General features: G+C 32.3%; 12 protein-coding genes across 18 annotated transcripts; 6 read left to right on the plus strand and 6 right to left on the minus strand.

Annotated features, from left to right (window-relative positions):
• Positions 1-26,410: 26,410 nt before the first annotated feature.
• On the plus strand, positions 26,411-30,446 carry LOC132760469 (zinc finger protein 431-like). The gene has a single exon (XM_060752442.1). The coding sequence runs from the start codon at positions 26,803-26,805 to the stop codon at positions 28,930-28,932; it is 2,130 nt and encodes a 709-aa protein (XP_060608425.1). The 5' UTR covers positions 26,411-26,802; the 3' UTR covers positions 28,933-30,446.
• A 5,740-nt stretch (positions 30,447-36,186) lies between these two features.
• LOC132760471 (hemicentin-1-like) lies at positions 36,187-68,767 on the plus strand. Its single transcript, XM_060752443.1, has 21 exons — positions 36,187-36,339; positions 41,366-41,506; positions 42,116-42,295; positions 42,848-42,899; positions 43,430-43,501; positions 44,939-45,028; positions 45,506-45,595; positions 47,450-47,521; positions 53,116-53,187; positions 53,705-53,827; positions 54,960-55,100; positions 56,766-56,878; positions 57,982-58,150; positions 59,347-59,459; positions 60,754-60,895; positions 61,598-61,730; positions 63,609-63,745; positions 65,054-65,120; positions 66,071-66,140; positions 67,045-67,178; positions 68,664-68,767. The coding sequence occupies exons 1-20, from the start codon at positions 36,220-36,222 to the stop codon at positions 67,168-67,170; spliced, it is 2,223 nt and encodes a 740-aa protein (XP_060608426.1). The 5' UTR covers positions 36,187-36,219; the 3' UTR covers positions 67,171-67,178; positions 68,664-68,767.
• Positions 68,768-74,215: 5,448 nt separating this feature from the next.
• On the minus strand, positions 74,216-102,464 carry LOC132760472 (MAM domain-containing glycosylphosphatidylinositol anchor protein 2-like). 3 transcript variants are annotated; one of them, XM_060752444.1, is made up of 8 exons: positions 101,873-102,398; positions 101,438-101,647; positions 100,928-100,975; positions 99,483-99,652; positions 98,762-98,942; positions 98,168-98,280; positions 75,360-75,523; positions 74,227-74,319 (listed from the first exon to the last, which is right to left on the minus strand). In XM_060752444.1, the coding sequence occupies exons 1-7, from the start codon at positions 101,901-101,903 to the stop codon at positions 75,362-75,364; spliced, it is 915 nt and encodes a 304-aa protein (XP_060608427.1). In that variant the 5' UTR covers positions 101,904-102,398; the 3' UTR covers positions 74,227-74,319; positions 75,360-75,361. The 3 variants fall into 3 exon arrangements, with proteins under 3 accessions (XP_060608429.1, XP_060608427.1, XP_060608428.1); XM_060752445.1 differs by lacking the exons at positions 74,227-74,319; positions 75,360-75,523 and adding exons at positions 93,364-93,473; positions 95,867-96,028 and having other exon boundaries at positions 101,873-102,464; XM_060752446.1 differs by lacking the exons at positions 98,168-98,280; positions 98,762-98,942; positions 99,483-99,652; ... (1 more) ...; positions 101,438-101,647; positions 101,873-102,398 and adding exons at positions 76,564-76,676; positions 77,177-77,357; positions 77,828-77,997; positions 80,314-80,410; positions 81,059-81,137 and having other exon boundaries at positions 74,216-74,319; positions 75,362-75,523.
• Positions 102,465-111,267: 8,803 nt separating this feature from the next.
• Positions 111,268-127,330, minus strand: LOC132760473 (uncharacterized). 3 transcript variants are annotated; one of them, XM_060752449.1, is made up of 13 exons: positions 127,205-127,330; positions 126,355-126,482; positions 125,040-125,111; positions 122,922-123,114; positions 121,487-121,575; positions 120,032-120,112; positions 118,203-118,299; positions 117,364-117,575; positions 116,176-116,356; positions 115,152-115,264; positions 114,501-114,518; positions 112,174-112,335; positions 111,268-111,373 (listed from the first exon to the last, which is right to left on the minus strand). In XM_060752449.1, exons 1-12 carry the CDS (start codon positions 127,212-127,214, stop codon positions 112,174-112,176), a joined length of 1,356 nt encoding a protein of 451 aa, XP_060608432.1. In that variant the 5' UTR covers positions 127,215-127,330; the 3' UTR covers positions 111,268-111,373. The 3 variants fall into 3 exon arrangements, with proteins under 3 accessions (XP_060608432.1, XP_060608431.1, XP_060608433.1); XM_060752448.1 differs by having other exon boundaries at positions 112,146-112,335; XM_060752450.1 differs by lacking the exon at positions 114,501-114,518 and having other exon boundaries at positions 112,146-112,335.
• A 2,575-nt stretch (positions 127,331-129,905) lies between these two features.
• On the plus strand, positions 129,906-139,688 carry LOC132760474 (gamma-aminobutyric acid receptor subunit rho-1-like). Of its 3 annotated transcripts, none has more exons than XM_060752452.1 (8): positions 129,906-130,047; positions 134,428-134,550; positions 134,910-135,107; positions 136,854-137,111; positions 137,583-137,738; positions 138,208-138,384; positions 138,609-138,656; positions 139,277-139,688. In XM_060752452.1, the coding sequence occupies exons 1-8, from the start codon at positions 130,012-130,014 to the stop codon at positions 139,382-139,384; spliced, it is 1,104 nt and encodes a 367-aa protein (XP_060608435.1). In that variant the 5' UTR covers positions 129,906-130,011; the 3' UTR covers positions 139,385-139,688. The 3 variants fall into 3 exon arrangements, with proteins under 3 accessions (XP_060608435.1, XP_060608434.1, XP_060608436.1); XM_060752451.1 differs by lacking the exon at positions 129,906-130,047 and adding an exon at positions 132,439-132,593 and having other exon boundaries at positions 139,277-139,687; XM_060752453.1 differs by lacking the exon at positions 129,906-130,047 and adding an exon at positions 132,711-132,867 and having other exon boundaries at positions 139,277-139,687.
• An 8,928-nt stretch (positions 139,689-148,616) lies between these two features.
• On the minus strand, positions 148,617-151,412 carry LOC132760475 (uncharacterized). Its single transcript, XM_060752454.1, has 4 exons — positions 151,341-151,412; positions 150,528-150,671; positions 149,001-149,123; positions 148,617-148,739 (listed from the first exon to the last, which is right to left on the minus strand). Exons 2-4 carry the CDS (start codon positions 150,655-150,657, stop codon positions 148,633-148,635), a joined length of 360 nt encoding a protein of 119 aa, XP_060608437.1. The 5' UTR covers positions 150,658-150,671; positions 151,341-151,412; the 3' UTR covers positions 148,617-148,632.
• A 13,052-nt stretch (positions 151,413-164,464) lies between these two features.
• On the minus strand, positions 164,465-191,807 carry LOC132760476 (uncharacterized). Its single transcript, XM_060752455.1, has 6 exons — positions 191,636-191,807; positions 189,407-189,523; positions 184,337-184,690; positions 183,612-183,684; positions 166,028-166,111; positions 164,465-165,422 (listed from the first exon to the last, which is right to left on the minus strand). Exons 1-6 carry the CDS (start codon positions 191,709-191,711, stop codon positions 165,209-165,211), a joined length of 918 nt encoding a protein of 305 aa, XP_060608438.1. The 5' UTR covers positions 191,712-191,807; the 3' UTR covers positions 164,465-165,208.
• Positions 191,808-201,000: 9,193 nt separating this feature from the next.
• On the minus strand, positions 201,001-218,541 carry LOC132760478 (LDL receptor repeat-containing protein egg-1-like). Its single transcript, XM_060752456.1, has 6 exons — positions 218,469-218,541; positions 217,830-217,934; positions 215,216-215,737; positions 211,375-211,491; positions 210,144-210,317; positions 201,001-201,056 (listed from the first exon to the last, which is right to left on the minus strand). Exons 1-6 carry the CDS (start codon positions 218,539-218,541, stop codon positions 201,001-201,003), a joined length of 1,047 nt encoding a protein of 348 aa, XP_060608439.1.
• Positions 218,542-236,489: 17,948 nt separating this feature from the next.
• Positions 236,490-237,863, plus strand: LOC132760479 (uncharacterized). Its single transcript, XM_060752457.1, has one exon. The coding sequence runs from the start codon at positions 236,490-236,492 to the stop codon at positions 237,861-237,863; it is 1,374 nt and encodes a 457-aa protein (XP_060608440.1).
• Positions 237,864-237,885: 22 nt separating this feature from the next.
• LOC132760480 (uncharacterized) lies at positions 237,886-240,018 on the plus strand. The gene has a single exon (XM_060752458.1). It carries the CDS (start codon positions 237,886-237,888, stop codon positions 240,016-240,018), a length of 2,133 nt encoding a protein of 710 aa, XP_060608441.1.
• A 283-nt stretch (positions 240,019-240,301) lies between these two features.
• LOC132760481 (uncharacterized) lies at positions 240,302-241,633 on the plus strand. Its single transcript, XM_060752460.1, has one exon. The coding sequence runs from the start codon at positions 240,302-240,304 to the stop codon at positions 241,631-241,633; it is 1,332 nt and encodes a 443-aa protein (XP_060608443.1).
• Positions 241,634-244,793: 3,160 nt separating this feature from the next.
• On the minus strand, positions 244,794-252,873 carry LOC132760482 (uncharacterized). Its single transcript, XM_060752461.1, has 5 exons — positions 252,746-252,873; positions 251,163-251,362; positions 247,027-247,201; positions 245,550-245,765; positions 244,794-244,861 (listed from the first exon to the last, which is right to left on the minus strand). Exons 1-5 carry the CDS (start codon positions 252,822-252,824, stop codon positions 244,794-244,796), a joined length of 738 nt encoding a protein of 245 aa, XP_060608444.1. The 5' UTR covers positions 252,825-252,873.
• Between the last annotated feature and the right edge of the window lie 12,269 nt (positions 252,874-265,142).

Below are 265,142 nucleotides of genomic sequence, written 5' to 3' on the forward strand. Positions count from 1 at the left end.
TCATTGAATGAATCAATAGTAAAGTTACATAATATATTTAAAATAACATTCTTTTGTTAATAAATAATCGATAACGGACGCCCCGTTTGTATTTGCGAAAGTGTACATACCAGACATATCATTAAATAGACGACCGTTAACAATGCGCAAATTGTTTGCTTTACAAAGATCAAGAACCTTGACCCCAAAACTGTTACAGGATTTATCCATTGAGGCCCGTCTTAATGGTATATCGGGAACATAATCAATATCATCCATATTTCTATCAAAAATATCACATGTTATAAAATCATGTTTATTGCCAACGCGACTATTCCAATCTCCAACTAAATATACTGAACCTAAATTTTCAAAGTCATATATAAGAAAATAAGTGTAAGACATTAGATTCCGTTTAAAACCCGAAATCAAATTTGAGAAGAGCTGATCAGCAGCTACAACACACACAGAGAAATCCAGACACAAATGACATGGCATACCGCAGCATGAGCTATAGTTTCCACTCAATGAAATCAATCAGAGCACCTCTACGGCAACAACGGATGCTCCCGGGGTGTCAGGGTCACTTCCTACACCCCATCACGTCGAAACAATAATGAAAGGGCTGGGGGCAAGGAGTATCCCTGATCCTGTCATTTTATATGTGGAAAGGCTATTTACTACTCCCCTCAAAATAATGACAATATATATGTATCACAAGCTATATATGATTACATTATAGAAATATATCAAACAATTACTAAATATATGATGAGTGATTTGTTATTACAATGATAAAATAAATCACACGAGATATTTTATTGCAATGACGAAATATATTATAAATGATCTTTTATTATAATGAAAAACTTTGAGAGTGTCATTTCCTCTTTTAATATCAATTACTTTAAAATAACTGCATTTATATATGACCTGACATTATTTTATCATTTACGATTATTTTATATCTGTAATAAAAACATTAAGATCAGCTCCTATAAGGAAATATAGATCATCAAAGTCAAACAATGCGTTCATAGTAATTTTGATATTGACACGATGTGACACAGTTGAAACAAACACTTCGTTAATTTTCTCCATACATTGTATTAATTACATTGAAACACTATCTATAAAACACGACTTTATCATAAATATAAGTGTTTGATTTCATCGGCATTTTAATCTTATCAAGAAAAGGAAACTCTCACTACAAAATCAATTTTAATACTATCATCGAATTTAATACAATGTATTATGTTTCTTTTTAATTGTTCCTAAATTCCTGCCGTTATTACATGCTTTTCGAATATTAATGGAATACGAGAGGCATATTGTAATTAGTGGCAACAATTCAATTTCACCATGATTTGCACGCGAAAGTACATGTATAATAAACCGTTGGAAAGATTATTGATATTTCTAACCATCAGTCTATTTTCGCACGATTTGCAAGTGCAATAAAATTTTAGCAATTAATTTAAATACATGTAGTTTTGTACATAGCAAAGAGTTTCACTGCAAAATTCGTGGGTTATTGGGTTAATGCGCGTCAGACTTAATAAAAACGGAACTAGATTAAATTTATGGAGAAAAATGCCCTTCCAAATCGTACAATTTTCTACTAATCATTTTCCACAGGTATGACTTATAAAAACACACTGCCGTTGCCACTTATTAAAAAATGCCCCTCGTAAAATGAAGTGAATTATTTTTTGATATATTGATATCATGAACATAACATTTAATTGAAGATATAGCCAAACTATATTTGCGAGTACAAAGATAGCAGAAGAATGTATATATAATGCAAGCTAGTGACCTATTATCTTACTGAGGATGCTCATTTAAGTATGGAAGTGGCCAAATGTTCTAATTTCACAACGCACCGTCGATTAAATACACTTCTCTAATATACGTTTTGTTATTTACATTCTAACAACTCTAATATTTTTGTACTTTATACAGAAATATCATTTTCTCAGAACATAGAATGTCTCGAAGACATGACATGTCTTGGTAAATTGCACTATTAAAAAGGAAAGGTAGTTGAACTTAAGAAGAATTATGAAGTTGTTAGAAATATATCTTATTTTACAAAAAAGTTTGAATTCTGTTATTAAATTATTTTTTGAATGTTCTCTCATTATTAAATGCACTCAAATTTATCAAAATCATCAGATATACGCTTATAAAATGATATGTTTTATACAATAATCCAACATTTCCAGTTCTGCATTTTAAACATATTTGTGTTAACTTACCTAATACATAAAAATTGCATCAAAGCATGAAAGCAACTAATCCACAGCGCAAATGAAGTAAGATAAAATCATAAAAATTGTTTCCTGAAACGTTTAAACGTCTTCTCACGTAAGCTTCCATTCATTTTAATTGGTTGACTTATAATTGAATAATGTATTGCCGCGACTTACTTGACACTGACCTTTAATAAGAAGCATAAATAACAAGATTTCAGATTATTTATTAATTGAGTTATAGAATATAGACACAACAACATATATGATAATAAGATTAGAAAAAGGAAAGAAATCAAACCGAAAACAGATTAAACAGACACGAATCTATTCTGGTCGCCATGTGAACTTGATGGCACTGTACGACGAGATAAAATGTCATGTCAGGACTTTTTGAATAATAAGTAAAAAATGAAAATATTAACCGATACCACATACAATTTAACAGAAGTAAAGTATTGACCTATGTTGGTTCCATTTACATTAATAGTGCTTAAAATATATGTGTGCAGAAATATGTTTAAAATATATAGGTGTAAGACAACGTCACGAATTAAATGCTAATGACATACCTCTCTATATTACACTGTTGTTAAACATGTTCAGATGTCATTTACAGAGAACTAAAATAGAAAACCGCGCGAAACAATATGTGAAATTACTTCAAGGTTACATATGACGTGCTTCAACCTTATCGTCGTAGATTGCAATCACATTCATTCCCTTTTATCATGTTAGCTATTGTAAAATAGAGAAAAAAGGTTTAATTGAACGTGTTCATGGACAGTACTAGAAAGTGCAAGCTACCGTCCACGCTCCGATATCAGCGCTTAAGCAAAATTCAACATTTGATATGAAATGATAACATTTTGACATTAGAAAACTTTTCATATGTGTTCATACATTCATACAACGGTTAGTACAGAACCTTCATAAGACTAGTTAGTGTCGTTACATTTAAGCAGCGTGTGGCCTCAAATTGAAATATGCAATGAAATTCGTCAAAATTATCATAACGGATGGCATACAACTATATTGTATCTTATAATTTATATCAATCGCTGTTGTCTTAAAATTTCTCAGGAATAAGTTGTTACACGCATATCTATGATGTATTAATAAATGCTTTGCATATTATACTATTAGTAATAAAGTTCTGCGACACGGCAAATTATACAGTCCAGGTTAAATTATCACTTTATATAATCAGATTTGCTAGACGATATACAAAGTACATTTAATTTAATGATAATATTATTGTGGCTTTGCACAATGACTTTTGATTGAAACGTTCGTAAACCTGGTGACTGACTTTTCAACACAAATTAACATATGGTCGTATTGCGTCGTTTTCATTTAAAAGTTAAAACATTTGATTTTCAGATTTTGCATATTTTCTTACACTTATCGTTATCAGCTTCAAGAAACTCTTATGTGTGACAAAAACGTCTGATATATCATTTGTAACTGTCATAACCTAAATGTTATAAATTAGTTTTATTCTTTTCAGGCGTGTATTGCATACCATACCCTTATTGTTCCTTAAACATGTTTGTTTCACTTTTAAAGTAAACTTGTTTTATTAAAACCGCATAGAGAATTAAGTAACATTTCTATAAATCTTCAATTATGATAAACTGAACGTACTTATTTTGTTTGACAGATTAATCTTAAAAGAAATATAATATTTCGATATAGTTAGTGTCAAACTTTAAATCTTTTGATGTAACTATAACTTTAAGAATCACAACTTCTTTAATGTACACGTATAAACGTCACATGAAATATACATATATAAACTATTTTTTTCATTATTCAGTATTTGTCAACTTTTATTTAAAATAGATATGTCCTAGATACTGTAAAAAGCTAATCATGTTATTCATTACGACTTAGGAACTAAATATGCCTGATTTAAGTAATGGAGATCCGAAGGATTGTCAACTTTTCTCCATTTGCATGAAATGATCTACGTTTATTTTTTTATATTTTAAATCTAAAGTATTAGACGCCACCTTTCTCCTTAAGATTAAAAAAGAGAGTTAATTATGGTGTCTTTCAAACTAATGGTTCTTTTTAGAATTTCAACAAGATCGTTCCTTATTTTGAATTCCCCAGAAACGAGTGCAATAAAGTAATATTTAAGCAAAATTTATGTGTCCAATTTAAGGTACAAAATACTAAAAAAAATACGTCACTACATCGGACTTTATCTTATCACTTGCATTATATTTTGTTCGTAAACTTTTTGTTTGAAATTGATAGATCCTATATTTTATTTCAGGACTACGGAAGCTAACGTCCTTGATAATAATGCAACTTTATTGGTTTTCATGGTAGATATAACATTTAACATTGTCTTAATTAACTCGGCCTCCTGCCTGGGTGTAAAAGTGTGCGTGCTGAAAAGCTGATAGGGGATCAAAAGAGAGCATGTTGTAACAAAAGTATCTGTAAACGTTCAATGCTTTATAAAAGTAGAAAGTTAGTAACTAGAAAGCAAAAGTAGGAAGATGATATTAGAACATAAAATTGTATTATTTCATTCCGACTTAAACATTAGAAAGTAGAAAAAAAATCTGAATTCTCTATGATAAAAAACCCAGCTCGATAGCACACGTCATATAAAAACAAAGAAAATTGCTTTTGAGAATATTAATAGCAGACAATATTTCTTTCATGGAATACAATCATCGTACTCACACACTTTTCACGACAAAATCTCAATTAAAAACTAAATTGCTGTCATTGTAAGTTGATTTAAGGTTTGAGAATTATCTTAAAAGACATTAAATTATTTTCAAAATTCTTTACAATAACGTTCCTTTAACAAAGTCAAGTGTCATGAAAATGTGTAAGGAAATTTACTTGGGATACAATTTGTTTTAATTATTTCAAACTATTTAACCTATAAAGGGGTTTCCTCATTTTATTTTAATATATTGCAGAAGTTTTGCATTTCCTTTTAAAGTAAAATCACCATTTTACGCAAGTCATCACTGATTCGAACAAACAGTTAAATTTAGTAATAAAAATATAAACATTTCCACAAACATGGTCATATTTCATACTTATACTTTCTAATTCAATCCATAAACATTTATTAAGTTTTGTTTTTGTTCGATGTCTTGTCCTGTTCCTTGCCGCTGGCCTTTAATTGTGGTTGCCTAAAGAACGCTCAAAACAACAAAATTAAAAATGTTGCAGGCTCGGTCATAAAAGTCTGTAAATATGAACGTATAGCTTATTTTAAATTATGCATAAAAATACCTTCCTTTTCAAGATAATTTGAAATTACTATACTTGTAGATTATTATTATTATTATATTAGCTATTTTGAGTTCTAAGTTCTAGAATTAAACAGGTTTCAATTTATTTCCGTGTTACTCACCCTTAAAACGTCTCTTATTTGCCACACTAAATGTAAATATAGTTGTTTTTAAACTATCATCAATGGCGCCTAAAACTCCACATTTAAAAATACTTCATAATTATATTCATTAAATACAATTTTGTTCTTGAATGGAAAAAATTACTTTCGTTTTAATGTAATAATTACCATACATTTGAAAAAATATTCTAAAATATCCTTTGCATTTTTCGTCTTCAACGCTCACTCAGTACTCAACAGTAAATTATTAGTATGATAGTTTGCGATGATTATAAAAGAGCTTAAGGTAATGATTTCATGACTACCTTCGTTTCGTTTCGTTTATTGATATCAGTTCAGTTTGCATATATACAAATACAGGAGCAAAAACATTATATAAATAAAACATACAAAGTCACAATGATGAACAGCATGCAATATCTCAGAGGACAACTTAAATCATGAGATTATATACGGGAACCATTATATAATATAGTTAGCTATCTATTACATAATAAAATGCGTAAAATAAACAGTACAGGAGAAAGTAATAATAATAATAATGACTAGATCTATATATATGAAAATCAGTTTCATAGGTAGTATATAGTGTAGAATTATACTACTTAGTAAATTCTGGGAAAAAAAGGAAAAGAAAAGTATTTCTTTTAATTTGTCCAGAGCGGAATCGGACCACAGGGAAAGAAGACTTTATCAGTCTTCCATAGTTTACCTGTGTTACTAGTTACTGATTGGTCAGTATCTACCGTTAAAATTACGTCATATGTAAGATTGATACGGGTCACTCCCAGTTTGTCTAGCCAGGTGTAAGTGTGTTATTAGGGCAGACGCTCGTGTTTACATTTTAATACGCTCGTGTTTACATTGCAATGGGTAAAAGATGCATGTGTTTTGTGTTACAAGTACCAACAAAAAGAAAAAAGTTATTATTCAATATGGATCTATACATTGTCCAGCATGATTTATACATAATAAGCTTGAGAGTTTCACAGACTTTGGAGATAGGTGAGTACATGCATATTTATCATTTTGTCAGAGAAAAGGAAAAAAGGGTGTGTGACTTTTCTATAATAGTCACGCCGTTATTATGACACGAGGCATTGCATGTTTTATAACGGTCAAACGGTCTGTCTATTTCCTTTCATACTTTTAAAAAGAAGTATGGATGTAAGTATGTACGTCTATAGACAGAAATAACAGGCTCATCACATTCATTTTAAATATGTATTAGGTATATATCATTGATATTTAAAAATCCGATTACATAGGTCTGAGGAGAGAAGTCTTTCTTTTGTCCCATGGTATTAAATACAAATAATAACACAGACATAAACATACCGACATTATCAATCTCATTGTAGTTACATATGTAACAAACAATACGCATCATAGCCTTCGTGGATGCATAACAAATACCGAAAACAAATCAGAAAATGCAAGCGTGCATATGACAAAGTACAGAAAACACACTTGCAACTATTCAGGCAAATTAGAAACTAACCAACTCTTATACTCAAGACAAACAGACCAGCAGCAAACTCAAACACTTTAAACCTTCTGATTAGTGGAAAAATTAATACAGCAACATTAACTTTTATCATTCATACAAATCAGTCACAGTTACAATATATAGTTATCACACAGAAGAAATATCAGATACATTAAAAGTATTAATGGTAGGAGAGGCAACATATTCTAGCATGATTATAATAGAATCATTGAGCTTATCCACTGTCTTATTTTTCTTACAAATTTGTTCAAAAAACAATGTCCCATCTTTATATACTGTGATTTACATATCAATTAATTCGTTTTCGAATATATAACTCATAATGATATAACATTACTGGACATCCAAGTCTATCCAGGTCCAAACAAACCAATACTACTACATCTTAAAACTTTGTGATTTACTACATGATCTTTATCAACACCAAACGATTTTGCCTTAATAATCATATCTTTTCTCCTCCTTAATGGCCAATATTTTTATACCGAATGTTCTAATGTTTATTGTTCATCGCTCCAGCTGTCGGTTTACTAAAATTCAATGATTGAAATTGACTTCAAGTGAATTGCAATATTTTTATTTTATTTGAACGTTTTCAATAATGTTATCTCATGGAGATATTATCAAAATCAAGACTTCTACCCAATCCTTATATGTATTTAAATGTGTTGCCTTTGTGTGTATTATCAATTATTGAAATATAATATTGTTTAAACTAACCGGTCAATCACTTTCTTTAATACTTTTAAAGTTATGTCTGACAGTAAGCGTGCATTTCTATGACGAAAATAGCTCAAATATTTTGAATTCAAAGATAAGTTTGACTGGCTTTCAATCATATTTAACAAAATATTTATCATGACATTTTGTAATTCGTCCGCTCATCCATCCCATTTATTTTCAAGATATATATTAGGTATTATTTTTAAAGAAAATATTTGAAGTTCCAGTTTTAGCAAAGTTATAATTTAGCAGAATACATATGTTTTTCATAAGAGGGTAAAATAAAAGCTTCGTCACGTTTTGCGTCAACCGTTTTGTTTTTGTTTTGAACAAACGTCTTAAGCATATATTTATATTTCTTTAAGATATATTGAAAATTACTTTGTTGGTGCCGTAAGACATTTTTATAGATATAGTCATAGTTAGCAGTTTTTCTTTGAGTATTTAAAGACGCACGCTTCAGTTAAATATTTTTTTGAACAATAGCCCTTACTGTATTATAAGATTCATACAAATTTGTTGTAATATTTTCAATACACTTTTCTGAACCAACACATTAAAATTTAAATAGGTAATTACGGCAATATTGCATGTTAAAGACCGAGCTCATAAAATTTAAAATTACACATTTTGTTTCCAATTTAACTATTTGACCAACCGTGGGAAATTGAAATATAAATCATATTTTCTGAATAGCAACATTGTTTTCTTATCGGTAATTGTATTTCATTTGAATTCCACATCTTTCAAAAATTAAGTTAAAAAACTGAGTATCTTCTTATATAAATCTTATATAAAATGGAATATTTGTTATACAAATGTATGTTGGTCAATCTAATCCGTCCAAAAATACACAGAAAACTCTCGCAAATCTTTCATAAAATGAAAGCTTAAAGACACTCTCAAATTAGTTCTTGGAACTAGCCTGTATTAAACAATGATTGAAAAGTTTCCTCCTCAAGGCCTCTGACAGTGATTCAACCCTCGGAACTAGCGACCAAAAGATTTCTAGTTCGACGCGTTAACTACACCATGCCGTCACTCAAAGATTATGGTGCTACAAAGAGCGAATAACTGATTCAAGCTTGTGTATTTTACCAACAAGTCAGCAATCTATTTGGCGTTTCACAGCAATATCAGAACTATCTCACTCATCTACAGTTTGATGTCGGCGGCCTACGCTTGCTTACAGTACAAAGACTTAGCCAGCCGTCTATATCCGTTGGCGCTTAAAGTTGACTCTAGTGAATGTGTAATTAATTCTTAAAACCTTTCATTGTAGCCAGATACACTCATTTTGACGCAACGTTATTCTCCATTTTGCTGGTTATGAGTTCCTCAATGAATCACAATGGTGCTTCTCTGTCTTTTCTGTTATATGTTGTTTTTTTCTCAGCTCTGTATTGTGTAGTTTCTATCGAAAAAGAACTATGGGGTGTGATGTTGGTTTTCTTTCACGATAGTTTGTTTAGATTTATAGACTATTTCATTGTTTTATTTGTTTCTGTATCGTTTCATTTAAATAATGACCATGTGTATATGAGTTTTAATATAGTATAATAGCACTATTTCATTATCCCTCATGTACAGACTCAATCAAATCGTGTCTGCAATTTTCATGTAATTTTGTTGTGATTAATGCTTCCGAGGGATCACTTTGTTTCCAGATTTTTTTCAACATGCCATGTTTCTGTATCTTCTGTGTTCACTTTATGTTGGGTAGCTTTTTCACATAATTTATACCTTATGAACGTTTCTTGGTGTATTTTGTATTGGTAACATAAAGACTTATTGGACTGGAACAATGTATGTCTGTTTTGCTTAAGCATTTGAGACACGAGTAATAGTTAATCACTTGAGACATGAGTTGAACTTTTTTGTATCAAATGGAGATGGATTAGCTAAACTAGTTGTTAAAATGTTACCGAACTTATATTTTTAGATTAGGACTGCTTTCGTCGAGTTCTGATTTGTTCTATTGATGATCTAAAGTTTTATTTATTTTGTTTGTGTGGTTGTGCTATGTTTGTTCTCTGGGTCTCAAATATGCTTTTTTGTGGTTTTTTTTCTCAATTTTCTGCATCCTGGCCAATGTACCAACATTGCCTAATTACTACCTTTGTTGTATGCATTGAAAATAGTATTGGATAGGATGTTTAATCTCTTGTAGGCATTTATTGTCACAACTGTATTTACAGTGTCTGTGATTTCTCTTTAGTAGCTTGTTCATAAAATTTGACGATTAAAAAAGCCACTTATGCTTTCACATTCAGTCTGTAGAAGTGTTGAATCCAATTATGCATATTGAAACAGATAATTAGAGTAGTATAAAAGTTTAAGTTTAGAAATTTATCAAACAGATATGTTTGTATAAGTAAAAGAAAGGACAGGTGTATGAATATCCAAGACATTTTATACTTTTTCCAATATATTTGCACATATCCTCATATTAATAGCAGAAAAAACTAAGTGTTTTTTCTTTTTTCTAAAATTCTTTACATATATACATCATTTTCATCTGGATCATGCAAATCTAACACTAATTATCATGAACGAACTTTAAAACAACAAAATCCATGACAACTCGCCTTTAATCTCCTTAATGAATGTTAAAGTGAATAAAATATGAACATTAATTACAGAATACAGTTTTTCTTATTATGTCACATCAGCGAAAATCTGTTAATGAGATCAAGATATGTTGTTTTTTTCAATATAATAGTATATCACTGTCCCTTAAAAATGTAGGCATCAAGCTGTTGATCTGTCTGGAAAACAAGACACATTCAATGAGTGCATTGATGGAGACAACGCGCAATAAAATTCACCCATTACTTGCTAATGATCATATGGTGTAGTAAATGTCAATCTTCTAATGAAAAGAAAACAGCAATCCAATTGGTAACAAGTCATTTGGAGTAATAAAACTTTTAAAGTTAAGAGGAAAAAAACTAAATGTCAAAAATAAGAAAATATCACAGAAATAACGCATTGAAAACATGGAATGTGTTTTTGAGTTAAAGTCAATTGTTTTGAAATGCAGTTAAATCTTTCTTCAAAATGTCGGCTTTTTCTATTCCGTCCTAAAATGCCATTATAAAAGGTCATAAACCATAACTAGAACTCCGCGAGTCGGATGTGTCGCCTTGTGAACAATGTAGTTTAGGGGAAATGGCCAGGACAAAAATGAAATATGAAAAATAACAAAGGGCAATAACTAAAAAAATAATAAGTGCAGAGCAGCAGTTTCTGTACACTGCACTTCTTATCAATTAGATCTATCATTCTATGATGTTTCAAGTCCATAGCTTTCATACTTGAGGAGAAATGACCAGGACAAAAATAAAGTAAGAAAATCAACAAAGGGCAATAACTCAAAAATAAGAAATGCAGAGTATCAGTTCTTATGCACTGCACTTCTTTTTAATGAGATCTATCATCCTATGAAGTTTCAAGTCCATAACTTTTATACTTTCAGAGAAATGGCCTGGACAAAAATTAAGTATGAAAATTAACAAAGGGCCATAACTCAAAAATTAAGAAATGCAGAGTACCGATTCTTGTGCACTGCACTTCTTAATAATGAGATCTATCATCCTATGAAGTTTCAAGTCCATAACTTTTATACTTTCGGAGAAATGGCCTGGACAAAAATTAAGTATGAAAATTAACAAAGGGCCATAACTCAAAAATTAAGAAATGCAGAGTACCGATTCTTGTGCACTGCACTTCTTAATAATGAGATCTATCATCCTATGAAGTTTCAAGTCCATAGCTTTTATACTTAAGGAGAAATGGCCCGGACAAAATTAAAGTATGAAAATAAACAAAGGGCAATAACTCAAAAAATAAGAAATGCAGAGTACCAGTTCTTGTGCACTGCACTTCTTCTTAATGAGACCTATCATCCTATGAAGTTTCAAGTCCATGGCTTTTATACATTAGGAGAAATGGCCCGGACAAAAATAAAGTATGAAAATTAACAAAGGGCAATAACTCAAAAATTAGGAAGTGCAGAGTACTGGTTCTTGTGCACTGCACTTCTTAATAATGAGATCTATCATCCTATGAAGTTTCAAGTCCATAGCTTTTTTAGTTGAAGAGAAATGGCCCGGACAAAATTAAAGTATGAAAATTAACAAAGGGCAATAACTCAAAAAATAAGAACTGCAGAGTACCGGTCCTTGTGCACTGCACTTCAGGTTATTGAAAGAAGCATGCATACCAAGTTTGAAGTCATTCAGACTTATAGTGACTGAGTTATGCTCCGGACAAGCTTTAGGGGACGCCGACAACGACACAGACGCCGCCGACACCGCCGACAAAAGTAACCCCTATATGTCACCTTTTCAAGGCGACACAAAAACGGGATAATCACCATACTTTTGATTATGGTTTGGACAATAATCAACATCGATCAGGTCTGTGAACCAAATGTAATTCTATACATTGAACGCAGTTGTTTTCTTCTGTGTTTTCTTCTGTGTGCACAAGTGACATATCACATCTAATGTCTGTTCTTACTGGAAATAAGTTCGATAATCACAAACGAATTACAATTTAAGTTAAAGTTTCGTTTTCTTTACTATCAAAACAATTCCATTCATTCTAAAGTATTTTAAGTTTGCCTTATAGTTCATCTGACAACATAAATTAAATGACCGAAAGCACGTTAACTAATTAATCTGACTTTTATAGCAGTTTATAAAGTTCAGTATTTCACAATCTTTGACAATACTTTCACTTGATTAAGGAAAAAGTATAATTTGTTAATTCGTCTTTGCAATGTAAATATTTAGTTGTTTTCTATATCTAAAACCTTTAGTAAATTGTTTTATAAAAGTTTACCTTACAGTTAAATTTTCGGTTGGTTTTCATCGTCATATTAAAAACTAAAAACCAAAACGCTACATTGTTAATTGGACGTGACCTTAAGTAAGACAACATGCAGAGCTGCAGTGAAAAGAAACATGTACTTTTATAGTTGTTCATCATAGTCCATTTTAGGGATATCTTGATTTATTAAAGGATCTAAATATAGCTGCAATCTCATTGGTCGAAACTGTAGTCAACAGAACGTTTTGTAAAATATTCACTGGCTGAATTGGATTTCCAAGTCTAAAAATAGATTGAGACTCTTATTCAATGACTATAAACCGTAGACTGTTAATTACGCGTATTAATTAAACATTGATTGTTGCGTTTTGTTCTTTATAGCCTATTTCTCGATTGAAATATCATAATTGTACTATAATAAATAAAAGCTAAACCGCAATGATGAGTATAAACTTGAATTAGTTTTGTATGCGCAGCATTCGCGTAGTCGTTGCACGCCTAATACGTGCGTCTTTTTTCCCGCGCTTCAACGAGGCAAAATTTGAACACGTACGAGGGTTGTTCAAAAAGTTTTAAGACTGTAGCAATGAAATAAAAACAACACTATATATCACATTTCATTCTATTTTAATCCCTCAAAATAGTTTCCATGAACCCGAATACACTTCTGAAGTCGATCTATCCACCTCCGGAAAGCGTCAGAGTAGTTCCCCTTGGGGATACCCAAAATGCACTGTTAGAGCGCACTTCCCAGCGCTATGCGTGATGCGTAACGCCGTCCAGAAAGCCGTTTCTTGACTTCAGGGAAGAGGAAAAAGTCGCACGGACTAAGATCGGGAGAATAAGGGGGATGCTTCACTTGTATAATTGTTTCTTCCTCGATGAACCTTTGTGCTATATCACATTTATGAGATGAAGCGTTATCGTGAATGAGGTACAAACCTCTTAAACCAGTTCTTGGGCGACGATTTTCATTAAACGCCTTGACACGTTTCAAAATCTTATCCCGGAAGAACTTTCCAGTGACAGTTTTCCCTACTGGAATTGCAACTTGTACCACAGGGCCTTGCGAATTAAAGAAAACCGCATACATCACTTTTTAAGCGCTCTTAGTCCTTTTAGCAATGGTGGTCAAGCCTGGTCCTTGCGGAGCCATTGCTTGTTGTTTATGCGTCTCTTGGGCTCAAAATAGTAGATCCATGTTTCGTCTCCCGTAATCAGTTCATTTATTTTCCTTGAAGTGAGCTTTTTGAATATTTTCAATGTTTCATTCGCAAGACGCACTCTTTCCTTTTTCTGATCCTCGGTCAGGAGATGGGGTACCCATCTGGTACAAACTTTTCTTAATTGATAAGTTCAGATAATAAGCTATCTCACATACCGTGTACCGAGCATCATCTTCTATTAGAGTTTTCACAGCGGCAATGTTTCTGGAAGAAATTGCTGTCTGAGGTCTGCCAGAACGGTTCCTGTCTTTGACATAAACCAATCCATTGGTGAATGCTTTGAACCATCTGTACACAGTGTTCTTCGATACACTTTTGATTCTAAAGTGACTATGCACTTCATTCAGAATCTTCTCTGCAGTAATTCCTAAACTACACCGCACTTTTATGTATCCTCGAATCTCTATTTTTTCGCTAGGTTTCATATTTACATGAACATATGACCAGTGTATATGAGTAAGTGACAAATAATACACAATAACTTTTAAACGCATGACTTGATTTCAGTGAAATTTTACTCGATTGTCATCGAAAGGCTAACAATAAGATTACGTGAATTTCGTGCAAATTGAATGGTAATTTTCTACGGAAGCACATTAGTCTCAAATCTTTTTGAACACCCCTCGTATATAAGGTACAATTATTGACCAGTGAGCCATTGGATATGATGTGATATTCATCGGCTAACGCATCGGTCAAAATATCATGTGCCGGTGAATATCACATCATATTCAATGGCTCACTAGTCAATAATTGTATGATAATATTTTTTGTTTTTAGAAATCTATGACTGTTTTACTTTGCAATTTATTTGATGTTATATATGTCATAAGTTAACAAATATAAAACATCCGGATCTAAATCAAATGTTTCAAAGTTTTCTCCCTCGGCTTGCAGGGTCAGTTAATGAATATTTTATTAAACATGTTTGTTTTGAACTTTAAGTAAACATATTAAATGGAATTTGGATCATCACAAATAGCTGCAAAAAATGAATGCTTTAGCATTTTATTTTACTTCATTTTTCATTTCACATTCGAAAAAAGCTGTTAATTATAACCATTTTGTCTTATTTTTTCCCTTTGAGTTTAATTGTTAGGCTGAAGTAAAACAATTTGTAAAACTATAAATAAAACAAATCTGAAAAAGGGGTGCCCCTTGGAAGCTTAAATCACAACAAAATTACATAAAAACTGTATCATACGAGGCAGCAATTAGCAATCCCATAGTCATTTATAGTGTTACATTAAAGAACTCTCCTTAAAGTACATTACTTTAACTTTAATTGATTAACTGAATCGAAGAATATCATGATGGAAACCTTGTTTTGCGTGCAAAAAGTTAGACCTTATTAAAGTATATGACTTTTAAATCTTTCCTTATCCATCAATATTGAATAGCCGATAGAAAACGTAATTCAATGTCACACATTGGTGGATGGAGTGTAAGTGACACAATAGAAAAAAGGACTGCGTAAAGAACGCAAGAAACGGCATAATTGAAATTGCTGCAGGATTAGTTTGGTTGAACCATTAGAGAAAAACTGAATCCCAAAAGAACCCCCAAAACGACATAATTGGTAATGTTTCAGGCTCGGTTTGCATTGAATACATGGCAATGTTTTCAAGATTCTGATGTGTGAAGGTAGAAGTTTATAACCAATTCAATGGTGATGTTGGCGTTAAATTGAACAATTAAACTGCTCTTGGGGAGTTAATTACTGTTTTGTAAACGGAAACACAAAAAACTGCATTTTGAGAAAAAATTAGAGGTTCATTTAAGACAGGCCTAATCGGGATAGTTGCCGTAAATTATCAGCTGTTAGCTAAATATTTATCTTACTGAATTCCAAAAGGATGTTTAAGAAGTAATGAGATTTATTTCAATTCGACTCTTTATGAGTGCTTACTCCAAACACTTTAATAATATCTATGTAGCAACTTATGTAACATAAACTTAAGTATTCTATAATCAATTACCACAAACAGAGTTATTTCCAACTGTATAGGCCTAATTTTGTCAATATTTGTTCTTGTCATGTGTGAGCACCATATTTAACCTTTGCAAAGATGTACTTATTGCCATGTGTATCGCCATTTCCGTATGTTTCCCTCCTCCTCCTGTAAATCCACTCCTACTCTTCTGTAATGTTCCTTCTCGAATAACTTTCATTACTTTGAAAACACTTAAAAATCGTTCGATTGTAATAACTATTTGATTACACCCCTCCTCCACTTTAAGGATTACAGACTCAATGAAACCCTGTCAAGACTTTTATGGAGCTTTGTTATAATCTAATATATGTATTTTAAAATATCAACTTCTTATAATAAATATTACATGACCAGGTTCATTCATTCTAAGAACAGCTGTAGGGTTTCCAAATGTATGTTTAAATAATGTACTTTTATTGCTATTAAGATAATGAAAATGCAGACTCTTTTGATTTTCATTTTCCCAGTAACTAAAATGTTTGAAAATGTGCTCCGGCTATGCTGTTTTTGTCCTGATGCTAAAGGCGTGAACTATTGAATTCCCATTTCATATTAAATAAAAGTTCAGTTCAACTCTAGTTCAATCAGTGTAGAAATGCTATTTGATATGAACACTATTTGAGAATATAAATGACCTAATACCAAGTGATTTTACCACCGATATTTCATTTTATAGCTTATCTATAGATAGATAGATAGATTTATTTCAGTAATCAGTAAAAACATGGTAAAAAAATATCCAATTCATGATAAAAACAAAAACAATGTATAAGAAGTGCACCATATCAAAAACATCATACCAAGGATAACACAAGAAAGAGAACTTAATCTCTTATTTCCATTGTGGTCCTTAGATACTGATGGTTTTGACAAAGAGAGGCATGAAAATGACTTATCACAGTTTTAAATTGAAGAAAGACAATAGTATACATAAAATGTTCAAATTAAAATAAATAAATAAAAATAATAAATATTAAGACTAGAGGATAGACACCCTTAAAAGGGATACTTACCCATTAAGTACATGTTTTTAAACATCTGCGGATGTTTCAAAATTCTAAATTTTACCAGTTCATGTTAAATGTTGAATTCTGCTTAAGCCGGTGCTAGGGGGCGTGGACGGTAACTTGCACTTTCCAGTACCGTCCATGAACAGGCTCAATCAAACCGAGCCTGCAACATTTTCAATTTTGCCGTGTTGGGCTTTCTTTAGGGATTCTGTATTTATCTATTCTAGTTATGGCCCTCATCCAATGTCATTTTGATTATGCATGTTGTTTCTGGTTTCCCGGGGTTACTAAATACTTGAAGGATAAACTCCAAGTCACACAAAATAAATTAATAAGATTTGTTCTAAATCTTGGTTATAGGTCACATATTGATAATGAACACTTTAAAATTTTTAATTGGCTACCTGTCCAGAAAAGAGTTGATCAAATTGTCCTTTGTAATGTTTTTTAAAATAAAACATGGACTTGCGACTGAATATATGGGAGAAAACTTTATTCCATTAGATTCTGTTCATACTTACAGGACCAGGTCAAGTGAAAGTGGTTGTTATATGCTAGAAGTTTTTAGAGTGAAATGTGAGATAATTACGTTTTCTATACAGAATTTTTAACCTTGCATTGGCCTTTTTGCCATTGCTTCACAGGAGAGAGACTGATCAAGTATTGCACCTAGATATTTGACATTAGAAGTTGACTATAAAAATATGTATCATTTTAGTTGTCTAAAAATTGGGCTGAAAAACAAAATAAATTTTTAATTTGGGTATATGCCGTTTGGATAAAAAGTTTTTTTTAAAAAAATTGGCCCTTTACAGGTGTAACATACCCCTTTTTTTAGTACCCGAGGCGATTTAACCCCCTTTATGATTTTGTCTCGGCGTCCGTTTTTTATCCCCAATTTTTTTTAAAAAAATGAAAAAAAGTCAAAAAAGGAAAGGCGGTTTAATTTAAGAACCCCCCTATGACCCAGCAACAAGAACCATGAAGGAGCGCAGGGGGACCCCAAAAATAAAAGAATTTTTAAAAAGTTACCCAAAGTTTCCCCCCCCCGGGGGTTTTTTTATAAAATAAAATTTTTCTATTTAAAAGGGTTTTAGGTAAAGGGTTTCAAGGGCATTCAGTCCAAAAATTTTATCAATGCTAGATCTGCCCAAATGTTTTAAAAATAAATTTTTTTAAAAAAAAAAAATGAAAAAAAGGAATTTAAAAATTATCATGTTAAGCTTTAAACCTCTTTAAATGTGGGAATTAAAACCTTTGGAGGGAGGGGAGCAAAGGGGGTTGTTGAAATAACGTCTTATTTTGTTGATAAATTTTTGCCCCAAATTATTTAAAACCCTTAACTAAAGGGAAAAATTCTTGATTTAAACAAAAAATATACCCTTTTAACAAAACTATGTTAAATTTTTTAAACCTCTAAGTGGACCTTGAACCTTGGAGGTAGGGATGCCCGGTGTTGGCGAAAATCCTCTTATTATAGTGGAAAATTTGTGGGGAAATTTTTCCCAAAAAAATTTTTTATCAATGAAAAATTAAATGACCAAAAAAATAACCCCGTAAAGACTAAATTTTAAAAATTTTACCCCCAAGTGTGACCCTTTACCCCTTTGGGGGTAATGACCCGGGTTTTTTGGGATGAAAAATATTGATTATGGTTTAAAAATTTTTTTGGGAAAAATATTTACAAAAATCCCTTTGGAGATAAAAAGTTATTTGGGTGGGCACGGGCTATACCCTCAAATAGGGCAATGTTGACCTTGGGAAAGAAAAGGAAAGACCCTTTACCCTTTAAGGGAGGGTTGGTTGTTGCGGGATTTAAAATCGTCTGATTTTTTGTGAAAAAATTTGGGGAAAATATTTAAAAATCCTTTTAAATTAAAAAAAAAAGTTTTTGGACGAACGAAATATACCCTCAAATTAGGAATTTTTACCTTTGGAAAAGAAAATGTGGGCCTTGAAACCCCGGAGGTGGGGGTTTTGGGTTTTTGGCATGTCACATCTCTTAAATTAAAAAATAAACATTTTTGCCAAAATTTTTTTCAAATTCCCCTTTTTTTAAAAGCAAAGTTATGGACCGGACACGAAAGTGTGACGGACGGACAGACGGACGGACAGACAGACGGACGGAGCCTATTTCTATATTAGTAGTATAGGGGCCGGTTTGGGGGCACGACTGCGCATGCGCGACGCCATATTGGATTCTATTTTTAGAATGACATCATCGTTCTATTTTAAGAATGACATTATCGTTCTATTTTTAGAATGACATCATCGTTCTATTTTAAGAATGACATTATCGTTCTATTTTTAGAATGACATTATCGTTCTATTTTCAATCTCCCGGAAGTATACGGAGCTGACTCGTATACACGATTTAGGGCTTGAATCGCGGACATTGAGGGTCAGGTCCTCGGCCCTAGACGGAGAGATAATTACCATCATGACAGATAAAAGAAATGTTTGTAAATAGATACGTACTTAACATTTTAATTTATAAAAAATAGTTTTTTTAATAGGTTCAAAATAATATTGATACAAATATAACTCGTTTACTTACCTACATTTAGTAAGGAAATGACTGTCATAGCGTAACGTTCTTGTAGACTGCGCATGATCTATTTTTAGTCGCGGTATTTCACAACCACCAGGAGCTATTTCATCAGCCCCACGCGGGTGTCAATGAAAGAAAAAGGCATTAAGTACAGTCGCCGCTCAGTCTAGATTCACAATACCTAGCGGCACTATGTTGAACAAAAACCCTTTATCCTTCGTTACTAAAATATAACTTTTTATTAATCACAAAAGAATCTATTATCCTTTCAAACGCAGCGACCGTCAAGTACAGTCGCCACTTAGTCTAGATTTACAATACCTAGCGGAACTATGTTGAACAAAAACCCTTTATCCTTCGTTACTAAATATAGCTTTTCATTAATCACAAAAGAATCTATTATCCTTTCAAACGCAGCGACCGTCAAGTACAGTCGCCACTTAGTCTAGATTTACAATACCTAGCGGAACTATGTTGAACAAAAACCCTTTATCCTTCGTTACTAAATATAGCTTTTCATTAATCACAAAAGATTAATAGAATTGACGGACCTTTTTCTGTTACGGTTGATAAACCGGAGGGGATGAATTAATTGAAATATGGACCAATGAAGATGGTTTATTTTTACAACGCATCAATGATAGACCTGACAGAATGCTTCAAAATAAACCCTAGGTTCTCGATTCGATTTTTTAGCCGTTCTCGAGTTATGGCCAATTAGCGATTTTTAAACCAATTTTTCAAAGTTCATAAAACCCTTAGATTTATATGTTGTTTGAAAGATCTCTGCGAGTAGATACAGAAAATGTATTATTATATGGATCTATCTCTTACCGTTTCTGAGATAGGAGAGTTTGAATATGGCAGACAAAATCACTCATGCATATAAATACGTATAACTTTTTTTGTTACTGGACATAACATAGGCATGTTTGCATATCAAACGAAAGGTCTTGACAAATGCTACGAGCTCGTACTGTTAAACCGAGGGTGAAATCACTCATGCGTAAAAAACATTAAAATAACTAAAATAAGCTTACCCCAGTCTTTACTCCTTGCCTATTAAACTATTTATGACAATTTACGACAGGTTTAAACCGGTATTGCTATTTTTGATCAGCCAATGAAATTGAAAAAACGATGACGTCTAACAATAGACAGCCTCGTTTTGAACCCACTCTTTTTCATTAACCAATGAAAAGTGGAGAAGAATGACTGGATAAATTTTGACATAAAAAACGCCTTTTTGTCTTTTATGCAACACTTTACGATATCGATTTTCAAGATTTTTGTTTCATTTAATAGACCTTACCAAATGCTTCAAAATAAACCCTAGGTTTCTCGATTCGATTTTAAGCCGTTCTCGAGTAATGGCCCTTTAGCGATTTTTAAACCATTTTTTTCAAAGTCCATAAAACCTTATATTAATGTACCAATGGAAAAGATCTCTGCGAGTAGATACAGAAAATGTATTATTATATGGTTCTATTTCTTACCGTTTTAGAGATAGGAGAGTTTGAATATGGCAGACAAAATCACTCATGCATATAAATACGTATAACGTTTTTTGTTACTGGACATAACATAGGCAATGTTGCATACCAAACGAAAGGTCTTGACAAATGCTACGAGCTCGTACTGTTAAACGAGAGTGAAATCACTCATGCGTAAAAAACATTAAAATAACTAAAATAAGCTTACCCCAGTCTTTACTCCTCGCCTATCAAACTATTTATGACAAGTTAGTCCGGCAGGTTTTAAACCGTATTGCTATTTTTTGATCAGCCAATGAAATTGAAAAACGATGACGTATTTCAATAGACAGCCTCGTTTTGAACCCACTCTTTTTCATTAACCAATGAAAAAGTGGAGAAGGATGACTGGGTAAATTTTGACAATAAAAACGCCTTTTTTGTCTTTTTATGCAACACTTTACAATATCGATTTTCAAGATATTTGTTTCATTTGATAGACCTTACCAAATGCTTCAAAAAAACCCTAGGTTTTTCGATTCGATTTTAAGCTGTTCTCGAGTTTATGGCCCTTTAGCGATTTTTAAACCAATTTTCAAAGTCCATAAAACCGTGAAATGTATATGCCGTTTGAAAGATCTCTGCGAGCAGATACAGGAAATGTATTATTATATGGATCTATCTCTTACCGTTTCTGAGATAGGAGAGTTTGTATATGGCAGACAAAATCACTCATGCGGAAAAACGCGCATAAACTTTTTCGTATATGAACGAAACATTAGTCTAGTTTGGTATCAAATTGAAGGTTTCTTGACGAGTACATTTTACTTACGCGATCAAACCGGATGTTTAAGTCACTCGTGCGTGAAATTCATTTATTCTCCCCAACCAACGGACCGATCCTTAATCAATACCTGTATCGAACGAAAGGTATTACTCACTAAAATTCAGAAAATGTATATTTTGTAATCGCTGACTCGGATAGGGCACGAGATATGAAGTAAAATCACTCAAGCGTAAAATGTGGATTGACGCCTTCCTTAGTCAATATAACCCGGTCATGTTTGGTATCGTACGAAATGTTTTTAAGGTGCTCTTTATGAAATACGGACTAAAAATCACTAGTGCATAAACGCTCTATTTCTATTAAACATTTTTTCATTGAAAATACTGTACTTGAAAATATAAACTCAACTTACTGCCGTTAAAGATGTTTACTCTTTAAAGTCCAATACCAAATGACTAAATCACCATGCCCCCAAAAATTATTTCGCATCGTGATCTTTAAATTTTTGAAATGAAATTTTTCCAATCTTTAAAAACTAAATTTTTTTTTACGGCTGAATGTAACCAATCAGAAGGGAAAAATTAAATTTTACCAAAGATTTTGGTTTAAAGTGAATATTTTTTAAAAATAAATAGAAATAAATAAAGCCAAAAAAAGGGAAGCCCAAACAGATTTTTTAAAAATGTGTTTAAAAAAAAAGAAATTTTTTTTTGGGGTAAAAACTTTTCACTGGAAAAAGGATTTTTTCTTTTTATTTATCTCCTGTCCACCAACCCCCACCGCCGCCCCGCGCCCGGGCCACCAGCCGCCGCCGGCCCCAAACCCCCCAACCACCCGGGCCCCCGCAACCAATCCAACCACCTCAATCACCACCATGCCAACCTGGTTGTGGTGGGTTATGAAGGGTACGGTGGTGGAATCGGTTGCCGGGTGCCCGGCCCGGTGGGGTGGCGGTGGTGGCCCGGCGGCGGTTTGGTCTTTTTTTTTAAACGGATAAATAATTTCCACGGTTTTTCTGGACCCTTTGAAAAATTGGTTTAAAAATCGCTAAAGGGCCATAATCCAGAAACAGCTTAAAATCGAAATCCCCCGAAAACCTAAGGGTCTTTTTTTGAAGCATTTGGGTAAGGTCTATCAAATGAAAAAATATCTTTGAAAATGATATTGTAAAGTGTTGCATAAAAGCAAAAAGGCGTTTTTTTTTGTCAAAATTTACCCAGCTCATCCTTCTCCACTTTTCATTGGTTAATGGGAAAAAAGTGGGTTCAAAAACGAGGCTGTCATTGTAAATACGTCATCGTTTTTTTATTTCATTGGTTTTTATCAAAATGGCAAATAACCGTTTAAAAACTGCCCTTTAAAAAGTCATAAAAATTTTAAAAGGCGAGGAGTTTAAAAACTGGGGGAAGGGTTAATTTTTGTTATTTTTAAAGTTTTTTTGCATGAAATGATTTCATTGTTTTAAAAGTACCCAGTCGTAGCATTTTAAGACCCTTTTGTTTGGGATTTAAATGCCCATGTTATGTCCCCCGTAACAAAAAAGTTAAGTATTTATATGCCCGATGATTTTTTTGCCATATTCAAAATCTTAAACCTAAAACCCCTAAAAAATTAAAAACCCTATAATAAAAATTTTTTTGATTATGCCCAAAAATTTCCATTGGAACATTAATATAAGGGGTTTTTTTGGGCTTTGAAAAAATGGTTAAAAAAAACGCTAAAGGGCCAAATTTCTCGAAAGGGGTTAAAAACCCAAACGAGGGAAATAGGGTTTATTTTGAAGCATTTTTTTAAGGTTATTAAAAGAAACCAAAAAACTTTGGAAAAACATATCGTTAAAGTGTTGCATAAAAGACAAAAAGGCGTTTTTTATGTCAAAATTTATCCAGTCATTCTTCGTCCACTTTTTCATATGGTTAATGAAAAAGAGTGGGTTTCAAAACGAGGCTGTCTATGGCTGATACAAAATTAGCCCAATACCGGTTTAAAACCTGTCGTAAATTGTCAATAAAATGAGTTTAATAGGCAAGGAGTAAAGACTGGGGTAAGCTTATTTTAGTTATTTTTGTTTTTTCTGTACCATATCGTATTTATATGCAGTGATTTTGTTGCCATACTCTCCTATCTCAGAAAATAGTAAGAGATAGATCCATATAATAATACATTTTCTGTATCTACTCGCAGAGATCTTTCAAACAACATATAAATCTAAGGGTTTTATGAACTTTGAAAATTGGTTTAAAAATCGCTAATTGGCCATAACTCGAGAACGGCTAAAAATCGAATCGAGAACCTAGGGTTTATTTTGAAGCATTCTGTCAGATCTATCATTGATGCGTTGTAAAAATAAACCATCTTCATTGGTCCATATTTCAATTAATTCATCCCCTCCGGTTTATCAACCGTAACAGAAAAGGTCCGTCAATTCTATTAATCTTTTGTGATTAATGAAAAGCTATATTTAGTAACGAAGGATAAAGGGTTTTTGTTCAACATAGTTCCGCTAGGTATTGTAAATCTAGACTAAGTGGCGACTGTACTTGACGGTCGCTGCGTTTGAAAGGATAATAGATAAGAAAAGCTATATTTAGTTAAGGGCTTTGTTCAACATAGTTCCGTAGGATTGTAATAGAAAAGTGCGACTGTACTTACGGCGCTAACGTTTGAAAGGATAATAGGGTTTTTGTAAAAAGTTATATTTAGTAACGAAGGCTAAAGGGTTTTTGTTCAACATATTGTGAATCTAGACTGAGCGGCGACTGTACTTAATGCCTTTTTCTTTCATTGACACCCGCGTGGGGCTGATGAAATAGCTCCTGGTGGTTGTGAAATACCGCGACTAAAAATAGATCATGCGCAGTCTACAAGAACGTTACGCTATGACAGTCATTTCCTTACTAAATGTAGGTAAGTAAACGAGTTATATTTGTATCAATATTATTTTGAACCTATTAAAAAACTATTTTTTATAAATTAAAATGTTAAGTACGTATCTATTTACAAACATTTCTTTTATCTGTCATAATGGTAATTATCTCTCCGTCTAGGGCCGAGGACCTGACCCTCAATGTCCGCGATTCAAGCCCTAAATCGTGTATACGAGTCAGCTCCGTATACTTCCGGGAGATATTTTTTTATTCGCGTTTCTATTTATAACGTGATGATGTCAGTCTTAAAATAGAATTCAAAATGGCCGCCGCGCGTCTGTTATTCAACATGGCCGCCGCGCCTGTGTAGTGAGGTCATTTCTTTTATGCAAATTAGTAGCTATTAATAGAAAACAAAATGGCCGCCGCGCATGCGCAGTCTTGGGGCTAAACCGACCCCTATACTACTCTCCTTATCCGAAGACTGACGGAAAGGGCCGAAAAGTTGCGATTGGTACTTTCTCATGCAGAATCATAACAGTACACGTTTGTGTCTTTAAAAAGAAGCATGCGAGAGGTTGTTCTTTTTTGCACCAGTTGAAGATTTGTTTATTTCGAAAATATTTGGAGATATTTTTGCATAAAAAGCATCGGAGATACTCAAAAATGGAAGTCGCCAGCAATCATTCTCAACACTGTGATGACCTCTCCAATAATTATTGTTTAAACAAGCCTCAGTTCACAGTATGTTCTATATAAACTTTAAACCTTGTGGCAATTTCACTAACACTCTAATCAAATCAAAGTCACTTGTGCTTACAGTATCATCCAGTAAATATCAGTATGACAGTTTTCAGAAATCGGCCGGAACCATGTGAATTTTGTCATGCAGAAAAACACTTAAAATACTTATTCACATAAAATCTGGATCAAAGTTGGCATTTACCAACTATTTGAAACAAAGAAACAAGATAATGTCCCTTTTCGATGGCATTCGTGTTTTCGCCCCGCGACCCCGCCAAGCGAAAAGTCTAACATTAACAAGTTAAAATGGCGGGGCGCGGAGCGAAAATTCGCTTATTAGCGAAGGCGCGGGGCGAAGTAAAACCTCGCCCTGTAGGGGCGCGGAGCAAGATTTAAGAAATAAAACGGCGGAGTCGCGAAACGAAACCATCATAGTGGACTGATTCCAACAAAACTTCAGATTAATTATAACTTGCCCTGTCATAACAAACAAGAGTATAGTAAAGAATTTTTTAAAGGGTCATCCATAATGAAGTTTTTGTTTGTTTGTTTGTTTTGGGTTTTACGTCACATCGACACAGTATAGGTCATATCGCGACGTTCCAGCTTTACTGGTGGAGGAAGACCTCAGGTGCCCTTCCGTGCATTATTTCAGGCACGAACGGGCACCCCATAATGAAGTAGAGAGTGAACGGTCTACAAGGATAGCTAATGACAGCCCAATGAAAAAAAAACATGTATATTGATACATTCTATGTATGAACCTAGTAGCCTCTGCATATTTTCTCGTAATATAATAGGGAGATCGACCATACCACCACACAGCTATTACGAGGTGGCATAAACGGAGTTGCCCACTTTGATTTGTTAACCTCAATTGTAACTAACCCAATATAAGATTTGGTTTTTAAGGACCTAAGGTACCTAAGTCAAAAACAATAACCTTTGGACAATTCCGATCTCCTTTTGAATGTTGTTGATTTATTCCTATCCTTTATTGCTAATTAGATAAAAAACAATTAAAATATCACATTCAGGGTCATTGTATTAATTCTATTTCAGATAATACTTAAAGAAAGACAACTGCGCCAGAACAGGTCAGAAATATATGGAATCAAGGGAGGAAACTGACAGTAACACATACATAAATAATTTCAAGGAATTCACTGTTACAGAAATATTACTGTAAGGATTAAACGAATGACATATTGGCAGCATTTCTAAAAATCCATAACACACGTTCTAGTATATTAGTTTTTTTAGGAAAAGTATATATACCCCGTGGTCTGCTTAAACGGGTAACGTGAGTTTCATTTCTTCCGAAAATTAAGATATCAGAAAGGAATGCTTTGTAACTTGATTGGGAATATGTGAGCATAGACCTTCACTGTACGAAACAATAAAACATATTATTAGATGAGTACAGACACAAGAAGACAGAAGGGTCTGCGAAAATGGATGACCTAGAAGGGACTGTGCAAGTGGATGTCCTAGAAGAGAATGTAGAAATGGATGACATAGAAAAACATACTGTGGAAATAGATAGCAAAATAAAACATACTCTGAAAATGAATGACCTTGAAAAGAATGAAAAAATCGATGACCTAGAGGAGATTGAGAAAATGGATGAGATAAAAAGGACTGTAAACATGGATGACAGGGACGTAAATGTGAAAATAGATGACACTAAAAAGGAAACTGTTACAATGGATGGTCTAGCAGAGAATGTTGATAACATAGAAAAAGAGACTGTGAAAATGAATGGCAAAGAAATGACTGTTGATATGGATGACCTAGACGTGGCTGTGAAAGTGGATGACGTAGAAGAGAATATAAAAGCGGATGATATAGAAAAGAATGTAAAAATGAAAGACACAGAAAAGACTTTGAATAGGGATAATTTAGGAAACACTTTGAAATTGGATGACTCAGAAAAAACCTTGAAAATAGATGTAATAGGAGAGAAAGTGAAAATGAATGACACAGAAAAGACTGTGAAAATGGATGACAAATTAGAAACTGTGAATTTGGATGACATAGAAAAGACTGTGAAAATGAATGACATAATAGAGACTGCAAAAATGGTTGACACAGAAAAAACTATGGAAATGGATAACATAAAAAAGAGTTTAAATATGAATTACATAGAAAAGAATGTGAAAATGAATGACATAGAAGAGAATGTGAAAATGAATGACATAGAAGAGACATTAGAAAAGGATGACACAGAGAAAACTGCTGAAAATGATAACCTAGAAATTAGCGACATAGAAAATGGTTTGAATATCGATGACCTAGAAGCGAATGTGGAAATAGATTACATAGAAAAGAATGTGAAAATGGATGACATAGAGAAAAGTTTGAAAATGGATGACATAGAAAATAATGTGAAAATGAATGACAAAGAAAAGAGCTTGAAATCAGATCGCCTAGTTAATAGACAGGAAAATAATTTCACTTGTGGAACATGTGGCAAACGTTTCAGATATAACAGCCAACTTAAAGCCCATATTCCAACTCACTTGGATAAAAGCTCTCGACCATATAAATGTGAATTTTGCCCATGTTCTTATGCTATACCATGTAGGTTAAAAGCTCATAGGATTAAGCATACAGGAGTTATCCCACTTGATTGTGACTACTGTAAAAAGTCATACACTGATAAAGCCGAATTCATACAGCATATGAAACTGCATGATCATGAAGACAAATATTTTTGCACTCTTTGTTACAAAAGGTTTAAGAAAATAAATTCACTAACAGGGCATTACAAGTCCCACTATAAACCAAGGGAACATAAATGTGATATTTGTCTGCAAGCCTTCCTGTCCGGGAGTCATTTACAAAGGCATAGAAACTCAGTTCACCAAGAAGCAGAAAGGAAAGTTTGTAAACTGTGTAATAAAACATTTTCCTGCGATGCCTCCTTGAATCAACATATGAAGCGTCACATATCAGAAAAAGATTATATGTGTGATATGTGCGGGAAAAAGTTCAAAACGTTTCAAGATGTTAGAAAACATATATCATCCCATGTGTTATCAAAACTTTTTGATTGCACTATATGTGGAAATTCATTTGCAAATTACGAAGTGTTAAAGAAGCATCTACAGACTCACGATACATCAAGAGAAAAGACGTTTAAGTGTGACTTGTGCGGCAAAGCTTTTATGACTCATGGTAACCTTAAACAACATATAAGATATCATGGTGCGAAAAAAGACGCAAAATGTAATGTGTGTGGCAAATCATTCATGAAAAGAGACTTACAAAAGCATTTAAGAATTCATTCTGAATGTTTACACAAGTGTTATGTTTGTGGAAAAGAATTCCATGCTCCAGCTGATTTACGTAGGCACATGTTTATACATACTGGAGAGAAACCTTACGTTTGTGAATACTGTAACGCGGCGTTCAATTGTAGCTCAAATTTGTGTAGACACAAGAAATATAAGCATGCTGTATCAAGGCTTTACTTGTGCAATATTTGTGATAGGACGTTTAAAACAAAGAATTGTCTTCACAGTCACAAGAAGACTGGTCTACATAGGAATACTTTAATCTTGCTTGGTAAAAACACATAAACTTTTTTGTTATGACAACATCTTGTTTTAAATACAATGGCAACATCATGTTTTAAGTACAATGACAACATCATGTTATAAGAACAATGGCAACATGTTATAAGAACAAGGACATCATGTTATAAGTACAATGGCAACATCATGTTTTAAGTACAATGACAACATCATGTTATAAGAACAATGGCAACATTATGTTTTAAGAACAATGACAATATTATGTTATAAGAACAATTGCAACATTATATTTTAAGAACAATGACAACATCATGTTATAGGGTAATAGCAACATCATGTTATAAGTACAATGACAACATTATGTTATAAATACATTGACAACATCATGTTATAGGTGCAATAGCAACATCATGTTATAATCGTGTTATAAGAAAAATTAACATCATGTTTTAAGTACAATGGCAACATGATGTTATAAATACATCATGTTTGAAGTTCAATGGTAACATAATCTTATAAGTACAATGGCGAAATCATGTTATAAGTATAATGGCAACCGCATGTCATAAGAACAATGACAACATCATGTTTTAAGTACATGGGCAATATTATGTTATTAGAACAATGGAGACATCATGTTATATAAATACAATGGCGACATCATGTTATAAGTCCAATGGCAACATCATGTTATAAGAACAATGACAGCGTCATGATACAAGAACAATGGCAACATCATGTTTTAAGAAAAATGGCAACATCATGTTATAAGTACAATGACAGCATCATGTTATAAGTACAATTACAACATCATGTCATAAGAGCAATGCCAACATCATGTTATAAGAACAATGGCGACATCATGTTATAAGTACAATGACAGCATCATGTTATAAGTACAATTACATCATCATGTCATAAGAACAATGGCGACATCATGTCATAAGAACAATGCCAACATCATGTTATAAGAACAATGGCGACATCATGTTATAAGTACAATGACAGCATCATGTTATAAGTTAAATTACAACATCATGTCATAAGAACAATGCCAACATCATGTCATAAGAACAATGCCAACATCATATTATAAGAACAATGGCGACATCATGTTATAAGAACATATATAATCAACTAATGTTTATGTCATTGAAATATTTGACATCAGTTGACAGGGCTTCTATTAAGTTTCAAAATTAAGAAGTCAAAAACCACAAAACCACTGACATTGGAAGTCACATGATATAGGAAAAGAAGGAAAAGCATTTGAAACTGGAAGTCACAAGCCAAAATCAAGGTGTTAGTGACTCCAAAACTTGCAATAATGGAAGCCTTGATTCTGATGCATGATAGCCAAACAATATAGCTACCAGAATAGCCGATAAATTGTGTATAATTATAATTATTACATTTGATTTACATTCGGATATAAAAGTTTGGACAATATTGCTTTTTCATTGTCATTACCGCGTTTATAAAATCACCGTATTTTAATTTTGAAATAAATAATTTACTTCCTGTTGGTTTGATTTAAATCATTATGATATTAAAATGTTATGCTGATGTATATATTTGACTGTAGATTTATTCATTTAATAAATTTGGAAAATTCAACATTTGTTCACAATTATTAAATTGTCTCTTATCACATAGTTGTATTTATATTTTTGCTAGTGTATAAAAAAAACCCGTTTTTTTCAATTGCTTATAAAAATAAGATATGCTCGGTGTTACATGGCAATTTATCATAATTATAAAACAAACTTACAGAGTTAAACTTTAAAATAAAGACAATATTGAATAGCAAAGATAATTGCACGAACATCATGAACATCGGCATGATAAAACGCTGTCAAAATATGTCAGTTATGTCGGCGTTACCGTTGCTGTTACCGTCCGTATGCTCTAACGTTGATCAAAGCTTTTCAATTTCTTGGTATATTGGGTAAATTGCTTTCTTTCTTGCCCATAACACTTGTTTCAGGACCTTCAAGCAGACGAAACTAAACGTGACCTTCAATTATAAATCATGAAGGTCAAGGGACTAAATTTTGCTTAATTTTTGCTAGATCTATAACTTTAACTTCTCCTCAAACGTTTCAGGGTGTGTGTTGGGGGGGGGGGGGGCGGATGGAACGTAAAACCCCTCGTTATCAAAAACTTTCTGTTTTCTCCTCGATAAAGAGGGGTTTAATCCCTTAAAACTTTGGAGGTTGAAACATTGTGGAGTAAATGATTATAAATTAATTGTTCAGAATGATTTTATAACCTTTACTTTCGCATTTTTGAATGGATTGTCTTCAAAGTTGAACAAAACAATATTTCATGAAAGAATTTCAAGTTAGTAAAACAGACCTTGCCTTCACTGAAAAATAACCTTAACTTTGAATATCAAATTATTGAATTTGCTGCTCTTTTTATTGCTTTAACTGGTTATAACTTTAATTAATATCTATGAATGGATTTACTTCATATTAAGATACAATATAATTTAGGGTAAGGTCTTTGTGTATATCAAACTCAAATAAATATCTTTCCCCTCTTTTTAATTATCGATAGTGCATAAGATAAGTATAATTATGCAAAAAATGGTTTACAAAACATTCGGAAAAAATCTACAATAGTGCTGAATAAAACATGACCTGTGTGTAGGAATAATTTGGTAAGGTATCTGTAATGAGCCCATTTTTTTCGCGGAGCTTCTCATTTGCTGCATTGCAGCATGTTTACAAGTGTTAAACAACAGTTAGCGTCGTTACAAACCCTAATTTAGAATAATATGGTTTTCTTCAGGCCATTTACATTTAAATTCACCGTGGCCGAGGGGTTTACGCGCTCGCTAAGGAAGCGAGAGGTCTGGAGTTCAAATCCCAGAGCATATAGCGTTGCACTTGTCCGTCCGTTCGTCCCGAAATCTTGTGAACGCAACTCCTCTTAAACCGGATGGCAGATTTTGCTTAAACTTTCAGGGATGAATAGCCTTAATGTGTCGATGGTAGTAAAGGAAGGAATTTTGTTGCGACCAAATTTAACAGAATTATGGCCCTTTGTTGATTTTTTCAATATATACCATGTAGAAATTTTGTGAACGCAACTCCTCTTAAACCGGATGGCAGATTTTGCTTAAACTTTCAGGGATGAACAGCCTTAATGTGTAGATGGTAGTAAGGAAGGAATTTTTGCTGCGACTAAATTTAACAGAATAATGGCCCTTTGTTGATTTTTTTCACTATAATTATACTATGTAGATATTTTGTGAACGCAACTCCTCTTAAACTGGCTGGCAGATTTTGCTTAAACTTCGAGGGAGGAACAACCTTTATGTGTAGATGGTAGTAAAGGAAGGAATTTTTACTGCGACCAAATTTACCAGAAGTATGGCCCTTTGTTATTTTTTTCACTTTATACCATATAGAAGTTTTGTGAACGGAACTCCTCTTAAACTGGTTGGCAGATTTTGCTTAAACTTCCAGGGATGAACAACCTGAATGTGAAGATGGTAGTAAAGGAAGGAATTTTTGCTGCGACCAAATTTACCAGAATTATGGCCCTTTGTTGATTTTTTCACTATATACCATATAGGAATTTTGTGAACACAACTCTTAAACCTGATGGCAGATTTTAATAAAAAATTCAACATAAAAATCTTACATACAGATATGCGTGCTCTTGTTTACGAGCACATCTGCACAGTTGGGGCATCAGTGTCCTTTGGACACAATTCTAGTTTTTCAAATTGTTTAAGTCAAATAAACATTGGATAGAATATCAGTGTTGCAATTCGTCTTATACTACAATTAAAACGCTGGAAAGCATTGGTGGCACTTTACAAAAACAAATTGTTTTATAATCTCACAACCTTCATCTTTCTAACATTCTGAGACCCAAACAAATTCAGCACCTTCTGTGCTTTGATTTGGTTAGTTGGTCGTTCGTGTTGGTCAGTTTTTCATCATAATGATTAAATTACATTTAAATGAATGATGTCATAAACAAATGCTTATTTATATGCTATGATACTGTTTTTATTATGAAGTGCGATTCTATTTTCATGATGATATGCTAATAAATAAATATAGTTCCATAATTATGTGTATTATATACAGTATTAATGTATTTATCAACTCCTATATTTAAGTACACTGTCTTTGCCACAGTTCGCCTTAACATGCCTTAAAATACTCTGATGCCCATGTCATGCAGATAACACTTTTATATTTGGAACATCTGATAAGAACACCTAGTAGTATGGTTCTTTAATTTCATTGATAATACATTTGATATAGTTGTGAATGAGGTCACTTTTGTTTTAGTTCATTTTTAACGTTTGAACAACAGACAAAAGGGATGTATCAAAAGTTTTGTAACGACGTTGGTAGAACGTCATAATACTTATAATGAGCATGATAATATGCAAAATTTAAAGTGAGCTAAGTTTTCACCGACATGGTATGTGTGCCTTAAAACGTAACAGTGACGAGACCTAAGTAAAAAGTAACCAAACGTCTTCAAAATATACATGCATTTAATCTCTCTGAAACAATGTTGAAATGTGCTTTTCTAATTACATGTAATTAGTTCTATGGCTCTACCTTATGGTGGCTGATTTGGTACACTTTGTGCGTTGCGTTGTCGATAGCGATAATAAAACCTATATCGTTATCGCTTTTTCGTCTTGTCGTCCTGTCTTTAGAGGAGCACGCCAAACGGTGTCGTGCGGTGCGATGTCGCCCTGTCGCTTGGCTTATAAGCCAATCCTTCGATTTGAGCGGAGCGACAATGTGACATCGCAACAACACGCCGCAAGACAACGCGCTGTTTGGCATGCATTGTTAGCGACAAGACGACAACGCGCCGTTACGCTAGCGACAACATGACGCATAAAAGCGTTCCAAATCAGCCACCATTCTAGCTACGATAATCTAGGATAACTGTACACAGTTATATTCCCGGTCACAGTCAATCGCATCTTCTCGGCTATTTCCGTCATTTGTGTATGTAGTCAATGTTTAATGGGGGTCCATCCGCCCGCAAGGACACAAAAACAGCTTTCACTGTCGAGTACGGACGCCTGTTATGTTACCAGTCATGCCCTAAAAGGGTACCGCTAATTTTGAAGCAAAAATGGTGATGATTTACTTTCATGCAACTTTCACGAAATATTAGCCAAATATATGAATTTGAAGCCAAAAGAAGGTCACTGAACGGCGGTCAATGAGAACTTAAATGTACAGTAACCTGAGACAATATGAAAAGGAGGTATCCTTGAAAAGGGCTGTTATACCAGCTAAGGGCCTGCCTTTTAAGCGACCGTTCACGCACCCTCGTCGCCTCTGTCTTCTTATCGTAGGATCACACCCCTCGGTATTAGTCAGGACACTGGCAGCTGATTCTGATCTTTTTATCACAAGTCTTGCAATCTTCTGCCGATGCCCTGTGAATTCTCAGCGACGAGCACGCTTCGAACGGAAGTGAGAAGGTCCTTTCCGTCATACTTCAACATCTGGTTTTGTTTTGGTTTTGGTAGAACTACTTTCAATCCGATTCAATTCAAGATGATAACTTTTTTACTTGAATAATATGCCAGTGATAATTACTACTGTATATGTGTATATACAAAATATATGCGTATGTGTATAATTAAATGTCAAAACTCGAACAATAATCATATATATGTTATTTATGAATACTCATAGAGTTGCTAAAGAAAGTTAACATTTTGTTTTTTGGAAATCCTGTGCACATACATCATTAGCAAAATACATGTAACAAAATAGTGGCAAATTTGAAATCTAAACTTGCAATATGCATTTACCATACGAGGGTTTACTTTGTATGGAAATTTGACGGGTATTTAATAAGAAATTTGGTAAATATGTAAATATCGGAAGGATGAAATTATGAGTTTAAAGGTTCACACATTCGTGTCCGGACTGTAACTTTGTCATGCATTGAAGGATTTTAAAATAACTTGGCTTAAATATCAACCATATCAAGATCACATATGACACGTCAAAGACCATGGTCCTTACCTGTAAGTTCAAGGTCACACTTATAGTTTGAAGCGACACGAGAAAAGAGTTTGATGGTACACATTCATGTCCGGAAGGTCAAGGTCACACTTTCAGTTTTAAGGTTCACACTCTCACAAGTAGACTTTACACACATTTTTGTCTGGACTGTAACTTTGTCATGCATGGAAGGATTTTTAAATAACCTAGCATATATATGTACCATATCAAGATGACGTGTCGCATTCAAGACTCATGTCCCTACCTCCAAGGTCAAGGTCACACAGTTTGAAGGTACTTATTCTCACAGGTATACATGTGTGTTCGGACTGTAAGGACTTTGTAATGCATTGAAGGATTTTGAAATAACTTGGCATGAATGTCTACCACATCCAGATGATGTGTCGCGTCAAAAACCCATGTCCTTTACCTCCAAGTTCAAGTGGTAAGTTTGCTATGAATGGCACTTCACTTCACAATAACAATATTGAGCACTTAGTTTCTTTTCTTTTCATAATACCTTTCTGCTATTCTTAGGAAACCGATTCCGAGGCATTCGTCAATTTTGAGTGGCAGCTCTTGTTCTTAATTTGTTTCTTGTTGTTTTTGTCCATAGAGGTATCCATTTTGACCTTTCTTTCAATCATTAAAATTGATCTCTTTGCACATCCCCTTTGGTTATAGTGGATTTAAAGATTTTTATTTCCGAATATATCCTATCAATATAATACAACACATCCGATGCGGCATACATCATATGTCATAGTGTATAACCGGGTATGAGGATGACCTGAAGTTATAGCAGTGAGTAAATAAATAGTGATTTTAGGTAAGACCATAGTTATATTTTACTTGTAAAAAGTTTGCATCTCGTGTTCACTCTTTAAGTATGGAGGATATTAAAGTTTGTTTTTCTCAATAAATTCAGGATTTTTGTTCATCGAGTGGTATGAAAAAAAAATTTAATGAGTGGTGGTAGCCACCAGTGAAATATGATGATTTTCATACCACAAGATGAAAATAAATACTGTATACATTTGTATACAGCTATACAAAAATCTTGAATTATAAGACATCAGTGAAAATACGGAAAATATGTTTCACTGCATTGAAAAAAAATTACAGTGAAAATATGGAAAATAAGTTTTACTGCATTGAAAAAAAAATTTACAGTGAAAATACGGAAAATGAAAATACTCATTTTATGTCATCAATATTTCTCAATATTTCGTTTATAAGTATTTAATAAAATTTTGTATCGGCCCTCTCGAGATTCGTGATTCTAACATGTAAATAGGTTAAGATAATTTCACTTGACATGGCATCAAAACCGAAAACTATGGCTGGAACACACTTTCTCGCATTTCTTACTGTCTTTAATTTTGCCGCTTTGGTGTGTGTCACTATTTATCACATACATTATGAAAATACCAGTCAGGTAAGTTTGATTCATCATATTTCAAAAACATTGATTTGTTTGTATTAAATTATGTTGTATTATAAAAATTAGGTCAAAACTTTATTACGATGTCTATCAGTTATGTAATAAATTTTTAAACTTAATGAACTATGTCATTTATATAGTTATATAAATATAACTATCTAAATTATCTGTACACTAAACGGTAAAACCATTTGTAGAATAAACATAAATTTGCTTTCTGATCTTTTTGTGTGACCAGTTAAAACGTTCATAGTGTTTTCACTTTCAAAGGTTTTTTATGGCCCATTTTGATGACTGATATTGGGTCGTGTTCCCAATGTCAAAATGTATGTTTTTATCCTAAATTCAAGAAGAAAGTTCCTAATTGTGAAGGAACAAAAACTGAAATAAGTAAATGTATTGTCATTTTGTCATGTTTAACTGCATGCACTTGTAATGCCATAGAAGAATTGTAATCTTGCATTGTAATTTGTGTAATTTGTGCTAATGAGTAAAATATTAATATTTCTGGAATTAAATTAGCCAAATATTTGATTTCTTTGTCCTGATTGATGTATACAAATTGCGTTGTCAGGTTTTCCCAATTTGTCTAAAACGTTGTAAAAAATCCAAATTCTAGGGGTCTGTTCATTTTCCCAAAGTGCTGAGGAAAAAACGCTGCTTAAAGTTAATGATGTATGGATGTATGTCTAAATGAAGAGAAAGACATTCACAATGCAATACCTATGATTTCTTACATGTGTACACAGATTATTAAAGAAATATTATTGTGAGAAACAACAATGTACATGTAGATCATTAAAGGAACTCCACTAAGGTAAAAAAAAATTTGAATTTCTTTCATAGATCAGCTGGGACTCTTTAAAACGGAAAGATAATGCAAAAGTTAATAAAAAATATGCTCAAAAATATATTGAGAATCGTATTTTCAGATTTGATGGAAAAGCGTTTAAACGCTTTTCAATTTTGAGTCATTTTTAATAATTAGAATAAATATTCAGGAAAATAAGAGTGGACAAATGATCTGCATTTATGCATACAAGTTATTGGTCTAAAACGCTACATCAAATGGAGTATTAATGTCAAAAAAATATTTTCAGTCCAGTCATGTCAATTAGACCTCAGTGAAGTCCCTTTAAACAACTAAAACATGGCGAAATAGCATACGTATACGTTATTAAATTCTATCGGACAGGAATTTCAAGTTGCATGCCTCTAGATCATGTAGATAAACCTTGATATTTTTAGAAAATCCATTTTGAGAACAATGTACTAAGATTTGAGGAAAGTTCAAAGATTCAAGACTCGAATAATAATTTCCATGTTTCGTGGGATTAATGATTGACTTCATAGCACTTATGGTTTTATTACTATATTTCTACTGTGGGTGTAACGCAGAAAGATCATTTGTTGTTTTTAATATATTTCTTCCCCTATTTTGTAATATATGTGGAATGTAAGTGCCATTATCTTTAAATTCTTTGTTTTCTTTGTTCACAAGATTTTCATTTTAAATACATTTTCAAAATTTTCATGAAAATTAGAATGCTAATTTAAGTTTCTCTATATAGAAAATGTAAAAATGTTAATGTAAAATCATCCAATAACTGAGTTTCTAACCAGAATCTGGAGGGATCTTGCTTTAACATAACTATAAACATCAGAATATTTTGTATAAAAGGTAGAAGCGACATCATATGATTATTTTATTACATCATAATTTTGAATAGTTTTTTAGAAATGTTTTTAAGTTACTCTCCCATACAAAATGGGTCTGAAACACTAACATAATAAATGTTTACAGTTATTAAATACGAATATGATCAGAAGTAAAATTTGCTGTTTTTAAGAGATATCTGTGACCTAACGGTTGTTAAATTTTGCTTCACTTGACATAGATATAAACAACTCCTTTATCACACCCATGAACATGTTATAAGAACGACATCTTGATGTACAATATGTAAATAGAACTTACTATAATTATAAATGTCAGTTTTAAACTGGATACAACGATATATGTTCTTCTTTTTTATCTCGTTTTAATAGACATAATTTTCTATGATATATTGTGCAGCAATCAAATGCAGGATAAAAAAAACCCAAATTAAGCGTACAACTGTTTTACCCTACTTGCATCCAGTTAACGGGACTGTGTGTATAATTTAAGTAGATATTTACAAAATAAAAGGTTGCAATGTTTTAAAATTACAGCATCATAAATATTATAAACATTGCAAAAACTTTACTTCTAGGTTTTTTTTCTACGGAAAGTCACATGTACATGTATTTATCATATACATGTAGTTCCATACAAATGCACGAACCTGACTGGTGAAATGTTATCTTTTGAGGACATTCCATTTCAAAAACGTCAACAGTTAAATGTGTGGGATAGTAGCTTCAAAGTTTATTTCTGTTGAATGTTAGACTCTATTGATAAAAACATGAACCTTAGGGGCACTTTTTTGTTTGATAAACCTAACAACCTTGAAGTCATTTGGTTTTTAGATTTAATTTACTACCTGGTTGTTTCTTAAAATGAACTGTATGTGTAACTTTACACAAGTTGCTTGTTAATGCACTAAAGACAACCTCTAGCACAATTTATTATGCTCCCCGAAGAGTGAGCATAATGTCGCCGTTTTGTCCATCCGTCCGTCCACACAATCGAATAGGGTAAGGGGGCCATCTAACTGTAAACAGAACAAAAGAGTTCATTCCGTAACAATAGAGTAACAATTGTCCCTCTATTGAACAAAGGAAAATAACAAAAGAATTGGCCCCTTATTCCATTTCAGCCGAATGTCTGTCCGCTTTTCTTGTCCGAGACATAACTCTGAAACTACAAAAGGTATACTTTTCTGTGTCCAAACTTATTCGGGAAGCATTACCGGGTTCAACCAGCTCCTGTTTTGTACGATGTTTTCAGTTATATATACATGTACACACAAAATAAGACATTTTGTATCTCTAAATGCCATAATTGGTTATTAATGCACTATACAACCTCTAGTGCACTATTCATAATTACATATTGTATGAATTGTTCCCGATAGGGACTTTGGATTTTTTTCATGTGAGGAAGCTATCCAGCTAGCTTACAGAAAATTGGTGGTAACCTACTCGGGTGCCTGAAATAATATCGGCCTAAACCAGTAAAGCTGGTATGTTTCCATATGACCTATACTGTGTCAGTGTGACGTTACTAAAAACCCAATCAAACACACAGAACATGACTTGTCTTGCATTATATATACATACATGTAAAATAAGACAGTTGTTTATCACCAAATAACATTAGACACTTATAATACAGAGGGATAGGAAACTCTAAAGACATTTTCCAGTCTAGGCGCGAGATTCTTTAATTGGCCATTGAAGTTGGTCGATTTCAGCCATTTTGTTTTAAGTTACTAAAATTAATGTGTTTACATTTTCATACATTACTGACAATTTCCGCCGTCTTATAATAGGTTACTAAAATTAATGTGTTTACATTTTCATACATTACTGACAATTTCCGCCGTCTTATAATAGGTTACTAAAATTAATGTGTTTACATTTTCATACATTACTGACAATTTCCGCCGTCTTATAATAGGTTACTAAAATTAATGTGTTTACATTTTCATACATTACTGACAATTTCCGCCGTCTTATAATAGGTTACTAAAATTAATGTGTTTACATTTTCATACATTACTGACAATTTCCGCCGTCTTATAATAGGTTACTAAAATTAATGTGTTTACATTTTCATACATTACTGACAATTTCCGCCGTCTTATAATAGGTTACTAAAATTAATGTGTTTACATTTTCATACATTACTGATAAAAGTTTACATCTTCCTCATCTTAATGCTTTTTAGTATTTTGCAACTTCTTTTTCTTTATCACTTATCAAATTCTTAAAAAATCTGCATAATACATGTCAAGCACGTCAGAAAATTCAGAAGATACAGCATAACATTATAAGTCTCGGAAAATCTCGCGAAAAAATGTGAACTTGCGGGATTTAATAATTGGTCGCTGTTATGATGACAATTTTTTTATACCTTCCACTCTCCATTCAAATATAGCTCTGTGATGACATCACCGTCAGTTACCCACGGTATATATTCTGAAACACTACATTGTCTGGTAACCGAAGGTGTAATTATATATAAATACCATAATGTTTTTCAGTAATTTGTATTTTTATGAAAAATCCAAAAAAGTCAGTAATTGTAATTTACAATGTATACACATCTACATTAAAGGAACTCCACTGAGGTTCAAAAGCCTAAAAACACAAAATTTAATTTTTTTCCATAGATCAGCCAGGGCACTTTAACGATATACAAGAGGTTATTAAGAAATAAACTCAGAAATAAATTGCAAATTGTATTTTTGTACTATTCTTAGCCCAATTTTGGGCAAAAAGCATTGCAAATTGCTTTTCAATTTTGAATATTTTATATGATAAGAATACTAACTCTGATAAAACGGAGTGAGTGAATGATCTGAAATTTTGAGCACAAATTATTTGTGTTAACCTTCATCAAATGGAACATTAATCTCAAAAATTTATTTCAAGTACCGCAGTCATGTCAAAAAAAAAACTCCCTGTAAAGCAGCTTACTTATTCTTACAAAGGAGTATAATACAATGTATTTTCAACTGCACATGAATTAAGTATAATTAGATATAAAGGTAAAGGTCTTTTTTATTATACCCCTACTGAAAGGTTCAGCCATTTCTGACTTATGAGACACCTTTTGCTTTCATACCATATACCTCGTAACTCCTACCACTATGCCAGACGCCAGACGGATAGAAATTGGTAACCATTCATTTGAACTACCTCGCGGCTCACGAAGCGGCCATTTCGGAACGAGTCCCACGAGAAACATTCATCCTTCAATTAACGCTCCCCACGGGGCTCGAACCTTCGACCTCCCGATCCGAAGGCGGATACCTTAACCACTTGGCCAACGGTACCGATATTTTCTTTATTATCTTTAACTATTTTTCAGGATATATCATTTGGCAATGTTGTTGGTGAAGTAAAGAACGAAGTTAAACAATTGTTACATCCAAAAACTAAACGTAGCGTTAATAAAAGCTCTAAACAAACTGATATCCACGCTATTGTAGAGGACGTCATCAGAGAACGGGTATGTTTAAAAGAAATTATAAAGATGTCTTCAGGAGTTTTTATATAGACATATAAGCAAAATAAAAAGGGTAAAAAGGGCAGATAACTCAAAAGTGAGACTCGTGACAACCATATTTTTTTTCGCTTAAACTATTTCTGTCATCATATATTCTAACAACATGCTTAAGATAAAAGATTAAAGAAATTCTAACAACATAATTATGCTTAAGTTTAAAGAAATTTTATTTAACAGTTTTAATTATGCCTAAAGTTGTCTATTTGAAAAGTCCGGAAAACCGTTCCTTAAACAGTGAATTCTATACTTAAATTACTTTAAACTCTTAGGTACACTTATACTTTTACCGTACTGGCTTAAGCGCATTTCCTTAAAGATGAAAATGCATAGGGTTATGCAAAAAATTATGAGAACTATTCACATGCAGTAATATATTATAATGCAAATAAATAACTACACTGTTAAAATCACTGTTTGGAGTTTGGATGTGACGAATTATATGAGCCGCGTCACGACAAAACCAACATAATGGGTTTGAATGGATCTGGATCCATGCTGGTCGCAAACGAACTATGTTGGTTTTGTCGTGACGCGGATCATATACTGTTTAAGGAAAAGAAAATTTTGGACGAATGTGTGAAGGCATCTCAACAAGAAGTGTATAAAATACTTCAAGATGCAGCAGTTTACCTGAAGTCCGCCACTACCACTGAGCCTGTTCAGAAACGCCAGGCTGTCAACACTACTGGGAATGAACTCGCGTCGATATTTGGAGAAATTGCTAAAACAGAGGTATTTCATTGAAAATGTTTTTTTTCTTATATATAGCGGATATTCAAGCTTTTTTCTATAACTACAGCATTTATTTTCATTGAGTGGTATGAAAATAAATATTTCATGTGTATGAAAATAAATCCGTTTATTATATACATTTTTCTCTTTATGACATTACAATTTGAAAGACTTTTCACTGGCAGAATTATAAAAAAAAGTCTTTCAGCAAAACACCAGTGAAAATACGGAAAATATGTTTAACTGCCATGAAAAATAAATTTTTACAGTGAAAATATGGAAAATGAAAATACGCATTTTATTTCATCAATATTTTTCAATGTTTCATTTATAATGTATGTAATAAAAATGTATATTTAAATGTTAATGATTTTTTATTATTTAAAAATGTCATGTGCTAATTTTTTACTTACTGAAATTTTTAAATTGTGAAAATTTGACCCAGAACAAGATAAACGTGTTATTTATAACTATAATAATAACTGTATAGAAATCTTCACAGAATTCATGTTATAATTGTATGTAAAAGGAATGTTTATGTTCGTAAAATAGGTTGATATTTTGACAAGATATTGCGGTAACAACAGTAAAATATGCTTACCAGGTATGTACCTTAATTTCATTTTTCAATGACCAGTTTTTGTTGTTCTAAAAATGTTTAAACAAAACAAGAATATCCATCTCTGTATTGGATTTGAACCCAGGGCCTCAAGTATAGGATTTGAAGCGAGTGCCTTTGGTATACCCAGGGCTTTAGGTAAAGAATTTTAACCCAAGGTAACTTGTAATCAACTTATCCGTTCCTGGAACCAACCAGTACTAAACAATGAATCTGCAGGAAACAACGGCTGGTCCCTGATAGGGTTTGAACCCACTTGGTCGGCAATCCTTATATGATTATTCCGACGTGCACTCAATCACCCTGCCACACTATTTTAGGACAACCCTCTTATAATTATAAATACATTGTACATGGCATAGATTTAGATGATCATATTTTATTGCTATGATTGATATTACATGTAAATGACCACCCTGTTTTTGTTGTTTTTTCCATCACATACATGTAAAAGTAATTTATTTATCTACACCACTAATGTTAGAATCTTATATTAATTATTCTTTTTTTTTCAGGGCAAAAAGGTGAACCTGGGTTATATGGTATACCCGGAGCTAAAGGTGACCATGGAGTTATGGGTCCACAAGGTCAGTTAACAAAAGTGTTGTTTGTATGCTTATGTCTTAGAAAATACTATTTGAGTTTAGGTCATCTGGAGCTGATTTATAATTATTAATAAACTGCAACGTTTTAAGGTACACAAACCCTGTCGATGAAAAGCTAGTTCACCACCAATTTGTGTGTGTATTTGAGTTTATTTATACTCGCCACCGGTTGCCCAGGCGAGTCCTCCAGAAGAGTATCAGTCATTTCATATTTTTGGAAGTTATTGCAAGATACAGATGTAGAAAGATGACTCAATTCCAGAAGCTTCCCCTGGTTCTTTAACGTGCAAATGGGAAAGATTCCCTTAGGTTAGATCACCAACTTTAGTTTTTGCATATTATTGTGCTCATTATCAGTATTATGACGTTGTAACAACACTGTTACAATACTATTATTCATGTATACCTTGGTATAATTAATTAATACACCTGTTGCATTCCATTAGATATATCTTTAACCTATCCAAAACTGTATATAAAACAGATTACTTTAAGGTCCACATTATCAGCAATGAATACAATTAATGTACATAATGAATATTATTTTAACTAAAAGTTGTCCTGGGATACTAGGATGCAGAAAAACATTTAAAAAGTAGAGCTGTTTAAGAGATGGAATTGTTTGAACACTGTACCATTTTGGAAGAAGCGTTGTTTAGACAATGTAACATTCAGAAAGTAGAGTTGTTTAAACACTGTCACATTAAGAAAATAAAGTTGTTCAAACACTGTAACATTAAGAAAGTAGTGTTGTTTAAACACTGTAACATTCAGAAAATAGAGTTGTTTAAACACTGTAACACTCAGAAAGTAGAGTTGTTTAAACACTGTAACATTCAGAAAATAGAGTTGTTTAAACACTGTAACACTCAGAAAGTAGAGTTGTTTAAACACTGTAACACTCAGAAAGTAGAGTTGTTTAAACACTGTAACACTCAGAAAGTAGAGTTGTTTAGACACTGTAACACTCAGAAAGTAGAGTTGTTTAGACACTGTAACACTAAGAAAGTAGAGTTGTTTAAACACTGTAACATTAAGAAAGTAGAGTTGTTTAGACACTCACTCAGACAGTAGTGTTGCTTAAACACTGTAACATTAAGAAAGTAGGGTTGTTTAGACACTGTAACATTCAGAAAGTAGAGTTGTTTAAACACTACATCAATAAGAAAGTAATGTTGTTTAAACACTGTAACATTCAGAAAGTAGAGTTGTTTAAAAGAAAAACAATGTAACACTCAGAAAGTAGAGGTGCTTAAACACTGTCACATTAAGAAAGTAGAGTTGTTTAGACACTGTAACATTCAGAAAGTAGAGTTGTTTAAACACTGTAACATTCAGAAAGTAGTGTTGTTTAGACACTCACTCAGACAGTAGAGTTGTTTAAACACTGTAACATTTAAACCTTTAAACAATTTACAGGATTAAAAGGAGAACCAGGAACTGGTGGTCAAAATGGAACCAAAGGTGAAAGAGGACCAACAGGTCCAGACGGGAAAGCAGGACTACCTGGTAATACATTTTATTTCAGAAATATTTGGCCCAATCTTTGAGTTTGTTTTATCATTTCTTTGTAATGTATATGTTATAAAATGTAAAGTAGGAAGACTTTTTTATGCCACCAGATGGTGGCCTTTAAAATTACACCGTCTGTCGGTCCGTCTGTCTCTGCGTCCCCACTTACACATCACTCATGTCCGGACTGTTACTTCGTCATGCATGGAAGGGTTTTAGAATACAGTAACTTTGCACAAATTATGATGATGTGTTTCATCTAAGAAAAATGTCCCTACATAAGTTTAAGGTCACACTTACAGTTTTGAGGTTCACATTTTTAAATTTAAGAATTTAAAGGTACACATATTTATGTCTGGACAGTAGCTTTATCATGCATTGAAGGATTTTAAAATAACTTGGCACAATTCTTTGAATATTTAATATTTTCTTCATATGTGAATATTGAAATGATAACAATTATTTTCAAAACAGGTCCTAAAGGAGATAAAGGTGAAAGGGGACAAATGGGACTGTATGGTGTTCCAGGAACTAAAGGTGACCGTGGAGTTATGGGACCCCAAGGTATGTTAACTTGCATTCATAGTTAAAGATCCTGTATGTCTTGATCCAAGTGGTAAACCTTTGTGTGTATTTGAGTTTATTTATACTCGCCACCGGTTGCCCATATGGGCGAGTCCTCCAGGAGAGTATTAGTCATTTTATATTTATGGAGGATAGTGCAATTACAGATACAGTACAAGAGTCAGATTCAGAAAGATACCCCAAGTCCAGAAGCTTCCCCTGGTCCTTTAACATGCCAAGTGTTTAAGTCTCGCGCTCCAACTGATTTAGCTATGCGGGCTGGTTGTGGTAAACCATACTAAGTGAAATTATATATATGTAGTACTACATAATTATGCAAAATAAAATAATTTTCAAACAACGAAGAATATGTTAAATATGTACCGCAAATATTTATGCATATTATATGTAATCATTAAGATATGTGCATTCATTTCTTATTGTAAAATTTGACTTAAACTTTATAGAAATGTTTTTTATTACCCCCCTTTATTTACATGAAATGTTAAATTCGGCAATATCTTTATAAATAAAGCTTTTTGGAACCTACAATATTGATAAATCTTATTTTGAGCATCATATTTATGATTTAAAACCATAAAAAAATTGTGTTACAGGATCTTTAACTCATTGACACAAAATAAATGTTCGTATTTAGGAAATAGATTAACCGCCTCCGTGGTCGAGGGGATAGAGTCGATGACTTCTAATCCAGCTACCTCTCTGGCGTGGGTTCGATCCCCGGGAGATGCTTTGGTAGTTTAGCGCGGAGGAAGGTAGTCTAGTACTGGTGTAACTCTCCAGGAACGATGGTTAGGAAACTACCCGCCTATATGACTGAAATACTGTTGAAAAAGGCGAAAAATGAAACAAACAAACAAACAAAAATAGATATCAGTTTTGAGTGTTTTGTAGAAAAATCATAAATGCATGGTTCGGGTTCAAATGCATAGGAAAATAATAACAAATAAAGTGTGCAGTGTTTTATTATAATACAAGAAAAGATAATATCTATTTCTATTCTTTCATGCTAACAAAAAGATGGAATTGATAAAGTATGTTAAACTACATTGAATGTAGAAGTTGTTTTCTTGCATAGCAGACTGGCGTTTCCGTTAGTTTTACCCATGCCGTCTTGCATGGGGGTGGGGGTGCCTGATGAGTTGTATGCTATACAACAGGTCATTAAAGCAAATTTTATGAATGAATCACGTTAAAATGGCGTCACAACTCTGGCTCCAAATTTATCAGAATTACCCCCTCCCACTTTGAACTGAGAATTTTAATGAAAAAAAGTTTTTGTTGTTGTTTTTTTAAAGCCCATCATGACTCAGAAATGCATTCATTTTTAATTTCTATGCTTTTATAGTTTGCAAAAAGTTACTCCATGTTTTTCATTTGTTGCTTTTTTGGATTAAATACAATTTTTATTGTGAATAAGTATTTTAACAGAAGTCAAGAGACTTTGATTACATTTTTGCTATCTTGACGACAAATTATTTCACGCTCATTTTTTTCAGGTAACAAACGTCTATAACATTTTAAAACCATTATTTACACATTAAAAAATACATGTTTACCCATTTTAAAGAAGCAAAATTCTGAGGCATAATGTTTTTTTTTTATTATTATTATTATTTCTTAACATATCTACTTCAAATATATTTTTCTTATGAATGTTGCTGATTTTCTAACCAGTAGGGGACTTTTGTACATCTTGCATAACATTAATAATTTCTTGTTTTTACTATCAAGCACTGTAAATTAACAAGCAAAGTGTCCTACTGACAGCGCATGTTTTTATATAATATATACTTTTGAGCATCAATTAGTGTTAACAATTTGTTCTTACAGGCATTAAAGGTGAAATTGGTCTTCCTGGATTGAAGGGTGCTAGAGGGGATCCAGGCGTAGGAGGAAGTCCAGGTATGTTTACATAATATGTGTTACTTAATAGTCCAGTACATTATTAATTGGTGTAACTAATTGTAATTATGTTTATGAGTTTATTTCATTTATTCCATAAGGCTATTCGCCCATGATGGCACTGCAAGCATACATATATACAGTAGGGTGAACGTTTCGGTTGTCAAAAATAGCGTTTTTCGTGCGTCCGTTTTTCGTGTAACGTGCGTGCGTATAGCGTGCAACGTGCGTTTGCTGAAACGCTTTCTCAAGCGTGCATCGTTTACAAGCGTTTAACGTTTATCGTTTTCCGTGTATCGTTTTTCGTTTATCGTGCGTCTGAAAGCGTGCGTTTCTTATTCCCAGAAACGTTTAGCGTGCGTCTGCGTTCGTCTAAGCGCTTAAGTACCGTGTTTTGCGTCTGTTACTATTGAGAAGTAAAAGAATTTCTTAGATAGATATATTATGTAAATTTGTTGTTTCTTAAACATGTAAGAGATATGTTCTGTGTCCCTGTCAAAGAATAGAAATATTATATAAAGAAGTATTATTGTGATATTTACATTAAAGTTTTAAAGTTTGTGACCTCGCGGTGAATAATGGTCAGATTTCTACAAGCTTAAAGCCGAAGATCAATTAGTTTTAATCCTATTTTACATACGCATAAGATATAATTACTAATTAATTGCAACATTTTTGATATTTAATTCAGCAAACAGATGTTTATATGCGTACCAATATATATTAGATACGAGGTTCGTCAGACATCAAATGATGTGATCAGACTAGCACCCCACCCCCTTTACAAGTTCATCTTCTGACTTTTCATCAAAGACTGTCCGAATCCTATCCGAATACTATTTAGGGTGATAATTATTTTAGACAGTTCCTTCCTATTTTTCTTGACGGATTTATATTGATATGTAACAGCCTGGCAGGCACTCGAACCCCTGACACTCGGAATACGATTCCGCGGCTCTTGAGTTCCTCTGAGCTATTCGGCCGCTTACACGTTTTACTTGTTTAAATACTGAATAGTTATAAACCTACTGTGTATGCAAATATTTCTTCGAATTTCCCAGGCTTACTTAGCATTGTGAATTAATTTCTAGCTGGGATATACAAATGTTTGTCAGTCACAGGGTGAGAAAAAAGTGCATCCTGACATGTACTCGAACCCGTGACCGTCTAAATACTGTACCGCAGCTGTACCGACATTTGTTAATAGTTACATTATTTGTACATGTATAGTGAACATTTTACTAATTATACATTGTACATTGTACTATTTCTATATTTTTGTACAAATAAAACTAACTAGATATTTTTCTAGATAAAAAATTCTATGGTGGCTAAAATATAGCATGTTGAACTGTTTAGACATGTAATCACAACAGACAGGCTAAGCCACCCTTTACAAAATTCCCCTATCTGTCAGCTCATAATCAAGCCATAGACTACTATTTTTGTATGTGGCCTGGGCTTTTACTGGTCACTTACAAACCGTATAACACTGATAGCGAACAGATGCCCAGGCTGGTCTGGATCCATGCTGGTCGCAAACCCATTATGTTGCTTTTATCGTGACGGGGCTCAAATATATCTTAATCTTATATGAGGTCAATAATATAACCCACTTTGATAAACATATATAGCTTTCTTGACTTTTATTCTGTATATTATCTAAAATCACTTTTAAGGTTTATCAATCCGTAATCATTACTTAACATAATACTCCTTGGAGATACCTGAGATGAGCCTGTGTCGCCCTTTGCTAACTTAAAAGTCTATAACCTATCCATATATAACCATATAATTCTTTGAAGATTTTTCTCAGCTGAGTAAGATAGGTATGCTGTAGTCCCAAGTCACTTGTTTAACTTCCCTCAAGTAAGTTATAAACCTAGACATAACTGATAAAATTCTAACTATAATATACTTAAATATCACCTATGTATTTATATAAATTTACATAAACCCATTTTGCATACTAATATATCTTTTGGGACTTGTACAATTTCAATTGATTGTAATTTTGATTTTCCTACAATATCAATTTAATGCTTCATAGGTAGGTCAGTTCATTAAAAAAATCATTAATACAAGATCCCTATGAAAAGTAATGTAATTGATAACTCTTCCAAATCAACTTTATTAATTAAAAGCTTTCATTAGATGACTTAAAAAAGAAGATTTCAATAATTTTCCAGGAAAAATATAAATGTTATAGTAAATTTTATCTGGACCCCAACTATTAAAGAAAGCAGTGCCACATAAAATGTTGATACACCGGGTAATTTTACCTTAAACTTAACCTCTTAGGAAATGATACAGAATTTTTTATATAACATAAATCTATTATATTAATTAACAAACATATGTAATTGACTAAAATAAGGTAGTCCTAACAAATTTCATTACAAAATATGAGAATTATGGCAAATCTCCTAAGATGCCTAAATGTCCAAGATCACTAAATCACAACAAAATATGAAAATTTTACCTAATTAAAAGAGCCTTGGAAATTAAACAAGGCTACAAGAGGAACATTAATCTATCATATTAATTAACAAACGTATCTAATTGACTAAAGTAAGGAAGTAAAACCAAATTTCATTACAAATTATAAGAGTTATTGCAAATTTCCTAAGATACCTTACTGTCTTGAGATAGAACACCAATTCACTACAAAATGGGGATTGTTACCTTATTATATCAGCCTAGGAAATGAAACAGAATTATAAGTGCAACATAAATCTATTATATTAATTAACAAGCATATCTAATTAATTAAAATAAGAATATCTCAATAAATTACATTGAGTATTCAAAAAATTATGGCTTATTTCCTATGATGTATAACTATACAAGCTAACACACTAATTCATTAAAAATGGGAGTAATATTACCTGATTATAACCTCATGGTAAATGTATCAAAGTTATATAAGCAACATAGTATTATTATATTAAGTTAAACCTACATCAAATTGACTTATATAAGAAAATCCCAACTAATTTCATTGCAAATTATGAAATAATGGCTAATTTTCTATAATGCCTTATTAATAACTTTACCACACTAAATCATTGAACATTTGGGTAAGTTTACCTTGTTATAACCTTTTGGTCACTGAAACAAAGTAAGTAAAGCCAAATAATGTTATACTATCAAGTAACTACTACATCTATTATAAATTGACTAAAATAAGAAAACCCCATTGAATTATATTGACAATGAAGAGAGATAAGGTAAATTTTCTATGATGCCTATTTGTTCAAGCAAATACATTACATATTTAAAAATGGGGGTAATTTTCCCTTATTATAACCTCCTAGGAAATGAAACCAAGTTAGTAAGATAACATATCACTATAATATTGAGTAACAATTACATCTGTTTGATTGATATTGAAAAAATCCACCAAATTTCATTGAAAAATAAAAAAAAGGTATGGCAAATGTCCTATAATGCAGACAGAGGTGTTCAGATCCACTATCAGTAAGGAAGTGTTCCCTTCCCTGTCAGGGGACCATTACTGGCATGGTATAACTATATGGAATCACAAAAAAGATACTGTAAAACTGATTTTTTCAATTTTACAGCTCAGAACTATTCACTAATGAGGGGACATAAGATAAGTTAGTTAACATAAACCCGTTTAAAATACATGAATGGCTAGCTATCATTTAACCCTTTCCCTGCCAGAGGGTTATTGTTTTATTGTTCACCTATTTGCCAGAGGATTTTCTAAGAAATTACTATATTATTAATTAATATAATTATTATTATTTGTTATTAGTATTATAATAATTACATATGTTTCCAAATCTGTTAGTATAATAATAATTATTGTCGATGGTATAATTTTCTTTATATTTATTATTATTTTTATTTTTATTATTATTAATTTATTATTATAACTATTATTTTTATGGAAACGGCTAAAGCCGTCCATATGGCAAATACACCGAAAATAACAGGGACGGCTTAAGCCGTCCCTATGGCAGTGAAAGGGTTAAACAAATCACTAAACGATCTAGCTTAGAAGTTGTTAAAAATTTATATGATAAGGATATTTTATTAACGTTTAGAAACGATTTCTATTTTGCATGCGTTTTAGCGTGCCTATATCGTGTAGCGTATTTCGTTTTGCATGCGTTTGCGTATTTCGTTTCATAAAGGGTGCGTGTAACGTGTGTTCGTATAGCATGTAACGTGCATGTGTTTTTTCCGCAACGTGCGTTTTGCGTGTAAACTGAAACGTTCACCCTACTGTATCACATACACAAAATAAAGACCTTTTAAAGTTTAAAGACTACTATAAGAGTAGTTTTTCATTTACACGCCTATAGTATAACGCTACCATTTAGCCATCTTTACATAATGTTTTTATAACGCTAATGAGGTCATGTCAAATTATATGCATGGATGTGCAGTACCATATTTACTGAGTGGCAAAATCGGCACTGGTGTGTGATAAAGCATATTTATACGGGGAAGTCAAAAACCGCGGGTCCGGGCTTTTCACTTGCCGGGCTATAGACTACATGTGTATATTTAAAAGAAAATCAATTAAAAAAACATGTACAATACAAAGTGAGCATGATTTATGTGCATAATACAACGAACAAAATAAATATTAGATCTACAGAAACTTTCATTGGAGAAGGTCAAGCATGACATAAGTAAGCTTAATATTCTTAATAATTTCATTTCATATCATTTAAAATATGACTTTAATATAAATTTGTTTAGACTAGTAATCTGAAAAACATTATTTTCTCCTTAAATTACAATCAGAATTTGTATATATATATACATCGAGATACTTGTAGTAATTATTATCTTTCTCGTAAAAAGAAAGATAACCCTTGCATGAATTTAGTACAATAATAACAATATTTATATATATATAGTATAACAAGAACATACAAATTACATCCATTTTAACTACCAAACTTTATATTATGTTCAAGTGCTACAAGTTTGTTGACAAATTTACATTACATTTACAGAATATATTTTTGTTTGATTATATATACCATGTATTTTGTCTCATCATATCGATAAATTTTTCTTGATTGTAGTACATTGTTGGCAAAATTATTAATCTATTATAACTTATTATCAATTTATTTCATTTATTTTGACTTGATAATAATTCATTTATTATTATTTAATTTAGTGTGTTAATATATATATATAACAGTAATTTGTAAGCTGTTAGCTAAATCGACAATCCTAGGGTAGCATATACTACTTTATTTTATAGTTATGTATTTGTTGCATTTTTGTGTTATATGCAGTAATTGGACCCCATTCGAAATAAGCTTTTATAGCTAAATCGGCAATCCTAGGGTTACATAAAACTTATTATATTTTACAGTTATATTTTTGTTGCATTTTTGTGTTATATGCATTAATTGTACCCCGATTTGAAATAAAGCATATAGCTAAATCGACAATCCTAGGGTAACATGAAATATACTAGTTTATTTATAGTTCTATATTTGTTGCATTTTTGTGTCCTATATATGCATGTTGATTTATGTGACAATATATTATTTGCGTATGTATAATACTCTGAATTTAGCGATACAATATTACTTCAGGTTTACCCGGTCCAAAAGGTGAAAAGGGAGACGATTCTGTTGTTTCTGCTACCCCATGTTGTACAAGTCTAGGTATCAGATAATATATTTTCTAATTACCTCCCTTTATTAACAAGAAATGTTAGATTTGAATGCTATTTGGAACTAACAATATTGATAAATCTTCATTTGATCATCATAAGTATGATATAAAACCATAAAAATTGTGTTACAGGATCTTTAGTATATTTTCTGTTGTAATATGTAAATTGCGTTTTGTCTAATTGAAACTGACAGTTACTTAAAGAACATTTCCTGTCAATTATGATACCCTGGTACATAAAGACATAGCAACTTGTTTCAGTTACAGCAAACAAGTGAAATGATTAAAATGTTTTTAAAAAAACATTCAGATCTGTCGAGTGGTTTATTTAAAATATGAAATGATTAAATTGTTTTTATTTATGTTAAATAAAACATTTTACATATGTTGGGTAGTTTATATTACAATGTTAATTGTAGTACAGAACATATTTAATTTATACAACATAATCGTTCCTCAAATATATATATATATAGTATTAAAGGCACATGATTTTTACATGTACAGGTATTCCAGAGTTTAAACAACAAGTTGAAGAAATTAAGGTGACTGAAGGATCGAACGTGACACTGACCTGTAACCCGGCTGGTTACCCACCTCCCCAACTCTCCTGGAACCCTAATCCATCCGGTATGAACTTTACAATTGCTTTTGTTTAACCCAAATCCATCCGGTATGAACTTAACATTTGCTTTTGTGTTATACAGGACTACAGATTTTATGAGACAAGTGAACAGTTTAGAGTTTTTTCTATAGCAAAAGAATAAGGGACCAAGGCCCCTTTCTTAAACAAAAGAAAATAACAAAAATGCCCCTTATTCCCCTCATTTTGACAAATCTGTCAATCTGTCCTCAAAATATTGATTTTAGCTGGAAAACTTACAATTTCAAATAGTATCTTCTGCTCAAGCTATTTAACTATATATGAGCCGCGTCATGACAAAACCAACGTAATGCGTTTGCGACCAGCATGGATCAAGACCAGCCTGCGCATCCGCGCAGTCTGATCAGGATCCATGCTGTTCGCTATCAGTTTCTCTACCTGTAATACGGTTCGTAAACGAACAGCATGGATCCTGATCAGACAGCGCGGAAGCGCAGGCTGGTCTGGATCCATGCTGGTCGCAAACGCACTATGTTGGTTTTATCGTGACGCGGCTCATTTTTTAGATGCACAATGTAGGGTTATCACTGTACAAACTGTTGGTAAAATATAATTTAAAGTGAACACAGTTTTATCCAAAAATTCAACTTTATCTTTATTGAACATTGCAAGGTTGCCTTTCTGGACTACAATCTTGTTTAGGAGTCATTTTAGACACTATTTTACTATATTAACAAATTTAGATCAGAGTAGAATTGTTTTTACTTTGATATTTAGAATAAGATATTTTGGACAATTTTACTATATTTAAATTGTATAAAGCTATATATATCTGATGAAAAAGTCATTGTTTGGATTTTAGAAAAGAATACTTCCAAAATGCTTGTTTGAAATTGAAATGGCAAAAATTGCCTTAAACCGAATGGCGCATGCACAAAGTTATTGCTTATCGGATAAAACCCTACCTAAAATAGCAAAATAATATTTTGTTCTTGAACATTTTATTCTGTTTTTTCACATGTGTGTTAAATGACAGAGACATTCTATGTTACTCCTTTTTCGGGAATCAACCAAAGAATAATGTAACCAATATAATTCTACTGTTGATAATTTTTTATGAAAATATTTCATAAAATATAGATTTATACCCTTTAACAGGTTTAGATCAGACTAGAACGGCTATTTCACCTAAATCAATCACGATGTCCAATCTTCACGTGACAGACAGTAAGATGTACACGTGCTTGGCGAAGAACGCTCTTGGGGACTCCGAGAAAAACTTCAATCTCAAAGTTTATCGTAAGAAAGTTTTAAAGTTAAAGTTTTTCTGTGTGGTTTTATTCATGTGTGTATTAAAGCTGCATGCCTCCAGATGAGCAAAAATATTTCAATAAAATCAAACTTGAGAAAAGTGTACTAAGATTTTAGAAAAAGTAAAATTATTCAAGATTCATGTAATAATTTACATGTTATGTGCAATTTATGATTGATTTTTCAGTATTTATAATTATATTTCTACTTCGTTACCAGTAAGGGCTATTTTTGCATATTTTGCCCACTTTTTAGTATTTTACGTGGGTTGTCAGTGTCACTGATAATGTGTAAATTGTTTCCTTTTAGTAATTCACTAGATAACACATTTTCAAAATTTTCATGAAAATAGCATGAATCTGGAGGCGTTCTGCTTTAATGCATATTTATAACTGCATTGTACAAGGTATTATAATAAGTATGACAGTGTGTGATAATTACAGTGTAGAAGTACAGTGTTGCACATAGTGAATAAATTGCGGCATTATATTAAAGTATACATGTATTAAGTACAGCTTTGTATATGGTGTTAATGGGGAATGTGTAATTTGGGAAAGTATCTTTGGGGAAAGTGTTGTTGGGGAAAGTGTTGTTGGGGTAAGTGTAATTGGGGATAGTGTTGTTGGGGAAAGTGTAATGGGGGAAAGTGTTGTTGGGAAAAGTGTAATTGGGGCTAGTGTTGTTGGGGAAAGTGTAATGGGGAAAGTGTTGTTGGGGTGTGTGTTGTTGGGGAAAGTGTAATTGGGGAAAGTGTTGTTGGTGAATGTGTAATTTGGGAAAGTGTAATTGTGGAAAGTGTTGTTGGGGAAAGTGTAATTGGGGAAAGTGTAATTTGGGAAAGTGTTGTTGGGGAAAGTGTAATTGGGGAAAGTGTTGTTGGGGAAAGTGTAATTGGGGATAGTGTTGTTGGGGAAAGTGTAATGGGGGAAAGTGTTGTTGGGAAAAGTGTAATTAGGGCTAGTGTTGTTGGGGAAAGTGTAATTGGGGAAAGTGTTGTTGGTGAATGTGTAATTTGGGAAAGTGTAATTGTGGAAAGTGTTGTTGGGGAAAGTGTAATTGGGGAAAGTGTAATTTGGGAAAGTGTTGTTGAGGAAAGTGTAATTGGGGAAAGTGTTGTTGGGGAAAGTGTAATTGGGGAAAGTGTAATTGGGGAAGTGTAAATAGGGAAAGTGTTGTTGGGGGAGTGTAATTAGGGAAAGTGTTGTAGGGGAAAGTATAATTGGGGAAGTGTTGTTGGGGAAAGTGTAATTGGGGAACGTGTAATTGGGAAAGTGTAATTGGGGAAAGTGTAATTGGGGAAAGTGTTGTTGGGGAAAGTGTAATTGGGGAAAGTGTTGTTGGGGAAAGTGTAATTGGGAAAGTGTTGTTGGGGAAAAAATGCACAACATGAAGTCAAACTTTTTTTTCTTTTAGACAATTTTAACAAAGACATAAACATAATCGTAATAAAATAATCTTATTCGTCACATAAGGAAAAATTGCATTATAGAAATTGTATAAAATTTTATAAATTTTATCATATCAATCATGGTTTAAAAAATTATCTAACCAATCAAACAAAAATGAAAATATGTACATGTAGCTAGATTTTAATACGTTAACTATAAACTATGATGTAGTTTATACATTAAACATGTTCATATTTTATTTCAGAGCACTTGAAGTTTGACAAGGTTCCACAAAACTATACAGTAATGATAGGGAACCCAGTAACACTGGAATGTCAAGTTGAAGGACCCCTTAATCCGCAAGTCTCGTGGTATAAGGTACATGTCTTATTGGTTATATTGTTCATTAAAATACTGCATGTTTGTAGCGTCGCTTTTCATTGGATAATAATGACGTTTATATAGTTTTGTATACACCGCTGCTGCTGTCAATTTATGAAGAAATGTCACTTTTTCTTTAAAAAAGAGAGAAGTTTTCTGTATTGTAAATTTGTTATAAATATTTCTGACATGTTATATGGCCATATATGAATGGTTGTTTGCAATATAAACCTCGCCTTGCAGCATTGATTATATTTCCAAACAACCGTTTTTATACACCCATATAACCTGTCAAAATCTAAATAACTAATAACTAATGTAGTGTTTAAATTTTTTTTAATGTGAGTTTAGTACAGTTTACTCAAGTGGTTGGAATTATACATTTCTGTGAAAGGAAATCAAGTTACACATGACTGACAATGGCATTATGACAATGACAGTTTCCACTTATCTTTCCTACTTTTGAATTCAAGAATTGACCAATATTGCAGGAATTGTTTTCCAGAACAAAGTTACTTGCTTACATTGTTATCAAGTTGAATGATGGAAGAAAGTTACATCTTTACATTCTGACCAAGTTGAATGTAATGTTGCTATTAAGTTGAATATAATGTCTGAAACGGAACAAATTTACATTATTATCAATTTGAATGTAATGTCAGAAGGAACAAAGTTACATGTTTACATTATTATCAAGTTGAATTTAATGTCAGATGGGACAAAATTACATGTTTACGTTGATATCAAGTTGAATATAATGTCAGATGGAAGAAAGTAACATGTTAACATTATTTTCAAGTTGAAATAATGTCAGATGAAACAAATTACATGTTAACATTTTTAATCAATTTGAATGCAATGAAATGTCAGATGAACAAAGTTACTTTTTACATTATTTTCAAGTTGAATATAATGTCAGATGAAGCAAAGTGTTACATGTTTACACTACTATAAAGTTAAATGTAATGCCAGTTGGATTTACATTTATATAAAGTTGAATGTATGTCAAAGAGAACAAAGTTACATGTTTACATTTAAATCAAGTTGAATATAATGTCAAGATGCACTTGATTTCATGGGAGTTTTTACTGTTATTTTAGGTGATGCCAGATGGTACAAAGTTACAAGTGACCAATGGTATAACTTCAGTCATAAATGGTTCACGGCTTCACTTTGACAGAATGGACAGTGGACGGGTTGGTCAATATGTTTGTGAGGGCAACAATGGTGTAGAAAAAGTACAAATGTCTGCTTTCCTCAACACTTTTGGTATGTATAGCATTAACCGCATGTACAGATGTTAGCCTTATGTTACACTTGAAGTGTGTAGAGGTGTTGACCTTATGTTTCACTTACAGCATGAACAGATGTTGACCTTATGTTAAACTTGCAGTTTGTACAGGTGTTGACCTTATGTTACACTTGCAGGATGTACAGGTGTTGACCTCATGTAACACTTGCAGCATGTACAGATGTTGACCTTATGTTAAACTTGCAGTTTGTACAGGTGTTGACCTTATGTTACACTGGCAGTTTGTACAGGTGTTGACCTTATGTTACACTTGCAGTATGTACAGGTGTTGACCTTATGTAACACTTGCAGCATGTACAGATGTTGACCTTATGTTAAACTTGCAGTTTGTACAGGTGTTGACCTCATGTTACACTTGCAGTTTGTACAGGTGATGAACTTATGTTACACTTGCAGCATATACAGGTGTTGAACTCATGTAACACTTGAAGCATGTACAGGTGTTGACCTTATGTTACACTTGCAGTTTGTACAAGTGTTGACCTTATGTAACACTTACAGCATGTACAGGTGATGAACTTGTTGTAACACTTGCAGTTTGTACAGGTGTTTGCTTATCATAACAATTGCACTATGTACAGATGTCTGCTTTCTTTAACACTTTCACTATGTACAGATGTCTGCTTACATCAACACTAACACTGTCTGCAGATGTCGGCCTTCTGTTACACTTGCAGTATGTACAGATGTCGACCCCTTTAGAATTACCCTATGAAATTAACGATATTGTATCTTGTCTCTCACACAATTTGTTCAATTATCATACATTTAAAATAAGAAATTAATAATACAAAAAAGGACTATTGACCTTCAGCCTTCTGAACGTAGCGCTCTACCGATCGAGCTATTGCGACATTTATTACTAACTTTTACAATTTTTAGTCAAACGCACAATTATTAGGGCGTATATTTTATTTTAACCCATATATTATTAAGATTCCTTAACACATACAGTATGTAACATCTGTTCTAAAACACTTTTGTTTTGTAAAGATGGAAACCTTGCTAAACACTTGAGTAACACTCAGATGTCATCCTTTCTACATAATTATACATTTTGATAATTTATTTTATGACCATCTGTTATGCATGTTGATTATCTGATTATTTTAGGACCACCTGTTTTTGCATGTTTGATATCTTATTATTTTAGGACCACCTCATATTACATCTCCACCAGTAGTAACAGCTGTTAAGGGTCAAACAATTAAACTTACATGTAATGCTGACGCCAGACCCCCAGCTACTATTTCATGGACATTTCCGGTAAGTTGTTTCCCCTTTTTCTCGTCAAGCCTAGATGATAAATCCTTACTCTGACCTTACATTTGAAGAACAATAGATTTAACCACCAACACTGACATGATTGTGCTCTTTTGTTAACAAATAGGTTGTGGTGAAATTTTTAGTGTATCCACTAATCTGATAATTAGAATTAGATGGGTCAGGGATTTATGCATTATATGATTTTATCCTATGTTTACATATTTACATAAAGATGTTATCATGTATTTATGGTTTTTCATGTGATTTTATGCAAAATGATTCAGCAATTTATTCATATATTGTCATATCTGGCAACCTTCTGTAACCGACAAAATTAATAAGTCCCACTTGTATTGTGTAAAAAGTTTGCAATGCTAAAATTATGGTGAAACAAATCATGTCGGATGATCAACTCTGTTAATGTTTGTCTGGTTTGTACTTTGATCAAACCAGTGACCACAGAATTGCATTGAATACAATGTACTTTCACATTTGAGCTTAGCCAACGAAACTTTGTTAATAAAAAGAACTACTATTGTCAACTCTTGGAAATAATTATTTCGTATGAATAAAAAAAATAAAACAACATATGTCCTACTTAATTCTAATTGTAACATATATGTATCATTTACGCTTCGTAATAAATAAAATAGTTCAGGATGTGCTGGCTTTTCTTGGTCTGCACTTGTCGCATAGATAGAGCCAGCTGCTGGAAGCAGATTCATTGCCGAATAGGTCTGTGTTAAGTAAAAACCAAAAATAATTGAAGGTGATTTTTCAATGTGAATTTTCATTTAATTGAGCCCTTAAATAATGGTCTACCGACTTAGCTAAATACAGAGAACATACAAAATGTGATGTAATCCTTAGATTGCTGGTTCCATCCTCAAGTGACGTGAAATTTCTTTCTCTATCTAGGACATTAGGTCTAGTGGCCATTTGTCATTCACCGCTGATTCTGAAATCACATGGGCACTTGCGGAGAAGTTGTTAATTATTAATTATCCAGTGACGAGCCAGTAAGGCGGCTCAACCTTGGAGATATGACCAAAAATGTGTTAAAAACAAACAAGAAAAAACATTTGTCCTACTTAAACAAAAAAGAAAACACATTTGTCCTACTTACTTTTTTGTTTTACCTTTATGTATCAACTGAGGAAGCTGAATAAAGCGAAACATGTTTTGATACTTAATTTGTGTTGGTTTTCCAATTGTCCTACTAGTATTTAAAAAGGTGTAAAAATACCCCAAACAAATACGTATCTTAATTGAACCCTTGGACTATTTGTTATAGCCTGGAGTAACAAACGCCTACAAGGACACAGATGGATCTCTGGTGATAGTAAACGCTCAAACTACAGACGCTCGCTATTTTATATGCCATGCCAAAAATCAGTACGGTACAGATGAAGCGCAGATAACTCTTAACGTTAAAGGTATGAACAATATACTATCTAGTTTTAATATTTTTATGTCCTCCTTGTCGAAGAATTTTCGAAGAAATAAAGTGGAGCCATTGACATGATGACTGGCGTCAACATTTGTTATCATTTTCATTAAGGCCTATTTTCTCAGAATCTGTTAAATCTATACACTTCAAAATTGCTACATGTATATTTGATTATGGCTGCAATTGGATGGTATTACAAAAGGGCAGATAGTCCTGAAATTAATATATGCAAATTATGCCCCTTTTTTCAACTTAGTTTTTTTTTATTCCTGGTTTAAACATTTTTGTTTATGTCCATTGTCTCAGAAAATATGAAAGTTTTTCTCTTTAAACTTAGTATGCATGTTTCATTTTGTCACGAAAGCATGCCTTGCAAAAGGATAGATGCAGACAATCTAAATGAAATGTTAGTGGTACACTTTAATTTATTTAATCAAACTCTACACAGAAATTTATTTTCTCATAAGTTTTAGTCAAAAGTTTTTATAATAAGAAATAAATGCATTATTTTTAATGATTGCATATAATGTTGACACATATTTGCAGTACATCTTTTAATATTCTTTGATGTTTGAAAATTGTTTTAGAAGCATAATTATATACATATATAAAATTTCACTTAAGTGTGGTAACAACCTTATATACCACACACAGGATCTAAAATATACATGTATTTTATAATTGACAGTACCTGCAGAGGTAAGTGTATCCCCAGACAAGACACCGATAGTACCTGGTGGTACAGTTATCATACAATGTAATGCTGACGGAGACCCTAGACTCACTGTAGAATGGTACAAAGACGGAAATCAGATAACAGGGTAACTTTTCTGTCATTGTTTTTTTGGTAAACTTTTGTCTTTGTTTTTCCATTTCAAGCAACTTCTTCCTACATCCAAATCACCTTTTTTGTGGTTGTTGTTTAGGTGACGTTTTTGTCAGTGTTTTTCGGGTAACATTTTTGTCATTGTTTTTCGGGAAACTTTTCTATAAAAATTGTGCACTTGTAACATGCATAATAAACAGGTGAAGCATAATTAGCATTTATAAAGATAACAATACAAAGGTTACATATATCCTGGAATTATGGGTACACAGTTTGTAAAAAAAATAATTCATTTCAAGCAGCCACTTCCAGATTCATGCTTATTTTTACGAAAATTTCGAAAGCTTTGGGGTAAAATAGGAAAAAAAAACAAAAAAAAAAACAAAAAAAAAAAAAAAAAAAAAAAAAAAAAAACAATGCATTAAAGCGGCACGCCTAAAGATACGTGCTTATGTCATGGTTCAGAACTGTTCACAATAAAGCCTAGGGAAGATAGTGTTTAAGCGGTCGGATAGACCAGTGTGCGTTATTCCGAGGGCCCCGGGTTTGAGTCCTGTGACACTTATTTTCACAAAATCTTTAATTCCTAAGGGGGAAAAATTGTAAAAAATGCATTAAAAGCCGGACACCTCCAGATTCATGCTTATTTTCATTAAAATTTCGAATTTTTTAAAAAGTAAAATATTGAGAAGGAAACAAAGAAAAAAAATTTTTTCACATTGCAAACAAGAGTTACAACGTATGTTTATTACCAAAAATTTTTCAAAATATACAATAAAAGCCCTTAGTGTGTTAGTAAGTAGAAAATTGATAATAGTGATAATGGTGAAAAATACTGCGAAAGTGGTCATAAATTGGGAAATAACATGGAAATTACATGTACATGTATTAATTTTATCTTGAATTTTTTTTTTTTTTTTTACAAAAATCTCAGTACTTTTTTTCTCAAGTTTAATTTCTTGAAATATTTGGCTCTTGGGGGAGGGGGGGGGGGCATTCAACTTTAAAGGCACATTGTGCCTCAGAAATCAATCATTTTTATTTTTATAGAAAAGACAAACATGTGTTTAATATTGTTTTAATAATGAATTTGGATATGTTAATTTCCTTAAGAAAATAGGTTTGAATGTGCGATAATTTGTGGGAAGACCAGCATGACTGAGTGATTTATTACGAAGCATTTGAAGGATAAATTGTGCCTTATGTTACTTAGATGCAAGAAAAATTAATATTTATTTCAATTCTAACACAATTTCAATTCGTACATTCTAACATTAAAGAGAATGGATAAAGATATGTTGAACTATATTGGGTGTAGAAGTAATTTTCCTGAAGTCATTTGGTTAATTGACTTTATATTTGACTGTCATACTCTTGACATGTAAGCATTCCTTTCTTATATATTTTATTTGTGCATTATTACAGTCATAATAATGCACTTAATCACATGCCCTTCCCGATTTTGCGACTCCGTAGAAACGGTATTGCACGGCCGTGCATATATTTTGAAGTAACATCATTTTCGTTGTAAAGAGGCGCTAAATGTTAGCGTTAAACTATAGGCGCATTAATTGAAAATGGTCCTTTTTTACTTTAAACAGTTTTTTTTTATTTTGGGTATGTGATAAATAGAATATTAAATTTGTGCATGTTCAATACAAACTTTATTGAACTCAGAAAGGCTCGCATAATATTATTTTATTCAACTCGTTCAATAAATTCAGTATTAAACTAACACTCACTTAATATCCTCTATTAATTGACTGGCGAAAGTGCTAAGTGTGTTAAAACTATCATTTTATCATTTAACACCAAAACAGTTGTATGCATAATTATCTATAATTATTGTTTTATTTGTCTTGTATTGTTTTAGAAGCGGTCATGTTTTTATATTACCTGGAGGGAATTCAGGCAAAATTCTAATGATAAATCAAGCCAGTAACGCAGATCAGGGAGAGTATACATGTAAAGCAAGTAATTCTTTAGGGACAGCGTCTGCAACATCGTATGGTAAGTATATATACTATATGATAGTATTATTATATGCGTATCTTGACTTGGAACTTGATAACTCTGGTGAAACCTCTTTTCTTCATAAAAGTTTTTTTGAAATCATTTCCAAAAGTTCCACTGTGCCATATACATATACTTTTAATTTCGCATATGCCTTTGTGGAGACAATTTGCTCAATTCTTTGACTGTATACTTTCGCTTTTAAAGTAACATCACCGTGTTACTCATAATTCCAAATTATTTGGTATAAACAATTTCAGTCACCACCTAGAGTAGTGTACGTGTTTGTAACCATTAAATGGAATAAAGTCTAAAGTTATTAGTATGTGTTTCGTACATTGTTTATGGTCATTTTTAGTGGTTTATAAACTATTATATAGTCGTTATTATACAGTATTATTCTAATGTTTGGTGTGTGATTTACAAGTATGTACCTTGAAATTATAATATGAAAAATACAAAGCCTCAAAGCGAGCTAAATTTACTTTTACCATGAAATAGTAAAAAATAATCGTTCATTCTTATTCTACATTTTCCGTTTTAAAACTGTTATTCGTTATTATAAACACTGCTTCCGTTTATTCTGGTTCCCTGTCCTATTATGGTTCCTATAATAAAAGTGCGCAGGATATGAATCTATGCATCCGTTTTCAATCAGAATACTCGGCTCTTATCGTTATCTTAAATCAAAATCTTATTCGAAAAGTTGCGATGTGTCAATTCAGTACTTCCGACAAAGTTTTCAAAAACCATCACTATCTAGCAGGTACTCGCGTTACCGTCAAGCTCACTTTGCGAACAGGCCCTTTTGGCCAGATCCTCGAGCTCGCTATGAGGCACTTGTGTAAATGATGACAGTGTAAGGACAGTACATTAAAAACTGATATAATGAAATATGAAGATCTTAATATAAATTGATGAGTTGTTGTAGGATAACAATTATTGTCATTATTATATAGCTCACATAAACTTTTTATTATATATCCTAATGTGATGTCACTTGGTGTTTTATTTTTAATCTATCTTCCTCTAAATGAATATTACCCACTCGCACAGTAAATAATATTTTGAAAATGTAATGTTCTAGTTCTCTCTCTTTGTTGTAGTCAATGATGAATGGCTTTCGAACTAATAACATCGGTGAAAAATAACATTAAAATGTTGGTTCGGTATGATAAAAAAATAACACATGACTGTCTCTGAAGGTGATAGTGCATATTTAGTAACCCTTGTGCTGTTATATACCACCACGACTCCAAGAGAAGTGTTATTTTGATATAATATTGTTATATTGTTTATTTCAAGTTTATTCAAATGCTGGTGATGTGAAGTGTTTCGATGCCTTCACTGTTTGTTCATCAGAAATATGCGGGTAAGTAAAGTCATCACATGTATCATGTATTCACTTATGGTCATATCAAATCTGAGGGCAAACAAATTAATAAATTGATTCACTGTTTGTTGATAGAGGATAAATAGATCTAAATAACTGCTTTCTGACACATTTTATGTTAGACATAGCTATATGCTATTTTTATGCCCCCCACAAGGTGGGAGCATATAGCGTAGCACTTTTCCATCCGTCTGTCCGTCTGTCCGTACGAGTGTCCGTCCGTACGTCTGTCCGTCCGTACGTCCCGAAATCTTGTGAACGCAACTCCTCTAAAACCGGATCATCCAGGGATGAAAAACCTAAATGTGTAGATGGCAGTAGAGGAAGGAATTTTTGCTGCAACCAAATTTAACAGAATTATGGCCCTTTGTTGATTTAAAGTTTTCAACTTGTGGCACATGTAGTCCAAAAAATATTTGACCTAGAGTCATAAGATTGACAGAACAGTGGTGTGTGGGGGCATCCGTGTCCTATGCACACATTTCTAGTTGAAGACAATATCAACCTTGATATATATTTTATATACTCAGGGAAATTTCTTATTTATCTATGATTGGAAAATCAACTAAGGTATTGCAGGTTAAAATATTATACATTTGAATATATATATATTACTAATCAGTGGCAATTTCAAAGAAAAATTAAACAAGACAAACTCAATATTTAAAACTCACACTTTCAGCAGACAAACATGGTCATTTTACAATTAGTTAATACAGAATTGGCCAATTATACATAGTATTGGTTAACACACAGACTTTCTTAACACACATACTTTCTAAGTGCACATTCTTTGTAAACACACAATTTTATGTCAACACACAGAACCATTCAACTCACAATTTTAGTTTTTATGCAGACTTCAAAAATAATCAAACCTATTTGATAACACATTAACAGATGAACCATTTTTTGTACTTTTATTTTAGAGTTAACTGCCCAGCTAATTGTGCCTCAAGCCCAGCTAGTGTTAGCGGAGGTCCAGTACAGTATAGTAAGGTATGGCAATTATTATGTTTTTCTTTTTCCATCTGAAATATAACTAACGATATACATAGGCTTTGTTAACATTTTTGTATACATCTATTTTTAGTTAGGTAGGTCATAACAACAGATAATGATGATTACATTCATTTTAATGATTGTTCATCAACAAATCATTCTTTTTAAAGACACATTATGCCAAAGAAATGCTTTGATTTTAGCTCACCGAACTCGAAGGCAGTATCAATGGGCGATGCTCTGGTGTCCTGAATCATGTGTCAACATTCTTCTTCTTCTTCTCTTAAACCGCTGGGCAGATTAACTTCAAATTTGGTCCGTAGCATCCTTGTGACAGTCACACTTAAATTTGCTCACATCATTTCAATTGGCCGCTTTTTATGGGTCAACAGAGCTAGAAATAGAAAAAAAAACATTTTAAATATTCTCTTCTTCTGAACTCATTGACGGATGATCACCTAACTTGTTCTGTAGCAATTTAGGTAGTCTTTTATCAAATTTGCTCATATAAATTTGATTGGACCCTTTTAGGGGCCACTAAAGCTACTAGTATTCAGCAAGTTCATTTGAAAATTTTTTTAAAACACTGAAAAACAGTTGTTTCTGGTGAGCGATCCAGGCCTTTCATGGCCATCTTGTTTTATCAAAAGGGTTTATCATATTCTGATTTTGCTACGATAAGCCCTTGTTAGAATATTTTTGTTAATTAAAGTGGCCAGACTTTAAACCAAACCAATACAGGTAAATTATCAAAAAGAGGTCAAAATATGCAACAATTTTGAATCTTGAAATCTTTTTAATTTTCTTTTAATCTGAGAACGTTGTTATCAAGTTTGATTTTCTTGAAATATTTTGGCTTATCTGGAGGCATGATACTTTAAGAAATATTGTTGTTATAAAGGTATCAAGTGTTTGTAAGAGTGGATTGAGCAGTGGCGTTATAACCAATGCAGGAGGGACAGTTATTTGGAAGAACACAAACATGGCGGTTCTACTTGGAGTTAATCAGACTTCAACAACTCCTTAATCTTAAAGGTACAACGAAAACTAATAACATAAAATAGTTTTGAAACAATAATGTAGATCAAGATATGTTTCTTCTGTTCTAAATCTACCTTCTTTTCCTAGTAAACTGCATTTTTTCTTAACATTAATGTAAGCTCTTCTACTGACAAATATTTGACATATTCATTATTTACAACATTAAATCAACTTCCTTGATGACATTAAATCAGCATCCATGACGACAATAAATCATCATCATTGACTACAATAAATCAGCGTCCTTGACAATATTAAATCAGCGTCCTTGATAACATAAAATCAGCGTCCTTGACGACATTAAATCAGCGTCATTGATAACATGAAATCAATTCCTTGATGACATTATTTCAGCGTCCTTGACAATATTAAATCAGCGTCCTTGATAACATAAAATCAGCGTCCTTGACGACATTAAATTAGCGCCCTTGACAATATTAAATCAGCTTCCTTAATTTTATTAGATCAGCGCCCTTGACGACATTAAATCAGCGTCCTTGACGACATTAAATCAGCGTCATTGATAACATTAAATCAATTCCTTGATGACATTAAATCAGCGTCCTTGACGACATTAAATCATCGTCCTTGATGACATTAAATCAGCGTTCTTGACGACAATAAATCATCGTCCTTGACGACATTAAATCATCATCATTGATGACATTAAATCAGCGTCCTTGACGAAATTAAATCAGCGTCCTTGACGACAATAAAGCATCGTCCTTGACGACATTAAAACATCAGTATTGACGACCTTAAATCAGCGCACTTGATGAAATCAAATTAGCGTCCGTGACGTCCTTGTAGCACATATTCATTATCACTCATGTACAGACTCAATCAAACCGAGTCTGCAATTCTCTTGTAATTTGGTTGTGATTAATGTTTACGAGGGGTCATTTTGTTTCCACAGATTTAAATCAGCTACGTTGATAACATTAAATCAGCTTCCTTGATGACATTAAATCAGCGTCATTGACTATATATAATCAGCGTCATTGACTTCATTAAATCATCATCCTTGACTGTATTAAATCAGCGTCTTTGACAACATTAAAACATCGTTCTTGACAACATTAAAGCAGCGTCTTTGATGCAATAAAATCATTATCCTTTGCAAAAATAAGTCAGTGTTCTTGACTTTATTAAAATTGTTATCATTGACAACATGAAATCAGCGCCCTTGCCTACATTAAATTAACGTCAATGAGAACATTAAAACGTCGTCCTTGACAACATTATATCAGCGTCCTACATTTAGTGAAATTGAAATCAAGTTTGACAAAATTTAATGTTATTTTAATTTTACCATTACCCATACCATTTCTTCTTTGATGGGCATAATGTCACTTCAATTCTTTTATACTGGTTATGTATGCGTGGTAAAATATGTACAAATAATATATAAAGTATATGAACCATTTTGTCTGTTGCTTGTACTTTGTAAAATTTACTTTTTTTATTTTATTTATACAGACTGAAAAACATGGTGGACCGGGGAAACATGCTCGACTTAAAAAGTCTGTTTTCTTTGCAGATATGTTATACTGTTAATAATAAAAGTTGAATAAAAACCTTCATTTGACGTTTTTTATAGATGTTGATAATTAATTACATTTGTACATGTATAAAGATAGTAATTCTTTTACATTAAGTCTAACCAAAGGGTTCGAGATTAACTCTATTTCAATACATCTTCTATATTGCATAATATAATCGGGGTATTTATATTTTATCAATGTGCCTGTTCGCCGTTCTTCATCTAAAAGAAAGGATACGTCAGCTGACTTGTTCAAGTTATCATTTTTTTATTATTGTTTGTAAAAAAACACTTTTTAAATGTATTCCGTCCTTCTAGAATCAAATGCAGATGACTGTGTACCTTCATTTGTTAATTTTTACAGATAATGATATTTCCCCACAAATATGTACATAACAAAGCTACTGGCACTTACGTTTAGAAAACATGTACACCATTTTTCCTTTGCATGCGAGCTGCATGCTGTATATCTCATTTGACTGATGATCTAGTGTTTAACTTAACAAAACAAGTTGAATCATTGTTTTCGATTCTATTGTATGTCTTACATAAAGTACAGTTTCTTCGTTGATAAGTAAACGGTGTGAATTACATAATAATACCCCCACAAACAAGGTTTGAAGGGTAAAGTGGAGTCAGCTTGTAAGTCTTCTTCGTGGTTTGAGAGTTGAGAATGAATTATTGTTATCAAACTTGTCATATAACATCCTAATATAGAAACACCGATTGTTATTGCTTTTAGACGGTGGGTTAACTGCAGTAAGAACCCGTTAAATGGCCTATCACCGGGGGTTGTGTTAGCATTTATGCATTCTCTAAGGCTATCACCACTTGTTAGCTTGCAATAAGAACGCTCTAAAAGGCCTATCACCGTGGGTTGTGTGAGCTTTACTTCATTCCTTGAGGCTATCAGCGTGGGTAACCTTGCGATAAAAATCCAATAAAAGGCCAATCATAGTGGGTTGTGTGAGCTTTGATGCACTCTATGACACTATCACTGGGTTAACGTTCGATAAAAACCATTTTAAAAGCTTATCACTGTTGGCTAACTTAAGAAAAGTTTAAAGACCCTCATATTTTATCAACCCGGTTTATGTGACTTTACTTCATTCCCTGAGACTACAACCGTTGTTCTAATTGCGATAAGAACCCTCTAAAATGCCTATCAACGTCAGTTGTGTGTTTTACTGCATTCCTTGAGGCTTTAACCATGGGAAAACTTGCAATAGGAACCATCTAAAAGTCCTATCAATGTGGGTTGTATGACATTCTCTTTATTCCCTGACGCTATCACCATAGGTTAACTTGAGATAGAACCCTTTTAAAGGCCTATAGCCGGGGTTGTTTCAGCTTCACTGCATTCCTGAGGCTATCAACGTGAGTCAACGTGTGATAAGAACTCTTTATAGGGCCTATAACCAGGGTTTATTTGACATTTACTGCATTCCCTGAAGCTATCACCTTGGGTCAACTTGCTATCAGAACGCTCTAAAAGCCTACCAACGTGGGTTGTGTGAGTAAACTGTATATCCTGATGCTATCACCGTTGGTTTACTTGCGATAAGAACCCTCTTAAAGGGTTTTCACCGTGGTTTATGTGAGCTTTACTGCATTCACTGAGGCTATAACTGACGGTTTAATTACGATATGAACCCTCTAATAGGCCTATCAGCGATGGTTGTGTAAGAATTTCTGCATTTCCTGAGACCATAACCGTTTGTTTAATTCCGATAAAAATCCTCTAAAAGGCCAAAAACCTTGGGTTGTGTGTGTTTACTGCATTCCTGGAGACTATAACAGTTGGTTTAATAGAAATAAGAACCCTCTAAAAGACCTATGACCGTGGGTTGTTTGAGTTTTTCTTTATTCCCTGACGCTGACACAATGGGTCAACTTGCGATAAGAACATTTTAAAACGCCTATTATCGTGGGTTGTTTGGGCTTGACTGCATTCCCTGAAGCTATCACCTTGGGTCATCTTGCGAAAGGCACGCTCTAAAAGGCCTATCACCGTGGGTTGTAATAGCTTAACTGCATTCCTTGAAGCTATCAGCGTGGGTTTCCGTGCGACATGAACCCTCTAAAAGACCTATCACCGAGGGTATTGTGAGCTTTACTGCATTCCCTTGAGGCTATGTGTGGGTCAACTTGCGACAAGATCCTTTTAAAAAAGCCTATCACAGGGGTTGTTTGAGCTTTATTGCATTCCCTGAAGCTATTACCGCGGATCAACATCCGATAAGACGCTCTAAAATCGCCGTGGTTTAAATGAGCTTGACTGCATTCCTTGAAGCAATCTGCTTGGGTAACTTTGCGATATGAACCCTCTAAAAGTCCAATCACCTTGGTTTTGTGAGTTTCACTGCATTCTCTGAGGCTATTATCTTCGGTTTACTTGCGATAAGAACCGTAGGTTGTGTGTGTAAACTGCATTCCCTAAGGCTATAACCGTGGGTTAACTTGCAATAGGAACCTTCTAAATTGCCTATCAACGAGGGCTGTGTGAGATTTACTGCATTCTGTGAGACTAGTCGTTGGTTTTATTGCGATAAGAAACCTTTTAAAGACCGTGTATGAGTGTTTCTTTATTCCCTGACGCTATTACCATGGGTTAACTTGAGATAGAACCCTTAAAAAGGCCTATCACCTGGGTTGTTTGAGCTTTACTACATTCCTTGAGGCTTTAAACGTTGGAAAACTTGCAATAAAACCCTTTAAATGCTTATCAACGGGGTTTGTTTGAACGTTTAAGAATTTTCTGAACCTATAACCGTTTGTAGGCTTGCGATAAAGACGCTCTAAAAGGCCTTTCATCGTTGATATGAGCAGTACTTCATTTTTTTGAAGTTCTCAGCGTGAGTAGCCTTGCGATATGAACCCTCTATTGTTTGTTTGTTTGTTTGTTTCAATTTACGCCTTTTCCCAACGGTATTCCAGTCATATAGGCGGGTAGTTTCCTAACCATCGTTCCTGGAGAGTGACACCAGTACTAGACTACCTTCCTCCGCGCTAAACTACCAAAGCATCTATCGCGGATCGAAACCATGCCAGAGAGGGAACTGGATTAGAAGTCATCGACTTTAACCCCTCGACCACGGGGCGGTTAGATATTTGTGGGTTAACTTGCGATAGGTACCCTCTTAAAGGCGGGTTGAGTCAGATTTACTGCATTTCCTGAGACCATTACCGTTAGTTTAATTGCGATAGGAACCCTCTAAAAGGCCTATCACAGAGGACTGTGGTGTGTGTTTACTGCATTCCCTGAAGCTATAACTGTGGGTTCACTTGCGATAGAACCCTCTAGTTATCCTTTTAACGTGGCTTGTGTGAGCTTTACTCTTCATTTCCTGAGGCAATCACCTTGATTAATTTGCGATAAGAACCCTTTGAAAAGCCTATCACCGTGGGTTGTGTAAGTTTTTCTTTATTCCCTGACGCTAACACCATGGGTTAATTTAAGATATACTTTATTAAAGGCTTTTAAACGGGGGTTATATGAGCTTAACTGCATTCCTTGAAGCTACCACCATGGGTTTCCTTGCAATATGAACCCTCTAAAATGTCTATCACTGTGGTTGGTGTAAGCTTTACTTTATTTCTTCATTTCCTCAGGCACTCACCTTAATTAATTTGCGATAAGAACCCTTTGCAAAGCCTATCGCCGTGGATTTTCTTTAATTCCTGACGCTAACACCATTGGTTAAGTTGAGATATACTCTATTAAAGGCATTTAACGGGGGTTTACTGCATTCATTGAAGCTACCGTCATGGGTTTCCTTGCGATATGAACCCTCTGTAATGCATATCAGCGTGGGTTGTGTGAGCTTGACTGCTTTCCTTGAATCTATCACCATTGGTCAACTTGCGATAAGAACGCTTTACAAGGTCGATCACCGTAGATTATATGAGCTTTACTGCATTCCTTAAAACTATCAGCGTGGGTAACCTTGCGATATGAACCTTCTAAAAGGCCCATCACCTTGGGTTAAGTGTTTGTTAAATTTCGATAGGAACCCTCTAAAAGACTTATCACCGTGGGTTGCATTAGATGAGTCTATAACAGCGGGTTTCCTTGCGATATGAACCCTCTTAAGGTCTCATCAACGTGGGTTGTGTGATCTTTACTGCATTCCCTGAGACTATAACCGCGGGTCTACTTACGATAAGAATCCTTTATAAGGCCTGTCACCGCGGGTTGTGTGAGCTTGACTGCATTCCATGGAGCTATCACCGTGGGCCGGCTATTATTTATAATAACTTTATCCGAATTTGACGGAAAGGGCCGAGAGGATGCGATTGTGCGTGCACCGTACGTACCGGTACCTGAATATTATATTAGACAAACGTGCAAACTGTTGAGCATTTGTTTCGATTACAATTTAAAACAGTTATGCATAAAAGTAACACGCAATTGACTGATTGATAACATTCAGTTCAATTTCGTATGCTTCAAAGCACATTGTATGCCTTACTGCATCGCCAAATATCTGTGATTCTTATGTCACAGGGTCATTTGTCACTATATATATATATACCTTACCATAATTATATCCTATATGGCATATAGTGCATTTCTTATAAATATATTCTTCCTTGTCCATCCACTCTTCATCTCGTATTTACCCAATATCCTGATATCATTCCTCATATATCATACACTAACTATAGTAACTAAACTATGGTGACAGGCTTCAAATTTACGCTCATAATTTATCGCCAGGCATGCGCACAGCAGATTTGAAATACAGTTGTTGTCTTCAAATTTTCGCTCATAATTTACCGCCAGGCATGCGCACGGCAGATTTGAAATACCGTTGTTGAAGTGAAAACGTAACTCCTATCTTTGTGATTCTTTATTTATTATTTGGCTGTCTCTGTGTGCTTTGCAGTCCCAACACAGAAGAGAACATACAGAATCATTCATCAATATAGAACGCTTAATAGCCCACTGAGTTGGTTCAGAATGAGCTTTTCGGATAGTTGATCGTCCGTCCACATTTAGTTTTTGACCACTAGACTGTTTTGCCTCAATTTGTCAAATTGATACTTACCGATTTTTCTTTTTCCTGTACACTGTATTAATTTTTCGTTTAAGTAATGTCGTATTTTTGAACCGGAGCATTCGCATAACAATGTTTGTAGACTAGTTCTGCCCATTGATTGGCTCTTTTGCTGGGGTTTACTTATTGTGACGGCAGAAAAAGGGAAAGCGATAGAAATATCATATTTAGATGCTCGTTCATTGGTTACTTTTCTCTGGGGTTTCATATTGTGACAACAGGAAACGTGTTTTTATGTTTGACTATGATACAAAAAAGAAAGCACATCAAAACACTCGGCAATCTGATTAATACTCGGGGGCTACGCCCCCTCGTACAAATCAGAAAGCCCCGTGTTTCGATGCTCTTTTTATTACCTAATACGTAAAATTTGATGCCGCCAGCAATTATGATCAACACTTAAGAGGTCTAATGACCTTCTCAAATAATCAACTGACTATTTTAGTTTACAATTTTATTTTCAAATGTTTACAGTACCGTAACTTTACAACAAAAATAAAAGAAAGTCCAGGAGAGGAAGTATGAAATCTACCTGAAAAATTAGGAATAAACAGTTAATTGAGAATATAATTTCAAACTATAAATGAAACAAGATCTATAATCTAATTTAAGGCTAACCCTGATAATCAGAAATAAAACCAACCTAAAACTTAAAAAGAAAATTATACCCTACACAAAAAATGAAAAATAAACCTAGAAATTAGAAAGGATTTCAGTAAAATGTTGTTTAAATAAATGATCTAGTATAGAGTTAACATAAGTATTATTTTTAATAAGGGGAAGCGAAACAAGCTTCCCCTGTAAAAACTCTGATATGACGCCCCAGAATAATAAGATTGTAGTGTATCACCGGTCCATTGGTGACGACTGGGACGAGTAAGTAAAAGGCCCAAAATGCCTCAGAAATAAATTAAGTTTTACGTCTTAAGAAAGGGCAAACATGAATTTTATAATGTTTAAATAAAGGCTTTAGAGAATGTTTGATGCTTGTTACCCCGAAGAAAGTACAATAAATTTGACATAATTTTTCATAAAAGTAGCAAAATGTAAACAAAGTAGTATTTTGACTTACATAAAAAGTTCTTATTAACTATAAGTGAAGTTGCTGCCAATAAGCAACAAATAAAAAAATGGTTCAAGTAATTGGTCAATGAGTAACTTTTTGGATATTATAAAAGTACACCAAAATTAAAAAAAAATGTTATGTGAAATAAAACAAAAAAACATTTCTAAGGCATAATGGGTCTTTTAGAGAAGGATCACTGGTTCAGAGGTTATGACATGGACTAATTAGGTAGGAGTGTATCACCGTTCCAGCGGTTACATCTCGTACAAGAAGGTCATCGGTATATCGTGATAACGTCTCGGAGTTGTAAGTTATCACCGATCTCCTGTTATTGCAGTCTGGTAAGAAAGGAGTTGATAACCAGTGCAGTAATAAGGCCCCGGCCTCGTAAAATATATGTGGTAATACCCGTACCAGAAATTTAGGAATAACACAGGTCCAAGACTAGTAAGTTATTAATATTCAAAATTACTGGTGATTGCAAGACTAAGAACATAATCAATCACACCTAGGGAATGTGTACTTCAGACACCGTGCTTCCTGCTGTGTTGGCTGCCTTACAATACCAGCTGCCATCATGGTCTACAGGGTTGTAATGCGACACAACCAGTGTCGATTTATAGGCCTCTTCTCGAAACTGGACACCCGGAGGGATACCATGGCTTCTAGGCTAAACAAAAATTACAAATTTTATCATAATAAATGCATGATTATTTAAATGGGAGAGAAATGGAATCACTAAAGAAAGTCCAAAACGGCCAAATTGAAAATGTTGGGGCCTTGGTTTGATTGAGCATGTTGATGGACGGTACTGTTAAGTGCACACTACTTATTCAATGCTCAAAAATGTTTGTCTATAATGAAGCAACTGAATTAAAAAAAAAACTTCACTGAGGTACATAATTATAATTATGAAATTTGAAAATTATACAAAGATCAAATGGACCATTTCAAATTGAAAACAATCTGCAAGAGGTAATTAAGACATATATATATATATATATATATACTTAGTAGAATTAAATCGAAAATTATTTATGTGTGCGTGCGCGTGTGCATGCGTGCGTGTGGATCTTAGTCGGGTCTGAGTAAAAAGCGTTTTGGGGTAATTTGCACAATAAAAATGATCGTTCTGGAAAAACGGGTAGAGAGAATTACCTGAAATTTTGCACACACGTTACTGATCTAGACTTAACTCCAATGATAAATAAATCTTAGAAAAATAGTATGATTTACATCATGTCGAAATACCTCAGTGAAAATCTACTTACTATAATGAATTATATGAGCCGCGCCATGACAAAACCAACATAGTGCGTTTGCGACCAGCATGGATCCAGACCAGCCTGCGCATCCGCGCAGTCTGATCAGGATCCATGCTGTTCGCTTACAAACCGTATAAGCAGTAGAGAAACTGATAGCGAACAGCATGGATCCTGATTAGACTGCGCGGAGGCGCAGGCTGGTCTGGATCCATGCTGATCGCAAACGCACTATGTTGGCTTTGTCGTGACGCGGCTCATTTATATATTTATTTTCTTTCCAATTCGTGTTCAATTCTTGTTCAAATGATCATGATTAGTAATACTAACAATATGTTGTAGAGTAACATGGTATTTTCAAATTAAAAAAAAATATTTGGTAAGAATCAATGAAAATAGACATAAAAATATTTTTTAACTTAGAATATATATAATATTTCAAACCTACCGATTTCGGAACAAAGTCCCATTGTATATGTGGAGCAGGATATCCAGTTACTTGACATTGTAAAGAAAAACTTGAAGCTACTGGTGGTTTTAAGATGTTCACAGTGGGCTTCTCTGATGTATAAAATGTACCAAAAATATCTTTACTATCATTTGAATATCGATTATGTCGTAGACTACTTGGAAAACAAGGAGATGATTATTAGAAAAAGACAGTATTTACAAGTATGTCTGAGATATTAAAATTGTGATGGTTTTATTTTGGGTAACGTTATAATCTGAATACCCATTTGATTTTGCAGAATACTATTGATCTTTGACTTGTATACAGTTGAATCCACTTATAACGCACTCGCTTATAACGAATTATCGTTTATAGCGAATTAAATCTGAAGTCACCGGCCGATTCCTTCTTTATTTTGTAATAAATCATATCGCTTAATACGTACTTGCTTAAAACGAATTATATACATTTTGTATATAATTATATTTATAGAAATGATAGATTCTTGGTATTATGTTAAAATGTACTGATAATAATTTGGTTTTATCCAACTGTATACGGGTTCACCGTTATGTGAGGATTTTGTTGTTTTATTTTATTGTAACAGTACCTGCAAGTATTCCGATAAAATGAGATTGTTCTGCTGTATATCCGTTGAGTGTTGCCGCACATGTGTACGTTCCAAATGTTGACTCTGTCAAGTTTTTAATATGTAGAATATCTAAACCAGACCCTCCTCCCGTTTGTCCAGATATAAGCTGCTCGGTAACACCCATCGGCATAGAAAATGTCTGCACGAGAAAAAAATAAACCTGCGTAAGTTAATTTAGTTTTAATTTATACAAATTTATTTTAGGTCGATTGTGTTATAAGCTTATTGAAACACTCTCGAATCCGTTTCTTGAACACCAGTATTAAGCAATGAATGTCTAGTTTCTTGCTTAAGGAAACAACGGCGTGCCCCACACGGTTTGAACCCACTCGGACAACAATCCTTAGATTACTAGTTCGACGCATTAACCACTCGGCCATGCCGCCACTCTGTGTCAGTTAAAAGTAGCTCGAGTTTCATAGATCTAACAGTCGTACAGAAATACATAGTCAGTAATTAAATGTCTTACGGTCTATGGAGTTTTTATTTATAAATTACGCATTAAATGCAGTTTAAACTGGAAGACTTTAATACTTGTATATCCAAAACCTGTTAGAACAATTGTTTTACTACACAAAGTCATTACACATGGTGCTTTATTTTATTTACCCCGTTGAATTTCCACCTATATGAATCAGCAGCAGGGTTTGTGACACAAGCAATCTGTGTTTCCTTCCAGAAGTGATCTTTATCAGGTCCATTTATCTGTACGGCAAGTGTCGGCACCGTCGTTCTTGTCGCCGCTGATGTTACGAGTTTATGTGCACCCCTAGTAGTTTCTGCAGGCATTCAATATGTTTAATATATTCAGATGAAGCCGCTTTACCGACTCCGTAAAACGACAAGACATGACGTTTAAAAATGGAACGTCATTTTAACTGTTTGTTTGTTTCATTTTACGCCTTTTCCCAATAGTATTTCAGTCATATAGGCGGGTAGTTTCCTTACCATCGTTCCTGGAGAGTTACACCAGTACAATGTACTAGACTACCTTCCTCCGTGCTAAACTACCAAAGCATCTCCAGGGGATCGAACCAACGCCAGGGAGGTAACTGGATTAGAAGTCATCGACTCTAACCCCTCGACCACGGAGGCGGTCTCATTTTAACTAAAGAGGTAAAATCAACATGTCTATTTATTTTTCGTAGTTTTACGTTATCTAAACGCCGTTTCCCAGCTTCATCAAATGAAATCGACGTAACCTAACTTCGTTTCTTTTTTATTCAACATTTTCAATAAATTAAACAATGAAACTGCGCTAATTAAATATCCTCTATATACTTAATGAAACATAATGTAATACGTGGGGCGTCCATCTCACATTTCTGAATAAATGTTTTTATTACCTGATACCTTATATAACTGTAATTTGTTATTATTTACTGTTTTCTGAAATTCTAAAAACGTCAACGTTCGCGAACTGTTGACCGGTCAATAGTTTCGACGGTTTCCCTCGCGTGCACTGACGTCATTGACGTTACAGAGGATTCCCACTTGAAGCGTACATCGATCTTGGTCATAAACCAGACGTGACGTGACTTAGTTAAAATATTAAGTTTAATTATTAACAAAATATTATGTGCAAAACTATTTTCTTCTTTCTTTTTTTCTTCTGTAAGTACTGTTAAAACAGTAGTTGATCAGGTAATAAAACAGTTATTTCATGCGTGATTTGGGAACAGTCAAACAGTTGTCCCTCGGTGTGGGGCTATAGTGTTTTGAACTATTGCCCTCGGCCTACGGCCTTGGACAATAATTCAAAACACTACTCCCTCCACCTCGGGCCAACAGTTTGACTGTTCCCAAATCACATATGAAATAACTGTATACTGTTAGAGCATGTATGGTTAGACAGTGAAACTGTTTTGTTGAAGATATACAGATGATTTATAATGGTAACGGAACTATAAGCCACGTATATAGAATGTCACGATTACATAATAACAAGAGCAATCAGTGTCACATGTGATCACATGTTGTCGCCTCATGATAGCCTATTGCGTGTAGCAGGAGACACAAAATCATTAACAGGCCAAAACGCGTTTTTAAAAGGACCATAACTCAGGCCAAAATCAGTCTACCGAACAAATCATAATAATATGTGCAAGTAAATGAGCTGCAGATCGGTCATGTTTTTATTGAAATATTTCATTGAAATAACAATAGTGATCCGGACAAGCTTTGAAAAGAAAAGAAAAGAACATAATTATATTGGCCATAATACTGAAAAAACAACAACAACATAAAACCGGAAAATGCTGACGATATTCACAACAAGATTTGGTACTGATCATTCTTGTAAAGTTTAGATTAAATATCACCAGTCCTTTCTGGTGTAGTCCGGACAAGATTCTGTGTAGCTGGCAACACAAAAAGCACCTGTTTATTGAAGGGACATAACTTAGCCCTAAATCATCTATCCGGAAAACCCGTGTAATGTGCGCGCAAGTATTTAAGCTACAAATCAATCCTGTAAAGTTTCATTGAAATTGCATTAGTCACGGGGGTGGAACCCCATATGGATCTCCAAATTGAGCATCGGTAAAACATATATGTGAATCTCCGCTGCTCCAAATGTGAGCTTTCACTCAATATGTCAAGAAAAAAAAAGGCCAGGAGGGTAGAAACACATTTCGATTTTCTTGAAAAAAAAGCTTTGAATTTTATATAAATGTTTTTAAATCTGAAAAATTTTCCTGTGTTTGACCTTTTTTCTTCTTCACATATCGAGTAAAAGCTCACATCTGGAGCAGAGGAAGTTCACATATATTTTTTACCGATGCTCAATTTTGAGATAGAAACCTGTGTAAGTGGTATAAGAAAAATTACCGGACAAGATTAAAAATAAAATTCATTGAAGGGCCATAACTCAGACAAAAATCGTTGAACCAAAAGTGCCGATGATATGATACGAGACTTAGTACTGATCATTCATGTAAAGCTTGGATGAAAGTGCACCAATATTTTCGTAGGAGTAGTCCGGACAAGTTTTATCACGGATAGAAATACAACGGAGAAGTGATCCCTATATGTCACCACTTCTCTGTAGAAGCGACAAAACAACAACAACAACAATGACAACAGCTGATACATACGTGACCAGTGATCACAGGCATCATAATTACATAGGTCAGTGTCATTACAACAAGCTACACACGAAGATTGGAACGCATTCTTCAATGCTCGACATTGCTGAAGAAAGAACATATTATAATTAAATAGAAGACTTTTAGGGAAAGTGATATATTGGGAACTGATACGCGTTTTTTTGTCTTTCATTTTAAAGCCACATTATGCCCCAAAAATGTTTTTTTTATTATTTTAATTTTTCAAAATCTTTTAATTCTTTGTGTCCTCTTTTAGTTTCCACACAGTTACTCAATGGTTAATTACTTGAACCATCTTTTGCTTCTATTCTATGGCAATTAGTAAAAATACATCGATTAAGCATTTTGTAAGGAAGACAAAATACTTCTTTGTTTGCATTTTTCTACTTTAGAACAGACAATTTCACATTCAGCACTACTTTCTTCGGGTAATAAGTATCTTAAATCATGTACATGCTATAAAACCGTTATTAAAACGTTATAAACGTAATATGTTGCCCTTAATAAAGAATGGGAAAAGATATTCATTTCTGTGACTAAATATGCCTTTAACCGAAGCTGTTTCCCGAATATTTTTTATAAATTTTATCGACATCAAAAATAAACTTTGTGCCAAAACCTACAATTACAGTTTGAATTTACCACCTCTGTTTTGTCCATTAATTTCAATATGAAATAGAACGCTGTCATAAGGCATTTTTTTATTGAATTTAATTTTGTATTTAATTATTACCAAGGACCCCATACATCCAAAGTCATACTGAACGCTGTAAGTGGCAATGTTCCGGTTTAGTCCCTTGTGTACATAACAAAACTGAAAAAGTGAAATGAAAAATAGCTGATCAATTCAGATTTCAGTACCATAGTGTCTTAATCATTTATATTAAAATGATGTTAAAAAATCATTTGTCACATAAGTAAAATAATCGTTTGAAAAAAGTAAGATTGTGTAAAAAGAAAATTGAAATAAAATAATTTGAATGAAATACCCATGCGTCAAAATAACAAATTCTTATGTTAGTTAAACAACAATGTATCTTAGTAGCAAAATTTTAATGATTGTTGATTATATAGTTAAATAATTTTGTGTCATAATTTCAAAATAATTATGATAGTTAAACGTGCCATGATAACAAAATATTTTTGATAGTTTAACGTGTCATGATAACAAAATATTTTTGATAGTTAAATAACTTCGTGTCATAATAGCAAAATGTAAGTGATAGTTAAATAAATTACATAAAAAGATTTCAAATATCAACATTGTATTGTAAATAATAAGAATGAATGTCAAACAAAAGACAAAACTACAAAGATGTAACATCATCATGCGTTTGTAGAAGTACATTTGGCACCTGCCCACATTTTGATAAACTGTTTTACTGAACATTTTGTCTCATATAAGTATGACCAACTATAAAAAGAACAGATGATCATCATTCTCAAACATTGAGGACTATAGAAAAGCCGATGTTCAACACTCTCTACCCCTTTTCCGCTGGCCCATTATCACCTTGTAATTACATTATCAAGAATCATTGTTTGTATCAAAATGTAGAAAATAGATGTCACAAATGTGATTCTATGACTCAATCTGGAAACAAACTTCACCATAAGTACCAGAGGTGATTGGTTGACCTGTCGTGACTAACTCTGGTGGGTTGGTGCTAACGAAGGCCGTTTTTGTTGTCGTCAGTCAGGAAGTTGATGTCTTGACAGTATTGTCGTCTGCTTTACCACCAACGAACGAAGAGTTGGCTACTAGGAAGATTCTGCTTGAAAAAGACGTCACCGATGTGACTACCGTAGTGGACCGGCAAGGATGCTATAATTTCGGACATATGGCTATTCCGGCGCTGAGTATAAATAAACCTTAATACAACAACAACATTGACGATACATTTATTCTGTGGCATGCTATATCTGCTATTGTATAATAAACGATCCCTAATTTTATATACTCATATTTTGTTTTGTACCCACCTCATCCTTACCACATTCGCTTATTTGTTCACAATCTTTTGGATCTTGCGCATCTCTACAGGACAGACATCTTAGATTTGTTCCTGGATCTAAAAAAATGTACCTTATCATTTCTTGTCTATAATTCGCTATTTTAATTTTGTGTCTGCCTAATTTGATTTTCTCTGTGTATCAGCCCAAATAAAAACATACGGTTCATAATTACTGAAAAATACTCGACATTACTGAGAAATACTCTAATATATGGTTGGACATTACTTAGAAATACTCGGATATATATGGTTAAATATCATTTAAAAATATCGGATACATGAAACATCATTGAAGAATACTCTGGTATAGGGGAACAAAATAAATTTGACATTATGAGGGATTTCGTGCCTTAACTTAAAACAAAGACAGAGACAATTTTATTGTTTTTAGTAAATTTGATATCAAAGAATCAAATCAATGTACTCTAAATATAAACTCTAATTATAAATTCAGCAAGTATTAATTGATGAGCATGGTTTAGAATAAAGTAAATTATCTTACGTGAGGTGCAAAGATCTTTGTTACAACCATCCGCTTTGTCACAACACTGAGTACATAGATGAAAGTCATCATTCGATGCACGTGTCATTTTTCCACGTGCCTGTATTTCATTTGATCCGATTAGGGCAGATGAATCATTATACGTGTTTCTTCTGCCAACAGGAATGACAGAAGTCTGGCTTCCGAGGCAGACCTATAAATGGCTAATATTGAATCATAACTTATTCATTCGTTCATATGGCTCACTCTTATGTGATAAACTTACGACGTAATTTACGAAGCACAACATTATAGCGCATCAGTTCTGAGGACCCCTTTGGCAGCCGTTAAGCAGTTAATCTGGTCTACAACTTAATGATTATCCCAAACGACAAGACTTCGACTATTATTTCCCGTGGCATAAACCTGACACACATGTCATGGTTCACTGCAGAGCCACTTTTGGCTGAGGGGTTGACTTTAAGGGTTGAAACACCATTCTTGCAGCCAGTGTTTATCCCTGCGTGATCTAAATTGGTTTTAATGACTGAAGTCTATGCATATCTTCGCCCCAGCAGTTGAGGTGATTTTGAGCTCTGGTGTACAAAATCAACTTTTCTGTTTCGACGCCATATGACCTGCTATAGTAAATTGTGTTGGTGCCAAAGAAAACCAAACAAAACAAGCAAACATTGAAGGGCCACTATCTTGATCTACAACACAATAATTTTCCTGTGACCCATTTGGTTCGAGGGGAACTAGAAAGTGATCTGGCATTTAAGATATATAAAAACAACATATATATACATGTTTAATACATTTATCAGTATGACCTACAAAATAGAAACTCAAGTCACCTTAAAGGGATTCTCAGGCAAATTAATGACAAAATATTAAATGATCTAATGAACGAAAATCATCACGCTAAATGGCATTTTTAAAAATTCAGCATGAACCTCTGTATTGAATTTTATATATTTTTAGTTTAAAGAGTAAATATATATTCATATATGTTGAACGAAATTTAGATGCCGACAGAATCATCGACTAGTTTTAAAACAAGTTTTGTGACTTGAATAAACCCTGGAAGTTACAATAACAGATACTGTGGATATTGTATGATTGACACAAGTTTAGGTAATTCATTTGGCATGTTCTTTAATGTTTCCAAATTTCACTGTGACAACTACTGTGAAATTTTAACGCTCTGACCTGACACACGCGGGTCAGGTTAGAAAACCACCATTTAATACTTTATAATGAGTTGTTTCTGTGACTGCCTAAGATATTCATTTTGAGGACATTTACAGAATAATGAATGCAAAATTCAAAACTAAGAAATGAAAGTTTTGCCTGTGTCTCCCTTTAAGAACAGAAAGTACACCTGAAATATTAACCTGCGTTTAAAGGAGTATGATTCATGGTAATTTTTAAAATGTATAAAATGTAAAATATTGTCTAATAAACCAAGAAAGTTATTTACACATTGTAAATGACACATACAATCTACGACAATTACCACCAAATAGTTAAGAATATGCAAACTAAGCCCTTACTGCGTTACTCACGCAGAAGAAATATTGTGCTTTTTTGCAAAATCAGTCAATAATTGCATATAACAAGTAGAAACATTTCTTGAATTGTAGATATATTTCTTTTTCATAAAATCTGCATACCGTATTCTATAAAGGATTGATTTCCTTGAAATATATGGTCGCTCATTTGAAGGCATTCGGCTTTAATGAATTAATTCATATTCGAGTAACCTATCCATTTAAAGAATGGCTTTTCTCGCATATCAAGCTGGCGTTTCGGTTAGTTCTATCAATGCTTTAATAGGACGTGCACGAGTTTCCATAGTCATTGCACGGTTACATCTTGAATATGCTTTATGAAATCGTGTCTACAGGTTTTGTTTGTGAGAACTTTGGTTTTTTTTTCTCAAGGTAAATTCTACTTACATTTCTATCAACACAGCCGAGTTTGTAGAATTGATTCCCATTCGTCCCAAGTTTATGTTGAACATAACACATCTGCAAAGAGAACCACTCAAATAACAATCGCATCGTTCGGTCATTTCCGTTAGTTTTCGGAAATAGCCTCGAACACAATGGTAAGACTGCACAGAATGGTTAACCTACGCTAAGAAACTAAATATTTATGTAAACAAATGTTAATTTAGTATGTTGACTAAGGTAATTCAATATATTGGGTTCTTCACCATTCTAAACATTTAGGTTTTGTCCCTATTCTATGTCAATAAACATTTCAAATAAATCAGTATACCTCATTAGAACTGCATGTCAAAATCCGACTACAGAACTTTGGGTCGGCCACGTTGTCACATGACATACATTGAAGGGCCTCAATTGTTGTTATAGACAACACCAATGCCAGACAACTGTAGATTGAAACTGAATGTAAAAGAAAATTGATCTGGACTTTTCTACATGGTCTTTTATAATACTGCACGTTTATTGGATAATCGTGATGTTTATACAGTTTTATATACACGGCTGCTGTCAATATTCTAAGAAATCTCATTTTTTACTCAAATAATAAAAATAAATAAATAAAAGAAGTTTGCTGTATTATAAATACGTTATAAATATTCAGTTTATATGACCGTATAAAACCCTTTATCTGTGTAGCGACTCGTGTTATATTTCGATGGTCGATATGAATGGCGATTACCTAAAATGATCAAACTGGACGACGTTTACGTTCATATGAATGGCGGTAACTAACGTCGTCCATATGAATGAAATGGCGTTATCGTGTCATGTTCCATATGAATGACGTTTTCTTACAATGATCCATATGAATGGAGTTTACTTACCATGGTCCATACCATGGCGTTTTATTAAAATTACCTATAAACAGTCCGTTTACTTAACGTGGTCCATATGAATGGCGTGGTCCATAATTTGATCAATATGAATGGCGTTTACATAATATGGACCATATTAATATGAATGACGTTTCCCGACTTATAACTCACGCGATTGGTGTTTACTTACAATTGTCCATATATATTGTCCTGTAGATGATTGCAAGTAGATACTAATCTTGAGTTACTGTCTCCTGTTGGGAAAAAGGTAAAAAAATAGATAAGCAGAGATGAGCGATATCTTTGGACGCTTGAAAATATCACGATATCTTTGGACGCTTGCTGAAATCACGATCACAAAATAGAGAAATACAGTTTTTTTCTGCCGATTCTTACATTTTTCATTCATTACTGTACATACGGTGTAAAGAGATGAACGAGACGTTTCAAAGAGCATTTTGGTGGGTAAAATGCGAGATTTTGGCATTTAAAAATTTAAGCACATTGACCTGTATATACCGGGATACGGTATTAAGTGTGGTTCTCCACTCACTTATGTTAATGATAAATCTTAGTAAAGTTCTGATGACTGGAACATGGTGTGTGAGCTCTGGGTAACTTGGCAACAAGGCAAAAATAATGCAAGTACACCGTAGAACATTTTAAATGCTTAAGTTTTTTTGTTCATTTGCGCAAAAAAAAACCCGACATAATTGTGTAACCAGAATTCCGACACATGGTTATGTCTGCGAGTAATCCTTTTATTGGTGTTAATATCTTTATAAATACATTTTTGTGAAGCATGGTATATATAGCATTTAGTCTGAAACAAGAATATGTATAATAGAATGGGTATTTACTATTAATAACACTTATTCCTACCTAGTATATATGTAGAAAATTAAGTCCGTATCTCCAACTACAAACTGATTACTTATCTATAATCAAATGACCATTTAAAATCCTTATCTATATAAAATAGTACATGTACATGTGTATTTCAAATATTTTGTGATACTGACTACAGTTTCGCTATCCTTTATATCACAGATTAAGCTTACTGTAGCGGATAGTTTATATGACAGATTCGGCGTAATGTAGCGGATCGTGCGTTTATATGCCATATTAGGGACGTTTATATGACAGATTAAGCTTAAAGTAGCGGGTCGTTTAAGTGACAGATTCAGCTTACAGTAGCGCGCCGTTTATATCACAGATTCAGCTTACTTCAGCGGATGTTTATATGACAGATCCAGCTTACTCTAGCGGGCCGTTTATATGACAGATTCAGCTTACTTTAGCGGGTCGTTTATATGACAGATTCAGCTTACTCTAGCGGGCCGTTTATATGACAGAATCAGCAAACTGTAACGGGCCGTTTATATGACAGATTCAGCTTACAGTAGCGCGCCGTTTATATGGCAGATTCAGCTTACTCTAGCGGGCCGATTATAGGACAGATTCAGCTTACTTTAGCGGGTCGTTTATATGACAGATTCAGCTTACTCTAGCGGGCCGTTTATATGACAGATTCAGCTTACTCTAGCGGGCCGTTTATATGACAGATCCAGCTTACAGTAGCGCGCCGTTTATATGACAGATCCAGCTTACTCTAGCGGGCCGATTATATGACAGATTCAGCTTACTCTAGCGGACCGTTTATATGACAGATCCAGCTTACTCTAGCGGGCCGTTTATATGACAGATCCAGCTTACTCTAGCGGGCCGATTATAGGACAGATTCAGCTTACTTTAGCGGATCGTTTATATGACAGATTCAGCTTACTCTAGCGGACCGTTTATATGACAGATTCAGCTTACAGTAGCGGGCCGTTTATATGACAGATTCAGCTTACTCTAGCGGGCCGTTTATATGACAGATTCAGCTTACAGTAGCGCGCCGTTTATATGACAGATCCAGCTTACTCTAGCGGGCCGATTATATGACAGATTCAGCTTACTCTAGCGGGCCGTTTATATGACAGATCCAGCTTACTCTAGCGGGCCGATTATAGGACAGATTCAGCTTACTTTAGCGGTCGTTTATATGACAGATTCAGCTTACTCTAGCGGGCCGTTTATATGACAGATTCAGCTTACAGTAGCGGGACGTTTATAGGACAGATCCAGCTTACTCTAGCGGGCCGTTTATATGACAGATTCAGCTTACAGTAGCGGGACGTTTATTAGGACAGATTCAGCTTACTCTAGCGGGCCGTTTATATGACAGATTCAGCTTACTTTAGCGGGTCGTTTATATGACAGATTCAGCTTACTCTAGCGGGCCGTTTATATGACAGATTCAGCTTACAGTAGCGCGCCGTTTATATGACAGATTCAGCTAACTCTAGCGGGCAGTCTATGTGACGGATAAAGCTTACTGACGTATCAGGCCGGTAGTTTATGTGACAGATAAAGTTTACTGTATCAGGCGGCCAGTCTATGTGGCATAAGGCGGGTAGTTTATGTGAGAGATAAAGTTTACTGTATCAGGCGGCCAGTCTATGTGGTATAAGGCGGGTAGTTTATGTGACAGATAAAGTTTACTATTGTTACGAGCCAGGCGTAACGAGAAAGAAAAGCCAGCAACAAACTTGTAACAATAACAAATTTATTACAGAAAAATTATTAAAGAAAAATTAAAGAACAATTTAGGTTTACAAATACCTGAAGTCCAAATAAAGATATAAATTTCAAATGTCTAGTCTGATCCTGGAATGATCCCTTTTTGAATAGCACTGTTAAATCCAAGTAAAATCCAAGAACACTTTAGAATAAATTCCCACAATAAAATCCACAAGAATAATTTTAACTATTTTAAAATAATCCAAGCTCCAATAAATCACTTAATATCCAAGTTAAATAATACTCCAAATATATTGATGACTTAAAAGGTAACTGATGACTTTAAAGATCACTGATGACTTAAAAGGTAAGATATGAAAAATATCCCGTAATATATATATAAACTAGGAACATTCCAGAAAAGTCTATTATGTTCTAGAGTAATCATAATCTAGCAATTTCAACAATAAAGATCATTCCGGAAATTTCTATCTAAATATAATGCATGAATCATAATCTAGCATTTTCTACAACAGTTAAGAAAGTTCTAGTACATACATGTAATTTATGTTCTAAAAATAGAACAATGATAATATTGGAAATACCAACTGGTCAGATATACATTATATACATGTAATATGTTGCATACATAACACTATATCAAGCGGCCAGTCTATGTGGCATAAGGCGGGTAGTTTATGTGAGAGATAAAGTTTACTGTATCAAGCGGCCAGTCTATGTGGTATAAGGCGGGTAGTTTATGTGACAGATAAAGTTTACTGTATCAAGCGGCCAGTCTATCGTCACCTGAGTGGTAAAAGGTCGTAACTATTATTTTTGCCGAAAATCAGATTTAAACATTTCTGTGATACACATAGCAATGTGCATATTCTGTAAAAATATCTTTGCTATATTCCATTTATTGACTTTGTTATTGATTAGAAATTAAAGGCCATAGCAACTTTTCAAAAAAAGTGAAACTAAATTAACGGTAAAAGGGCAGATTTGACAAATATACCCATTTCATTCTCAACTTTTTTTGCAAAACGTATGCGAAACTGACGTATAAGGTAGTATTTGCCAATTTCGCCATTTTCCTTCTAAGCAAAACACTCAATGTGAAACATATGCCCCCTTTATCTGAACAAATTAGCAGTGTTATAGTTTAAAGAATATCACTTCAGTACAGCAGAATTGTTTGTGATAACATAAGAACATAAGAATTTCACAAACATCTTAAATTTTCCACGTTCATTTGTTTATGTTTACAAGAAGGAATCATGGATGAAAAAATATCAGGTTTGTACAATTTCATTAAATTCTTTGCAACATAATTAATTTGTAAAATATTTTATATCATATTTCAGAGACAATATTCTAATACTAGTAAATAACCAGTATTCTAATTCTGCAAAATAAGTTGTTCAGTGGTGTATCTCCCATGTTTATGTAACTGAATCAATTGTGTCCAGGTACATATTTCTTTGATTACATTGCCAAATTATAAAATTTGTTAAGTAATTACTATACGCATTCTTTGTAGGGAGACGTATATTTTGTATGGTCAGATGATGAGATGTACTTTTATATTAATGTGGCTGTCAATAAAGGTAATTGTCTTAAACAATGTGGAAGAAAATAAACTTTGCTGATACAATGTTACTGTTATTGTCTATGGAAGGTGGGAGTTTATGCGAGTTGCTGATTAAACTAAGTCATAATCACAAGTAATAAGCATACTATAAAAGGACCAAGAAAGTCATGTATACTATATGAAACCTTACCACTGCATATTTACTTTTGTGATTATCATTCAGTAAATGCATTTAATTGAATTTAACACATGTTTTATTCCATACTCTTCATTTCAGACAAAGAAAGTAAAGACGAGCAAAATGTACATGAACATGAAATACATGGTAGTAGCAAGGAGCAGCAGGTGAATCAATCTGAAATACAGCCTAGTAACCTGCTGCAGGATCAACATGTGAATGATCAAGAAAACCAGGCTAGTGACAAACGTGTGAATGAACGTGAAACATGTGCAAGTAACGTGGAGCAGCACATTAATGAATATTGAAAACAGGCTTATCATGAGGTACAACACATGAATGAAAATGAGATACACGCTATTAATATGGAACAACACATAAATGAACATGAAATAAAGGCTAGTAACGAAGTACAACATGTGGATGCAAATTAAAAACGAACTAGTAACAAGGGAGAATATGTAAAAGAACAAAAAAATGAAATACAGGATCAAAACGTGAATGACAATGAGATACGTACTAGTAACGATGGTCAACACAGGAACAAACATGAAAAGCATACCAAAAACAAGGGACAACATTTGAATGAACATGAAATACAGAATAGCAGCGGCGGACAAAACGTAAATGAAATCAATGGAAATCTTCACAGAGACGCCCAACATCAAATTGATCAGGAGACTAGAGTGAACTTCGTTTATACAAGTTCTTCTGATGACGATATACCACTTTCAAAGTTACTGGAATATGATTTTAAAGGAAAAGAAAGGAAGTCTGTTCGGCGAAAGTTAATCGTTACATATACTGAGTATTCTGATGATTGTAATCAGGACATATCATATGATCTACAAAAGAACATATTAAATTCTACAGATTGAGAGACAGAAGAGTTCCAAAAAATTAGACAGAGAAAAAGGAGACAGAAGAAAAGAAAACAAATTTCTTGTTGCAGAAACAAATCGTGGAAGAAAAAAAGCATCTACATTTATATCAAAGTCTAAGAAATTAGTGAACAAACGAAAGAAGGAAAGTCCCCTACAAGATCAATAAAACGTTTAAAAGAAAGAAGAAAAAAAATCAAGAAACTTACAAACACATTATGAATTTAAAAAAAAGCAGTGAAGCGTAGCAAGACAATTGCATCACTTAAGGCATAATTAAATCGACTGCATGAGGCTAGATTAGACCAACTGTTAGCAGTAAATATAAGAAAACGAGTTCAAATTCCCGCAGAATGAAACTGTATCTTTGCAGCTGTTGCTGAGAGTGTTGACAACAATTTATGTAAGGGCGTAGATACATTTCGAAATTAAACCAGTAATTATACAACCAGACAATACCGAACTTCCCTCTGATAATACACCAAGAGTTATTTCATAGGAACATTGAGAGAATGAAAACCATATTCCTGTTATACCACATAAACGTGCAGACTATAACAGCCCAAAACAGATCAATCCGGAAAAGAAAAATAAATGAAAAAGAGTGGCAGTCATCTGTACGTTAAAGAAACAAACTGTAAAGAAAATCATACAAATCAAAATCGGGTAAAACAGTGAAACAGTGAAACAGTGAAAGGAAAAGGAGTTAAACCAAGTGACTGCTCGAAATGAAGATTCAAATGGAACAGTAACTTCACAGAAACAGAGAGAAAACTTTGAAATGTATTATGCACTTCCAACTTATGAGAGGCAACGTTGCTTTATATGCGTTGTTGTATCGAAAAGCGACCCGGTTAGAAGCACTAAAAGTAAAAGAAAAGTATCGTTGAAATACAGACTTTTTCAAAAGAGAAGAAAACATCCGTGTTTGCCAGAAGTTCTTTTTTAAAACTCTCGTTATTGATGAGAAGCTGATACGGTACACTCTTAAAAGAAAACAAATGGTACATTTCAAGGAACAGATTTGAGGGGTAGGCACACACCCAGTACAAAAATCAATGATGCAAGAGTGAAACTCGTGTACGAACATATAAAAAGTTTTCCTACTATGGAATCTCACTATGCTAGAAAAAGCTCTAAAAACAATTTGTAGCCCATGATTTGAGCATAAAACGTAAGTGGCAACTCTACAAGGATTGGTGTAGTTCAAAAGGATATGTCCTGGTAAAAGAATCGAAAAATAAACAGATATTTTGTGAGAACTTCTTTGCACGAAAGACATTATTCCCGAAGAGTTCCTCTCATATATTGCAAGCTTACCAACAAACAAAAGCAACAAAGACTTCCTTTCTGAAAATTCAGAGTATGAAGATGAAGAATATTAAAATTGGTGAACAATTTACAATAACTGCTAACATTGTAACAGACGAATTAAAAAGTATGTGTTTTATACATGTATAGAAATTTAAGTGAAAAAAATCTGATTGATTTTATGTTTAAAAGTTGGGATGTATTAGGATGGCATCTTAAAACAGGCAATCGTGATTATGTGACGATATGATGACGGAACTGTAAAAGTTTTATTTTTGTTACCCTTGAAAACTTGTATGGATTTTACGCCTTTATCATTTAATACTTGAACACTTTCAAACGATTTAATTCCATTGCTTACAGGACTGTTTATGCCATTTTAGTAATTGTGACCCATTATTCTCAATACATATATGAAGAACAGTTATATTCAATGTAAATGTATTTCAAAAGGAATAATTGTTTTCAATTGTGTTGTGAATTTGCACGACTTCAGATAAAAGTAAGTGGTAAAAGATCAGATGTGTCATATGTCACCCTAAGTATGTGTAAGTTTTGTTTATTTGTTAAGAATGAAAGGGTAGTATTTGTCAAATACAACCTTATATGAATGAACAGTTATTCTATTAACTTGAAATCCCTTGGCGGCATAAGGTCATATTCGCCATATGCGACCTTTTCATTCTAATGTCTAGCAAAAAGTAGTAGGAGAAATGTATGTACGCATGTACAGTATTGATGATATTTATTGATTGATTAGATATTTTGTATTTTTGTATGTAAGAATATAAAGATTAAATAAAAACATCTAACATAAGAATAATCAGTTTTCTCTGAATTCATTTTTTTTTGTTTTTTTAGACAGGTATAAACCTTTAAACTCTGTTTCTGAAAATTATGAAATATGCACTGACGACCTTTTACTTCTTAGGTGACGCTATGTGGTATAAGGCGGGTAATTTATGTGACAGATAAAGTTTACTGTATCAAGCGGCCAGTCTATGTGGTATAAGGCGGGTAGTTTATGTGACTGATAAAGTTTACTGTATCAATCAGGAGGACAGTTTAAATGACTTTATTGATTTATAAAATAACATATTTTAATCACTTATATATTAGTTGATTCATTTATAATATATGTTGGTAAATCTGCGAGATAAAAAAAGATTACAATGACGAACTCAATATTTATGTTAACATTGTTATTTTCCAATGTTTACAGTAAAATATGAATACTACCATTAAAACAACAAAATATGAAAGAAAGTTGCAGAGTAGAAGTATGCAGTATACCTGAAAATAACAAAATACATAGTTAATTTAGGATATACTTTCGAACTATAAATGAAAAGAAGGCAATATAGACTCAAGTAAGATAGAAGTAAAAATTGAAAATACAAATGTCTTATACTTTTATTAGTACAGACCTTCATATTGAAATGGAATCGGTTTTTTCCGTGCCATGTCGGCATTCTACGTAACTTTTTGGCACATCCGTTACCTCTCGCCATAGTCCGTAAACATATCTATTTTTATTTCTAAATTATCAATATTCGTATATATAGCATAAATAGAATTTTAGTTTTTGATAAAATGAAAATGAAATAAATGTCTTTGAAAAGTTACAATTAAATAAGTTAAATAGAGCACTTTGATAAAATATTAAGCTTGATCAGGTTCCTAAATATGCACATTACAGGTATCTTACCTTCAGTAATCATTTAGGTTAACTTTATACTTGATCTTAATGCTTATATTCATTACCACATTCCGAACTTTTGATTTGGTTGAGTAGATTTCTGAATAACCCTTATCGTTAATAACAAATTTCAAGAATGCTCCTCGATTGTTTGAAAAATCGAAAAACTAATATTTAACAAGCAATTATCATAGTATTGCAAGCAATCCATAAGTCCCCTACCGGTTAGAACCCCAGCAACATTCTGAAGGGCCATTGGCCATTCACTTATGTTTCTATTTTGAGTAAATTTGTTGAAAAAGTTCTTTAAAAGTGATCACAGGAAACAGTTTTTATGTACAGACAGACAGACAGACTGAAGGACACTCTAAAATTATTTTTTTAACATCTCTGTTATCAAAATATAACATTTTGAAAAGCAAAATTTTTAAAAAGGAGATAACTTTTGAAATAAAGATGCAAGATGTCATACATGATGTGAGTGTAACAAAGAACAATTAGTAATGAAGGTATGAATAATGAATGTTTATTTTGAATTTGAAGTAAATGAAAGTTAAAAGAACGATTAGGAAAAATTAAAAGTTTAAGGAGGAGATTATTCTGGAAATATGGATGCTAGATTTATAAACCTTGTCATAATTATTATTATGATGTGGGAGTTTGAAGAAAATCCTATCATGATTGAAGAAGTTGGAGTAAAAATTACCAATTTCTCAAAGTTCAAGTTCAAAAGGGGCATAATTCTGGAAATAGTCTTGCTAGAGTATTGAACTCATAAAAGTTGAGTGATAATAAGAAACATTTATATGAAGATTGAAGTAGATACATTCAGAAAAAAAGAAGTTATTAAAAAAAAACAATATTTTTTTATGAAAGCTTTAAGTTTAAGGGAGGTAATTCTGATAAATTTTGTCCTAGGGTTGTAAACCTTGTCACATATGATGTGGTTGATGACTAGCAACTTATATTTAAAGTTTGAAGAAAATACCTTAAGAAATAAAGAACTTATAGTGAAAAAACTTAAAAACTAGAATCAGAAATCTTGAAATTCAGTCTATTTGTTGCCATAGCAACCAGAATTTCCAACATAGGAAGATAAGAAAAGGATGTTCATAATTTCCATACTGCCATCTACCCATATGTCAAGTTTCATAAAAATATTTTCAATACTTTTTGTGTTATCAATGGATCCAGGTTATGTGTGTAAAATTTGCCATATTTTCAGTCTATTTGTTGCCATAGCAACCACAATTTTCAGTATATGAAAAAAAGAAAAAGACGTGCATAATCTCCATAATGCCATCTAGCCATATATCAAGTTTCATAAAAATATTTTCAGTACTTTTTGCATTATCGTGGGATCCAGGTTATGTGTAAAAATAGCCATATTTTCAGTCTATTTGTTGCCATAGCAACCACAATTTTCAACATAAGAAAAAAAGAAAAAGTCGTGCATAATCTCCATACTGCCATCTATCCATATATTAAGTTTCATAAAAATATTTTCAGTACCTTTTGCGTTATCGCGGGATCCAGGTTAAGTGTAAAATTTGCCATATTTTTAGTCTATTTGTTGCCATAGCAACCAGAATTTTCAACATAGGAAGAAAAGAAAAAGACGTGCATAATCTCCATACTGCCATCTATCCATATATCAAGTTTCATTAAAATATTTTCAGTACTTTTTGCGTTATCGCGGGATCCAGTTTTGTGGACGGACGGACTGACGGACGGACGGACAGACAGACGGACAGACGGACGGAGGGTAAACCTAAAGTCCCCTCCGGTAAACCGGTAGGGGACTAAAAATAAGCAAAAAAAAACAGTTTCCTATTATGTTTTCAACATTTACGACCAAATTTCATAATAATTACAGTTATAGGATTAATTTTGCAATGGTAAGATATTCAAAATGCTGAGGCAAGACATGCCTAGGGAATGTATACTTTGTTAACACACCTATGGAATGTGTAATTCTTTAACACACCTATGGAATGTGTACTTCTTTAAAAGCGGTTCCTGCAGCGTTGCTTGCCTTACAATACCAGTGACCAGTGTGATCGACAGGGACGTACTTATTTACAAACAGTGTTGACTGATAAGTCTCATACATGACTTCTACATCGTTCGGTAGACCACGGTTGTTATTCTAAAAAAATAAATGTTTTGAATAAACTAATTATTTGATAATTTTCACACTTTGTAAGTGCAGTTGCCAGTATTAATGATAAAATGATAAAAAAATACAACAGTTCTACAAGTAATACGTGAGGTGTATGTATCTTGTAGCTAGCTATAAAAGTAAACTAGCACGTGAGGTAGGTGTATGTATCTTGTAACTAGCTATAATTGACTGTTACGTGAAGTAAAATTTATGTATCTTGTAGCTAGCTATAATGAACTAGCACGTGAGGTTTATGTATCTTGTACCTAGCTTTAATTAATTGGTCCGTGTGGTATATGTATCTTGTACCTATCTTTAATTAACTAGCACTTGAGGTATTTGTATCGCGTACCTAGATTTAATTAACTAGAACGTGAGGTATATGTATCTTGTACCTAGATGTAATTAACTAGCACTTGGTGTATATGTATCTTGTACCTAGATGTAATTAACTAGTACTTGCGGTACATGTATATTGTACCTATTTTTATTTTATTAACACGTGAGGTATATTTATTCCCTGCGGTCTGGAGACCGCAGGGTATTGGTACGCGTTTAACTTTTGAGGCATGGAGGAGCACGTGACCTGTTTTCGGTACATGGAGGAGCACGTGATCTGTAAACCTTACATGATTGGTTAATTGACCCTTTCGAAAACCTGGCTAAATACCGTTTGCCGATACGTGACGGATTTACCTCTAGGGAATAAGGCAGAATTACATCTTATTAGAACAAAAAAATATTACGTGATATTTCTAATTTTCTATAAATATTTTACCGTTTAAGGTTGAAAAACTTGAATGATGTGTTTGAAAATTATCAATGTTTCTTTAATATGTATCTCAAATTTTACAGACAATAAATTGCTATACTGAAAATCTACAAAATTGAAATATTTGATCGAAGAGGCATTTGCCATAATAAATAGAGATATTTGCTGCGTAAACTTGTGTGTTTACTTTATTTTTTTACTCCAAAATTATTTATAAAATGGTAGGCCTATTTAATCATTTTCTTAAAAAGAAATAATTGTTTTTTGTTCGACCTTCTCCGGTCATCAATGGTCACCAGTTTCCAAAGACCTTCTTCTATATTGATCGACTATATGTTGTTCCCCCAAACCATGTTGAAAATAGTTAAATGAAATATCTTATATCATTAAAAATGTTCCCCGCAGAAAACTATTTTACTTGTCTTGTACCTAGATTTCATTAACGTGAGGTATATGTATATATCTTGTAGCTAGCTATAATGAACTAGCACGTGAGGTGTATGTCTCTTGTAGTTAGCGATAATTAGATAATTATTTAGCACGTGAGGTGAGTGTATCTTGTAGCTAGCTATAATGAACTAGCACGTGTGGTGTATGTATCTTGTAGCTAGCTATAATTACTTACTTGTGACAGTAATACTCAAACTATGTTAAAATCAGAAATTTTCGCTTATGGGTTTAATTTTGCTAATTTGGAGAACTGAAGACCTTTTACACTATGGCAGGTTTAGGACACAAACTATTGTTTTGGCTGAAGGCTAATGTGATCATTGTTAGTGCCCGAAACCTGCTGCAGTATCGCAGAATCATACAAATTCAACTGAAAATGAAATTTGCAAATATCTTATCTTTGTAAAAATGTAATCCGAATTCGAAATGTTGATTCCTCTAAAAAATAAATGACTTTGTATCATAGGAAAAATGACTTAGGGAACACATAAAGCTCATATAGAGTATGTTGAAAAAGAGAAAGGCAAGTTTGACTTAGCAGGAGCCATCATGCTATTCCCTTATGATATAATCCGAAATGGAAATGCTGATTTTGCCACAAGTAAGCCTTTAAATAAATATGAAGGTATGACAGAGCAACAAATAATGTCTGAGGAAACACATAAAGCTGACATAGAGTACGTTAAAAAAAGAGAAGTAACGATCATAAACATAAAAAATTACTTTTATATTTTCATTCTGATATCCAATTCGTGTTCAAACGATCATAATACTTACAATATGTTGTATAGTAACATGGAATTTTCATATAAAAAAAACAAAAACAAAAAAAAAGATTTGGTAAGAAGCAATGAAAATAGACAATGGAAATAATTTTTTAACTTAAAATATATCAAACCTACCGATTTAGGAACAAAGTCCCATTGTATATGTGGAGCAGGATATCCAGTTACTTGACATTGTAAAGCAAAACTTGAAGATACCGGTGGTTTAATGATGTTCACAGTGGGCTTCTCTGATGTATAAAATGTACCAAAAATATCTATATAGATTATGTCGTAGAGTACTTGGAAAAAAGGAGGGGATTATAAGAAAAAAAAACAGTATTTATAAGTAGGTCTGAGGTATTTAAAATGGTTATGGTTTTATTTGGGAAACGATATTATCTGAATGCCCATTTGATTTTGCAGGACAATATTGATCTTTGACTTGTATACAGTTGCCTCCATTTACAACGCACTCGTTTATAACTAATTATCGTTTATAGCAAATTAAATCTGAAATCCCCGATAGCTTCCTTCTTTGTTTTGTATTAAATCATGCCGCTTAATACGTACTCGTTAAAAACGAATTATATATACATGCATAATTATATATAAAGAAATGATAGATTCTTGGTATGTTCAAATGTACTGATAACAATTTGGTTTTATCCATCTGTAAACGGGTTTACCGTTATGTGAGGATTTTGTTGTTTTATTTTGTTGTAACAGTACCTGCAAGTATTCCAATAAAATGAGATTGTTCTGCTGTATATCCGTTAAGTGTTGCAGCACATGTGTACGTTCCAAATGTTGACTCTGTCAATTTTTTAATATGGAGAATATCTATACCAGGCCCTCCACTCGTGTGTCCAGATATAAGCTGCTTGGTAACACCTCTTGGCAAAGAAAATGTCTGCAACGACAAAAAATAAACCTGCGTAAGTTAGATTTTTTACGAGTTTATACAAATTTATTTTAGTTCGGTTGTGTTGAAAGTTATTAGTTTATTGAAACCCTCTCGATTCCGTTCCTGGAACCAACAAGTATTAAGCAATGAATGTATATTTTCTTGCTCAATTAAACAAGGACGTGCTCCACATGGCTTCGAGCCCCCGCGGACAACAATCCTTAGATTACTAGGTCGACGGATTAACCACTCGGTCATGTCGCCACTCTGTTTCTGTTAAAAGTAGCTCAGTTTCCGAACGAGTCCATAGTGCTTCTGCATGGTATCTTAACAGTCGTACCAAAATACATATCCGACAATAAAATGCACTATATTCTATGTAGCATTTATAAATGAATTACGCCTTGAATGCAGTTTAAACTCTTATTTTCACTTGTAAATAATATTGGTAAAGACTTTAATATATCCAAAACATGTAAGAACAATTGTTTTACCGGAAATATTAAATAAACAAAGTCATTACATATGGCACGTTATTTTGTTTACCCCATTGAATTTCCATGTATATGTGTCAGCAACAGGGTTACTGACACAAACAAGCTGTGTTTCCTTCAAGAAGTGATCTTTATTGGGTCCATTAATCTGTACGGCAAGTGGCGGCACCGTCGTTTTTGGCGCCGCTGATGTTACGAGTTTAGCTGCACCCGTAGTAGCTTCTGCAAGTATTCAATATGTAATATATGAGCCGCGTCACGACAAAACCAACATAATGGGTTTGCGATCAGTATGGATCCAGACCAACCTGCGCATCCGCGCAGTCTTTTGCTACTGATAATTCTTGTATAGTTTTAGATTAAATTGCATCTTTCTGAGTAGTGCGGACAAAATTCTGATATATGATTTTACAGTACTAAGGAATACTGTGATATATAGTTAAAAATTACTTAGAAATAGTTATATAGTAAATCATTACTGTGAAATACTCTGTTTTATATCAAAATATTACCGAGAAATACTCTGTTATATTGTAAAACATTACCGAAAAATACTCTGATATATTGTTTGACACTACTGAGAAATACTATGATATACATTTGTATAGTAAAACATTACCAGAAATACTCTGATATATGGTTTGACACTACTGAGAAATACTATGATATATAGAAAAATATTACTGAGAAATACTCTGATAATTATATGGTTTGACACAACTCAGAAATACTCTGATATATGGTTTGACACTACTGAGAAATACTCTGATATAAAATAAAACATTACCGAGAAATACTCTGATATATTGTTTGACACTCCTGGGAAATACTCTTATATAAAATAAAACATTACCGAGAAAGACTCTGATATATTGTTTGAAACTACTGTGAAATACTCTGTTATAAAATAAAACATATCCGAGAAATACTCTGATATATGGTTTGACACTACTGAGAAATACTATGATATTGTAAAACATTACCGAGAAATACTCTGATATATCGTTTGACACTACTGAGAAATACTCTGTTATATAATAGAATATTACTAAAAATACTCTGATATATGGCTGGACACTATTGAGAAATACTCTGATATATAGTAAAACATTACTGAGAAATACTCAGATATATGGTTCAACACTACTGAGAATTTTTCAGATATATAGTTAAACGTTACTGATATAATATTCTCATTATTACTGTTTTATTTCCTATTTCTAATATTTCATTTGTGATTCTTCAATTATCATGTTATTGATAAGCACGTATTGTATGTTTCGAAAACTGAGTAATAACATATGCAAGTTGACCAGTTTTACTTCTGCCAAGTATCTTTCTAAAAGGTACTTTTTCGATTGATTCGTATTTGCTTTTGTTTTTTATGGTACAAAAAACTTTGTTTCATTTGCAAAACCATTTTTAAAAATTAGCTATATCTAATATGTGGTATACAAATGAAGTCAGCTGTTGGAATAAACATAACTTTTGTCTTACCTCGTGTTGTCGTAGCTGTAGTGCGTGTTATCTTTGTTGAGAAGAAATCTAAAAATAAATGAAGAAGTGCATAAAACTCTTAATTATGCGCAAGGACTCTTAGAAAAGAAGACCAGTATTGAAGAAAGAAACTTCTTTTTGTCAATTTTTTTAACATCTCAATCATTCTGTTTCAGTGAAGTTTAATAATTAAAATGCAGTTACAAAATGTGTATATTTTAATTGATCACAGGTTTCTTATTTTTTTATTATATTTTATTTTGCTGGTTTGTTTGCAGATTTACGTATTTTGTTATAATATACATTCTTTTAAATTAAAATGAAATACTTTTATTTTACCTGCGAAAATATATCGTAATTATATAGTGTATCATATCTTTTATGACAAACCTTGACATGAAATCAATTTAATATAACGAAATATATTACATTAATTTGTTGCATTACACCAAGTTTCATATTCAATTACATTTTCATATGATTTACCACAGATTTAAGAAAAATGAAGACCTGGACATGTCGATTCGGAGCAAAGTCTTACGATGGTGGCCATTTCACCTGGCTGAAATTCGCAATCTTTTTCTACTCTCGTTGAACATTTTCTTTCCCGAGTCTGAAAGCAGACTGAACCTTGATGTTGACAGGTCCACCTTCCCCACGTAGACCAATAAGGTTGAGGAAGGGTACTTGGTTTGGTTGTTGTAATTTTTGACAATTCAGCTGTAGGATTTAAATTTGTTGTAAAGAGTTTTAATAATAGTAACGATACATTCATTTTCCTTTTGAATATTTACTTTTTAAAGGTTTATCAAATAAATTGATATTCTTTTCAAAAAAACACTTATAAAACGATGTGGCAAAGTCTTTGTCGAAAAATCTTTATTACAGAAAATGTTTTATATCTTTAAAAAGTTGATTTAAAAAAAATAACGAATTAATAAATACATCGGCATGATCCTAATTGAGATTTTAACATTTCCCATGGCAAATTTGTACAAATCACATCTAAGCCTGTTTGGCAGCATGCCCCTGCAAGCTTTTCAAATCCAACAACAAAAGTGAGAAAGCATGCAGCAAACTGTTCCAGGGACAAACATGCTGTAATATTAACATAAGCTGACTTAAAAACTGTCCGTAATTTATATCTTATTCTATGTCTACTTTTAGTTTTGTCAGGAATCTATCAACAGTCGCAAAAACAGTTCTCGATCGATCGATCGATCAATTAATCAGTCAATCATTTTAGTTCCAAAACATAAACAAAAAGTAATATGACTGTACAGGCTCTGTTTGATTGAGCCTGTTCATGGACGTTCTGTCAAGTGAAAGCTACCGTCCACGGCCCCTGGCACCGGCTTAACCAAAATTCAACATTTAAACATAAAATGGTATAAATTTTAATCAAGAAACATTCGCAGATGTGTTCATACGGCGGTAATCATCGGAACCTTCAATTTGATTTGTTAGTGTCATTCCATAAAAAGCAGCGTATGGTTCTCAAGTAACAGGATGTGTGTCCCCTAAACGAGAAAAACAATGGGCGGAACTTAACAAAGGGAGACATCATTCTTCTGAATGAAAGAAACATTAGCCTACGTCACAAGCACAAAACTCGAGAAGAAATGTGTTAGTGGGCGCGACTTTAAAGATAAAAATCATTACCTTGTCTGCCTTGAAAAATCTATACATATACCTGAAGTGGTTGGACTTTTTAATAATCCTGAAGAAAAGAAAAATATAATAAGGAACATATTCAGTGGAATTTTTAAACCATAATTGTTGCATGTGTATAACATGCAAAGCATAACAGACTAGTATATGTAGAAATGACAATTTGCAGACTGTAATAAAGAAAATGAGCAAACTTTCAAAATCATATTATCTATATTCATATTTAAATTTTTAGTTTTACTAAATTTAAAGGGAAACAAAAATTTAAGAAATTTTAAAAAATTATATATTAAAAAAATTTTTTACAAAAATTTAAAAGGGAAAAAAAAAAAAACGATGAAAAAAAATAAATAAAAAAAACGGGAAAAAAATTTTCCAAAATAGCTTGGGTTTAAAAATTAAAATTTAAAGCCAAGTGTTTCAACATGTTTTTGATTTTTTTTGTTGGTTGGAGAAATTTTCAAAAAAAAAAGTTTTTAATATTACTATTTAAAATTAAAAAAAAAAATTTACATTATTTTTTTACGTTTTAAAAAAAATAAAAACGGTTTTTTTTTCGTCCCCTTTAAATTTTTTTAAATTTTTAAGGGTTTTTTTAAAATTTTTTATTTTTTAATTTTTTTGGGTGGGATGTTTTTCTGAATGGATTTAAGAATTTAATGCACCCCTCTATAAAAGAAATTCCCTTTTCCGATTTTTACCTTTTTAAAATTTTAATTAGAAACAATTCTTATTACATTTTCCCAAAAAAATTATTGTTTTAAAACTTTTTTGGGGGAATTTTATTTTTTTTTTAATTTTTGGTATTTTTGGGTTAAAATAAGAAAAAATTTTTTTTCATTTAAAAATATTGTCAAATTTAATTCTAAAATTTTAATTACGTTTAAAAAAATTTTTAAAATAAAACAAACGTAACAATAAAAAAAGGGAAAATTTTTTAAAATAGACTTTAAATTTATTTTTGAATTTAACACCAAAAATTTAAAAAGTTGCGTTTTTGCCTTGAAATTCAAGTAGTCCTTTGGGGTTCCCAAACTTTAAATTTTAACATTTTTATTTTAAAAAATTTTAAAAATTATTGTTTATTAATTTTTAGCATAAAATTTTGGGTAAAAAGGGGGAAAGATGTTTTCTCCAAAAATTTAAGACAATTTTTAATTTTTTTTTGTAAATTAAATTTTAAATCAAAATTTTTATTTAAAAAAATTTTTTTAATTTTCAGGGTTTTTTCATTTGGGATTTTAAAACATAATAATATAATTTTTCATAAAAAATTTTTAATATGTTGCATAGGGTTTTGCCCAAAAAACCAATTTCTTTTTTTTTTTTTTTTGGAATTATTAAACCTTTTAAAAAAAATTAAAAAAAAAATCCAAAAAATTTAAAATTTTTGACTGAAAAAAAGGTTTTTACCCTATTAATATGGTTTTTTTAGAATGCCCCCCAACTTTTCCCCCTTTTAAAATTTTTTAAAATTTTGTTATTTAAATTTTTTTAAAAATTTTTTTTAAGAAAATTTTAATTAAAAAAGTTTAAGTTTTTAAAAATTTTTAATTTTTTTTAAAAGTTTTTTTGGGGTTTTTAAATTTTAAAAAATTTTATAAATTTAATTTTTCATTGCACATTCCCAATAAAATTTCCAAAAATTTCTTTTTTTTGATTTTTTTTTCCTAAAAAAGAATTGTTGTACATTGCCAAATTTTTTTCTTTTTTTTTAAAACCTAACTTTTAGGTTTTTTCGAAAAAAAAAGATTCCTATTTTTCTATATTAAAAACAAAGTTTTTTAAAAATTTATTTTAAAGTTTGGGTCAAATTTTAAAATTTTAATTTAAAGGTTTTTTATTTTTTGACAAATTCCAAAAAATGGGTTTTTTAAAATGTCTATTTCCCCCATTTCTTCGGGGCAAAAATTTATAACATAAATTTTTCTTTATTTCTTGATTTTAAATTTCCCTTTTTTTAAGTGGTTAAATTGGGGGGCCTGTTTTTTTCGTAAAAAACCCAAACTATTTTTTTTAGAAAAATTTTGAAATAATTTTTTCAAAGAAAATGCCCTTTGACTTTTTTTTAAAATTTATTGGGGTTTTTTTTTGATTTTTTTTGGGGGCTCTTTAATTTTGGAAACCCGGGTTAATTATGGATCTTTTTTTTTGGGGGTTTTTTTTAAACTTTTTGTTTTCGGAGTGAAAGGTTTTTCCCAAAGTTTTTAATATTTTTTAAGACAATGCATTTTAAAACTATAAATTATCGTGCAAAAAATAGTTTTTAAGTTGGTTTAATCCCTTTTTTAAAAAATTTTTTTAATTTTTAAAAAATTTTTTTTAAATTTTTAAAAATTTTTTTTAAATTTTTGTTTTTAAGCCAACTCAAATTTTTTTTTTTTCTTTTAAAACCCCTTGGAAAGATCATATCTTTTAAAAAGATTTCTTTTTATTTTAAACTTTGTTGATCGGGGTTTTTTTTTCTTTTATTTATTTTTTCCGGGGTTCTTTTTTTTTAAATTTTTTTAAATTTTTTTTCAAAACGTACCTTAAATTTTCCTGGGGGATTTTTCTTTGTTTAACCTTCCTTTTTGCATTTTTTTTTTGGGGTTTAAATATGGGTTTTTTTTTTTTGGGGTTTTTTTTTGGGTTCCTTTTTAATTTTGACCCAATTTATATTTTTTGAGAAATATCTGTTTCTTGGAATATCAAAGACCAATTATTAACACCGTTTTGGCTGTTTAAGTTTTGTTTGAAATAGCCGCTTTAACATTGAACTTTTAATCTCCACTGGAGTCAATTCGGTTTGAGGAAAATTAGTATACATTGTTTCCAGATTAAAACTAAATGACTACAGACGTTTTCCGACGACGCTATATAGATATTATACAAAGATTTGCTAGTTTACTGTTAAAATTTAGCCAAAAGTGAACACTTTTTACGAGAAATAACTACTTTTGACGTGCAATCACATATAGACTAATTTCTTAACATCCACCGTGACGTCACATAAATATATGAGTGTGCATTGATCACAAGAAAATAGTTAATTACTTGTCTACTTTGTCATAAATTTCCAAATATCACACTCATGTATATGGAGCTTAACATATTCTACCTTCTGGTATAAAATTCCATCAATTTAAAACACTTTATATATCCAAATTTTCAAATTTCGTGAGAGCTTTAAAATCGCGTTTCCACACCTATTTCAACCTTTAGTGCGAAATAGCATGTTTTCGTTCATAATGATAATGTTTAGAAAATATAAATGATATTATATTTGATTGCTATTATTTATCAATTACAAATGAATGAAAAGTGTGTTTTTTTTAAGAAATATATAAAGAAGTAACTTGCAAGGTACAGCATATCCATCCAGCAGAAATCGTTTGTTAGCTGACATAGAGTCATCTGCAACAAAATGTTTCATTGTCATGCTGTGCTTAAATGTCCAGGAACAAATAACAAATTCCATATCAAATATGTACATTTATTTAAAATATCAGTATTACTCAGTATGTCAAATTTTAGCAAACATATGTGTATCATGTCAACATAGATCACACATTTTAGTGACGTTATGCTCATATGTTTGCTTGTTGTCTTGTTGAATTGAATTACAAATATATTTCAAGAGGTTAATGATAAATTTCATAGATCAAAAAGTGATAATTATAAGTTTTTTAATACCTTCTGGGTAATAAACTATAAAATTGAAAACAATCATGGCAAGATGTTCTTTAATTGTAACATTTAAACTCGAATAGGAAAAATGTAGCATTAAGTAAATAATAGTTCAGTTTAAATTTAGATTTTGGACAATGTTTAAATTAATTTCTTTTAAGTTACTTTGACACGTTTATAAAGATTCAAAAATTTAACAACACGCTTACATTTCAGGGATACATAGATATGTAATCAATATTTGATAAATTTATTATTAACTAAGTTGTATACATAAAACGAATGTTTCAAGTATATTTTTCATAAGAATGAACACATATCTTAACCTCCAGATCCAGACGTATCGCATGCAAACGTCGCTAGTAATGTCACAAACACAAGTAAACCTTGAAGAGACAATCATATACGTTAAAACCTTAAACAGACATTTAAATACGTCAATGTATGATATACTTATGGTAAAGAATTAGTTTTAGGCATTACAAAAACACCTTGGGATAATTATTCAATGTGATTATAATCATCTTCAAAGAAATAGTATTATCTAACGAAAGAGTAAGAAAAATACCTGTTAAACATTAAGAAACAATTCTTATGCCACTGTTTGACCTATTATTACCAAAATCTGAAAGGAGGGTGATCCCTCGGAAGTATTATTGGCAACAAAAGTACATGAAAAGTACAGACTCAGTTTGATAGAGGGATAATGAAAAAATGCATCATTTCTTACTTTCGTTAGAACCGGTTTGAGTGGTACTAAATATTCAAATTTAAAAGTGATGGAATCAATGATTCCGATGGACAAGAGAAATATAATAACACTGAAGTTGACCAAAAATATATGAGTGAATACAAATTCAAGTATTTGAATGACCTGTGCTCTCTCCTAACATTAATATCTTCCTGAAAGACCAACTTAATGTCTGTATTACCATTGTTCATCTAGGGCAAACGTTAAATTCGTAACAAATTATGCACGTACTGCTGATAACAGTTTATTATCAGCTTACATATTTACTATAGTGGGTCGTCTCTTCCATGAATATATTTAAGGGCCTAGTTCTTATAATACCAGAAAATCTGTTCACGTTATAAAGGACATGAAACATTTTGTCTTACAAAGTTCTTTAAAATAATGTTAGTATAAATAAAAATAATTACAAAATTACAAAGTAATAAAGACTTGAAGTGCCAAGCATGCATCTAATATTTACATGTAATACTCATGTTTCATAAATGGATTAACAGCTTATAAGATGTCTTGAAACTAAAGAATGTAGCAATGAACGTTCTGTTATGTGTAATATAGGTAGCAAAATGTTAACAAAATAGTATTTCCATACAAAATACTAATTCACTATAATTGTTTTTATAATATTATACCAATTGCCAAAAGATAAGAGGGGAACAGATAGTTCAACTATGTGGCAAAGTTTCTAAGTAATAAAAATCTTTGTATTTATGAGGCATATTGGATCTTACAGGAAGAACAATTAGATATTACTTACCTATATATATATTTCTTCTGTTGACTGGATGAGTTGAAATGTAAATTTAAGCAGTGGGCTTTCTTTTCAATTTCTTATCAAAATATAATTTCACTTTTTTCAATGACGAAACTACTTTTTTAAGATTTTCCCCATGTGGTACCTCAATTTTATTTTAACTGACAATTCTGACAATGTCAGGCTGTTAAAATAAATAGCAAAGCTGAAATAGATAAATAACTTAAATGTCAAAAGTAATAAAGAGAGAAAACTTACTTCTATTCATTCATATTCCAATCATCAAATTTCGTCCCTAAATTTTTTTGTTTCGTTTTTACAGTCTGAAAAATACATTCCTTCCCCATGCAAAACTGCTTTTGATGACATTTGGGCATATTAAAGTATCCTACGAGCAATAACTGCCGTATGCTTTATGAAAAATTGAAAAGCATTGACAGCCATCACTCGTAGAATAAGTAAAACAACCCAGCGACAGCGTTCCTTAGCAAGCTTCCAAGTTTTCCATTTTCATAGCTGCTTTTCTGAATGTTTTCACATCTGTCAACACTTATTTTTTGTCTGTTACAATCCTCAAATAAGATTTCTTTCTTTTAAAAAGGTGTATGACTAACAAATCCAAATAATATCCCTCTGAATCTTACATAATTATTTTCTACCCATGAAATACACAACTTTAAAAAATGGCTGCCGCTTACATTTTTCAAAGCCAGGTCGAATATAAATTCGCAGTAAGTAACAGAAATATGGATGGATGGTTGGACTTTTTCTCCTTCAAAAATTGTTTGTTTTTATTATTAAAACAAGCGATCATTCATATTTTTTCAAATAAAATGAATAAATATCACCGTCATTTAACCTTGATTGGCGGACTTATTTTTCAGCTCAAGACTTTTTGTTTTAATGTGAAATTCCGTCTAAATGGGGCTCTCAATGGGGGAAACAAATTTTAATATTAACGTTAAAATTATGGAAATTTCGTTTTAACTTGTTTTTAAGCATAAAATAAAAAGAAAAATTGTCTGTTTGTTGTGTAAGATGTAATTTTATTTCATCTCGTGAACTTTAAAAACAGTATTCTCACTCGTGCCACTCGTGAGAATACTGTTTTTAAAGCCCACTCGATGAAATGAAATTTCATCTTACACACAAACAAACAAATATCTTCTATATATTGCATAACATAAAATGTCACGTTGCTATTTCTATGCCAAATATCTCAATCATATACAAGATATAGAATGAGATATCAATAGATATAAATAATAAGAAAAAATCTAGACCTATATTGTTGAATTTTATTGATCAAAAACGTCTTTTTGATTCATTTCAGGAAATTATTGGTAATTGCAGTAGGTTTACTAGCGACGCACAAATCCAATTCAACAAGCCAGATTGGGTATTTTCCTTATAGCTGAAGATGTATCACCATATGTCAGAGGTTGTGATATAGATGCAAGGTATAGATTTGACCATTCTATCATAATTCTTAAAATTGATTTACTAAATATTGAACATGGGAAAGGTTTATGGAAATTAAATAATTCTTTATTATATAAAGTATCTCAGTTTGGTAATGAAACTTCTCTATAATTATAAGATGATTCAGAAGCTTCTTTGAATGTAACCTAAGATACATCCATACATTTTCTTAATATTCTGGACTTAATGTTAATTTAAAAAAACACATGTTATATGGATAGGCTTACACGAATACAGTACTAGATCCAATAACACAAAGTTGAAACTAAACTGGGGTGGCAGAATTTTAATTGCTCGGTATAAATTTTCATGTAAATTTAGACGGACTGATTGAATTTACACGAATTTAATTTTGGACGGATTCAGATAACTATAGTAGAAAGTTGAAATGACAGATTAAGCTTACTGTCGCGGACCGTTTATGTGACAGATTAAGCTTACTGTAGCGGGTCGTTTTTGTGACAGATTAAGTTAAATATAGCGGGACGTCTATGGGACATATACAGCTTACTATAGTGGAAAGTTTATGCGACAGATTAAGCTTACTGTAGCGGGCGTTAATGTGACAGATTTAGCTTGCTGTAGCGGCCATTTACGTGACAGATTTAGCTAACAGTAGCTTGCCGTGTATGTGACAAATTAAGCTTAATGTAGCTGGACATCTATGGGACGGATTCAGCTTACTGGGAATTTTACGTGACAGATTAAGCTTAATGTAGCTGGAGTTTATGTGACAGATTTTGCTTAATGTAGTGGGACGCTTATATGACGATTAAAGTTAAGTGTAGCGGAAGGTTTATATGATAGATAAAGCTTAGTGTAACTTATAGTTAATATGAATGAACAAGCTGGCTGTAGAAATGTATATGTGAGAAGTTAATCTTACCATAGCAGGAAGTTAATGTGACATATTAAAATAATCTGTAACGGGAAGTTTATTTGACGTATCAAGCTTATTGTAGCGGGTATATTACGTGACGGTTCAAGTTGACTGTATCAGACCGTCCAGACGGACAGTTTATATGACAGATTAAAGTTTTCTGTAACGTGGGAAGTTTATGTGACAGATAAAGCTTACTGTATCAGGCTTGCAGTTTATGTGACAGATTAAGCTTACAGTAGCGGTAAAGTAATGTGATGATTAAAGTTTACTGTAACGGGAAGTTTATTTGACAGATAAAGCTTACTGTATCAGGCTTGCAGTTTATGTGACAGATTAAGCTTACAGTAGCGGTAAAGTAATGTGATGATTAAAGTTAAATGTAACGGGAAGTTTATTTGACGGATAAAGTTTACTGTATCAGGCTTGCACTTTATGTGACAGATTAAGCTTACAGTAGCGGTAAAGTAATGTGATGATTAAAGTTTACTGTAACGGGAAGTTTATTTGACAGATAAAGCTTAATGTATCAGGATTGCAGTTTATGTGACAGGTAAAGCTAACTGTATCTGGCGGAACGCTTTTATGACATATAACGCTTTCTGTCTATGTGACAGATAAATTTAACTGTACCAGATTGGCAGTATATGTGATAGTTAAATCTTACTGTATCAGACGTGTAGATTGTGTGACAGATAAAGCTTACTGTATCAGGCGGGAACTCTACGTGGCAGATAAAGTTACATCTTGTAGACAGCTTTTGTGACTTATAACGCTTTCTGTACAAGGCGGGCGATCTTAGTGACAGATATATTTAACTGTTTCAGACGTACCAGATTGGCAGTTTATGTGACAGATGAAGCTTACTGTAACAGGCGGGCAGTTTATGTGACAGATGAAGCTTACTGTAACAGGCGGGCAGTTAATGAGACAGAAAAATCTTACTGTAACAGGCGGGCAGTATATATGACGGATAAAATTTACTGTTCACTGTGTCATTCAGAATTACAGTTTACATGATATTATTAATTTATGAAATAACAAATTTATGCACTTATAAATTGGTTGATTCATTTATAATATATGTTGGTTAATCTGCAAGAAAAAAAATGAAGATAATGACGAACTCAATATTTATGTTAACATTGTTATTTTCCAATGTTTACAGTAAAATATGAATACTACCATAAAAACAACAGAATATGAAAGAAAGTTGCAGAGAGGAAGTATACAGTATACCTGAAAATAACAAAATATATAGTTAATTTAGAATATAATTTCAAACTATAAATGAAAAGAAGGTGATATAGACTCAACTTAGATACAAGCAAACAATTGAAAATACAAATGTCTTATACTTTTATCAGTACAGATACTAAACCTTACAGAATGGAATCGTTTTTTTTTTCGTGCCATGTCGGCATTCTACGTAACTTATAGGCACATCCGCTACCTCTCACCAGTTTCCGTAAACATATCTATTTTTTATTTCTAAATGAATAAATTATCCATACTCCTATATACAGCATAAATAGAATTTTTAGTTTTTGATAAAATGAAAATGAAATAAATGTCTTTGAAAATGTGAAATTAAATAAGTTATATAGAGCACTTTGATAAAATATAAAGATTGACCAGGTTCCTAAATATACCAATTACAGGTATCTTACCTTAAATAATCATTAAGTTTAGCTTTATACTTGCTCTTAATGCTTATATTCATTACTACATTACGAACTATTGATTTGGTCGAGAAGATTTTTGAATAACTCTAATTGATAATAACAAATTTCAAGATTGCTCCTCGATTGTTTGAAAAATCGAGAAACTAACATTTAACAAAAACAAAAAATGAAATAAACATTTTGCTATTATGTTTTTAGCATTTACGAGCAAATTTAAAAATATTTATATGATATATATACAGTTATAAGATTGATTTTGCAATAATAAAATATTTCAAAATCCTGAGGCAAGACACGCCTAGGGAATGTGTACTTCGTTAACACACCTATGGAATGTGTACTTCTTTAACACACCTATGGAATGTGTACTTCTTTAACAGCGGTTCCTGCAGCGTTGCTTGCCTTACAATACCAGCGACCAGTGTGATCGACAGGGACGTACTTATTTACAAACAGTGTCGACTGATAAGTCTCATACAGGGCTTGGACATCGTGCGGTAGACCATGGTTGTTATTCTATGAAGAGAAATGTTTTAAATTAACTGATTTTTTGATAATTTTCATATTTTGTGAGTGCAGTTGTCTATATCAATGATAAAATGATAAAATAAACACAACAGTTCTATAGGTATTATGTGAGGTGTATGTATCTTGTAGCAAGCTATAATAGTAAACTAGCACGTGAGGTGTATGTATCTTGTAGCTAGCTATAATTGACTGTTATGTGAGGTTTGTGTATCTTGTAGCTAGCTATGTTGAACTAGCACGTGAGGTGTTTGTAACTTGTAGCTAGCTATGTTGAACTAGCACATAATGTGTATGCATCTTGTACCTAGCTGTAATTAACTAGCATGTAAGGTGTATGTATCTTGTAGCTATAGCTATAACTAATCAGTACGTGAGGTATATGTGTCATTTAGCTAGCTATAATTAAAAAGCATGTGCGGCGAATGTATCTTGTAGCTAGCTATAATTAATGAGCACGTGGGGTGTATGTATCTTGTAGTTATAATTAACTAGTACGTGAAGTGTGTGTATCTTGTAGCTATAATTATGATTTTCTAGTATGTTAGGTATATATATCATGTAGTTAAAACTTTAATTACGTAGCATGTGAGTTGTATGTAAAATAATAAGCAAAGAAGAATATGAGATTAATATTATGTCGTTTCATGATGACCATAAATAATGAAGAAGAAAAAAGCATTTTTAGAGGCATGTTAATCAAAAAGTGGGATGATTCTGTACATATATTTTTAATCATAATTCTCATTAACCATAAAAAGTTCAAATTATGTTTACTAATTTAAGTTTTCTTTCTTTGCCTAGTATGTTAGACATGTAGAAACTAACTAATGGAACTATCTTTGAGATGGCTACCTAACAAAAGTAGCATTTTTTACCCATATTTAAAAATAGACCTACTAATTATTCAAATGTTTATATATTTTTTTTATTTATATACAATAAGTGTTTTTCTTCAACTGCAGCAGAATCTGCAGCAAATAGAATTACATTCTGTTAAATAATATTTTCCATAAGAAACAACAAAACAAAATGCACGTGAAAAATTATGTTGAACCAGCAACATCAAAATTTAAACAAAACTTTTGAAATGATTCAATATTTTACATGAAGTTTCATTCAAGCGCAAACATCTTAAGCTTAAAGATAACATACAAGCATGGTCTGGTCTGACAAATACACACTAGCGATAGTTACACTGAAATTATGTAAAATCAGAAATTTTCGCTGATGTGTTAAATTTTGCTTATTTCGAGAACTGAAGATTGTTTTACACTGTGGCAGGCTTCGGACAAAAACTATTGTTTTAGCTGAAGGCGATGCTGTGCACATCTCCAGTTACGGTTATAGATGTTGTCTATTCGACTAATGTGACCATTGTTAGTGTCCGAAATCATACAGAATAATACAGAATCATACAACTTAAACAGAATAATTCATTATCATACAACTTAAACAGAATAATACAGAATCATACAACTTAAACAGAATAATACAGAATCATACAACTTAAACTATGTAAAATTAACACCGGAATGGAAATGTTGATTTTTCTCAAAGCAATCTGACTTTAAAGCAAAGCAAAAACAATGTCTGACATATTAGGCTCATATATTGAGTAATCTTGAAAAGAGAAAGCAAAATTGACTAAGCATGACCTATCATGTAATTCTCTGTTTATTAAAGTTGAAACGGGCATGTTTATTTCACTTTAATATTGATTCCTCTAAAAATAAATCTGACTCCATAGCAAAGCAAAAAATAATGGCCGAGGAAACATATGAATCTCATATAGAGTACATGTATCTTGAAAAAGAGAAAGCGAAAATTGACTAAGCATGAGTCATCATGTCACATGACCTATCATGTAATTCTCTGATGATATAATCTGAAATGGAAATACTGATTTTGCTAAAATTAAGCCTCTCAAAAAACTGACTTTATAGCAAAGCAAAAAATAATGTCTGAGGAAACACATCAAGCTCACATCAAGCTCATATAGAATTGAAAGAGATAAAGCAAAAATTGACTAAGCATGAGTCATCATGTCACATGACCCATCATGTCACATGACCCATCATGTCACATGCCCCATCATGTCACACTCTGTTTGAGAGAATATACAACAACTGAAGCTGGCTTAATCCTAGGCTTACCTGTTGTGCATGTGACGTCTGTAATTGAGAAGTTGCTTTTTTATAAGTTTTCAAGTATACCATTTATCTTTGTACAGAAAATCTCTAGAAATAAGTAACATTTAAAACAAGTGCTTAAATGTGCTTCAACGTGCACAAACGGATAATTTCTACGCGGAAAACGCTGCCTGTAGCGCTCTTATATACCATGAAATTGTATGACTTGTATAAGTTAAATAGAAATCACTTTAAAACCAATAAAAAATAATTTATAATAATGGCTAAGCCAAACAAGTTTGAGAAAATTCCATAGTTAGCAGGGCGCCGCCATATTGAAAATCTTTAACTGGTTCTAACTTTGAGCTATATTTAGATTACATGACGCTTTTGAAAAACCATTTATCAAAAGCGTCTACACAATTCAGACTGTTGCTAGAAGACGCCACAAGTCTTCTAATCTAAGTTACACTTCCGGTAGGTGATGATGTAGAGAATCAGTAAATTAGTGTTATTCATATAAATATTGAAAAGAACTAAAGTAACGATGACAAACATAAAAATACTTTTATATACTATTAGCCATTCTGATATACAGAATAACATGACAGCAACAACTCTTGTTTAGAGAGTAACAAAATGGCGGGAAAAATATAAGCATGCTATAATACTAACCGCTTCCGGAATAAAGTCCCATTGTATGTTTGGAGCAGGATATCCAGTTACTTGACATTGCATAGCAAAACTTGAAGATACAGGTGGTTTAATTATGTTGACAACGGGCTTCTCTACGAGGAAAAATCAGAAAAAAACATTCAGAATATAATCAGTCCAATCTTTTATGTTAATCTCGTAACATTAATAAAGCTATGTTTACTAGACATACATGTATAACTTAAAGGAGATAAGGACTATAGAGGAGTGTGTGTTAAAAAATGAAAAATGAAAAAAAAACAAGATAAAAAAGTACGTCTTACAAACAGATAGTGTGTGTAACAAAAAGAATTATAAAGCGTGTCTCACAAAATGAAGAACAAGCTATATAAAGTGTGTCTCACAATAAAGACAAAGATTCAGTGTATTTAACAAATAGAAGAATAAGACTATAAAATGCATCTCATAGAAAGGAAAACGATATATGTAGAAAGTGTATTTAACACAAAGTGAAAATCAATGCTATAATTGTTAATTGTGTTTTACAAAAAAAAAAATGAAAAGAAAAAAAGAATTAGATGATAAAGACTCGCAAAAAGAAAACAAGACGATTATTTTAAAGCTGCAGGCCTCGAGATGAGCCAAAATATTTCAAAAAGTTGAACTTGGGAAAAATGTACTAAGAGTTTTTAAGAAAAGTAGAAATATTAAAGATTCAAGTGATAATTTATATATTGTGTGCAATTTAGGACTGATTTTTGCAATATTTATAACCATTTTTCTACTGCGTTACTAACGCAGTTGGGGCTATTTTCGCATTTTTGATCTCCTTTTTGGTAATTTACGTGGATTATAAGTGCCGATTGCAATGTGTCAATTACTTTTTTTGTTCACTTTAAAATAGTTTACTTTTAAATACATTTTCAAAATTTTCATGAAAATTAGGATGAATCTGGAGGTGTGCTGCTTTAAAGTTGAATTGTGGATGGCTCTTTGAAGTTATAATTAACAGTATGTATATCATTTGTTTTTAGTTGTAAAGTACCTGCAAGTATTCCAATAAAATGAGATTGTTCTGTTGTATATCCGCTGACTGTTGCAGCACAAGTGTACGTTCCAAATGTTGACTCTGTCAAGTTTTTAATATGTAGAATATCTATACCTGACCCACCTCCCGTTTGTCCAGATATAAGCTGCTCGGTTACACCGGCCGGTAGGGACGATGTCTGTAATACATGTAATATTCAAAGTATATAGACTTAATTTCAACTGTATTTCTCCAGCATTCACAAGTTTAGTCATATTTTAACTCAGTAATAATCCTCTCTCGACCTGTGATAGTGAAAGTAAAATATATTATATACTTATAAAAGAAATATTGAGAAATATTAGTTATTTAAATGAAATAAAATGCGTATTTTCATCGTATTTTCACTGTAAAAAAATATGTTTCACTGTTTTTCGTATTTTCCCTATTGTCTTGCCGGACTGCTTTCTTCCAAATTCAGCCAATACACAAAATGTTAAACGGGTGGTCTTTCAAATTGTTGTGTCAAAAAAAGAAGTATGTATTTAATCAACAGAAAATTCAAGTTTTTTTTCTCTTAAACACAGGACTTTTCTTCATCTTGTGGTATGAAAATTATTATATTTCACTCGTATCTACCGCCACTCATGAAATATATATTTTCATACCACTCGATGAAAATAAATCCTAAATCAAAAGAAAAAAATACCCTCTATATAAATCAGCCTCAATTTATTTCATTTGTCCACCCCACTATCATTCATTCATTCATTCATTCATTCATTCATTCATTCATTCATTCATGCATGCATGCATGCTGCATCCATACATACATACATACATACATACATACATACATACATACATACATACATACATACCATACATACCATACATACATACATACATACATACATACATTCATTCATTCATTCATTCATTCAATCAATCAATCAACCATTCATTGCAATTTAGGATTTACTCATAAAGGCTGATGACGGAATTATCTGTAATTGTAAACATATAATTTCCTAACTAGATGTGCTGATAATATATTCAACGGCTACAAAACATGTAGACTATTACTAGAATTTTGGATCTTCTTATCTGTGCTAAAATCTAAATAATTTTTTTTCAGGTTTGATTTTATTGAAATATGTTTTGTTCATCTTGAGGTGTGCAGCTTTAACTCATAAACTAGCTTACCCCGTTAAATTTCCATGTATACGTGTCAGCAACTGGGTTTGTGACGCAGGCGATTTGTGTTTCTTTCAGGAAGTGATCTTTATCCGGTCCATTAATTTGCACAGATAGTGGAGGCAGTGTTGTTGTTGTTGTCGTCGTCGTTGTTGTTGTTGTCGTTGCTGCAGCTGTTGTTGGTTTCGTTGGCGAATGCACATGCGTGGGAGAGACTCCCGCTATAAATAAAAACACTGGTTCAATATCTAAATATTTTAACATGATATGCTTTCATGGACAAAAGCAAGTGTTACCCGTTTTAATTAAAAATAGGGGTGTTTGAGAGGAACTCATATTTATTTGAATTTTTTGATGTCTTTATATTCAGTAACATGTTCTATTCACGTATGTTTATTCTATATTATTATTGTTAGTAAGTAATTAAGGAAGTAAGTTAGTAAGTAATGTAAAGTAAAGTAAAATAAAGTAAAGTAAAATGAAGTGAAGTGAAGTGAAGTGAAGAGAAGTGAAGTGAAGTGAAGTGAAGAGAAGTGAAGTGAAGTAAAGAGAAATGAAGTGAAGTGAAGTAAAGAGAAATGAAGTGAAGTGAAGTAAAGAGAAGTGAAGTGAAGTGAAGTAAAGAGAAGTGAAGTGAAGTAAAGAGAAGTGAAGTGAAGTGAAGTAAAGAGAAATGAAGTAAAAAAAAAAAACAAAGAAAAGTTAAGTAACGTAAAGTAAAGTTACTAAATATTATAAGAGTGACATTGTGTTATGTGAATTATAACTGTTGATTGAAATAAATAAAAGAAATCATACAAACCTAAAAAAGCCAAAAAATGGAAAAAAAAACAACAACTGATACATACGATTCCAATTGTCACATGCAGCATAATTACAGAGGTCAGTGTGATCACAACAAACAACACATGAAGATTGGAACGCATTTTTCAAAGCTGTGCATTGCTGAAGACATTAAAACATCAAAACTCAAAATGAACGCCCGTATTATAATGGTGGGCTCGAGCCTAATTAGTATAATTTGACTTAAAGTATACAATTTCGCCTGAGATTCTTATTGGGTTAAAGAGACATGAACTTTACTGTAACTTAATATAGTCTTCTAATATGTTAGAAAGGTCAATATAACGTAAGGAGACAAATATAAATATAATTACCTAATCAGTAAATCTCAATGACACAATAATATAATGTTTCATCGTTACCTCCCTTTCTTACCATTTACTAACTAATTCTACATGAATTTCATCACATGAACATACTAATATAACATTAACAACGTAAGCAAACAAATATTACCTGTCAAATACTTTCTCGTTCCAGGACTGATGTAACCGCGTTACTAGTCGTTACCACGTTACCTGACTAACTTAACCACGTTACCAGACTTCCTTGACCACGTTACCAGACTAACTCAACCACGTTACCAGATAAACTTAGCCACGTTTGCGGACTAACTTAACCACGTTACCAGACTTCCTTGACCACGTTACCAGACTAACTCAACCACGTTACCAGATAAACTTAGCCACGTACCGGACTAACTTAATCAAGTCAACTGACTATTCAACAACGTTACCAGACTAACTTAACCGCGTTATCAGACTAACTTAACCATTTACCAGGCTAACTCAACCACGTTACATGACTTACTTAACCAAATCAGGCTAACGTAACAATGTTACCGGACCTACTTAACCACGTTACCAGTCTTATTAAATTTCGTTACCGGACTAACTTAACCACGTTACCAGTTTAACTTAACCATGTTACCTGACTTACTTAACCACGTAACATGACTAACTTAACCACGTTACCGGAATATCTTAGCCACGTTACCAAACTTACTAAACCACGTTACATGACTAACTTAATCACGTTAGCAGACTGACTTAGCCATGTTACCGGACTAACTTAACCACGTTACCAGTCTTACTTAACCACTTTACCGGACTTACTTAACCACGTTACATGACTAATTTAACCACGTTACCGGAATAACTTAGCCACGTTACCAAACTTACTAAACCACGTTACATAACTAACTTAATCACGTTAGCAGACTGACTTAGCCACGTTACTAGACAAACAAAAGCACGTTACCGGACTCACTGAATCGCGTTACCAGCCTTACTGAATCACGTTACCAGACTTACTTAACCACGTTACATGACTAACCTAACTACATAACCGGACATACTTAGCCACTTATCCAGACTAATTTAACCACGTGACAAGACTAACCGGACTAATTTTACCACGTTACCAGACTAACTTAACCACATCACCAGACGTACTGACTAATTCAACTATGTTACCAGACTAACTTAACTGCATTACTAGTCTAACTTAGCCACGTTACAAGACTAACTTAACCACGTTTCCAGACAAGGTATTCTTTTATTTCACAAATATATCTTTAAAGTGACTCCACTGAGGTGAGGTTTTTGACATAACTTACACTTATACGTGTAGTATATTTTATTGTCTTTTGCATATCATTGTGTCCTAAGCGCTCCAATTGATCTCGGTAAGAAATTAAAAGTTTATGTTTTCGGTTTTTGAACCTCCGTTGAGTCCCTTTAATGTTTTAGATAATATTCATAATCGTTTTTGAACCTCGGTGGAGTCCCTTTAATGTTTAAGTTAAGATTCATCTTTTTTATATTATACATACCAATTTACCCATGCAGCCTAAATCATAACGAATGCTGTAACTGGCGGTGTTTGGGTTGAGTCCCTTGTGCACATAACAAAACTAAAATAAAACAAACTAAAATTATAACACGTAATATGAAATAACAATGATTTATTACATACTTGAAAAATTATGAAAATTGATGAAAGAAAATGCATATTTTCATTTCTGTATTTTCACTGTAAACAATTTATTTTTCACTGCATATTTTCGGTTTATTTACTGATGTCTTGAGAAGTTGCACCACTTTGAAATCAGTTTTGATGGAAAAACAACGGAAAATAGTGATTTTTGGCAGTTTTGAGACGTTCCCCCGTTGCCTTGGTAACAGGAAATTTAAGATTGAGCATGCTGGTACAAAGGCTATATACATGTATATATATATGGTCCAGTCAACATTTGTGCCAGTTTGATCAGTATTCAACAATCCAACAAATTACAACGCATTCAAAGTTTAAAAGTAGCATTGGCTTAAAGAATTGTCAAAAAATGCACAATCACATATTACGCGGATGAATATGATTTTAATCAATGAAAGTGTTATTTTTAGCGATGTCGATTACCGAATACTACACAAATAAATCTGACTTATATACATTCTTCATGTCAGACCGTTTTGGCGAGAAGATTTTCGCTAAATTATTTACATCAATTTTAAACAACAGGTTTATCGTGAACAAAATACCTCGAAATTAATAAGGATTACAGATCCGAAATGCAATAGAAATTCTAAAATTAGAATTACTTGATTTTATTCAGAGCTGTTCGTATAACTTCTCCGTGGTGAAGGGGTAACGCGCTCGCGTAGTGTGTGAGAGGTCTGGGGTTCAAATCCCATCGAGGATTTTTTTATGTGCCTTTGTTAAGGAAGTATGCAAGGATAAAGTGTGGCTGTCATAAAAAATGAACATAAATGACTTTTTGATCCAACTCTAGTTATGCAAAATTCCGTATGTATCAAACTTTGGTGCCAGCAAGATGAATTACAGTGCATAACAATAGACTTATACAGTAAAATACATACAGATATACAGTGCGATTTAGATTGCAAAGATCAGAAAGTTCCACAGAGCTTGCAGCCCTTTGATTTTATAGTTTCATAACAGTTTGAACTTGTAACAGGAGGCTTTCAATGAAAACAGTCATTTTGCGAAGTAATGGGTTAATATATAGCACGTTAAGCTCTGCACGTTCTAAATATTTCTAAATATAGCTCTGCTCGTTCTAAATATAGCTCTTCTCGTTCTTAATATAGCTCTGCTCGCTCTGCTCGTTCTAGATATAGTTCCGCTCATTCTACATATAGCTCTTTACGTTCTCAATATAGCTCTGCACGTTCTAAATATAGCTCTGCTCGCTCAATCTAAATATAGCTCTGCACGTTCTAAATATAGCTCTGCTCGTTCAGTATATAGCTCTGCATGTTCTACCTACCTGATCTCTACCACATTCTGTCACACTTTCGCAATCTTTCGGATCATCTTTATCTAAACAAGACAGACACCGTAGATTCGTTGATGGCGCTGCAATATAATTATTGGAAATTTGGAATGGAAAAACACAATTATGTATTATTTTGAATGTCATATATAATTTGCAATAAAGAAAACATCACTTTATTATATTATTAACAACTTAATAATAGCAATAATGATAAAGATTATAATAATAATAATAATAATAATAATAATAGATATAATATTAGTTATAAAGATCGTTGACAGGTTATATGGCCCTATATAAACGGCTATTTGTAAATATAACCCGAGCCGTTAGGCGAGGGTTATATTGCAAATAGCCATTTATATACGGCCATATAACCTGTCAACAATCTTTATAACGAATTTATAATACAGCAAGCATCATTTTTAGAGAAAAAAAGGTAAGATTTCCTTATGAATCGACAGCAGCCGTGTATATAAAACTATATAAACGTCACGATTATCCAATGAAAAATGACGTTACAAACGTGCAGTATTATAATAATTATAATAATGACGATGATAACAATAATAATAATGATAATGATAATAAAAATAATAATAATAATAAATAATAATAATATAATAATAATAATAATAATAATGATAATAATAATAATAATAATAATAATAATTATAGTAATAATAAAAATAACAAGGATATTAATAATAATAGTAATAAAAAATAAAAATAATAATTATAACTATAATAATAATAATAATAATAATAATAATAATAATAATAATAATTATAGTAATAATAAAAATAACAAGGATATTAATAATAATAGTAATAAAAATAATAATAATAATAATTATAACTATAATAATGATAAAAACAATAATAATAATTAATAATAATAATTATAGTAATAATAAAAATAATAAGGATATCAACATTGATTACAATCAAAAAGGTTAACATTAGGTTATATGTTTGAAAAAAGGTATGATAGTCACTATTGATATATTATTTCATGTCAAAGATTGTGATTATATTTGATGTTTCATAGCTAAAAATAATTATTGTCTTACTTTTCACTTTCTTATTAAAAGGACATGATATACCTTTTTTCAAAAGAATTGTTCCATTTGGTGTAGGTCAAGACCAATTACTTGTTTGCAAAATTTCAGATAATTTGCAACGCTTTTTACCGGAATTGGGCTAAGGATTGGTACAAAAATACGATTTTCAATTTATATCTGAGTATAATTCAATTTTCATGTGTCCTCAGTTGAGTTCGTATTGTGAAGGTCATATAATTTTATCACCTGATATTTGAAGTAACTCATACTTTTTATGAAGTATTGTGTCAGTTATAAAACTCAACAGATTCGAATATGATCACCGAAAACAAAACATAATTAAGATGTTTAAATGTTCTTACGGGAGCCACAGAGGTCCTTGTTGCATTCATCTCCGGAATCACAACACTGGGTACAAAGATTCATATCACCATTTGAATCACGTGTATTTTTATCACGTGACTGAATAGCACGCGATTCCACCGGAAGCGAGAAGCTACTGGACGTATCTCTTTTACCCATAGCAAACATTGAAGCTTGTTGTCCAAGACACACCTGTGAATGATAAATAAAGAGATGTGTACACATATACCTAAAATTGACTTTTGAATGACAAAAATGAAGTGATATAGACACATACATCTAAAATTGACTTTTGAATGATAAATAAGAAGTGATAAAGACACATATACCTAAAATTGACTTTTGAATGATAAATAAGAAGTGATATAGACACATATACCTAAACTTGGCTTTTGAATGATAAATAGAAAGTGATATAGACACATATATCTAAAAATAGACTTTTGAATGATAAATAGGAAGTGATATAGATACATATATCTAAAAATAGACTTTTGAATGATAAAAAGAAGGTGACATAGACACATATATCTAAAAATAGACCTGTAAATGATAAATAAATAGTCAGATATGCACAAACACCTAAAAAGACTTTTGAATGATAAATAGATAGTGATATACACACATATATCTAAAAATAGACCTGTAAATGATAAATAAATAGTCAGATATGCACAAACACCTAAAACGACTTTTGTATGATAAATAGATAGTGACATAGACACATATATCTAAAAATAGACCTGTAAATGATAAATAGTCAGATATACACATACACCTAAAAAGACTTTTGAATGATAAATAGAAAAGTAATATAATATCATATATATCTAAAATAGACTTGTAAATGATAAATAAATAGTCAGATATGCACATACACATAAAAGAGACTTTTGAATGATAAATAGAAAGTGAAACACACATATATATATATATATATATATATCTAAAAATAGAAGTGTAAATGATAAATAAATAGTAAGATATACACCTAAAAGAGACTTTTGAATGATAAATAGAAAGTGATATATTCACATATATATGTAAAAATAGACTTGTAAATGATAAATAAATAGTCAGATATGCACATACACCTAAAAGAGGCTTTTGAATGATAAATAGAAAGTGATACACACATATATATATATCTAAAAATAGACTTGTAAATGATAAATAAATAGTCAGATATACACATACACCTAAATGATAAATAGATAGTGATATACACACATATATCTAAAAATAGACCTGTAAATGATAAATAAATAGTCAGATATGCACAAACACCTAAAACGACTTTTGTATGATAAATAGATAGTGACATAGACACATATATCTAAAAATAGACCTGTAAATGATAAATAGTCAGATATACACATACACCTAAAAAGACTTTTGAATGATAAATAGAAAAGTAATATAATATCATATATATCTAAAATAGACTTGTAAATGATAAATAAATAGTCAGATATGCACATACACATAAAAGAGACTTTTGAATGATAAATAGAAAGTGAAACACACATATATATATATCTAAAAATAGACTCGTAAATGATAAATAAATAGTCAGATATACACATACACCAAAATACATGTAAAGACTTTTGAATTATAAATAGAAAGTGATATGGACACATATATCTAAAATAGACTTGTAAATGATAAATAGAGTGATATACACATATACCTAAATATAGACTTTTGAATGATAAATAGAGAGAAATATACATATACAATACAGTTCTATGTACACTAAATAGAAATATATGTCCGCATATTGTTAACATATACCTTGAACACTAATAGGTTTATGTGGTTAACAGTACAGTAACAGAATTTACCTTGTGTTAATTATACTTATCAACATGGCATATTTCAATTAACGATCCAGTTTATGATAGGGTAAAGAAATTAAGAAATTGGCAGAAGTTGACAATTTTAACAATCATGTCAGCAAAATGATGCCAGATTGTATATTTTATAATCGCTGTCTCTTCATACATGACAAATACTGTTTAGTTTCAAGATGCAGAGGTGAAACTTTGTTTACAACATAGGATGTGAATAAAATTAAGTTATAAACTTCCTATAAATGATTTTATGTATCTTACATTTCTATCAATGCAGCCAAGCACGTAATATTGTTTCAAGTTCGTTCCGATTTTACGCTGCACGTAGCAAATCTGTAAAATAAAATCATTATGTAAACGAACACACTAAGATAAATGTTTCCATTTTGTTTTTTAAACACGTTGTTTACTGTCCTTATTATATCAATGAAGGACTTAGTCTGATGTCCCCATTATGAAATACATATCTTCGTTTACTGTCCATATTGTTTCAATGAAGCTATCCGTTTACTGTCCTCATTTTTTTCCAATGAAGGACTTAGTCTTAATTTCTTATGTTCTTATTAAGTAATAAGGCTCTCAGTCGGTTTACTGTCCTGATTATGTCAATGAAGCACTCCTTTTACTGTCCTCATTATGTCAATGTAAGACTTAGTCTGATGTCCCCATTATGTAATAAAGCACTTCGTTTACTGTCCTCATAATGTGAGTGAAACAAGCAGGATACTGTCCTGACTATGTCAATGAAAGACTTAGTCTAATGTCCACATTATGTAATAAAGCTCTTCGTTTACTGTCCTCATAATGTCAGTGAAACACGCATGCTACTGTCCTGATTATGTGAATGAAAGACTTAGTCTAATGTCCCAATTATGTAATAAAGCTCTTCGTTTACTATCCTCATAATGTCAGTGAAACACGCAGGTTACTTTCCTGATTATTTCAATGAAAAGACTTAGTCTGATGTCCCCATTATGTAATAAAGCTCTTCGTTTACTGTCCTCATAATGTCAGTGAAACACGCAGATTACTGTCCTGATTATTTCAATGAAAGATTCAGTCTGATGTCCCCATTATGTATTAAATCTCTTCGTTTACTATCCTCATTTTGTGAAAAATGAAACACGTAACTTACTGTCCTCGTGTCAATGAAGGACTTAGTCTGCTTCGCCCATTATGTCAATAAAACACTCCGTTTACTGCCCTCATTATGTTTGTGAAACACGCAGGTTAACGTCCTTATCATGTCCATGAAACACTCAATGTATTGTATGAATAACAGATAAAGGTAATGCCGCGAATATTTGAATGAAAATACAAACAAGACTAGTGTGCCCGACAGGACAGAACATTTGAAACTTAGATTCAAAACACATCGCACGATTACAAGTCTAACGCAGTCCAAATACACAGCTTATATTTACTGTTCTTGTTCATTTTCAAACAATGAACCTGAACTAGGTTTAATTAACAAAAATGAATTATAGTATTAATTCATATGTGACTTTGCTATATTTTAATAAAATAAACCAAGTGAATAATGTCTTGAGATTTTGGAACAGCTGAATCAGCATACTTCGTGAGAACCGCACGTTGCAAGTCGTTGGCAATCACGTGCCTCCACCACGTTGTCACATGACAGACACTGTAAAGCCTCGCTCGTGGTAATCAGCAACACCAATACAAGAATACTGGACGTAATTACTGAAAATAAAAACCGTTATAAAAATAAATCAATATTTAAATCATGTCACGTACACACACGGTTATTGACCAAATTTGTAAATAAATACATGGGCGTATTGTCCAACAATGTTGACCTGACACTCTTTTATTTGACCCTATAATCGGTAAGTTCCGGAAAGGTTACCATCTACTTGATACGAATCAATATAACCATTTGTTAAATAGACTTAATTTAGATCCCTCCAAGCACAGTCGGTTTTTCACTAAAAGAGTATAGACGTAAACTCGTAGGTTCGAATCCTGGTACAGCCAATTTTATTTCTCAAACAATATACATGTATGTATCTTCATAACGTGGTTTTTGTTAGGAATCGAACCAGAGACCTTCAGATCGGTAGCTCGGCATCTATACCAATACACCACAGCTCACAGACTTATGAAGTTAACAAAAATATCGATATATTCGTTTTTTTCTCAATGACCTTTACGAAAGTTTATGAAGTGCGAGGTCAATTTTGTTGGACAATGGTTTCCGCCTTTTTATCTTCGTCATTAATTACATAATAAAGATTATACAAAACATTGACGTAACTTCCGTAAAGACAGTAACGAACGTAAATGTTACAATGAAAAAAAAACGATTAACCATAAAAAAATCTATGTTTCATTCTAATTATCATATTGTCATATCAATCATATAAATAATTTCGGATGTTTCGAGATTCTACAAAACGACTTACAATTGTCCATAGCACAAGTTCCGTTGTTCTTAAATTTCAGCAGAATATTAACTTGTTTATCAAGCACGACCTATTAGAATATAGATCGCGTGTTATCTCAACTATTGTATAAGGTCAAGATCTTATCAGTTCTTCACTAAGATTACACATTTAATTTCACTGTCTTAACTTAATTTACTTAAATAAGTTGAATACGAACATCAGAAACGGAGGCATAAATAATTTAACCTAAAATCCTGCTGGTAGCTTTACAAAACAGCTTGGTACCAGGCAAGAATCCGAGTAATTCAGCCAAACAGCTCGGTACCAGGCAAGACAACGAGCTACTTAGCCAAACAACTTGATACCAGGCAAGACACTGAGTTACTCAATAAAATAGCTTGGAACCACGCAAGACACCGACCAACCAAGCCAGATAGCTTTGTACCAAGAAACCGAGTAGCTCATCCAAATAGCTTGGTACCAGGCAGGAAACCGCGTAACTCATCAAAATAGCTTGGTACCAGACAGGTAACCGCGTAACTCATCAAAATAGCTTGGTACCAGGCAGGTAACCGCGTAACTCATCCAAATAGCTTGGTACCAGACAGGTAACCGCGTAACTCATCAAAATAGCTTCGGTACCAGGCAGGTAACCGAGTAACTCATCCAAATAGCTTGGTACCAGGCAGGTAACGCGTAACTCATCCAAATAGGTTGGTACCAGGCAGGAAACCGAGTTACTCATCCAAATAGCTTGGTACCAGACAGGTAACCGCGTAACTCATCCAAATAGCTTGGTACCAGGCAGGAAACCGAGTTACTCATCCAAATAGCTTGGAACCAGGCAGGAAACCGAGTTACTCATCCAAATAGCTTGGTACCAGGCAGGTAACCGAGTAACTCATCCAAATAGCTTTGTACCAGGCAGGAAACCAGGTTACTCAGTCAAAAAGCTTAGTACTAATTCAGACACTGAGTAGCCAGGCACGTGATCTGTGGTCGAAAGATGAATGTGCAAATGATTTTTTAACAGTACATGTTGCTTTTCTTTAGTTTTTTTCTTTTTTTTTTCTTTTTTGTTTCTTTTTTGTGCACAAGCATTTATTTTTATCGAAATAAAAGACTTCCCTGAGGACTGTTAAGGAAATGGTGATTTTTTTTAAATACGCTGATCATTTTAAAAACACTTGGTATTCAATCGAAAATCCACATTGTTGTATATTGAATAATGTACGGTGTCCCGTTAGGGCCATAGCGACACACACATAACTCGAAACAACGGAGAAAAAAAAAATACGATGTTGATAAGTCAAAATAACGAAACCACGATGATGAAAAGTCGAAGATATGACGATGGAAAGTCAAAAGTACGATGGTGAAAAGTCCGGGGAATAAAACTGAAACATAAATGAGCCGCGTCACGACAAAACCAACATAGTGCGTTTGCGATCAGCATGGATCCAGACCAGCCTGCGCATCTGCGCAGCCTGATCAGGATCCATGCTGTTCGCTTACCAACTCAATTACAAGAAGGGAAACTGAAAGCGAACAGCATGGATCCTTATCAGACTGCGCGGATGCGCGGGCTGGTCTGGATCCATGCTGGTCGCAAACGCACTATGTTGGTTTTGTCGTGACGCGGCTCAAATGTTATTGTTTGCTTGGTAATCGGATGAACATTCAAGTTATACCTTTTGTTTCTCGTTTAGAGTACACGTGCACTTAGTCACAAAGTCACATACATCTGCGCATATTTGTAATTTTAAATTTCACTATCTTCATTTATATCTGTTGAATTCTGCTGAACTTAAGTTGGTGTGGACGATGTGTAGATAATATTTATTTGTTTTGAGTGAATGCATAGGCAATACGTGCCTACAAACCGAGACGTAGCATTTACACAATGTGAGAATTTAATATACATATGAATATGGAAACCAGGTTATTTCTCATGCTTATGTGAAATATAAATTAAATTTACAAAAAAAACCTCAAAGAATGTTCCCTTTTTTTAATAAGAAATAAATAAAGATCATATAGATCTATATTTGATATACCTCTTCTAGTTTCCTCCGATTTCGTTTTGACTCAAAAACAAGACAATATCCGGTGTACGGTACCACACCGTGATTACCCCCAAAACTTTGTGGGTATAATTAATAAATATATCACAAGATTCTATGAAAAAATGCAAAAAGTTGGGTAGTGTTTAATTGGTTTGTTCTAAACATATTTATTTAACAAGTTCTTGCACCTTATATAAATCACTTTCGAGTCCGCTTCCTGAAAACCATCCAGTACTGGTGTCATATGAAGAAACTTGGTCGCTACCCGATAGGGCTCGAACCAATATTACCTGACTTGAGAGGCAGATACCACCGCTCACATTTGAGCCGCGTTACGAAAAAACCAACATAATGGGTTTGCGACCAGCATGGATCCAGACCAGCCTGCGCATCCGCGCAGTCTGATCAGGATCCATGCCGTTCGCTATCAGTTTCTCTACTTGTAATAGGGTTGTATTGATATTAATTAGGGTTGTAAGCGAACAGCATGGGTCCTGATCAGACTGCACGGATGCGCAGGCTGGTCTGGATCCATGCTGGTCGCAAACCCATTATGTTGGTTTTGTCGTGACGTGGCTCATTTATAAGACTTTTAACCATTGTAAGCAAATATAGTTTAGCCACCGGTGTTGTGTAAGAATAAATAAGAATTAATAACGCAGATTTAATCCATGGATTGGAAAATAAGTCGACTTAATCAACCTGTTTTAAGAGTCGGTCATGTTAACATCGGACGAGAAAAAATATTTCGTGCTTTAAATGGATATTAAACAATCGAAAACATGCAGATCTGCGGTAATTTTTCTTATTTTATATATGCGTAAGATTTTAGCACATATTTAATTTTATGTCTACTAAAAATATTTATTGATATGTATGGTGGCATATTTCTGCCACCAGATAACCATATAACTAGCTAGTTAATCAAGAGGTTAACTAGTTACGTAACTAGTTAACCTCTTAATTAACTAGTAAGTTATGAGGTTAACTAGTTACGTAATAAGTTAATTTTTTCAATAAATAAAAGATCATAAGTATAGGTTAGAGTGCATATTGGGTGTTCTTCGTAAATAAGAAAGCTAAAAAGGAGCGGAGCTTGCGAAGCGACTGTAGCTTTCTTATTTACGAAGAACATCCAATATGCACTCTAACCTGCTTAGTGCTCCGCCCACTTGCGTTTTATAATATAAAACGTCCAGTTTATATAAAATCTGTTCTATTAAGATTTGTAACCTGAAAATTTGAAAAATCCTCGTCAGTGATTGGCTTAAAAAGACTGGCGAGCACTAACAAGAAATAAATGCATGTAAGTGCCTACAACTGTATCGAGGTGGTGTGTTATATTTCTCATAACAAACCTGTTTCAGTTTTAACGAGACTTTAAACGGTTTAAAAATAGAAAAAAAAAACAGCCGAAATAAACATTAAGATTATCGCCGTTTTCGTCAATTTACAAAATCTTTCGATAAATTCAATGTACCAGTCGGCTATGAACGAAGCTATCCGATTATGTGACCCCAGCTTTGCCGTGTGCAAAATGCGCAGCGCTTTTAAGTTTGGGAACCACATAATCGGATGGCTTCGTTCATAGCCGACTGGCACGTTTGAATTTATCGAAAGATTTTGTCAATGGAGGAAAACGGCGATAATCTTAATGTTTATTTCGGCTGTTGCGTTGTTTATATTACCGTTGAAGTTTAAAATTGACCATCATCGTGAAGAATCATATCTTCTGTGTCGATGGACCAAAGGATTATGTGAAAATATTGGAAATGGAATAAAATACACGGTGATTATGACGGCAGGGTGCGGATTTTTTTCCGGCGACACATTTTATCTTGTGTATTATTATAGATGTTGAAAAATATGAATTTTTTTTTTTTTTTTCAAACGGCTTATACTAAGTTTTTTTGATATATATGATCAGTACATGTGCTGGGATTGACAAATATGCATTTTATTTGGATTTTAAAGGCGTTTTGAGCTCCAAACCCCAAGTGTCTGTGAGAACAATGTCCATTTGTTTAACAGTCCAAGGGAAACAATTCTTCTGGTATTAAATATATTACATGTCCTATAGTTATCTGGCATGCTTAACACAACGATATTCTTAATGGAGAGGATTATTTCGAAATGTTTGAGCAAATCAGAAAGTGATAGGTGTTTCGCAAATGAATTTAAAGTGATATCATTAAAAAACAATTGAGACAGAATATTATCTATTACATATTTATCAATTAAAACAACAACAATTACGACGACAACATAAATACCAACAAGAACAAACAAATAATCTTAAAGTCCACATAAAGGGACTCCACTGAGGTTATTTTTACATAATGGGACTGAAAATATTTTTCCAGATAAATACGCCATTTGATGTAAGTTTAGACCTCTAATCTTTGTGCAAAATTTCAGATCATTCGCGCACTTCGTATTTCCAGAAAAATTCCTCTAATTCCAAAAAATGACCCAAAATGAAAAGCGTTTAAACGTTTTTCACTCAAATCGGGCTAAGAAATGCATAAAAATATGACTTTCAATTTATTTCAAAGTATTTTCTTACCTATCTTTGCATATATTTCTGTTGAAAGTGCCCCAGCTCATTTATGTAAGAAATTCAAATGTTATGTTTTTATGTTTTTAAACCTCAGTGGAATGAATTGTATATTTAGAATGACGACATAACGTTGCTAACGGATTGGCGCCGTTTTGTCAAAAATATTTATTAACTGATATGAATCAAATCTGTGGTGTTAGTGTATGTGAGATATTATTTCAGTATTGAATGAAAAAAAAAACATTATAAGAACTGAATATGAAATAAAAATGCTTTTTTATTGTTGCTTTAAAAGGCTTTGTAAACTATATAATCGAGGGAGAAAACATAACAGCCGCATATATATATAAGTAGTCCTTAACCAGTGTTTATTGGCAGTTTAACACTAGGTTTTTTCTTCTTTTTTGTCTACAGTGACAAAATCACGAGGAGCGTTAGAATTTTTAAATATAAACGTCTCAACTATCCAATGAAAAAGTGACGTTTCAAACTTGCAGTATTATAATAACTCGTATAAAGTTTAACATTGTCCTCGTAATATGACATTTATTATAGTATTGTATTACCTCAGTTGTACACAACGTTAAACGCGGGTACCAGTGGTAACACATGATATCATATTTAGACAACTTTACCAATCATTCTCTCAAATATTATTCTATAAATACCATTCTTATTGATTAATTCAATATTCATTTGTGTCACGTTAATTATAAATATGGATAATGACCCGTCTATTCAAAACTCTAGAGAAGCAAATAAAGCCGCAACGAACAAAAAGGTAAAGCATTTAAATATTGAATAGATCAAATAAAGCATGTATATATATATTTAGAAGTATGAATAGAAATTATTTATTTAAGAAATTTGATTTGTAAAATGTAAAGGGTTAAATGTTATAAAATGATTTTGTGTCGCTAAAAGTGTGTCTGTTTTTTTTTTTGTATGGAAATTTTATAAATTGAAGTTGATGTGTTTATGCCGAAGTATAGTTAAACTATATAGATCTACTTTGTAAAAAGATATACTGGAAAACTATGACCACTAAAAAGAAAGTACGTTTTCTTGTATTATTCTTCTGAATTTTTTTTTCTGATTTTTTTTTTGTAAAGAAGCGCGCTCTATTTTCATAAAGAAACCAACTTTCGTAAAAAAAATGAAATCCGGTAAATTTTAACAAACCGATCTTTTACCGAACATATTATTTTCCTGGTATTTTACGGATTCTCAACGTAAATATAAAAACAGTCTGTTTGTATAAGCGTTTTTTAGAGCTATTTATATCCTCAATTAAAACATCTTATATGAATAAGTCATAAACCATCCTGACTTTACAATATGTTCAACTACAGTCTTGAAGATTTTTTTTGAACATATTATAATATTTGAGCACATTGAGGAACGAAGAATGGGAAGTTGCAGTAGAGGTATTTTCCTTGTTTACCATTAATATGGACACATTAAATATGTTTAGATAATATATAATGGTAATCCATACAGAAACAAGCAAGATTTGTCTTACTATTATGTAAGTGTTTTAATTAAAATCTATAATCATGCCCTGATAAGTAAATTTAAATAAGCAGTTAGCCAACGTTTCTTCGGATCAAGCCAATTACTCAGTCAATTTATATAATCATCATATCTTAATTGTGTTATACAACCACTTATTAGGATGCCTTTAAAATATCTCTTAAAAATATATGTTATATATACACACACATGTACATTAAAGCCACGTTGCTTAATAATTGTAGAGTTTATACATTGCGTATCGCGATATTTATACAATTTAAATGTTGATGTAAACGATTTTTTTCAAAGACATTAAATAAATACAATATATGTATCAGATATACCGCAAGTCTCTCCCCACGACGTGTTTTGATATCTTCCTAAATAGTATAAGATATAAGTTAAGTTTGATTCAAGGCCGAGTTATTCGATACCAAAATATTTTACGGATCAATCAATCTATGATCCATATAGAAAAGACAACAGACAATCTTAGTGTCAATCAGTGTACTTATCTATATCTATATTAATTAGTTTAGAACAAAACAGAGAAAAATGGCGACAATTTCATATCTGAAATAATATGTTAATGTAGTTAATTTCTTAGATTAATGAAAATATTACACAGATAATAGGGAATATAAGTGTCAAGGGGGGGGGGGGTAGTCTCCCGGGGTAAATAAACAATAATAAACTGATCGGGTCTACGCTTAAAAAAAACAACCTTGACCTCACTACAGATATATGTGTGACTCCGGCATAGATAGCATGACCTTATTAAAATTGTGTTCCTTTCTTTTCGACTTTGATAGGTATCATATAATAGACTCATAATAAATTTTGCATGTAAATAAATACGAGTATTTGTACAGAACCTACTGACCGTTATTTTCAATATAATTATGTCATTTAATGATTGTGTGCAGAATGATAGTTATATTAGTTATATTAGTTATTCGGCGGTTATTAGTTATATAAACGATTGCCTAGCGGGCTGCGGTTGTATATGCAAACAACTGGTTATAAAGGGACATATAACCTGTCAAAACTCTAGCTAATAAAATATATATTATGCATGTACATGTATATCGTGATTTCAGAGAAACGTGTATGTGAAGGTCAACTTTCTCAAGGTCACTGATATTGATACGATAAAGGAAGTGTTTCATGCGGATGTCCTCGTTAAAGTCCGGTGGCGGGAACCTTCGTTAGACAACGCCAAGGTAACTGATAGACCATCACGTGATATAATATAACCTGCATCACGTGATATAATATAACCTGAAATCTCCGGAATATTGGGTAAAAAAACAACAACAACAAACAAGCAACAGACAATTTTGATATAAAACATAATGTAAAAGAAAATGTTTTATTGAACACAGGCGGCGCCATGTGATGTTTGTTCTCAGTTTTTTTTTTCTAAATGATGAACAAACAAATAAAACAATGTCGTTATTTATCTATTTATTTATTTATTATCTTTTGATTTTGTGCAAACAAAATTACAAAATTACTTATTGGTAATACTGCTCTGCAATATTACATTCTAATCTCTAATTTCTTTTTCTATATTGTACAGGATCTATCCGTGTCGGACTTTTCAAAGTTCTGGAACCCGAAAATAGTCATAAGCAACAGCGCACCTAGCGCCACGTGCAAAACATGGCGTTCCGTAAATCTCGCAAAAGACGGAGAGGCGTTCATTTTAGAAAAGTTTAGAGTAAAGGGGGTATTTGCCGAGAATTTAGAGCTCCATGATTTTCCATTTGATGTACAGGTATGATTTTTAGTTCATACAGCTTTCTTTTCAAGGTTATTTGATGATTGTTTTCGTGTGCGTGCACTAAGACGATTGTGGGCGTGTATGTATGTGGTGTGTGCGCGCAACCAGGCGAATGTGTATATGGAATGTGCGTGCACTAAGGTGTATGTATATGTGGTGTATGCGTGCACTAAGGCGTATGTTTTTGTCGTGTATGCGTGCACTAAGGCATATATATTTGTGGTGTATGCGTGCACTGGGGCGTATGTATTTGTGGTGTATGCGTGCACTAAGGCGTATGTATTTGTGGTGTATGCGTGCACTAAGGCGTATGTATTTGTGGTGTATGCCTGTGATAAGGCGTATGTATTTGTGGTGTATGCGTGCACTAAAGCGTATGTATTTGTGGTGTATGCCTGTGCTAAGGCATATATATTTGTGGTGTATGCGTGCACTAAGGCGTATATATATGTGGTGTATGCGTGCACTGAGGCGTATATATTTGTGGTGTATGCGTGCAATAAGGCGTATATATTTGTGGTGTATGCGTGCACAAAGGCGTATATATTGTTGGTGTATGCGTGCACTAAGGCGTATGTATTTGTGGTGTATGCGTGCACTAAGGCGTATGTATTTGTGGTGTATGCGTGCACAAAGGCGTATGTATTTGTAGTGTATGCCTGTGATAAGGCGTATGTATTTGTGGTGTATGCGTGCACTAAAGCGTATGTATTTGTGGTGTATGCCTGTGCTAAGGCGTATATATTTGTGGTGTATGCGTGCACTAAGGCGTATATATATGTGGTGTATGCGTGCACTGAGGCGTATGTGTATGTGTTGTATGCGTGCACTAAGGCGTATATATATGTGGTATATGCGTGCACTAAGGCGTATGTGTTGTGGTGTATACGTGCACTAAGGCGTATATATTTGTGGTATATGCGTGCACTAAGGTGTATGTATTTGTGGTGTATGCGTGCACTAAAGGCGTATGTATTTGTGGTGTATGCCTGCGCTAAGGCGTATATATTTGTGGTGTATGCGTGCACTAAGGCGTATGTATATGTGGTGTATGCGTGCACTGAGGCGTATATATTTGTGGTGTATGCGTGCACTAAGGCGTATGTATTTGTGGTGTGTGCGTGCACTAAGGCGTATGTATTTGTGGTGTATGCCTGTGATAAGGCGTATGTATTTGTGGTGTATGCGTGCACTAAAGCGTATGTATTTGTGGTGTATGCCTGTGCTACGGCGTATGTATTTGTGGTATGTGCCTGTGCTAAGGCGTATGTTTATGTGGTGTATGCGTGCTCTAAGGCGTATGTATTTGTGGTGTATGCGTGCACTAAGGCGTATGTATATGTGGTGTATGTGTGCGGTAAGGCGTATGTATTTGTGATGTATGCGTGCATTAAGACGTATATATATGTGGTATGTGCGTGTGTGCGCTGTGACGCATGAGTATTTGGTGTGTGCGTGGTCTCAAGCGTTCGTCCTTGTCTATCTCTTGTTATTGTTAATCTATAAGACATAATGTGCTGTTGTCAGCATACTGTGAATTACAAACATAAAGATTGATTGATATTTTGGTATCAAAAGGGAACCTTATTTCCTAATGAGTGAAAATCTATAGTGCTCTAACAATGACAAAAATGTTTTATAATAAGCTGATATTGAACAGACATATTTATGTTTGATATTTTAACCTGATTTGTGTCTGTGTTGTGTATATACAAACTGTATTTATCTTTCATTCACCAGGACTTATCAATCGTTGTATCATCGGAACTAGACGATGATGACGTAGACATCATCGAGGACAATGAAGAAGTCTCGGCAGTAAATGTTCTGTGTTTTGTCGACGATACGGAATGGACCGTCCGAGATTTTGTCTATTCGGAGCCTAGACAGTTTAATAAAGAGATAGCCGAAACGCAGTTCAAGAATCCGGCATTACTTGTAAAATGTGTGGCCACCAGGAATGCTGGGTTCTTCTTGTATAATATCATCTTGATCATGGTGAGTCTATATCTATATAACAAGAAAAAATATCTTAAATAGTACATGTTGTCGGAAACAAACGACAATGATTATATCAAATCTAAAAAAAAACCTTGAAAATTTAACCATTGGTCTATTGTAAAGAATGAATCCATTTTAAAGAAGAGCACTAATTCATGTTTTTTTAATAATGATTAACTTTTTTGTAACAAATTCCGACACTAAGTCTTAATTATTTTAAAGAACGGTAACTATGTATGTAACATTTACAAAGAGCTATAACTGTAAATGAATTATTTACAAAGAACGGCAACTATGTATCATTTACACAATCTTCACGCAGTAATCTCCCCTTCATTCTCCACTAATCAAGGGAAGTAACCGATGTGAGCAGTTTGACAAAGAACGGCAACTTTGCATGAAATATTTACAAAGAACGGTAACTATTGATTGACACATTTACAAAGAACGGTAACTTTATATTTTCAGACAATGATTTCCACTTTATCATTAACAACATTCGCTGTGGACAAATCTTTGATTCAAAACCGACTACAACTCGCATTTATCATAACACTTACAGGAGTCACATTCAAGATGGTGTCAAACCAGAGTCTTCCTAAAATACCCTACCTGACACATCTGGTGAGTTCTCGAACGTTTGTTTCTTTATTCCATTTCTCAAAATTCTAATAAACTGTACCTGTAACGCTGAATATTCTTGTATCTATGTTTCTTTTTTATTAGATGGTCATAGAGCAATACAATATAGTCCTTTTGTGGATCTTTCGTATGAAATTTCATAAGTTTTGCAAATTCAACGTTGGATGAAGGTTAAATCGTCCTTGATTCAGGATGAAAATACTATAATTATAGTCAATGTAGTCGAATTATTGCAAAATCAAAAAAAAAAAAAAGGGGAAAAAAAAAACGTTTAGAAAATAAATTTTTTATTACCTCCCTTTATTTACATGAAATGTTAAATTTATAAATAATGCTTTTTGGAACCTACACTTTTGATAAATCTTCATTTGAGCATCATATTTATGATTTAAAACCATTAAAAATTGTGTTACAGGATCTTTAAAAATAAAATAAAGATTTGTTATTTCAGGATCGTTTTATCATTGGGAGTATGGTATATAACTGGCTGGTATGTCTTTGGCACGCGGTACTGTCACAATATGAAGGTAAAAGTAACCAAGGTGACATGGACAAAATTGCGTTCTTTGTTCTGATTGGTCTACTAGGAGTCTTCCATCTTGTCTTTTGGCTAGTAGTTCTTATAAAGGTAAGTTAAAGTGTTTGTATAAAATCTGGCGGACTTTAATTATCAATAGTTCATATAACAACCAAGGATAGTTGATTTATATAACCACCAGAGATAGTAAGTTAATATAACCACCAGAGATAGTAAGTTAATATAACCACCAGAGATAGTAAGTTAATATAACAACCAGAGAGATAGTAAGTTAATATCGTGACGTGGCTAATTAGCTATTTTTTGTTATTCAGAGAATATACCAGGAGTTCAAACTGAAGGACAGAGAATCCGTTTATCAGGTATATCAATTATCTTTATATCTACTTTGTACACTTTATTTAGGAAATATATGAGCCGCGTCACGACAAAACCAACATAATGGTTTTGCGACCAGCATGGATCCAGACCAGCCTGCGCATCCGCGCAGTCAGATCAGGATCCATGCTGTTCGCTTACAAACCCTATAACAAGTATAGAGAAACTGATAGCGAAAAGCATGGATCCTGATCAGACTGCGCGGAGGCGCAGGCTAGTCTGGATCCATGCTGGTCGCAAACGCACTATGTTGGTTTTGTCGTGAAGCGGCTCATATATCAATTTTGGGTGCATTGTTGTAGAATAATATACGGCTCGGGAATATAATCACGAAGGCCGATATGCCGATACTTATGTACAGAGATAATTGCTTAACGTTCGCATAATATAAGAATGTTCGTTTACGTATACATTGTAGATTAAACTGGTAGTTTTGTATCAAACGTTGGGTTATTTTATCATGTGCGGATAGATATAAAAAGAAGATAATAGTTCATAATGCATCTTTTTATTTTCACAACCTATCATTTAACATTTAAACTATTTAAAGACTTGTTCAAAAGATAACGTATAATTCTGCTCATTTTATTCATATATTTAACAGGAAAAGGCACTTAGATTAATGGGCTCCTCGTGGAAGAGTGAAAGAATCAACCGTAGAAATAGAATTACCAGAAAAAATAAAATAGACGCGGGAGGCAACTTTGTTTGAAGGTGTTACATGTTCGTAGTGATTCCTTCCCTTTGATGGTGTGACGTGATTAAAATTGTTACAGTTTGAAAGGGTTATTGTAAATCTGTGATATTTTTTATGAAATTTTCTCCAACTTTTTGTTAATTATTAATTTTGTTTACTATACTCTTTTTCTTTATAAAAGTAAACAACAACAAAAAATGTTGTTGTTACATGTGTTACATTGCGTCTGTAAGGCTTGCTGAAAATGTGATATAAATTGGGATCTCTATTTGAACTTGTCATCCGAGTAATTTTAATTTTAGAAGCTAATTTTCGCACTCGCGTCCTCTAGATTTGGAGATCCTTAGATTACTAGACCGTCATCTATAATTTGACGGCGTAAAAGTAAAAAAGAAGAAAAAAAAAAACAATAAACCTGAGACATTTCTTTTTCTTGCAATACTTTTACAATAATTTATTTCATATGTTTTATATAATTGATTTATCTATATGGTTTAATCTGAAAAATATCTTCTTTTTTAAATATTTTAATATATGCTTTATTTTATGTTTATCATTAATATTGTAACATATTTTGTATTCTAAATGTTTTAGATCGGATACTATTCGATATATTATAATATCGCATGGCGAATGATATATTAATTTAATAAATATTCTAAAGCTGCAAAAATTTAATTCAGTTTTTTTATATTTTACACTGACAAATGTAAAAGAATAGTGACAGTGATGGTAGGGTTATTTGTGATAATGATAGCTGTAGGTACATTTATAGTATCCCGCATTTCAACTAGACCACAGATCTTTGATTTTTCTAAAGGAAAGGTCAAAAGAAGTTGTCTAGGTTTAGAAGTACTAATCAACTCCACTTTCGTATCTCAATATCTAATGCTATTTTTCACTATATGAAAATGTGTTATTTCTATCTACATTATACAAAAGAACTATTGTTTCCTCTTTGGGCCTATGATATAGCCTTTCGCTAATTAAATACTGTAAGATCAAGTGGGAACTGTGGCCTCCGACACCTTTGTATAGGACTCACCGTGAAGTCGGGGGCACTCCTGTCTCCCGACCGCCATTGGGAAGTCGAGGGACAGGAGTGCATCTGGCACGGCCTGGGGCGCGTTTCTTCGCAAGAAGACCTTATTGGAGCTTCCATGCCCCAGGTCGTGCTCTGATTGAGTTCAGGTCCACGATAGAGTAGACGGAGACCCCAGTTCCCGCCGATCAGAAAGTTTTTCTAGATCATATTCAAATTCACTCTGCATAACTAAACACTTGAATATTACCTAACACTTTAAGTGAAGGGAAGTAAATGCAACAACATCTACGTACAAAGTCTTTTTTGTTATCTCCCCCCCATCTACCATTCGCATCTCTATAGTACCATACCTTTTGTTATTGTTAAAAATTAGACTTCTCCATTTATACCTTAAAAATGATTCGCATGTTACTTAAATTTTTGTAGTAAATTCATTTACGTAAAAAATATTGATTGTCGTTACGACTATTGTGCAGTAATCGTCAATTTAATACTACACATTGTTGAAATAGAAAGTATACATGTGTGTGTGTGTGCGTGCGTGCGTGCGTGCGTGCGTGCGTGCGTGTGTGTGTGTGTGTGTGATTGAGTTTATTGAAATTTGCTATCGGTTGCTCATATACATGTAGATGAGTCCTCCGGAAAAGTCATTTTAGATTTTGAAGGATAGTGTAAGATAAGAAAGATACACTTATTCCAGAAGCTTCTCCTATTACTTTAGCATGGCAAGTCTTCAAAAACCTAATACACGCGATTTAAAAATTCATCTGAATAATGTTTCGTAATTTTTGTTGGCAGTCCGATAATCGAACCACAATTTGATTACAAAAATCTGGAAACAAAGTGATCCCTTGGAAGGATTTATCACAACAAAAACAATTACGTGAACATTGCAGATTGAGTCTGTACATGAGGGATAATTAATAAGAGCAACATCCCTCACGCTTCTAGCACCGGCTTCAGCGGTGCTCATTTCTCAACACTTAATAGCGTCGGCATCAATGATCCCGAAGGACCAGACAAATATAACAACACTGAAGTGAATTACGGGTCAACTTATACAGCTGGCACACGGCACTTGACACCTTTTGATGTGAAGTAAACAAATCTGGAAAAAGCGATCCCTCGGAAGCATTAATCTCAACAAAATTACGTGAAAATTGCAGACTCGGGTTGACTGAGTCTGTACATGAGGACTATGAATAAGCGCAACTTCTCTCATGCCCCCTAGCACCGACTTGAGTGGTACTAAATTCTCAACACTTAATAGTGCCGGTATCAATGATCACGAAGGACCAGAAAAGGCCTCGTGCTCTAACCGAATGTCAGCTGGCAAGAGAAATGGTTTAAATTTTTCAGTGATAAAATAAATCTAGCTGTTTTAACAACTTTCAAGTTTTAGTACATTTTACTACGATCACTTGACCTTTCTGCTTGTACGGTGTCAGCCAAGTGTGATTGCATACAGAAATAGCTGGACAAGGGCAATTTTTTATTTATTCTGTCAGTTATACGTACCGTTTAGTTCTTTAGCTCTTCCACATTCGTCATCGAAGCACGTGACCTCTGAATAAACGTTTTCACATTTCTTCAGTTTAAAATTGCTGAAAATGAAAAAAATACAACATTATAAAAGATCGGTCACTATAAGGCAAGGAGGCCAACAATGCATCCATCGCCACGCGATTTAAGCCGATGACATTCTTGTTATAATCGTCTTATACCGCCATGGGTTCGAAAATATACTACAATTGGTTTTCGGCAAACGCAGAACACAAAAATCTAGTTGTTTAGGTACTGTGAGATCAATTCTCTTTATAATTGCGTTGGTACAATAACTCAACAAATTGAATGCTTAAGTTCTAAGGATTTCAGTTAAAAAAACCTACTAGCACATAAGTTGTCTTTCTATTACGTTACTTTGTTGTGAAGGTGTACATTTGTAAATACACCTTCCATACGTTTGAACAGCAGTGAAATCCGATCCGTAAACCATAAACCATTCATCTGACGTCACATCCTGTTAGTGTAATTGTATGTAAACTAGTAACACGAAATAAGTATAATACAAGCGAAGCAACAACTCTCTAGAAGTCTGAACAAAATCAATTCACAATTCACATAGATTCACTGACGAAGTATTTAGTGTTTTAAGCTAAGAAGTTAACTTTGCACTTATCTGTATTACGTTTGCAATATTTGTAGCTACCCATTGGCGTCATATATCTGTTAATGCTTGTACCAAACTTTTGACGTTATATGTTATATTTGTACATATCTATTGACGTCTTATATATCTGTGTATATGGTCCTATTTATAGATATCCTATAATATCTTGTATGTTTGTACGTATTATTCCTATTACAATATCTATTTTTGCTTCATCAAAGAACGAAACATATTTTAAAAGTAATTTGTTGAACCGTTGAACAGTATTTTACTAATGTTACAGAAATATGGTCGCATCTATGAATATTTCATGATGTTCTACTTCATTTAAAGATATATTTGCTCAATTTGATATTATAGATTATTGGTTATTGCTATACAGTCTCTTTGTAAATATAAAATAAACATGTTTTGACTTCATAAAAGGTGATCATAATATGAATATATAGTTCATTAAAAAAAACTGGCTTTTTTGTTATTAAGAAACCAACTTTGCTTGACCTCGTATAGGGAACGCAGCTTCCCATACGTAGTTTATTCATTCTTTTATTTAAAAAGACATAGATTTCAAAAATTGTCTGTGATTGAAATATTTCACTCAATGATAAGCATAGTATATCTTTAAATAGTAGAAAAAAGTTTTGTTTAAATTTGCTATATTTGGGTTTGTTTTTATAATTTTACCTTATCTGTCAAATTTTGTACCGATACCAGGTCTGTATTCAACTCGAATAAAGAGCAATTTTGATTCGATGTTGCACAAGAATCTGCAGCGTACATATCAGTCGCCATCAAGCTAATCAGTAAAACTAATTTGTATATATCCATTGTGCTGAAATATAGAAATATATCAATTGTGCTGAAATATAGAAATATATCCATTGTGCTGAAATATATCCATTGTGCTGAAAATAGAAATATATCCATTGTGCTGAAATATAGAAATATATCCATTGTGCTGAAATATAGAAATATATCCATTGTGCTGAAATATAGAAATATATCCATTGTGCTGAAATATAGAAATATATCCATTGTGCTGAAATATAGAAATATATCCATTGTGCTGAAATATATCCATTGTGCTGAAATATATCCATTGTGCTGAAATATAGAAAATAGAAATATATCCATTGTGCTGAAAAATAGAAATATATCCATTGTGCTGAAATATATCCATTGTGCTGAAATATAGAAATATATCCATTGTGCTGAAATATATCCATTGTGCTGAAATATATCCATTGTGCTGAAATATAGAAAATAGAAATATATCCATTGTGCTGAAAAATAGAAATATATCCATTGTGCTGAAATATAGAAATATATCCATTGTGCTGAAATATATCCATTGTGCTTAAATATATCCATTGTGCTGAAATATAGAAAATAGAAATATATCAATTGTGCTGAAATATAGAAATGTATCCATTGTGCTGAAATATAGAAATATATCCATTGTGCTGAAATATACAAATATATCCATTGTACTGAATTACAGAAATATATCCATTGTGCTGAAATATAGTAAAATATAGAAATAAATACAATTTAGTAGAGGATAGGAAAGTTTATATATACTTCAATATTTATATAAAAATATTAGCATTTCATTTTAGCCCTATGTTCAGGAAATGGATATCTTTTTTATACGTACAATACTGCCATTTATGTTATTTAGATTGGTTTTTATCCATATTTTTTCAGTAAGACGAGGGTTTAGTCAAGGCGATTCGATTACACCGTATATCTTCCATTTTTGTATAACAAAATTAGCTTTAAAATAGTCATGTTCAGCTAAACATAAATTAATGGATGGCGAGGATTATAAAGTTTCACAATTTGTAGGTGAATAAATTACCTCTGTTATATAATTCTGCAAAAAATATACTGTTTTAAAGTTATAATTTATGCAGAGATCTCGGGATGAAACATGAATTAAACTGTTACTGCTGTTACGTGACTTCACCTTCCGTTAGTAATGCCCACTCGCTCTATAACTTATTAAATTGTTTCTGCTGTTATGTGACTTCACCTTCCGTTTTTAATGCCCACTCGCTCTATAACTTATAACCTAATGAAACGTTTTTAAAAATAACTTATAAAAAAATATACAGAGAGCAAAATCAGACCGCTACCACAAGGTCAAGGTCACACTAATTGGTCAAATCGATAACTTAAAAACTGATTAAAAGTTTAAAAACAATTTCCAACTTGGCACAAATGATCACAGTAATACACCTTCATGAGATAGGCTAAACCTACAGGGAAAAAATCGAGACCTTCATAAAAAGACAAGAAAAAAATCGAGACATACATGAACAAAACACTGGACCTACATACATAAACGAGAACTATATAAACAGAGACCTACATGAAAATGACGATACCTTTATAAAAGGCGAGATCTACATTAAAGGTCAGACATACATGAAAAAAATGAGACATACATGAAACAGACGAAACTTATACCTACATGAAATAGACGACACCTACATAAACGACCCGTCATAAATGGGATAGACTAGATTTAATGAAATAGACAAGACTTACACGAAAAAATAAGATTTTCATTAAAAAACGAGAATTACATCAGAAAGATCAACCCTATTTAAAAAAACGAGATTTACATGAAGAAGACGATACCTTTATAAAGACAACCAATAAATAGAAGATCAGCCCTAAAAAAAAAAAAAAAAAAAAAAAAAACATAAATGGAGTAAACGAATGATGAAAGAACATTCATGATTGTGTAACACAAAAGAGAAAATTTATACAGGTACCGTCTACTGCATAGCAAATAAACCACATTTAATTCTATTATGTTATTATTGTAAGGTATAAATATGAAGCATCAGCTATGTGAAGGTCATACCTGTATTATGAAACGTGTTAACGATGTAAACGCGAAATTTTATGCACACGTTTATTGTGGATTTTTTGTCATAATGTATAACAATACCGAGTGTATACGTGCGCCGTTCGTGCGCGTGTGCCTATGTGCGCGTGTTATTTATTTATTTGTCAAAAAGTTACATCTTTTAAATATTTTGTTTAGGTGCCATTAATCTAGCTTAAGGTCTTCAGCGTATCCGTTTTATACCGTGACAGGTCGTGTTTAACACCGCATCAGACAAAACAACAAATGTTTTAAAAAAACGGCCTCAAAAGTTTTGGAAGCCAGAACCATTATTTAATTAACAAACGCCGGAATCCGTATATTTTAGCTGCAATAAGTAACAGTTATCTAAACGTGTCTGCAATAAGTAACAGTTTTCTAAACGTGTCTGCAATAAGTAACAGTTTTCTAAACGTGTCTGCAATAAGTAACAGTTTTCTAAACGTGTCTTCTTACAGACTTAATTAGACACTTTTTGAATTCCTCTGCTTTGGATATAGCCGCATAAAGAATTTTACAATTTATTATCACTAAACTGTTTTAGATAATAAACTCACATGTTTTAATGAAAATGATAATTGACTTATTGTTATGTACATTTTTAATGTTATATGAACAAAATTAGATATTTTGAATTATTATTGAAATATCATATCTTATATCATTTTACACTTCCTTCTTTATATAATAACAATATGTTTAAATTAGTATGCATAAGCATATCTTCCTAGTTTACTACAATTTAATCACAAAACGACGGTCAAGTTCAGTAAACATTCAGTATGTACTTTATTAAGAATGTCTTTGATAACCGAGAAAGACGTAAGATGCTGCACTATAAAACAATCGCAACTTCTTGGTCATTTACGTCAAACGTCGGAAAAAATATGTTTGATTAATGGCGAGGTGTTCCAAATAATTCATGTACTATAAACCCAAGTACGCCGATCGACTTTCCGTAAGCTGCGGATGTGCCATCATTCAACCTAGAAAACATACATACATTCCTATCAAGTTTTCTATAGATAAATTTTTACGACAACACTGTAGATCTTGATAAGGAAAGAATATATGTATTTGGAGAGAGATTGAAAAAATATTTGTAGTCTGTACAATGGTAGAATTATCTTTCAAAGACACCCTGCTCAAACTACAATTACTAGAACATCACTTGCACTATATTGTCACAATTTTATTCGTTAAAGGGAGGTAATCACTGAAAAATAATTGACAAATGATTGATGCAGTGATGTGCCCTTATATGATATTTAAAATATCAGCACACAAATTATATCACACCTAGCTAACAGTCACTTTCTCATGGTCAGCATGTTAACATGTTGTTGAGTATGTACTTGATGTATGTTTGGATATTGATCATTTATACATTAATAATTTGAAGTATTTTGTTTACAATAAAATATTTTAATTATGGATAAAACAGCTTTTCTCATTGGTTGTTTTTTCGGTTAAGTCAGAAGTCATTTTTGTACTACAACTCCATGCCATTGTTGTATTTTTGATAAACAACAATTTTATTGGTTGTTTCATCAGTTAGGTCAAGGGTAACTTTTGTATTACTATGCCAAATTGTATTTAGGTTCGGTTTTGGCGCCTTTAAGTTACAGTTTTTTGTCAAGACAGGTACACAGACGGTTGTTTTCTTGAAATATGCCACACCTCCCGCCCTTTGTCTTATGTGTCTTTTATTGTTTAGCTTGTTCAGTACTGTATTGCATGTTGTTATTTGTATTTGTTTTATTTTATGTGTAGTTTTATACAAGTAAACTCTCTGTACAATAGAGTTTAAAAAGAGGTTAAAATGTAGAAAAACGGTGACGGAATGTGTTTAAATTTTATGGAAACCGAAGAATTAATTGTATTTAGCAGGAGAGCACCTTTAGTTGAATACTATTGATACAGTGAAAAATTTACGTTGTTTTATGGGGTGATAGTTTGAATCAATGTATAAATAAGTTTATATCAACTACAAAGATATAGCTTATAAATTATTGAAATAAGACATCTGTAATTGATAAAAGTTTATTGGGTGATTATTCATATGAGTATGCAATAGTTGAATTGATAGTTTTACTCGTTTTAATTATAATTAAAACATTTCAGCAGAATTAAAATGTTTCGACCGTCACGGCTGCGCAATGAAAATTGATGTTACAAACGTGCAGTATTGTAAGTATGAGAATACGAGACATAAATGTAGTGAGACTTAAATGTAGATAATGTATTCAGGATGCGAATGCAAAATTGGAAATCTGCATAATTTAGGCGATTTTTATAATAATAATTTTTATAATCTAGCCATCATAAGTGCCGATGCACTGAAAAAGATCATTCAAACTTAAATTTCATTGCATACAATGATACAGACAGTCTAAAAGATGTTGCTTTGAAAGCATTTGTAAAGATCAGCACAATAATAAAAATAAAAACATTATGTAACAGTCACATGGGAGCGTTTGAAGGTTGTATTTTTACAATTTATATATGCCGTCTCTGGTTTATAACATTATTATTTTTTGATTATGGTTTGTTAGAAGAAACATTACCAAAAAAAAAAAAAAAAAAAAAAAAAAAAAAAAAAAAAAAACATTATTAAAGAAATATGCTTATGTACTTCTTTAGTGCATTACAAATGAATTAATCAGTATATACAAAATGATCTACCTATTTGCAAGTATTGAAATAACTGTTTTTATACTTTCTTTATTATTTTATAAAAATGCAATATTTTATAAGATATTTTAAGACATCGCTTTATACTACCCTTTTTATAGTACTTTTTTTTCTTTACTTTGTAAGAAAGATACTTTAAAGATCCTGTGTGTGGTAACCAGACTCAAGTGAAATTTTATATATGTATACAACAATTTTCAAACATCGAAGAATTTGCAAAATTTGTACTGCAGATATTTTAAACACATTACATGTACTCATTAAAAATTTGCATTCATTTCTTATTGTAAAAATTTACATTGACTTCCTTTATTAAATTATAAATGTAAATTCGCTAATAATTTTACAAATTATGCGTTTGGGAACTTACAACATTAATAAATCTTCATTTGAGCTTTTTATTTATGATATAAAAAACATAAAAAATGAGCAACAGGTACTTAAATATAATTATTCTAAAAAAACAGCGAGTATAAGGAAAAGGCAATTAACAAAGCTAAGATGTTCTGTCTGTCCGATCCTGTACCGCTGGTATCGATCAATTTGCCATCAAATCCACATTCTGAAAATAACCAAGAAATTAAAGGTAACTTAACAAACAAAAATGGCTGATTGGTTGGTTAGTTGGTCGTGTTTAACGTCATACCAACAGACTGAGGGTATTTTTCATATCTACTGGTGGAGACGACCTCGAGTGCCCCTTCGTACATTATTTCAGGAACGCACGAACGGGCATTTTCAGCATAAAATGAACAATTTTTATTGCTATTTGTCAAAAGCGTTATTTTTTCTAAATTGATAATTTAACGTAAAGATACATTACCTGGACCTTTCCAGGAAAACTTCATTTTGTCATCCGACATATCCATGTTGAAATGATATTTCAGGTCGGAGGCAATTAGTTGCCAAGGAAGTTCTTGTAGGTCAAGTTCACTATCATCAGAATCTGTAAATAATATAAAATATTAAAATTTGATAAGTATGTCCTACCGAATGCTGTCACTGTAGCTTTTTCAAACAGTTTTGTACCAGACAAAACACCTCACTGTTTTTGTATTTCATTTAATCTGAAATATTTTATCTGTGTGTCGTTCTTAAAATGTTGTATACGACTTGACCGTAATATTAGCATATACAGAACTAAAAAATATTAAACAACAGTTTCCATATCGATAAATGTAGAAATATAATCTCTATTGAAAACTTGTTCGTCACATTTTGCCAAATTTTCAAGCACCGTGGCATATTCATACACAGACTGACATAATATACGGTCCCGTACATCTCCGTATTTCAAGTTTCCCGTATTCTTACCCGTATATTGTTGATATACGGAATTCCGTACACTTCCGTATATCCATATCTTTTTCGCAGTGAAAACAGCAGTTTCAATATCGTTAAATGTAGAAATATAATCTATTTTGAAAACTAGGAACTCGCGCGATCGTCACATTTTGCCAAATTTTAGAGAAATTGATTTTGCATATGAAAGAAGTTATTGCAGATTAACATTTAACCCGCTTGAAATAGTCTCTGTCACCGTTATGGGTAATATCAATTTTAGCTCATTTTTTGTACATTAAATTTTATATAGAAATCTCATGAACTCTAAATTGTCTGCCTTTATTCCTCTCTACCTTACTTCGTACTCCATTTTCTTCTGTGGAGTAAAATACTTTTATGTAATACAGATACTTTTAAGGTAAGTAACATATTACTTGGTTCAAAATTCACATCTTTGGCTTATACTCCGTGGAAATTAAATGGAGGTAAAAAATGTCTACTTTGTGCTTCAAAATTTACTCTTTAAGGGCATGACTGGTGACTTGTCCGGGGTCTGTAATCGACAGCGAAAACTAATTGCTGTGCCTTAACGCGCGGATGGACCCTCATTAAACATAGACTAAATACATACATATTACTTTTTATTTACTTGATCCCAACTGCAATAAGCCAAGCGAGACTAAATTTGGTTTATTCTTGCGGGTCATAATGTTTTGTAGTAAATTGTCAAGAGACGTTTTCATGAAAACCTTATGCTCAGTAACGCTAAAACAGTTAAAGTTTGTTTGCACAAGAAAATCTTTTGATTTTTTTAAACTTTATCACTGTGACGTAGCGCATACACGAGCTGTTTATAGTCTTCATTTGCCCGTTAAAATTCGTATACGAACTTTAGTGTTACAGCGGGGTTTTTCTTTTAAAAACAAAATTTAAGAATATTTAATGAGATTTAGAACAACACTGTAAAAACTGAAAATAAAACTATAGAATGATTGGTTTTTAAAACCGACGGAAAAAATATTTTTACATATTTATAAAATGCAGATTTATTCAATTGTCTCCCTACCAGAGTATCTAGTTTTGCTAACGAGAAGATCAAGGTATCCCGTCGTGCATTTGTTGTCACTGTCGTACTCATAGCAAGAATCGTACCAGAAATACTTGTCTAAATCTTGAATGTAAAACTTCGCATCCATCGTTGTATTTACATCTATTATAATATATAGTAGCACAGATATATGAAAAAATCTCGCAAAATCTCGCGACATATGATAACGTGCGGGAACACAATTCCGCCGATACTGATTTTAACTGTGTGATGTCACAGTCCCTTCTCCATCTTATATTTAGCTCCATGATCATAGTATACCTATAATCGTACCTTTATTGATTTATCAGATAGTAAAACATTAAATACTACTCTAAATTCGTTTAAATAAGTTCAAGATTATCTATATATATTATAGCATTATATATAAAAAAAGGTTTCTAGGAAATGTTGAATTTTAGTAACGTTCACTTTGTGTATGTCTATTTCTGTTAGCACTTTCAATGTTGTAGCACATAATAATAATAATAATAATAATAATTATAATAATAATAATAATAATGATAATAATAATAATAGTTACTGTAATAATAATAATATTATACCTTATGTATATGAAATTCACTCAGTAAACGTTTCATTTTGTGTTGTATATAAACATGAACATAAACCACGAATGGGATATACGTGTGAGAAAAGTTAGCATAGTTAAAATTCTCATTGACATTAACGAGTATTATTTGTTAATAAAAATGATAAATTATAACTAAATTCGAGTGATGAATAAAAGTTGTATATACATGTTTAACGAATCTTCAAGTAAGATTTTACCGTTCTCTTCCCCTCGACTGCAGTCTGATGTCTTCCGTTTGACCAACCTTTCGTAATCTTCGCATTCCTTAATTTAAGTCAAAATTGCTGAAAGGTAATAAGAAACGAAAATAAAATAAAAAAACAAAACATTTCTTTCATGATTGTTCTTGTAATTGTTGTAAATTTTAAAGCTGCATGTCTCCAACTAACAGAGCCGAGGCAAATTATTTCAAGAAAATCAAACTTAAATAGAATGTACTGAGATTTTAAGAAAAATCAAAAGATTGGACTTGAAGATACAATTGATAATTGCCATGTCATGTGCATTAAATTTCATATGTGGCAGTAAATTCAACGTTATTATAAAGATTTGTATGAGCGTTAGATAAACCAATGAAAATCAACGTTATAAAATTGCAGCGTTATAAAGATTTTTATGAGCGTCCCGATAAACCATTTAAATAAACGTAATACAATTGCAGCATTATAAAGGTTTGTATGTATGCGTCCAAATAAACCAATGAAAATCAACGTTATAATATTGCATTATAAGATGTATAAAGATTTGTATGCGCGTCACGATAACAAAGGAAAACTAACGTAACAAACGTATGACGAACATTGTTTATACGTCATAATATACCTTTGAAACGACGTAATAAACGTACAGTGTCATTCGACATAATCAACCTACGGATAGACCAGGGCTTGTGGATATGACTATTATGACTTGGTCAATAATCGAACCCAAGGTCTCCCTGTAGTTTATAAAGGGTAACGAACTCCATATCCTTCTAATAGCATGATCGTAGATTAAACTAGAGGTCTGACGCATAACTAAGTCAGTGATTACACCAAATACTTTTCAAGACACTCTACCAACAGTACGTATCAGAAAGAACATTTTTATCAAATAGAGTAAATAAGAATCCATAAAGAAAACCCAAAATGACAAAACTTGAAAATATTGCAGGCTCGGTTTGATTGAGCCTGTTCATGGACGGTACTGTAAAGTGCAAAGCCAAACTATCATCCAAGCCCACTAGCACTGCCTAAGCAGAATTCAACATTTAAACATGAAATTGTAAAATTTTGAATTTAGCAACATCCGCTGATGTGTTTATCCGGCGGTTATCATGGAAACTTCAAAGTGACTTTTGTGTCATTCCACGAAAAGCGGCGTATGGTCCCCAAGATAATTATAGAAAACGTGTGCCCTAAACAGAAAACAATGGGCGAAACTAAACAAAATAGAATTTGGAAAGGGGATCACAGGTTATGATATTACAGACAGGACATCAAAAGACACAGTTAAAAAGCAGGCAACATATCCTAAGGGCAATTCTACAGTATTCAAGAAGGAATATTGGAACCACCCAACTAGAAAATGCCTGATTGTTAAAACCAAAAATACTACAAACACAACAATAATGTCGTGCTAAATGATCTTAAAGGATCGAGTTTAAGGATCAAGTTTGTTGTCAGTGACTTACTAGCACATTAACTCTCCCTTGTGGTTCTGCTCGGAATTGGGTGTATGCCATCTGAAGTTACATTTACCATACGTCTGTGTGGACGAAAACTGCGTCTTGTAAATCATTATCCAGTGTTTTGTCTGCACCTTCTGTTATAAAGATGATTGGTTAGTTGTTTGTGTTTATTTTACAGAAATATCATGTAATTAAACTAATACTAGCTTCTATAGGTGCGGGACCTTTGCCTAAACTGGAAGTTCAAGAATGCTGTATTTGACTTCTATTGACCAGCCTCTTTGAATATTGGAAATCAAATTACGTTTTTTTCTAAATTTCACAAAACTAAACAATTATTGACCCCCCTTTGGAAAACTTATAATATGCCAAATCCCATCTGGAATATGCATTACGCCTTTGTGAAGTTGAGCATCCAGTTCTGTTGAAAGACCTAGACCCTTGCTTGTTTCTTTTTATATAATAAATTATTTGAAACACTTATATCAGAGACGGAGTGCACAATAATCATAAATTATATTTTCTTTAGATCTAATAGTCTATATATAAGGACAGAATGCATGTTATAATGTTGTTGTTGTTGTACATAAATAATTTTACATGGATTTCGTTGCAGAAGTCTATAGGCTTATAGGCACACTTGCCAATCTGCTCCTGGAACCATGCATGCAGCCAGAAATGAGCAATGAGTTAAAAGTTTTTTGCTTAAGGATACTTAGTCTTGCCCCATACGGGGTTATATCTTAAGTAAATAGAGATCCCTATGTGACAAGTCCCACTCGTTAACTACTCGACCATGCCGCCACATGTTCTTTGTTTGCAATATAAAAACTGTCTGCCTGTCTGCCCTACATACCTACCCCTCCTACCTACCGATCGATCGATCGACCGTCCGACCGACCGTCCGTAAACCCCGTATGCCCGCCCACCAAACTTTTCTACCTACCTACCTACCTACCTACCTACCTATCTACATACTTACTTTCTACTTATGCTAAAACATTCGAATTTTCCTAAACGAATTGTAAAATTAGATCTATGTTGTCCTGTAACTTTATTTTCCTTCGTATTATACGTATTACTAAGTTTTAGAAAGAAAGATAGTATGTGTTACCTGAGCCAGATCTTGTAGAGTCACAACACCGCGGTCTTGGTTTGGGAAAATTGAACAAGATTGCGTCTCGTTGCATGTTTCACTTACTGCTGACGTCACAATTAAATGTCACACACAAAACCAGCACACTACCAAGTTTTACCATTCTGTGTTTAGATAAAAAGAATTACCTTGAAATAGTTAACTTATATGTTGTGTTTTAGATATAAAAAAGGCAGGAAAGGTCAAAATAAATTCTATGTATTGACCCTTTACCTCATGTAGACGTATTTGACGACTTTTCGACCCCCCCCCCCTTTTTGAGGCCTCAAACAGTGAAAAAATAGCATATTCATGTCCCAAACACTATTTTCGTTTAAGAAATGTTGATAAAAAGTGATCAATTTTTCGGCGCCGCCCCCTATTTAAAAGGTTCACCAAAAAAAAAATTGAAATGTGACAGGCGTAAAATGGCCTCAGGTCGATCGTAATGTAACATGTAACCAACGCCGAAAAGCCTTTTACTCCATATCAATCCATCGAGAAGTTGCAGCACTTTGAAATCAGTTTTCATGGGAAAAAAACAAATGCAAAAAAGTGATTTTTGGCAATTTTGAGACTGCCTTCGTTGCCATGTTAACAGGTAATTTAAGAATGAGAATGATGGTCAAGTCAACACTTGTGCCAAGTTTCTTTAGTATTGAAGCATTTTTCATAGTTTCATTGCGATTTGAACTTCTAACAGGAGGCTTTACAATGAACATTATGAAAACGGCCATTTTTTCACAATATGCTCATGAGGTAAAGGCTTGATGTCTTTACCGAAAGATCTGAAAATGTATGCGCATGTTTTATTTATCTGAAGTAGTCATGCATTTGTAGATACCAAATTGTTGCAAGACAAAAAAATAATAAAATAATAAAAAAAAAAATAAAAGAAGAAAATGGCGTCACACTGCCGCCACATATTTATTTTGACAAAATTGGATATCGGCTGTCTCCCCCAAAGAATGCATTGTACAAAATCTAGAAAGAGGCAATACAAGTGATAGAAAGAGCATCAAAACACGAGGTTATCTGGATTGTACGAAGGGGCGTAGCCCCCGAGTATTAATCAGATTGCCGAGTGTTTTGATGTTCTTCCTCTTATGTATCATAGTCAAACATAAAGACACGGTCCCTGTTGTCACAATGTGAACCCCCCCCCCCCCAAAAAAAAAGTAATCAATAAACGAGCATCTGAATATGAAATTGCTATCGCTTTCCCGTTCTCTGCCGGCACAATAAGTAAACCCCAGCAAAAATGAGCCAATCAATTGGCCTGCTCTGCATCGCGGGTAATTAATACCTGCACTCCAGTTAACGCACTGTGCATGTACATGTATACGATTTAACTCTGACACAATTTCAACAGAAAGGTTCCAAAACTATGATACAGATATGAAAATGTTTAATTGGTGATGGAGTATCTTCCGAATTTATCGAAAATAAAGTGTGAAATGACATAACGTGTATCAAAATCATAAAAAATAAAAGAGAGTAAAAAAGAGTAAAACCCATATTCGTATTTATTACGAAATATATATTTCTTAAAAGTATAATGAAAGAGACGATACGGATTATATTTCTCTATAGAAGTTATTTACAAATATTCTTAATGTAATACATAAATTATAAACTTCATTTTGAAAATGATATAGTTTCATTTAATATTAAATATGATAGCTAGGTTATTTGTATCCCATATAATTTCATAAGATCATATATTTCTACCAAACATAGTATAAAAGATACGGTCGTTAAATATTTTGATTTAAACATCAGTCTTTTTTTTTCATTTTGATATACCGATGAACAGATGATGATAAATCTCCAGTGTGGAAAATTTTTAAAATCTTTCCCTTGATACAATGTTCCTGACATTCGGTCGGTACAAAATTTAATTTAAAAAATAAGCATGCTTCAGTCGCTTTTTTCATGTTGATATACCGATGAAAAGATGAACATAAAACTCCAATATAAATCTTATTAAAGTTTTACCTTAAGTTTATGAAATGGCACTGACAAACAGTCTCGCGGAACGTAGACATTGTGCACAAACGGGTTAACTGTTAATTTAGACGTATGTTTATGAATGATTTTGATAAAAAAGTAAAGACAACATATATTTATTTCAAAGGGTCAGTAATATGTTTAATTTCTCGTTTTCTCTAGCAACATTATAAGTATCCTGCTTAACCATGAAACATTTTATACAGTTAACGCCTCCTCCTACTTTAGCAGCCACATTTTCTAAGCTTCTCCTACTTAAGTAACAGCATTTAAGTGCGCATTATGAGAACAATCTAGGTTCCGCAGGGAAAATTTCCATAGAAAAAATACAACCCATCTTTTTTTTAATTATTTAAAAACAAATATGAAAATAGAAGGTATTTTTGCACATAAAAGTGTTCAAGGAGTCATATTTATAACTGGAGTAAAAAGTTATACATGTATCCGTAGTATAAGTATACAAGAAATACCTATTCAATGTAATAACAAAAATAGGATGATCTTAAAAATCTTGTAACTAAAGAAGGGGGAGCTTAGAAAATGTGGTTACTAAAGTAGGAGGAGCTAAAAAAGCCCACGTAAACTGTATAAAATGTTTCATGTTCAGGCAGGATACTTATAAGTACTGTCCAAATAACATGAATAACTGACTGCTTTGACATATGACTCAGTTTGAAAATAAAGCAAAATGTTTGATATTCGGCCCTTTTATAGTTCGTAGATAGTTGCCTATTCATGTACATTGTAATGTCATTTGATACAGTATTTGTTTATATACTTATTTATTTCATATATATATTTATTTATCTATTTATTTATCAATTTTATTTATTTATTTATTTATTCATTTAATTTAAGAATCTAAGAAACGGACAGTTGTCAATGTAAACTTATACCTGTCATTCAGTTTAACCCTCCGATTAACTTACAAAACAAGATAACACAAAATGAATATGAGAAAATGTTGTTTATTGTTGTTTATGTTGATAAATGTTTTTTTTATATTTCTTTGAGAGAATAATGTTTAGTACCTGAATTTCTATATAAACTTGTGTGCTTGAAAAAAAAAGATTCTTATGTCACTGATCTTTTTTCTACCGTCAATCTGAAATCATTCTAAGAATTTCTGACGGTCATGGTTGTCTTTGGTAGAGGGTAGAGTAATGTAACGTTGTTTTTTTTTTTGAGATAATACATCTCCAATGTCAAGCTTTGTTTAATCAATTAAAATTCAAAATTTCGTTCGGTTCTGATAATTTCACAAGTTGTTGGCCCCGGAAAAATAAAACGCATACGTAAAACATGTAGAATTGGATAAATACCGTAAAAGCACAAGGATTATTTAATGTTATTGTTTTGAATGAAATGTATATCATGAATCTGTTTTAAAAGTTTATGCTATAATAGTGTCAACGCACGTTTTTTTCGTGTAATAAAGTATGCAGAGTCCATCGGAACTGTTGAAGCCCTCTCCCTACCGGGCTCGGGTACCAACCGTTCCTCGGGACTCTGTAGACGTTATTACACGGAAAAACGTGCGTTAACCCTATAGAAAAATCTGGTAAAATTGATATGGTGGCTTATATAGACCTTTTTACGACGCGATCCGTTGCTATGAAATAATGACTGGAAGTAGTATTTTTCGCGCATGAGCAATTTTCGTAGGGCAAATACTAGCCATGCCCTACATAGAAATGAAGTAGAAATTCATAGACAATTCCGAGTTTGTCTAAGGTAAAAATTAGAAAATCATATAAAATAGCTTTTAACAGAAACGCAAAAGATGCCTTCATAGCTTTGTGACCAAGATTATCCAAAAAAGGCACTGAAAAGACACTTGTTTAAGAAATTCTCTTGCGATCACTGACCTGACATTGAGATTATTGTTGTAAAGTATGTGGAAATATATATATATATTAGCAAATAAAGAAGTCAATTTAATTGTTGTTGAAAACGTCCATATTAAAAAATTAGTTTTATTTCATATAATATATAGCATTTTTATATAAAATTTATTAAAATTTAAAATCGATGTAAAATATCATTCTGAAAAAAAAGTCGAAAAACGTGATATAATGCATTTTTTCAGTTTAGCTAATTGTATCCTTTATCCCAGTGTAGCTAATTGTATCCTTTATCCGACTTGACTTAGATGCCAAACATAATTTTTTTTAACTCACATAATATATTTAAATAATTTTTCAAACTCTTGTGAAGTTAATTTATAAGATGGGTGGTGGAAAAACACACGTTTTGTCTGGTTCCTTATAACACATGGAAATGCACGTCACGTACACTATTTGTCACTTCAAAAAATCAATAAACATTGATGAGATTGGTATCAATAAAAATTACTTTAATTACGATTTATCATTTTCATAATTTTAAGTAATTGACTATGTCATGGTACTTAAACGACCCGGTTGAATGATATTGTTACGTAGCTGGCAAATAGAAACCTGTCACGTGCCAATCTGTTTGACACTAACCGCCTTGCCAATCCACTTTCAAAGCAATACCAATTGTGTAATATTATGTAATTCATGGGTAATAAAATGTGATCTTTAACACCTTGCTGTTTTTATTTAAATTACTGCTGAAAAAGTCACATAATGATACCTTGAACAGAGAACTTTTGGTCGTTGAATTGTAAGTCCCGCTAATTTTGTATATCAGTTGTAAATATCACGTTTTAAGTACTGACCGCCTTTATTTATCCCAAACTTTCTATTTTCTGGTTGACATAACTTGAAACCACGCCTTTAAAGACTTTAAGTGCGCTAAATGTATGCTATCGTTATTGCGCTTTTGCCCTACGCAGAATGGCCATTCACGAAATGCAACATACGTTGCTATGGAAAAATCGTACTCTAAAAAGGTCTATGATTAATGTCACCACTATTGTCAAGTTAAAGTAATTAAAACAAAAAAATCTTTCTAATCTTCATCATCATCATATCATCATTATCATCATCATCAACACCACCATCATCATTACTATTATTATTATTATTATTATTATTAATATTATTATTATTATTATTATTATTATTATTATTATTATTATCATATCTAGCAAGCAAATCTAAATGGCAAAATTTAACTTACCTGGCGGGTATGGATGCTGTTTAAGTCATCTATCCCTACTTTCTGATAAAACACAATTATGAAAGTAATTTTATATATTAACTGCGCTACTCACTGTAAATGAATTTATAGACCGGAACGAAACAATATTTATGGTAAAAACTGCATCAAAATCATTATTGTTATCTAGATTCAAATCTCAATGATTTATAACACGTTGAAACGATGCTTTAAGTTTCATTTAAACAACCAATCTTTATATTGTAACTTTTTTAAAGTTATTCATTTTATATATTGTATCATATATTGGAGATATTTCTATTGAAAATGTGCACAGAGTGTGTGAAAATGAATATCAAGTGTATCAAAGGCAATTATTATAATTATAATAATTGAGTGTTTTCATAATGATGAATTATTGGGCTGAAGACTATCATATTAGCAGTCAAGGCAATTTTATTAAAGGAACTCTGCCTAAAACATAAAATTTTAATTTTTCACATAGATAAACATGATCATTTAAAATAGAAATATAAATAAAATATAACCAAGAAATATACAAGAAATACATTGAAAAGCATGTGTTTGAGTTATTTTCAGTCCAAATTGGGTGACAAGCGTTTAAATGCTTTTCAACTTTGGGTCATTTTTTACTATTATAATTATAATTATTCTGGAAAAACGGAGCGAGCTAATGATCTGTAATTTTGCACATAAGTTATTAGTATAGATCTACATCAAATGGAGTAAAAATCACACAAAAAATATTTCCAGTCCCGTCATGTCAAAAAAACCTCAGTTGATTCCCTTTAATTAACTACAGATAATCCTAAAAAAGTTAAGTACTTAGTGAACAAAAAATAACTTATGTGAAATTCCGTTGTTGTGAGATATTGCAAATGAGATTCTTGTTTTAAAAAAATTCCACGGAAACCTACCTTGCAGCAACATTTGCACTCCTCTCAGCACTGTGCACACCTTTAAGCACCAGGTGCACTCCTTAAGGCACCTGTGCACTCCTTTTATTACAAAGTGAATTATGTAGCATTTGTACTCCTTTCAGCACCATAAAGACTCCTTTAAGTAGGATATGCACTCCTTTCAGCACCATGTGCACTCCTTTCATTACAATTTGCACTTATTTCAGCACCATGTGTTCTCCTTTAAGTAGCATGTGCACTCCTTTCAGCACCATAGGCATTCCTTTCAGCACCATGTGTAGTCCTTTCAGCAACATTTGCACTCCTTTTAGCACCATTTGCACTCCTTTTAGCACCATGTGCAATCCTTTCAGCAACATGTGCACTCCTTTCAGCACAATGTGCACTCCTTTTAGCACCATGTGCAATCCTTTCAGCACAATATGCACTCCTTTCAGCACAATGTGCACTCCTTTAAGTAGCCTGTGCATTTCTTTCAGCACCACGTGCACATCTTTTAGGACCAGCAGCAATCCTTTATGTACCATGTGCACTCCTTACATCACCATGTGTACTCGTAAATGTAGCATGTGCACTCCTTTCAGCACCATGTGCTCTACTTCTGCACCATGTGTACTCCTTTCAACATCATGTTTACACCTTTCAGCAACATGTGCACTCCTTTCAATACCATGTGCAATCCTTTCAGAACCATATGCAATCCTTTCAGCACCATGTGTACTCCTTTCAGCACAGTGTTTACTCTTTTCTGCACCATGCGTACTCCTTTAAGTAGCATATGTACTCCTTTCTGCACCATGTGTACTTCTTTAAACACTGTGCACTCCTTTTAGCATCATGTGCAATCTTTTGAACTCCATGTGCACTCCTTTTAACAACATATGCTGTCCTGAGCACCATGCGCACTCTTTTCAGGACCATGTACAATCCTTCAAGAATATGAGATGGATTTGGAAACTGGAAATAAAAATATGGTAGATGACAATTAGACGAAGCGCAGTAAGCAAGAGATGTAACAGTAGTACTATCATTTTTAATAATCTCCCTTTGTTTGTATTTTGTTTTTGTCCAATACAAAACTGTAATCACTTTAAACTTTAATCTTCATTACCAAAATTATTGTTTGAAAACCATTATGCTTCCGTTTCCCAGCAAGCAAAAAACACATTCGGCGCGGGGTTGTCATGTGATATGTTACAAAGTTGAAATGATATAAAATAGCTATAAAATAGCGAACCATATCTTTTATAAGCGTCTCGCAGTCGTTTGCATATTCAATTTGTGTTGTAAAGGTGAAAATACTGATAAAAAATTAAATGATATACATTAGTAAAACAAACATGATAAAAGCTAAATGAAAGCGAAATATAGTCATTTTTCTTGAGGTATATGATACAAAATTTTCAAAATTGTCCTACCCCCTTCCACACCCACTACCAATTCCGCGGAAACTTGTCGCTGTGCCTGGCAAAATTTCAGGGGAAAGGCCTGCCAATGTTTGTTGATGTAGCGCGACAGATGACAATTTACCGTGTAATATATCGTGGGATAATGTACTCTCTTGTAACAAAATTTAGACCGTCAGAAATGCAAGGTTCCATACCGTTACGGATAAAATACTAACCACTGGCATGATTATTAATGTATGCCCTAAAGTTGTGTCGTTCATGTAGAAAATGTACCTTACTTAAGGTACACAGAGGGCAAACTTGATCTTATCAGTTCAATATATCGATAACTAAGCCATTGCCATTATAATATAAGTTTTTATACACAATGTGACCCACGGGCTAGGAACCAATTTTGACCTACAGGGCCATGATTTATAATAGAGGACCATGCGATGATGTTTCATGCAGAATATCTAAGCTCTGGGAAAAGTCCTATCAGAGAAGATGGTTTTAAGACATTGTTGATATACAAGTATATGTACACTAAGTGACCCCTAGGGTATTTCCATCTTTTACCTCAGTGACATGACAAATATACATGTATAACTTTTGTAGAAGTCTACTTGGCAATTCTGTATGCCAGATTTATCTAAGCTCTATGCAATGCTTTTTTGTTCCAAAATATTTAGTTTTACAGACATTTGACAGGTTATATGACCCTATAATAGTGATATTTCTTCATAAAATGACCTTTGTTTGTAGAGGACCACAATGCTACATTCAAAAAAATTTAAGCTCTAGGCATTGTATTTTCTGAGAAGCTGCTGGGACCTAAAAATACATCAGACATGATGCTGTTTTTTGTTGATATTAATGGGTCGACGGACACACGGCAATCACAAAAGCTCACTTCTTGGTACTTTGTGCTCAGGTGAACTAAACAAATGACATACAACACCAAACAAAATCGGAAAATTTATTCATTGTATTTTCTAGATTCTGAAACTAATGTACTTGATTTGGGGCAAGTGCGGTGCATTATAATAGCTGCAGATTTAAAGAATATCTATAACGTGGAGATAAACAATGAATAATTTGTATTTCAAGCTAAATGCCATAAAAATAACTTTGAAAACGAGTAATAAGTTGTATGTGCTCAAAATTTTGTTTAAAGTTATAATACCGTTGAACGATGATATTTTACCCTACAACTTAGTTTTCAGAAATAATCACCTAAATCATAAGTATATCCTCATTAATGATGAACTGCTAATCTTTTTAATCTTATTTCGCCGAAACACTCTGATGCAACTGGATATAATATCGCCAGTTTTTGAAATCCCCGCCATTTGCAAAAGCTCTCGGGCCCGATCTGTTTCATTTGGAATTAACTCATTTGAATACGGAAAAGTTCAGAAATGCTATAATAAGAAACAAGTTCGGAAATGCTATAATTAGAAACGTCAACAAACTTGCGACCTCGATTTTAGGAGATATAATATAATTGACGGATGCAATTTTATTTTATGTTTTGTAATTAATAAACGATATAAAAAGCTACTTATTAGCTTAGGAATGTAGCTTATATCCTCGTAACGCGTTACGAAGAACAAAGTCTGAGACTCTCACTACATCTACAGTAAACAAGAAGATGGAGCGTTGGTCATGTCTATGTCGTACGGTTGCTGTGGTTATTTGAAATCCGTAAATAACAGAGGGATTCTATGACCGGTTCGTACCAGAAATAAAACGTACCTATTGTCAAGCTTCCATCGTAGAAATATGGCATAGTATACAGTGGTGTGCGTCATGTAAATATTATAACACAGACACTTGGGGTTTTGTGCTCAATTTGTATTATTATAGATGTTGAAATATGATTTGTTTTCAAAACGGCTGATATTAAGTTTTTTTTATATATATATATGATCAGTACATCTGCTGGGATTGACAAATATGCATTTTATTTGGATTTTAAAGGCGTTTTGAGCTCCAAACCCCAAGTGTCTGTGTTAGGAAATTATAATGAAAAGAAAGATAATTTGGCAATCTGGTGTAATAACCTGTATAGGGTGTCACCAGATTAAATAACCAGACAACTGCATGCAAAAGCCAATACATATTTAACATCTACAGACTCAACCGATTGATATATGATAATGTATAATTATACTTCAATTTAATAAGCAAACAAGAATGGAAAAAGGACCAAGTTAAAGTTCTGATGCCTATAATTTTGAAAATGATCACTCAAGACCTGATTTTTATGTTAGCCTTTTGTAAAAGTGCACATTATGGAGAATAATGTACTAATGAGAATTTCATTCCAATACAAACACAGTGCAACCTGTGTAAATATTATTCTGTTAACAATGAACAGTTGCATTCCACTGAAAATAAGATTGCCAAGAATTAAATCCCAATCTCTGGTAAGAGTCATGTACACCGGTATGGCATAAAACCATAAATTTCACCACTTTATGTTCAAATGTTGAATTCTGCTAAAGCTGGTGCTAGGGGGGCATGGAAGGTAACTTGCACTTTCCAACAGGCTCACCAAATAGAGCCTGCAACAGTTTCAATTTTGTCATTTTGGGCTTTCTTCAGGAATTCTTTATTTTTCTATTTTCTGATGTCAAATGTACCTTTTTAAATTCAAATAAGATCAAAGATGTAACAATGTTTTACAAATACCTTTCAATGTTAATTTACACTCCACTTCTCTTAGCACGTTTCGGGACACATTTTGGAATGTTGTTAAAATAACAAAAACACAGGTAAATTGAAACATGTATTTGAAAATTGGCAGTAAAACAACAATAAAATTTTTTCAAATGAACAGCATATCTCCTTTTTCTTACTCTTTAAATTGTACACCAGTGACTTCTTTACAGTTATAGTTTTATTTTTTATTCAATCCATGCTGTCTTAACAGGAAGAGAAAGTGTGAAGATGGCCAATATTGTAGAAGGAAATAAATAATATCTTAATTCCAACCAAATTGTATGAACTTGAGCTAACCCCTTATGGGTTTCTGGTGATGAAGGATATTATGCTTATTATTATAACTATGTCATTGGTATAATAAACTAGATTGGACTACAAACAATTCATGGACTAATAACAACTAGATCTCCGCACGTCGGATGTGTTGCCTTGTGAACAATATAGTTTAGGAGAAATGGCCAAGACAAAAATGAAATATGACAAATTAACAAAGGGCAATAAAGTTAAAGCCACTTATAGCAAATAACAAGCAAAGCCAAAAATTAGACATTAACCTTGAAGGTCAAGGTCAATTATGAATGAAGGCCAAGGTTAGTCATGTCTTCTTAAATATCTTGTTGCAAGGGTTGTGGTGACCAATGTGTAGACAATACACCAAGAACTTTAAAAGTTATGAACAAGGTTCAAGTTTGCAGAAGGCAACAGCAGCAACCTTTATTTCTTTTTTCAAAAATAAAAAAAAGAAAAGCTGAGCTAAAGTGAATGACATAGTACATGCATATCAAAAGATATAATTGAATAATACTTTTAACTTTTTTACTACATTAAAGCTCATAGCAGCACTTATTATTAGTTTAATAGATTGGATAATATTTTGCACTTGTATAAAAAGTAGTCATTTTTTTCTGACAAAATATTAAAAACAGACCTTCAGTCATGACAAATGAATCAAGAGAATTTTTTTCGAAACAAGATAGATACAGTGCCATATCTAAAAAGATATTTCATAAAACTATCATGAGTACCAGGTATTCAATCTCAGCTTAGATATGTTTGAATAGTTGGGCAATCAGTGTAACACACTATCATTCTTTTCCATAAAAAGTCAATCATATTTTGATTTATGTTCATCATGAATGGCTTGGGTAGGCTTTGGGCTAACTGGGGCCAAATGTTTTGAAAGTCTGCGGGGGTCATCTTCCTCTAACTTTCTTCTTTTATATACCCCCTCTTTGTCACTCATTCTCATGGATATAGCTTCCTGTAAAATGGTATCCATATAATGATATTTTTCTCTTCTTCTTAATTCCATCCAACCGCTGAAGTCTGAAATGAGAAATTAACAAGCCTTTTATAACAAAAATCATAAGTGTATACAATTCTCAAAATCATTAATTGTTAATTATTCGTCTTCAAAATTTTAAGTCAAGTTTTTCAGAGACTGCAAAATCTCTTTTGATTGAAATTAATATTCTTATATAATATAGGCAATATATGCATATGGATACATTTTCAATAAAAAATATCTTTATAATTCATAGGAGGCCGGAACATTTAATTAACTAAATATGCAGCATTTATATTCAATGCAAAAATAAAAAAAAAATGTTGAGAATCTATATGCCCAAAGAGGATAAAGCACAACATTTTATTTAGGTTTTGCCTCTTTTAATTTGAAAACTGAAATCTTTTCTAAATTGAAATAAAAAAAAGAACATGCTGTTACATCCATATTAGACTCAGTACAGAGAACATCTATGTTGAACATTATTATAGTTCCAAACAATTCACTTTATTAACACAAACTGGACACTGTTTTCTTTCATTTTATAAAATTGTGTTTTGCAAGTAGCATACCTAACAGATTCCCCTTGCTGGTGATGTGTGGTCTATTTGCATGTATATTATAATCTATGGCTGCAACCTATAAACAGGTGGAGTGTAAGCAAATCCTTTGGTACAATACACCAAGATGTGCTGGTGAAACACCTCCATGTCAGCTGTACTTCTAAAAATGAATACAAGTAATGGAAAAGATATTTTCATTAAAATGATTTTAGTAAGGAAAAATCCTTTAACATTAACATATTCATATGCTAGATATAATCTCTGTATTTAAATAATTATCTTTGAAAAGATTTTACACAGCTCTATCCTTCAATTGATAAGCGCAATAAAGGTGCCAATTTTTAATACATAATGGTTGTAGGTCCATTTGCGTTAACATATAAAGATGCTGTAAACATTGAACATTCTATAATCAATAGACATATGAGCTTTGAATTAATCAGGACATATACTCCTTTCCAGTTAGGAACATAAAGCCTTTTAAACATTTCACTCCAAAACTGCTAGCATATCTTAACAAAGATAAACATATCTCCCTTGCAGAATTAATGGCTCCAACATTGGAGCCATTGGCTTCAACTTTTTTGATTGGCCAATCTGGTGGTGCAAACTAAAATTGATCCTGGGGTAACCCTGTCAATATTAATTTCTTTTATTGTACCTGATGTGAACATACCCGCAGTTGAGATATTATGTCATCTTATTCAGAACACAAGCCAGATCTTTCAGACTATGTGCATCTCCGTTTCCTTGGCAGCCATGGTTTGTTCTTGTTTCTAATGGGCCATGATTGTACTAGGCATTGGGTGTATTCCATCATCTGAAAACAGAATCCATTCATGCTCAATAACTATATGAATGATGCAGACACTAATAGATATTATTCCCTGAAATAAAATATCAAGACAAATAAGCATGCATTAAAACATGGCAAAGAAGTCAGCCTTCAACAAGTTTTATGAAACATTACTAAGCATTTCACATTTATTTTACATATGAAATGCTTACCATAACCTATGAAGTATTCCACATTATGCATCAAAACATCTTGCATGGATTAATTTTCTTGCAACAAATGACAATTATGTTTATTGCTATCTAGAATTTTATCTAAATATGTCTTGAGCAACAGAATAATCATATAAAAAATATCAAACATTTCAAACAAAATCAAATATATAATAATTGTTTACTTACCATGAATAGTTTTAGTTTGTAGCAGTTTTATAACTAAAACCAGAAATGAATTGTTTGTGGTCTCAATTACACTCCAAAAGGATTTTATATGGCTTTTCTTTAGTTGCTACCTGAAGATTAAACCATAACTTGCTTAAGATTTAGAAAAAAATCAATTGTGGAATTCCTTTTCATTTTAGCGAAAAATATTCTACATAAGAATTGTATATATTCAGTCTTCACCAAGTTTTACTATAGGACATGCATCTGCCCTTGTTATTAACAACAAAAACAGCAGTATTGCATGCAGTTTTGATAACACAGTCTGTTAAAAAAATTCTTAGTTTAAAAGGGCTTTTTAAGGGATAATATAACTTAAAAAATATTGCTTTCACAGTCATTGAAATTTAATTATTTGAATTCACTGGCCCCAATTCCAGTTTTAAATTTATTCTACTATATATTTAACTACATTTTCTTAAAATTTACACTGGCCCAAACTAATTTTCACTGGACATGGGACCACTGGGCATGTGCTTAAATTTCAATGACTGCTTTCATAAGAACATGTATCGCTTCCCCTGTTTAACAATTACGTCTTTGTCCTGATAAGCAAGTCTTTCAAGCTTTCATGTTTGATGCATTTTAAAATATTTAAATAATTGCAATTGTATACCGACATAGCAATCTGACATAGAATGTAATAGCTTTGAAAAAAAGCTAGAAATTAGTAATTCATGATGTTTGATTGCAACTAAGAAAGATATACTTCCACTTTTGAGTAAAACTGTAATACTATTTTGTTGTATGTCTCTGAGAATCTGACTACATAACATAATCCTTTCCAAAAACAAGCAAAGTTTCATGTTGATGCATTTTAAAATATTTAAATAATGCAGTTGATATACCGACCATAGCATCTGACATAGAATGTAATAGCTTTTGAAAAAAAAAGCTAGAAATTAGTAATTCATGATGTTTGTATTGCAACTAAGAAAGTATACTCCACTTTTGAGGAAACTAGTAACTATTTTGTTGTATGGTCTGAGAATTGACTACATAACATAATCCTTTCCAAAAAACCATATATATATTTTTTCACAAGTGGATTTAAGACCTATAATGACCCGTCTATTTTTTTTTCACCTCAGTAAAAAATTACCTATATAAAATTTTTTTACAAAAAAACCATTTTTTAAAAAACCCAAAATCTTTCAATTGGACCAAAAATTTTAAAAATTAATGCATGTTTTTTTTTTTTCTCTAATACATATTTTATCCACTAAAAATTCTTATTGTTTTAATATTTTAAACAATAAATTTTTGATCATGATAATAAAGGGGTCACATGTTTGATATGTAATTTCCATTAATTGCAATAACTATTAAAAAAACAAGAATTCGGCAGTATTTAAGCCTAATCAGTTTTTATATGAATTATATAAGTTATGCAAATTGTTACAAAGTATATAGCTATAGCAATTTTGAAAGGTATTGGGTAGATTATAACTTTGTCACTTTCGACAAAAATGGGTTTACTTACTCTCCTCTGCATATGCACTGAAGTCGAGGGTCATTCTCTTGATGTCCCTGGTATTGCAACACATGATGATGATGAAATTGATTTATTTCTGTAATTGAAAATATAGCATACTAGTACCATGGCCTAAAATCTTGACTTTTCAAACCAATTACAATACATGAATTGCTGCACTGCTTATTAGGAAGAAGGATTGTCATTAAGAATTATCTAAAATTATCTAACGTTTTCAGCACAATTATGGTTATTGTCCATTATTATTTTTCAAATCGTTAAATGCTGAAATTTTACTGCGAAAATGATTCAAATGAGACAAAATAATGATTTTTTTGATTTTCCAAGACACAATTTTATTTTTACTACTTTTTTTTCTTTTTAAAATTCGAACCCCCGGGTAGTAGATAAATATTTCAGACTTGCGGGCTTGTTATTTCTTTAAAAAAATGTCGGTCAAGGTGCCCAAAAGCAAAAAAATCTCAAAAAACAAAGGGCCATATTTCTAGGACTGTAACAATCCCTTGATAGTTGGTTTTAAAAGCTTTTAAGAAATGGTGTTCTGCAGTCAATATTCTAACCCCTTTTTTAACACATGTGGGTAACATTTCACCCGATTTAGTTACTATACAGTACTTCTTAAGTAAAAAATTGATGTATTGGAAAAAAAAATTTTTCAAAAATTAATTTTTTTGCCTTTAAAAACTTTAAAAAATTGATTTGCCATTTAAACCAGATTAAATGGTTACAACCGCCATAAAATTGTAAAGGATTTTGCTCGCCCATTTTATTTAACCGTTAACAATTTTTTGGTACGAAAATTACAGGAAAGAAACTTGATACAAAGTGGATCTGCAAGCTTAATTTTTTTAATTTAATCAAAAACCTTTTAGAAAATGAACACAATATCGTGTTAATATTCGTAGTTTAAAATTTCTTTTAAGTAGACTTTAAAACCCTGAAAAAATTTAAATGCAAACAAAACGTGATCCCCTTTCCTGAACCCGTCAATAGATAAAATTTAGGTCGCTTTTGGCCTTAATTACCCTTTTTAGAACTTTTTTCATCGCTTTGAAAAACCCCCACCGGAAAATATATCCCTTTTATTGAAAAAAACAAGTAACTTTTTCTTTTTTCGGGTTTTTCCTTTTTCCAAGCTCAAAAATTTTTTTCTCGTTACGGGGAAACCCCTCATTTTTGTTTGTCCGCCTTATTTGGTTTTAGAAATATTCCCTATCACTGACTCCCACCGACCATTTTCGGGGAAAAAACGAAGGCTTCCCCCCAAAAAATAATCTTATTTGATAACCCAGTAAAAAAAAAAGCATTTTTAGAATGGTCAAAAGTTACGGGAGCGTTTTTAATTTGGAAAACTTGTCAAAACAGTTAAAAATGGGATTTGATAAAAAGGCGTTTAATTTGACAATCTTTTTTGTGAATTTGACCAGGAATTAATTTAACTATAAAAAAAGGGAAAAAAGGGAAAATTTTTAATCAACCCTTAGATAATATAAGAAAAAATTTTTTGTTTTAAAACTTTTCTTTAAAAAAAAATCGGCTGAAAGAATTTTTTTAAATTTTTTTTAATTTTAATAAAATTTTTCGAAAATTTTTAAAAAAATTTCACTGAAGAAAAACATAAAAATTTTTTTTCAAATTTGGGTTTTCCCGGGCCCGGCAAATTACAAAAAACCTGAATAAATGCCTTTTCATCAAAAAATTAGAAAAGAAAAAAAGGGAAAATAAGGGCAGAGGAAAGGGTTCTTTAAAAACATTTAATCAAAAGGTTTTATTTTAAATTTAGATGTTTGGAACAAAAACAATTTTCCTAAGTTAAAATTGAGTTTATATTCAACTAATTGAAAAATTTTCCTTTCTGTACCTCATAAAGTATAAAAGTATAGCGCAGGGCATTTTTACAGTTTTTAATATTTGTTTTTTAAAATCAACTAAAGCATGCATAGCAACTCCCCTTCACTTTTTTCTTTTTTAAAAGTTTTTTAAAATTTTTCAACAATCAATTTAATTTACTTAAAACCATACACCCTTTTTTAAATTTTTACATACTTTTTTATCGAAGCCGACTCTTTTCACGGTTTTACGGGCGGGTAAAAAGCAAACGGAAGTTAAGGGAAATTTCGGTATTTGTATCCGTTTAAAAAATGTTAAAAAATGAAAAACAGAACGCCCTCTCCATAAATGTATTTTTGAACATAACCAGTAAGTACTTATATTTGTTGGATTCTTGACAGGTGTTTATTTTTACATGTTTTGTATTTTTTGGCCAGTGTTGTATTTTTGCATTGGTTGTATTTTTGACCAGTTTATTTTTGACATAAAAAACACCGCGTCCCTTCAAGCTGGTTTTTTAAAAACAGCATTAGTCTTATTTGTTTAAGGAAACGTTGTTTTTGATTGGGTTCGGCTATTTAAATATATTCCCTTAAAGGTTTTATAATTTAGATTTTCCAATAAATTTTCCGATATTTCAAGCATAGTCCAAAACCAGGCATAATATTAACACATAAAAAATAGCAAAACGTGACAACAATATTGTACACAAAAAAGGGTGAAGTTTGCTTTTTTATTTTTCCCTCCCATTTTAGGGAAAAACCTTTTATTTTTTAAAACCACGGCAACAAATGTGGGTCAAGAAAAGCTTAAACTTTTTTTATTTAAAATAAAAATTTGGTTTGAAAAAGATTAAAAATGTGTTTTTAACAGAAATAAATTCTTTATATCGGGCACTTTAACTTTAAACCCCTGTTTTTTTTTTTCGAACTAGGGCCCTTTTTTTTAAGAGTAATATATTGAATCAAATTTTATTCAAAATTTAAAGTGGTTTAGAACCTTTCCACTTTGGAAAATAAAGGTAATAAATTGTTTACAGAAAGAAATTTTATTAAGAGGGAACCCGCCGAAAAAAAAACAGTTTAATAATGGGCGAAAATCAACCAAACAAGCAAAATAAAAAGCCTTTTTGTCTTGGTTTTAACAAATTTTTTTTGATGTTTCCCCCAAGGGGTTTACTTTTTTAAATTTTGGGGTACCAAACGCACAAAGACTTCAAAAGCATTCTTTTTTTTTCCCTTTAAAGGTGAAAATAACACTGCTTTCATTTTTTTAACTTTCCAAGCAAACATAGTCAAGTTTTTCGGAAAGGGTTTACTTTTTTTTAAATTTTTATCAAAATTGCAAAAAAAAAAATAAAATTTTTAAACAATTTTTCCCTTTTTTTTCAACACTTAAAAAAAAACAATATAAACAGTGGTCTTCCGTAATTTTTTGTTTTTGAAATTTTTAGGGGTTTAAAATGTTTTTTTTAAACGACTGAAAAAATTTTGAAATTTTTTTTGTAAAAAAAAATTAAAAATTTAGCCATTTTCCAAAAAACGGGTTGGGGGTTTTTCAAAAAAAGACAATGCAGACCAAGTCATTTAAAATCACTTTGTGATAGTAAGAATAGATATCAGAAACAAATAAGCGATTTAAAACTGCTCAAAAGGAGGGACTGTTTTCACTTTTATTTCAATGGGGCATAAAACACCCCCTCTTAAATGGGCAAACGTTTGTTTAAAAATGTGACATGTGTTTAATTTTAAAAGGCAAAAATCTTTAAAGGTTCTGGCTTTAAAACAATTTTTACATTTACACGAAACGATCCAAATTCACGGACTGACCCTATTTTCTTACTTCAAACAAGGTATAGATTATTACCACGGTTTCATTGGCTCTTGATTTGATTCATCAGCCACTCCCGAACTTTCCAGGAAATTTAAATCAAGATTAATCTTAAGATAATAACCATCCTTAAATGCATTACCCCCCGCTTGGAAGAGATTCAAATGGCAGAACATTTGTTAACTACATTGAAAAAAAGGGGCATGGGGCAATCCCCAAAAGGGGTAAAACTTTTTTTTTTTTATTTTTTTTTTTAAATTTTTTAATACTCCGGGCCCCCTTTTTGGGAAAAAAAAAAGGTTTTTTTTTGTTTTTTTTTAAATTTTATGTATTTTTTTAAATTGGGCAAATTAGCAAATTTTAAGTAATAAAAGGGTAAATTTCCCCAAGTGTAATTAAAATAAAACAGAAAAAAATTTTTTCATTTTTTTCCCAAAGATCAACCAAATACTTTTTAAAAAATTTTTGGGGAAAATTTTGAAAAAAAAGGCACCTTTTAGGAAAATTTTAAAATTTTAAAAGGGAAAAGGCCAAAACAGGGAAAAAAGGATGGGGGGGGAAACAAAAACAATTTTCAAAATTTTTAAGTAGAAACCAAAATTTTGCTTAGGGTTTTTGAACCCTAAGGGACCTGTTTTTTAAAAAAATTTTAAGGGAAAACTTTTTTAAATTAGAAGGAATTGAAAATTTTTTAAATTTCATCTTTTTAAAAAGGGCCCCTCATAACATTCTAGCTTGAGTTCAGATTTTTGGGCCAAAAACTTGTTTTCCGTACGGAAAACTTTTTTTTAACCTTTGCAAAAGGGGAACTTTAAAGTATATGTCTCCCAAAATTCCCAATTTTTTATTTCCCTTTATGGGCCCCTTTGCGGTGGAAAACCCCAAAAAAATGGGGGGTTTTATGGGGGCCCAAATCTTTTGAAAAAATTTTTTTACTTTAAAAAAAAAGGGAAGGGTTTTTTAAAATGAAAAAACCAAAATGAAATTTTTAAACGTTAGGGGTTGCGGGGTTTAAAGGGCGGATAAGGCCTTTTGGTTATTTTTTTTAAGGGTTAAAAAAAATATCCCTTTTTATTTTTTTGTTTTTAAATTATTTTTATCCATAACGCAGTTGATGATTTCAAGGGCCGTATATAAAAAAGGCTGATAAGATTTTTAAAAAGAAAACAAACAAAGCAGTTTGCGTTCAAATTAATACAATAAAAGACTACATATATTCTTAAGCAAATACATGAACAACAACAGTTTTTATATAATTCTTAACTTAGTTTCTGTAAGCCATTGTAACCTAAAAAATCTTGATAGTATTTTTTATCGGCATCAAATTCCCGTAATGTATAGATATAATGATTATAAAAAAATTTTTACAGTCAATTCCCCCGTTGGATTAATTTATTGTTGATACAAATGCAAATTTCAAATTTTTTGATCAATTAAACGAAGGGAACTTTTAAAAGGCCCATTAGGCCCCGGACCAGATGTTTATTTCGAAACCACTTGTTTTTTAGAATTTGTTTTACATTTTCAAATATTTACTAAAATGGCTAATAGAAAAAATTCTTTGATCCATTGCCATTGGCAATGTGCACAAAAAGTGAATATTTGAGTAATTTAATGGAATCATAAATATCTACTTTTCAACGATTTTAACATATTCCATTCCCCGGCAATATTTTCTATACGTTTACACCCGCATTAAAAGGCTTTTTGTGAAATAAAAACTAAAAGCAATTTCTAAGACTTATGGGCCTTTAAAAGAATTCCAAAACGACAATTTCCCCACATAAAAAAGGGAAGAAAAACAGTAAAGGCGTTTACACAAAAAAAAAATTGATTTGAACACTGGCTAAAAAAAAATCTGACAATTTACCTTTAAATGAAAGAAAAAATGAGATAAATAAAAAATCACAAACGTATATTAGAAAAACAATAAATTGTTACTTTAAAACTGCACTGTATTGTAATTTTTTTGTGCTACCCCCACAAAATCTTTTTCACAATCTTTCGAAGAAAGTTTCCAAATAATCTGGATATTTTCCCTATTATTAAGCTTTTCTTTGTCACTATCGATTCTCCTATTGAAGAATAAAAACAACCAATGAACTGTTGGTACAGACTTTTTACATGATTAGTTTAATAATATTAAAAAAAAACAAAAAAGTAAAATAAAAAACCCAAATGATTAAATTTTTTAACAAAACAGCACACAGTAATTGGAAAAAAACACTGATTTAAAATTAAACAACATCAATCGGACAAAATAAAAACATTTAAGGGAATTTCCGCTTTTTCAGCCATGTTTGTTTACACAAATCTGCTCCAAAGTAAAAGACCAAAAATTCATATGACAAACAAAAGCCTATTTTTTTCTGCAAAAAATAGCTTTTGTAGGCACAAAAACAGACTAAAAACAAAAAAACATTTTGCCATTCATGTGAAAAAGTGCATAAAAATGTTGCAACCTAATGTGTTTTGGGTCTTTCGGAAATTTAGCCCATTCAAGGTAAATTTTCTTATTGTTAATCAATTTTAGTTTGTTTTAAAATTTAGTCTTTTAAAAACATAGAACGGAATGTACTTGCAAAGGCTCATTCATAAAAACCAAGTGACTTTTTTGTTTAATAAGAATTTTGGCCTACTTTTAACTTTGGACAAATTTTTGGAAAAAACAAACATGGCTGCAAAGCGGAATCACCTTAAAATAATAAATTGTTTTAAACAGCGCGGTAACGAGCCCATGCAACAATATTGAATTTCTAACAACTAAATATTCCGTATTTGTAGTAAATTTTTGTTACCCACAAGAACCTTTTTAAATTTTTCGAAATAAGTTTTCGAGAAAAAAAAAGTTCAAAATAATCAGATCAATTTCCTCTAGAGAGCCTCTTTTTTTAACCAGCCTAAACTGAATTTCCCCTCTTTGGAAATAACTAACTTGCACTGGTTTCCCAAAGGGTACAGACTCAAAAAGTAGGAAACCGAAACCAATGTTTGCCGAGGATTTTAATCTTTACAAACAATAACTACCACGCCCTCCTCCGACAAATAATTCAATATACAAACAACAGATACTACTTAAAAAAACAGTAAAACAATGATTTGATAAAAATTGCACCTTTGGCTCTTTCAACTTCGGTTATAACCTCTCAAAAAATAAAGAAAAACACGCAACACAATAAACAACATTGAACGTGAACAACAAAATAACATTAAAGGGTTAATAAAAAATAAAAAAAATAATTAAATAACAAATGATTATTTTTAAAAACACCAACACTTTAGTTTATTGGAAAAAACACGATTTAAAATTTGACAACAACATCCGAAAAAATAAAAACAGTTAATGAATAAGTTTAATTGTTTTAAACAGCGGTTAACGTATCCCCGTGTTCAACATTATTGATTCAACACTAAAATTTCCGTATTTTGTATTGGTAAATTTTTTTGTACCAAACACATAATCTTTTTTAACACTCGAAAAAAGTTTTTTGAAAAAAAAAGTTTTCAAAATAATCTGATATTTTTTACTCATAGAGTTTCTTTTCTTTGCAGCAAAACGAATTTCTCCTATTTGAAATTTACTAACAACTTGCACGGACACAAGGGGTAACAATTGAATCATAAACGAATAGGAAACTCGAACCCCAATGTTGCCCATAGTATTTAAAATCACATATCAACAAGAACTAAAAACCCTCCTCTTACATAAATATATTCAAACAACAACAGATGCTCCACTTTATAAGAAAATTGTAAAACAAATGAGATGGCAACGTACCCTCGGCTATTTCAAAACCGGATAATAAACTCCGAAAAAAATTAAGAAACACAGAACGATCCACAAGAAACAACCATTTGATACATGGTGACCAACATTAACATTACAGGTTAAAAATAATTAAATAAAAAACAAAATAAGTAAAATAACAAATGACGGAATTTTTTACAACTCAATCACTCCAGTTATTGGAAAACACGATTAAAATTACAACGGCACGATCAAAAAATAAAAACATTTTAATTAATATATCTTTTAACAACGCCCAACGTATCCTAATGGATTTTTTTTGTTTTTTTTTTTTTTTTTTTTATAATTGATTTAAATGAATATTGAAATAAGTAAAAAATCAATCCAAAATTAACAAAATGCAAACCACAATACAGAACAAAAGTATTAAAATTCAAAAAACATGAAAACAACAATGGATTTTGACACAATCGAACTTCTCGCCCTTTTCCGTCAAACCGGATTAAAAAAACGACCCGAACACCAATATTAAATAACACAACGGAAATAAGGTATTTGCAACCACCAATAAGTAGGATTTAGGAATGCCTAGAGGTTTGTTCGAACTTAATTTTCCCCAAAATAAATCGAGTAAAAATCCAAACATTCAATTAAGTAAAATTAATTTAGAACAAAAAGAAGCAAACTTTTTCATATACATATTAATGTTTTGTGAAACTTTTGACAAAAATTTTGGGTTTGATTTTCAGAGGCATTTTAAATTTATTTGTTTAAAAAGAAAATTTTTCAAAAAAATTTTTTACCTAAATTTTCCTAAAAAATTTTCCCTTTGGATTTTAGATACAAAATTTGTACTTTTAGGAAAAAAGCCCCTCGTTTTTTTCCCATCAAAACCACTTGAAAAAAAAAATAAAATTTGGAAATTTTAATCCGAAAAAATTTTAAGTCCAAAATTTAAATTTTAGAAAGGCCGATTTTTCCCAAATTTTACTGACACAAATGATTTTTTTATGACTCAAGGGAACCCTTTAAATAAAACCCGTTAGTCAAAATATCTAAAAAAAAACAGTAACGTCACTTTGAAAATTCAAAATGTAATAATAACACAAAAAAAACAAGTAAATCAATTATTTCCATTCACTCAAGCCAGTCGAATTGAAATTTCCCTACCTTGTCGACAGTGTAGAAGCAGTATGGTAAACTCAACACTTTTATTTTGTCTCACTCATATATAATAACTAATACAAATCTTCGTCAACAGAGACAATTCCTTTCCATTGAATTTAAACTTAAAACCCTTTTCACATTTTTAAGATAACTTTCGCAGAATGTTACCAAATTGGTGAATATTTTTCTGTAACTTCTTTCATCACTCTAAACAACGCCTTTGGCATCGAATTACAACAAAGGGGTTTGTTAACCTATTGACAAAATATAAAATGGTAACTAATTAAGGCGATTGAAGCTTGCAAAAGACAAAAAAGTTAAACAGAAAGGGGAGAAAGAGTAAGATAATAAACCGCCCAAATTTCACACTATTATTTCTCCTTCAATCTTAAAAAGCAAATTTTTGGGGAATAATTAATTTGCTTCTACAAAACATATTAATAACAGCTTCCAACAAAAAAACATTGAGCGTTTAAGCGAAAAGATTGAAAAATTATCTACATTTTTGACGTTATAAAATAAACCGAAGAGCTTTTTAATACATAAATAATTTCTTTTTTCAATTTCTGAATATTTCAAAAATTTGACTTTACCCAAAAGCAAGATTTCAAACAATTTTCATTGAGAACATGTATGACTAAATGTTTGCCAATAAAGCCCTCTTAAAAGCCACTAAGAACGCATTATCAATGACAATGCCTTAAAAAACTGCGTTTAATTGTATACAATTTTGAAAAGCCAATGGAGTTTAGAAAATCAATGGTTTTGTGCGAAGCGATGCCTTTTCAATCAAACGGTACAAAATTTATTCACCAAATAACTTAAAACTTAAATTCTGGATAAATTATATTATAACAATAAACAGCCTAACAAAAACTAAAAACATATTGTTTTTCCTTATTTTAAATCCAAATCAACATTATTGCTTGTTTGTAGTCTTACCTTAAGCATCCCAGTGGACCTATTTCTTTTACATGTTTGGATATTTGAATTGCCCATTTTTAAATAATGAAATTTTGTATTGTAAAAAATAAATTGAAATTTGTTTATAAAAATTGTGGTAATAACCTTTTTTTAAACACTGGTTAATTTGTAAATGTTTCCACACATATCAGATCTAAAACAAAAACCCTCGTGCAAAAAGACTAGAATAATCGCAAGTTCTTTCCACAGAGCCCGCAACAACAAGCCAAGCAACTGCGCATCAAATATTTTTTTGAATACTATACGTTTAAGTCCCAACGGTACCAAGTTCCCACTTATCATCCGCCAGATCTGCTAATTTCTGGGTAATTCCAAAAGGCTTTAACCCAATTTCTAAAAAAAATACAGGTAGAATTAAACAACTTTCTTTTAATTTTATTTATGCCGGTAACAGTGTAATCATTATCATTTATAAATCGTCATATTTAACTGTTTATCTGCATTTTCAAACAGTTTTTTGAAACAATCAATCTTAACGGGCTACGTTTTATCAGATTGACTCGTTCCCGAAAAAAAGGTAAAGGGTCCTTGTTTATTATGAGTCACCCCTAACTAAAGGGCAAGCCATTTATGACTTAGAGAACCCTTTTTGGTTGCACAACCTGTTACTCCCAACTCCTACTACTGTGCCAGGCGCCAAAGGCGAAATAGAAATCGGTAACCATTTTAACTACCCTCGCGTTTCACGAAGCGGCAATTTCGGAGAGAGACCCCACGAGAAACATTTCAGCCTTCAATAAACGCCTCCCCGCTGGGGCTCGAACCTTCGACCCTCCCGAATCCCGAAGGCGGACGCCTTAACCACTATAACACTAAGAATTTTTAAACTTGAAAGATAACTATTTTAAGATACTTCACACTAAGGTTTTTTTTGAAATTACGGGATTGGAAATAATTGGTTCCCAAAAATAATTGTTCCATTTGATAATGCAGGGCGAGATACATTACCTTTGCACAGAAGTTTCAGATTCGTTCACATACTCCCATAGTTTTTTAGAATATTTTTTGTGCACACAAACAAATCAAAAACATTTTTGGAAAGCGATGCAAACGAATTTCGCTAAAATCGGTTTAAAATAGCAACACAAACTGATTTTCAAATTTATCTGAGAATAGTTTTCAATTATCTTTTGTGCATTTTTTCTGCTTAAAGTACCCCTGCTGAATTTTGTAGGACATTGAACTTTTAATGTTTTAGGCTTTACACAAACTCAGAGGAGTTGCTTAAAAACGTCGTGTTTATAAATATCTGGATAAGCAATTACCCGTGCTTACGAAATATTAGTCAACGACTTATTAAGTTGGACGCTTTATAAAAAAATATGTAACGTCTCAATCAGTTAGAGTTCTTCATCTTTTTCGGGTCTCATTCCTTCATCTGTCGAGACGTTTTTTATTTTTCTTATTGTCTTGATATTGACATTGCATGTCTATAACTTTAAAATGTTCTTCCCCCCAAAAAAGCAAATAAAGAATTATAGAACTGAATCTGATTACAGCTAATATTTAAACCTTCTGGAGGGCTGTTCGACACGCCATTCAAGGCTTGGATTAAAACTCGAAAATAACAAAGTAAAACACTGATTTCAAATAAAACGAATTGCCAACTGCACAAAAATAAACATCGAATGTCCGTTTTTAAAGGCCACTACTATCAACTTATTTAAATTTAAAACTTAAGACTGGTAAAATGAATTTCGTTAATCATTTAAATTAAAGTAAATAACAGTTTGTTAAAATTAGTTACAAAATTTAAAAATTCCATTCACAAAAGGTATAATAGCACTACATTTACTTTCGACATTTTAATTTTTAAATGTGTTTGAGGCAACACACTAAATCCGTAAATTCCCCCGGTAATATGTATAACACGCCTTGAGAAAAATTTTCGCCTGTTCGCCCACCAAAAGTGGCAGTATAAAGTTAAAATTTTTTTTGACATCGGGTTTTACACGAAAAATGAAAGAAAAATGAAAAAAAGGGGAAAAAAGATATTTTTCCTTTTTTTTATCAAAGAATTTTTGCAGCGTCTAAAAGGTTTTTTTCAACATTGTAGTGAGTTAAATGTTCCCTTTTTTTAAAACCCAAATTTTTTATATAAATTTTATTGGATCATGTTGAAACTATTTTCCTGTCTAAAAATTAGCAATCATTCTAACCTAATGTGAAATGACATATATTTGGATCCATTTGGGACGTTTTGCCCGTGAGCTAAAGTTATCTCACGTAATTTTTTTTTTTGCTAATAAACACGATAACCCGGGCCGTTTTTCGACCCCACAAAAACAGTAGCGCGGACGTGTACATATTTTACGGAACATCATTGCATTACATAAACCAAACTTGAAATGCGCAAAATTTAGGGTAAAACAAAGGCGGTCAAATGAAAAGTTTAAACGTTTTTTCACTTTTAAACAGTCTTTTAAATGTTGGTACTTGATAGATTGAATATATCATTCGTGCACGTTCATTACTGAAATTTTATTGACTCGTATATTTAAAAAACAATATTATCGCTGCCAGATTGCTCTCTATTTATAATATGAGACGCGCCGGGATACGCCATTTAAAACCACGCGACGTGTCTCTAACACGGGTGGGGGAGGGTGAAAGACTTTTTTTTCTAGCGCCCCTATGTAAGCAATTGATATTCATTTCTGAATATTCCAAAAAATAATTAAGTGACATTTGTAATCATTTATCCCTTCAGGGACGCGAACCAATGATTTTTCCTTCTTCCGATTAATGCGTCACTGTATACAAAAACGGGTTATTCGAGAGCAAATTTATTTGGTAAAAATGAAAACAGCTGACCATGCATAAACATCACTAGGAATCGGAAATCCGTTTCAAGGCCAAAATACCTGAAAAAAAAGGAATAGCTGTACTTTTTACATTGTTGTATTAGATTAAATAGCGCACTAAATACATACGTTAGATCTTTTCATAGAATATCAAATCATATACAATATACATGTAAAACAATTTAAACAAAAAAGAATCGTTTGGGATAGACGTGCGTTATTCAGTTTAATTGTTTAATCGTGATGCAGGCAATACAAACACAATATATCATATGTCTATCAGATCTTACCCTTACACCTATCGGAAACCAACACAGGAAATCAGTTTTGTTGCAACGAGTATAAGATTTCTTGCAACTTTCAAGTCACGCCTTCTTGATAGTTGTGTCTTCTTCATAGCTGATGTTGAATCGTCGAAGTTCTGTGAATATTGAGATTTGTCTACAGCAACAAGAATGAAATGTACAAAAATTCAGGCCGACAAAGATTGACACAGAATAAATCCACCCTGGGGGTTTATCTCGTGTTAAAGGCAATGCAATACAAACTCCTGTTCTGGAGTAAAAATTTGTTTTGGAAGTGACTTTGTGTAAAGAATTGGAATGACCGATAGGATGATGGAAATGAACCAGCACAATGCACAAGAGACATAGGCCTTCGATAGGTGTAAACCTCACTGTGCCAAACGGAAACTTGATCACTAATAGTCTATCTAATGTTTTATCAAGCAAAGAAAGAGGACACTGGCTTCAGATGAAATTTGTAGACAAAACTCCGGCAGTAATACAACCAATTACTGTTTCTCCATTTGATCGTCCACAAAGATATATCTGCAATAAAATTGAAAAAAGGAAATCTGTTTAATGCAACATGGCAACGGTAGTTTTGTTATATTAACATCAATTAGGACTAAACATATGTTGTTATAAGAGAAAATTAAATTTGATTTTGATTTAAATATAATCAGTTAAAATGTTATTTCTGTTTCTGAATAGTAAACAGTCCCAGTAAGTCAAGGATCTTTTACCGGCTGTCGGTACAAACCAGAATATTAGGTCGAGGAAACTGTTTACGGGCGAAAATAAGGCTCTGTCGAGTATCCGACAAACAGTTACCAGAGGGCTAAATATTTCCAGTTTTACAATGACAAACAGTGTTTGATTCTTTTTTCTTGCACATTACAAATTTATGATATTTCAAAAAAAAAAAAACTGAAATTTTCAATTAGCACTTTTTTCTTGTAGTAGCGTAGAATTTAATCAACCCATTCAAATTACGGCACTAAAGTCATTCAATGAAAAGAAAGCGTTAAAAAGTGTGTAAAGGAATAATAGTGTTTATTCAAATCTAAATGGGGTTGTAAACATTTTTTTCTAGCACCGGGTGTAAACTTTGATAATCATTGTCTAAATGCAAGAAGATAAATCATCTTTGGTTTACATAAAAATGAAAAACCAGTTTTTTAAATCGTTACCCTTTTTGTAAAGTAAATTCATCAAATTATCAATACCTGGTTTCTATAAGGGTGAATCAAAAGCCACTGGCTATCCATGATGAGGTAAACACCCATCAGAAAATCTGGCAACTGCAAGGGTTAGTTATTACAAATATTCCCAATAAACCTATTTTAAGCCTTTTACGATCCGTACAACGAGACGGAGAAATTGACGATAGGGTTTCCCAAAATTTAAGCGAACCCAAAAAATCCAAAGGGCCTTTCCTTTAAATACAAGTTTTTTTCATTCAGGTCCTCACATGAAGAAAACTCATTCTTCAAGGTTTTTCAGTATTTTTGGAAATAAAAAGGGCGGATCAGCAGAAATTTAAAAGAAAGGTGTTATGAAGCTCACGGAAATGTGTAAGCCGTTAAAAAAAAAAATTTTCCCCCGAATGTTATCAATTTTTTTGCCTTCAAAAAATTTAAACTTAATTTAAAAAAGGCGGGGGTTTTTGAAGGCAAAACTTTAAAATTTTCCCCAATTTTTTTGTAAGAAAAAGTTTGATACTTGTCCAACTCCAAAACCCCAAAAATGTAAGTGAACTTTTTTTTTTCAGGGGTTTTTGCCCGAAATTTTTAAACTTTTTTAAAATTTCAAACCTTTAAAAAACCCTCGATGAATCATTGTTAGTTCTTTTATTTCTGTCCAAAATTTAAATAGGTTTAGATAAGCGAAGCTTGGCTAAAATACCAAGTCAGGTAATTGCTCCGATTCTATTGTGCTAAGATCTAACGATAACAAGTTTTTCAAGTCAAAAGAAAGCCCTTGTTATGAATATAAATGAAATGTTACATTGATGAAAAATTAAGGTCGAAACATGAAAAAAGAAAACTTAAATTTTGGGGTTCAGGTATTTCTTTAAAAATTTTTGGCGATTGTTACTTAGATCAAGGAAAACTTCTAGCCTGTACAGTCACTGACCGAAATATCAGAATTATTATTTTCGGCCTGAATTTACAATCGATTACATTCACCCGTACAGTTACATTTCTCTGGACATACAAGGAATCACCCCAAAGTCGTTCATTCATCACCAATTTTCTGCAATGAATGACATCATCACATACTTGTTCAAATGTATACATTGCTTACTAGACGAACATCTGTACTTTCCAACACATGGTGGTACGATTGTAGCCTCTGAAACGGAAATATCAAGAAAATATATCCTTACACATGAAGTTTTAAAACAAATCGTCCATCGAAGATATATTATCCCGGTTGACATGGTTATATCCTAGTTTTTCTTGGTTTTCCTTAGTTGTTAAACTTATGAAATTCTTTTCAACATCCAACATTCAAGCATAAAGAAAATTACTTATGCAAATGTAAAGTAACTTTATTTGGGTGAAATTTCTATTGCCGAAGTATAAAAACATATTCAAACAGGGCGAAAAACAACTAATAAATTTGATTAAAAAAATGACTAAAAAAATCGATGTATTATGTTAACGAAGTTAAGACAACGAAACGTCTCGACAAAATATAATATGGAGAAGAAAGATAAATTTGTTGTCAAGTCATGAATGTACATTTAGTGTTATATTTAAAATGAACGATAGAGAAAAAAACTAAAACGGTCTCATATAATTTACGAGTCAGGCTGCCAATAAAGTTACCTGTGCATATTTCTGGAAATCGTCTAAAAAACCAATCGAAAAATAGAGAACTCCATTTACTTATATGTATATTCCTTTACAAAGCTGTATCTGTTATCTTATAGAGTGAAGACTGAAATCTTTTATCAACTCCGATATATTGAAAACGATGGCTCTGAAATATTGGACAATACTAGGGAAGCTAGCGACAACTGATGATTCAATACTGTTTTCTAGTACAATAAGCGCTCTTTTTTCTAGCTCGGAAAAATTTAGTTGTTTAAGAAAGTCTCTTGCCATTGTTTTAAACTTGCATCCAGTTTCCTCTATTCCGTGTTCTCTGGTAACACGTTCTACCTTTATTTCCAATAACCTGTACTCAATGTCAAACTTCATTTTTCTATGAAGAATATTGAAATTAAACAATTTAACGATATTCTTCTCACTGTTTGTAAAAAATTGTTCCGCCAAATGCATTGCTGCTTCCCTGCTCTCAGAGCCTTCATCTTCCACGAATAAGATAACTTCTCTATCCGAGTCTCCACAAGCTGAAATAAGAAATCAAATCAAAACACTAAATGCCCCGAATTTGTTCGGGTCATAAAAAAGCAATTTTGTAATCTTGACTAAACAGTTATTTTCCCTCAGCTATTTACCCTGTAAATGTTTTATCAATAATGTTTATATTTGACGACAACATCATAACGAAACCCCTAAAACCCCTGTCACACCACGGCGTCCAAAGAAAATTCAGAACGTCGAGGTGAGCGTAGTAAGATCGCAAACATCGTCGTAGCATCGCCACAGCATCGTAGTGGCGTCGCATAGAAAACGCCGACCGACGGCGCGCATTTTGAAACATGCTTAAAACAAACGCCGTCACCTCGGCGTTTTAAAAATGAGCGCAGTGGGATCGCCAGTAAGGGCGCCGTAACAACTCAGTAGCATCTCCTACAAACGCAACAGGAGCGCCGGGAAAGCGCAAAAGGAACGCCGAATGAACGCCCCGTGGTTGTACACGGGCGCTTTGTACGGAGGTTGTGCGGCGTCTTTACCGCGCTAATAATGCGTGTGCAATGGCGCTTTTACGAAAGCTTTACGATTTCAGCGCAGTGTGAGCGCCGCGAGAGCGCCGTATGAGCACCGTAAATGCGCAGTGAGAGCGCAAAGAACGTCGTAGAAGCGCAGTCCGAACGTAGACATTCGCCAAATAAAACGCCGTGGAAGCTCCGTTGCATCGTCATGATCACCGTGGGGACTCCGTGAAGTCTTTATGTCATCAAAAATATCACATATTTTATTGCAATCTCGCGGCGTAACAACGTCGTACAAACGCAGTAAAAGCGCAGTCTAGTGTGACAGGGCCTTTAGTAAGTTAATATAAACCTGAATTAAACAATTTACTGAATATGTTCGATACTGTGTACGACCATATTGAGTAACAACGAATCAGATTTATTGTTTGTACACTAAGTATTATTTAATATATAAGCCTCAACTTGTCGATTAATGCACAATGTTTAAATATATTTTAGTATAAAATCACAAGCCTTCAATATCTTATTTAACTCCAATATCAATTCGTAGACAGCCTGTTTGCGTAGGAAATTCGAGTCAACATATGATTTAATGTAACAGAAATAAAAGCAAAAAAAGAAAACCTTAAGAATGTCACATTTACGGTGGCATAGAGGTGACATTTGCAGTTTTATTTTATCTCGTGGCCACGACTTATTATCTTGAGGCCTCATGATATTATCTCGTTGCCACGGCTTATTATCTCGTGGCCACGCCTTATTATCTTGCGGCCTCAAGATATTATCTCGTATGATTATGCCACCGTAAACATTTGATATGCATACTGGTTACAACAATGCTTATTGAAGATCACATACTCTATTTACTTTCAGAAGGAATTTGAAATTTACATAAATTCGCGAAAACTCAGGTCAGCTGAGACGAACAGGTCGCACAATTCATTACACACTACATTTGTTAGCACTTCAGACTTATTTTTGCTGGCCAATACGATCCTTACTGCAAGCTTTGGATTTTCTATTTCTTGTTTCAAGAGACCCCGGTGTTTTGACGCGTAGTTCCTCCACACACCATGTCGTCAACATTGAATAAGATACATGCACATGATGTGTGTTGTTGTGTGTAGCTAACTCTCGACTAATTTATCTACTTAGTTGTTGCCTTTTGCATATACATTACTTACACGTAAATATAATTGAAACAAGCAAATCGAGGTTCATTTGTTTCAATCATTTCATATTGTAGACTGAAAATTTAGGGATTTTTATTCATTTTTTCTGCATAATATAATTAATCCTTTATCAATTAGATCTATTCATTATCTGAGAAGGGTAGGCAAAATATGCGCCTGCTAATTCATGCAGACAGACTATGCAGAATTTGATGTTAGAGAAGATAATATTTTAGTATTAATGTAGCCATGATAGAATATTTGCATGGGTTGTGGACTTATTGGTTGTAAACATTTTGATATTAAGTGGTTGTCGATTTATTGGTCCTTTGACCCCCATATTATTCTGGTCGGTTAACTGCCCAAGACAAATACACCTGTCAAGTTTTAGGGTGAAATTTCCACATGTTGTTGAATTATAGATCGGAAACCTTTTTTATAGACAAGGTGAATGTGACATAAGCCTTTTACCCCTTGTAAAAATAATAAAATTCTTCTGACTGTCAAGACCAATGCACCAAAGACATTTTTGGTAAAGGGTCCATTGTTTGTAGAGTTATTATTATTCTTCAAAAACTGTTTCAAAAATTTTAATTTTCTGTACCCACACAAAGAATTCGTCCTAGCTCCCCATAAATAGTCGGATCTACAGTTTGTTGTTGGACTTATAACATTTGCTGTTACATGTATACGCTCAAAATCTGGAGCTTTATGGAGGCATTAAATGTCAGAGTCAAAATCTAAGATTGGTAATACCACAGCATCAAACAATTTGATCCATTCAGACATATCCATTGGTACTTTATAAAACGGGGCATTTTATAAATATAGCGCTTTGTCTGACTGCTTTGATTATGTTTGTATTTCTCACTAAATTTTGCGGAAGCCATCCAAAGTCTTAAGGATCTGACTGAGAAGTACTAATTGAACCTGGACGTTTTCCCTTATTATTTACAGGAAAATGTAGTGTTTTAAAGTACTTGTACAGTATTATGAAATATCATAAGTTCTGTTTTAAATAAACTGGTGTTATTAAAGGAGTCCAATGATATATTTTAAAGCAGATCATTTGTATGCAATATTTAGGATTTTTTTATTCATGGATAAAGGTCCATAATGCCTCAAAAATGCTTTTATTTTACAAAGGTTTCTTATTTTTGGTAACCGGTTATATTCTAGAAAGGTTCGGATTTGCCGATTTTGTGATCCATCTTTTTCCTCTGATGCAACGGGTACATATACTTATAGTGATTTAGTATTTTGTATGGAACTCATACTATTACTTTGTTTACATTTTGATTCTTTTACGAATAAACATTTCATCACATACTTTAGGCAACATGTTGATAACATCAATGTTCATGTCAATCCCTTTAAACAACAACTACTTCTGAATACTTTCTTAATAAGAAATAAATATACAAATGCAAAGAACTTATGTGCAATACTAGTTGCGATCATAAGATCATGTATAAGGTTTTGATACTGCTTGAATGAATGACCTATTGAACAGGGAAGATGTAGGAATATCGAATGAAACAAACGATGATGTACCACATGCAATATTAGACAAGTTAAAATCGAGTGTCCTTATATATGTATATTTCTAATAATGACATAAGGAAACTATGCTTACATATAAATTATTTGTATAGTTTATGACATAAGGAAAATATGTTTAAATATATAAGATATATGAACATATATTAAATGTTTCAACATAAATTCCATAGTTTATATGGCAAAATTTGTATTGTCAATAATGCAATAAAAATTGATTGTAGGTATTTCTGTTTAATTAAAACAAGTTTCAGAAATATGTATTATATTTAAATTTTAGCACACTCTGTGCAACGTTTACTGTACCATAATATTACTTTGCGATTAAAATGTATGTATATATGTGCCAAATAAATTGGTTGCCTTTTTTTAGTTTTATATCCATATGTGTTGAATACATTGTACATAAACATTTTTTACTAACACTTATCCCTAAATATAGTGTTGGAATATAGCAAAAACGTTGATGAAAAATCTCTGAAATGTAAAAAAAATATAATTTGCTAGTTTAACTTGAATCCTTTTTACATCATTAATTTTGTTTTCAAAATACAAAGCCTATACGAAGCAGGAGAAGAAAAAAATTCCATGTAATGAGAACGATATTACACTAATGTAGTAACAATTTTATATGACGTAATTTGCGTTGTATACAAAAAAGCGTAAGAAAGCGTAACATTATAGGTGCGTCCACAAAAATGACACAGTGTAACTGTAAACCATTATAATTTTGGCTACGTGATAAATACAATATCAAATTTAATATCATGTATGCATTCATTCATCATATTAAATACTGTGTTTAAAAAATATGCTTCCTTTCTGAACTAACACTTATTCAAGATCCTCTATTTAAAGATACAAACTTAAACGAAAAGAAATCTAAACGAAATTATTCATATCATTGCCTTACATTAAATCAATGTTTTGTTTGTAGATATGCCAAAGACCTGTAATCTGTAGGTATGACAATTGGCTTAACTGTAGGTACACAATGGGCTAATCTGTAGGTGTGACAATGGATTAATAAGGTATATCATTTGATTATCTGTAGATCTAACAATGGGATAATTTGTATGTATGCCAATGGGCTAATCTGAAGTTTTGTCAATGAGATTGTATATATAAATGACAATGGGTTAATATGAAGGTTTGAAAACTCGCTATTCTGTATGTATAACGATGGATTATTCTGCATGTATGACAATGAGATAAGATAATCTGCATGTATGACAATGGGCTAATCTGCATGTACCACAATGGGCTATTCTGTAGATGTTTCTGTAATATTCAACAAAATAATCTTTAGGGTGAGTCCGGAAAGTCATTATAAGCGACATTGTTACTGATAAATTGTACAAGTAATCACTAAATAATTGCCCGTTAATTAACAAAATACAATTCACTACTGGAATACCGTTAAATGACATAACTTAATAAAGCAAAAGCAAAACAAAAGAATGAGTTTAACAAATTATAGATTTTAATAACTTACTACAGTCTTGTTCATCTTCCCCTCCAGGACATTCATTATGTCCGTCACAAAGAAATCGTTGTTCAATACAATAACTTCCAGGACATTTGACTGTATTTGCTGGACAAGTGAAATTTTCTGAAAATCAAATTGTTTTCAATGACTCGGGCAATATTGAGCAATTCATCGTGAATTATTATCATTTTCTAAAGTGGTGCATGATTGAACAGTATTTGTGATGACATTCTGTTTTTCAAATCGTCTTTAACAGATGAAATAGCATAGATTTATTTCTAGTAAGCTTTGACATCTATAACGTTAAACTGATCAATATGTGTTTTACAATAGAGATTACATTGTATACAACTAGTTGAAATTAGTGTGATTAACCTATACACTATCTGTGTAATTTGTTTCATGTCATTTTTTCAGTCATTATATTTTAAACAACGTTTTAATGCAACAAGCCTTCAGATGGTAGAATAAAAAGGTTAAATACACTATATTGAGATTAAACGCTTAATACGGTATCAGCTATATTAAAGTGACCATCGTTACTGACCACTTCAAGAAAGAAAGTTGACCAAAATATTCAATTAAAACTGTTTGTCGTAATAACGGGACAAGCTTAAACCAAAGCATTTTTTTTTATCTTGTTTCCGAATATGTTTAATACGATCCTTGGAGTGGATACCTTTGTCCTACTGCTAAGTAGTACTATTAAAAAAAACAGATAAAGGATTCCATTGTATGCTTTTCTGAAAAATATTTAAAAAAATATCAAAATATGCATGCTTTTTAAGTGACATTTAGATTTCCTTCAACTCTCCTTTATTTATTTGAGCAACGATTTCTTAATATAAGTAGACTTCTATAACTTTTGGTGACATGTTTCTTTTAACTTTTTTTTCTAGTAAAACAATAACCATACTGACGGACTAAATCACATAATAATATTATATGAAAATGTACTGGCTGTCAAAGTATTCATTTGCTCACTATTCTCCCTACTTTTCTTATTGTGAAACTTTCATCTATTTCATTAAAGTTCAATATTCACAGGTAAGTTATACAGCCGCACAAAACTGGCGAACTCCAAACCTCTGCACCATTTAGAAGGACTTAAATGACGAAAACATGTTCCAATCAACGCAGTTGAAAAAAGAAGAACGATTATACAAACCAAAAGTTTTCATGTGAAAATTTCTAAGCGGTTCGTGAGGTCTCGCTTTGTAGAAAATCGTTTTAATTATAACAACGGTACATAATAATAAAAGAAGTATTTCCTTATCCATTTATCCACACAAATTGTTCTAATGAGTAAAGCGAAGTTACATGCGTCCTTTTTTATTTTTGTTAAATTTGTTAACGGGTCTGATGCCTTTTATTCCTTATCAGCAACATGTAAATAGAGGCTGTAAAAGATTTGGAAGATAGAACTACGTCCGCACAGAACTATCCCAATCATCTCAAAAGAAAAATAAAGAACATTTTAAAACAATTCTTCAAAACGAACTTGAAGATCGTTCAGCACGACATTATTGTTGTGTATTTATTTTATGTGGTATTTTTAGTTTTTGCTTTTTGGCATTTTTCAACTTGGGTGGTTCCAGTATTTCTTCTTGAATACTGTATAATCACCCTTAGGATATGTTGCCTGCTTTTTAAATGTGTCTTTTTATCTGTGATATGCCGGCTTCAAAACATTAGACCCCCTTTCAAAATTACATTTGATTTAGTTCTGCGCATTGTTTTCTCGTTTTAGACACACGCATTCTTTTACTTTGGAACCATACACTGCTTTTCATGGAATGACACTACTGTGTCACATTGAAGGTTTTATGATAACTGCCGTGTAATTACATCTGTGGATGTTTCTAAACTCAAAATTTCATCTTTTTCGTGTTTAAATGTTGAATTCTGGTTAAGCCGGTGCTAGGGATCGTGCACGATAATTTGCACTTTCCAGTACCGTCTATGAACAGAACAGGCTCGACCAAACCAATCCTGTAACATTTTTAATTGTGCCGTATGGGTCTTTTTGAGGATTCTGTTTTTCTCTATTTTTTACGTTTCGAAATCATTTAAAGAAAATAGACTGATACACGTGAAAACAAGGATGCTTTTCTACAATGCATTGCAATAACTGTTACATGTCAAGTCACGCAAAATAAATAGCTGTAAAAAGAAATACTTTTCATGTCAATTCACACAAAATAAGCTTATAATTTAGATAATCCTATTAATTACCACAATGTTGTAAATGATCTCCAGATCTGCATCCAGTCATGTAACCGCTGGCATCTACGGCATATATACACATCATCGACTTTGGTATGGCTTTGTCGTCTCTTTTACAATGAAAGAACTCACCAAATTCGGTTGCATTGTACTCTTAAAAAATAAAAAATCAGACTTTTCTAAACAATTAATAAACATATTTAACAACTTAATTTAAAGAAATCGTATCAATAACAAATAATTGTGATTGTTTAAAGAATTGTTTACGCATATAAAGGAAAACTTCAAAAGTTTGTATGTTAATACTGAATGAAAAGTGATATGACTTAATGTATTCCGGTAATTTTTGACACAAATTATTTTGAAGGTTTGTAATAATGTTTATGTTTGAATTTTATACTGGATCGAAGTATATTAATCTGTAATATGTCTTTAAATGACATATGACTATAAGTTTTTAAATAACGCTGATATTATAAGGTTCCATACCATACACACAAATACTTGGATAAGAAACCAAGGGTATTTTCGTGTGGGTCCTTTCAAAGTTAAACCTCCCGAAATCTGTGATTTCACTTCCATTGCAATAATAATGCGTAGTATAATAATATCTGGAACTTTAGAATGCATTCAATGTATCAGTCTTGGTAAAACAACATTCTTTTTTCCATTCAATATTCATTGCACAGTATATGAATAATATTGTTTATTTACTTTGAGGTACTTTGCTTATTTATACTATTATCGTTTTGTTGTGCATTTTCCGGTCACAGAATATTATATGTTGATAAAAAGCAAAATACTACTTTAACAATTCAGTATAATAATATATCACAATAAGAACTTAAAATGAATCATCAAACTTAATGTTAGTCAAAAACTAGCAGAATTTCTATTGTACTTGTGAATATGATATACAATAAAGATAGAGTTTGATCACTTTGGTATTATGAAAATAAATAAATGTCTTTTGTAAACACAGAGACGTCACTAAAGGTTAACATAGAATGAATACTGTCATTTAAAATTGCAGTGTTGTTTAAATAAGGGTGCGTTTCATAAAGAATCGTAAGTCTAAAACATAAGACTAAAGTTGGGACTAGAATAAGAATGCACTTAGGAGTGTTTTACTTTTGTACTTAGGATTAGTCCTAACATTTTACTTAAGAAAAAATCTTCCTAATGGAGATAGCCTTATCCTCGCCATGTGAAATAATGAAAAATGACAGAAGAAATAATGAAAACTGACAGATGATAAAGCAGACACTGGTAAAAATATAAAAAATGATGTATAATTGACATTTATACATTAATATTTCTTATGTATTAACTTACTTCATTCCATTTATGTTATAATTGTAAGGGCACTAATAATCTTTGACTTTCTTTCAAAATTATTCCATAATTGCATAAGGCGGACATGTTTCTTGAAAAAAATATTCCATATTTTACTCAAACAAGAAAAGTATCCTCTTAATATTTAGGAAAAATATTAATTCTGGGTGAATTATTGTAATGTAATGTACCTTGCAGGAATATAATAACAAATACCAATACTGTAGGCAGGAGTGATTTATTACAAAGCATTTAACGACCATACACTATTTCACTGTAACGTAAGAAATATCTAGTTCAATAAAAAGGCTAATATATGAAACATGTTGAACATTATTAACATTATTGAAGTGTTTAAGTTATCTTAAAAGTATCTATTGAAGTTGTTTTTGTTGTTGTTACATGTCAAAATACATTTAATAATGTATTGAATACTTGCTGGTATTTACATTAGCTTTATCTACACCTATGCCATCCACTGTTTACTATATATCTATATCAGGCAATAACACAAGAGCTCCAAAGTGTTTTCAGCACTTGTTGTTTTGTATTTATAACTTAAGACAAAATTTAGGAGTGCCCTTAGCCACCTAAAGGAATAGTCCTAAGTTTAGTAGAATTGTACTTTGGACTTTTCTTGAAACGCAGTTTTATCACAGTTTTGCACTAACGACTAAAATCGGTCCAAAGATTCTTTATGAAAAGCACCCCAGATGAACTGAAAGAGTAACAGGGAATGCTAAGCCCAAAATGAAGTGTAGGCGTTTGCTAATTTTCTTAATCAAATGAAACATATTAAATATGAAGTTTCTAGATTTCAATAAATATATACAATTAATAGTTAAAACATGAGGTTTATGTATCTGTAACTTTGTAAACATAATATTTTCAATATCAAAGAGGTACATTTGTCAAACTTAGAAAATAAAAAAGTAATCTTTTTTACCAAAAATGTAAATTCTATAAACTGAAAACACATTTATAATATGTGCATAGATTCTAACTTAATTTCCATACACATGTCACATTGATCTTATATTGATATGACACAATTTTGGTAAAGTCATTTGAACACATACCTTACTGTCTCTACGATTTCATTGCAGTAACAAACCGGGTACGCAAATTTATTATTAAAATTGTCAACAACAGCCGCCTCACTGAATCTTAGTTTGCAGTTAAATTTCTTCTGGAACAAGAACAAAACCTTTAAAAGTTGAATTTAATTCATGTGTATATTATTTAATTCCTTTTTTTCTCTCACTAATTCAGTTACGACAGGAATAATATTTCATTACAATAAGTGCGCAATGCATATAACTACTTTTTTATCACATTTTAGAAATAGTTAATAGTTAAATAGTTAAATAATCAAATATGCATCTTATTATATCAACAGTTGCCCATGTGTTATTTTACAAAACATTGTACTGCCATTCTTGAAAGAAGTATAAGAGACCGTTTTTACTATTGCTTATTAAAGATACCACACACAACATATAATGCACTGCTGATACAGCTTCATTATTGAAACATAACTCAAAAAGAATTGACAAGTAAAATACTATCTGTTTGCTTTAAGAAGGGATACAAAATTAAATGGTGATTTTAATTATTTATTATTGTGGCGTATTGTCTATTATTATTTTTCTATAAACTTGACATTTGATATAAGTGAAAGCAAAAAAGACTACACAAATTTTCAATGTTCCAAGTACATAAAAGAGGGTCAGACCTGTACAACATTCAAATAAAAATTGTTTTCAGACAAAACTTGAACTGTAAATACAGATTTTATCTGATACTTAAGTTAACGAACACTATTTGTTTATATATTAACATATAATTATTTGTTATAGAACTGGTATGCCATTATAGAAATGATATATAAATTATTCAAACTTCTTATTTTAAAACAATCGTTTTAAAAACCAAATTCTTTGGATGATACGATGATTTAAAGTTCACTCTAACCTAAACTTACCTTTATAATACATAAATAGCCCTTGTTTACAAAATCATGTATATCAAAAACATGCATGCCCATAACAGTTATTCTTCCAGATTCTTTTCCGATTGATTGTAATTCCAAACTGAAATCTGACAGAAAATTTATATCTTGAAAATAATTTTCTACTTTAGTACATTTTTCGCCATAGTTTAAATTGACGGATATATATTTAACTAAATTCCAACTTTTAACCAATCCATGTGTAGTGTGTTGCTGTCAGTTTTGTAAGCCCTACTCCTATGTATAAAGACTGTGCATATTTCTATATAAATGACCTTATTAACGAAAAATGTTTAATGCAATCAGTTGTTAAACTTCATTTAGATAACATATTGCTTACTTTAACTCATGAGTTTTTTTAATCATATTTGCCACAACTTGATATACTTATCTTCTCCAGAGGCTAGGAAAAATATAAATCCAACAAAGGGAAATAGAAAAAAAAATAATACACTACAATTACAATTGTAAAGGTTGAAAAGGCTGTTGCTCATTACATGTACTACGTTTAAAAGAAATATGAAGTTTTATTAATCAGTTTTTCTATTCTATATCAAAATTGAACGTGGTTACACTCCGGATCATGGCTTATTCTCATGATCTTTGCATTCTGACTACCAGGTGATATAATATTAAGTCACATGATGGTAAGAGATATGGTCAGGTAAAATGCCGAGAGTTATTGGAGTGAAATGTTTCACTCATAATTGTTACAAATGTTACAGGTTGTTGCAAGTGTTACTGCATAAGCCTTTAATTTTTTTAAGAAATCGGAATAAATAAGGTTACATAGATGTTACAAGGTTGTTACAGGATTGCTAAAAATTATACGAGAGTTGAGAAAAGTGCTCATTTTTTGTGGCAGAAATTTTATTTAGAAATTTATGTTGAATATCGAAATGTACACTGAAAATCGTCAAATTGTGGAAGTCGTAAGACATGTTAAGCCTAATTGATTGATTAAAATGTATATATTATGTATAATATCATTCATGCCCCACTGTTTAGCTATTTATGTGCCACTGAACTGCTACTGCCACTAAAACTGCTACTTCTACCCCTACTGCCGTATTACTGTTTCTATTTGGCTACTGCTATGCTACTGCTACTGCTGTGCTACTGAAAATTTCACGTTTAATATTTGCTACTGTTATTGCTGTGCTTCTGCAACTACTGAGCTACTGTTGAGCTAAATCTACTGCTGTTCTACTGCTACTGTTGTGCTACTGCTACTGCTGTGCTATTGTTGCTGCCAATTTCACGTTTTTTTGCTACTGTCAATTTCACGTTTAATAACTTTGCTACTGCTACTGCCAACTACAAGTTTTTTTTTCAATTTGCTACTGCTTCTACTGTACTACTGGCTACTGCTACTGCAAATGTCACGTTTTATAAAGTTTTATAAATTTATTATTGCTACTGATTTGCAACTACCTACTGCCAATTTCACGTTTTACAATTTTGCTATAACTACTGCTGTGCTTCTGCCTTCTGCTACTGCATAGTTCACGATTTATAAATTTGCTACTGCTACTGCTTTGCCACTATCTACTGCAACTGCCAGTTTCACGTTTTATTATGTTGTTACTGCTTTTGCTGTGCTACTGCTACTGCCAATTTCACGCTTTATGATTTTGCTACTGCTGCGATATTGCTTTTGCTAAGTTTACGTTTTAAAATTGTACTACTGCTACTGCTGTGCTACTGCTACTTATCTTCTACTGCTACTGCCAACGACACTTTTTTGAAATTAACTACTGCTACCGTTGAGCTACTGTTGCTCTACTGTTGCTGCCAATTTCACGGTTTATAATTTTGCTGAGGCTACTGCTTTGCTTCTGCTACTGCTGTGCTACTGTTACTGCTGTGCTACAGCTGCGCTAAATCTACTGCTGTTCTACTGCTACTGTTGTGCTTCTGATACTGCGGTGCTACTGCTGCTGCCAAGTTTACGTTTTATTTTTTTTTTTGCTACTGCCAAATTCACGTTTTTTAATATTGCTACTTCTACTGCAAATGCCAACCACGCATTCTTTATAATTTACTACTGCTACTGTTGTGATAATGCTACTGCCGATTTCACGTTAAATAATTTTGCTACTGTTATAACTGTACTACTGCTGCGCTAAATCTACTGCTGTTGTACGGCTGCTGCCAATTTCACGTGTTTTTCGTTTGCTAAGCCAATGTCACGTTTTATAATTTTATTTTGCTACCGCCAACGCTGTGCTACTGTTATTGCCAATTTCACGTTTTAAAAATGTGTTATTACTGATGTTGTGCTATCGCCACTGCTGTGATACTGATTCTGCAACTGCAACGCTACTGCTACTGCTGTAATACTGCTACTGCTGTGCTACTGCTACTGCTACGCTACTGCTACTACCTATTTCTAGCTTCTCGTTTCTTACTGCTGCTACTGCCTACTTCCCTTGCATGCAAGACCGACCGAATTTGCCAACTGATATTTCACAGATGTCCGTCATTACAATGGCGACTGTTGTAAATATGCACATACCCTGTCTCTTTACCAAATGGGTCCCATTTTCTTAATATTTTAGAGTAGCTTTTATACATTTTTTTCAATGTATTATTATAGCAATTTAATGCCTTAATATGTTCAATGTATAATTGAAAAAATAATGTATCACTCAATAATTTTCCAAAGAGCCTCATACAAACTCGACCATGTCCATGTTTGTTTTTAGATTTATTCAGTACCTTTAGAGTTATTTCCTTTGACATAGTATTTCGACTTTTGTCTTGCGTAACTCGAAAAGTATTTGAACAAGAGTCATGAAACTTTACAGAAATGTTAGTCAGTAGGTGTAGTTGACTAGTTGTGCATCTAGGGTTTTGCTTGTTTTTATTTTCTTTAGAGCATACTTTAGGATATAAGTTGAGATTTGAAATTCTTGTAGCTTAATATAGAAAAAAATGAAGATGAAAAAAAAGAGGAAAAATTGAATGTCCCGACCATTAAGGGTAGAGGGAGTCATGTACAATTTCCTTTGTTCATCTGCCATACTATAGATACAACAGTGGACTGTGGTAAAATATATGATCTATGAAAACATTTAAATTTAGATACAAATATAAAATTTAAATATAATTGAAATTATATACATTGTAAATGTTTTGCCTTGACCAGACATAGCAGATAGGTTAACCCGCCTAGCATGTTCAGTACCTCAAGCATTTGGTAAATTTTTGTAAAACTGTTCAGCAATGATATGAAAACTTTAAAAAAGAACAAAAAAACACAACTCAAATGCTTGTGGTCCGTTTAACAAAAAATACCATATTGTATCCTGGCATTAAAATCTTGACCATGCCGCAAATATCATCCTGTGAGCATTTAAAAGCGATAAGGCCATCCTTTCTTTCTGATCAAGCCAATGGTCATTTATTCAATTTGAAACCAATTTCGAGTCTTTTTTCTTAGAAAAGGAGTAATTATATTTAGATGTGTTTTTCATTTTATAAACAAATACACATGTTTAGTAGTATTTTGTATGATATAAAGGGTGAAAAAATCAGAAAAAAAACCATATGCATTTCGAGTATTGACAACACAAAAACACACTAAGTTGAAAATAAAGGACTCAGTGCGAGTCTGTTCCTAACAGGTAATTTTAGCATCTCAATCAATGATCCTTAAAGACCACAGGAACCATATTTTGGGTGGAAACATCTGCCATTTATCTATCAGAGGCCACTCATGCCTTGAAATGATTTCGTTTTCATTTCTCAAAAGGTTTTAATTTATGGTGTCCTATTATAGTTTCAAAAAACGTTACACATTGGTCAATTACCTGAGCAATACGTACGTTTAACTTACAGAAAATGGAAGTGGTAATACTTATTTGTTTACATTTTGACAAATCATTTCACATTCTTTACGTGCTGAACACATATTATGCTTTAAAACCATCATTTAAATGTTATACAATTCATGTTCACCCTTTCTTCAGTAGGAAAAAATGTTCGTTTCTGAAACAAAATGTGCCTTTTTAATATATGTAATTACAGTAAAAAATGAGCTAATGGAGGACATGAAGTGTTTAACGCAATATTTGCCTAAAATAGAAAGCATTGAAAAATCTGTAAATATAATAAGTATCGGATATTGAAGGCAAACTAAATACAATAGAGTCCAGGGTTGATTCGATAGAGCAATTCTGTTCATTCATAAATTCTGTATCCGAGATTCAGAAAACTGAGCTTCTAGAAGCAAAAAAAAAAGAAATACCTACTCTCCAAAAATCATGCAAACTTTTGGAGTCAATGGTAAAAGAATATGAGAACAACCGAGATAAGATAGTGATAAGATAGATGACTTAGATGCTAGGTCAATGAGAGAGAACTTGTTGTTTTACGGTGTAAAGGAGGACGTGGCAGAAAACTTATCTGAAAAGGTAAAGGATTTCTGTTCGGAAAATCTCAATATGGATGCTTTACACATGAAATTCGATCATGCTTATAGAATCGGGAACAATTTGACTAAGAAACCACGACCATTAAATTCCATGATTACTCAGATCTAGAACAAATTCGTAAAGTTGGTACGAAAATTTAGAGAGAACTTGTTGTTTACGGTGTAAAGGAGGACGTGGCAGAAAACTTATCTGAAAAGGTAAAGGATTTCGGTTCGGAAAATCTCAATATGGATGCTTTACATATGAAATTCGATCATGCTCGTAGAATCGGGAACAATTTGACTAAGAAACCACGACCATTAAATTCCATGATTACTCAGATCTAGAACAAATTCGTAAAGTTGGTACGAAACGCGACTTCACCTAAAGGAACGGCAGGTAGGCGACGGCAAGCAACAACCGAAGCAAGTGCGATATGCAAGAAATGAGCTTTATCCTGTCAAAAAAAGCGGAAACAGATAAAGGAAACGAAGCAAAATTTATTGCAAGAAAGCTTTATATAAATGTTCAATTGTATGTGAGAAAAACGGCTACGGCACAAATCCATTAGTAATGTCAAGGGAAGCAACTCTTTATTCTCATTATTATTTACATGGAATGTAAATGGACTTTCAAGAAAAATTGGGTGATCCGAATTTTTTGGACATTTTGTATATTTATGACATGTTTATAGCAACAAGTTTCAAGTTTATTGTAATGTAATTTAGGCAATCGGCCCAAATACACTATATAATTACAGAAAGATACATGTACATCTGATTGTGTCACAAGTTATGAAATACAAAATAGTAGCATATTCCATAATTTTTAACATTGTACAACAAGGTAGAGAATATACATATTACCACAACCCTTAATGTAAAACATGTGGTATCAAGTTCCGAAAATGAAAAAAATATACAAAAACTAGTCCTTTTAAATAAATGCAAAAACGAAAGGAAAATCAGACTTTTGTTATGAAAAACTATACAATAGACATTCATGTAATTGTCTAGAAAAAGAAATAATTGAAACCAATCAATTCTTATCAATATTAGTCATAAGTTTGGTTACATACAATGCTAAACTTTTTAATGTAGGATGATGTTCGGTTTTCATTAAGTATGAGAAATTAACTTGTTCTAGTCTTCCCTTATACCAATTAAACAGATATTGTTGTCTTATACTATCAAACTTGGGGCAAATACAAAAGGCATGATATTCATTTTCAATAACTAAACGGTTACTATTAATAAAACAGTATGGACATATTCTATCTGATCTCTCAATACCATAATGGCGCCCAATTTTTATGTTTAACCTATGATTTGAACATCTGAAGCGCGCAAGTGATTTCCTAAAAGGAATGGCAGTTCCATAGTTAAATATTGTTCAACATTCAATAAAGATTTAAATGTAGTATATGTATCACATCTAGTAGAGGAATGGATATCGTCAGACCAATTTTGTTCCAAACAGTCAGCAATACGTTGTTTAAAAGAAAATATAAACATATTAAAATCACCCATATCTTGGCTTCTCCAAACATAACCATATCCTTATTTGTATAAAAGTTCGCGTACATGTGTAACCCAGTTTTTCTCCCTACATTATCTTGCAACTTTAACATATTGTAACAGCTTCATGGATAACGCGTCACTGGCATCTGTAAAAGTTTACACCAATATTTGATGCATTTAATGTAGTATATTGAGCATAACGAAAGACGACCACATTCACCTAAAGCCATACTATTATTTACGGAATCGTTTACACCTAAAAGTATCTACAAAATTCAATTTACACTTTTTCTATTTCGGATGAATACGAATGACCCCAAATTTCTGCTCCGTAAGTCAATATCGGAACTATCATGGACTCGAACAACTTAAATATATCTTGATGTGAGAATTGACCAAATGAAATTTGATAACGTCTGATTGCAAATATGGCTTTTCTAGCCTGTGCAGCTAGCCTAAATTTTGCGGTAGTCCAAATTAATTTTGGGGTAAAAAAAAGACCCATGTACTTATATATCGAAGTAACGTTTACTTAAGCGCCATTGAATGTCCATTTTTCAGAATGACGTAGAGGACCGCCGTTACGAAATACCATTATTTCCGTTTTACTAATATTTACCGTCATTCCGGAACGGTTACAAAATTCGGATACGGCGTTTAGCTGTAATTGGAGGTTATGTATGGTATCCGCCCCACACGCGACGTTGTCTGCAAAAAGGAGACATGAAATATCTGGTATATCACTCGTGATAAATATACCGTTACACGTTTCTCTCAAGTGAGTAAATAAGTCATTAATGTATAAGTTGAAAATACTGGGCGAATTCACGTCTCCTTGTCTCGTGCCGATGTTACACCTGATCGGACCGGAGATACGATCACATGATATATTTTCCCGCCTATTGTCATTAAACGATGTATTTGATACTTTGATGTAATTTTCTAACTTTGAATACATTGAAATTAGAACTTTAATTAAATTTCCATTTGCACCCTTACTTAAAATGTTATTAAATATATTATAATGTACTAGGGAGTCGAATGCTTTTTTAAAGTCTATATAAAGAACATAGAATCTACCTTGTGGCCTTGAAATGTACTTTTGAATCATAGCCTGAAGTGAAAACATGTTATCAACAACGGAATATTCGGATCTAAAACCAGCTTGAGCTTCATCTTTGATATCAAAATGATTTGTCCATTTATCTAACCTTTCCTTAATAATGTTCGAAAATATTTTGTAAATAACACTCATTAATGAAATCCCTCTGTAATTAGATGGGTCATTTCTATCGCCTGATTAATATAGAGGAACTATGATGCTTTGACACCATGCGTCTGGGAAATTACCTGTTGTCAGGATTTTATTGAACAATCTACACAAAATAGGAGATATACTATGACAAGTATTTTAATAGAACTCTGCACATATACCGTCTTTACCTTGACATTTTCCTGACTTTAGTTTAGAAATTGACCTTGTTATTTCTTCAACTGTAACTTCACAATTAAGAATTTGGTCTGTTATTTCATCAGTTTGTAAATCATTTATACGACTATTTAATTCAACAATGGGAATTTGATTTTCTTGAAATAGTAACTGTTCAAAATAATTTAGCCAGACGATTGCCGTTATTTCAGAAGTCATTTTATTTCGTATCGAACCAGATTTAACTAGCGACCAAAATTTCTTCGGGTTATTTCTTGAAATTATAAGCTTATTTCTATTTTCAGATAGATTCATTAGTTTCTTATTTCGACAGGTATTTTTGAAATGCCTCTTAGAAACTTTATATAATTCGTAATCACGGATATTGTTTGTTAACCTAAATTGACTTAATATAATATTTTTATGTTCTTTACTTTTTTTGGTTGATTAAACTGCTTTTTTCGTAAAGCAAACATTTGACTGTGCGTAGCAGACGAACGGTATACTTCTATCAATGACGAAATTGCATCGTTTATATCATATTCTATTTTTTGAAAAATTACATCCCTGGATTTAGCTAATTTTCTATCGAAAATATCTAAAAAAAAGTATCCTTGAACTTATCCTTCCATTTAAATTTTTCAATCAGAGTAGTATTTGATTGAGGTATATTGACAACAGGCTCGAAAATAGATTCAAACTTGAGTTGCGATAATAGGGGGAAATGGTCCGATTCATCGCGCATTTCTATGTTAAAGTATGATATGACGGAAAATAGTTCTGTTGATACAATATGATAGTCAACCACACTTAGACCATCATTTGCTACACATGTAAACTTGCCTACTTTATCATTCCCACATCTTCCATTCACAATATGTATGTTATATGTACAACATAATTCAACTAAATATTTACCAAAATTATTATATCGAGAATTATCCTTATTATTTCTATGTAAATCAAAACAATCTGATTCATAGTCAACTGTTTCATGGTACAAAAAATCAAAGTTATCAAATGGAATATAATCACGGAAATCTACTGTTCTGGCATTAAAATCGCCAGCAAGATATAAATAGCAATTAGGAAAATCATGTTTAAGATTTAACAAATGGTCATCTAATAGTGCAAAGCCAGTGTTTTCAGTATTATTACGATAAACTGTTGATCCTTCAGGGGAAATATACGTTATGCATACAATAATATCTTTCATTACTCTAAATAAGCTACCCTTCAATAGTAAAACAACACACTCCGTAAATTCATGCTTAATTCGTGATATCAGTTTTGAAGTCACGTGATTTTCCTTGACAAAAACACTTATACCCACACTATTTCTTAAAGCATTATTGTGTTTCTTTCTACATGTTCTAATACAATCAAAATGACAAAACCCAGGCAAAAACGTATCATATTCACCATTAAAGTTACCCCATGTTTCTAATAAACCAATAATGTCAAAAGCATATAAATAATGTATCAAGGAAATATCTTGTCTATGTTTATTTATACCTGCAATGTTCCATGTCAATATATTTATATATTTATAAGTAGTTACTGGATCTGTTATTTTGGCTGGACCTAAAACCTAAGGTACAGTTTGGGTTTCTTGGCCATCGTCTGTTTGTTGATAACAACAGAAACATGGTTTTCATAAAAACAACATTTGAATTTAGAAATTAAGCGCTTTAAATGCGATCATTTATATGGGAAGAAGTCACACAATGGTACAAAAGGACGATATAGTGGCGGAAGTTCAGTATATTATAAACAGTATTTAAGTTATAATATTAAGATCTAAGAGAATTTTATCTTGTGGTATTGTAGGAATCAAATTATTTAAAACGCATTGAATACAGTAGACGATATTTATATTTGTAATGTATATATTCCGCCAAATAGTTCAAAAGCAATTGATATGCAGGAAACTGATATCTTTGAAACCATAGAGTTAGGCATTAAAAATATCAAAATAATTGGAAAATGGTGATTTTAGTAGCCGAACATCAAACCAAATTGATTATTTATGTTTTGATAGGTTTATTGACGCTGATCAGTTGTCAAATTTGACCCACGTACCACCACGTGTAAGTAAAGATCACGTGACAAATGCTAACGGGACGAGATTATTAAGTTTATGTAAATCCTCAAATATGTTAATCGTTAATGGTAGGTTATAGAAGGATGCGAATATAGGAAATTATATTTCTACAACAGAAACGGTTATAGCGTCGTTGATTACTTTATCTCAAATGTCAATGATTTTGATATCATCTCAGATTTCGAAATCCTTCCACCGGACGAGTTTTTCGATCATACACCTGATTAAATAGTACTTGACATTTCAAATCAAACCTGTTTAAAACCTAACAGTGCGCACAAGAATAAACGTGTTATTTGAGACGAGACTAAAAGTCAAGTATTAACGGAACGTTTACCCGGGCAACAAAGTGCGATTCAGTTATTATGCAAAAATAAAGAGACTGACGGTATTGACAATTCAGTTAAACAAGACACGGTATTTCAGCATTTAGCAAACAATATCAACAAACATCGAGTAACAAAGAAAACGCAGTATCTAAATCACGATAGAACAAAATTGTTTAATGCAGCGTGTTACGAAGCAAGGAAAAAATTCACAAAAGCAAGAAATCAGTTTCGAAAAATAAAAATGATGTGCATTTGCAAAATATTTATTTTTATTTAAAAAGTAAATACCATAAAGTTTAATTCTGGAAAAAGAAAACATTTAAGATAAACGAGGAAAGGAATAAAGCAAATATCGCAAAATCTAGGCAAAAACAATTTTAGAAACATGTAAAAAAGGAGAATTAGCCTAAAAATACTCGGAAAGAAAATTTAAAGCCATCATTTACAGTCTTTGTTTGGGGTAGAAAATATAAGTTTAAAAAATTTAAGCATTTCCGAACAATATGATGTAGAGTTAGACGCAGAAATTTCTTGACTAGAAGTAAAGGACGCCGTATTTTCTCAAAATAATGGAAAGAGCCCCGGGATTTGCCCTCGGAAATATTAAAAAAATCATTTAATTTTATAAGCTCTTTTCTACTTAAACTATATAGCAAAATGTTTATGAATGCTGAAAAACTTGGGGTGAAGGTAGTATTATCCCAGTTTTAAAAAGTGTTAATGCGGATGATCCAAAACATTATAGAGGAATTACCTAATGTCTATCTTGCAGACAATTTACTCTCAAATACTATTAAATCGACTCACGAAATTGTCGAGAAAGTACGAAAAGATTAATACTTACCAGTTTGTAATTTTTTGATAGTCTTGTAAATTTTATCTTGAATTATAGCACGGAGGTTTTGGGATATCATGAAGCTAAAGATATTGAAATGATTCATATCAAGTTTTGTAGAAAAGTCCTTAGGGTAGAAATATCGACTATCAGGGAATGTTTATATGGGACCTTGGACGATACCCCATGTATGTACATAGAAAATTTATAATGATTAAATTCTGGATAAAAATTTTAAACCTACCAACAAATAGTGCAGTTTTCAATGTACATAATATGTTACGGTCAGATGCAGATAATCGAAAAAAGTACAATGGTTCTAACTCGACATGGTATGTTAAATAAATACTTGATAAAATAAGAATGACAAATGTATGGTTAAATTAAGCAAATATAAATGTTTCAGTCTATTAAACAGCGTATCATTATATATATAATCAAGAACAGTATACAATTAAAAATAATTAAAGTCGACTTACATCATACGAGTCCTTTAAGCATGACTTTGTTTTTGAAAATAATTTAAACTTTTTAATCGATGAATGCTTCAGAATCGAATTATTGTAGGTTTAGAACTTCATATCGAAATTGGAAGAAAAGACAACATGGATAGAGTAAATAGATAATGTAATAACTGTACCATGCATCAATTTGAAGATGAATACCACTTTTTATTAGTTTGCCCTTAATACAGACATCTAAGACATAAACACTTTAAAAGATTTTATTGCCATTGGACAAGTATTTTTTAATTTGAAAAACTTATGTCAGGGCACCAAAAAAGAACAGTAAACAAAGTTGCGAATAATCTAAGAAATTAAAGGTTGGATGATATCGTGTTACTTTTCTGACTATTCTGTATGTTTTTGCTTTTTGTTTAGCTTCATTTATAGTTTAGCATATGATTTTATATATTGTCTATATGCATCTTTGAGGTGTTTAACGCTTAATACATGTTGTTTTTGTTGTTGTTGTTTAAAACGGCTAAAAATGAAAAAAAGGAAACCTTCAGCTGACTGTTTTATGCTTTTTAACTTATTATTAGTTCCTATCGACAGTTCTCCGTTTTAACTAATGACTTATCTCTATTGTAGTAACTTGTTAAAATATTCATGAGGATCTTTGTGTGATAAGTTTTGCAGGCAAGAACATAAATAAAATAAGGATCAAATTTAGGATACTTACAATGAATGTGAATCCTTGTCAATTTTAAGACATTAAGGTACCTCAGAAAGAGGGTTTCTGACATAAAAAAAATGTTTATATCTATTGACAGTTTTATTGTATGAGCTGAAATAACTTAAATCACAAGAACCCGGTTTGGAACTGCGAAATGCTCCCCGAATAGGTATTTGACACAGGAAAGTACACCTTTTTAAGTTTCAGAGTTATGTCCCTGGACAAAGTTCAAAGTGCAATCATTTCATAATAAGGCAGGGCAGAGTAAATATTCTTTGCACTGGACTTGTAATAAATGCGATCTATTAACACACAAAGTTTCTGGTTGATACATGTTATGGTTTCCGGGGTGTGTCCCTGACAAAGTTCAAAATTTCAAAAATGAACAAAGGGAAATAACTCAAATATAAGGCCAGACAGAGTTAGGTATTTGTGTACTGCACATGATCCTATTGATATACGAGTATATATACCTACAAAGTTTCATGTTGAAATCTCTTGTAATTATAGAGAAGTGTCTCAGACAATTTTTTTCTAAAAGAGGAGATAATTCAAAAACTAAGCTAAGAAGAGTTATGGCTCTTTTGATATGCACTTTTATCCAATGAGATTTATGTACCTACAAAGTTTCATGTTGATATCTCTTATAATTTAAGAGTAATGTTCTAGACAAAGTTCAAATTGTAAAATTGAACACACGGCAATAACTCCACAATTAGGTAAGGCAGAGTTACGTTTCTTTTGACCTACACTTTTTTCAATGATATCAATCTACCTACAAAGTTTTATGTTGATATCTCTTATAGTTTTAGAGCTATTTCTTGGACAAGATTTTTCTAAAAGGGGAGATAATTCAAAAACGGGGCGAAATAGAGTTATGGTTCTTTGACACTGCACTCTGCCTCGATGTTTGAAGTTTAAATAAATTATCTCCAAGGGTTTAAAAATTATTCTCCGGCCAGGACAACGGACATACAAACAGAAGGACAGACGGACGGACGTTCTAACAGGAGAGTTGAGAGTGAAAATGTGGCTACTCTATTGTTCTCTCTATTGTTCTTTTTAGCTACACAAAAGAAAATAGCCTCAAAAAGCATTACGGAAGAAAGACATCAAAGAGAATGAACAGTTACCTATTGTCCCTCTAGCCACATAATTATTGTCCTGTGAGAGCGGACGGACAGACAGACGGACGGACGGACAAGGCGACGAATATATGCTTTCCCTTTGGAGAGCATAAACACGATATTCACTTAAATTGCTTTACCCCTATGTGAACACGACAAAACATAAGAATATATGAGATGAACATGAAACAGCCATTTTTCACAAAATGCTCATGAAGTAATGGGTTAAAGGGTAAACGCAGAGACAATGAAGTTCCATTACGACCACACTAGTCCTCATTTAATACAGGACGGCGTTCATTTTTAGAATTTAAACGTTTTCGTGTTGAATTTTCAATGCGTTTTGCAAAATCTCTCAAAGTTTTTACGTGTTGTGGCGGTAAAAGGCTTTTCTTATGTTGTATGCAGTGAAAAAGAAAATACGTTTGCTATATTATCATTTTTATAATAATGTTAAAATTTGTTACTTTATCCATTAATCAGAGGATTTATCTATTGATGAAGTAAAGCGAGGTCATATGTGAGTTTTTATTTTGATTAGATTTGGTAACGGGTTTGATGCCTTTTATGCATTTGCAACAAAATATGAAAAGCAGCAATTAAAGAATTTTTTAGGATAAGATTAACTTAATTTCTCCAGAACGAAATTTTTCTTGTTGCCAATTGTAAATAAATGTGTAGAAAGAAAATATATGACGTTTTATGACAATGCAGTGCAACAACACTTACACCGGTGCGCTTTGATCAATGAAAAACAGATACTCTTTAGATGGAGACACATATTAATTGTAGCCTGGTTCCATGCTATTTTGGTCCGGTAAGCAGTCCATTGCCATGAAATTAGACAATTGTGGGATCATTATTTGTATACAGAGATAAATAAAAATGTATTCCCATTTGAAAAAAAAAATAAAAAAGTAATTATTTGCAACAATGCAAGAAATGAAACATTGATCAAGAAGCGTTAAGCTGATGTACATGAATGTCTTTATGTACTTGTACTTTTATGCAGGATTAAAAAGTACAAAGGATACAATTTTGCCATTTCTCAGAAAACCATGCGTCTTTTTTGAAATCATTTTTGTCACGATTGATTCGCAACTGAATAAAATGCTTTACAGATTGAAAAAATATTAGACATAAGAGCAATTTACCAAAAAAATGGCCAATGACAATTGATAAACCATACAATGCGTACAAATAAAATACTAATAAACATGCAATGATATTTGGTTTTAATTTTTTCTTTTATATATTTTGAGAACAAAACATAAGTATAGTCAAAACATGACCATGAAATATGTCCTTGTCGGAAAGGTACCAGCATTTCGAAAAAAACTCAAAAAATGAATTTCAACATAAAGAACAATAGCGTGAATGATGATTAGATTTGCTTTGTTAACATTAGAATTATTGGTGATAAAACAAGAGTATATTATGTTTCTTTTAATTTTGCTGGTGCCGGTATTTTTCTTTAATTGATTCTTCTTTTCTACTTTGAGAAGTCTTTCAAATGTTTATAAACTACTGATAGATCCAAATATGGGTTAATAATCGTGTATAGCTGAAGTTTCATTTGCGATATATTTTTGACAGGGAAAGCTCCATTTAAGTTTGCATTTTTTTTAAAAAAAGTTAAGTTTGATCATAACTATAAGATATAGGTTAAAGGCATTAAAAGAATTGACATTAGGTAGAAAAGAGGAAGTTAAAATAGATAAAAACAGAATTCCTAAAGAAAGCCCAACACGGCAAAATTTAAGTTCTCACATTCCATTTTAAAAGATACTATGAAATGTATCACTTTGTTTCCAGATTTTTATACTTCACAACAGCAGGTGTCAAGTGCTGTGTGGCAGCTGTAAAAAGTTGCCCCGTACTTCACTTCAGTGTTGTTATATTTTTCTTGTCCTTCGGGATCATTGATGCCAACACTATTGAGTGTTGAGGATTGAGTACCGCTCATGCCGGTGCTAGGAGGCGTGAAGAATGCTGAACGTATTCATTAGCCCTCATGTACAGACTGAATTAAACCAACCGAGTCTGCACTTCTCCTGCAATATTGTTGTGATAAATGCTTCCTAGGAATCACCTTGTATCCAGTTTTTTACTCATGCTTTTGTCATCAATGTTCTGAGCTTTTAAAAAAAAAAAAAAAAAACAAACAAACAAAAAGAAGACAAAAAATGATTTTGAGTCAACAATGACTTGATATAAGAATTTTGCTCACCTTTCGAACCTGCCATAGAAGGATATTCATCCCTTAAATCAGCAGATGTTGGAATTTTACTATGGCAAGTTAATTCATCACTGCTGTCTGTACAGTCAGGGTAGCGATCACACGTCAGACGAAGAGGAATACATTTGTAATCACCAGAACACAGAAATGAATTTGTGCAGGACTCTTAAATTAAAAGAAAAGATGTATTTATGACATATGTTTATGAACCTTGATAACAATTATATTCATTTGTTTTTGCAAAAATCTTAGTCCATAATATTCTTTTTTCATTTCATATATAAAATGTAAATGAAGAGTTTCAATGTATTTGACTATGAAACAAAATTTAAGTGTAAGATGATGATTCCTGCTTCTTCAAAATTTAGATTTGCAACATCGATTTGTGTACCTCAACGCTGTTAGTTCGAATCATCACAACATGCACTTTGGATTCTTTCATGTTTGGAAACTTTTCAGCCGGATAACCGAATTTCGATTACCTTATAAATGTGGTTCTACTCAGGTGCCTAAATTAATGCACTTGAGAAAGTCGCCATTCGATCTATTCTGTTCTGGAACGACGAAAAAACATCGTTTTCGTCCTTTTATGGCGTCTACGGATCATATTTTTTAAACAATTCTTACCTTTTAAAATAAAAAGCCAGTGCAAATATAGTGATTAACATACTTGTGATTTGCAGGAACTATTTATTAAAATAATGTTTTTATTAATATTTTTCCACTTTCTAAACATGATGTTTAATGCTATATGTCTTCACGCAATATATTTAAAACTTTATGACTGATGACATTTGTTAATCAGTTTAATTAATGTCAAGTAAGTAAAGCCGTTCTTAATCATTCGACTTAATTTGTAAGTAATATACATTATAAAATGAATTTTCTTAATTAAATATACTATGCCCAAATTGGATATTTGACAATATTGGTAATTACTACATGGTACTTTTATGTATATGAAATGAACCTGTTTTGACTTCATACAAAGTATATATATATATATATATGTTATTTTTAGTCATGCACACCATGAGTGGACACACTATGAAAATAAAGTGGCATTAAAATGTCTGGCAGTTTTTAAGAAAGGACCACTTTATTTGTAGCAAAGAACGCAGAGTCCCATACATAGTTCATACGATCTTTTTTTTAGTAAGACATATTTACTTACATGTATCCTTAAGTTGATTTGTATAGAATTGTAATATTTTATACTTACCACAGTTTTTTTCGTCGCTTTTATCCAAACAGTCAGGTTTAGCATTACATCGTTTTTCTGATGGAATGCATTGTTTATTTTCACAACGAAATTCATTTTCATCACACTTTTGGAAATCTGAAACATGTTTGTAAAACAAATAATATGCAGTAAAAGTTAAACATGCACGAAACAAATCAATTTAATTAAATTTGAATTTGACATGTAAGTTAGTTCCACAAACAAACTTTTTTAATTTTTATAAATAACACTTTTTTCAAAATGTCATACTCGTATAGTGAATGTTGTGACTTCAATTTTAATAGTTTGGTAATTTTAAAATTAGGCTGTTAATCCGTAATTTAATCGTGGTTTCACGTAGTTACGTTTTATTGATGCCATATCGCTGTAGGATATATAAGTTTTAAATGTATCACCAAGATAACCCTTATCTGCAATTTTGTTTAGTTTTTTATGTAACTTTTCATGCTGCTTATAAAGAAAATGTATTTAAACCATAATAACAATTACCTCAACGATATGCATCATGTCCATACGAATTTCTTATATAAAACAGCCATTTGCCGTTTCCCAAGAAATTCGTTATAGGCCAGCTACACTGTATTAGATCAGCGTGCTGAAGGCACTGCAGTTGGGACGTACTTGAAGGATTAAATTTACCATTTCTTTACTATTTCGGGGGCAGATATTTCAATGAGTGAACGTTGTTGCCGGTTGATAAATATAAATTGCACAATACAGTAAATGAACAGTAGTTGATAAAATTATTCTATGACACACATGTTTAAATATAATATTTCGGTTACATGCACGTGTAGGTCCATCACAAACCGTTAATGACCCTTTTTGACAAGAGCAACAGGTGAAGAAAGAGCTTCTAGAGGAAACTGCAAGCTCGAATATTTTAACACATGACATAATAAAGGGAGACAATGCTATGAAAAATAATCAATTGTGATATGAATATATTGAATATTCTGTATCAGTATCAAGAAAACACTCAAATGGTCAATATTTTTGCATCACATTAAATGAATATGGCCATGTCATTAGAACTTATGATGGCTTTTGTTCACTGCACTTCTCATGCTTATCGCTTTCACTGTATGAAATTTCAATCAAATTCATACAATATGTTTGAACAAGTATCATGAAATAATATAAACCGAGATAATTAAAACATCAAGTAATGTAGACTTTTGGTTTTTTGACCCAGCAATTCTGCTCACTAGTCTCTACAACTGTAGTTAGCTTGAGTGAGATATCGTTGAAAAGATTTACTCCAGAAAAGCAATATTTTAAATGTTGATGTATTATAAGAGATGATAATTGTAAAATTTAGCTAGGAAAATTATGGTTCTTTGAAAATACATTTCCTTTCAATTGTATGTGTTCGCAGTGTAAAAATTTAATTAAATTTCATCAACTATTTTCCAGTATTTCTCTGGACAAGAATTTGTAACAGAGTTACCAACGTCCCCCACCTCGGGGAACTTTTATATGAAGCATAAAATTGTGCTATTTCAAAAGATTGAAGTATGGATCTAAGGACTTTCGGTCCAAAATTATGATCAATGCTAGATCTGCAATTGCAACAGTAAGTTTATTTAAAGAAATAAAATTCAACACTGAATTTAAAAATCTATCATGATGAGCTTTGACCTCTAAGTGTGACCTTGACTTTGGAGGTAGTGGTGCAGATGTATTGCATGACATATCGTATTATTATTGTAACTATTTGTACCAAGTATTTTCAAAATCCCTTGGACTATGAAGAAGTTATAGATGGGACAAAATATACCCTCTAACAGACTATGTTAATCTTTGACCTCTTAGTGTGATCTTGGAGGTTTAGACCCAAGTTTTGCGCCTGACATATTGTCTTATTATTTTGATTATTTGTGCAAAGTATTTTGAAAATCCCTTGATCTATGAAAAAGTTTTGGACTAGACACAAAATATATAAGTATGTAAATCTTTGCCCTCTACATGTGGCCTTGACCTTGGAGGTAGGGACACAGGTGTTACGCATGATATATAAACTTATCATTGTGACTATTTGTGCCAAGTATTTTCAAAATCCCTTGATCTATGAAGACGTTATGTACGGGACACAAAATATACCATATAACAGACTTTGTTAATTTTTTACCTCTAAGTGTGACCTTGACCTTGGAGGTGGGGATGCAGGTGTTGTACTTGACATATCGTCTTATTATTGTGATTATTTGTGCTAAATTATTTCAAAATCCCTTGAACTATAAAGAGGTTCCAGATCGAACACAATATATACCCTTTTACAGATTATGTTAATTTTTGACCGCGAAATGTGACCTTGACCTTAGAGGTAGGGATGCAGGTGTTGCACACGACACATCGTCTCCTTATAGTGAATATTTGTGCCAAGTATTTTTAAAAATCCTTTGATATATGAAAAAGTTATGGACCGGACACAAAATATACCCTATAACAGACTATGTTAATATGTGATCTCCAAGTGTGACCTTGACCTTGGACGTAGGTGACCGATTGTTGCGCATGACACATTTTCTCATTATTGTGAACAATTGTAGCAAGTATTTACAAAATCCCTTCAAAGATAAGAAAGTTATAGACCGAACACAACATATACCCTCAAATAGACATTGCTGATCTTGAATGAGCAAGTGCGACCTTGACCCTAGAGGTAATGGTCTCGTTATTGCGCAATACACATCTTCTTTTTATAACAAACATTTGTGCCAAGTAATCCAAAATACCTTTGATAAATGACAAAGTTATGGACCAGACACGAAATATACCCTGCAACAGACTATGTTAATCTTTGACCTCCAAGTGTGACCTTGACCTTGGAGGTAGGTGAACGGTTGTTGCTTATGACACATCTTCTTATTATTGTGAGCAATTGTGGCAAGTATTTACAAAATCCCTTCAAAGATAAAAAGGTGATGACCCGGACACGACATATACCATCAAATAGACAATGTTGACCTTGAATGAGCAAGTATGACCTTGACCCTGGAGGTAGGGGTCTGATTGTAGCGCATGACACATCGTCTTATTATAACAAACATTTGTGCCAAGTTATTTCAGATTCCTAAAATAAATGACAAAGTTATGGACCGGACACGTAAGTGTGACGGACGGACGGACAGACAGACGGACGGAGCCTATTTCTATATCCCCCTTTTTTCTTCGAAAAGGTGGGGGACAACAAGCATAATTAAGTACATGTATTATAAGGGAGATATTTAAAAACTAAGGAATGCAGTTATGGTTCTTTGACACTTTGAAAAATTCGAGTCTGTACAACTGGGTGAAGTTTAAGTGATAGTTTGGAATAAGCATTTTTAACTTAAAGGAGATATTTAAATCATGAAGCAAGGTTAAGTTATGTTTCTTAAACACTGCACTTCCTCTCAAAAGTCTCTATCACTTTATGAAATTTACATAAAATCCCTTCAATACGTATCTAGTTATATTCATATTCAGGACAAGACTGTGAAGGACGAATGACAATGTGGGTTTTTTTCTTTAATCATCTAAAATCTCAACAACACCATAAGAAACATAATTTCCTCAAAATGAGCCCTCCCTATATGAGTACGGGGACTGAGATTAAGTGTAAACCTCACCAACTTATTCTGTGTGGCCTGAAGTCTATTTTTTAGATTTTGACTCAACCCTAAATACCAGGAGGCACACGCATAATCAAAATTACATTGTATTAATGAAGAAACTAAAAGCTGTTTAGTATACCTATTGAAACATGAACTTTTTCTATATAAAAACTTAAGTTTTGCATTGGCCTTCTTAATTACCTGGTTAGCTTTAGACTCACCAGATAGACATTGATCTATGTCAGCACCTAAGTATTTAACAGATTTGGTGGATGTTATTGTAGTACCATTACATACAATATTTAGTTGATCACATGACCTAAGTCTTGGTTTAGACGCAAATAAAATAGACTCTGTCTTTCCAAGATGTAAGGAAAGTTTATAACCAGTGAGCCACTTACTCACACTGCTGAGATCATCAGTAAGCTGAGAGGTGATATACTGGATATCTTTACCTGATACTAAAATACCTGAGTCATCAGCACACAGAAGCAATTTATTACGAACCACAGCCTCCATATCATTAACATAAATCAAGAATAGGAGAGTGCCAAGGATCGAACCTTGGGGTACCCCACAAGCTACATTGGCGGTAGATGAAAGTACACCGGAGACATTGACCATTTGTGTACGGCTAGATAAGTAAGACCTAAACCAGTGAATAACATCACTAGAAAACCCCATAGCATCAAGTTTCATGAGTAAAATATTATGATCGACAGTGTCGAACGCCTTTTGTAAATCTAAAAAGACCATACCAACATAATTACCTTTATCCATTTCAAATTTAATGAAATCTGTAAGGTGTAAAAGGCAAGTTCAGTAGAATATCTATGTCTAAAACCAGACTAATGGGTATAAAGTAGGTTATTCTCTGATAAGTAACTATCTACTTGGTCATAAATAATTCTTTCAAGGACCTTGGACACTACACTTAAAATAGACACTTGTCGATAATTACCAGGTTCAGTATTTTTTAAACAATGGAACAACACGGGCAGACTTGAGATCATCTGGAACAATACCAGTAATAATGGACAAATTACGTATATGATTAAGGGGTTCAGCAATGTTGTGAACACTATCCTTATAAATTGCGCAGGTATACCATCCAAGCTTGTAGCTTTATTGGCCCCTAGTTTATTTAAGTACTTAATTACAGTTCCCTTAGTAATAACAGATAAAGAAAAACTGTTACGTACAACACCCTTTTTACTATAAAAATATAATATAAAGTTTCTTCCAAAATTATTCATACTAGTAGGAAGTTTTTCAACTTACTTTTGAGCAACAGTCGTAAAAAATTCATTAAATTTTTCAGCAACACAAAATTTATCAAAACATATACTATTATTGATGTTTAAACTCAATTTGAAGACGAAGAGTCTTTTTTGATGGTACACCTAAACCTTTTAATGCTTTCAATTACTTGTTTGAGTCAGTCATGTGGTCTTCAATATTTTGTTTGATAAAATCAATAGCTGAGGCTATCTACAGGGACAGCTTTCTGTCTTCTAAATGATATAAGTAAGCTGATGTTAAGTCATTGTTCTGGTGAAGAATATGCACAGGGGCTTTAGGGGAAAATATTAGCATTTCAGGGGTAAATATACCTTTATTGGGCTGCGTAGGTTAAACAGCCTTTATTCGGCTGTAAAAAGGGGAAAACACTAGGAGGTGAGGGAAAAATAAAAAACGACATTAATGCTTGTTTGGCTAAATGGCTCATATTGAGGGTTAAATCGTTTTTTTTCTAATCTTTCATAGAGTCCCTTTATTCATTCAAAAGAAATAAAATGATTCCGAAATATTTAAGAATGTGCCCCATTTGGTAGAGACGTTACGGCCGTGACAATACCAACAAATTGTAGGCGTATATGCCGGTTTTCCCTGTAAAGGCAGACATCTGTGTAATATCAATTTGTAAAATCTGGCGGTTTCGCAGTCCAAAAATTGAGACTAGGCTACAGTAGGGTCGAAATGTCTTGGTGACGAAAGACTCGAGATCTCCCAAATTACTTCGAAATTATTAACGAAAGTTTTAGGTTCGGGAACGAATTGACATCAATAAATATGTTTTGCTTTAAAAATTATCTTATGGGCTAAACAGGCTGACATGCTTGTCAAGTAGGCTAGGTCATAAAGTAAACCGGAAGTTTTCGGATTCATCTAATTACTGTACATTACAGTATAGGCGGCTTAAATATTCCAGAGACATAGATTATCTACATATCTGGCTATTTCTATTTCAATATTCACTTTGCAATTATAAACTTCAAAATAGTCTTTTTCAAAAATTTCTGGAATATCATACAAAAATGTGATGATAAGGTACGGATGAGTAAGTTGAACATTGCGAGCCGTCAATCGCTTATCTCCAATTATAGAATAAATATAAACCAATTATTATCTCCATTCATAGACCTTTCAAATTATATCCGCTTCATTTCTAATACCGTAATTCAAGCTAAATTGCACATGAATTTAAAAAAGATACGTTTCTTATCTCCTTTTCTATTCGCAATAAATCAAAGTTTTCAGAAATACAGAACATTATTTTTCACTCGCGGCGCTTATGCGTCGGCCATGGTCGGATGATCACTATGAATTCAACTTCCTTGAAAAATGTAGGAATACAATATAGCATATATAGTGGTGATGAAACGTAACTGCAGTGGGCGTTACCCTGTATGGTTGGAAAATTCGGGTTTGTAAGTACACTAGTTGGGTCCCAACTAAAAAGTAAAATATAGTCTTAAAGACCTGACACCAAGGAAAGAAATTTAGCAATCTAATGAATTATTAATGTTCATATTTCTTATTTGTTCTACTTACCACATGTTTCATCTGTACCGTCGGCACAGTCGGATATAAAATCGCACACTTCACTAAATTTTATACAATGTCCGCCATCACAAGAGAATTCATTGTCATCACATCCTAATAAATATTATCATAATTGCCCGATAACCAGATATTTAAAATAAGCCCTGCCTAATTCAAATGACTTTTCTTCAATAGCTTATGTTTTCGTTTTTATCAGTCTTTATGTTTCTACAATTTTATTAAATACCCTTACAGGTCTCGAATCAATATGTCATTTTATTATTTTTATTTCGTTTTCAATTACGAACAAATAAGATAGCAAATAGTTAAACACTAACTTAATTAAGTGACGTCATAATTTATTTCGAAAATGACATTATCGATTTCTATTTCATATTAAAAACATAACAAACATGCTGTCTAGGGTTTTCGTGGAGAACTTGAAAGTTTATTTATTTACTTTATTCCGCCAGATAATTATTTTATATAATTAAAGTGACATCATGCCCATCTAAAGGTGAAAGGGTGAAGATCAAAATAAGTTTTCATTTTGCCATAATTCCTTTTAATTTAATAATTTAGTTCGCATAAACAATAAATAACAAATAGATCTAAACGAAATTTCTGTAAATATCCATTAAACTTTACCTATAATGTTTAGATTATAAAAGAGTGTGGCAGTCCTTATAGGCAGATTATAGGCAGATATATAATTTTCCATTTTCCAACTGTAGGTCAAACACCATTTTAACAGTCAATCTTTTGAAATATAAAGTCAATTCAGCTCAACTTGACTATGAAAATATGAGCATAATGTCACTTTAAATAAGTGAGCAAAGAGTTTCGTTCAGAAAATAAGACGCGTGTTTGTGTAGCTTGTGTTTGATTGTCGATTTGAATTTTCTTTGATTGAAATTGAAAATATGGTGAACTTTTGAATTTAACATTTAACGGAAAAAAGTGCGGTACAGTTTGTATGGTAGTTTCGGATCACTGGCAATTCCGGAAAGTAAAGTTAACGTGAATTATTATTTTTAGTAGTAGGGATATATTTGGTTCGATGTTTAAAGGTAAGAATCGTAATTTATTTGTTTATGTTGCATTTTGCTGCATCTATTATCAAAGGACATAATCTCGAGTCGAAAGAAAAAAAAGGCTAACAATTACAAATTCTAAGTTCCAGGGGCGAAGGACTGGCCCCTAGAATTTGTAAATGGCGGCAATTTTTTTCTTTCTACTCACATTTTTGTTACATTTACAAATCGATCCAAAAATATCCCTGGTCTATCAATCACATAAACTTTTCTTCACTATTTTCTATCTATGGTGGCTGTTTATGCCATGTATTTTCACCTTTTCACCTCAAAATGCGAAAATGCAAAAACACAAAGAGACGACAAAGCTGGACTCTTGAGTTTTCGCTTTTTTGAATTTTCTAGGCAAAAAAGCGAAACTACGACAGAAGAAGAGCGAAAATACGACACACAAAATATGTCACACATTTCACCTGTCGTGTTTTCGCTTTTTCGCATTATTACATTTTCGCATTGATGCACTTTTCGCCTTGTTACATTTCTTAAAATGTGATTGGATAATTAGAAGTCAATTTTGGATGATATGTTAATCATATATGAACATGATTGCTACAAGCAGATTTACGAAAAATACAACAATGCCAAAAAAAGCAAAAACACAACAATGCGAAACAGTCAGAATACAACAATATGAAACTGCAAATATACGACAAAAATTAAGCAAATAGACGACAGGTTTTACGTCTCGTGTATTAGCGTTTCTTCTGACCGTTTTTTCTCTTTTTGAAAACCCGAAAAAGCGAAAACACGAAGAAATGAAAAGTCAACTTTGTCGTTCATTCGGGTTTTTGCATTTTCGCGTGTACAGGGCAAAGAAGCGATAACACGACATGGCGTAAATCAGCCAACATAGCAATAAAAAAAAGCTACACAAACATGCAGCTTTTTTGAACGAAATTATTCTCTCACATGTTAATAACAATCTGGTGTAACAAAGTAAACATCAGGCTAGCCTGTTTGTAATGTTTATAATATGACGTGGGCATCGACGATGTCATTTGCGAAATGAATTATGACGTCACATCATTAAGTTTGTGCTTTTATTTTCGCTTTCTTATTTGTTCGTTATTGAAAACGAAATTAAAATTATAAATACTTCTTCTTGATTTGAGACTTATCTGGGCATGTAATAAAATTGTAAAATTCAAAGGCTGATATGACTGACAATAAAAGCTATTGAAACAAGTCCGTTGAAATAGGCGAGGTTATTGTTGATGTCAGGTTGCTAACTTGATATAATAAAAATAAAGTGTATTCCTAAATTACCAAATCAGTTGCATAATTAGTTCGTATTTCAAACAAAACTGAACTGAGAAAGTGTAACTAAAAACATAAACGGCAAGTCACTGCTTAGACACTTGATTTAGCTGAATGATAATGCGCGCGCATGTGTCTGTGTGCGTGTTTTTGTGCGTGTGTATGAACTAACTAATAACAAAAACATTCCTGTACATATGAAACTGACATAGATATATGTATAAGTAGTTAACATCATGCAGAATAAATAATATATACCGGAAGTCTCCTATGTTGGCCGTTTTAAATCCTTTCTTAAATTCTAAATGTAAATAGAAAAATTAATTGAAACATGTAAATTTAATGTAAAAATACAAATATTACCGTTAAAACAAGTTACTTCGTCTGAAGCATCTAGACAATCTATGACGTTATCACATATAGCTAAGGTAGATATCCACTCTTTGCTATGTTCACAGTTGAAGTATGCCTCTGGTTTGAGTCGTTTTGGTAAATTAGATTGCATAATTGCCTTGCCAATAATTGCGAGATCATGATCTTAAATAAAACATCATTTGAAGCAGTTAACGACTCATGATGGCCCAAATATCGCTAACCTGATTTAACTTGCTCCTAACGAATTAATCCTTGTTGTCAAAAATGAATTGTTGGTACTGAAGTTGGAATGTCACTAGAAACTTCGGTAGTTATTGGTTAGGAAGGAAAGCGTTTTGGAGAAGAAGACTATCATAGAATGAACATTTTAGCTCTAGTTCCTCTGTTCTACTTATGCATTAGGCTTGAAACTATTTACACACATGTTGCACAGTGTCGCTTACGGATGGTTTACCAATTGGTTAAGGTGGAAATGATGTTTAAAGAAATTGTGACTAACCCTGGACAATGGACACACTACATTCACATGCCCTGAGCACTTTTTGCTTAATTGAGCTTTAGAGGTACAATGAATCATGTGCATTTTTCTCTACATGTTTATCAAATAATTTTAAAAGCTTTCCTAAAAAGAATTTGATTTATATAATATTGTGTGAACAATCAATTAATAGGAAAACTGTATAAATAACCTAAAAAGGAAGGTTAACAATGTTAATCATAATGATTATTACAAATATATTGTAAACGAAAAAGCTAGTGCTGATCCAATTTTGCCCAGGTTACTAGACGTGCTAATAATCGATTTTTTTTTAATTTATAAACAAACCTTTTTGCTTTTAAAATTTTCATACAATTTTTTTTAGCTGTTGTATATCACAAAAGAAAATAAAAAAAAATCCGAACATATTTTGTTTATTTTTGTGTAATATCCACTTTGTTATAACATGTTCATAAATATATTTGAAGTCTAGCTCCATTGTAAAAAGTGGTACACAATAAAATTGGTGACAAAAGTTGTGGGTATTATGGTGGCTGATTTGTGCCCTTACTCGACCCGCGACCCAGCCATGTGAAAAGTCAGGAATTAACAAGTTAAAATGGCGGGGCGCATGCAAAAGCACACTTATGAGCGTGAATGTGGGGCGAAGTTAGATCAATAAAACTTCGACCCGCGACCACACAATGATAAAACTAGAGAATTCACCAGTTGAAATGGCAAGGACAGGGCTTCTTAATTGATAAAGTTAAATATATAAAACTTCATCGCGCGGGTATGCGAGGAGCAAAATAAAAACAATGAAATATGGGGGCATGGAGCAAAAACACGCTTATAAGTGGCGGCGCGGCGCGAAATTTCTTACTGTTCAAAAGTAAGTTGCACACTTTTCATATGTACAACATAGAAACTTTACTTATAAACAACAGTATCATATTTTAGATAATGAAAAAACGTTGTGCAAACCTTTAACTCTGTTCTGACATGACAATTCATCCGTAAAGTCTATGCAGTCAAAGGTCCTATCACACCAATTTATTTTAGGTATTGAAGATCCATCGGAGCATTTTGCCTCTGATACCCTCTTTTCGGGCATAGATAGGTTACCTTCGACTGAAGGGTAAATGAAAAATATAATATATCTAAACATGTTTTATTCATTTCAATCGTTATGGAAAGTAATACGAATTTTAACAGGGCTGGTAATGTTTTTCAACATTTTTTATAATACATCAATACAAAACTCGTATTCTGTAGTGTCTAAGTTGACACATCCATTTTCTTGACACGTGTTTCAATTTCCTTTCAATTTACATTTCGTTAACGCTTATTAATATGACCTGAAAATTACGGTAAATCAAATAATTCGTTACATAAGAAAAGAAAGTAAAATGGTATGGCGTCATGGGTACAAAACAGAACAATATCGACTTTGATATGAAAAAAGTATCTTCAAGGTAAAATAAATCTAATTTTATTATAATTTCTTTTGTCAGACTAATATTTAAAAAAAAACAACTATATATCCTGTGATTTTTTGTGGCATTTTCACAAAAAAATCTTACAAATTATCTTAAGTGAATAATATTACGATAATCGAATGTGAAATCTTTAGTCATTTTCACAAAGCCCCGCGCTAGTTAAATTTTATCTAAAGATAAATAATTCACTTACGATAAATCTTACACGTCATTTGATATTGACGTGCATGCTCTATATTTGTTTACGGTTAAGAATCAAGTAATAAATAGCTTGGAATATGTATTAAACACAATCAAGTTACAATAAGAAGAAACAAATTATTCAAACTGATATATTTTCCAATCTGATTGAAAATAATTGTAATGATCTAAGTGATTCAGATCTTTCCGGCAAAGTTTGGTTGAAATCCCACCAGTAGTTTGACCTGTTAATGCTGGACAAGATTTTTCTATTTTTATCTCTGATTCTGTTACGTTATTGCTGAGGTATTAAGACATATAAAAGTGCCACTGGTACATGTTTGCAATGAAATCGAACCCACCAAATTGTACAAAACATTAGTTATCAAGAATAACTCTGTAGAGTTCACATATAAACTATTCATAACCTCTCCACCATGACGTCTTCAAGTCATGACGTCAGAATTGTTATGTTGAAAAATGTTGAAAATAATTTTAACTTAATTTGTGTTTTTTTAACATACGGTTTGCTTATTTATATATATATTTGTCCATGTTTGTTTGTTTTTATTCAGTTTAAATAAAAGATACCTGATATTTTACTCTTAAGAGGAAAAATATCACACTTACGAAGGGGAACACCAAATGTAAAGTTACGATAGATTTAACATTTACGTTTTGCTTAAGATTTATTTAGTGAAAAGGAGATTAATCGTTAAATTTCTCATACGATAAAATTTTTGTGAACATGTCTGCTGGATTTTTTCTATTTTTAGCTCTGGCAGCCATTTTGTGCAGCGAAGCAGAATATTCCCCGACGACATGCACAACAGACATGGTAATGGTCACTCCTATAAAGTTTCATTGAAATCTCACCAGTAGCGAAACATGCCGGCCATGTACACAACAAGTGAAGGTACTGATCAATCCTGTAAAGTTTGGTTCAAATTCCACTGGTAGTTTGACCTGTGAAAGCCAGACAATATCTTTTATTATTAGCTCTGGCGGCCATTTTGTGCAGCGAAGCGTAACGTGCTAGTGGCGTTGACAACTATGAATGGTACTGATATTTCCTGCAGAGTTTGGTTAAAAATGCACCTGTAGTTTGACCTTTAAATGTTGGACAAAATGTTTCTCTTTTTAGCTCTTGCGGCCATTTTGTGCATGGAAACAGAACGTTCTGGCGATGTGCAAAACTAGGTATGATACTGATCACTCCAGTAAAATTTTCTATTTTAGCCCTGCGGCTTTTTTATGCAAAAAGTATAAAATGCCGGCAATGTACACAACAAGGAATAGTACTGATCACTCCTGTAAAGTTTGGTTGAAGACCCACCAGTAGTTTGACATGTGAAGGCTATACAATATTTTTTTATTTTTTGGCTACCATTTCGAGCAGCGAAGCAATACGCGCCGGTCATGTGCACAACAAAGTATGAAATTTGTCACTTCTGTAAAGTTTGGATGGAATCCCAACAGTAGTTTAACCTGTGAAAGCCGGACAATTTTCTTTTGATATTTTTAGCTTAGCTCTGGCGGCCAAATTGTGCAGAAAAGCGTGGTGAGCACAACAAAAGATAGCACTGATCACTTCTGTAAAATTTGGTTGAAATCCAACGATTAAATTGACTTGTGAAAGATGGACAAGATTTTTCTATTTTTAGCTCTGGCAGCCAATTTTGCGCAGTAAAGCGGAACGTGCAAGTGGCGTTCACAACAAGGGATGTTACTGATCACTCCTGTAAAGTTTGGTTAAAATCCCACCATAGGTTTGACCTGTGAAAGCTGGACAAAATTGTTTCGATTTGTAGCTCTGGCTGCCATTTCGTGCAGCGAAGTGGAACGTGCTGGTGGTGTGCACAACTAGAGATGGTACTGATCACTCCTGTCAAGTTTCGTTGTAATTCAAACAGTAGTTTGACCTGTGAAAGATGGACACGCCTTATGCGGACGGACGGACGGACAGAGGAACGTTCTAACGGGATAGTAATAATGTGTCTACTCTTTTGTTCCCTCTATTGTTCTTTTTAGAATAGCCACATAAAAAGCATTACGGATTGAATGACATCAAAGAGAAAGGGAACAGTTACCTTTTGTCCCTCTAGCCACGTTATTACTGTCCTGTTAGATGTGACGGACGGACGGACGTGCCATCATTTGGTGTTCATGTGCTTTTTCTTTGATCTATATGTGGCATTTTTGCACATAAAGCAAATTTAAGCACATAATCTAGTCGTTTTTTGGGATATCCTCCTTTTTTAACTAACATTATGGACGGGACGGATGAAGCTCATAGACCATTTGATGTTCGCCCGGACAGACATACGGCAAAGGCAAAGCAATATCACTCCAAACTTTTTGGGATAAAACTTTGGGAGACATAAAAAGTACATGTTTATTACGTTCGATGCAAAAAACACAATTGCCGCACTGGTTTGTCATAGTTACTAACATAGCACCATAAAACACCTTGTGCAGACAGATCCTTTCACACGGTTGTATTTTCTAAAGTGTCCTTAAAGGAGGAGAAGTTGTTGTCAAAAGCACTTTTGGCATTGTCAGATAGATACAATCAATTGTGACAAGTTTTACCTGACTTTGGTGATGTCAAAAAGTCTTTATTAACAAACATTTTACACACATCTTGCTCCATGATATCACCTGGAAAGCATATCAAATTCTCTAATGGATATTATATTAAAAAATAATTGTTATTTGTCAAGCGTTCAGGAAAGATGTTATATCTAAAAGTATTCAATTTATTTAAATCCTAATTTTCGCTTAGTATATATGTAGTATTGTTAAGTTTTATATCAGGTCAAATGTTTCGGTTTCGATCGGAATATTCGTATCAAGGGGACCCGTCCATGGGCGGGTTCCAGAGGGACGGATTATTCTGATCCGAACCGCAAATATATTTCAGATTTTTTTCTTGCATATTCTAGCATATACCATCAAAGTCCAAATTATTTACCTTATTAAGTTAAGGAAATCTATGTGATTACTACCATAACTTTTTTCTTACAACAGCGTATGAACTTGCAACTTCATTCATTACGGCGAAATTGTGTCATCCTAAGCACGTCATTTTATTACACGCGACTCATTTTGCAACCCCATTACAGCATGGGCATAACCAACGTAAACAGCAGTCCGATATGCAAGAATAATCAATAATGTTGCTGTAATAATCTTGCAAGACAGACAACTTGTTTTGCAAGAATTAAAACGATAAAGAAATTATATTCTTTCGATTTGTAAGTAATAAATTATTTTTTGGAATCCCTATGAATGATAAATTAAAATAAATATATGACACATACGTTTAGTTAGGTCCGCTATAAAGGTGTTTTCACAGATGTAAAAATCAACCAAATTATTATAACAATCTTCTGTTTCCCAATTCTCTTCGGTGTTAAAATACTCGAATGAGGTACGAGTACAATCCCCAGTTGAAGGTTGCCTTCTTTTCCTGTCATGATAATGCTTTATAGCAGTTAAACATATAATTTTGCAAATCAATAATGGAACATATGATATAATACTGAAATAAATAATGGGCATGGTTATCAAAAGTTGCGTAGTTTGCAGTAAGATTTCAAATAGTTCATACATATAGCTTTCTACTACTGGCAAAACATATAATTACAACATTTTAAGAACACGTTCCTATCATCATCTTTATGGCGTTATCTATAAAATAAATGCAATGAAGGTTATAACAAAATGTGATATTTCATAAAATTAAATAGAAAACATAATTAAGCGTTAAATAACAATTTTTTTATCCGCTACAATAGTAGGCCTAGCTAAAATTGCATCACCTGCTTTACCTATAACAGACACACTTCTTTTTATTATTATGATATTTCACCGATTTCAAATTAAGCATAACTGTTTAACACTGAAAAATAACCTTGTCCTCTATCTAGGGCATTGGCCTAAATATACTGACGATTTAGAAAGAAAGAAAAATGGTAAGGAGATGGTTTCTTAAACAATTAAAACATAAGACCAAAATAACTTAATCCATATTTTGATTGTTCTTGTATATAGGCAACCAGAATACATAACAAGTTAATAAATGAAGTCGCGATAACTGCCTGCAATTAAACTCTATTGAGTATAAGCAGCTGATGTTTATATTTAAAAACATAAGACTATGAAAAACTATTACCAATCACTGAAGGTTACGTTATTGGTATTTATCCATATGAAATTCATTCTCATTTGTCTGTCCTTTACACGTCTTAAACCTGATAAAAGGCAAAACAGTATTATACAGATGTAAAAATATGATATCTCTTATTTAAAGCCCCTAAACGTAGTTTTTGTTCTCTATTGAAAGTATATTGTTGACTTGACTGCGAAAATGAAGTAAGATGAGAGGCTTTAATAGTAAGGTTCGGGGGTAAGATTTTATTGATTTTTCGAGTCTATGAGCATTTTTATATTTTACGTAATTCACCTACAATATGTAAGTGTAGGGGCTTTAAATATTTAAATTTATTTAACACAACAATATTATTTTCAAATCAGCAAAATTTATAAAACTTGTTTATTTATGTTGAAGCGCATGCACTCATACACATAAGGTTACAGTATGGACAGTAAGGATAATGAAATTCGCTGATACTATTTAACATCCTGATGTTATTTCACTTAAACATTGAGAAAAATATACTTAAACGTTCAACAAATTCGTATTTTGTTTGCAATTAAACAAAGGTAAATATGTTATGAAAACTTAAACAGCAATTTATATGTCACAGTCCACCAGTGCTGACAGAACGTTGAAAAACAGCAGAGCATTGCAAAATTTGTGTATAAAATAATAGATATTATAAATACATTTTTAAAACGATATCTCACACATGAATGAACACGTGCACACACAGAGAGTTAAAAAAGAAAACAAATAGATAATTATGCGCATAACTGCACGTTTAATAGGTTAAGCAGTTACCAATGTGTGCTTCATGAAGTTTTCGTTCACCAGCGTCTTCTATTCGCATATACAACAAACTTCTTAGTAAGTATTGGACATATTTCATTTCTTTTTTTGATGCAATACTCACAAGATGATCATTGCTATTACGGCATTTAGTATTTGCAAGTTTCCAAGATAACTTTTCATAGAATACCGTGTAACATTTTCGGAAAAACCTTGAACAAGCTTAAATTGAAAAAAAAAATGTTCCATTAAACATATTTTTTGTTTATCTTTAGAACTGTTATGCGATATCTAAGAAGAATGTTTTTCTTCACTATTATACAAATGGAACTGTTGAACAATTGTTTAAAGAAATATGAAAATTTCACTTTAAGAACGATAAGTGAGGAAGTTCTAAATGAAAAGTTTAATCATTTTGATCACTTTTAAATTTCAACTTTGCTTTGAACTACGAAAATAATGAAGTTCCTTCTAATTAAATATTTGCCTTTTGCATATCTATCTGTCATTTAAAAATTTTAGAAGTGCCTGGTTAAAAATTGATAAGTAACAATTTATGGTATAGATTCAACAATACACACTTTATAAAAAAATTAAGTATATTTGATTTAACTAGCATACCTGATAAAGACTGTGTATTATATATTTGAAGAATATCATTCCACATCATATCACCGGAGTCATATCCTTGCATTAACAATTTGGAATATATTGTTTTATCCGATAAAGACTTTCTACGACTCTTAGTAGTATGTGTAGTATATCTTTGAAGAGAATGATTCGACATTTTATAATGTAACCTAAATCCTTGAATTAACCTTTCGGTATATATTGTTTTATCCAAAATCTGAATCTTAGACCCTTTTGATTTGTATTTCTCTGGTAGAACACAACCTGTTTCTAACACACTATCAACATCTTTGATGACGATTCCTGATTTAACTTTACAATCAACATGCAAGATGTAGACTCCTGGTCGCAATGTATCTGTCAAAACGTAATAAAAATGCTTTGTAACACGGGACAGAATACTCAAATTTTTTTACAATATTTGAAAATAATGACTAGTGCTTTAAATGGCAAAATAATGTGCAAGTATTCAAACGAAAAATACGGTTTGTGCTTTCTTTAATGAAAAATCTTCTTTGTTGGCATTAAGTTCATTTATTTAGACATATAGTAGTGTTCAGTCTGTTTTCCGTGTATTAAAAGTTACCTCAAATGTCTTAGATTTCAGTATCAATGAAAACAGTCGTTAACCCTCTTAAACCCAATAACACTTAAGAAAGTAAAAAAATTCTGAAAATTATATATTTTATGACCTTTGACCTTGGAAAACTAAAATCATGTACGGTTTGTTTCTGGTTAATATAGTTATAAATAAACAAAAAACATTTAATAATAAAATAAAAACAAGTTTACACAAGATATGAAGTAGATCAGGCGCTTAAATCTTTGCTTAAATATTGTATTTACGCGATTCTACGTATGATGATGGTATTACTAAAATCTATTCATAAATATGTTAATTAATAAATTTAATATACTGATTGCCAAGGGTAAAAAGGCAAACGATTGGTCTTACAAAATCATAAAAATAAATTTTAGTGACATTTTAACGTAATACCATGTACTTAAATACAAATGGTTAACTAGAAATGAGGAATGAAGAAGACAAAATGTATATCTAGCTGGATCATATAACAATAGCAGACGATTTTTATTGGGCCTCTACCATAGGGGGAGGGGCATTTAGATTTACCATTGTCCGTCCGTCCATCCGTCCGTCCTTCCGTCCATCCGGCGGTCCGTTCTCTTTTTGTGTCGCATGTAGCTCAAAATGTCATTGACCTAGAGTCATGAAACTGATCAAGAATGTTGATCAGCATCTTAAGTTGTGCACCTTGGTATTTTTTATGTAGATATGTTTAGTATTTTAAAAGTTATTGCCTTTGACTTAGTAAAAATTTGCAAAATTTCAACATGTGTCGCACTTAACTAAATAAAAGTATTTGACCTAGAGTCATGAAACCTTAAACAAATGTTGCTCAGAATGTGTAATTGTGCACCTGGGTATTTTGTGTGGATAGTTTTAGTATTTTTAGAGTTGTTGCCCTTGAATTAGTAAAAATTTGCAATTTTCAACTTGTGTCGCACGTAACTTAAACGTATTTGACCTAGAGTCATGAAACTTTACAGGTATGTTGCTCAGCATAAGTTGTTAGCACCTGGGTATTTTTGTGTGAATACTTTTTGTATTTTTAGAGTTATTGCCCTTGACTTAGTAAAGTTTTTTAATATTCAACTTGTGTTGCACGTAACTCAAAAAGTATTTGACCTGTAGGCCTGTAAATTTACAAGAATGTTGGTCAACATATGTATTAATGTATTAATGCCCCTTTGGGTTTTCTTGTGGATTTATTCAGTCTTTGAAGTACTCGCCCTTTACTTAATAAAATATGTTTAGTTTTCAACTTAGGCACATGTAGCCAAAAAAAAATTGACCTAGAGACATAAGATTGACAAATAGGTGGAGTGTCGAGGAACCCGTGCCGTAAAGACTTAATTCTAGTTTTATTCTGTTATATCAAGAATTGTATTTTGCCATTAAAGTATTCGATGAAATCTTGAATTTGTTTGTTTAATTGTTTGTTTTTTGTCTGTCTTCCATCATTTGATGACTTTGAAAATTAATGTGTTAAAATGTATTTCTGTGTAGTTAGAGGACTTTCTTTTACAAACTACAATAAAAAATACTACAAAATATTATAAATAAGAAATAGTATGTCAGTCCTTAGTATATGTAAGGATACTTTACTTTACTTCATGAAATGAAATCTGTGGTAAAGTTTCGGGCACACATTAAAGCCCAGTGTTAGCATATTTGCTATAGAGCATTTATGATCGATTTGGCACATGTTTATAGAAAAGTAATCAACAAATGTACAGATATACTCTGAAATTTTATAAACACTTCAATAAAATAAATACTTCACCTGTTAAACTTCTATATTTCAATTGAAAAATTAAATGGCCCTTTAGACTACTTTTCACTTATACAAATGGCGTGTGTTTACCAAAGCGTAAATCAATATGTAAGTCAACCACTTAATATGAAGGATACATTTAACGTATTCAAAATCATTTTTTACATAAAATGCAAAAGAAGTATATTTTATTATTTCTTATGAAATATATATGATTTAGGTTGTTTGTAGTATATCTGATACATTAGGCTCTAGATGGTTTAAATTAAAGTGTAAATAAGTATGATCAATATCTTTGAGAAGGAACATGCTAAAATATGAAGTATAACAAAAAATAAGAGAAAAGGCTATTTGTCGATGGCTTAAAACTTTAAGGTATAGTTTGTTAGGAATGGCTTTATCCAATAAAAGAGATGATCAGTGTCATTATGACCAATAAGCTATCATTTTCACCTTGGAAAATCAACGGTAGATGACTGAAGATCCACTGCATAGTGTAAGATTTTAAGTTCGCATATTTTCTACAGTTCGCGGTTACAAATAAGGGAGCGCGATTAAGTCTGCATGAAGTTCATTGCCGATTGCCTCACTTAAGCCAAGGAAAGTGCCTCGAAAAGGACGACAAAGAAAGTATGCTAGCGAACCAGAGCCATTTACAAAGAGTATGGTGGCTTTAAAGGCGGCTCAATTCCTTGTTACAATCAGTCCTTCTCAGCATTACATCTTTTTCATATTATTTCAGTTTCCTGGAGACGCAATTCAAGTAGGCCACAAGTTTGAGACACAATTTTTTTGAAGGTGGTCTTGAAAAAGAAATAATATTGAAGGTGGTTTATAGACGGAATCACACTTGAAATTTGTTTGCCTACGGATAAAGGATTAAAGGTAGTAAGGAGTCGAAAATACAATTGAAGGTGGTCTGGAAACGGAAACACAATTTAAGGTTGTCTGAAGACATAGCACAATTCAATGTTTCCTTGAAACATAATGCAATGTGGTCTGGAGACAAAACATGAATGAAGGTGGTATGGAGACGGAAACACAATTGAAGGTGAAGGTGATTGAAGGTGATCTGGTGACGAAGAAACAGTCCAAGGTGGTCTGGAAATGTAATCACAACTGAAGATGGTCCGAGGACGGAGACAAAATTCAAGGTTGCATGAGACCGAAACACAAAATTAAGTTGTCTTGAGACTGAAACACAATTGAAGGTGTCCTGGGAACGGAAACACTATTTGAGATGGTCAGGAAACGGATATACTATTCAATGTCGTCGACAGTCAGAAGAACGTCTAAATGCGGAGGAGAGGGAGAAACAAATAAAGATGGTCAAAAGACGTAAACAGATTTGATGGTGGACTGAGGACAAAAGAAACTAAACATGTGTCCATAGGACACGGGTGCACCGACACGCCACTGTTCTGCCAATCTAATGACTCTAGGTCAAAATGCTTTTGGACTACATGTGCCACAAGTTGTAAACTAAAAATCTTTTACTAAGTAAATGTCAAAAACTTTACAAATACTGATTAAATCCACAAGCAAACCGCAAGATGAATAAGTACACATGCTGACCAACATTCTTGTAAACGTTCAGGCCTACAAGTCAAATAATTTTTAAGCTATGCACGACCAAGTTGAAAATTAAAAATTTATACTACTGTAAGTCAAGGGCAATAACTAAAAAAACTAAACAAGACTGCAATTGTGAAAATGCTATGCCACCGCATTAATACAACACTTAATAGTAATGTACGAACAGATTTTTTTGTTTCTATACAATTGAAGATTTATTGCCATACTGCATAGGAAGGGGTTCACTACACAATATTGCATGCATAATATCTTATATCTATCCTTTGTCAATTTCAAGAAGATGATTTTTTAATCTTTTTACTATTTAGTCATAAAAAGAAAACTTACGACCCCGGGGGAAGCTAATTTTGACGCTTGAGGCACAATTCAAACAACTTTGGTAGAGTACCTATAGGTAATTTCTAACACAACCCGCATTTTTCCCTATTGAACATAGAAGAATCGAAAGTGTGGTGTGTGTTATTATGCTATAATATCACTGTTTGACGTTCTACATTTAGATATGTGACGTAATCATTATACACGTGACGTAACAACTAAAATGTGACGCGCTGACAATAAGTACGGAAACAAATCAGCCGCAATTAAGCTTATTATAATGCACGGCAGCATTTATGTGTTGATGTCGTGTTAGAATCGAAATAATATATCCAAATCGGTGATTTTATTACTTGATAACATCACTGTTTGTCGTTCGGATGCGCATCATTATATCACTCGGGCTACGCAATTGAGCAATAACATCACAGTTTAGGATATATTTTCTTAAATTATATACTTAATATCAAAGCTCTAAGCCTTAAACCTTGATCAAGAAGGTTTGAATGTTTTACTATATGTACATAATTGAAAATCAATGACCCCCGGCGCGGGGCCAATTTTGACGCTAGAGGTAAAATTTGAACAATTTTGGTAGAGTATCTATAGATGATATCATATACCAAATATCAAAGCTCGAAGCCTTGTACTTTCAGAAAATAACTTTTTTTTTATTTTTTACTATATGTACAAAGTAAAAAACAATGACCTCCGGGGCCGGACAAATTTTGACCCAAGGGCTATAATTAGAACAATCTTGGTAGAGGTTCACTTCACATTGTTTTTTGTAAAATATCTAACCTCTAGCCTTTGTTAATTTCGAGAAGATGATTTTTTAAGTGTTAAAAAGAAAATATATGAACCCCTTTTGGGCTAATTTTGACGCTAGAAGCAAACTTTGAACAACTTTGGTAGAGTACCTATAGATGATATCATAAACCAAATATCAAAGCTCAAAGTCTTGTATCTTAAGATAAGAAGGTATTTTATGTCTTAACTATATGTATATATAGTAAAAAAATTAATGACCCCCAGGGCAGGGCCAATTTTGACCCCATTGCTATAATTTGAACAAATTTTGTAGAGTACCTATAGATTATATCATATACCAAATATCAAAGCCCTAAGCCCTGTACCCTCAGACAATAAGATTTTATTTGATTTTTTACTATATGTTCATTGTGAAAATCAATGACACCTAGGGTGGGGCCAATTTTGACCCCAGGGCTATGATTTTAAAGCTCCTAGTATGAGTCCACTATACAATATTACATGCATAATATCTTACCTCTATTCTTTGTCAATTTCAAGGAGATGATTTTTTTTAAAGTTTTTACTATTTAGTCATAAAAAGAAACTTTACGACCCCGGGGGAGGCTAATTTTGACGCTTTAGGCAAAATTTAAACAAGTTTGGTAGAGTATCTATAGGCTATATTATAAACTTAATATCAAAGCTCCAAGCATTGTACCTTTAGCAAGAAGGTTTGAATGTTTTATTATATGTACATAGTGACTGAAAATCAATGACCCCCGGGGCGGAGTCAAGTTTGATCCAAGGGCTATAATTTGAAATCTCTTTTTAGAGGTTTACTTCACAATATTTCATGCATAATATCTTACCTCTAGCCTTTGTCAATTTTAAGAAGATGATTTATTAAGTTTTTACTATATAGCCATAAAAAGAAAACCCATGAGCCAGGGAGGGGGCTAAATTTGACGCTAGAGGCAAAATTTGAACAACTTTGGTAGAGCACCTATAGATGATATCATATACCAAACATCAAAGCTCTAAGCCTTGTACCTTAAGCAAGAAGGTATTTTAAGTTTTTATTATGTGTACATATAGTGAAAATCAATGACCCCGGGGCGGGGCCAATTTTGACCCCAGGGCTATAATTTGAACAATATTTGTAGAGGTCTACCAGACATTGCCTTTTGCAAAATATCTATGATCTAGTTTCTTTTAAATTCATCTTATAATTCCTTTTCGTTGCCATTTGAACACCTTTGAAAGCTCTTTACCTAAGGATTAGGTTGAAATTGGCCAAGTGGTTTTTCAAACAAGATTTTTTAAGTTCACTATATAATCTATAGAACACACACACACACACACACACACACGCACACGCACACGCACACGCACACACACACACACACGCACACGCATACACACACATTTACATTCCTGTAAAGTTGGTTGATTCTAACTCAAGCAATCAAGGAACAAATAACAACATAATGAAACGGTTTTTACTAAGTCAAGGGAAATAACTCTACAAATAATGAAAATATCCACCAGCGAAAGGTCTTATGACTCTATGTCAAATCATTTTTGAGGTACATGCGACACAAGTTGAAGATTGCAAAAAAAATCTAAGTCAAGGGCAATAACTTTAAAAATACTTAATCAATCCACAAAACTCAGGTGCAAAACAACACATGCTGATCAACATTCCTGTAAAGTTTCATGGCTCCAGGTTAAATCCTTTTTGAGTAACATGCGACACAAGATGAAAATTGAAAATTTTTACTAAGTCAAGGGCAATAACACTTAAATACTGAATTAATCTACACAAAAATATCAAGGTGTTCAATGCGACACACATTGAAAATTGCAATATTTTACTAAGTCAAGGGCAATAACTCTAAAAATGCAATAAATGTCGTGAATTACACGATTTTTTTACTCCTAATCATGAGAATTATGCCTGTTTGTATTTGGCGGAAAAATATTATATTTCTTTACTCCAAAAGTTATGAATTGTGTATTTTTGTATTTGGGGGGAAAAATTAAAATTTTCTTTTACCCCCCAAAACTTATTTAAATTTTTGTATTTCTTGTATTTTGGCGGAAAAAAATTATATTTTTTTTTAAATCCAAAAAACCCTTTGAATTGTGTTTTTGGGGATTGGCGGGGAAATTTTTTTTCAAACCCATGAATTTTCTTTCCTATATGATTTTTTCCTTATTTTCCAAAAAATAAAATTATGATCTTTAAATTGGGGGGGAGAAAACACAAAATTTTAAATGGGAAATTACAATCCTTTTTTTTTGGGAAAAAGGAAGTAAATTTAAGTGTTAAAAAGGTTGTTAAAAAGGGGATTAAAAAGTAAGTTTTGGGTGTAAAAATGGAAAAAAAAAATCTGGAAAATTTAAAAAATGAATTTTTTTTGTCTTCAAAGTAGTAAAATTTTAAAAGGGAAAAATTTAAAAAGGAAAAAATTTTTGAAAATTGCTACATTGAATTTGGCGCCGGAATCCGGGAATCGAGAATAGAATTTGAAGATTTTTCACAAAAAAGAATTTCTTCACAACGTATATATGATGTCTCTGTGAGATGCGAAAACAAATATTTTACAGTTGGATTGAAAGGATTCTCGATTCAGTCAAAGAAAATAGTGATGTGTGGTATCCTGAAATGTGTTTATGCGTGAAAACAAATTGAAGGCGAAGTGGCAACCAGAATCAATAAAGTGTTTCTCAAAGGAATATAAAAGTGAATTAAAAAAGTGTTGAATAAATTCAAAGAATCACTGAGGTAAATTTGGATAATGTTACTGTGCTTTTTTGTGTGTCTATAAATATCAATATAGTAATCATGAGTGACTTACCATATCTAAAAGGCGTGCGCACACGCTACTTTAATTTCCTTGAGAAGGAATTACGGACTGGAGATAATTTATTAGAAACAAGTATTGAGAGCATAAGCCCAGAAGAATACAAGAAGGTTGAGCATTCTGCCAATGAAAGTAAACTTAAGATTGATATTTATATAGATAAGCTTACTGTTCAGAAAAGGTAGCGCGTGCAATTGGTGATTCAGATAGTATATTTATTCAGGAGATGATTGAAATTGATTCAGTCTTGATTGATAGCAGAGAATATTATAAAAGAGCAGTCGGACGAAGAAGGATCAGCTTTACAAAAAATGTGTGAAGTTCAGATGAAACTTCAACAAGCCTTCTTTGAACATCAGCAAGAACGGGCAGAAGAGCAAATGAAAATCCAACAGAAATTCTTTGACAAGCAACACAGTCTCAAAATTAAGAGTGAGAATACTGTCAAATTGCCAAAGTTAGACATAGTTTCCTTTAATGGAAATAAACTGCAATGGATGGAATTTTGGGACTCTTTCTCTAGTGCTATACATGAAAATGACAATCTGTCGCCAGTTGACAAGTTCAACTATTTAAAGGGAAAGCTGGTTGGAGAAGCTAGAGGTGCTATCGCTGGACTGACATTATCTAATGAAAAGTACGGTATTGCCATAACAATTCTAAAGGAAAGATTTGGAGATAAACAAGACATTATAGATTTGCATTACAAGGGGCTGGTGAACGTTGCATCCCCTAAAGATACAACTGAAAGTTTGCGATTCTTTTATGACAAAATACAAAAGCACTTGGAGGTTATGCATGAGAATTTGGAGCAACAAGTGTTCGTATCAATTATTCGGAGCAAACTACCAAGTGATGTTCTTATGCACCTTGAAGTACAGAAGGGTGCAGACAATAAGTGGACGATAACCAAGCTTCGTGAGTTTCTCAGACAGTATATTGTATCCAGAGAAAAGTCAGACAGACCAAAACCAGTCAGTGCTACTTGTGTACCTGATAGAAGAGTTAATGCACAGTTTCAAAGATCAAACAATACTTTTAAAAGCTACAGGGGTAATTCAACAACAAGTAACACTACCGGAGCTCTGACTGCATATGACAAGAAAGGACATACACCTCTAAAACATCATCAAAAACAACAACAACACAAGAGAATATGTAGATTCTGTAGTAAAAATCATTGGAGTGACGAATGTCCGAAGTTTAAAACAATCGGCGAAAGAAAAGCTCAAATAAAGGGATGCTGTTATAAATGCTTAAAAGAAGGACACATGTCTCCTGACTGTAAAAGTATACGTGTTTGTGTATATTGCAATAAATCAAATGTACACCACAGAAGCTTATGCCCTGAAAAATTTAGAAAGGCATCTCTGCAAGAAAGTGCATATTTGTTAGAAGAAGTAGCATGTGTGTCTGAAGATAGAGCAAAACCAAAGGAAATTCTTAGAAATTCTACGGATGATAAAGCTTGTATTGAAAGTGCTTTGTTATCTTCTAATGAAATAGTGATGATGCAAACATCGCGCACTGAGATTTGTGATCCAGATGGTCAAAATAAAGATAATGTAAGAATCTTATTAAATTCAGGGTCGCAAAGAACATACATAACCGAGAGACTGGCTAAATCTTTGAATCTGAAGAAGAAAAGTAAGCAAGAGATTCGTCTAGTTTACATTTGGGAGTGACAAACCTAAAGTGATTAGAACAATGTCTACGCAATTGAATATTCGATTAAAGGATGGACAGAATTTCGCTATTACAGCAAATATTGTTCCAACAATTACAGGAAGCATTCAAAGAAAACCAGTGTCTATATCTAATAACGGAGAGTTCAGATCGTTAATCAAGAATCTTACTCTAGCGGATGATATACCGACTGAAGAATACACAGATTCTATTGATTTGCTGTTTGGAAATGATTACTACTTAGATATAGTGTTAGGACATAAAATAGAAATTCAGCCAGGCTTATACCTCTTGTCATCAAAACTTGGTTGGATTCTTTCAGGAAGAACAAGTGAAATCGATGACAGCGTTACTGATGCCAATATGCTCATATTATCATATGGCAATAACATAACTAAGACACAAGTGTTTACAACAGTTGACACATGTGTTCCAAAATTACCTGACATAGAAGACTTTTGGAATATAGAAACAATAGGATTGAAAGATAGCACAAATGAAAGAACTGATCAAGCGATAGATAAGTTCAAAGAAAGTCTTGTGTTCAAAGATAACAGATATTATGTTAAGTGGCCGTGGCGAGGCGACAATTATGAAGTTCCAGAAAATCGTCCTCTAGCTTTTGGACGACTTAAGTCATTAGTGAAAAGGTTCAAAGATAACCTAGATGTATTACAGAAATATGATTCTGTGATTCAAGATCAGCTTGAAAAGGGAATTATAGAAAAGGTTGAGACCTCTGAACAGAATGGACATATCCATTACTTACCCCATCACGCAGTGATAAAGCCTGACAAATCAACAACAAAGCTGAGAATTGTGTATGACGCGTCAGCTAAATCAAAGGTTGAAAATAACAGTCTGAACGACTGCCTTTACAAAGGACCCGTTCTTTTGAATGACTTGTGTGGAATTCTGCTAAGATTTCGACTACATAAGATCGGTATTGTTTCCGATATAGAGAAGGCTTTCCTCCAAGTTGGGTTGCAGAAAGATCAAAGAGATGTCACTCGTTTCATATGGTTAAAAGATATTGAACACCCAGACATATCGCAAAATCAGGTACAAGAGGTACAAGAATACCGGTTCTGTGGGATCCCCTTTGGAATTGTGTCAAGCCCTTTCTTATTGGGAGCAACAATTGATTATCACTTGGAGTGCTATAACAATGAAATCGCCAAGAAACTGAGACGAGATATTTATATGGACAATGTTGTAACGAGAACAGAAAACGTTGAAGCTGCGAAATACTTGTATATTAGGTCCAAAAGAATTTTTGACGATGCCAGCATGAATCTTCTCGAGTGGGCGTCTAACAGAGACGTGACGGAAAGTATTCTACCTGAAAACAGAGCAAATGAAACTGTGTTAGGTCTTGAATGGAACAGACACAAGGATACATTGGCCATACAGAAAGTAAATAAATCGACAACTCAGTGTGTAACTAAACGTGTCATTTTGAGCAAAATTGCCTCTGTATTTGACCCTCTAGGTATATTTTCACCAGTTACGCTTAGAGGAAAAGTACTCATTCAAACACTGTGGAAGAAAAAAGTCGATTGGGACCAGCCAATTGACGAAGAAGACATTGTTGTATGGCATGAAATTCAACGAGATCTCAGTGAAATAAGTGAACATGCCACCCCACGATGCACTGTAAGTGAAGTTGATAACAAAAATATTCTTGTGTGTTTCTGTGATGCCTCTACCAAAGCATATGCTACCGTTATATATTTGATGCAGAAAGGGAATTCACAACAGCACATCGAAATAGTATTTTCAAAGACTCGACTTGCTCCAACTTCAAACATCAGTATTCCTCGACTTGAACTCCTTGCTGTACTTATAGGGGTACAATGTTTAGCCTTTATACAAGAGCAAATAAAGATGCAAATTGACGAAGTTCATTTGTTCTCAGATTCTCAGTTGGGGCATTTAAAAAGGATTTGTCGGGGAAAAAGCTTCCCTTTTTTTGTTAGAAACCCAGTTAATGAAATAAAAACCCAACAAATGTGTCCTTCCCTTTATGTTACGTTAGAACAATCCCGCTTTAAAATAGCCATCGGGGGTTTCTCTACAAAAGATCTTGTGAAAAATTCGTCATGGTGGCATGGTCCTGAGTGCTATTGCAAGACATTTCCGAAAGGACATTAGATGAGTTAACGTTTAAAGAAAATGATAGAATGGACAAAGCAATGGCAACAAAATGTAATGTAAAAGAAGAGAAGTGAAAATGTGTGTGTTTCTGCATATGGAGCAAAGAACGAATGTTTTCCTTCGTGTGCTCCATTTGAAATTGATCAAACAAAATATTCTTCGGTGCTATTAAAAGCTATTACGTGTCACAGCATATGTTAAAAGAGCAATCGGTAAAATAAAAAAGGAAAAGTATGATTCACATATTCCAACATCAAAAGAAATTCAAGAAGCTGAAAATATGTGGATAAAACATGCTCAATACAAACATCTTTTGGAAGTTTATGAGTCTATCAGAGGAAAGAAAAAATGCAATTTACAGCAGCAACTGGGTGTGTTCATTGATATAAACGGCCTTTTGAGGTGCAAGGGTCGTGTAGAAAATGCTTGTTTAACGGAGTCTGCTAGACATCCGTTACTGCTACCTCGCGATGATCCTTTAACAGTGTCAATTGTCGAAAGGGAACATAAGCGTTTGCTTCACTCAGGTGTGTCTCAAACACTAAGTCAACTTAGATATCGTTACTGGATACCGAGCGGAAGAGCTACGGTACGAAAAGTTCTTCATAAGTGCTTATTGTGTCGTCGAGTTGAAGGAGGAGCGTATAAAATGCCTCTTATGGCTCCGTTGCCTCGTTCAAGAGTTACAAAATCAACACCTTTCAGTCATATTGGATTGGATTATCTCGGACCATTATACATAAGGGACAATCAAACCATAACAAAAGTGTGGGTGTGCCTATATACATGTATGGTCACACGTGCAGTTCATCTAGAAATGGTCAAAGACATGACAACAAATGCATTTTTAAACAGTTTTCGGAGATTCATAGCATGCAGAGGAAAACCACAAGAGGTCATCAGTGACAATGCGTTACATTTTAAGCTGGCAAAACGTACAATTGAGTTGCTATGGAGTTCAATTTTGAAAAGTGATGATGTTCAAACCTACAGTGTATGTGAGGGTTTTAAATGGAGGTTCATTGTAGAAATCGCTCCATGGATGGGCGGCTTCTATGAAAGACTTGTTGGTTTAACTAAAAGAAGTTTACGTAAATCTATTGGAAAAAAGTTATTGGACAGCGACCAGCTTATAACTATCATAAAGGAAGTTGAAGCTATTGTGAACTGTCGCCCATTAGTTTACGTTGGAGAGGATATAAACTCCAATATCACGCTGACACCTTCACACTTCATATGTTTGAACCCAAATGTTGGGTTTCCTGAAATTGAAATATCTTCAGATGACCCAGATTTTAAGGTGATAGAAAGTTCAGAGGATAAATTGTTGGCAATATGGAAAAAAGGACAGCGGCTTTTAGATTCCTTCTGGAAAATATGGAAAGAGGAATATTTATGTAGTCTTAGGGAAAGAACACAAACAAATTTAAAACAAGGAAAACATAAAGTACAATTCAATCCAAATGTAGGTGATGTAGTACTTATCAAAGATAATACTTCTAGAGGTAGCTGGAGGCTAGGACAAGTAATCCATCTGTATGTTAGTTCCGATGATTGTGTTCGTTCTGCAGATATTGAAACTGCATCAAAAAAGTCCTTAAAAGACCTTTAAGCTTACTTTATCCTATTGAAACTTCAAAACTTCTTATTCCAGAGACAGAGGATATAAGACCAAACGCAAAGAAAGAAACTGTTATACGTCTCGAGAGAAAGGCGGCAAATTTAGCGAAATTACGCCTTAAAAATCTTCTTAAGTAATTAACAATCCATAGATATTTAAAGGCAATACTTTTGTGTTTTTGGGGAAATCCGCATACGCGTGTATAAACAGTTGAATTATTTTTTTAAAAAATAGAGTGTGAATATATTAATAAGAATAATATTATTTTATCCTTGAAAATATTGTACGAATAAAATAGGAGACGAATTATTTCATATCACATGACTGTATGCGCTAATAATTTGGAGCATAGTTATAACACATGGTGATTTTACGCGCGAATAATTTGGAGCAATATTATACTACATATAGAGGGGAAGAACCTGTGTTTTGTCGCGTTGAATATGAAGACGATTACCATTGCTATACAATGCAATAAATGAATAGTAATGTACTGAGGTACTGACTTTTAGTTCAACAGAACAAGGGATGTTCTATATCGTATGTTGCTTAGACATTTATTTATATAAAAAAACCTACTGAAACAAGTTGAACACTTTATATGTATTAAAATGTTACATACATACATTGCTTTGAAACAGATATTGTAAAAGTTTATAAATTGAAAGATTTGTTTAAGAAAACAGGAGTATGTTTCGTTCATTATGTTTAAAAATATGTTTGTCATTATGACTATTTGTTTAAATTTATTTGCGCAAGTATGAGTTTAATTTTCTAAGAAGAAGGTTGTTTCAATTCTTGCATTTTGAGAATATTTAAAGAGCAATTTTAATATGTACTATTTTAGTGAAAGATATAACATTTTAATTTTGTCGGCCGGAGTGTCGTGAATTACACAATTTTGTTTTACTCCTAATCATGAGAATTATGCCTGTTTGTATTTGGCGGAAAAATATTATATTTCTTTACTCCAAAAGTTATGAATTGTGTATTTTTGTATTTGGCGGGAAAATATTATATTTCTTTTACTCCAAAACTTATGAATTGTGTATGTTTGTATTTGGCGGGAAAATATTATATTTCTTTTTACTCCAAAACTTATGAATTGTGTATTTTGGTATTGGCGGGAATTTATTTCACTTATGAATTACTCCATATCATGATTTTTACCTATTTTCAATGATATTCATGACTCTTTAAATTGGCGGGAAGAAACACTATATAAGTGAATTACAATCTTTATTTTGGGAGAAGCGAAGTGTTGAAGTGTTAAAAAAGGTTGTTAAAAGGTGATTAAAAAGTATAGTTGGATGTAAAAGTGAAAATAAAATCTGAATTTAAAAGTGAATTTTGTTGTCTTCAATGTAGTAAAAGTTAAAGGGAAATTAAAAGGAAAAAGTTTAGAAAATCTGCTACAATAAAGATGCACACAAAAATAATCAGGTGCACAACTACACATGCTGATCAACATTCCTGTTAAGTATCATGACTGTAGGTCAAATACTTTTTGAGTTACGTGCAACACAAAAGAGAATGGACGAAAGGACAAAAGGACTGGCGGACGAACGGACAATGGTAAATCTTAATTCCCGCAACAAAAGGGGGGGGCACAAAAACAATAAAAGGTATTCTAGAGACGAAAACACAATTGAAGTTGTTCTTGAGACGGAGACACGATTCAAGGTGGTCTGGAGTAGGACTCAGATCAAAAGGTGGTCAGAACTAGGGGACACAATTCAAGGGGGTCTGGAAACGGCGACAAAATTTAAGATGGTAAGGGCATGAAGTGACAATTGAAAGTGGTTTGGAGACGAAACACAATTGAAGGTGGTCAAGAGACGAAGACACAACTGAGGGTGGTCAGGAGACGGAAAAAACAATGGAAGGTGGTCTGTAGTCGGAACCATATCTGAAGGTGGTCAAGACACGGGGGTTTTATCATAATTTAAGGTGGTCTTGAAACAGAGACGTCATTGAAGCTGGTCTGGAGGCGGAAACACAATTGAAGCTGGCCAGGGGAAGGAAACACAATTGAGTGTGGCCTTTAGACAAAAACACAATTGAAGGTGATAAAGAAACGGAGCGGAGACATAACTGGAGGTAGTCAGGAGATTGAAAGTTGTCTTGAAACGGAATCACATTTGAAGGTAATATTGAAACGGAGACACAATTGTAGGTGGTCTTGAAACGGAATCACACGTGAAGGTGGTCTAGAGATGGAAAAGCAATGCATGGTGGTTTGGAGACGGAAAGACAATGCAAGGTGGTCTGGAGACATAAAATAAATGAAGGTGGTCTGGAAACCTAACACACACAATTCAAGATGGTCTTGAGACGAAGACACAATTCAAGTTTGTCCAGAAAAGAAAAAAACATTTGATGGTGGTCTAGAGACGAAAACACAATTGAATACGGTCTAGAGACGGAATCATAATTGAATGTGGCCTGTATACGGAATAACACCTAAAAGCTGTCTAGAAAGGTAAACACAATTCAAGTTGCTCAGTAGACAACAATTGACAGTTAACACAATTTGAAGGTTGTGTGGAGACGGAGACACAATTAAGGATGTTGCGGAGACGAAAAGACAATTGAAGGTGGTTTAAAAACGGAATCACACATAAAGGGGTCTAGAAACAGAAACACAAATCAAGGTGGTCTAGAAACAAAAACACAGTTAAGGTATTCTAGAGATAAAGAAACAAATGAAGATTGTCTAGAACGGAAAAATTCAATTGAAGGTTGGCTGGAGATGAAAACAAAGTTCAAGTTTTTTCTGGAAACGGAAACACAAGTTGTTAAGAGATGGAGAGACAATTCAAGGTCGTCTGGAGATGGAAACATAATTGAAGATGGTCCGGAAACGGATGGTCTAGTGTTATAATCACAACTGAAGATAGTCAGTAATAGATAGATAGTCAGATAGACAAAATAAAAGGAGGTCATGAGACGGAGACAAGAAATAAAGTGGTCTGGAGACAAAAACCTTATAGAAGGTGATCAGGACACGAAAACATATATTGAGTTGGTCAGGATAGAGACCAAGACACAATGAACGTTATGTGGAGACAGACGGTGACACAGTTTGCCTTGAGATACAAACAATATTATAGATTGTATTGAAACGGAACATCCTATTCCGATTTTGGCACTACGCTTCAATTTCAAGTCTCAGAACTAGATCAGGGGAAGAAGATTTACCTTTGACACTTGTATAGACTAACAAATTAAAATATTTACTTTAACTAACTTTTAACAAAAAAGAAAGCAGGATAGATATGACTAGAACATAGCAAAATATTTTCATAAACTCATTGAGTGACCTTGTTTGAACCGTCATTGAACCGTCTGGAAATGAATAAGATTTAAGTGTAAAAAGGAAACAACACACACACACACACACACATATTTGTTGAAATGTAAATCGATCGAGCCCACACTTATTGTCATCTGTCGAAATTTCCAGAAGTTATGCATTTGAATAACTTGACAAGGTCTCATTCGTATTTCAAGCGTAGATCAACATTATTTCCTCAGTATTGGTATAACAGTCACTATGAGTCGAGCAGGACAAATGAGGTTGGTTTTTGGCCTTGTTGAGACTTATTTGTAACCAGTTTTGTACTTCAGTCTCTCCGCTACATTGAATCTACACTATCAACTAGAAGGCTCGTAACTAAGAAATTAACATATTTTATTAAAATTGTACAACAAGAGGTATTCGCACATTTCATTGAAATATTTAAAATAAATATCCGACATGTATGATTGTCAGGTGGTCATCATTTTAGTAAACAGTACAATTACATTACACAAAAAGTCCATAAAAATAGCATCATATAAGCTAGAAATTATTATTGATAGAATAAAACGATATCTGAAGTAAGTAGGATTGGAATATACTTACACAAAATATATGGACTATTTGTGTCCCAATATATGAAGGTAATATCAACGCTTTGATGTTCACCGGCTTGAATTGTGAACTCTTCTTCGCAATCTTGACAAAGATTTAAAGCCGAAAGAGATGTTAGGATCATGGTTGGCTCAGTGCAAATTTCATTTCGTCTTTTCGTTCTTTTTGAATGACTAAGTGAATCGATTGAAAGACAAGCTGCGGTTTCTTGAAGGAAATATTTATGCCATTAAGTCTTTATGACATTATATAACAACACTTACACTTTATTACACTCTCATAATGAACTGTTTATCATTGAATATATAAAAGAAAAACAAAATTCAAATAAGTAAGAATTGTATCTTGCGCGCAGGAAGTTTACAGTATTGCGCGCAGGAAGTTTACAGTAGGTTATTTATACTTAAATTGCAAAAGGTGACAAATAAATATAAAAGTTATATATACTTAAATTTGCAAAAGGTAATAAGTAAATATAAAAGTTATTTATACTTTCATTTGAAAAAAGTTGACAATTAAAAATATAAAGATCAAAACACAAGAACCTGTGTAAGCATTTGATATTTGCAAGTTTTTCTTACTTTTTTGTACTTTGTGTATTTTTTTTTGAAAACTAAATTTTCATTACATTTGAATTTCATTGTAAACTTCAAATATGCATTATTGACTTTGAGCAAAGGAGTTCGTTATATAATTTGTAGAAAAAATCTACTAAAATGATAATAAACATGAAACCGAGTGCATGTGTTTCAGTAATATTATCCCTTCCACTGCTCTATAACTTTCAAAATGTGTTCAAAAGTTACCCATTCATTTGCTGTCTCGTCACTTTAAAATTTTATTTGAAAGTCATTTACCATACTTTACACTGACTTTGTCACACATTATGCCAACTAAGTCAGTTGTTATATTTGATATCAATTTTATAATTAATGTCAATCAAGGTGTGTGCCCATAGATATAACGTGAAACATAATTCTTAAGCATGCTTTCTAGATGGCATGCCTTGTACCATTGGGTAGGAACTGCAACACGAAGGATGGAGTTCTTATGATTTTTTTAGCAGTTCTTATGATAACTGTCACGTAGTTCCAGGAAAATGTTACGGATTTTGTTGGAAAACTTTATTTTATGCTGGAGAAACACACGGGAAAAATAGTATTTTTATCTTTAAATTCGAAATTCGAGGTGCAAAATTAAACTCTAATGAGTAACGCTGCCTTACAAACTGCATTATGTGTCAGAAAAAGCTACATTATAGTCCAGTTTTCATCACCTTTTGTTTAAAATCTGGTTGGTTTGAGTAAATTTCAAAATAACTTGCTCATTGGTACATATGTATTTTGAATTATGAAACCTGAACAATAAACCTTTCAAGTTATAAGATAAAAACTGTAAGGGTGTTATGTTGAATTTCAATCAAAACGGAATTGAACTATTTAATGTTATATACAATAATAATGTATACCTTCAGCAGTTATCATTGCCCGGAATTTTATTGATGGTGGCCATACCCTTGTTAGAGTAGTTGTTAAAAACAACAAGCTTGTGTTGGTTTCTATTACAAATACTTCGTTGTTGAAATTCTCATCAATGATAAATTCGTTGTTGTCCACTTGCGATGTTTTAACAACGAGTTCACACTGCTCGAATATTCAATATTATAAAATATATTCTAAAACAAAGTTAGTACATGTATTCAACTATAATTACATAAAATAACTTAGGATCATATTCAAATATTGAAGACGTTGATGGCGAAAGAGGAGCAAGGACGAGTAGTTGTTTTTAATATCATATGTTATCATGATAAACGATGATAACGAATAAAAAATTTATTAGCAATAGGCTTAACAAATTTGAAAAAAGAAAGAAATGATTAATTTTTCATTTGAAAAAAAACTCACAGGAAAGAAATTTTTGATAAAAATTATCAGAAATATTATTTAGGTAAATTAGAGTAAGCAAGTATCAGTATCATATAAACACATACTCTTCTGTTCATACAGATTCTTGCTCTTCCTCATTCCTCATTTAACAGTAAGTAGTTAAACCGTTTTCATATTTTAGGCATTTTTTCCTTTTTCTTCAATATTATTGTTTCTACTTATTTCGACTAACATCAAACAATTATAGACTTTAGATATTTGGTAATAATAAAGTTTCAAAAACTCCTATAGGCTTGAGTATTATGACTACTGATGAACACATCAGTCCATAAGCAAATTTTTTTCTCATCAAAATATGCGTAAAATAAACTTTAAATGAATTTAATTAATTGTGTAAATGAAATATAGAATTGACTTAAATATTTAGTGAAGACACCATTATTTACCGCCAAAGATATAAGCAAACAATGCAAGTTGTAGGCGGCCTACGTTAACCATTAACTAAAAGCCACTAATGAAAAAGTTATAAAGGTCAACATCATTCAACATTATAAACACTACAAAAGAACAACCCCACTTAGAGGTTTCAATATAACCTCCGCAAAAAATAAAATGGCTATTCAAGATCAAGCTTTCCAGAGAAACCAACTGGTCCAACCAAAAACAAACTGACATCATCAAAATTCAAAAGAAACATGAGAATTTGACAATACTTATAATAGATATTTAGCTCGCATGTAACTGAAAGATTTCAATTTACAAATGTATATGAATTTTACTCATTTAAAGACTACAATTTCTAGGCAAAATGCATCTTTCATCAAACACTTATCACTTTAAGTGTGCAATAGTATTCATAGTAAAATGATTTAAGCGCCTAGTATCTTCAAGATTAAGATGTAAACCTCCATCTTTAATGGCTTGATACTCATGATGGGAAAGGCCAAATCTAAGAAAATACTTTTTCTTATGACAGAAATAACTCTAGAATTTCATAAATTTATTTTAAACCTGATGACAGTTGTACCAATATCTAAAAGACAAGGACTAGTAGCAGACAAAATTATGCCAGCAGAAGATTGATGGAGATCATTAGATATTAAATCATAATCAGCTGCAATTATGTTATCCTCTAAACTAGGATCAGTAACATCATTAGTACCATCGTGCTATATGATATAAGATCCACATGACGATATCCTCTAAACTAGGATCAGTAACATCATTAGAACCATCATGGTATATGATAAAAGGCAATATAAGATCCTCATGACCTTGAGAAATTCTTCAACTAAGTCTTAAATTATTATTCCTTTGGGGTTGCTGTAATTTTGGCACTCAATATCCAAAAACATTTTGGCTACTACTGATAACATAAATCTTCAAGTGTAGTAGGATTTGCGTACTTGTAGAACTTACATTTAAGCACAAACATCACAAAAATCGTTTCCTGTGCTTTACTTTTATTTAAGGACAAATAAATCTTGGAAAGGTATAAAAAGATTTATAGGTTGTATTAGACCCTGACATTTCATTTTAAAAATTCAACGATGATTGAATATGGAAAAGTATTCAGTTCATTTAAATAAATTCCAGTTACTAATTTTAAGCTCTTAAGCGACTTAAATAGTTGCAAATACTTGATACAGGTTTACATAAACGGAAGAGAAAAATGGAATAGTCTATAGACATGCGGGTAAATAACTGAAATAACAGAATTCAGCGGTGGAGTTTTCGTCGCCGAATTGGTGGATAAAATATGACCGTTTGCTGTTGTCGGTTTTGACGTTTTACTGAAAAAAAAACTAGCGAGACTTGAGCCGACATATATGCTCTTCCAACTTATTACTCGCGCACAATGCAATTCACAGTGTGATACTTTTGCTAAATTTTGGTAATAGCACGTATAAATGTGTACAAAACTACCATTAAATACACCAGTATCACATCATGTATATCATACTTGCACAAAACAACCTTATTTTAGAACTTTTGGAAATATGTTTTGCCTTTTCATTAAAGAATTGACAAACATTGATTACAACTCAGATGGCGGTGGATTCGATTGCAACGTAGTGCGGTGGGCCCGATAACATTTATGTATATTGTGATGCTTTAACTTGAAATATTATGCAGTTTTTAATAGAGTACAATCCTTTTCTTTCTTTGACATCAAGAAACCTGTTTATTTGATGTTTAAAATGACATAATCATATATACAAACATAATAAATAAATACTGCAGTGCGTTTGTACCGTCGCTTTTCATTAGATAATCGTAACATTTATATAGATTTGTATAATACTGCACGTTTATAACGTCACTTTTCATTGAATAATCGTGACGTTTATATAGTTTTATATACACGACTGCTGTCAATTTTCTAAGAAATCTCACCTTTTTCTCAAAAAGGAGGTTTGCTGTATTATAAATTTGTTTTAAATATTCCTGACAGGTTATATGACCGTATATAAACGGTTGTTTTCAAAATAACCCTCGCCTAGTGGCTCTGGTTATATTTTCAAACAACTGTTTATATAGGGCCATATAGGGTTTAAATCATTATAACTAATTATATACACTGTTGCTGTCAGTTAATGAATATTTCTTTTCTCTAAAAAAAGATGCTGGCTGTATTATAAATTTGTATAAATAATTTAGGGTTACGTAGCCGTATAAAAACGGTTGTTTGCAATGAAACACTAGCTTAGCGGCTCTGCAACAAACGACCAATTAATCTGTCAAAAACCTTTATAATTAATATCATAATACTGTACAAATATCCAATGAAAATCGACGTAACAGACGTGAAGAATGATAAACACATATGTGCAGAATAAAAGATGTTCAACATATCTTCTTGAAACTTGGCATGATGTTAGAATATGATAACAGAAACATTTCAAGCAGAAAACTAAGGGGTCACCGATCTCCTTTTCTGCATGTGCATTTGGCTTTTTTACTTATTTGCAACTGGGGTTATCTTAGAGGCAGGTAACGTAAGGATACGTCTGAAAACTCATTTTTTCATTTTTCCATTTTCCATGTTTTCAGTATATTTATGTATGATATTAAAAATCAAATTTAATTCCCTTAACAATTTCTGTTACTTTTTTTTCAATTTCATTAGAGTTACTTTAAATTCTTTAAAGATATACTATTTTGAAACCATAAACCATTTTTGAAACCATCTTTCTCCGATGATTGTCACAACTATAAGAAAACATGAAAAAATTGTCCTTCACTAACTACAAATATTAAAGATGAAGTTAGCTAATGAAAATAAGAATAATGGATTTTATTTACTTTTCGTATCTTCCCTCGAAATTTGCAAATAAAACAAACACAACAACAGTCATATTCAGGAGCAGATAAACTTGAAAACGAAATCGGTGAATGGTTTTCTCTTATGAAATGATGCACCTTTTCATTATCCCTCATGTACAGATTTAATTAAATCGAGTCTGCAATTTGCATGTAATTTTGCTGTTTTTAATGCTTCAGAAGGATCAGATTTTCCAGATAATTAGAACATTTTTAATTATGACTCCTGAATACTTCCTAAAATCTTACCGTTATAGTACAATTTTGACTGTTCACTTTACTAATTTGGGAAATTTGATAAATAGAATATTATGTTCGGATATTTTATAAAGAAATGATAAGGGCATTACGCATCATAAAATGCATCTTTTATCATACAATAAAAGTATACCTCTGATAAAGTGACGTTTGTGAAAACCATTTTGGCAAATTGATGTGGTTTGAAGTTTACAATCCATTGTAGATCACTGTTCACAATTGTCCTAAAGGGGTAACTTAAGGAAGTTATAATTGAGTCTGTATCTACGTACTGTATGTGGCCAAAGAATGATCCATCTTTGTGTTTAGCTCTAGGGAACGATATCGTGTGTACTGTTTAAAATAAGAAAAACATAACCTGGATAAAAGCTTAAATGGACGCTCAAAGGATTTCTCATGAATTGTCACTTTATAATGAAGAAAAGTTTTTTAGACAAGTCTAGCAAAACAAGCAGACCATTAATTTTATTGACGATATTACTTTTAGTACGTTTCTTTATAGCCTATTCTGAAAAGAAGCCGACATTAAGAATCCAAAGTAAAGTTGGCCGCGACATCACTAAAATTCTTACATTGTCAACTAGATAATTCGGAATTTCTTTCAGTGCGTTCAAATCAATTCATAAATAGCATATTTTTATGTAAAATGTAGATTACATTTATACTTTACTTACAATCAATAAAGCAAAGAAGCATTAGAAAATTTAAATTGTGTTTACAGCTTTTACCTTCATTAGGCTTATGTTCAAATAATTAACTAAGATCTATAATATAATAGATAAATAGAGAATCCCTAAAGAAAGTCCAACACGGCAAAATTGAAATTGTTGCAGGCTCGGTTTGATTGAGCCTGTTCATGGACGGTACTGGAAAGTGCAAGTTACCGTCCACGCCCCCTAGCACCGACTTAAGCAGAATTCAACATTTAAACATGAAATAGTTAAATTTTGAATTTAGAAACATCCACAGATAGGTTCATACGGACAATGGGCGGAACTAGATAAAATGGAATTTTGAAAGGGGATCAGAGGTTATGAAGCATGTGTATCACAGTTAAGACGTCAAAAGACAAATTTAAAAAGCAGGCAACATATCCTAAGGGTGATTCAACATTATTCAAGTAGGAATATTGGAACCACCCAACTAGAAAATGCCGAAAAGTTGAAACTTAAAATACCACAAGCACAACAATAATGTCGTGCTGAACGATCTTCAAGGATCGAAAATATAACATCATTGATTAAATGTACGGGGAGACTTTTTACAGCCGCCATAACGGCACAAATAACACGGATGTGATCATAAAATAGATAAATACAGAATCCCTAAAGAAAGCCCAACACGGCAAAATTGAAAATGTTGCAGGCTCGGTTTGATTGAGCCTGTTCATGGACGGTACGGTACTGGAAAGTGCAAGTTTACCGTCCACGCCCCCTAGCACCGGCTTAAGCAGAATTCAACATTTAAACATGAAATAGTTAAATTTTGAATTTAGAAACATCCACAGATGTGTTCATACGGCGGTTATCATGGAACATAATACATAATTTTGTTAAATACCACTGCAGCTATAATATAGTTCTGAATATTATAACACTTATACTACATGCTGTTTAATTATTGTCACAGCTGCAGTTTACAATAATCTATACTCCTAACAGCATATGAATCAATAACCTCTATTGTTAAAAAAATTATAAAGAAATGTTAACGTACCAATGTTTTGAAGTTTGGCAAAACAATGCCTATCCTTGCTTTTCTTAATACTTTTCCATAATCCAATCGGACTATTCATGTAGTGATTACAAATTCCGTTGTCCTGTCTCGCGGGCCCTTAAAACTGGGCAACTCTACAAATGGTCTGAATACTGCAAAGTTCGATTACATTTCGTAAGATTTGTTTTCAAAACAGTTGAATCTCCAGATAGCAGTTCATGTTCAAGAAGAGGCAGCATTTCAGATGGTTGGTCGCTATGGATGTCAGTTATTCCTGTGAAATGAGGGATGAAATATTTCTAAACTGATAAATAATATATTGGTAATTTAACAAAATATAACACTTAACATATTGTCAAGATTTCACTTAAAATTTTCAAAGGTAAATAAACATGATTTACATTGTGTACACGTGAAGCATTTCTTCCAATTTTGTTACAATCCATTGTCAACTTACGTGTCAGTTTACATCCGAACAATTTGAAATTAAGGCATCTAGATTTGCTTGTTGGCATATCAAGTGAATGTTTGAGTTTTAAGTATCTTCCTTGGATTGGTCTTGGAAGAATAAATACTTGATATATGTTCCACATGTCTTCAGGTGGGAATATTCTAAATTTCTGAAATAAATATATTAATGTTGTTTACTTGTGTAAATTACCTCCTTATGGCATGTGACAATATTTTTCTAATAAATTTATTTTTCCACTAAAGTTAAATGAATCGGGATATATATTGCTTAAAAATGGTTATATATGATATTTTTATATGTTTACACAAACGAGTATACCATGTCCTTGTATAACTGTAGTTTATCTTTATTGTTGCCGAAATATAACCGGAAAGTAGCCCACATGTCACATTCTTTGGAAACGTAAGTACCAACTCCTTCTATTGTTGTTAGAGCAATTAAATCCACCTACATTGATTAATATTATTTGTACTAATATTGTTGACATGTGTCTGAATTGTTTTGAATTTACAAATAAGGTATCTGAACAATACGCAATTATATATTCTTACATTTTTTTTGTGTTGAATAACTATTTAATAGAGATAACAAGTTGCCAAGAAAATCTGGATTACTGTTTTATTATATACATATACTTAAAAGTAAGAGTATATAACATATCTGACACATAGATAAGATATTGACATAACTATAATCATAATTTATCATTAAATTCAATAAGTATTTGATTATACATGGCAGGAGATAAGACAATATATTTTCCTAGTCAGTTTAAGCAGCAGGAAGTATAATATATTAATGCTTCCACTTTTAAAATGTTAAAACATGTTTATAATACATGCATACAAATAATATCTCCCCATTTTAAAGTTTTTCTCAATGCATTTTTTTTTTTGCTAATATGAGAGAATATTTCTTTGACATGAATTATACAAACCAAAATCCAAGGTGTCGGGTCTGTAGCATTATGAATCCAACCAGTCAAAATAGTGTTTGTATATGTAAGTATTTGTTTTGTGGTTCCAGAGGAAACAGTGATCTGACTTGTTGGTACCTGTTTGTCGTATATTTCAATACTCTCAAAGCATGCCTCACCATTTTCTACCGACAAAACATTAGTAAATGTCTTACGAGTCTTACACAAACAAATACATATTTAAACAAAAATTAAAAACAAAAATATTGTAGAAAGGTTTGCAACCGGTAAAATTAATGATTTTTACCGTATAATTAATAAAAGATCGTTGAATGGAGTATTGATTGTAATTGAAATATGTGAAGTTCAGATTCCCGGGTAAAGTTTTAGTGTTATTTTTTCCAGAAAATTAAACTTTGCTTTGAGTTTTTTTCGTCTTTTGATTTAAATTGCCAAATATTAAAGTCATAATTGAAAACCAAATAAATTATTGGGGGGCGTTGCCGAGTGAAATTTAAAAACCCGACTGGCAATGCATTTCTGACCGCATGTGTTAAAAGTTTTTTCGGTTTTTGGGCTTAAAAAAATATTTTTGTAAAATTGAAACACGTGGCAAATAACTCCCTTGCGGCGTTGTCGAGTGGTTAACACACAAGACTGGCAAAATCTAAGAAATACTGTCCACATGGGTCAAACATCGCAAGTGGCAAGCCATTGTTACTGTTAGCAAGAAACTTTCAACTCATTGTTTAGTTCTGGTTGGTTCAAGGAACTGATTCCAAATTGTTTCAATACGGTTATAGCCTCGAAACAATCGAACTAAACTTAACTGATATTCGTAAAACTAAACTTCCTTAATTAATTCATTTCCATAATTATCATAATATTGAAATGTAAACTTATGAATAATTAGAAAATAGTTTCAATAATAATCTCAGGAAGTTAGCAACTTTATGAATTGTTTTTACTATGTTTTGGGTTACAGGTTATAATACTTATTTCCGTCGAATATGTAGAAGTTATAATTGGTAAATCATAAGCACAAAATATTCTTCCGAGTTTATTCTCTTTAGCTTAATGAAGTAAGGTTTACTTACGTGCTTCTATACTCGATATGAACACCTGAAATAACATGTCGCCAGTTATGTGTGCCTTCAATACAAATGTAAAAATACGACCTCGTGTTCTCCTGCAATTTAATAGGTCAATTTAAAAAATGTTTCGTTTGCAGTATTCTATGAAAATAAGTTTGGAAGCATATTTTAAAGATGCATGTATTTAAACAGATCTCCAATTTCTCATTCCAGGATAAACGAATATTTAATCTGGTCAAATTGGAACAAAATAGATAAGAATCATATTTTATTTTTTTTTTAAATTGACCTTACGATCTCTAATTCAAAGATATGCGAGCAATACACCTTGTCAAGTCAGAACAGCAAAGTTAAAAAGCGTGTTTTAAAACTTTTTCAAGAGACCTTACGAAATCTTATTCAAAGATTTGCGAACAAATCACAATTTGTTGACTCATATCTATGATACAATCGCTTCATATAACTTTAGACATTTTTCTGTGGTTTTGATAAATGATGTACTGGTTTTAATGGAAGGTGATGCCGTTTCAGTATCTGCCATTTTCTTACATCAAGTATATGAACAGTTTGATTTATTACACAAGGAAAAGTATCACACAATGGTACTTTTATTATAGCATCAATAAGGCTTGCGACAAAATTACCTTAGATATACTTTTCCAGGAAGAGTGGTAGTTTCTGTGTTACAAGTTGAAGATTCCTCTAGAGTCCCAGGCACATCGCTAACAAAACACTTGAAATAGGTAATTCCCTGAAAGAAAACATTTCAGCACATTAAAAGTCATGCAATCAACAGACTAATAAATGTTTAATTCATTAAGGTACTATGAAATTTCAAAACGCTGATCTTTAATTTATTTTACAAATTGTTTATTATTATTATCATTAATAATTATTATTATTATAATTATTGTTATTATTATTATTATTATTATTATTATTATTATTATTATTATTAAAACCTAAGTTTTACGGTTCTATAGAACAAAACCACATAAATGGTCTTTATAAAAAGGAAAAAATACACAGTTTGCACACAATATATATGAAGAAAAGTCCTTACGGGAGAACACCTATAATGCATTATCTCCACTTTGAAGAGTATTTAAATAGGCTAGAATGTCAAGTGCATTGAAACTAAGGGGCGTTGGTTTTAAGCCCCCGGAGGGGCAACTTTTTTCCTTTTTTGTTTCTTTTTAACATTTTTTATGTATCTCTCAGATCCCTTATGGAAGAAAAAAATGTTTGATTTTAATTATATAATTATTGTAGGTATTTATTTATTTGCTGAAAATGCCAAATTTAATGGCAAACATGATACCAGATATTTTCAAAGTTTAATAAAAAAAACTACACGGTAAAAGTATTTTATATTTTGCAAGACACACCAATATACATTTAAAAAAAAAACTAGGCAAACTTTGAAAATTGTCCCTCATTTTGGTAAACTAAAGGGATATTTTGAATGAGGCTTTTTACATAGGCAAATTGTCAAACAAGTGTTTAAAGTGGGTGGGGTGGTGTTACATTTTATACATATTTAAAATATTGTGTTTAGAAACAATCATTTTGATCGTTAAATTTGTTACCTGAATGTCTTTAATTGTTTCTTAACAATGAGCAATAGGAAAACATGTTCCATAATGATGATATTAAAGACTATTTAGAGTTTTCTCATTTCTGAAAAAAACCTTCTAATGGCGCAGTTTTAGTTAAAAAATGTCTATAACTCATAAACCACACGGTAAACTTTGTTTAAATTTTGCATACAGGTGTCATTTAAGGCAAGTAACTGTCATATGCTGTCAATTTTTAGTTCTTATTGTGCCCATTAGGGGTGTGCTACCTTAAATATATTTAATTATTTACCATTCACTAACCTCAACATAGGTTAAGATACATAATTGTTAAAAATATCATATAAATATAAATGTGTAAATTCCCTGAGCACGTGCTTTTTATGCCTCGAACGGCAATACCTTTTTATATCTAATGTTGTGTTAGCTAAATGTCTCGTGAACGTTGTCCGGTCTGCTGTTGTCATTTAATTTGACCAAATTCACACGTTAACAAAAAATATGATTTGCGCAGCGAACAATTACCAAGTTTTATGCAAGTCTCTATTGACGAAATCGCCATACAGAGAAGATACTAGGTACTGTATTGCTAGCACTTGTTTACAAGTGGCAGGGCCATAAACAAGACAGTAGAAAAAGTATCAGCAAGAGGGAAACAAATATTGGGGATATCGGTTTGCATTAGAGAAACAACTTACGACCTGTTGAAGGAGTGAGTAAACGCTGTTTACAGGCTAACATTTTGTGATATTTTCGACATCATTCGTCGTTTTTTTCCGTTCATTATATTCATATAGACAAACTCAACATACCACGCGCTGTACATGCCTCGTATATTGTTTTTATTTATAAAAAACATTTAAATTAACAACACGTGAAGGTAACTGAAATGTTTTACTAATTTCTTCTTAGTCTCCAAAGTATGATAAACACAGGGAAGTTCTTTGACGACAGCATACTGGACTTCGCTATCACAGCAGATACGCCATTTAGCCGGAAAGAAAACGACAAACAAGTGTATGACAACTGAATAAGTAAGACACCAGTCTATTATTAAAGGATATTTTTAACACGCAAACGTATTAAAACTATTTTTAGCATCGGGGACCTCGACCTTAGTGTTGTATTGTTCGATAACTTCATAAAGTAAGAGGACTTCCTTAAGTATCTACTTTCAAAATATGAATGACATTAGTATTTAAACGAATGATATGTGATCAAATGTGTTTTTGAGCAACATTGCGCTTGATGTTGACCAATGTCGCTTTAGTTGGAAGGCCATTCAAGGTAGGTTTCCACCACGCTTGAAAGGCATCGACCAATTAATACAGACTATGAATTATAACCAAAAGTGTAACAAGCATTATCAAGTACTATAATTTAAGGTATTAGGACCCCAATGGGCACTATAAGGAACTAAAAAATTGACATCATAGGTCAGATGTATACCTTAAAGTACACCTGTATGCAAAATTTAAACAAAGTTAACCGTACGGAAATCAAGTTATGGCCACTTTTCTGAACTCAAGCTAGGATGTTATGAGGGCCCTTTTTAGAAATAAGGAACCTTTAAATAATCTGCAATAACTTTCTAATGAAAAATGTTTTCCCATCAATTTTTGGTAAGAAACAAATAGTACCATTCCGCTTACAATCCACATAAGCAAAATTATAGTTTCTACTTAAAATTTATGAAATCTTGTAAAAAAATGTTACCCTACCCCACCCATTTTTACCACGTGTCTGACCATTTTTCTACTTAGGGAGCTTAATTAAAAAAATTCTTAAAATTTACCCAAATGAATGCCTGTTTTCAAAGTTTCCCTAAATTTTTAAAAAAGTATATTGGTTGATCTTGTAAAATATGAAATACTTGTAGCGTCTAGTTCTGATTATATTACACTGAAAATATAAGGTACCATATTTATTACTAGATTTAGCATAATTTAGCCAATAAATACCTATATAAATTAAAAAATCAAAATTAAACACTTTTTTCTTTCCAAATGTGACATGAACCCATGGCCCTCATTTTCAATGTAGTTAACAGTAGTTCTAGCCTATTTGAATACTCTTCAACGCGGAGGTAATGCATTAGGGTGCTAGTACCTTAAAAGAGAATTAATAAAATATCATAGGGGGCAATAAAAATCTTGGACAACAGTCAACCTCTCCCTGGTCTCTATCACTGTGTGATGTGTTTATTACATTCTTTCAATACTTTTTCTAGCTTCTCAATGGGTTAGAATATTTATTATCATAAAGGGGGCTTAATTAAAAATAATGTTATTGTTATTTGTTAATACTGCAATTGATCTGACTAGTCTCTATAACCATGTGCAGTTTCAGTTAGATATTATTTAATGACAAGATACATGTAACAACACGTTTATCAAATAATGTCTCGCTTTTTTAAGCTTCTTTAGTTTATATGATAAATAACAAAAGAAAATGACGTAAACTCACCTTACTAAAGAGTTAAGCAAGAGAGAGTTATTTTTCTTAAACACTGTATTTTCTTTCAGTGTTTCTATCACTTTATAAAGTTTAAAATGAATTTGTCACTCTTTGTACATTGTCCATAAGTATTTCAAATATTGATAAATATATACAAATATATTTTTATATCATGTTATTGCTTAAATGAATAAATATAGATAAAAATCTAAAATATTTGATATTAACAGTCATGGTAAATAATTATATTTTGTTTTAGAACATTTTATTATCTGCTATATACGTTATATATTATGTCAGATCATGCATCTCAAACTTGCCAAAAACACAGTATAATTATTTTGTGGTTTCTTGCTATGTGTGATAAAAATACTATCAAAGTAATTATTCATTGAATATTTGTAACATACATTACATTGTGAATTGTGAACCAATTCACTTTAAATTATATTTCTTCAATGTACTATAAGTTATTCGCCGGACAAGAGCGTGACTGGCAGAATAACGGACGGGTGAAAATACGCACGGAAGGAATGAATGAAGGACAGACTTACAATGCGGCAACTATATACTTTCCCTTCTGTGAGAATAAACAGAAACGACTGGAACTCTTCTAGCAATCAAAATAGATCGCTTGACGCCATGTCACATTCCAAGCACACATTACAGACACTCCCAAGATGAGAATTGATTTTGTAATATTCCCTATTCGTGCCTTATTCCCGATTTACCCTACTTTTAACAGATAAAATAGGGTTATTAGGACAATAGGTTTAGTCAAACAAAAGACTGATGCCCGCAACCATTTAATTCAACAGAAAGCTGACCGGGTAATATTCCAAGACCAATTTTCAATTATTTTTTGGATAACATCACTCGAAGCGTATTGATTGTTGAGGAAAGTGCTTCGACATCGGTAAAGTCGCTTGACATGGACTCGCTTTCTTCATCGTTGTTACGGCATTTATGTATTAGTTTAATGCAATTTGTGCACTTTTTTATGAAGTTTTAAATAACTGTTTAAATGGTATGCATTTATAAACGGTATGTATTACTACAGACTTGAAACATATATTTGTAGTTATATTTCTATGAGTTATTAAACTTGTCATGGAGAATTCGGCACTAACGAAGTTGCCCAATATATTTTTTATCAATTCATCTTCAATAAAAGGGGTAAAACGAATTTTGAAGTTGGTTCTATATTTAGTATATATAAAACATTCTCACCAAATGTGAAGACTTGATGTCAATCATAACTACCTCAAGTGAACGCTTACAGTCAATGGAATACCATTCAAAATCATCACCTGAAATAAATCAAACAACACTTTGCATACAGTTTTCTATCTGATATTTAGTTAATATACCTATAAAATGACAAACGTCTAGAAGAAGTACATGAGTAATTTTACTGCCTTTGATTAATTAATAATTTCGTAACTATCTTAGAAAAAAGATTGGAAATAGATAAAGGTTCAGCAATACGTACGTATCAGGGCCGTTACACGTGTAATAAATCCTGCAAATGTATATCATGTGTGATTTCAAGACATGAAATTAAGTCTTACCTTGATGCAGTTTGTAGAGGGTACGTTGATTAAGAATCAACTCTGAAATTAAACGCTAGGCAAATAAAATTTAAATTTAAATTTAAAAATGATTTCAATTCTGGATCTTATTAGTTTCTTTATTTTTGTTTATAATTACCGTTACAGTATTTCTCCAGTATATCATTTTGTACATCATTTTGTATTTCTTTGAATTTGAATGTCTGATTAATGTTATTTTGTTAAAACGTCGGTTATCAAAAACACTTTACATACAAATTTGATTAAATAAATGATTGCAAAGGTTAACTGCAAAGGTAAACTTTTTAATACTCTGAAAATAATTTTTTTCAAAACGAGAACTAACTAATATTAAACATTTAATAATAGTGCTTTATATATGGATGACAATATTTAATTTCATGTTTTACTTAAAATACTTTAAAGAAAATGTATAAGAATACATACCTGTTGCAGTTTCATAGTCGATGCTTTGGACTGTTAACAATTAAAAAAAAAGAAAAAAACATTTAAACTGTTAGTACGGAAATCTTGAATATGTTTTCTTTTCATATAATGGTAAATAGTTCATGTAATGGTTAAAAATGGTCTCACAGACGATTTTATTCATATCAGTTAATATAATTAATATTAAAAGAATCTTGGACTATTTGTTGGTCGGGATATAAAAGCCAGCCTGTATAGAAGTAAGCAACTCCTGATCGAGGTCGGGATAAATCATTGATGTGAAAAAATACAAACCAGTCTGTTGAAAGTTGATTTTTTAAATAATTAATATTATTTACGTGTTATACTTCAGCGACAGTAGGATTCAGACAAGAACAATCAAATAGTAAAATCGGCAGCGTAAATAATATTCGCTTGAAAAATAGCGTTAGTGACCTTCTTTATTTTGTCCTGTTAGAATCGAAAAAGTATTGGTATGAGTCATGTTTAACAGATATGTAACAGCAACTTGTCGTTTTGGGCGAAACATTTATGGCCTTCATCGTCACTTCCGAAGTCCAAATGCAAAAAATGTAAGATCTATCATAGCAATCAAACAACTCGCGATATCAACGACAACTGTTTCGGAAACTAGCGTCTCAAACCAGTAGAACCTATGTTAATTTAACCTTAGCAAAATTCTTAATTATATTGTTTCTCTCTATGTAATGCTGACATATAATACTAGTAGCAGTTTTTCAAAATAATTAAATAACATTCTTCTTCACTTCTTGTAAACTTATATGTTTCAAATGTACGATTTTTTTGTACACAGAATTGCGATATGAGATGATATTTATAACATTTATACGTGTGTATATCCATTTAAATATTCCAGCAATTTAACAATATTTATAATTATGCTACTTTGATTTCTGTACGAAGCCGCCATTTAAAATCTTAGCGTCTCATAATTTTCTCAAAAACTATTAATAATATATTAAAATTAGGAAAATCAAAACGGTCTTTAAAACAGGAATTACTTTAACCCAAAGTAATGATCCATATTATGAATGTTACTGATATAATATGGGAACGTCTGATTTTAAAATACATATACAATTAGAATTTGAACTTTCCTTTTATTAAGGACGTTTCTGGGTGTTTTCATAAAGACATGCGTGCTAAGTTAAATCTGTTCAATTAATTTCCTTTAACTTGGTATTTTGTAAGACTATGATAACAGAAACATTTAAAGTGGAAAAAGATTGGGAACAAATCCAACCCAAGCTCAAGAATCATGGAAAAATGTATTGAATGAACCTATATCTATTACGTTCAACTCTACTTCGTAATGAAAAACAAAAAATAAAAAGTTTTTCGTGGGGGCCGAATTAATAATATTTAATAATCATATAGGAAACAGATGCATTCTTATCTAAATGGCAATCAAAATAAATGCACTGTGTCATAATTAAATGTTCATCTTCCTAATAATGTATGCTAACAATCCTCGTGAACAGACATAAAATTAGTCATGTATGCTTACTAGACTAGTGAAAAGACATAACATGAATCATTGAAATAGTTTACATGGTGTCAAAACCGCCAAATATGATAAAGTGTAATTCATTTATTCATGTTTCTTATATTATATGTATATATTGCAACAAAAACATATCCTCATGTGGGAATATGTATTTTTATATCGAGTGTAGAGATTGACCAATCAGAGACTAGAAAATCGAAAATGGACCTATACAAGAAATGTTAAATCACAACTAAATAGCTATTGATCGGAATACATGATAAAATTAACTTTTAATATTTGTCATTGAACATTGTTAAACCAAGATATGTTTCTTTTTCTTTTTATAAACACTTGCAAAAATTGTATAGTTGAAATTGATCGATCACGACGAATTTTATATAGTTTTTATAAATGCCAATTATTTATACGTTTAAATTAATAAGATACTTATTGTATTCCAAGCTGCATTTTATCAATTTCATTAAAACAGACATAGCTACAATTATTGAATAAAATGGAATTGATAGCGACTCCCGTTCTTATTTTTGCGTCGAGACGACCAAAAGTACTTTATAACCTTATTAATCAGTAACTCCATTGTGGCGAAATAGAGAGTACATTTCCTATTTACATGTGACACTCCACCTATGGGTCATCCGTACATTAACAGAAAATCAATAATAGAAGTCCACATTAAAAGGTATTTTGCCGCATTATATGACGGATGTTTTGTTGAAAACTCTTGTAAAACGAAGCCTTATGACCGCGAAAGGATATCGGGAAAAGTTGATTACATGTGCAAATACTATTTTCTTTTTACAACTATTGATTTTTTAAAAGTCTAAGACTGTGTCGTAACACATACACATTTTTCATTTTGCTTGTTAAAATTCGTATTCAAACTTTTTTGCCGTTATATTTTCCTTCTAAAATTATATTTTCTAAACAATATTTAATAAGATTTACAACCATACCAATAAAAACGTTAATAAAAGTGCAGACTGTTTGGTTTTATTAGACGGACGGCAAAATATTTATACATATTTATAAAATATAACTTTAACTGACAAACAAAAATTAACCCCGACATTTAAGAAAGAAATGTATTATTTTAGATAGAATTCACATTTGAATAAAGATTATTTACCTTTTGGATTATAGAAACAGTGAGTCGCTCCCTGGGACACCGTAGCTTGGTTGAACTTGGGGCATTTTGTATCTGCCTCCTGTCAAAAAAGGTTATTGTACTTGAGATATGTTGTTTTTGTTCAACCGATATAGAAAAGCCATGTTCAGTGCAACATTTGATATATGTCAAAATTGTACAAAAGATTTTACAAATTCGATTTCATTACACAGTGATGCGTTTATTTCAAGAACAGGAATGAATATGATGCAAATTGTAAATAAAGATAACGTTCAAATAGGTTTCAACTGAACTTTGTAATGTTTTACTTGAAAAATTAAGAAAATATGTAAAATGTCTATTTAGTAACTTGCCTTTTATTTATTTGATTTCTGATATTAAAGTAACATCTTATTATAACTGTTAAAATAAAAGCCCTAGCCTTTTCAAGAATGAAATCAGTCTCAAATAGTCTATATTTTTTAGTTCTTGGAACAGCTCTTTCAATTTGTTCAAAGAGACTCAAGTCATTCCAATTCTCTCTTGTACAAATTGGAATGTGGAGGATTTTGGTCAACATTTCAGATGGCCCTGAAGTAAAACAGAAAATATATATTTTATCTTGTAATCATTCTGAAACAGCAGTGTGGCATGTGAAGAAACAAAGAGACGGACAAACATTTCATAACACATTTAAATGGGTTATAAAATAGAGAGCCTAACACATCATCACGATTAATATTGCAGGTTCGGTTTGATTTAGCATGTTCATGGACGATAGTTGTGATGACATGATTGGAACCTACCGTCCACGCCGCTTCCCAGCACAGTCTTCAGCAAATAAATTTGCAATATCTAAAGTTATATTTGTCAAAAGATGTGATTAATATCTTGGTACAGTTTCTAAAAATGATACATTTGTACTCATTGTTCAAATACCGGAATTATCTTTTGCCTTTTTTTGTTTGCGTTTCAGCATTTAGTACCACTTTGTTAAAACTTACCTATTTTAATTATTAATTATTTCAATTCAATACTATTTTGTTTCGATTGGTAGCATGTTCTATATCCGTAAGAACATCTGAAGCTGATACTTGTCTTTCCTACAGAAAGACGGTGTATTCAGATATAACAGGGTTCGGTATCATGACAATATTAAGAACTATATATGTATGATATATTGTTCAAATTCACTTTTTCGGACATTTTGTGACAAAAAAATGTTAG

Source organism: Ruditapes philippinarum, unplaced genomic scaffold (assembly GCF_026571515.1).
Source record: "Ruditapes philippinarum isolate M1 unplaced genomic scaffold, ASM2657151v2 ctg2951_1_1_1_1, whole genome shotgun sequence".
Classification (NCBI taxonomy): Eukaryota; Metazoa; Mollusca; class Bivalvia; order Venerida; family Veneridae; genus Ruditapes; species Ruditapes philippinarum.

Coding starts and splice junctions, on each gene's coding strand:
- LOC132760469 (XM_060752442.1), top strand. CDS start 26,803: ATGGATGACCTAGAAGGGACTGTGCAAGTGGATGTCCTAGAAGAGAAT.
- LOC132760471 (XM_060752443.1), top strand. CDS start 36,220: ATGGCATCAAAACCGAAAACTATGGCTGGAACACACTTTCTCGCATTT. Junction 42,296..42,847: donor GAGAAATTGCTAAAACAGAG/GTATTTCATTGA, acceptor TTCGTAAAATAG/GTTGATATTTTGACAAGATA. Junction 43,502..44,938: donor TGGAGTTATGGGTCCACAAG/GTCAGTTAACAA, acceptor AACAATTTACAG/GATTAAAAGGAGAACCAGGA.
- LOC132760472 (XM_060752444.1), bottom strand. CDS start 101,903: ATGTTAAAATCTCAATTAGGATCATGCCGAT. Junction 99,653..100,927: donor TACAGCTACGACAACACGAG/GTAAGACAAAAG, acceptor GAATACTTGCAG/AAGCTACTACGGGTGCAGCT. Junction 98,943..99,482: donor ATACATGGAAATTCAATGGG/GTAAACAAAATA, acceptor TTGTCGTTGCAG/ACATTTTCTTTGCCAAGAGG.
- LOC132760473 (XM_060752449.1), bottom strand. Junction 125,112..126,354: donor CAACGTGCGGTTCTCACGAA/GTATGCTGATTC, acceptor TTTATTTTACAG/ATTTGCTACGTGCAGCGTAA. Junction 116,357..117,363: donor ATACATGGAAATTTAACGGG/GTAAGCTAGTTT, acceptor CATGTATTACAG/ACATCGTCCCTACCGGCCGG.
- LOC132760474 (XM_060752451.1), top strand. CDS start 132,531: ATGGATAATGACCCGTCTATTCAAAACTCTAGAGAAGCAAATAAAGCC. Junction 134,551..134,909: donor CTTCGTTAGACAACGCCAAG/GTAACTGATAGA, acceptor TATATTGTACAG/GATCTATCCGTGTCGGACTT. Junction 135,108..136,853: donor ATTTTCCATTTGATGTACAG/GTATGATTTTTA, acceptor TTCATTCACCAG/GACTTATCAATCGTTGTATC.
- LOC132760475 (XM_060752454.1), bottom strand. CDS start 150,657: ATGGATGCGAAGTTTTACATTCAAGATTTAGACAAGTATTTCTGGTAC. Junction 149,124..150,527: donor TAGCAAAACTAGATACTCTG/GTAGGGAGACAA, acceptor TATTATTTACAG/ATTCTGATGATAGTGAACTT. Junction 148,740..149,000: donor GTTTTCCTGGAAAGGTCCAG/GTAATGTATCTT, acceptor GGTTATTTTCAG/AATGTGGATTTGATGGCAAA.
- LOC132760476 (XM_060752455.1), bottom strand. CDS start 191,711: ATGATGTGTATATATGCCGTAGATGCCAGCGGTTACATGACTGGATGC. Junction 189,524..191,635: donor AGATCATTTACAACATTGTG/GTAATTAATAGG, acceptor TTTGATTTTCAG/AAAATTTCACTTGTCCAGCA. Junction 184,691..189,406: donor GGAAGATGAACAAGACTGTA/GTAAGTTATTAA, acceptor TTCTTATTTCAG/CTTGTGGAGACTCGGATAGA.
- LOC132760478 (XM_060752456.1), bottom strand. CDS start 218,541: ATGGAAAATTATATATCTGCCTATAATCTGCCTATAAGGACTGCCACA. Junction 217,935..218,468: donor TTATAATCTAAACATTATAG/GTAAAGTTTAAT, acceptor AATATTTATTAG/GATGTGATGACAATGAATTC. Junction 201,057..210,143: donor TTCTATGGCAGGTTCGAAAG/GTGAGCAAAATT, acceptor AAACTTTTACAG/ATGCCAGTGACGCGTTATCC.
- LOC132760479 (XM_060752457.1), top strand. CDS start 236,490: ATGTGTGAAGTTCAGATGAAACTTCAACAAGCCTTCTTTGAACATCAG.
- LOC132760480 (XM_060752458.1), top strand. CDS start 237,886: ATGTCTACGCAATTGAATATTCGATTAAAGGATGGACAGAATTTCGCT.
- LOC132760481 (XM_060752460.1), top strand. CDS start 240,302: ATGTGGATAAAACATGCTCAATACAAACATCTTTTGGAAGTTTATGAG.
- LOC132760482 (XM_060752461.1), bottom strand. CDS start 252,824: ATGAATAGTCCGATTGGATTATGGAAAAGTATTAAGAAAAGCAAGGAT. Junction 251,363..252,745: donor TGCCAAACTTCAAAACATTG/GTACGTTAACAT, acceptor TATTTTAAACAG/TACACACGATATCGTTCCCT. Junction 247,202..251,162: donor CAAACGTCACTTTATCAGAG/GTATACTTTTAT, acceptor ATATTCGAGCAG/TGTGAACTCGTTGTTAAAAC.